Source organism: Nymphaea colorata, chromosome 3 (genome assembly GCF_008831285.2).
Source record: "Nymphaea colorata isolate Beijing-Zhang1983 chromosome 3, ASM883128v2, whole genome shotgun sequence".
Taxonomy (NCBI): domain Eukaryota; kingdom Viridiplantae; phylum Streptophyta; class Magnoliopsida; order Nymphaeales; family Nymphaeaceae; genus Nymphaea; species Nymphaea colorata.
The window spans coordinates 24309051-24587064 of record NC_045140.1 but is presented as its reverse complement, the minus strand read 5'-3'; the positions used below and the strand labels follow the sequence as shown (position 1 = coordinate 24587064).

The 278014-nt window shown below is 39.7% G+C and overlaps 27 protein-coding genes and 5 non-coding genes across 52 annotated transcripts; 21 read left to right on the top strand and 11 right to left on the bottom strand.

Moving 5' to 3' along the window:
- The first annotated feature begins 3489 nt into the window (after positions 1–3489).
- Positions 3490–6510, top strand: LOC116249600 (GTP-binding protein At2g22870). Of its 2 annotated transcripts, none has more exons than XM_031622748.2 (5): positions 3490–4106; positions 4737–4806; positions 5049–5211; positions 5312–5527; positions 5912–6510. In XM_031622748.2, exons 1-4 carry the CDS (start codon positions 3548–3550, stop codon positions 5516–5518), a joined length of 999 nt encoding a protein of 332 aa, XP_031478608.1. In that variant the 5' UTR covers positions 3490–3547; the 3' UTR covers positions 5519–5527; positions 5912–6510. The 2 variants fall into 2 exon arrangements, with proteins under 2 accessions (XP_031478608.1, XP_031478607.1); XM_031622747.2 differs by having other exon boundaries at positions 3491–4106; positions 5927–6510.
- Positions 6511–15013: 8503 nt separating this feature from the next.
- Positions 15014–17701, top strand: LOC116251347 (U-box domain-containing protein 30-like). The gene has a single exon (XM_031625554.2). It carries the CDS (start codon positions 15462–15464, stop codon positions 16770–16772), a length of 1311 nt encoding a protein of 436 aa, XP_031481414.1. The 5' UTR covers positions 15014–15461; the 3' UTR covers positions 16773–17701.
- A 10033-nt stretch (positions 17702–27734) lies between these two features.
- LOC116250042 (uncharacterized) lies at positions 27735–33776 on the top strand. The gene is made up of 3 exons (XM_031623372.2): positions 27735–28455; positions 28973–29160; positions 32892–33776. The coding sequence occupies exons 1-3, from the start codon at positions 27825–27827 to the stop codon at positions 33582–33584; spliced, it is 1512 nt and encodes a 503-aa protein (XP_031479232.1). The 5' UTR covers positions 27735–27824; the 3' UTR covers positions 33585–33776.
- Positions 33777–33922: 146 nt separating this feature from the next.
- Positions 33923–38607, bottom strand: LOC116250043 (uncharacterized). 5 transcript variants are annotated; one of them, XM_031623375.2, is made up of 7 exons: positions 38275–38607; positions 36408–36481; positions 35328–35470; positions 35206–35252; positions 34935–35043; positions 34703–34768; positions 33923–34338 (listed from the first exon to the last, which is right to left on the bottom strand). In XM_031623375.2, the coding sequence occupies exons 1-7, from the start codon at positions 38431–38433 to the stop codon at positions 34106–34108; spliced, it is 831 nt and encodes a 276-aa protein (XP_031479235.1). In that variant the 5' UTR covers positions 38434–38607; the 3' UTR covers positions 33923–34105. The 5 variants fall into 5 exon arrangements, with proteins under 5 accessions (XP_031479235.1, XP_031479233.1, XP_031479236.1 ...); XM_031623373.2 differs by having other exon boundaries at positions 33923–34369; positions 34707–34768; XM_031623377.2 differs by having other exon boundaries at positions 34185–34338; positions 34707–34768.
- Positions 38608–57124: 18517 nt separating this feature from the next.
- Positions 57125–58774, bottom strand: LOC116251224 (protein SOB FIVE-LIKE 5-like). 2 transcript variants are annotated; one of them, XM_031625368.2, is made up of 5 exons: positions 58535–58774; positions 58098–58420; positions 57917–57997; positions 57713–57772; positions 57125–57621 (listed from the first exon to the last, which is right to left on the bottom strand). In XM_031625368.2, the coding sequence occupies exons 2-5, from the start codon at positions 58386–58388 to the stop codon at positions 57583–57585; spliced, it is 471 nt and encodes a 156-aa protein (XP_031481228.1). In that variant the 5' UTR covers positions 58389–58420; positions 58535–58774; the 3' UTR covers positions 57125–57582. The 2 variants fall into 2 exon arrangements, with proteins under 2 accessions (XP_031481228.1, XP_031481226.1); XM_031625366.2 differs by having other exon boundaries at positions 58098–58768.
- Positions 58775–66678: 7904 nt separating this feature from the next.
- Positions 66679–68511, bottom strand: LOC116251502 (putative glycosyltransferase 7). The gene has a single exon (XM_031625819.2). The coding sequence runs from the start codon at positions 68222–68224 to the stop codon at positions 66830–66832; it is 1395 nt and encodes a 464-aa protein (XP_031481679.1). The 5' UTR covers positions 68225–68511; the 3' UTR covers positions 66679–66829.
- Positions 68512–72167: 3656 nt separating this feature from the next.
- LOC116250555 (WD repeat-containing protein PCN-like) lies at positions 72168–81539 on the top strand. Its single transcript, XM_031624263.2, has 11 exons — positions 72168–72459; positions 72556–72702; positions 74169–74499; positions 74586–74649; positions 75018–75131; positions 75311–75473; positions 77098–77251; positions 77332–77957; positions 78834–79015; positions 80097–80357; positions 80502–81539. Exons 1-11 carry the CDS (start codon positions 72292–72294, stop codon positions 80818–80820), a joined length of 2529 nt encoding a protein of 842 aa, XP_031480123.1. The 5' UTR covers positions 72168–72291; the 3' UTR covers positions 80821–81539.
- A 4568-nt stretch (positions 81540–86107) lies between these two features.
- On the top strand, positions 86108–88566 carry LOC116249929 (cyclin-D4-1-like). Of its 2 annotated transcripts, XM_031623240.2 has the most exons (5): positions 86109–86626; positions 87035–87121; positions 87231–87534; positions 87627–87739; positions 88103–88566. In XM_031623240.2, the coding sequence occupies exons 1-5, from the start codon at positions 86399–86401 to the stop codon at positions 88307–88309; spliced, it is 939 nt and encodes a 312-aa protein (XP_031479100.1). In that variant the 5' UTR covers positions 86109–86398; the 3' UTR covers positions 88310–88566. The 2 variants fall into 2 exon arrangements, with proteins under 2 accessions (XP_031479101.1, XP_031479100.1); XM_031623241.2 differs by lacking the exon at positions 87035–87121 and having other exon boundaries at positions 86108–86626.
- A 10387-nt stretch (positions 88567–98953) lies between these two features.
- On the bottom strand, positions 98954–101412 carry LOC116249546 (uncharacterized). Of its 2 annotated transcripts, none has more exons than XM_031622666.2 (4): positions 100871–101412; positions 100391–100731; positions 100090–100226; positions 98954–99393 (listed from the first exon to the last, which is right to left on the bottom strand). In XM_031622666.2, the coding sequence occupies exons 2-4, from the start codon at positions 100638–100640 to the stop codon at positions 99295–99297; spliced, it is 486 nt and encodes a 161-aa protein (XP_031478526.1). In that variant the 5' UTR covers positions 100641–100731; positions 100871–101412; the 3' UTR covers positions 98954–99294. The 2 variants fall into 2 exon arrangements, with proteins under 2 accessions (XP_031478526.1, XP_031478525.1); XM_031622665.2 differs by having other exon boundaries at positions 98954–99396; positions 100871–101407.
- A 10441-nt stretch (positions 101413–111853) lies between these two features.
- LOC116250269 (uncharacterized) lies at positions 111854–126976 on the top strand. 3 transcript variants are annotated; one of them, XM_031623875.2, is made up of 10 exons: positions 111854–112017; positions 120394–120616; positions 121212–121366; positions 121449–121594; positions 121849–121911; positions 122095–122187; positions 123251–123412; positions 125395–125501; positions 126070–126233; positions 126347–126976. In XM_031623875.2, the coding sequence occupies exons 1-10, from the start codon at positions 111915–111917 to the stop codon at positions 126625–126627; spliced, it is 1497 nt and encodes a 498-aa protein (XP_031479735.1). In that variant the 5' UTR covers positions 111854–111914; the 3' UTR covers positions 126628–126976. The 3 variants fall into 3 exon arrangements, with proteins under 3 accessions (XP_031479735.1, XP_031479734.1, XP_049932781.1); XM_031623874.2 differs by having other exon boundaries at positions 126061–126233; XM_050076824.1 differs by lacking the exons at positions 121212–121366; positions 121449–121594 and having other exon boundaries at positions 120394–120554; positions 126061–126233.
- Positions 113499–113592, top strand: LOC116251788 (small nucleolar RNA snoR109). The gene has a single exon (XR_004171845.1). It is a non-coding gene; the product is annotated as a small nucleolar RNA snoR109 (small nucleolar RNA).
- Positions 114432–114523, top strand: LOC116251787 (small nucleolar RNA snoR109). Its single transcript, XR_004171844.1, has one exon. It is a non-coding gene; the product is annotated as a small nucleolar RNA snoR109 (small nucleolar RNA).
- LOC116251786 (small nucleolar RNA snoR109) lies at positions 115573–115665 on the top strand. Its single transcript, XR_004171843.1, has one exon. It is a non-coding gene; the product is annotated as a small nucleolar RNA snoR109 (small nucleolar RNA).
- LOC116251789 (small nucleolar RNA snoR109) lies at positions 116470–116558 on the top strand. The gene has a single exon (XR_004171847.1). It is a non-coding gene; the product is annotated as a small nucleolar RNA snoR109 (small nucleolar RNA).
- Positions 117333–117426, top strand: LOC116251790 (small nucleolar RNA snoR109). Its single transcript, XR_004171848.1, has one exon. It is a non-coding gene; the product is annotated as a small nucleolar RNA snoR109 (small nucleolar RNA).
- A 4154-nt stretch (positions 126977–131130) lies between the features above and the next one.
- Positions 131131–132963, top strand: LOC116249708 (LIM domain-containing protein WLIM1-like). The gene is made up of 5 exons (XM_031622923.2): positions 131131–131502; positions 131887–131983; positions 132068–132111; positions 132414–132497; positions 132576–132963. Exons 1-5 carry the CDS (start codon positions 131368–131370, stop codon positions 132792–132794), a joined length of 579 nt encoding a protein of 192 aa, XP_031478783.1. The 5' UTR covers positions 131131–131367; the 3' UTR covers positions 132795–132963.
- A 2577-nt stretch (positions 132964–135540) lies between these two features.
- LOC116251357 (F-box protein At3g12350) lies at positions 135541–137996 on the bottom strand. Its single transcript, XM_031625572.2, has 2 exons — positions 136639–137996; positions 135541–136105 (listed from the first exon to the last, which is right to left on the bottom strand). Exons 1-2 carry the CDS (start codon positions 137632–137634, stop codon positions 135635–135637), a joined length of 1467 nt encoding a protein of 488 aa, XP_031481432.1. The 5' UTR covers positions 137635–137996; the 3' UTR covers positions 135541–135634.
- A 1535-nt stretch (positions 137997–139531) lies between these two features.
- LOC116251301 (uncharacterized) lies at positions 139532–146601 on the bottom strand. The gene is made up of 5 exons (XM_031625474.2): positions 145991–146601; positions 144963–145107; positions 141762–141918; positions 140644–140850; positions 139532–140102 (listed from the first exon to the last, which is right to left on the bottom strand). Exons 1-5 carry the CDS (start codon positions 146496–146498, stop codon positions 140097–140099), a joined length of 1023 nt encoding a protein of 340 aa, XP_031481334.1. The 5' UTR covers positions 146499–146601; the 3' UTR covers positions 139532–140096.
- An 874-nt stretch (positions 146602–147475) lies between these two features.
- LOC116249980 (FIP1[V]-like protein) lies at positions 147476–167223 on the bottom strand. The gene is made up of 9 exons (XM_031623295.2): positions 166098–167223; positions 159973–160211; positions 156071–156197; positions 155920–155988; positions 155693–155842; positions 155434–155535; positions 155020–155348; positions 149184–150960; positions 147476–148840 (listed from the first exon to the last, which is right to left on the bottom strand). The coding sequence occupies exons 1-9, from the start codon at positions 166962–166964 to the stop codon at positions 148250–148252; spliced, it is 4251 nt and encodes a 1416-aa protein (XP_031479155.1). The 5' UTR covers positions 166965–167223; the 3' UTR covers positions 147476–148249.
- Positions 167224–168143: 920 nt separating this feature from the next.
- LOC116251606 (probable CCR4-associated factor 1 homolog 7) lies at positions 168144–169836 on the top strand. Its single transcript, XM_031625967.2, has one exon. It carries the CDS (start codon positions 168801–168803, stop codon positions 169623–169625), a length of 825 nt encoding a protein of 274 aa, XP_031481827.1. The 5' UTR covers positions 168144–168800; the 3' UTR covers positions 169626–169836.
- A 5977-nt stretch (positions 169837–175813) lies between these two features.
- Positions 175814–178208, top strand: LOC116251283 (cypmaclein-like). The gene is made up of 4 exons (XM_031625449.2): positions 175814–176442; positions 176893–176931; positions 177467–177512; positions 177890–178208. The coding sequence occupies exons 1-4, from the start codon at positions 176386–176388 to the stop codon at positions 178069–178071; spliced, it is 324 nt and encodes a 107-aa protein (XP_031481309.1). The 5' UTR covers positions 175814–176385; the 3' UTR covers positions 178072–178208.
- A 2284-nt stretch (positions 178209–180492) lies between these two features.
- On the top strand, positions 180493–184770 carry LOC116249607 (uncharacterized). 2 transcript variants are annotated; one of them, XM_031622755.2, is made up of 8 exons: positions 180493–180789; positions 181041–181129; positions 182138–182201; positions 182534–182611; positions 182734–182810; positions 182943–183009; positions 183097–183204; positions 184311–184770. In XM_031622755.2, the coding sequence occupies exons 1-8, from the start codon at positions 180718–180720 to the stop codon at positions 184338–184340; spliced, it is 585 nt and encodes a 194-aa protein (XP_031478615.1). In that variant the 5' UTR covers positions 180493–180717; the 3' UTR covers positions 184341–184770. The 2 variants fall into 2 exon arrangements, with proteins under 2 accessions (XP_031478615.1, XP_031478616.1); XM_031622756.2 differs by lacking the exons at positions 180493–180789; positions 181041–181129 and adding an exon at positions 181231–181369 and having other exon boundaries at positions 182133–182201.
- A 3372-nt stretch (positions 184771–188142) lies between these two features.
- Positions 188143–194018, top strand: LOC116251499 (stromal cell-derived factor 2-like protein). The gene is made up of 6 exons (XM_031625813.2): positions 188143–188511; positions 188642–188782; positions 191412–191552; positions 193333–193382; positions 193491–193620; positions 193713–194018. Exons 1-6 carry the CDS (start codon positions 188410–188412, stop codon positions 193806–193808), a joined length of 660 nt encoding a protein of 219 aa, XP_031481673.1. The 5' UTR covers positions 188143–188409; the 3' UTR covers positions 193809–194018.
- An 8455-nt stretch (positions 194019–202473) lies between these two features.
- On the top strand, positions 202474–208925 carry LOC116250086 (cinnamoyl-CoA reductase 1-like). Its single transcript, XM_031623463.2, has 5 exons — positions 202474–202924; positions 203014–203168; positions 203273–203458; positions 203725–204077; positions 208157–208925. The coding sequence occupies exons 1-5, from the start codon at positions 202807–202809 to the stop codon at positions 208335–208337; spliced, it is 993 nt and encodes a 330-aa protein (XP_031479323.1). The 5' UTR covers positions 202474–202806; the 3' UTR covers positions 208338–208925.
- A 3880-nt stretch (positions 208926–212805) lies between these two features.
- LOC116249846 (40S ribosomal protein S19-1) lies at positions 212806–215980 on the top strand. The gene is made up of 4 exons (XM_031623148.2): positions 212806–212991; positions 215202–215292; positions 215443–215626; positions 215731–215980. The coding sequence occupies exons 1-4, from the start codon at positions 212908–212910 to the stop codon at positions 215801–215803; spliced, it is 432 nt and encodes a 143-aa protein (XP_031479008.1). The 5' UTR covers positions 212806–212907; the 3' UTR covers positions 215804–215980.
- A 4021-nt stretch (positions 215981–220001) lies between these two features.
- Positions 220002–222780, top strand: LOC116251353 (glutamyl-tRNA reductase 2-like). Its single transcript, XM_031625567.2, has 3 exons — positions 220002–220516; positions 220882–221123; positions 221295–222780. The coding sequence occupies exons 1-3, from the start codon at positions 220267–220269 to the stop codon at positions 222423–222425; spliced, it is 1623 nt and encodes a 540-aa protein (XP_031481427.1). The 5' UTR covers positions 220002–220266; the 3' UTR covers positions 222426–222780.
- Positions 222781–224678: 1898 nt separating this feature from the next.
- On the top strand, positions 224679–232827 carry LOC116249544 (uncharacterized). 4 transcript variants are annotated; one of them, XM_031622664.2, is made up of 10 exons: positions 224679–224811; positions 226006–226111; positions 227603–227741; positions 227974–228082; positions 228173–228309; positions 228641–228678; positions 231339–231445; positions 231729–231856; positions 231994–232062; positions 232517–232827. In XM_031622664.2, the coding sequence occupies exons 1-10, from the start codon at positions 224767–224769 to the stop codon at positions 232518–232520; spliced, it is 882 nt and encodes a 293-aa protein (XP_031478524.1). In that variant the 5' UTR covers positions 224679–224766; the 3' UTR covers positions 232521–232827. The 4 variants fall into 4 exon arrangements, with proteins under 4 accessions (XP_031478524.1, XP_049933156.1, XP_031478521.1 ...); XM_050077199.1 differs by having other exon boundaries at positions 228641–228777; positions 232576–232827; XM_031622661.2 differs by having other exon boundaries at positions 228641–228777.
- Positions 232828–233234: 407 nt separating this feature from the next.
- LOC116251349 (auxin-responsive protein IAA9-like) lies at positions 233235–237632 on the bottom strand. Of its 6 annotated transcripts, XM_031625561.2 has the most exons (7): positions 237353–237632; positions 235528–235951; positions 235104–235401; positions 234729–234955; positions 234175–234316; positions 233973–234034; positions 233235–233577 (listed from the first exon to the last, which is right to left on the bottom strand). In XM_031625561.2, the coding sequence occupies exons 2-7, from the start codon at positions 235913–235915 to the stop codon at positions 233540–233542; spliced, it is 1155 nt and encodes a 384-aa protein (XP_031481421.1). In that variant the 5' UTR covers positions 235916–235951; positions 237353–237632; the 3' UTR covers positions 233235–233539. The 6 variants fall into 6 exon arrangements, with proteins under 6 accessions (XP_031481421.1, XP_031481419.1, XP_031481420.1 ...); XM_031625559.2 differs by having other exon boundaries at positions 235104–236022; XM_031625560.2 differs by having other exon boundaries at positions 235104–235998.
- A 4280-nt stretch (positions 237633–241912) lies between these two features.
- On the bottom strand, positions 241913–244212 carry LOC126409931 (uncharacterized). 2 transcript variants are annotated; one of them, XR_007572881.1, is made up of 3 exons: positions 244059–244212; positions 242691–243016; positions 241913–242217 (listed from the first exon to the last, which is right to left on the bottom strand). XR_007572881.1 is itself a non-coding variant. In XM_050076937.1 (3 exons), exons 1-3 carry the CDS (start codon positions 244158–244160, stop codon positions 242074–242076), a joined length of 480 nt encoding a protein of 159 aa, XP_049932894.1. In that variant the 5' UTR covers positions 244161–244212; the 3' UTR covers positions 241913–242073. The 2 variants fall into 2 exon arrangements, 1 of the variants encoding a protein (XP_049932894.1); XM_050076937.1 differs by having other exon boundaries at positions 241913–242125.
- A 203-nt stretch (positions 244213–244415) lies between these two features.
- On the top strand, positions 244416–246382 carry LOC116250989 (uncharacterized). Its single transcript, XM_031625020.2, has 2 exons — positions 244416–244522; positions 244580–246382. The coding sequence occupies exon 2, from the start codon at positions 244620–244622 to the stop codon at positions 246135–246137; it is 1518 nt and encodes a 505-aa protein (XP_031480880.1). The 5' UTR covers positions 244416–244522; positions 244580–244619; the 3' UTR covers positions 246138–246382.
- Positions 246383–249283: 2901 nt separating this feature from the next.
- LOC116250585 (uncharacterized) lies at positions 249284–258356 on the bottom strand. Its single transcript, XM_031624319.2, has 5 exons — positions 257313–258356; positions 255007–255064; positions 254830–254913; positions 254613–254754; positions 249284–249879 (listed from the first exon to the last, which is right to left on the bottom strand). The coding sequence occupies exons 1-5, from the start codon at positions 257881–257883 to the stop codon at positions 249469–249471; spliced, it is 1266 nt and encodes a 421-aa protein (XP_031480179.1). The 5' UTR covers positions 257884–258356; the 3' UTR covers positions 249284–249468.
- A 3311-nt stretch (positions 258357–261667) lies between these two features.
- LOC116249634 (probable WRKY transcription factor 40) lies at positions 261668–263912 on the bottom strand. The gene is made up of 5 exons (XM_031622803.2): positions 263653–263912; positions 263471–263527; positions 263038–263316; positions 262317–262433; positions 261668–262221 (listed from the first exon to the last, which is right to left on the bottom strand). Exons 1-5 carry the CDS (start codon positions 263758–263760, stop codon positions 261859–261861), a joined length of 924 nt encoding a protein of 307 aa, XP_031478663.1. The 5' UTR covers positions 263761–263912; the 3' UTR covers positions 261668–261858.
- Between the last annotated feature and the right edge of the window lie 14102 nt (positions 263913–278014).

Here is a 278014-nt window from a genome sequence, read left to right as displayed (position 1 = left end):
AAAGTTTCCTCTCTTGTGATATTACTCGATCCCGGTGGCTCATGTACATCTCCAAGAAAAAGAATGTAAGAGAAAATGAATAATAGTACAGATATCTGAATAATTTGATACAAAAGAATCAGAATTGTTACAGTACTGCTGAAAATGACTTCACGCCTATAGCAATGTAGCTCTAGAAGCTTTGAGGTCTCGGCGATATCTGAAAAGAACTGCCGAATAAATCAAAATGTAGAAGATAACACTTATCTAACACGTATAATTTTTACCTTTTATAGCCCCTCCTCAAACTGGGCATGCTTGTCTTTGGGAAATAGAAATTGATCTTTACCAAATGATTTAGTAAATATGTCTGCTAAGTGCAACTTGGAACTGATGTAGCGAGTGCTAAATACTCCTACCTTGATGAGGTCTCGCACCAAGTGACAATCTATCTTTACATGTTTGATGCATTTATGCATAGATGAATTGTTTGACGGGTGACGAACAAATTTATTATCACACAATAGAACTGTAGATTTGGCAATTTGAACCTGTAGATCAGTGAACAACCCCCTTAGCCAACAACCAGTTTGCATGTTGTGTTGGCTAAAGCACGGTATTCTGCCTACACGGATGAAAGAGAGTGTTATGTTCCTTCATTTTCCGTGACACTACCGCTCCACCAAAGAAGACGCAATGGCCGGTAATAGAACGCATGTCGTCAATTGAAAACTTCGGTATGCTGGAAGCAATATTCCCCGACCTGGATTTTGTTTCAGGTAATGCAGAAGTCTTAGAGCTTCATCAGAACAACCTTTGGTTGGACATTGCATAAATCAACTTAATGGTTGAATAGCAAAAACCGTTGTTTGGGCGCGAAAACCTTTAGATATATCAACCGCCCGTCTGATCTATGATAAACTGATGGATTGTTCAATGGTTCACCCTCATTTGCTGGCACAAGTCTTTGCTTCATGGGATTATCACTTGGCTTCGCATTTATTAGTCATGCCGCGTCAATAACGTTACAGTCATACTTTCTTTGTGACAGGAAAATACATTGTTTTGGTCTTGCTAATTCTCCCAAGAAAATACTTAAGTGATCCAAGATGCTTCATTTGAACTGCTCATGCATGTAATTTTTGAATACTTGAGTCAGTTGCTCATCATTACCCACTATGATCAAGTCATCAACATAAATCAATACCACACATTACCTGCTATGACCAAGTCATCAACATAAATCAATACCTACATAGAATTTATATATAAACAGGGAATAATCTTAGTTTGACTATTGAAATTCACAAGCTAATATTGTCGAAGAACTTGACAAACCAATTGTGAGGTGCCTGCCGTAAACCATAAAGTGATTTGCGAAGTTTGCATATCCTCGTTTCATTTGCATCACCATACCCTTGTTGCAACTCCATGTAAATGTCTTCTTCTAAATCCCCATCTAAAAAGACGTCCCGACATCCATTTGGTGTAGACTTCAGTTTTGTTTAGCAGCAACTGAGAGTGAACATCTCATGGTGACGAGCTTCGTGACTGGTGCATATGTGTCTTGGAAGTCTAGCTTTTTGACCTGTGTATAACCTTTTGCAACCAAGCATGCTTTGGAGCGCTCTATCTATCCATTAAATTTATACTTAATCCGATGCACCCATCGACTCCTAATGGGAGTCACACCTTTTCGAGGTTTAACCAATGTCTTAAGTCTCATTAACTTCTAATGTTGCAATGTCACCTTGCATAGCTACAACCCAGCTAGGATCTTATGAGGCTTAAGAAAATGAAGTTGGTTCTTTTTGTTGGTATATTGAAGCAAGGAAGGCTCTATGTGAAAGGGAAAAATTGCAAAAGAACGAGTGGTTGATTAGAGGGTACATGGTCGCACTGGGCCTTCCAAGTGTCGATGAACTAGGTGAATGGAATTCAATAGCTCCACAATAGAAGTCCTTTAAAAGGACAAAGGGTTTAACAGATTTTCTCAGTTGAGGAATCTGAGTATCAGAAGTTTGAGGTAATTGCTAGTTTTCAATTGAAACAGGTTGATCCTCTCCTACAAGTGAGTTTGAAGCAGGTTCGGCGAAGGGAATTTCCAATGGCAATTGTAGGTCTAATGGATTTTGTTCATCCAAATGTGAGTCGAAAGTAGGCTGATCGAAGACTGTTGCCCTTCAATCTAGTGCTTAAGTTGTTCACGTATTTGCTCTCTAATGGGCTAAGAATAACAGAAGGTTGGTTTGGACAGTCACATGATCTAATAGGGAAGACTTGGCCATTCAATACTACATCACAACCAGAGTCTAATGTTTTTGACTCATGGTTGTAAACCTTATGCTCGTGTAACCTATAAAACCACCTCTTTTGGCTCTAGTGACAAATTTATTGTTTGGATTCAGGTTAGCGACGCAGCAGAGACACCTAAAAATAAATATACGAGCAATTCAGTTTTTTACCTAACAATTCTTCATATGGTGTCATGACTTGTAACAAGTTTGTGGGTGTTCTATTTACGATGCAAGTTGTCATCAAAACGCCACTGTAAGGAAATATCTCACATCTGAATTTCCAGCTTGGGAATAGAATCCCCACAAATCGCGAACATAATAGTTCAAAAGCAGAAGCAGTTTTTGTATTTCTCAAAGGAAAATATAAGAGAGTTTCCTTTGCCATTTGACAAACTTCGCAAAAGACAATTAATGACCTAATTCTAAAGCCATTTTTGGTAAACAACTCATTTACTGAAGGGAAGGGTTTTACAGACATGAATGACGCAAGTTGGATTGGGTAAGCACTATGGTCATAGAAACAGAGGGTTCATGGTTTGGTACGTTGGTCTTTTCACTACCAGCTCCAATCATCATCTTGGAACTCTAGTCCTGCAATACATAACTAGATAAAGAAACACATGAACCTTGTTTGGTGAGTGATAGATATGAGGTTATGCCAAAGATATGAAACATGTTAAAGATTATGTAGAACTACTCCTTGGGAAAGAGTTGCTTGTCATACATGAGATGCATTCACAACATTGTTATTGGGCAGGTGGATGGGAAACATGTAGTGTTTAGCTTTACTGAAGTGGATAAGAAACTTAAACGTGAGCACAAATGGTGACTAGCGCCACTATCGATAATCCAAGACTTCGTTGGTCTGTTTTTTTTTTTTTTTCCTCTGAAACTGCAAAATAAAACCTTAGGTTAAAATTGTTGTCATTTGGCAAAGTAACTTTCTAGATATCAGTACTCCTTCAAGGTGCACTCCTGATCATACAAAAAAGCAATTCTGATGTTAAACCATCTATCCAACAAGGCTGAGCTTCTTTACTTACCTAAGAAGAGTGGTAGTAACGATTACTCACATTTCTACTCGAGCGGTTCCAGATTGCAGTATAGATGATTAGATGTAGTCATAAACAACAAATTCATAAATTGAAGGACTGTTTCTGAAAGCATCGTTAAAGAATGGGTGCAAAAAAAAAAAAAAATGCACTCCCTCTGTCGATCTATCCCTCGATGTAATCTCCCGGGCTCCGAATCAAGGCGTGTTCCCTGTTTCCATGTCTCACGCTCCCTCCAACATGCTCTTACGAAGAGGTCCTTCCTTCCTCCTCTTCTCCAAACCCCATCATCTCTTGACCTCCTCTCCTCCATTGATCCTTCCTCTTCTCTCCTTCCCCCAGCAGCTTCGCTATGCCTCCCTCCTTCATCTTCCCGCGTGTCGGAGCAGATTGTATTGCTCCCACTCTCAGGCAACAGTCCCGAGCCCCAGTCATGAACCAACTACTAACCCCCCTTCCTCCTCTTCTTCTTCTCGTGTGGCTGATAAGAAGAGGGAGAAGTTCGTGAGGAGGGCTCTGTTCGTTCCCCCAGGAGTGGCGAGGGAGGAGGTGACAGAGGAAATGATCCTCCCTGGCTCCAATATCGTTATCGGCCCTTACGCGGGCCACTCTCAGATCAAACAGGTTGAGTTCGTAAAGAGCAGCAGTCGAGTTAAGGATTGCCCAAAGGACGATCGACCCGAGTTCGCCATGCTCGGCCGCTCGAACGTCGGCAAGTCCTCTCTCATCAACGCCCTAACCCGCAAGAAGGAGGTGGCACTCACCTCCAAGAAGCCAGGTTCATCCTACAAATCCCCGTAATGAAGCTTGTTGCTCCTTCTGTTTCAATTGGGCTTCTTGATGTTTCCTGTTCTCACTTCCTATTGTGAGTGCATGTTGGTTCTTGGCATTTGTGTCTTAAATAGTTTACTTGGCTGTGGTATCTTGGGTATCTCCATGTTTCTATCTCTCACTGTTACCTGGCGTTTGATCCTCCTCCTTCTTCTTGCTTGGCAATGCAAAGATGGAAGCCCTATCTTGCAATTGTTTAAGCAGGAGTAGGTGCCTTAATTCCTTGTGAAATTTCAGAGAAAAGGTATGGATAGATGATTGCCGTAGAGAATTGTGGAAGTAGTTGGATAACCTAAATTTTACCCAAAATAATGAAGGGATAACGTAGCAGCAATTTGAAATCTTCAAATTTCGTGAGTGATCCTCTATGCATGTTGGAGTTACTTCATGATCTCCGTGTCATATTGCATGAATGTCATTTGGGAGTTAAGTTCTATAACCAACATTAACCTATTTGTCATCTAATCAAGTTAATGTAGTTGCAGTATAACCAAGTGCAGGCAATTCTTTGGAGAAACTCCATTCTGAAAACCACTGCCTTTGGTTCTTACATGTAAACATTATGCGTGTTTTGCAGGGAAAACTCAGCTTATAAATCATTTTTTGGTGAACAAAAGCTGGTACATTGTGGATTTACCTGGTTACGGGTATGATGACATAAATTGACTTGCCTTTTCAATTATCTTGATTTGTATCTACTACCTGGTATTTGAGGGCTTGGAAATTCAAAGGCTTAATAACATCCATACTGCACACGATCTTTTTTTTGTACCTTGTATTTTCGTTTTAATAATCGCTGAAGTACAAGCATTTCTAGTAATGCTACAGCAGAACTTGTCACCAAGCCTTTCTCTCATCTGTTATTTACCATGAAAATTTTCTTTGCCAGATTTGCGAATGCTCCTGAGGCTGCTCGAATGGATTGGTCATCTTTCACAAAGGGTTATTTTCTCAACAGGAACACCATTGTTGCTGTCCTACTTTTAGTTGATGCCAGTGTTCCACCACAAAAGATTGATCTTGACTGTGCCAACTGGCTTGGTCGTAACAATGTAGTTTCTCTTTCCATTTGTGTTAGCTTATCTGTTTGTTGGTTTCCATTATAATCCATTATGATTTCAGATATTGTACTTAACTATCATTACAATGCAGATCCCTATGACTTTTGTCTTCACCAAATGTGATAAAAAGAAAAGTGGGAAGCAGCGACCTGATGAGAACATTAAGAATTTTCAGGAACTAATTCGAAAATCATATAAGGAGCCTCCACCCTGGATCATGACTAGCAGTGTCACTGGCTTAGGCAGAGATGAGCTACTACTTCACATGTCGCAGCTGCGAAATTACTGGGATAATTAGGGCAGACAGGTGAGGTTATTTAAGCTGAACATTAACATTCTGTCAGGGTATGTATTTTCTTTTGATGAGAATACGTCAAATATTTACATCATACAACCAATTTATCTTTCGTGCTGCAATTATTTCACCTGAGATCTATACAGAGATTGTCTATTCATGCAATTGTTTCTCTAGTGTCATCATGGTTCAGAGAATTATACTTAGTTTTGAAGAAGTGTGTGTTCAAGCGAACGACTTTTGTTGATTTATAGCTGAGTGATGTTCATAGTGAACTTTTGGATGTGCCAATTTTCTTCTTTCCATTTACTGCCTTTTTGAATCTTTAGCAATATTAATTGTCCATATTATTCTTTCTGCATGCCTCACCCTTCTTGGTTTGATTTGGTTTATAAGTGGTGGTTTCTGCAGGTCAGTGGTTTTGCACCATTTACATATTGCTTCAAGCATATACAGATGAATTGACTCATATCAATGGAATGTATACTGCATCTGAGGGAGGACCCTTGTCCTCTATATTGAGCTCAAAGAATCCACCATTTTAATCATGTAAAGCGAGATGCTTTGTCCGGATTGGCCTCAATCTAGGGTTATCTGAATGTCCATGGTGGTGGTTAACCTCGGAAGCAGTAACCACAATATATGTACCAAGTTATGTCTCTATTTGAGAAGTTTATGCTTATCATTGCAGAAAAGGCTGATAGTCCTTCAGAAGAGTCAAGATGTTTGATATTACACCAGAAGATTAGTTCCTCTGGACTGATTGTGGTCGTCACGAGGTCAGAAAGCTGACAAAAGCCCTCGTTTAGAATTTGTGACGTGTGACAAAGGTTAGAAGAGCTTAAAATGGAAATGGCAGCATCGGCTTCTTCTCTAGTCTGTTCATGTCTAGTCTGGTGCCAGTTTTAGTGGATTCACTTACTTTGCTATGTAAGATGGGATGTAATGAAGATTGAGGAACACAAAATGCAACGTTTGACTAGTTTCTTAGTGTATGCTCTGCTTTCATTTTATATACTCATTGTTTTATCTCTAGGATCTCGTTGGGCATATTCAGTTCAACTTTTCAGTGGGAACGCTGAGGTATGTTGCTCCTTTTACTATATGGATAAAACTGAGGGGTCTGGCTGGTAGCACCTTGCTTTGATGTTGCTCTTTATTAGCATATGAGATCTATAACAAGGCATTTGATAAGAACATCGTGTTCTTAGGATATGCGTCCTTAAAACATCATGTTCTTCTTCCAAGGATGACAGTGTGAGCGCTTCATCCTTGGATTCGAGAACAACATCCATAATCATGTTTTGTTGGACAAAAACATAATGTCCTTAGGATATATACTCTAGAAACATGTGTTTCATGAACACAATATTGTACATGTCAAATGACTAAGAATGCATTGTTGGGTTGTGGCTCTGCCATTCTGCCTTTTAGCCGGTCATGTGGAGAACAAGCATTGCCTCAACAGAATATTTCAAGGTGTGTTGGTTAAGCGGGATCTCGTGCACTTCACGAGTGATATTCTTCACCTTAGCTTGCAATGTCAATGACATACACCAGGCTGTCAAACATGGGAGAAGTTGTGCCCAAGTGATTGGAGAATGCGTTTCCCATTCCTTTAAAAGTGGTGTAAAAGGTCTGACCTGGAAAGGTTCGACACGTCATGATCCTTTTCTATCTTGTTTTGACATTTCTAGGGGACTCGTTTGGTTTAAAACTCTACTTTAAGTTGGACGATAGTTCTTACCGGAGATCTGGACAGCGCTTGTTGCATTTTTGTTCATGATGATGATTGGTTTTATATATTTGGCGAAACGGGTGGTAAGACTGAACAATTGGATAACAATTTCAGTCCTTCCTTGACCATTAGTTCAGAATCTTCACTGGTTATCATGCTTGATTTCCGCCACCATCTGCATCTGCACCTGCCAGATAGCGGGGCGTCAGAGTAAAGAGAAGCCAAGAGCTTAGAATAGCCAATTGGCCATTCCACTCGGAACAGGAAGTCCATGCCGAAAACAAGACCGAGGCCCTGGCTGGACCTACAATGAATAATGGGTTCACTTGCCCCGGGCAGGGTTACCATTTCGTGTGGGCACAAAAACAGGTCACGGTCTTTCTTTGTCCAATTCCTCCTGCGAACAGGGCATTTCCTAGTCGATGTTCTTTCAACATTTGAAGAGTGAGTGAGACATCCGGCGAGAGCTGGTGAAGAATGCAAAGCTGGAGCTCGAGCGGGCATCGTTGTCTTGCGCCAAGAAAAGAAGGCGGCAGATTGGCAAGATGGCTGGCAATACATTGGCGAACTCGATCTTAATCCAAGGCTTCCGCGTCCCCCTTCTAAAGTTCAAGCTTGTCCTAAATAACTGGTCTCACTAAGGGTGATAGACCAACAATCCTGTATCACGATGAGCTGAGGAAAAAAACAAAGAAAAACCAACGAAGCCAGTAACGTACTCTACGAGTAAATGAGGGAGCTGAGTTAACAGGAACAAGGAGAAGCACTTAAAGAGGAATCAAATGTATTTCGTCTTTTGAAAACCACAGCGAAGGATTCGCGCGGCCTGTTCATGATCAGACCTCCATTTTTGTGTTTCAGTCCAGTCTGGCCTGCTCTAATGGCGTTTTCCTTCTTGCATCTGATAAAGTCCAGTGCCCGGTGGAACTTGCCTATGGGCTGGGCCCTGTTGCCTGGTCCAAGGGTTTAGCCGTTGGCCCAACCTAACCCACCTAATGGCAGGCTGGATCCTTGCCATGTGAGTTAAGTATGTCATGGGGTATAGTATAGCTGGTCAATCTGGTAACAGTTTGATCATTAGTTTGATTTCAATGGGCCCTTTCATGGACTACAAACGATGGATATATAACACTCTATTTGACATGTCTATCCTTAACCTCATGAGTAGTGAGAAGATGTGATGGGTATCTATCTCCCCTCGTATATGAAGGAAAGCAATTTGGCAGTTGTCTTGGTGACTTTTTTGCAGAAAGGTTATCCACCTGGTTGGCAGTTACACTTTGTTCACGTTGAAGTAGGCCAAGAGTTCAATATCCCGAGATGTATTTTGATGGTTTGATCTGGTAGGCTTCCTAGGAAAACAAGTTCATGAGAAACAAAAGGAAAAATTGCATTACTTTGTAATGAGCCATGTTAAGTCTCCCTTATTCTCAAGAACTGAGCCAGAATTAGAATTATTGAGAGGCATCTGCATCTGCCAGCATGATCCATGTCAAAACTTGGCATTTTCTAGAACTGACAGATCAAATTAGATTCATGCAGGAGGGTTTCTTAACCCCAGACTATTGAGTGCTTCCCACCTAGTGAAGGGTAATAAGGGTATGTTTGATAGCACCAGATTTTATATCTAAAATCCAGACTTTGTGGTACTAAACAAACAGTGGGCTTCCAACACATAGAGAGATTCACTGGCCTAAGGAAGTAGAAGGCAGCCAGTTTTAAATCTGACTCGACGACCCGTGATCCCTCTCATTTCAACGCGGGTCTTCTTCAACTCCTCCGCGTTCGCCTTCTGATGCGCCATAAAAAAGTTTGAGGTGACACAGCTTGTCCCTGCCCTGCAAATTACAGAGAAAGATGAACCCAGTCAGGGGCATCAAGCCATAGTAAAACACGCTGTAAATTTCCTAGTTGTCGGACCGGCGTCCACGCTTCCAGCAACACGTCTCAGGTCTATGCCCTTCATACTTTTAGATCTGGATCAAATGTCTCGGGACTAGGTGGGCCTTTCTTTATTGGTTCGAATTAAACACATCGGACCATTATTACATTATGCTTTGACTGGTCAGGGGAAACAAAAATAATAGTAATAATATTGAAGTGACCTAATGAGCAAGATCTTAGGAGAAGAGAATCACTGTCACTGCTTAGGCATAAATGATCAATGCACCTTATGTTGAAAGTTTGCTCCTCTTTGACGTAATTCTCCTGACAAACATCGCCTTCACAAAGCTAAACACAAGCAGCCTTGATTCAACACAGGAATAATGGACTGCCATTAATTACTGAAAAGAAAGAAAACCAACCTGTGCGTTTGTCCACGCTCTTAAAAGAACAGGGACAGAGAACTTTTAATGGCCTGTCAAGTTGTTTAGTTTTCAAGATCTGATCCACACCAATTCCTAATTAAGAGCGGCAATTCATCAGGACGCGCATTAATGCAACAAATATAAGTGCCAGCAGATTGTTTGATTATAATAAACATATGAAACTTGAATTTAAAGTTTTTCTTCGGGATATCAAGCCTCAGACTCAGATATTTCTTTCTTTCTTTCTTTTTCTTTTCTTGGCTGGGGCTATCTTTTTGACCTTCTTTCGCCAGCCGGATTGCCCGCCGACCGAGCCCACACATGCAGCTGTTACCGTATCCTTTGCTCCTTACTTTCTAAAACTACACGAGAGATGCAGGAAGAGCGCCATGAATCCGTGCCAACAAAAGCAATGGCTCTGAGAATCAAGCTTATCTCTCTTTCTGCCATTGTTGGTGCATGGTCAAAAGGCAAAAGGCGGCCTCTCCTCCCTTCCCCCATCTTTTTCCCTCTCAGATCGTGACTTTGGGAGTTACAGAGAGCAAACTACCACATCCCCTTTCTCATGGCAGAGAAATTGCCGCACATGGAAATAAATGCGCTTTTCCTCTTCCCACCAACTACCAAATGATTGCTTTTGAAATTTGAAAATCTGATGCGCTTTTCTTCTTCCATAGATACGTAGAAAAACCATGTTCTGCACTTAAAGAGATCTACCGCAGCTAACAGAGTTTCAGCAGACAGTAAATGCTCTCAGATTCATCTGAAGGTCATAAATTACCGCGCTTCGATCCAAAGAAAAAATGGCTAACGATGACCGCACATTTAAGTAAAAAATCGAAGAGATTGTATCTGAAAACCGATGATTTTTAACCGCAGCCAACAGAGTTTCTGTATGTTGCAGATTTTTCTCTATAGACAGCGTCAGCTTCACTGCTGCTTTAAATCGAATTTAGTTTATCAATTTACCTGCGCTTCTGGTTGTTGGGATTTTTAGATTTGTGTTCAAATGGACTTCATCTTTGACCGCACGGACGTGTGAGAGGTGTTCACACATTGATCTCTTTCGTTTGTTCGACAGTGCAGGTGCAATCTTCACTCGTTGTATAGGGAAAGGCTTAACTGTTTGAAGATGTGACCGAACCAAGGGTACCCCAACTGCCAGTCAATTTGACCACTTTACCGTTGTTGACCGTTGATGACTGTTGATCCAATAATCGACCCATCAATTATGTACTTTAATACCATAGTCCACAAAAGTAGTTATATATATATATATATATATATATATATATATATAGAGAGAGAGAGAGAGAGAGAGAGAGAGACAAATAAAAACAATATCAACTTTTGATTTTCTTTTAGATTGGTGCTTAAGAAAAAAAACAAAGAAAAAAAAACTTAGTAGGGTAGTATTAGTCCATACTTTTTCCTCCATATTTTTCTATCAGCTGTTGATCTAAAAAAATAAAAGGAAACATTGTTCTTTATCCTTCTAACATTCAAGGGCCTTCCACTTATTTATATATATATATATATATATATATGTGTTAGACACTTAGACGGTAGGCGGTATGAAAATGTCATATCACATTTTTGTTTAAGGTCTGATATTGTTCTTTATCTATCTAAACACCTAAAAATATACATATATGATGAGGAAATTTTTAAAAAATGAGCAAAATACTAAGGTGGTTCACTGTGAATGGATTTACTATCAATTTGGTATTGAAGTTCCTTGAAACTGTAACAATAAATGCATGTAAATATTTTCACAGGCGCGGCGAGCTAAACTTGTCTAAAGACTCTAGGAGGTGGAATTCATGACAAGGAATTCAATTCCTCGAGGGCTTTATTAATCTTGAACCAAGTCGAAAGGGACTGTCCTTTTACCATGTTTTTAAGACAAAAGGTTGGTACATAATGTCTCTATCTACCATTTCCATGCTAGGTCACTATAGTCCAAACCAAGGTGAATATATAGGGATGTAAATGGATTGTGTATATCAATTACTGATGTGATTTTGAATTCACGTGTTTATCTGGATTTGCTAAAGAAGTTTAGATTCAATTACTAATCGGATCATTAGAATTCCAGCCTAATATTCAATTTGGATCTAATGAAGTTCAAACCCAATTACATATACTTGTCGGATCCATATTGACCAAGTCTGAGGCCTACTTGGATCCGAGCCCGGACATTCAAGTCCAGTAGGACCTTGCACCATTTGGATCCATATTGGGCAGCGATAGTGAGAATAAAACTAGGGAATAGGTCTTTCAACCGTGCTGGATCTGATAAGATCTGTCGAACATGGATCCAAGATGTACAGGAGATCGATAACCATAACATAGAGATACCAATGAAATGATGAGGTTCGCCTCGGGTTCCCGTCACGATCCACACCGGGGTATGCTGCAGAGAAAATGCCAAACCGAATCGGCTCAGACTTGACCCAAGTCAAGTTAGCCCACTGTTGGACGATACTCTCTTACCGGATATCCGATCCAATCTGGTTGACACTCTTATTTGTTCCAACTGGTTGACACTCTTTTTTTTAAAAAAAAAAAATTTCTCGTGAATTTTACTCAACTTAGACTTCCAAGTGTAGTTACAGAAAACAGAAAACGTGTTTTTAAAAAAAAAATGCAAAAAAACATGATAAATTAACTGGTCGTTTAAAACTTTAAAAAACGTGTTTTTTTGAAAAAAAAAGTTAAAAAACAGTTTTTTTCAGTTTTGTAATGTCAAACAGTTTTTTTTTTATTTTTTATTTATTACAAATTTACTTGATGTTTGTCTTATTAATTTCTCACTCATTTTATTTTTTTATTTTTAATTTTTTTAAAAATTTTTAAAAATGACTTTTGTTTTAAATTTCATAATATTATATCTAATAAAAACCTCACAATTTAAAATTTTAAAAACGTTGTTTGTGACTATGTGAGTTTAAACTCAACCTCTCTGATGGCTGACCATGGTTTGAAAAGCCTTTGAATTTCTTGCACAAGCATTGAAGAGCAAAGCAGTAAAGCGAGCATACGGATTAGAATAATAAAGAAAAAGCGTCTTGTCAACTTACTAGAGCACAGAAAAGCGACTGTGTTTAGCAAACGCATTAACTCGAGTTAAGGGCTTTAAAGGAAGCTAAACCCACAGCACCAAATACTTTTTGCCAATAAATATCACAGCCCAAGAGAAAAGAAAAATATAAGCTCCATTCCCCTTTCTTTTTCCACTGCTTGGTTGCTTTAGCGCCTCTTCTTCTTGCAACATGAGGAACCCAAAACTTTATGAAAAGGGAGGAATATGTGAGGTCACATTTATTCTTTTAATGGCATCCAAATTTTATTAGAATTTGATTTTCTTTTTCTCTTTCTAACTTTGAAAAGACATTGTGATAGCACACACGGGTGAGGCAGAGTCAAATCGACTTGACAGCCCGGTGCCTGTTCCCAAACAGTCTTGCATTTTTGAAAAGTTGGCGCAACCCCCGCTTTATCTCTCGCTTTCTAATACATCAAATAATTTGTATCTTATTTACATATATGAATTTTTTGATATATTTTAAATTTTTATTTATAATATATATATATATATATATATTATAAATATTGATATACGTACGTTCATTCTTGGACATCTCTGTTTTCTGAAAGTCGAAGAATTTCATTACTTTGGAATAAAGAGCGACGGTCAAAATTAAGTGAATAAAGAAGGAGAATTCGTGACGTTGCATTCAAAGGTTCCACCGTCACTCAGCTTTTTCGGAGCATGGCTACTCCTTCTCACCACATCTTGGGGAAATCCAAACCCACTTGGAAAAAAAAAAGAAAAGAAGGTGAAGCCAATCAAGATCCAGAGATCTGAACAAAAACAATTCGAGTCAATTGATCGCGGTCCAACCTAGCATCGATTCCGGATCCGAATCCACCCTCCTTTTCTCCCTATTATATTCCCCATATGTGCATGCGAGAACTGTTATTAGACATAAAATAAACATACACAAAAGTGCAGCAAACTCCAAGCTTAACCTTTTTTTTATAGATTTAAATTACATTTTATAGGGTTGTTTTTAGAAAAAGACCTTTAAGGAAGTTAAATACAGCTCGAGCACGTTACCACGCGCGTACACCATCGTGATATTTTATCTATTTAGCGTCGCCATAAATACAGCGAATCACTGACACACTCCACGGGAAGAAATAATTCATAAGCGGATTAAATTATTGGGACCAAGGCAAGCTGCCCCGCTCCGACTCTCAATGACTCAAAAACTAATGGGAGAATTTTTTTTTTTTCTTTTTTTTTGGGGTTTGCAAATTTAAAACGACGGTATTTTTGATAAGCGAGACGCGTCACATGACGGGGACGCTAAATTCGCACACGTGGCGGACGCTGATTGGGAGGCGGGCGAGCCACGACGGGCCATGCAGGCGGTCAACCGAAGGGGTTGGATAAGCCCAAGGTGGGGTCCGTTCAGTTTTTTTAGAGAGAGAAACTAGAGAGAGAACGATGCGTACAGTCAAAGGACAAGGCGGTCAAAGGCTGAGCTGGCACTTTAAAAAAAAGAACGAAGGTGCCCTGGTTTTTTTAAAAATAAAAATAATTATCGAGGCGAGAAAAATAAGATAAAATAAAATATTCCACTTCGCCCCTTCAGATTCCCCTCGCCTTTCTCGCCCCCTCCCTTTTCACTCAAGTCTCGAATGGATTCTCGGCCGTCCGATCGGTGAGATCGACGGCCGATCTTTAGAGAGCGTGGCTCTCCTCGAGACCGGGAATTATCAATTTTCCCCCATGCCTTGACCCGTGAAAATTATATTGCGAGAGTCCCCGTCAAAAACCGAAATTACTGCACCGCCTCAGTTTGTTTTCGTTTTTAAAACAAGAACGCAAGCGATTGTTATTTCTTTAATCCGCTGGCTACTAGACAAATATATCTCATCAGTTTAGTTTATTAAGGCTCATATGAGGGCTGCTAATGGACAATTTCTTATCACATGAAGCTTGCCAAGTATATGTGTATATAATATATATATATATATACATTATAGTTTCATATCAGGCTTCACATGAAGTTTGCAGTTCAACAACTGTTACGAACTATTTTCCTTTGCCAGAAGATACTGTTACAAGTGGTTCCACGTCCCAGAAAAAAGTAAAGTAGGGAAAGAAAAGGAGTCCACCTCCATGGAAGTGTGTGGGAGGAACTTTTTTTTTTTATGCTTTTTGGTGTGAGAAGAGGTGGGCTCTTACGGGATTAGGTTTGAATGGGAGGGTTTTATGTGATATTTATCTTCAAAGGCTGAGCGAAGCCTTTGAGGGTTTTGACAGGGGATATGACTGCACGTGCGAGTCGGGACACGTGCAACCGGCTGTAGCCGGTCCTTACGAGCCAAATTATTCGGTTTTACTCCATAACTTTTCCAGCCAAAGAAGGAAAAAAACACAGGAAATAAAAGGAAAAGGAGAAAGAGCGGAGGAGTTGCAGAGAGAGAGAGAGAGGGAGCTGGAGTTTGCTTTTCTCACGAAGAATTGCGACTTGTTTTTGGCGCTGGTTTGGTATCCTTTTGGGCTCTTGTTGATCTTAAGAGTCTCCTCCTTCACTTTGGGGGAGCTCTGAAGCTGGGTCTTCTTTAGGTACTGCTACCCTTCTTTTGAGCTCGGGTGTTAGCAGGAAAGAAATGATGGAGGTGATGATTGGGTGGTGAGTTTTCTCATAGGGAGTGTGAGTGTTTAATGAATGCCTCTCTTCCCTCTCTATGTATGCCTTGTTATCCTGCACTTTTCTGCTTTCCATGAGGCAGATGGGTATCATGGTTTATCAGGGCCGTCAAGATTAAAGGGGAAAGGGATTCAGGTTTTCTGTTGCCTCTGATTGTGGGGTTTGAAAAGATGCCATTGTTTCACTTGCCTTCTTGGAAGAAGGATGGGGAGCTTACCCATGTGCTGGATCTGGAGTGTGCCACTGTCATCAGCAAGGATGAGATTCCATCAGGTGAGAAGTTGGATCTGAAGATGATGATTGGGGAGCTTGAGGCCATTGAAGTGCCCTCCGTTTTCATCTGCCCTATCTCATTGGAGCCTATGCAGGACCCTGTGACCCTCTGCACTGGCCAGACCTATGAGAGAGGCAACATCTTGAAGTGGCTCTCTATGGGGCACTTCACTTGCCCAACCACCATGCAGGAGCTGTGGGACGATTCCATCACTCCTAACAAGACCCTTTACCACCTCATCTACAGCTGGTACTCTCAAAAGTATCAGCAGCACAAGAAGAGGTCTGAGGATGTGCAGGGCAGGGTTACCGAGCTCCTGGACACCCTCAAGAAGGTGAAGGGGCAGGCCAGGGTTCAGGCGCTGAAGGAGCTTCATCAGGTCGTCGCTGCCCACGCGTCCGCGAAGAAGACGGCTGTCGACCAGGGCGGGATCGGTCTGATCGCTTCCCTTCTTGGGCCTTTCACTTCCCATGCGGTTGGCTCAGAGGCAATCGCCATTCTTGTCCATTTGGATCTCGATTCGGATGCCAAGCAGAATCTGATGCAGCCCGCCAAGGTGTCGCTGTTGGTGGACATGCTGAATGAAGGAACGGTCGAGACGAAGATCAATTGTACCAGGCTCTTTGAATTGATGGTAGGCGAGAGGGATTTCAGATCGGAAATAGTATCAAGCCTCAGTTTGTTAGTGGGTTTGCTGAGATTAGTGAAGGATAAGCGGAACCCGAACGGGACAGCAGCCGGCCTCCGGCTGTTAAGGACTGTTTGTTCCTATAAACAGGTGAAGGATTTTGTTGTCAGCGTTGGAGGGGTGCCTCAGTTGGTGGACCTCATGCCGCAGTTGAATGCGGACTGTCTAGAGGATGCCCTCTTCATCTTGGACCTTCTCTCGACGATACCGGAAGGACGGATGGCTCTCAAGGATTGCCCTTGTACAATACCCAACTTGGTGAGGCTGATTATGAGAGTTTCAGAGAACTGTACTCAGTATGCGCTGTCCGTCTTGTGGGCAGTGTGTAAGCTGGCGCCAGAGGAGTGCGCTTCTGTTGCTGTGGAAGCTGGATTGGCAGCCAAACTTCTGCTTGTAATACAGAGTGGCTGCAACCCGGCTCTCAAACAACGGTCCGCTGAGCTTCTGAAGCTATGTAGCCTCAACTACACGGCTACCATTTTCATTTCCAAGTGCAAACTCACAAGAACAATGCAGTGAGTCTTTGGCGCCGTTTGGTAATGTACATCTCATATGTTGAAACAGTAGATGGGTGCTGAAAATATCTTATTCGTGGAGAGTACTAGTGGTTGAAGCTTTAATCTGTGGATGCCTTGCGAGTGAGAAACAGATGGGAGGCTCATAATTGTAAAGATGGAGGTTATGATGCTTCTGCTGTTTGGGAGGTAATCTCCTTTCCCTTTGTGTATTCCAAGCCTATATGCAGTGCTTCTTTTACGTTTTTTTATGCACAAGGTGTCTCTGAGGCTAAGATCCTTGGGCATTTCCCTTTACAATGATCTGAACCCATATGTGGGGTTGAAGTCACTGCTCGACTCGCCGAAAAGTTTTGAACAGTACAAGATATCGCTGGATCTCATTGTTTGCTTCGCCCTTGAAAAAGTTTCCTCTTGGTGGGGATGAGCAAATGCACATTAGAGTGCGTTTCTTCTTTGAAGATCCATGAAGCAGCGCGTAAATTATTTCATGGACTGGAATTAGAGGGGCACACCCTTCATCTAGAAGAATGGGGAGACTGTGAAGAAGACTGCGCAATAATTCAAAATAAGTTACGAAGAGCATTGAAGCTTTGCACTCAAATAAGTTGCTGGTACTTGTTTGGCATCGCATGCAGTCGCCTACAAGTTACTAAGGTTTTGCTGAAGAGCGCCTGCCTGATGATAATCCTCTCCATGCTCTGCTATTGTACGTTGAAATGCTTGTCTCATCCAGTGATGCTGTTAATGCTAGTTTTGTTTAATATGGGAAGGGGGGGTAAGTTCCCCACGATTTTATAGTACAGATTGTAAGAGAATCCAGACCTTCTTTACTCTATTCGGATGTAAATTCGTTGCTCATGATGCCATTTTTCAGCTTTTTGGCTGAACTTGTTGCAATTGAAAGATTTCTACTTGTATTTCTTTTGTCAATGCGACATTTTCAGCATCAATTTTGCTTTATTTTTCCAGATACAAGCCACTGTTATTGTTGCTAAATTACAGGGTATCAGTTTGTTATTCATGCAAGAGTTGGATGAAATTGCGATCCTTATAACTGACTTAATTGTTATGTATTTTTATGCTTCTAATGTCTTCATGGTGACAAAAGTAAGTTACTTTTGTTCTTGTGTTTCTCAAGGATCTCTTTCTACAGAGAATTTTGCATCTTTCCTCACTCTCTCTTAACAACATCCAATTCCCACTCCCTTGTTGCCAAAAAAGTGTCTAAACAAAGAAATCCAGCCTACTTTAGAAGCTTATGGATGAGTTGAAGATGTAGATGCACAGACCCTTGTGGTCATGGCCTGTCTTCAGATTGATAAGTAGGGCCAGCAGACCAGAGAAATAGCAGAGCTAGGCTTGGTATAAGCTTCGAGTCATTTAGCTCCTAACATGCTCTGTCTTATTTCCTGAAAGGAGTTTGTTGTTAGAGCTAATGTTTTTTTTTTTTTTCACTTAATAGTTCCGTACCTTAATCTGGATAAATGAAATATGTCTGGACCTCTTTGTTGCAAGTTATCTACACAGAGAATCTATTATCATAGATGTCCATGGCATACCTGTTAAGGTTGAACCTTGGTATATTTTATCTGAGAAAAAAAATAGAATCGTGTGCTTTGTAGCTTCTTTGATCTTTTGTGTTTAGCATCCGAATCTGGTAAGCCAGGAAGCATCACCTGCTAACTAGAACTGATAATAAGTTTTTTTTCTATCATTTGCGAAAACCTCAGAGTGTAAAAGTTTATAATATGGATATCTGGAAAGCAAATGCTTGATGAACATCCTACACTAGGCAAACCAAACAGAGGTTACTCGTGCTTGGCTTATGTGGGATTCACAAGGCAGTCTCTGTCTTTTTTTGCCGCCTAAATAGCACTACTTAGGAGCAACTTATCTCATTTTCCAGACCCTGTTGAAAGCATATAACATCACAACCTAGTCCCCACATGTTTGAAAGTTCTTTCATCTTTGTTCAGCATTCCATAGTCATCAAATCTTTTGCTTCGAGAGCTATGCTTCATTCTTTGCTTCTTCAGCAGTTTTGCTCTGAGAAGAGAGCAGAATTCAGAGCTGAAGTTCTAGCGCAGATGGTTGAGAATTTCATCCATTGCCTGTGGAGACATAGTTGAAAATTGAAAGTTAAATGATGGGCTAACTCCCATCTTTTCTTCTCATCTCCAATCCTCAACTTCGATGCCTGAGACCTGAAACTGCAAAGCGTTTTAACCTGTATGGCTTCCTGGTTTCATCCCTCCTCATGTCCTATCATTTCACAACAGAATCTGACTTGCTAGGATGGCGATGGGCAAATCAAAGCACCTCAATTCTATTCCTCATGTAAAAGAAAGGCATCATCTTGAAAGAAATAATGATCTTCAGTATTAGCCAAGTGATGATGTAAATACAAGGACAAAGACAATTATGGAAGATGGATTATCTGCATTTCATTTCAATGTTGTCTGTTTCTTAGTCTTGATGCTTTTGGAATATACCATTTCTCACTGATTATTGGTTTTTCTCCCACTCGAGGACCCGCATGAGGCTGGTAGGCTGGCTCGTTGGCTCCACAGCAAATTTCATACTCTTTTACTCAATCATCGGCTGACTGCATTATTAGCATTATTGCATTAATTCTCATATAATAATCATAAGAATTATTATTATGTGAAGAGATGCATTTCAAATGCCGAGTTCCGATTTGATTCAATTTAAATGCCTGAATGTACTCATTTAGCTAGGAAGTTCTTATTAGGTTACTGTTTCTGTTGCCATTCAAACTTATAGCCTAAAAAATTCTTATGCGCTGGATTTCTTTTTCCCACCCCAGCTGGCCGCATGAGTATGGTTTCGGATGGAAATCTGGAAAACATCTTCTGCTGCATCTGTGAAGCTCTGACACTTGGTCAAAAACTGTCTGAAATTGTTTTCAAAAGAAATTTATAAAAAATGGCTTGGTTTTAGTATATTCTTAAGGAACGGCTTGAACATTTGAAAAATACAAAATATCTTCTTAAGTTCGTAAAATAAACCATAAACACACTTGTACTAGATGAAAACGTTAAAATGTATTTACTGACATCAATTTTACCTCTAAAAGAAGCAAACTATGTTGCTAAATAAAGAGTTTTTACGGTCCTTATTTTTTCAGGCGCGACTCTTGAAGGCGTCTCCTTTCCTTTAGGCGCATTAAAAAGGTAGTTTGTGAATCTTTCCTTATTAAACATAAATGGCCTTTTCATATATGTTCAAGCCTTGTCCCATTAAGGAGGCATGTGACTCTGAATAATTTTATGAATTAAAGTGATTGTATGTGATTTCTTATGTACTAAGTCATTATTTATGAATACATTAAAAGTTAAGTTGTTCTTTATCATCTTTCTCTTTTGTTTCCATTTTTCAGACAATAATGCCTCTCAAAAGAGCATGTGGAGTTTCAGTCCACAGTCCAAATTAGAGGTGGATAGCGGTCTGTGAGAGCCTTAAAAGTCCTATTTCACATGATACATTGATCACTATAGGCCGTCTTGGTTTCAAGGTCCGGCAGTGTGTGCATAGTGTGGGCAATTGCTCAAATTGTTTTACAAAAAGTCTTTTACATTTTGACTGATTTTGCCCTTTATATATATATATATATATGTGTGTGTGTATGTATAACTGCAGAAGTCACAGATATGGGTCTTAATTGTAAAATTAGTTGGCACTGTCGGTAGTGCAAAATATAACAGAGTGCATGATGGGTGCACATGCATAAGTGAAATATACGCACATGGATACAGATCATTGGCGCCTACAAGCTGATAGGTGTGCAGATAGATCCATGCTGGATCATCAAGTTATATTTTTAGTCTGAATCCACAATTTTAACATCTGGTCCAAATATAAATTAATTGTGAGAAGCTAAAGTTGAATCCCAAACCCAAAATGTGCTTTCTCGTATCAGATCCAATAAAATTGTCCCCAAACATAGTGATTACATGTCAAAACTGAATTTCTCACTGGATTAGAATATGGATCCATGCTGGAATCTGTTTAAGCTGTTTATATGAAGATGATCTGAATCCAATCTACACACGCTAGTTATCAAAATCTAAAAATAACAGGCCAGATTCAGCCGAATATATGCCGAAAATTCTTGTTGAAGTGAAGATGTAGCACCTGGATTGGTGCAATTATGGTCATTTAACTATAGAAACGATCGAGTTTTATAAGAACATTGGCATGTGAACTATAACTAATAAACTACATTGGTTCTAACATCTTTTAGGCACCCATGGAGCCACACATTTTTTGGCCGAGGGACGATAATATATAGTAAATGACAAATGCTTAGCTTCTATCGAGGCAATTAAAATGTAACTTTTCTTGATCAGCACATTAATATATTGCCAGCTTTTTATTCTGTCTCAGACATCTCGTGTCTTAACAAGTTTTTTTCTATCAAAATATGTAAAACCATAAATGTTCATGATAAACATATACAAAATAAGCACCTTAATACGCTCAATATCCTAAGAAACTTGATGAAACTACAACTGGGAAATAATCGATTATCTCTTTTGCTACAACTGGAAAAAAACAAAGTATTGGAAAATGTAGTTACAAGTTTGAATTTTAAAAGTGATAAGATGAATCTCTAGGCCCAACTTACTTACAAATCAATGTGCATTAAACCAACGAGAAAAGAGCGTGAAAAAGTAGGGTGAATTTCATGTTAGATCTGATGGAGTATTAAACTGGCAAGCATCTTCTAACTCTAGCTTTCTCATGAAAATAAATAAATAAATAAATCACGATGCAGAAAAGGGACATGATTTCTTTTGATAATATTCACCGAAATAACATTGGCATAATAAAGCCAGACATCAGTACCTGAAAATAGCTAAGTAACTTTATTGCGCTGTATATGTTTTGCTGAATGACAGAATGAATCGAGCCACATCAACTGATATAAATCGGTATGAATTGATGGTCTGTTGGTCTCAATCAATTTTCACTTAAAATGTGCAAAGAACAAAAGAAACAGTACGTATTTGGCCCAGCATCATTTCAGAAAGGGTGATTACACACTGTATCAGCCAATACAGGTCCTAATATGATAGGACATTGTTGATTTTGAAACTTTGTGTGCGCAATAGAAATAGCAAAAAATTTCACATACACAGCCTATCACTCATGGCAAAAATGTTATACTGGTAGCGATTCATAAGAAGCAGCCTTTAACTTGACGAAGCAAAAGTACTGCTCCTTTTAAACAATGCTAACTATGCAGAGTTGAAATACTCGCATAAGGAAATCAGATTACTACGTTAACCAACATTCGGGTAACAATGAACCAGTTAGAAAATCATAAGAAAGAATTGGGCAAGCAAATGGCATCGACATGAAGGAAAAGGAGATTTATAATTATAAGGCGGAGCTACTTATCACAAAGTAAATAATGAGGAACCAGTTAGAAAATCATAAGAAAGAACTGGGTAAGCAAATGGCATCGACATGAAGGAAAGAGAGACTTAGAACAAATACATCCACACTGCCCCACCTAATGGGGAGGAAAAGGTGTGGCTTAAAAGGTAGATTTATGAGCAAAAAAGGATAAGATGCTGATGGCGAGGAGATTAATGGCATTGCCTTTTCGGAACACAGATTTGTTTTTTCTTTCTTTCCTTCGGTCTGATACTTTGTGCCATTTGAATTTCAATGCAGGAAACTGTGTTGAGTATTTACTGCTTAGGTGTGTCAATAGCGGGTGCTCTAGACTATTTACTGCTTCTGGTTAACTTGTCGATTGCTGAATCTGTAGCTCCATTTTGTCACAGGTCAAAAGATCATACACATGATAACTTCAAAAGAAGTTAATCTTTGGGTTGATGATTCTTGAGCTTGAATTGGTGTTTGTTTTGGCCTGAAACCTTTGAGATGGTGTCAAAATATTATCTGATACGGTGATACCCGAACCTCCTGAATTATGAATCATGTCGTTTAGCAGATTTTGAGATGTCTGATGCTCAGCAAGACCATGCTTTGGCTATTGAACGTCTAGCTCCAAGATTAGCAACTCTAAGCATTGAATTGTGTCCAAAAGGATGTTTCTGGAAGATTTATTTTGTCCTTCTGCAGTCGCGACTTAGTAAGCCTGATGCAGGACTCTTGTCGACACCTCACCTCAGGTACGTGCTTCACCTTTGAAACTGTGATATATAACTACATATTGAACTTGGTTTCTGGAAGATTTATTTTGTCCTTCTGCAGTTACGACTTAGTAAGCCTGATGCAGGACTCTTGTCGACACCCCAGGTACGTGCTTCACCTTTGAAACTGTGTATTGAACTTGGTTGTTGTTAACTCAACTTGGTGCTTATTTTGACACCGTGTTGTTTAAAGGAATTTTGGTGTTGATGGACATCGTCTAACTCCATCTGTTTGTGCCTTTAGTTTTATCTTGTACTTTATGCAGGGAGTTAGCCCACAGGAAAGTTATGCTTCTTGCCAACCTTTGAAGGTGAAACCTTTTTGGGATAGTTTTGACGCTTTAGGCTGATTCACAGTGTATAATATTGAAGTGGGCCTTCATTTAGTCATCGTTAGAATTTGGAAGATTCCTGTGCCAACCTCTGGAACGAGAAAATGTCTACAGTTAATCAGGCATACTTTGTGGGTAAACGTAGAACAGATGATTGATCATCTTGGTCTTCACATCATTGGGCCCCTGGTTTAGCATTTGGAAATTTAATTGGCAGTGTAGAGTGGTCCAAGCGGCATTCATTGAGATCTTGAAAATCTTGACCTACACAAAGGTCTCTTAGTCTTTAGAAGCACGTCTGATATAATCCTTTTCGCACGTGAGTTCGTTGTCAACAAAACAAGACATTGATAGAAGGTGAGAGTCACATTCCCTTGAAATTTAGACATGTGAAGTCCCTCCATCTTGAAGATACAAGTAGGAATCTTGACAAGGCCGCATGGCAAAACCGTCATCAAGAGCCAATGGTATAGGTTGGTCATGTGTAAAATCTGATCTAGCTATCAGTTTTCTATGATTTCTTTTCTTCAAGCTATAGATATGGGTGTATAATCATATTTTTTGAAAACACCAGCATCCAGCCAATGTGTATTCTTGTCCTTGAACCGAGGCATATTGTTTTTTGTTCTTAACAAATTAAACCATGAAAAATTAAAAGTATTTTCATCTTAATAATCTGATATGCAGTGTTTAAGTCCATTTTGTTGCCATCATTCAGTACAACTGAGTCACTATCAACTAACATTATGCTATATACTAATAAGGAATCAGGAATTTATAGTTTTAACAAATGAAATGATAAAAGTCATGATCTTGCTAATAAATTTTTTTGTTAAAAATCCCAAAAATTAGTAATTTCCATGTCAACTAAGATCTTTAAATTGAATATCAGGAATGAGCTCTTTGCCCAATGATCAAGGTTGTAACATAACTGTATTGTTGGATCATTATGGTATCACAAAATTTCTCGAGATGTCTTCTCAGTCTCATAGACATAGAGACAATTTCTCCTCAACAATACGAAGAACGAGATATGTCATGAAAAAGATCATAAGGGATCCTCGTAGATCATCAAATTTCCTATATTTATCACACTCCTTGTGCATGGACAAACATTTGTTGACAAGTTAAGATGCTGATTGGCACTCAAATCCCATGTAATTCAAATGTTGGTACTTACTGTTCTTGGCCAGGAATAGATTGATTGTTTGGCAACATTCAAGTTAAATTTTGTTAGCATGCCCGGTAATGGCATGATTTTACTTGCAGTTTTTGCTTCCGCCTCTTCCATACAGATTATCCAAGCTAGAAGCATGTTGCAGGAATTGCAGAGACAAGAAAGGGCGGTTGCTGTTGGGTCTGATAGTTCCTATGGTCAAGAAGTTGGTGCTAAATTGCCCTCTCAGGAGGCACATACTCCCAAATCTGGACTTGGTTCATCGTCATCTGAAAATACAGCCTCAGAGGGATCAAAAGGTTTAAAAATGAATACTGCAACCAAAAGATTTCTACAACTACCAAGCAGACTGTTCATAAGTCAGTCATGGACAAGAAATCGTTCAAGCTAAATAAGGACGCATTTACACAAACTGTGCGTGTCTCCTTTTTTAGAGTTTTGATGAAAAGGGAGATGTTGGCTGGAAGAGAGTGCTGACATTAGTGGTCTGGGACAGGTGTCAACTGGGTTGGTGAATGAGAAGGATATATCATTCAGGCTTCAGCGACCTGGAGGACAACGTTGATGTAGCTGTTTACATGCAAAGTCTGAAGGTAGGATGCTTCTGATTCATCTATTAATGAATCCAGAGGATGGGTCCAACTTACTGAACAAGTGATGATGCTATATTTACATTAACATTCAATAATTTATGTTTGCTTGCTGTAATTGTGGCCACTTGAAAGAATCGATAACTGTATCTTTGATGCACTGCTGGTATATAACTTGAGAATTCTTAGTTGGTTGGCTGTAAATAGTCACAGCCAGGATCTACACTACAGTATTGACAATGATTCTCAAATATCACAAAACAAAATGTCATATATGAGATAAAATGCAATAAAAACAAAGACAGGGAAGAAGTAACCTTTTCGTAATAGCCAAAGGGTGTTACAGGCCGACTTTTTCATGCGCTGTTCGGCCCGCACGGCGCCGAAGGTTTCCCCAAAGGGTTTATCAATCTTTTGGGACTGTGGACTAGACGAGGACTACAAAGCACTCGGCACACCATCACCCAGGTTTATCCCCTTGTAGACCATCGGCAAGCCGTGGCCATGAGGTCCTGTCAGAACTTTGTCATTCCTCCAAGTGTCTATCTACTTCCATACGAAATCTGGGTGGGGGTAGACTTCCCTTGGGAGGAAGCTCCCAGCCGAAGCCAATTGACGACTATATGTCATTAAGTAAGGCGGCCAACCATCGCCCTACTCGACGATAAGCACTTACTTGTTCATTCCCGCGTGACTCTATGTGGTTCTGGAACGCAGCATATGCGCCCACTAAGGAATTGCCCCTAACCCACGCGCACGTTGTGCCACCAAATACTACGCGTGGGAAACCCACTTGATTCCCCAACGACGGACTTGCACTTTCAAAGGGATTGTTCACCATGATGCATTTATACGCTTCGTCGCTGCACCACCACGCTGCACATTACACGTGCATTGCTTTCTGCTTGACTCAACGTCCGATTGATCTCACATGCTTTTCGAGCTATGCCTAAGCTGGCTAAGAAGCATATCCTTCTACTGACTTGGTGGGGCCTACGACCAATCAGTTAACAGCCACCCACTCTGCCACTGAGCTGAGGAATAATGGGAGATGAGATCTCTTAGAGTTTAACTCCTGTTTCCCACCAATGACCAATATGAGGCCGAAGCTTCCTTCATAACTCCAGGAATGTCAAGGGTCTCTCAAGCAAGGATATAATTAGTGGTGATTCACGTCAGACTAGAGAGGTCAGGGAATCTAATCTGGCTCAGTATTGACGAGATAGATGCGATCTCAATCTGATTTTCATCATTCTCTCTCAAGCTATAACTATTAGCAAAGTTTATCTGTATCACAGCAAGCAGTTATGTTACAGACTTCCTGTTCTCATGATCATGGCTGTAAATAAGTTTCAGAGTCTCAGACATAATTCGACTACAGAAGGGCAGGTATACCTCTGACAGACATTGCCATCTTGCTGGATTAATTATGCAACTGCTGTATCTTTAACTGCACATATCCATACAGTTTCACGACGTCGCTAAGTTAGCAATTATTTCAATACTATTGACACGTTAATTTTGCAGATTCTACCTCGTGTTCATTTTCTTCCTCTCAGTTAGGGGGCCGAATTCCTAAAGTTCTGAGGATTCATATGTTTTTTTCTGATTATTTATATCGTAAAGATTGGAATGATGATCAATGCTGAAGTGGCTGTTGTCGCCTTCATATCTTGGCATGGCAAAAGTTTGTCATTAGTGTTCCCCAGTTGGTAATGACAACTGCGTTCCAAAGGTGAAGAATCGCTTTCCTTACCAAATCATATGGATTTCCATGTTTTCCGTTTGTTGAAGCCCTGACAGAAAGGGATTCAATTTCTTTGATATCCTCCTGACCATTCATGTAATTTCTAATGCATACGAACAGATTAACCTTTTCCTTCTTAAGCGTCCCAAGGCAGTCCCTGATGAATATCTGTCAATCTGAACTGTTGTTCTTCCGATAAAATGACAAGTACCTCAATGAGTTGATAGAGTACTGGACCAGTATTTTGCAAATTAGATGAACCCATTTTGCTAAGTGATGACCATGGTGAGTTCCCAATTGTGTCTAAACTAAAAAAGGATGAATGTCTTTGACAATCCCAATATTGGGTTGAATTTGTTAATCATGGATGAATCCATTGCCTCCAAGTAATACTGTCTTAGTTATTTGAAACCCAGAAGTTTGCCGCCTTCAACTCTGAAACCAATCAAATATATTAATCAAGTACCGCTCTGGCTTAATATACAAGAAGTGTGTTCTAGCTCACTGGTCCAGTTGTTGATCTGATAAAGATCCACAACTTTTTCAATGGAAGAAAACAAAAACAGAATATTTATTAGGTCATGTACTAGATAGTTTACCAGAAATATCCACGTGGATGGCCATTTGGTGCTGTATAATGTATATTAAAGACATCTGTATTCACTTCACTAAAACTAAGTATGATTGATCCTTCTTTAAACGAATTGATCTTTCTTTAAACGAATTTGATCTTTCTTTAAACGAATTCGATGCGGTTGTTGGTTTATCTCTAAAATATCTCGTAAGATTCGGAGCCGGGCGTGGTAGCTTTAAACGGATCTAAGTATGAACCGCTCAATTTTAGTGAGGGTCCGATCCGTTACTCACCGCCCATCGGTACCGATCCTCTCCTTCCCCTGAAGACAAAACACGAAAACGACGACGGAACAGTCACAAAAGAGCCTCTCTCTCTCTCTCTCTCTCTCTCTCTCTCTCTCTTTCTCTGTGTCCCCCTCTGTGTGAGGGAAGGGAGGGTGACGATGTCATGGCTGGCGAGGTCTCTGACGAGCTCCTTCAACTACGATGAGAGGGACGACGATGGCGACGATGACGATCACCAAAACGAGTCGCCTCGGAGCAGAGGTGTCAAGGAAGACCTCTCCGAACTCACCAAATCCTTCACCCGTCAACTCTGGGGAGTCGCCTCCTTCCTCGCTCCTCCTCCCCCTACCTCCTCTACTACCGATTCTCCCTCCTCCCCCACCCCTTCTTCTCCTTCTTCTGCTGCTCCCCAGAATTCATTTTCTGCAGTCCCTGATTCCCCTTCCTTGATCAATGAAGCCATCGGTGGTGGCAAATCGCACCCCATTGCCGGGGATTCTCCGCGAGTGGCTGGAATTCGCAGCGATTTGTCAGAGATCGGTGGGAGGTTTAAGTCGGGCATCTCTATGCTTTCCGGTAATAAGGCAGTGAGCGAGATTTCGAGGATTGCTTCGAGCTTTCTCCCCTTTGGTTCGGTGGATGAGGAGGAGGTCGAGGAAGTTGAGGATGGTTTAAGCGCGCCACCTGTTGGGGTCACGGAGGAGGTCCTGACATTCGCGAGGAATATATCGATGCATCCCGAGACTTGGCTGGATTTCCCTTTGTTTGCCGACGATGAAGATGCTCACGGTAAATATTTCAATTTCATTGCCTTTTCCGAACTTGTCATTTCTTTTGTTTCTTTAATCGGATAATTCTTTTTTGCCTTTTAAATTCCAATGATAGATTTCTGTTGGTTATAATTTGAAATTGAATGTGCTTTTGTTTTGAGGGGAATTGTGCTCTATCTCTTCGGCAAGGCTTTTGTCTATCATGATATGCGAGTGAAGAAGTGAGAGGACCATGGGGTGTACTGCATTGTCTTGATAAGAATGATAAAACACTTCCTTCGATTAATAGATTTCTTTTATAATTAATTGTAAACTGATTGCGAAGTTTGTAACTGAAATAAATTTTTGTTTAGTTATGAACTCCTCTATGATTGGTAGCAAAGATGAGACTTATTTTACTGAAAAAATTCAGGACATACCGATTCACACTTTAATGTTAGCGAGTTTGCCTGTGGGTTCTTTTGTCTGCTGTCTATCTTATGGTGTCTAAGTATCCTTTGATAAATCTTCTGTGTTCAAATTCTGTTCCTTGCCAGATTTTGAAATGTCTGATGCCCAACGAGATCATGCATTGACTGTTGAGCATCTTGCCCCAAGATTAGCAGCTCTAAGAATTGAACTTTGCCCAAGACATATGAGTGAAGGATGCTTCTGGAAGATATATTTTGTCCTTTTGCACTCACGACTTAGTAAGCATGATGCGGAATTATTGTCAACCCCTCAGGTATGTGGTTCATCTTTGGAACTGCAGTAAATATGCTTACTATATATTATCTTAACCATGTCGAGTTACTGCTCGTTGTCTAGAGAAGTTTCATGCCAACGGATGTCATTTTAACCCATTGTACTGTTATCTGACTGTTGGAAGTTTTTCTTTAGTATGACATAAGTGATGCTAATTTGATGTTTATTCATGGGATTAAATTTTATATACCATCCTTTGAAGTTGAGATCATCTTTGGGATTGGCTGGCCAATGCAGTGTAGTCCATGGTGTACAATAATGAAATAGGCGTTGGCTTGGTGTCTTGGAATTTAGAGTGCCAGAAGTACCAGGAAAGTAAGTATCTAGAAGATTTAGCTGGCATTTGGAGTACCCAACCACTGATATCTGGAAATTGTGCATATTTTTTATTCACTAGTATAATCCTTTTAGTACTTCGAGTTGACATCACCAAACATTAACGCATCATGTAAACCACATGTTCATGAGATTTAGAGATACAATGTTCCCCATTCCTGTGTAGAAAAAATATCTAGATACACCACATGGCCACGGGTTCCATGGAGTTCATTGCACAACAAAAACGACGAATCCACTAGACCCTTGACTGCCAATATAATGACAAATGCTGAGGTTTAAGCAATGACAAGGCATTATTTTAGCTGCACTCCAGAAATCCAAAAAGCAAGAGGAATAACTCAATGATATTGCAAGTTTTCACATATATGGTTGCCAATAATGGGTTTTAATATGACTTGCTGTGTCTCTTAGGCTAATGGAGTTTTTTTATTTTATTTTATTTTATTGCATTTTTTCTTGGGTGCTGGATGATTAAAGTTGAGATAGCCCCCTGGACTGAGACCTGAAATTCCTCCACGAAGGTAGTGTGACTTATAACTGGGCAAACCTCACTTGACCATCTCTTAGTAGTACTCTGGTTGTTGCTTGTTGGACATGATTTGTGTTGACATCTTAATTGCATTTCCTACTGATAATGATGATGATTATGCATAGTGAATTTCATAGGGGAGATGGTCCAAACTTAACCTGTATTGAAATTTGGTGTTTCTTGATTCATCCAGAATGCTTTCCTTTACCCAGAATGATCTTTACAGTGGCTAGGAGGCATCAAGGCAGAACATCTCACTCTTTTTTGGTTTTTTTGCTGGCTGGAGTAATGTTTTTTTTACTATTTTCTCATCAGAAGCTTGTTATTCTTGACATCAAAGTTGTTGATTCAGTCCGGGAAAACCATTCACCGGAAGCAGCCATTGTTAGATAATCACATGCTCGCTTCCCTTCTCAAACGGATGAGTGGATCCTACCAGCAGATCATCAGTTGGATGCTTGAATTTGTCTTATTAACCTTTGCTTTTAAGGGAAAATTTTCAAAGCAAAACCGACAAATTTCTGTTAGATCAGGTTATGAAGTTTTTTTTTGCGAGACAAGGGACTGTGGGCCTTCAATGTTTCCCATGCAATTGCATTTTTTCTTGCTCGTTTTCATATAAGATCCATTATTTTGTTTGAATATCAACTAGCAAATATATATCAATTTTAGTGCTGGTGCTAAACAAGAAGTATGTTCTACATGAGCTTGAGGACTTGCTTATTGTTTCAACCAGTGTTGTAAATATTGGTTTCCATCTCTTATTGGAAAATGAAAACCTTAAAAAAGCTATAAGCAGCACTGGTAAACATCAGTCTGTAATCTGTATTGGGTCATATCGGCTATAAAACAATTAAATTTCATTACAACTATAAGATAAATCTCATTTTAATCAGTTAGGGAGGGATACATTCACTCTTGAGTAGCCAAAATCTCAAGTTATACATGCAAAGGATGGCCTTTTTTTGTCTCCCTCAACTAGAATTTTGCATATCTATGCCCCTAACTTGAAATTCTGGCTCTGCCATTGGATATTCGCTGATATAACACAAATTGGCCCTATTTTGCCTGATATTGGGATGACCCCTTGTTAGTCCCTGCATCATTTTGGTGAAGGGCCAGTATGATGTCCATACAGGCTAACACGCACTCATATTGAGGACTGGTTTCAACAGTTGCTTTGTTTGTAGGAGTTTTGATGACTCTTTTTGTATTTGGATTTTGGGCTCATTTTGTTTGATCTGGCAAATCCTAAAGTAAGCAGACCATTTTGATCAGATTTGTGTTTGCCATACCACTAGTTGCTACACTTGTTTTATCATTCTCAATTTCTTGCTCTGTGATCCAGTTCTTCCTCTCCCTTTATGTATCCTTCCTCTTCTTTTGTTGTAAGCTTTGATCTTGCTGTTTCCATTATTTTGGTCATGGCATTTCCACAAGGCATGTCTGTCTGGTTAGTTCAGAAGGGACAAGAGTCAGTTACTTCTTTAGTTCTTCTATGACCTTTTTGTACATTGTTCTCTTCTTGCTTGCAAAGAGAAATACTCATGTAACCTCTTTGATTGGTACTCCTGTGAGGCCTCTTCTTTTAGATGAAAGATTAGATCAACCTTATAAGTGCCACTCGCTGAAAATGTAGTGATGTTACCTTCAACATCAGGTTTTGTCCACTACATGCAATTGTATGTCGTTCAGTAAAGATACTAAGCCAGTGCCGGAATCCTTACTTGGACTTTGTTCCTCATTAGTTTGCAAATTCAATACTGTGTGCATGAACAGTGATTCCTTTTTAGTTTGATTTTCATGAGTCATTTGCCGCTGATTTAAATTACTTTCTATCTTTAGTAGTCTTTCATAAATTGTTGTGAACTCATGACTTGCATATGACTTGCATGCTGTTCTTAGGCGATGACATTAGATTGGGAATTAATCAAGTACTGCCTACCTGTTTCAGTTGGTTTGGTTGACCAGTTACTATTCTTAGATTTGACCCCCTTTGTAAGCTAGTGAATATTTTGGCTTTATGTCTGAATCTGATTCAAATTTTGAAAGCATGAAGTACTGATTTCGTGAAGGCATAGACCTACTGGGCAAGTTGGCATTCTGATTAGCATCCATCCTTGTAGGTTCATAATCAAAGCTATGTGCTATGTCCATTTTCTGTTAATATCATTGCATGGTTTCTGTAATTTGTGTTGATTTCTGGTTATTATGTGGAAGTTCCAGAAAACCAGCTTGATTGTAGAGGGAGATAGAAAAGCAGGAATTTATTCTAAAAAACTATAAGTTGACTTTAGAGAGGAGTAAGGAATATTGATTTATCCTAAATTATCCAAGTAAATGCATTGTTAAATAATTAGCAGAAATCTGCCAAACATTTTGTTGGATGCAGTGAGCCTCATCGTGTAAAATGAATCATAATATCATGGTATGCATAGAGATCACTAAGAGATCTGTATCACCTTGATAACTTTTGTTAATTCAAATAATATTATTTCAGTAGCATGCAGATGATGTTGGATTCCATCTTGAATATTACACGTGTGCCATGACCATATATGGGTTGGCAGGACGAAGTTCAACAAAAACTAAAGCAATATGCCTTCACAGACCATCTAGGGCAATTGCTTAATAGTAGAGACTGAGTACTTGTCGAGTATCACCTATTGCGTATTGTCATTTGGTGCTCATTGGTGATTGAATTTGAAGCCCACTGAGGTTACATGTTCTTATGATCCAGTCCTGGTCCTGGTTATTTTGAACGTTTAGTAACATTATATGTGTTAACATGCACGAAACAGCAATTACTGATAAAGTCTTGCATCCTACCTGTTCTGGTGCAGATTGTTCAAGCTAGAAGTATGTTGCAGGAAATGCAGAGCCGCACAAGGACAGGTAGTAATAGGTTAGAGAGTCCATATGCTGAGGAGGGTAGTGCTAAATTGCTCTCCCAGGAGCCCCACAGTTCAAAGCCTGAATGTGAGTTGTCCTTGTCCAAAGATGCATCTTCAGAGCTGGCAAAAAGTTTGGGTATGGATAGCGAAAGCGAAAGGCTGTCCACAGCTGACGAGTTGAAGATTGTTGATAAGTCGGTCATAGATGAACGGTCATTCACGCTAAACAAGGATGTTCTGACACAAGCTGTGCCCGTGTCCAATCAGAAATTTGAGGAAGATGGAGATGATTGGTTGGAGGACAGCGCTGAGATCAGTGGTGCGGAACAGGTGACACCTGCATTTGTGAATGAAGAGGATGTGTCATTTAGCGACCTGGAGGAGGACGGTGACAATAGCTGCTTAGCTGCAAGTTCCAAAGGTAAGGACGCTTCTGATTCATCGGTCGATGGGTCCAGAGGATGGGTTCAACTTGGTGAAAGTCACAGTGATGACGCGATAGAGGACACAGGCAGCAGCCGCCCATCAGATATCAAGTCTCTCTCAAGTAAGGATAGAAGAGACGGTGATCGGCCACGCAGGACCAGAGATAGCAGAGAGTCTAATGACTGGCTCAGTATTGATGACATAGATGCCGTTTGAATCTGATGGATAATTACGATCTGTATTTTTATCTGCTCCTCAAGCCTTGTTCTTCAGACTCCCTCTTTTGCGGACATATATTGCTGTAAATAGGTCTCAGGTATCATGAAACTATAATTATAGTAAGCTATGCTGGTAAGACAACAGTTTCTTGCTGGATTAAATGATTAATTGTATGAATTTGTTCTCGTAGTGACATGCGTCATATCCATGCTGTTCATAATGAGACATCATTAACTGGTGCTAGAATCACATGGTTGTTAGTTTACGAAGTATAGCTTAAATATTTCATGCAATGTATTTGGTGGATTTTCTCCCAACCACGGATGGAGCTCAAATTGTGATGTCATCAGTGTGACAGTATCTCATAATAAATTATGTTTAACAAAGATTTCTTGCAGTACAGGAGTCTCGGGTAAAACATGGACGTTGTACATGCAAGTAGGGGTGCGCTTGTATATTGACATGCTCTACCAACCAGGTGTGAAATCAATAATGTCAGATAGGGATTTGCCAACGTCTTACAGCTTCTTGGCTTGTGAATCAGCCCAAAACGTAACGGCAGAGAGTAGTGATATTGTTGCAGTCTCGACTCGCAATCTAAGCGGTCCAAGGCCAACTGGTGTAACACCTGCTTCAGTCAATAACTTTAGTTCATCCTGTGTAAAATCTCCTTCAGGTCCAATTATGAGAATCCCACGTTGTTCAATTGTCATGGCCGACAGTGCTTCCATTAAAGGAACTGCTTCGGCTTCTGCTAAAATTGATAAGTTAGACTGAGAAACCTGAATCACCAGAAGTCCGGAACTGAAGTTAACATTGGCAATAACACAATTAGCGGTGTGAAAAACAGAAAAACAAGTGCTGCTTTAAAAGAGGTCAATGAAGAGAAAAATGATGACAAAAAAAAAAACAACCACTCTTGCAACCAATAATACTGAACACCATGTGGCGAGACTAATGCCAATTGCTTGATCAGTATAAGCTTGTCTAACTTTCTCTTCAAATGATTTGGTTGCTGTACAGCCTTCTCTAACACTTCCATTATTCAAAAGTAAATACTGCACAAGACTTGATCATTTTCTGGGATCTTCTGGAGTCATAAAAAGAGAGAACACCTACAACAGGCAAAAGGTCATGGATCGTTGTTGGATGATTTAGTACCATCTTTTGCAACCTTTGACCTGAAAAGAGAAAAAACTTAATATTCATGAATTACTATTACTAGTACTTCATCAGGATGAAAAATTTTGCTTGCATCAATGACAAAAGTAATCAGGAAAAATGGAGACCATTTGCTTTTTATTTTTTAGAGATAAAAGCATATTCTACAGATAAAATTTCACATACATTGTTTTGTTGCAGCTAATGTTACACGCTCCCATCTGTCGGCTCTATTCTCAGTAATTGATGGAGATCTTGCTGTTAATAATGGTGTCACACTGCTTGCTCCAAGCTCCTGCAAATGCATTATGGAAATTAGAATGTACGCACTGAAAAAATGTCAACACGTTTGTATAAGAGAAAATGCAAACAGTTGAGGAACACTATAGGAAAACTAGATGCGCCAAATAAACCACAGAACATTAAAACATCTGAGTAAAACAGATGGAGAACATACGGTACATTTTTCAATAAGCCAATCTGCCCGACCACCCTTTAGACTACCTGAAAATAAAATTTTATGAACTTCAGCTGTGAGAAAACATATGAGCCTAATAGTCAGGTGGCAGGGGAACTTACCAAATGCTGAATAAACATTCCACTGAGTACCCTTTGGGACGTAGACTTCTGGGTCACCCAAAGCCATGACATCCAGACCAGTTTTGTCAATCTTGACTATACAACCTTTGGTAACTTCCCCTGTCCCATTGAAGAGTTCCAACCTACCAAGAAGACGCACACAAAAAGTTTTGTGAATCAAGAAAAAACAACCTTCAATGACACCCATTGTGTCTGCCAGAAATCAATCAAAAGCAGCATTTCTTGAAAATAGCATAAGCCAGCACGTATGAGACAAAATTATTGAAAGGCGAACGCTTTCATACATTCTCTAATTTGAAATAATCACTAGGTACTAGTGCGGGACGACCAAATCTCAATGGAACACACACACACATGTCACATAATATAATGTGGAATATTTGCCTAAATTATGTGCACTTTAAATAAGGTGCTTTTGTGATATGAAGCTTCAAAATCATCTCATGGAAATGCTTCAGGTATTTCAAGGTTGACATAAAATAAAACCATAGCAGAAAATTTTGATTTGGAAAGGACATAGAGAGCAATAACCATGACAAACAATAATATACATCTTCTAGGTGAAATTCACCAGCATAACATAAAACATAAGTTTCCTTCACTCTTTTCTAGGTAAACGCAACACCACATATCCAAAGCTAGTCACATAGAGCAATAAGCACATACAGATATGTAATGGTGTACACATTCATCAAGATAATTTTACTTACCATCAACTTTTTGTTCTAAACTTTTACATCCAAGACCAGACAAGGCCATACAGTGTTGGGCACATGAAAATATGCAATAATGCAAGTCCTAATAAAGTGCCCAATCTGGAAGTAAACTCTTCTGGCCGTCCTATGCAATTCATTAGATGCAACAAGATCATCAGGAACATGTTTGGTAAGAGAAGACAATTGAAGAACCATGCACACACACACACACATTTATATATACATATATATGTATATGCAGAGAGAGAGCGCAAAAAATACACAAAACTCAAATCAAATATTACAATTTACAAGTATACTAATATGATGCAGTGATTACAATAAAAGCAACTATTTAACATACCTGTCATGCACATTCAAGCGTAACACCCTTGTTATATGCCAAAATTCATCACCTTGCACTCTAACAATGTTCCCCTAGATGAAGTAAAAATGAATTGCGATAATTGTTGCCAGAAAATAGCACTACAAATAATTAAACGCCAACACGCGAGCATGTTTTTTAACACACACACACACAGATATGTATATAGATTAAGATCAATAAGCATAAGATTCCCGAACAGTCCTTTTCTTTTTCTCGTCGGAAAGTTGGGCTGTCAAAACACCAAAGCTACAACTTATAGAAAACAGTAAAAATTGTTTAGGAACACTAGGTTGGTCATTTTCAGTATTAAACAGGTTCAGTCACAAAATTATGCGATTCATTTCCAGTATTAAACTGATCAAGTCACAAATTATGTGACTGATCTGTTTGAGTGCCACCAAGCTTGGGTTTCTTTCCGCCCCAGGTTTTGAGAAATTGAGGCTTTAAGCATCTCATTGAAAAGGAAAATCGCACAAGATAGTTGTGTGAAGGGGAAGGTTTTTGTCTGGATCTTGGTTTTGACCGCTAATATGTACCGTTTAGGGTCAGTAAAAGAAAAATTACAAAGAATCTCTTTCTGCTCCATCCGACTCACTTTCAAATGTGCAATTGTCAAATGTAAGAAAACCGTTATTCGCAAGTCTAGCACCTTCAACGTGAGTTTCTTCGAGAATACTTCCCTATATGGATCACTTTCTCAGTTTGCAAATGAACATTTTAGAATAACTCACTCATGTTTGGTGATAAACAAAAAGACACTTAACTTAGGATTTCTTTCATTTGAACACCTGTGTCCTGTGTTATATAGGCAGTTAATTAAGTTTTGTTATTCCATCAAAACTTGAGTGTGTTTTTATGGACATTTTCTTTGAAAATTCGCTTGAAAAGATTAATCTCCAAGTAGGTCGTTTATTACGGTGCCTTCCATCTCCAAATAGATCATCTCACCCAATATTAGATGTACATCCTACCTGGATGTCCAATCGAAGACATTAGCATGGTTACATGTTCATCTGGAGATCTACTTGCTAAAAGCAACTGGAAGTGCCTTATAATCTGCTCAGCTAAACCTATGGGAGCAGGTGAAACCAAGTAGGTGACCACGCATGGGGCTGATCAAATAATGCATACCATGAGTAACCCATGGAAGTAGTGCAAAGATAGCAACCCTTAACTGTGGATTTTTATAACAATCAAGCTGCCAACAATACTAGGTACAAGGATGACTGGGCAGAATTCTTCATGATTCACGAAAGCACAACAAGATCCTAATCCAGATTACTACTCCAATCACGCCTACCTCAAAATTTTTCTGCTCTGTACCAAGCTCAGCAATGTTCATAGTTTTTCACCATATTCAGATCCAACGGAATCAATATATTGCTAGATGACAAAGTCCTCTAGACCATCGAACCAAGTTAGCAACTCACGTCTCACATGTCATCGTAATAAAGGCCCTAGACCTTGTTGGTATACTTTGCTCCTACTACGCTAATCTCTTCAACATTCACTCACATTCTCCCTAAATCCCCTCACCTCTTTTACAACAATGATGGTTCCGACAAGCTACTCTGCTTCTTCCCTTCCTCCTTCCAGACGAAGCACTGTATCGCCAAGATTTTTGCGGAGAGGCAGCCTCACCAATCACGTGAACAGATACCATCAACCCATATTTTCCAAACGGAGGAATGATTTGAGAAAAATGCCATCGACTATCGATTCCAAACTCTGGCGGAGAAGGACGTGGAAAGATTGTGGAACGCAGACCCAAGTAGAGCACAACGACGACGCAGCTAGCTCTAACTTTCAAATGGCGGAAACAAAGAGCAAAAGAAGAACAGACCTTGGACGGGGGCAGGACATCAGAGTAGAAACGGGGAAGGCCACCGCGGGACTGGTTCGGAGAGGCCCTCGAAGCGAAGGCCTTGGCATTAATCCACGCGATACGGTGACGCCATGAACGATGGAGAAGCGTCAAGGAAGGAGGCCCAAGTGCATGCATCTTCCCAGCGATAGCAGCAAGACAAATGGCTCAGTGAGGTTCGCCAGCCCGCGCGGAGGCCGGCACGGCGTCGCACGGAAGGTTAATCCCTCGCCGAATAAGGAGGTCGGCGCTAAAAGGGAAGCGCGAGTCGTGAAGCGAGAAGCGGAGCTGCGAAAGAGACGGACGGAGTAATTGGGCGCCTTCCTGGCCGGCATCCGTAATATCCCAAATCATATTTTAAAATAGATTTTCGATCTTCGCCGTTCAATTTTAAACTGAGAAAAAAAGCTTTAAATTTTTAAAAAAATTATATATGACACAAAAATGAACAAACTGGAAAACTTATGACATCTATCTAACTAAATCATCTAGCAAGAATAAGCTAATATTACTCAATAGCATCAATTTGTATAGGATTTTAAAGAAACCATTCAAATGTGTAATTTATAGATCTAATGTAGCATGCTTTTGTTGACATGACAAAAGATTCACGTTAAAATCTATAATTCATAAAATTAAGGATCTTAGCTTGTCATTTTTCTTTTTTTACTTTAGAAAAAAGAAAAACTCATGGAAGGAAGGTCAATCAGATCTTAAGTCCCTAAAAATCTTAAATCATAATAGATAAAGGGCAATCAACTACATAAAATTTTTTAGAAAGCTTTCAAATGACGAGACTAGAAATGGATTACCCGTCAGCCGATTCAAATCCATTTTTAACAATAATGTTCCTTCCTTCAACAGATGAATTATCTCGTGACTTTGAGGGACTAATCATTGGCATCTTTCAAGAAATTATGGGTTGGGGAGTTCTAACGGCTCTCACCGTGTTTTGAGTGGGGGAAAATGTCTCGGACAAAACAAAAGGTATCCAGGCTTGCTTTCTACCTTTTCTCACAAAAGAAGAGCGTGTCGAAAATTATGGAAAAGAAAAACAATTTTTCGGCGAAAGAGTTATGAGACACTTTCCACCGTGTTTGAATTGAAAGTATAGGATTCCGTGGGAACTCAGACGTTCTGTTCCACCGTAAGATAGGCATTTAATTTGATGTCTTAAAAAATCTGATGGTTCCACGTCCCTTTCTCTGCTTTCCTTGCATTGACTTTAAAGATAAAAGGAGTGCCACGAAGTGGGCCTCAATCGTTTGATAAAGGGCATTTTTCGATGAAGAGTTCTGGGCAACCTCCACCATGTTTGAATCGAGAAAGAATTCAGATATCCTGTCGCTCCCATATATACATACATATATATATATATATATATATATTAAAAAAAACACTAAATTAAAGAGATTCCACGAATTCAAACTTCTGTTAAGCATTCCATGCCAAAAACATAAACTGCTGTACGTTTCTTTTGTTTCGGTAGACCACTTTATTCGTATGAAAAGGGGCTGAATTCAGTAGCAAAAGGTGCAGTGCAGGGGACATGAAAAATGAATATGAGATCTTTCAAAACCTGTAAACTCAGAGAAATGAAGAATGAAAGTGCAGAACAGAAGAGGAAGAACATGAAATTCTTTCTGATATATAACAGAAGGAGTCGTGTTCTCTAGTTCCGCGTAACTTTATTCTAGTGAGTGGTGAGATACACAAGAAGTTACTCTAGTTAGTAATGTACCGGAGAGCATCAAGTTAGAGAGATTGAATTGTTAATTAGTTTTAAACGACTGACTGATAGTTACACGGCAGTCATCCACCGACAGTCTAGATCGATCCTTTAACATTCAGAACCATCAAATGCTTCCTCGTGATTGATTATTTACTAAATTTGATCGTCGATGTTTGGATCCGACATGCTTTAAATAAAGAAGGTGATGTGATTTGGAATCAAGAAGGGACAATCAGATGTATTCTGCATCAAACAAATTGTTGATCGCGTTCTCCCTTGCTTCCGCCTCTTGGCTAGCAGGTACTGTCCACCGTAAACGTGCTGTTGTGGTCATAACTCTCAAACAACGTAGTTTTCATCACTTTATCTTGGATAAAGATTGTCTATTGATTTCTCTCTTCTCTGATCTTTTCAGTCAACTCTCTCTGTCTCCCTCTCTCTCTGAGTCATTTATTTTAGCTTTCAGAGCTACAGACCTTGAGGCAGTGTCTCGAGTAGCTGCGATCACGATGGTGGTGGTCATTCTGCGTGATTGCCTTTGCGTGAATTGCCAAAAGTAAAAGGGGATGATGTAATTCAATTCATGACATCAAACACATGTATTACTTAGCTGTATCTCCCTTTACGGCGAGCAGTTCTTTCTGCCGATCGTGTTCTATGATTCTTTCTACTTTGTCAAATGCATAGCCGATCAGCAAAGGACATCACGAAAGTTGTCATTCATACGAGAAATTCAAAGGGCATTGGTAGGTGAAATTTGTCTAGAAACGAGAGCAGTCGTATTGGTCGGCAATGTTTGGATTGCCACTCGAAATTTTCTTCACTTCCTTCAACTTAAGAAAAGCGTCGTATATGTGGTCAAATTTTAACAGTTCAAATGAAGAAGAATTCGTGAAGCGGGGTCAATGACTTGGATGGCTGAGTCGCATTATCAGAGCCGAGGAGTCTCAGGTTCATACTGAAATTCCGTTCATCCTCCATCTGCAGCCTGTAAAATAATAGTCATAATTGCGATCATAATTGTAATAATCATTAACAGTACAATAACCAAATAAAATAAGGAAAGAAGAACAGTGGTTTAGTACAATTTCAACAAAGAGGTGTATCGGTAATCTGAATCGATGCAGGGAACCAGAGGATGTTTAATAAACTCCCAAAGATCGATCACTTTATAGTCGATGGATCGGTCCTCCAAGAAGAAGGCTGCCTTTTTCAGTAAGCAGGTATGATGCTGTGGTTGGTAGGTATAGGATCAGCAGTGACAAACCCATCTGCCATGAGAAGTTTTGAGAAGATAATATTAGCGTTTGATTCATTCCAGTTTGCATGGGAAGTAGCACATCTTCATGTCAATTAAATGCTTATTTTTCTCACTTCAAATGAAACACTCAAATAGAGGACTTGATCCACATTTTTCACATAAAACATTGGTTTTCGGGCTCTTAGAGTTGAGCCTGTCTTTCACACCGGTTCCCAAAAAGCGGGTCACAAAATCCAATTTGTTGGAGCTGTCGTCCACACTCAATTCGCCAGTAGCCAGCAAGCAAGCTATCTTCCTTGTGGAGCCATTGCAAGACATCATACAAACGTAGAAGCGTCTCTTGGAAGATTAGGCAATAATAGAATCATGGGGATCCTTAGCTTCCTTTCTTTAGTAGGTGAGAGCCATTCTTTTCCCACACAAGACATTCCCCTAGGTTGGTGCCCCCACATTTCTTTCCCCTAAAGTCACAGAATGCGTCTGAGCCAGCTGCTTAATTAACTCATTTTCATTTCTTGGCGTTCATAGGTATGAACACATCGAATCGTCCGATACGTATCGTATGATACCAGCCGGTTGACGATTTTGTCTAGCCAATTCATTTGGATTTGACAGGCAGATAAGGATGATTTCTTATCATTATGTAAAATATTCATTCACGTCCCACTTGGAAGCTGCCAACGTTTATTGCCTAATTTTTGAACATACCTGCAGATTGAAACAAGCCCATCAGCGTCGCAAAAATGTCTTCATCTCCTCTTTATAGATTCTGTGGGTTCCCAGTCTAGCCAACTGCTCACACTTTAGAGGTCATGCTGAACCTTTTGATTGCCATGTAAAAACAATATGCCTGCATGTCAGATGTCTTCTAGTCCTTCTCTGTTGCCTTATAAAAAGAACACTGATTGCACTCGGCGCCAATCTTGCATGAGTGAAGAGAATAGACAAAATATTAGTCTAAAGAGAAAGATTAGTCAAGGCTGGGCTGGATCTGCGGTTGACTGAAGAGCACCCGTCCAGCTTAAAGAAAATCAGATCACATCATGAACAACTCTAGTCCACATTTTGGTCTTGCAGAATTCTCATCTTACGGTAGTAAATTGTTGAAGACAAACACGAGGTCCAGCATGCTAAGGTAGATAGGACGTTCTTGGAATATATGTTCTTAAAATACGTGTCTCCTTGGCAAGGAGAATATATCTTCATAATTATATTATGTCTACTTGGACAAGGACATGGATCGGATGAAGTGTTCCAATAACCTTTTTTTTTTTTTTTTTTTTTTTTAATCAAACACTCCCTTGTCCAATGTCAAACACCTCCATAGGTTGCATTTGATTACCAATCTCAGGTCTGTGGTTTTGAGGTTCGACCACACTTGTTGGACACGCTTTTCACTATGTATGTAGATTTGAGATCCACTTTTAGGGGTTGAAGCTGAAATTTAGATCCACTTTTCGAAAACATCTGATATGAAACCACTTAAGAAATTGGGTCATAATTAGATTTTTAAGAAATAGCATTTGATCGGATTCAATTTCGAATTAGGATATAGGCAAGTATCCGATGCGATTCGGATTCAGATCAGATTTAGTTTTGAATAAACATCTTACACCCAATCCTCTTATATTTCAACAATCAGCCAGATTCAGTTTAAATTTTGGATTTGGATTCAGATATGATTGTAAAAATAGGGTTTAGTTTGCGGAATTAGATTTTGGGTTTGGATTTGGATGCGTCCTTTCTTTGTTCATATTCAAACCTGAATATATGGATACTTAGAAAAGCAGATATGGTTAATGATATATCTTATTCATGGACATCTTAGATCTCCTTAAACTTGAGATCCGTGTGAAATTTGATCTGCACTAAAAATCTGCAAATATTTATCTTATATAATTTTTTTGGAAAAATCATCATATTTCACTGTTAAGTTTTTAAAACTATAACTCAAGTCTCTTTTATAAAAAAATTGCTGACTCCGCTTGTGTCCTGAGCTGGACACAAGCAAACAGTCCGGTCTGCTACGAGTACTTTGTCATTTGTGCGTGTTCCGCGTTTGAATGATGGAAGCTTTGGCGTGTCGCGCTGACCCACGTGCCAATTACATCATTGCGTGGATGACATCTAAGCAACGAGTCAACATTGGAAGTGTTGTATGTCTTGGACGAAAATACACGCGCATAAGAATTCATCCAATTTCAATTCCCAAACAAAATGGACATATTAGATGGATACGTGAAATCATATTCACATGCATCCAAAAATGGTACTCAAAAATTTACTTACTGATCGTTTGCTAAATAAGCCCAAATATATGTTGGAATCGAAACGAATATTTCTAAATCCAAAAGGGTAGTACCACTGTATCATCTTTCTTTTGGCAAAATTTTTATAAAAACTGTCAATAAAGATTGGAAACATAAACGGAGCAACAGAAAGAATTTATTTGTTGATTTGTTTTATGAACCTGCGAAAAGATTGAGACAAATTCATGGAATGGTGCGTTATGGTGTTTGGTGTTTAAGTCTTTTCCGATAAGTACTCTGCACGTCGACAATGTCTAGCGGCTTCCTGTTCCATTGCTTGCTGACTAAGTCGCTTTCTTAATTATTCCATTACTTTATTAATTTGTCGCTAATTCTATGAAAAGCATACCATGCAGAATAAATCTGAGATCGCTTCCATTTCTTAATCATCCTTCTCCTTTCCTTGGACACACGGAACTCAAACGTCTACTCCTTCTTCTGCACGGTGGTCATTCTCAATAATGCACTAAGAAATCAACAATCTCCACAAGATCTTCATACAGCTTAAGTGCCTTTCAGCAATTGAATAATTTCCACCTCCATTAAAAGTTTGCGTAATTAAATTCGAGGTCGGCTAGATGGATCGGTGCGAAGGTTCTAGACGCCACCCGATCGAGTTTATGCTTATCTAAGGCTGAGGCGATTAACGTGTCATTCCAGCGGTTCAGAAAGTCGCACTTTTGTGTGTGAAAGTCTGAACCTTTTTTCATTGAAAAGATGGCGTCCGATCCGTCCCTGCAGTTGCAGAGATTGAATAATGAACACTATGATGTTCAAAAAGCAATAATAAAAAATAAGAGGTAGTAGGACCATAGGATATATATATATATATATTATATTGTTGTTTTCACAGTAAAAGTATGTATTGGTGGATCGTAGAATATTTGCAAAACAAAGCCACGTGAACTTGAATTATAAGAAAAAAAGAGCTTAAGAATAACTGGATAATCCCAATAGGTTGTGAATTTGAAATGCCTAATTCTTTCATTAAACTATATGGGCAAAATGCAAACGTTATATTGTAAGAGGGGTCTCGAGAAATCTATGAAGAAGCATAAATTTTATATTGTAAAAAGCAATATATACATGAATATGGGTGTGGTAAATCATAAGCAATTAGGACTCCCCTCCTCTCTCTCTCTCTCCCACAATGGACAGGAAAAGTCCTATACCCGGATCAAGAAAAATACTACAAATTAACTCATATTATAGATTTTTTTTTCTTAGGGCAATTAATAAAAGAATCTTATTTAACAATAAAATTACCCTTCCATTAAGGTAGAAAGCATGCATCTATGGTTGATATCTGGAAGAATTTAGGAGGTGTTTGACATCAATAATGTTCCATAAATCTGCCCTTAGAAATGGAGTAAATCTATAGAACATTTGTTACATGAATTTGTACTATCTATTGAAGCAAATTCATGAGATAATAATATTTTGTTACTTGTTATGGTTTTTACACGACACTTTTAACAAACTGTTATAATACAGTAGAATTGTTTGATATCAGTAACAAATTGTTATAATATAGTGAAATCGTTAAAAAATTAAAATAGATTCGTGGAACCGTGTAACATAGTATTTATTAAATTTACCCCACATTTTGGAGCAGAATAGGTGGTTTAGTTCCTCGCCACCCACGTGAAAGCGTTCTTCATATGAACTTATTTAGTGCCGCTAAGTTACACTGTTGTGCCATGATTTTTTTTTATGAGTGAGTCGTGCAAACAGGAATGCATTCAACTTATGTCATGAACTTTAATAGCATTAGGTTCAAAAGGGCGGGGTTGGTGAACCTCCTGTATCCGGCAAGGAATGGGCCTTAATGCGATTAGGCCGGCTGTCATAGATCTGTACCGATTCCCGTTACATGTAAGAAGGGCACAAGAGTGATTCAAGAGGAACAACCTTTTCTTAATGTGTGGGGAGAAAGAGATGGAGAGAATGTGCGTGCGTGCTCTATAAATAGGCCTAACTAGGTGGTTCAGTTGATCAGGTATCCAAAATTCCAAGTACTGGCAGGTGTTTGAGCGAGATTTCGACTTCTTTCTCAGAGGGAGAGAAGAGAGTTTGCCGAGAAATCAAGGGATTTTGGACTCCATAGAAGGTTTTCTGTCTCTGCGGATTTCTCTCGTTGAGAGCTCAGACCCTCGTCCACAAACCTTCTCCATCTCCCTCCACCCCCACGCACAAAGACAGGGACCAACCAAATGGCGAGACGACTTCTTCTCTTCATCGTCGCCTTCCTCTTGGTTTCTTCTGCATTTGTTGCTGCTCGACCCATGCCCACCACCATTCCTTCATCTTCTCCCACAGATACGCAACTTCCGGTATATATATATATATATATCTTTCTCTCTCTCTCTTTGTGTTTTTATTCTGATCTGCAGATGGATGCCATTGATGGATTACTTAGTTGCGGTTTTCTTATCTTCGCCTTTCTTGGTTGATGCAGAGTGTCGAAGAAGCAGAAGAATCGTGTGAGAATTTGAACGACGAAGATTGCCTGATAAGGAGGACTCTTGTTGCGCACACAGATTACATCTACACTCAGAACAAGGGACACCCATGATCGCCGTTACTGCATACATAAATAAAGCAATTTTTGCGTGGGACTAACGGTTCTTTCCTTCTTCACTGCCGTGAGGTCTTTTTTAGCCCATTCGGCGTATGTATTGAAGAAGACTCATAGCGGTTTCAGTGGTAGTCCGTATCCCTGTTTATTATGTGGCTGCTGTTCCACATCTGTTCATGTATCTTCGCCATGTATTGAATGGTTACCTTGAAGTATTTATACTGGATTCTTTTTGCAAATTAAGCGCAGAATTCTGTAGTTGTTGCTTTTATATGCATGATAACAAATAAGTTCACGAGGACATTGAAATTCACAAATGAATCGTGAACAGAAAAGATCAGATGCTAAACCAGAGATTGGTATCTCATCTCCAGTTAAGAGTTGAACTCCCTCTCTGGTTTTTTAGATGAGGAGTCAACCCGTAACCTCGGCAAGATTGCATCATCTCTGGGTACCATGTTCACCTAATGAGTCAATGCCGTCAAAGAACGTGTTGGACGCGCATCTGGCAAAACATGGAAGTATCTTCGCTCCTCGGGTTGGGAAAGTTCCAGTTTCAGAGGTCGATGACTTTTCAACTCCCTGTTCTAAATTCCAACGCTGGTTCGCGCTCTGGACTCGATGAATCTTACACCCCAAACACGGGAAATGAATTCCTCAGAATCTGAGCCGGCGTGCTCCCATAAAGTAAAAAAAAAGGACACCAACAACCGAGATTCTGGTTTCCCCAACTCCCTTTTTTCTTCTTTTCCTGCTTCTTTTGACCAACAACAGATTCTGGTCTAAGTTGTCACTGTTGAAGGATTCCGCTCGACTTGCTCCTGTCTGCATTCTCGTTTGAAGAATGTTCAATATTGCCCGATCAAAGTTTGTTTTCCTAACTTCACTCACCTTTTTCCAATGCTTTATGCCGAGAAGCTCTTTCCGCGAACCAAAGAGTTAGATGATCGGAAATAAAAAGAACCAATCCACTAGTGAGGAGAGCACATGAACCATCTAAACTGAGTTTCTAAGCGACCTGCAATTTTCATGATCGTGATGGAAAGAGTCCCAACTACAACTTCTGCCCAAAAAATGGTCTGGTGAGAGGACAGCCGCTAAGAGCGATATTCAAGATGCTGGAACATTTTAAGAATGCAATTAGCACATATTGCACTGTGTTGTTGCATAAACATTGCATAATTGTATCCAGTAGTATGTTTCCTGAAAAAAAAATGAGGTGCTTTTAAATCATCTATTTTGAGAACATGTATTCCATTAACACAGTGTCCTCCTCAAGCACCCTCTTAGAGTAAGGTCCAAACACTAATATGTCCTAGGAAACTCACCCATGTTTAAGATTAGATATGAAGTGTTCAGTTGTTCAGTCCAAGGCCTTGAGACACTTTCTAGTAAAAATTGATTTCTAGAACTGAGAGAGCATTCCAGCAAGCGAGGCCAACAATATGAGAAATCTCAAGCAACAAGGTGACCAAGTTAAAAACTTAATCCAGTCTCCAAGGGGGTCGGCACAATAGCTTGTGGTGGAGACTTATAAATAGTCAGTTTTTATTTAAAGTGTCAGAGGCATCAACTTCTTCAATCAACTTCACTTCTTCTGTTGTAAACTTGGGGTCACTAATATGAAAGTTGAAGAATAAAGGAAGTAGCACAAAAAGCATGCCCTATATCGAAGGGCGGAGGGAGGGGGGCGAGGGGCACTTGTGCCATGGCTCCACACTGGCCAATGAAAAAAAAAATTACATCGAAAAAAATAATATTTTTTAATTGTGCAATGTATTTTTTTAGATTTGAATTCAATTTGGCTCTACCCAGATCCAGAAGTTGGACTGTCGGTCATTTTAAACACATTTTCAGACCCATTGCCGATACTAAGTAGCAGTCTCGCCCCTAAAGAAAATCCTGACTTCGCCCATGCCTAAGAGATATAAAGGGTTGGTAGAAGCTTCAACTCTCCATCGAGTAGTGGGTCTTCCCCTTCACCTGAAAACTTGATCCAGCAGGTTGTTCAACCTAACATCTTTTATCTTCTATCACCTGCTGACGACCACTTGAACATAGAGGATGACTTTTTTGCTTTCTAATATAAAGGAAGTTCCTTTACTGAAAATGAGCTGTCTCTTCAATTGCTCCAATGGGCAGCGCAAGGATTTAGACAGCAATGGCTGGGCCGCAAGCACGGCCTGACGCAACTCTTAAGATAGCAAGATCGACATCAAACATGTAAAGGAATGGCTAATAATCGAGTCTTGTTTGATCTGCACAGCCTTGCGAACTCTTTTTTGGACAGTGCATATGAATAAAGTGTTCAGCTTGAAGAATGATGTTTACTGTTGCATCTGACATTGGAAAGCATGAAAGCGATGCAAATTATTTTTCTACTTGGTAATCACCATATTTGAAGAATTTAAATCTGCATTTGTTTGATAGCATGGGATCTCAAATCCTATGAAATTCTATCTAAACAAACGATAGATTTCAGCAAAAAAAAAAAATCTATTCACTTAAGTTACCCATAACATGTTTTATATGGGAATTTACTTTCCTTGCCAAACGTGGTCTTACAACATCCAACCGCTTGGCATCTTCAAATGGCTTGCATTTCATTTCTGCAACAGGTGATAAGAGACCAACATCTTGAGAAACCAAAAGAGAAGAAACTCCCATCACAATAATTGCGATTTATATCCTTCTCTGGAACAGGACGAGCATTACGGCACCTAATTCATCAGCTTCATAATGGTTGAAAATGTGAAGTCATAAGTTAGTTTACCACCACAGTTGGTGAGCATACAATAAAAGAGAATGAGTATGCAAATCAAAAGTTGCGGTTTTCCATGGTGTTGATCTCATAAATCTCTGTGCTAGTTACGTGAACAAGTTTTGTATGAAAATTCGATTACACTTTCAAAAATGATGTTTTGTGAAGATCATATTTTGAGAACAACCTAGCTTTTAAACTAGTTTTCAGAACTTGGTTTTTGTCTTTGGATGACAATACAAAGAGAATTTTTATGAGAATCAGGGAGGAGGGAGGGCCAGGTTATATGGAGTTTTGTCCGGGTTTCGCAAACTACGATTATTCAGACCTCTCTTAAACATACATCATTTTAAAAGCAAAACCACTCCAAAATAGCGTTTAAGGGTGTCATCCGAATGCACCCTAAGCAACAAAACACTTTTTTCCCATTCACAACTGAATCTATAAGCCAGCTGATTTACAAAGTGGAGAAAATATATTTTAGATGAGCAAAATGAGTATTTCATACTACAGTCCAACTCAAAACCGAAACCCTCTCCTTTTTCATCCCCTATGCTATATATTATAGAACTTCATAATTAGTTAAAGAAGCGACTTTTACAACATTTCACATCTACTTTTTTTATCTTTCCCTTTCATCTTTCCCTTTCAAAAATAAAACAGAACAGATATGGAACAGATTTCTGCAATAAACTTCAAGATGTCAATGCCCTGCGTTCACACTAGCAGCAGCAATGTGTCACCTCAAGGCCATGCTCTCATGTCTCGTGCCTTTGTCGTTCAAATAAACAGTGATCTTCTTCTTTTGGCTTTCTCACTTGTGCTTACACGTGTTGGAGACCAGCCGCACCAACAGTTTTCAAAAGTTTTTTAAAATAAAAATTGACTATTTCAATTTTAAAATATAAAATGCAGAATTTTTTATGTTCTTTTGCTGTTCTGAGTTTCTGAGCTGAGCCTCGTCGGATCTTTCGTGTTTTTAGCCCATAGAGGATTTAACAAAATTTATCAGAAACCTTTTTCCTGGAGATCAAATTGTCGTGTTTTCTTTTTCAACAACATTCTCAGTTCCTTTTAGTGTGGGAGTAATTGCTGTAGTTCTAGAGAAAATTAAACGACACTATAGCAAAATGTGGAACGTACCCACATCATGATTCAGACTTGTTTAGATGGCAGAACCAATATCTGATCATTTAGTTCATTTTAAACCAAGAAATTCCCCGTATCTTGAATTAATGCTTTAACTAAGGGGAAATCGAAAATCTTGCTAGGGTTCAATCATCAATGGTTTTTCTATCGCCTTCAAGTTCTTCAATATTTGCCCAGAATGAGTAATTCTTGCTGGCCGCTTCTTAGTCGAACACAAAAATATTGGGAAATTTATTAGCAGCAGATCCGATCGTTAATATCCAAAAGAATTGGAGTTGCTAAAGGTTATTGATTAGAAACAGGGATGGTACAAGATTTAGCAGGAATATAGGAAATAGTTTATTTATCTTACATAAAAAATTTTATTTAGGTTCTTGTCAAAATTTTGAAACTATAATTCGGTCTCCTCATAAACAATTGTTAGCTCTGCCCTTGTCTGATAGTTTCGGATTTAAGATCTGAATCATTCGGTAAGCACGACACTCTTCTAACAAAACGTAGACATAATTATCTATCCGCGTGACGTGTAGAACGGGCATGGATGTAGAGAATGCATGTGTTTTGATTTGAAAATAAAAAAGTAGGAGTTACGTTTTAAGTTTTCAGTCCATGCTTCAACTTTAAATTGAAATCTTATTTTTAGAATTCATATGTAAAAGCTGTTACAAACTTGGAAGTGTTGGGAAGAAATTCGAAGAATATATTATTTGATTTGGAAAACTAGGTGGCAGTTTCTAACTCATTTACTTCCGTTTCGTTCAAAACATTTCTCACATTTCACTGTCAGCTTGAATTGAAAATGGCCATTGGCGACCAGCGAAAGCCAAGAAAAGCGCCGTCCTCATGCAACTTAAGTGAGGTGGGTGGCACAAGTTACGTCGCCGGTGGAGGACAGGGAGTGACAGAGAAAGGTTCGTGCATCTGGGAATGATTTCGTTCCCCATCTAATTAATCCTGTTGCCGCCATTCTTTAAAGGTTCCAGCTTTTTTCGTATTCATTGGTGCTCTTTCCCTGCTGTGGCCATGGCCGTCAAAAGCCCATGCAGCACCTTCTTGCAGGTTGCAGGTGCCTCCCTCGAGCTCCCAACTTCACCACCGTTTTAAACCACAACTAGATCGAGTCAATAATAGGGTGAATAATGAGAGGTAAACTCGTTAAAGCTCGGCTCATGAACGAGTTCGAGTCGAATCATTTGCTTAACGAGTTGAGTTCGAGTTCAGGAGTCGCTCGTTTAAAAAATTGAGTTGAGTTGGAGCTCAACGCATAACTGTCAAGGTTGAATTCGAGCCTTAATCGAGTTTGTCGAACCTTAATAAAGTAAATATATTCAAACGAGTTTAAGAGTTTGTCGAGTCTTAATTGAGTCGAGCTCGAGTTCAACACGTAACGATGAATATCAATTCTATTTAAATGAGTTGCAGAGTCTTAATCTAGTCGATCTCAAGCTCAACATGTAACTGACGAGTCGAGCTCGAGCTGAATCGAGCTTGAAGTTTCATTAATCGAGCTGAGCTCGAGCTAACTGAACTCGGGCTCGACTCAACTCATGTTCACCCCTAGTCATGAGTCGAACAATGCAAGCGGCATGGTTCTAATTATTGGTGCCAGTGTAGATCCAAACAAGAGGGATTCCAGTTGTAATTGGACTTGGATTCGGTATGCAGTTGGGGAACTGAAAATATATATATATATATATATATATATATATATATATATATATATATATATATATGTTTGAGGACTTGGGCAGGAGGAATTTAACAGAGTTGACTCCAGTATGTAAAGTTTACATAATTAACCACATGATGACTCTCTTCATAAGAATATTAGTTTTGGGCGAGCAGCATTAGTATTTCATGCTACTGCTTAGAGGAGAGTTGAAGCTTCCACCCAATTTTTTGTTTCCTTAAAATGTAAGACGTGCTTTCAGTGTCTCAGGATGCCGTTTCTATTATGTTTCAACTTGTACATCAATTGCACCTTCTTTTCAACACAAAACATTGATGCTTCAAGAATTTGAAATGGGAATTACTACCTACCAAAGCCCGCTCCAACCATTGCACCAACCTCCTTAAAACCCATAGGAATCTAATTGATAGGACAACTTTAAGAATCATATGCAACGTTCTTTGATATTTCCTTGTGTTTTGTTAGCTAACACGTTATAAGGAGTCGTCTTTATGGTTGAGAGATTTTAAAGGAAAAGAAAGTAATGATTGTCGGCAATGCGTGCTTTTACTTATTGAGGGAAAACTAAATCCTACCTCTTCCATTGTCTGTTAGGCACATACGTATACGAGGAATTGCAGAATGGAAAGAAGTTATAAGTTCACATCAAGAAATCGTGACCTTTGATTACACTCATTAATGAATTTGAATCTAGTTTTTAGCATCGTCAAACTTATAGGTAGCAAAAAAATGCTGATCATCGTTTTTCTGTTTAAGTTTGTAAATGGGTTGGATCTGGTATATATGAAGCTTCCATCCTTTTCTTTCCTCTTTCTCATATTACAGGTGACGCAAATCTAAAGCATAAAAATGAAAAGTTGTTGGAGAAACCATGGTGATGATGTGACTCATAATATGTGAGAAGTTGATTGATTAATTATTGATATTATTCCGAAGTTCGAGTCACATCAAGCAACATCATTTAGTTAAAATAATGCTTTTGCTTTAAGGGCATTAGGTGACGTTTTGCATCTAAAATGATATTTTAGGTGCATTTGGTCAATTATATCAAAACCCCGCTTTTGCCAAAACTTAGTTTTGATAAAACCTAGTTTTCATAGAAAGCCTTGTTTAGTCATGTAAACATCCAAATCAAGTTCTAAAAACTGAGTTTTGACAAGATTTTGACAAAGCCAAGTTTTTTTACTGATCATCTAAATGCCCACTTAAGATTTATACCTAAAGTAAACTTTGATAATATGATTAAGTAATTTAATTCATATATTATCACTTCTATAGTAGTGTTTCCTATTAATAGTAATGACCTTGTTCATAGAATTAAAGAGACTCTCATAATTTGCTCTTATATATATATATATATATATATATATATATATATATATATATATATATATATATATATATATATATATATATATATATACATTCACTTGCAGAGCAATAACGATTTTTAAATAGATGCTGTTCTCTGGTAAAAAGAAAAGATTAACGTTTTCTCTCGAAAAGAGTGGGACGGAAGGTGGTTCATAATTTTTCCTTCTTGATTTCTCGGTATTCGAGTAACACGGCCAGGTTCAAAGCGGCCGGATGGTACGAAGGGCCTTAAAAAACTGAGTTCAAGACGGCGACCACCCACTCTACGCCCATACCAGCAGGCGGAAGAGTTTTGCGGATCTTGCCTGCGCTCACCCATTTAATGGCTCCGCCGCTAAGTGCCGGACGGCAACGAGACAACCTCATTCATAAAGTACAAGCAAGTTACAAACTAAATGCACGGTTTTCTACTCTGCGTGTTTTAAAATTCTTTTTCTGGTGTCCTCTTCTGATTGGACGCATGAGAGACCTGCGGTGTTCTCCTCCCCATTCTCTACTGGAACGGCGGTCCGCATCTTTTTCCGGCGAGCCGACCGGGAAGCCCCCTTTCCTAAGCTCTCATGCAGCCGCTGTAAAACTCTGCACATCCGTACCCTGCTACCATGATCATATTCATAACTTCATAGACCTTTTAGTGGTAGATCTTCTTGAATTCCGCATTATATTGAATGAGTTGTTTTATATTCATCCCTATGCTTATGGGCTATAATTTATTGACTCGTCCCTACCTTACAACTACTCAAAAAAATAGTCTGTACGTTTTTACTTAGTAAATCAAAAATGGCTTTTGTGGTAACACTTGGCAATAAAATAAGTTCTGATATTCTTGAACTGAGGACGAGCAAATGACATATAAATATCTTTCAAATATAGAAAAATGAATTTGCCTTGAAAGTGCAGATTTTGTTGATAGGTTGCCGATTGCAGTTAGGCAGTGACGGAATTTTTTCGGGGACAAAGTCCGATGTGGCCTTGTCTTCAACTCTACTGAGAGTAATTCTATATCATTTAGAAATATGTTCTAAGATGCATCTTGCAAGAAAATAATACCAATGGGATTTGAAACTGTGACTGACTGCCTAAGGACATTTCATTAGTCCTACCACTTTGAGTTTGATAGATATGCGAGCTCGACCCATCCATGTGGGCAGGACATTGGGCTGATTGGGCTCAGGCCTAGCCCGCAGCCCATTAACTGCCACTGATTAGGAAAAAAATTAAATATACATTTAAATATAAATAAATATACATTTAATTATATATATTAATATTAAAAATAGGTTGTCGTGCCAAGTACTTAGTACGTAGTAACTTTTTTTGTTTTTTCATTTTATCCTTATAATGGGCTTTCTTGTCTGTGAGTTTCCGTTTCTTTTCTTGGAACTTAGGGTTGTTTGGTAGTAAGGACCTCAAAATTTAGAGTAGATTTATTAAACATTTGTTCTAGTGTTTTATGAATTTATCTAGATTTATAAAATAGTTACACTTTGCTTTTAATGCCAAACAGCCCCTCAAATACTCGAACAGTTTCATTGTGTTCACGGCCCAACCCAATCACATAACCTGCTCTGGTGAGTCATGGGCGTGGCTGGTAAGGTAGCTGACCTTGGCTCCGGACCATCTGCCAAAAGATTGGCAGAAATCAAGCGGAAATCCGGCCCATATTCTGTTCTTATAAATCACATCTCTTCTTCGTGAGTTAGGTGCACCAAATGCCCAACATGAATACCAAGCCACAGATAGAAAAGCTAGGGAGGGCTTGTCAAATTTTCTCCACAATAACGAAACATATTGCATAAAAATGCAAAAATAACAAAGGCTGATCCAAGTTACAAAAAATTGATTTACCTTCCATTAATTGTAATTTTCCATTCCAGCCAATAGTGAAAAGGTTCCATACTTAAGCGCATTGCGCTCATGTTCTGCCAAAATGCGAATTCTAGCTTCAAACAAGGACGAATTGCGCTCATGTTCAGCAATGCACTAGAGAGAGAGAGAGAGAGAGCTGTTTTTATTAAATATGATGTCCGGATAATTTGTACTGAACGTACTAATACTATCTGAAGCAAAGAGGAAATGTTCTTTTGGAGGGACTCAAAGCAAAAAATAAGGAAATTTTGGGTTGGACACTCCTGGAAGTAGTGGCAAAATTCCTTCCAGGCAAGAACCGAGCCACATGTGGGCATGTGTGGGCAGTGACCTACACAGTTCCACAAATTTTATTTATTTTCACATTTGGTGGCATCCAACAAGTTGTTTGTTTATACACTAATGACCTTAATTATTGGCCTGTTGCATCTTAATCATTTTATTATGTCTAAGAGTTTTTGAAATGAATGTAAATCTTAGCCAAAAAAATCTCCGCTCCGCCCCCTGTTTCCAGGACACCTCCACGACCTCAAAACAACTTGCACCAAGCTTCAACTGGTGATCATAAAAGTTCAGCCAATCTGTTACAAAAATACATGAGCACAGCTCCTTGTTGCCTGGATATTATGCTAGTCGAGCCTACGTTTTAGAAGCTGGGACGGTCTTTTCTTGAACTGATCCGTCCCTTCTTTGATTTCGTTACAACTCTTCACTCGTGAACCAGAGCTCGAGACAGAGCTTGTGCTTATCTTGTCTGATGGCCATTCTTGATAATAGTGTCTCAGCCCTCTGTTTGCCATCTCTAATATCCAAGCAACGGGTGCGTGTGCGCCAGAGGGCGTGCACATGGCATGTGATACTGTGCTGCCATATCAGACGAAGCAGAGAAGGCCGGTTGGCAGCCATGTCTACTGTCATAAAAAGTTAAAACTAATGAAGACCCATCTTTGGAAAAAAGAGAAAAAGAAGAAGAAGGAGGAGAAAAGAGGAGGATAGATGAGAAAAGAGGAGATGGCAAATGACCAGAAGATATAGCAGTTTCTTACTTTCTAGACCGGTGGCAGTCAACAAAATATAAAAGAAAAGGAACAGTTTTGGACTTTGGAGCACGCAAAATGTATCTGCAAACCAGACATGTTGATCTGCACTGCCTCTTTCCTTATTTTCCTTTCGGCATGATGAGAACAGGTGTGACAGCAGGCTCTGGGCTTTTCTTTCACATCACTGAGCTCACAACTTTTGCATTTTTGTTGAGATTATACATGCAGGATTACTGAGTTGGAAGTGAAAATATTCTATTAAAAAGCATGCATTATTCCAAATCCCCACATGCTGCGACTTACATGAGAGGGAACGAGCCGCTGCAGGAGACAAATCCTTTGACTTTGACCCAAGTAAAATAAGGCACAGAACCCAACACAATTTTAAAGCGAAGCATTCCTGCACTGCACCCACCAGCAGAGAGAGGGAGGTATATTAAATTGGCATGTTCTTTTCACTCAGAACCGTCTGAGACAGTATCTTCAGGCACGTAAAAGATGTCACAAGCAGGGATAAATTAATATTAAACTGGCATGTTTTTGAATAGTTAGAACTAATGGGGACAATATCTTGAGACAGATGAAAAGCACATAGATATTCCACACCTGTCTTGAGCATTACGTTTGCAGCATATCTGACAATAAGAATTCATGGATGACCTTTCTCTACTACCATTCTACCATATTCCATGGAGCATTAAGGTTATTACTACCTTCCAGAGAAAATTGGGGTGGAAGGGAGGGGGGTGTAGATACTGGACGTGACATCTATGTCCCGGGCCCACAAAAGATGCTTCGTGAAATTGGTGCATTTTAAAGGTTATGTCATTGGTAATCCAGCTTGACCAATTCAGATAAAAGAAAGTACTTCAGATAAGTTCTACAATGGCAGGCGAAATTAATCTGCCAATTAAGGCTCTGTTGCACTTCTGACCGTCATGAGTTACTGATATGACAGTAAGCTCCTAAAATAGAGGGTAATGTATATGAACTTTAGTAAAATTTGCACCAAGGCCGTTCTGTTTTTACTCTTTATGACTGATAGCTAGAATATGAGCAAGAGCTGTGAAGAAAAGGACACTTAAAGCTTCAATATTCAAATCCCAAAGTCAATATTAGATCCTAGTATAGGCAATCTCTAAGATCATGAAGGAAGATAAACATAAGGAGACAAGATCTAACAGAGTAACTAAGTGTTAGACAAATTTATTGATCTAACTGCAGAGGTAGATAACTGTTGGGAAAAAGTTTCAGCAGGAAAACAAAGAGGTCGCCTTCTGGAATGTGGTTGCATAAGATCCTGGAGATTGCAGAGAAACCATATCCTCTCCTGCAACCAACCATTTTTGACAACAAAAACGCAAGCAACAAGCATCCATTTCCTTCTCTTTTCTGCCAACACCTAATTCATATCGCTCTCAGTAATCAGTATATCAGAAGCTCAACTCTCTGCAGTGGCCCATATTGCATGCAGCCCCCTTTTTTCCGTCTCTGAATGGGAAATAGCAGAATGTAGTCGGTTACTTAAGGCCATCTTTTTCCCTTACTTCCTTCTGCAGAAATCTACAAACAAGAACAGCAACAGAATACTAAAGGCATGATTTTTCAATTCAGATAAGCCAACAGCAATTAGTATCACAGCGAAAAGACTTACTGGGTTTCCAGGAGTTGGGTATTTCATGTGACCAAATCCCTCCTGAAATGCAGGTTGTTTCTGCAAGGCCCAAGTTAAGCACGATGGATTTAGTTAGTCAGAACACAAAAAAAACTATGAATTTGCTCCGCATTATCCGTTGGTGGTAAGAAACATATCAGAAAGAATATGAGAATCAAAAGCAAAGATAACTTTAGAGAAGACCTTGAAAGATGTGGTCGAGAAGCCCTGTGAGAAGTCCAAAAAATTCTCCATGCTTCGACCATCTCCAGGAGAAACACTGTCCTGTTTTTAACATATAAAACATAAAAAAGGTAACCAAGAATACCAAAGTAACATACATTATATTCTGTGTGCGTGCGTGTGCACGCGCGTCAGAGAGTACCTTGCTTACGAGATGAGAGCTGGCAGTATCATCGGAAGAAGAAGGATTGTGTTCACTATCTTGAACTCTCCTTCTTTTACTGGAAGTATGAAGACACGACCCATTAGCAGCAGCAGCAGGACCGTTCTGTTCGCCGGCACGGCAGTTTTGAGTCGGCACGTCCTCAGATTGCAGCTGTGGAGGTCCGGAAGAGGCATCAGAAACCATGGAAAGATCCTCCTCCTCACATTCACCATCTTGAATCTCACAAGGGGGTGGCGCAGGTGCCCTCACAGAGTGCTCCAGGTACATGGTCCATCCGGATTCACATCCGCTGCTGCACCCTGCAGTTTCTTGGTTCATGCCCAACATTCTTCCAAAGTAATTTTTCCCTTCTGGTTCTGTAGACAAACGAAGTGAAGCAATGTACAGAGAGAGAGAGAGAGAGAGAGAGAGACCTTCAGTTTAGAACAAAAAGGCTACGAACAGATGACATGCCCTACAGTAACATTCATTTTCCCACGTTTCATTGCGCAAGTGCTCCAGAGAGAGAAAAAAGAAAAAAGACAAAACGGAGTAGGATTTGCATCTCTTTCTATCTCGCAATGGAAGGCAAGTGAGAGAGAAAGGGGAGATGGCACTAGAATGCACTCACATGCAATACAGCAAAGCAATGTGTACCTCTACACAAAACCAGGCACCCCGCAGTTATTGCTCGTGAAAAAAATTGTTTCTTTTTCTTTCTTTAAGAAACCAAAGAAGGATCAATGTTCATTTCCCCTGACGCCAACCTAAGAAAAAAAAACTTTCCTCTTTCAATTTCTCACAAGATATTCGATGTTCTTACCGAAAACTGATATTTGAAATCATTTGGTCGTTTTCTCATGAGATTCCTGACCTTCTGCCTATTCTTATGTCAACAGAACTAAGATGGAGTTAGACAGACCTTTATCAAATTATGCCAAGAGAAATGCACCCAAAATGTCCAAAGGAAACACAGTTAGTTCAACTTGGGAGCGTTCAAATACATTCTCCTAGCCAAGTAAATACTGCTTTTGTTGGCTTTCTTTTGAAATGCTTAGGTTCTTCTTGTCTGCAAGAGTGCACCTAATTGGCCTCATGACAAGTGAAAGTGAACTCGTGAGTTCTGAAATATTTTACCTCATTTTGTTTTATCTTTCAGAATTTTCGGTCCTAGTTTATACGATTTTCTCTGCTTAAGCTGAGGATGTGCCTAAGCATCCTCTGGGACACATCGAAAGAAATGCCAAGTGTGGAGAAAAGGGGAGTGGATAGGAGCGGGACAGACATTAATAAAAGGACATCATGGCTGCATGTGCTTCCCCTCTCTGAGATTTCTGAATGACCTGATTCAACCCATAGGGAGGACCCCAAAAAATGAATGAAAATTGAATTGATCTGTCTTTTTTCTTCTCTTCTTTTTTCTAACTTCTAATTTCTGGCTGCGGATGGCAATTTGTACCACTTTCTCAGTTAAGTATATAAGATATTATATATATTATAGTACATCTGGTTATACTTCAGATGAGCTTATTATACACATAGCTTAGTTTCTTATGAATGCCACTTTCATGTGCAAAAAATCTAAAATACTGGTCATGCTTTTTTCACAGAAATAAAAGTTTATAAGTTAAAAATAAACCATTTGAAGCTTGAACATTCTTGGTTTATAAAATCTCCTGTACGCTGAGCATTTGTCAATTATGGAGAAAAACTAATGCAGGTTCACCGCATGTATGCCCTGTGGTGCACCTAATAGTGCAGTCTGGTTTGATCTAGATTTGGATTTCACCAGGGCCCGGGGCTAAAATTTTCACGCAACTGTTGAACAGTTAAGATATTCCCGATCATGAAGTTGTTTGCTTCTTGTATTGCCTTTTTCCTTCCTCAATAACGAAAAACCACTCTCGGAGTCGGGAGGAAGACCTGTTACAGTGGTTTGACCTCCGGCGTCGTTTCTACGTATCACATCTCCAATGGCATACTTGTATGGAATCTATGAACACTTTCATAGACTCAGGCAACTGATAGCTAAGCGGGTGGACAGAGGTTTGTATCTCCTGTTCATGTCAACCGTTAGAAAAATGATATATTCAAGAACTTTGATAATTTCTGAAAGGTAACAAATTGCTTCAGTAGATTTTCTTTACAGAACAGGTTTGCTTTTTGTCATTAGTGGGAGTGTGGGACTTATACAGGCACAAGCTCTCATGCATGTATATTATTACCATACAGTAAGAAGAAAAACAGGACAGAGCTCGTAACATTTGTAGGTTTAGTCCCGTAAATTGCGAGAGATCTTTATAAAGAAGCTTGAGATAGACCAGAAAAAAAAAACATAGCGCCGGACATAATAAATTGATGATCAATATCCGAAAGGAAAACTCCCTGCTAATGGCTGTGAAGAATTCCACTCTGATTAGACCAGAGAATAGAATCTGTGCCGTATGCATGCATCGCCTGTTGAACTAAAGTTCCATAGTTGGAGCTAGAGTATATCACGTGGAATAGAAGACATTCCAACTACTTGAATATTATTTAGTGGATCATTTGACTTCTCGGCGAATTACCGAAAGTGTGGTCTGAAATAGTCTCTTCTGTTTACGTTTTTCAGATTTCAATTTCAAATTTTCATTTTTTTAGCCCAAACAACGAGCAACCAAAGTGAAAATTTGGCTGCCGCTGGATAGAAGTTGGAACTAATAAATTGCGAGTTGCTTTTGGAATTATATTCAGCATCTGTCTGCAAGTTCCTTTTTCCCAGTGAAACTATCGATTCTTGCTTGAGGAACGCAGGTGATTCTCTTTGTTCTTTCCGGGATTGAGGAGACCAAACTCCTTTAACCATTTGTTAATTTTTCCTTCTCTGGGAATTTGGTTGCTATCCCCGATTTCAATCTTCCATTGTATTGCCAACTATACTTCACTTCTCTTGGAGTTCTCATGTTCTAGGAATTGACGTAGGCCTATATCTTTAAACTGACATTTTCTCATAACTCTAATCTTGCAACTGCAAAAAGTAGTCCTCACTTTTCATGAAGTATGTCGTGCAGACAGGGTTGATCTGTTCTTGGAACTGTTCAAAGTAAGGATCTGCAACAGGAGATGCTTATGATAGAGAATTGTAGAATCGAGTTCTGTTAGGCATGACAATGGATCAGATTCAAATAAGATATACTATTAACCATATCCACTTTTTGGATATTCACATGTCTGGATTCAAGTATGAAAGAAGAAAACCCATATTTAAATCCGAATCCCAAATCCAATATCACAATCTGAATCCGAATATAAATTTTGAATTAAATCTGGCCAATTTTCAAAATGTAAGGGTGTTGGATATACGGTTTTTGTTTAAAACTAACTCTGATCCGACTTTAAGTCCGATCATATATTTATATATATACAAATCCGAATTTGGATCCGATCAGATATTATTTCTTATATGTGAAGCCGGTCCAATTTCTTAATCAGATATTCAATTTTTTTCCTATCCTATTTTTTTCAGAACGGGTCGGTCGAATATATGATTCAAGTTGTATATATTGACATCCCTAAATTTTTTCCTCTTTCTTTAGTATATCTTGTAAAGTAAACTTCCTACTTGATTGAATAGATTATCAGCAGCGTAGCTGAGACTGGTTTGCTCATGTTATTTGATCTGGCTTTCTAGTCATCGGAAGTGTTAATTGACGACCTATTCTTTCAAGTACTCAAATAACTTCTTCCAGGCGAAAAAGAAAATGACCAATCATACAATGATAGATCGTCATCCTACGTCCATAACATTTATTTGGGGCCAAGAGATCCAAGGAGATCTAAGGCTCAATGTGAATCATATAATGATAGATCGTCAGCCGTAACATCAGCAAGAATAGATGATTCCAAAAGTCTTCTACTGACCTCGTCCCTCCCAACAGCAAAAAGCCTCTGCACCACAACCCCATTCATCCAAAGCATCATCGCACAGGCCTTAAGACTCCGCAAAAGTCTTTGGAGGCCACCTCAACATTGTGGTGTTTAATAGTTCCAACTGAACAGGTACCAAATGCAGATGATCTCCTCAAAGATCAAACTCTAATTGGTGTTTGGGCGCTATTTTTGATCGATCGATGGCCTCCACAAAGGGTAGGACCACCCTTTTAGGAGGAAACAAATTAAGAGCAGCAACAGTTATTTTGACCACCCATCAGGCCTCACCGCATATTGTTAAAAGGGATCTAGCAATGGAACCAAGGACGAATGCTCACCTTTAAACCATGTGTCATTCCTGCTAAGAATTTAACAGGATTTACCTGCACATTACTAATTTACTGAATTAGGTGTAACTATCCTGCAGATGGGTTCACATTAACCACCGGTAACCCCGGGTCAATAACCTCCTTCAGTTTCCAAAAGAAAAAGGATCTCAAAAGCCGCAGCAGATATTGCTTTGCTATAGAAAACTGTCTTCGTCTGGAAAATCTCTCAACTCATTACCATACAAAATTCAACACCAAGATGGTCGTGCTTTTGGACTTTTTTGGTGTGATCTACAGTATTCGTTACTGGAGATCAGCCATCAAATTTTCAGAAACCGACCTTAATGTGCTAAAATCAATGGCAGAAGTTCAATCCTTATAGGAAGACATGCTTTCTTCACGTCAAAGTCTTATTATTTATAGATCGTTTTTACTCATCCAGACTCTCAAATCGAGTCCAAACAAATTGAACTGTAAAATCGACTAGATTTATTTTTATGACGTTTGAAATTTCATCGGCTGAACTCATAGTGAAAATTTATGTGAAACGAAAAGTTACTGCCTCGAAAGACAACATTTGTGGGAACATTACAAATTCTAACATGAATGAAAATGACCAACGTATGAAACGAAACCTCTGGAGAAGGGGGTAAGGGACAAGACAACAGTAAAGATTCCATGCTTCTGTCCCGAAGCCTTAGAACTGGGTTTTGTCTCCTCTGCTTCCCTGAAGAAAGTAAATTACTAGGGAGAAAATGAGTTCAATGGAAGATCAAATTGACAAAGTGATAAAAAAAAATCATCTAGATTGAACGAGCCTTGACCTGATACATCTTTCTTAGATTTCTTCCTGTAGTCACCTAAAAATAGTTTCCAAAGAATGGCGTATCCTTAGCTTTACGGCAATGGTACATGCACTGGTGGGATTTTAATTTGAGTTGTGACATCTCGTCGACCTGGCGTTATGTGATCTTTCCCTGCGAAAGAAGGCGAACTTTAGCCTTCCTTGCACACTAGCAAAAGTGAGGGAAAGCAAAGAGAAGGAAATACAGAGTGATATCCACTGGAGCTAATGAAGCAACATTGAGCAATGGTCTTTCCAATTTGAGAATAAAGCCAGTGGAGTTAGGAAGACGAGAATTTGAGAAGATTACTTCATTTCCGCACTTAAATCATTAAATGATTATGACCGGCTTTGCAGTCATAAAGATCGGTTCATAAAGTTGGAATAGCGGAAGAGAAAAAAAGAATGGCTCGAATTAAATATTAAGGACAAATAGAGACTGTCTAGACCTTTGGATTTCAGAAGCTTAGGAGCTCAACTCATGGCTGGAAGAAAGCCATTTAAGGTTAGCTTCTCCATTAGCTCCATTGAATTTCAGTATCTTGCACATAAAAGAAGAGTGGCTGAAACTATTGTAGTTTTGCTGATCAGACCAACATATTGCTTCTTTTGGAAGTAGCCTGGAAAAGCATGTGATTGGAAGAAAGCCATTGGAAGATTGGCTTCTCCATTTACTCTGCATGGTTGTTAATTAGAAATGAGCATTTGGCCTAATACCAAATCTTTTGGGTTGTCAAGCTGTGCTGCGCAGCTGGAGTGATCTCTCTCTCTCTCTCTCTCTCTCTCTGTGGAAGAGAGTGTGTGTGTGTATCACACGCAAATTTGCAACAGATGAGTGCGAAGGCCTACTGAATTATAAGGTCAGTCACATCTTAATAATGGTATGTCACTATTTCATAATATTGAGCTGGTGCCCCCAGCGTCCCAAATGCAGAGGAAATAATTGGGCATCTCTATTTGGGGATGTGATTTCTTATAAATGTTGGTTTGCATGAGTGGCCCCATTCCTGAACCATAAAGTTTCAATCCAAAGAGGAAGAGTAAGTACTAAGAAAAAAAATGGAAAAACGGAGCAATGCTTCTGCTATAGTTCTCATAGTCATAGACCAGATGAATGACCTACAAAGATCTCCTGGTTCGGCCCATGGGCTCCCTTTGAGTATCTACAACTTATGATATAGTGGGACAAGCGGATTGTTAGAAATGCAAGCATATCTTCCAAGAAGTATATCACGGTACTGAAATCTCAGGTTTGTCCGACATTTCCATGTTACGGCGATCGAACTGCCGCAAAAAACCTGCTCTGATCTTTATCTGAATCTAACACAGGACACGAGAACACGGTGTTCTCTGCGACGGTAAAACACTCCGTTCTAAGAACTCCTTTTCTGGGCACAGTGTTCAGGAACACTTTCGCAGGAAACCAAATGGACGAGAAATACACCCGTACCGGCACCAGCGTTTGATTAAACTATTGCAAATCCTGGTAAACTATCACTTCGAGAGTTCGGTTTTCTTGCACCAAGCATTGGCATGGATGCTTCCGTGTCTCATCGAAAGGTTTGAAACTCTTGTCTTTCTTGTTTGTATTGGCTACCAACTCCTACTTAACGTTCTCGTTTGACTCATGGAATGATGAGACCTCAACGTGTTAAGCGTTTAAAGAACGACCCCAAAAAGGTTAGTCGCACAGTGGTGCTGCACGCCTTGAGTTGAATTTCCTCAAACATCAATTCCAAAGTTTATTCAGTTCCTTCAGAGATGTCTCAGATTTGGAGAGCTGAAGTGTTCATGATTGCTTCTCCTTTTATCTTCTTCTTCAACTTCAGTCGATGGGCAGTTTGTGGCAGAATAGCTTTAAACTTCTACACTGAAACAGAACATGGACCCCAGTATGAATGCTTCCCATGTGAATAGCTTTTAATCTGACTGTCAATTTATTCTCATCACTGTGTTTTAACTCTCTCTCGACCAAATATGCAGTTCGTATTGTCGGGTGGCTTAAATAAGAGGCGATTGCTCCCAACTGAAACTTTCCCTCAGCTTCACCCACAAAAAGATACAATCTAGTCTCGCTGAGCTGGTCATAGCATACGTGCATCTCTTCTTAGATCGATTAGAGGAAGGAAGAAATTTAATTACTTCTGTGAATGGCTTTGGAAGAGTAAAATGCAACTTTAGAGGTCGCCGACAGGGTAGATCGGAGACAGTAAAATGCAATGGTCGAGGCCAGATTAAAATCGACTCCAGTAGAATATGAAATGACAAAATCATCAATCTAGAACCAAACCATTTGCAAAACGAGTGAAGGACAAAATTTTGTAACTACTTCTTCTAGTCGTTACCATAGGCAAACAGGCGACTGCTGGAATCATTTTAGCTCGCGACCTTTTTTCTTCAAGTGGCTGACTAAGAAGACGGACAGTGGCTTGGCTCGAGGGAAGTGGATGGTAGGACTTTTTGGAGGAAAATTCTCCTCCTTTTAAACGTAACACACAAGTATAGATCTTTCCTCGTCAAAGAAAATGTGCCCAACTGTGGGTCCATTAAGTCAATTAAAACTTGAAACATGCATCTGACTCCTTATTTCTTCAAGATACATGACCCATTATTTCTCCAAGATACATGATGACCGAACTAAGGCATATGGCCAACGATCTACTTTCCTGGCAACACTTCATCTCTTGCACGTTGATGTCATGGGTATTCTTCGAACTCGCTGACTGCCTACCGGCCCTCACCAAGGTTTAATCACATCCACCCGATGATTGTATCGGCTGTGATTGGCCAGAGGACCAGTTGGCCGGAGAATTTCACCTATCATACACATATTTCTTAGTGCAAGTCTTTGATTCATCTCAACGGAGAATTAAACTCCCCGAAGGAACATTTCTTGGAATCGGTTTCATCTCACATGACCGCTACAGGAAAGGCCTTTTCTTTTCTCTTTCTTTCTCTTCACTTGCATGAAAAGAAACCAATCACATGCAACTGGACGTAAGCCCGGGCCTACAAAAGATCTAGTTAACGCCTTTGGGGGGGAACAAAACCAGGCCCATCCCTCTGCCTTCTCAGGCCTTAGGCAGGGGACCCTACATTAGAAAGTGAGAGAGAGACCAGCAGGCTTTTTTCCCATGGACCCATGCCTACTGAAAGCCGTCGGTCAATCAAACATCAGATCTCCCTTCCACCTCTTCTAATTTAACTGTTTTTCTTAGGACGAAAGAATCACAACTAGAAAAAGCATGCAATAAATCATTCATCTTCACATTGAAATTGATTCTTCAAAAACCTGAACTTTCACGCTTTTTGTACTCCATCACCAACTATTTTACTGTTCCCCGAGATCTCTCCCTTCCTGCAATCACTTCACGCTCCAATCAGTGTCGGCAAAAGGCCCAGAAACGCCGTTGAACTCATTCCAGGAAAAGAAAAAAAAGCTTATTTTAATCGGCTCCGTTCTTTGTCCTCTATTACCAACAACATTAATAATCCATGAAGTATAACAGCAAACCTGCATATATATTCCTATATACATGATGATGACGACAAAGGTCATTCTTCTTGGTGCTTTAATCACAACCCGGTTTCCTAACAATCTATGGGGAAGTATAAGGTAAAAGAGTTAAAAAAGGAAGATTGGTTTACTAGGCCGAACCGGAGCGATTGGCCGGAAAGTCGAACGGCGCCGGGAAAACAGTCTCCGTGTCAAGAAGATCCTTCCGGTAGAACCCGTAATTTTTCAGCACCTGGTTGTCGGCGAAGTTGAGAACCCTCACCATTCCTTTGTAGCAGTTTTCTCCAGAGTACATCTTGTTGTGATCGCCGCTGCAGGGCTGGCAGCCCGTGAAGTGAGTAATGAACGGCCTCCTGAGGCTGTTCGGGCCGTAGCCCTCTTCCCGGAGGTGGGCTTCCCTCTTGGGCCAGTACAACTCCGACGTCTTCTCGGCGTGCCGCCTCCTCAGTGCGGCGTCGGCCCTCTCCATCTCCTCATACTTCTTGCTGACGTCCTCCAACTTCCCGACGATCTCGATCCAGTAGCTCTCGAAGTAGAAGCTGTTCTCCAGGAAGATTTTGTCTCCCCATTTCTCCTTCTCCTTCAAAAGGAGGTAAACCAGGCCGGACTGGTCGTCGGCGTTCTTGAACATCCGGTCCGCGAGAACCGACGTCTGTATGCGGCCCCATTCAGCGTAGTCGGGGGTCTGCGGCCCCATGCTCGCCCAAACCTCCATGAAATCCATCGACCACTGGCAGTTCCTCATCAGGAAGACTCCGGCGTTGAGCCCCACCCAGCTTCGGTTCTCGTACACCATGTTCTCCCAGCCGTGGACGATCAGGTTCCTGCCGACGTACCTCTCCAGCGGAAGCGTAAACTCCATGTCCGTAATGGCCGCGTCGGAGTCGACCCACCAGACCCACTCCGTCTCAGGGTGCGAGATCATAACGGATTTGACCGCCGGCAGCTTCGCCCAGAAAGTGTGCATCTTGGGTTGAAGCAGAACGTTGTTGTAGAAAATGTCGTAGCCGTGCAGGCGGCAGTAGTCGGCCTTGTTCTTGAAGAAGCGGAGGAGGAGGTGGTCGCCGGTGGGGTTCTTACAAGCGGTCGGCTGCGATCCGGTGACAAGGATGATTTTCCGGGGAGTGATCCACGGGTGGGACGCCATCCATTCCGACCTCTTTCTGTCCCAATCCTTCATTGGGACGCCGATGGTGTAGTCCAAAGAAGGGTCGTCGTAGAAGGTGGAGCCGGGAGAGTCGGAGGGGAAGGGGGAAGGCTTATGTTGGTGAGTGGGGAGAGAGTCAGCCCGTAAATAAGAAGATGAAGAAGAAGAAGAGAGGTTTATGATGGCGGGGTTGAGAGAGTTGCAGACGGTCCAGAGAGCCCAGACAAAGAGGAGGGCGGCCATGGCGCCGCCGGTGAAGACGGAGCAATCGCTGAGGAAGCAAGAGCAGAGGGAACTGGACTGGCGAGAGTGGGATTTCGGGGAGGCGGTATGCTTCGCCATGGCTGGTGGTGGGTCTGAAGGCGAGGAGGGGAGCATCCTCTTCTCTTTTGAAGGGGGTGGGGAGGGGAAGAGCCGAAGAGGAAAGACAGGTGGGAGGATGAGCTGAAGACAGAAGTTTTCGGCGTCTGTCTATTTTCTTTTAATGAGGGCCGAGAGAAAGAAAGAAAGAGTGAGAAGCGAAGCGAAGTGCGAATCGAAAGTGTAAACGATAAAATATAATCCATGGATTCCAGAGGTAGCAGACATAAGACAGAAGGAAAGGAAGGTGAAAAGTGTGGGAGAGAGGAGCAGTGGGTCCTCGAGTTGGGGGATGAGATTGGGGAGTGAAACGCGGCCGGGCAGAGAAGTGTCATTTTGGTCTTCGCCAGAGATGGACATGTGTAGAGCAGAGAAGGGCGTCGGTGAAATCAAAGGAGCCAAAAGCCATTAAAAGCGAGAACTGTTACTAATACCGGTGCAGATCGGCTTTCACGAGATACAAACGCTGGTAATAGGCGTTTTTTAAAATTCGGCTGCCACCATGAGTCTGAATCGACCTGTATCGGCCATTAAAATCTAACTAAACAATAATCTAAATGTTTAAGTTAATCTTCTGATATCCATCCCGGTCGATGCAGATCGCCGATAAACGCGGAGCTTTGAAAGTTTTCCGGCGTAAATATGGAGACACATATTTACCGGACTGAAAGATAAAAAGGATAGAACTATGCTTTAAATGGGGCCGTAAATGAAAAGAAAGCGGAGTCCGCTGCTGGCTTATTTCATGGGCCTACCCTGCTGCCTTTGGTGTAAGATGACGACAATAGGGATCACGCTTAGCAGAAATTCCCGTTCGGAGCACGTCCTTTTCGTCATTGAATTTTCAATTTCTTTTGCAAAACTAAGAAAACCTGCTGAAAATTTTTGTTCTTGTTGAGAACTAAGAAAACCCGTTGAAATTAAAAGTTTTAATCTTCAAATAACTAAAGAATAGAAGAGGGCAGCCATTTTCTCATGGAATTTTGTCAAGTTTTTTTGTTTTAGGAAGTTGATTTCATGGAAAATCTTCGTTGATTTCATGGAAAATCTTCTGATAGCATCGCCTTGAGACATTGAAAGTAGATTTAGTATCATAAGAGGACAGGAAAAGATGGAGGATTTAGCTCCCAGTCGAGTGATAAGATGAAATACTCATAAGATGAAATACTCATCCTCAACATCCAAGTTTTTACCATGTTTTTAAAAAAACACACAAAAAAAGTTATCAGATTCCTAGTAGCTAGGATCTATCTTTTAAGTTCTTTCCTTCCAAGCTTCATGACTCCAAACCTCCTGCTCGGATGGTGCATATTATGGCTACAATCCATCAAAATATTTGCAGATGCTTTATCCTAAATACAACTCATTTGAATTAAAAAAAATCGGATACCTGATCATCATCTGATTTCTTATTTATCAAACTCGCATTGGATTCAGAGCAAACATTTAAAAAATTGGATCTGTTTTGAATAAGAGTGACATCTGATCTAATTGCAGTATCTACGTATAAAAAGCAAGTTTTAATGATTTTTTTTCTGTTTTCGACATGGTATTAGGATGTATGTTTTAGGTCCGACTTCAACTCCTATACAATATGACATTTGCGAGACGTTAGCACCAATTTGGATCATATTTTAGTGACCGCGGTTTATATTCAAATACAGCAGGATTCTCCATGCTCAATATAGAAATTGTTCAAAAAATCAAGTTTTAGCAATACTTAATTTTTACAAAATGACTTTTTTGGAGGTGCCATCCAAATACTACCACTCTTTTGGGTCTAAGTCTGCTAATTGAGAAACGTTCGCCTGCATCATGCACACTGCCCAAGTTTGGCCATAATATAACACATTTATAATTTATTCTTTTATGCATAAGCTGGAGTTAAACAGATCATGCTAATAGAGATGCATCCACTGTGTTGAACTCCACCTTCTTTAACCTGAAGTTATTTAATCCAACACACTTATTTTTTGCAAAGTATGACTTAATTTGGTGAAATTATTGCTGAAAATATCATTAGTTCTTAATTTGGTCCCATGCTGCAGACCCAAGAATAGAGAGGAATGGTTTGAGCTTAAAAATGTTCTAGACATATTCCATCCGAGTTTGAGTAAAATCTCCACTCAATCCCTCATCTCTATAAGGTACATGATCTGCTTTCGATGTCTTGGGTACTTTGGTAGCCTCCATTTGCAGTACAGAAAGTTGGCGATTCAAAAAGAAAACTGATTGACTGGAGGCAAGAAATTTGTATGAGAGTGTTTCTTGATCGGAAAAAAGTTTAAGGAGGACATCCCTTCTCATTATACTTTTCTATCTTGGCCATGTAATTATGAACATGATTTAGCACATATCAAGGTCAAAATATAGATTGCTGCATCACATGTCAAATCACATTCTTTAACATTTCATTATGAATTACAGAGACTAAAAGCGGCCTTCAAAGCTCCTGCCCAGACAAAAAGCTTTTGGATGAGCGTCACTAATATACAGTAACTCTTCTTTAGATCATTCAAATACATTGCAAAATGACTGAGAACACCGATATAGCGTAAGAACACGTGAAAGGACCCACACTTGGCTCCACCAGTAGAAGAAAGCTACAGACAGGAGAGATTTGAGAGCTAAATTCGACCCTACAGCAACTTTCATGAGTGCAAATAGAAAACAAAGCCTTGTGGCAGCCAGATTGTTTGATTGTTGAGTGGAACACATGTTGCAATAACAATGGGCACCGTTCCAGCCCAACTTATCAAACAGGGATGCCAGAACCACGAACATGCATTCACAGCGTCCCAAGTGTTCTGTCTCTTGCCATGCGACGCTTGATCAGTCTGTCCAACCTTCTAACAACATACAACCCAGCTCTCTCTTTATTGCCTAGATCTTCTTCAGCAAGCTGTTCTTCCTTGTGCTTCCTCATATTTCTTGTTCTCCAGTTCACTCTATTCCATTCAAGCTTTCAAGAGGAGAAACGTTAGAGACTGCTTTTGAGAATAGAGAAGAAAAGAATCTAATTTCTTCTCTCTCTATATATATCTTGATCATGGTTTAAGCAATTTCCTTGATTGTCTAAATTGCCTCAATACATTTCCTGGCAACTAAGAAAGAGCATTCCTATCAACTTCTCTCAGCAGTCCACACCTGGATTGTTGTCTTCTCAATGACTTGAATTTCTTAATTTCAGGGATGCAAGTTCATCGAGGAGAATCTCCTCAACTTGAAGAACATGAATTGTATCAAATGACAATAATGAAATTAGCCTTCTATTAATTTATTCAATTCTATGGTCAAGATTGCCAAGATGGTGTCTCCCCAATTTATGGGAGTTGCTCTTATTTCATTTACTTTCCGATCTCAACTTAAGCATTGCATATAGTTGAATGCTCTGCAATCACTTAGAGCAGTAATATACTGCTGCATGGGGAACTTATATATATATATATATATTTCTGATGGAAGAGTTTTAAAATGATGGGGAACTTATATATATATGTTGAAAGATGCCTATTTAAAAATAAACAAATTTTAAGAGACTAGTTGTGCCCACATGTTGCTCTGCCACTGTATTAGGAGGTGTTTGGATCACAACCCAAAACTAAGTTTGCGAGGCAAAACGTACTTTTTTGCCTTTAAAACAAGGTTTTTAGAGTGTTACAGTTCCATTAAAAATTGAGTTTGAGGTTATTCATAACAAAACTAGGTTTTGAGTGGTTCATCCAAACAAATAAACAAAGTTTTTGAAACTCATTAAAAAACTTGGTTTGCATATAAACATAAAAATATGACCTTGAGGTTTTAGGAGGCGCCTGTTTGTGAATTGCTTTTATTAATTTAAAAAAGTTTCGTATAAATTTCGAACGTTAAGCGGTTATCAATAATTATAACAAAAACTATGCCTTTTTTTTTCTTTTCAAAGAAGTAGTGGACTCTCCCTCCTCGTTACCCTAGCAAATGGACTCCCTCGGTTCCGCCCCTCAGTCGCCCCTCCTCCCTCTTTGCGGGGTGCTTCTTTCTTGCTTCTTCTCTGTTTTTCTCCCTGTTACCCTAACAAAACTCTCTCTCTCTCTCTCTGCGGTGTGATGGAGGAGTTGGAGATTCACAGCGTGAGGTGCGCGGAGTGGAAGCCCTCTGCGGTGGTGGCCCTCGCCACCAGCCCCGATGACGCTCAGGTGGCCGCCGCCCGCGAGGACGGCACGCTTGAGATTTGGCTCGTCTCTCCGGGCTCTGTCGGGTGGCACTGTCAGCTTGTAACACCTTCTCGCTCCTCCCTTTCTTCCCATTAACGTTTTTGGTCGGATGTGTACTGTTGTGACTGTTTACTGTCTATCTTCCTTCATAAGCAGACCATTCATGGGAATCCTGACTCCAGGATCTCTTCTCTCGCCTGGTGTCGTTCGGGCTTCAAAGGCTTGGCTTCGTCCGGTCGGTTGTTTTCATCTAGTATCGATGGCTCGATTTCTGAATGGGATCTTTTCGCGTTGCAGCAGAAGGTAGTCACTTTTGATATCTTAGTTTTTCCGTCAGTTCATTTTTGTGTCTCGTTCCTGGGGTTTATACAAATTGAGATGAGACGTTCTTTAATTGGCGCGCACTTTACATTTTCATTGCATTGGAAACTGAGGTATTGGAATGAATTAACATGGAAATTGGTGGTCCGTTGATAACAAAGACTTTCATTAGAGTGAAATCCATGAGTTTTAGGTTTTCATTTTGGCCTTTTGGTTGTAAAATGTGTTTAATGTGGATTGAAGAAACATGAAAGAGGCATTTTGCCAGCTCACTACGTGGGGCTTCTAAGATAGGAAGTTTACGAAGAGAAAAATTTCCAATCATTAGTGCCCTGAACGACAGACTTCTCTTCGTAATGGTTTTTCTGCACTTAGCGCTGGTACTCTGCTCAACCTACTCACGAGCCTTTGTGGTTGTGGAGCCTTATATCATAAGGATTCGTGACTGTATTTTAATTTTGTCATGTTGCAATATGTGACAATTGGCTTAAAGTGCCAAGTCTGTCTCCTTTTTCGCACATGCTCATTTTAGATTGCTATACCCAACTTCCCCATATGAAATTTCCACGGAGTACCCTAAGCTTCATTCATCAGTTCAGGAGTTGATAACTTCTGGTGCTAGATTTGATTAGGTTCTCGGCTTTTATGTGTTTACGAAGATCTGACATGGTTGGCTTGTGATGCTTATGTTCACCATAAAGCAACTAGAAATTAGAGAGGGATAATTGCTTCCTACATTCATAGCCAAATAAGTTGCTAAAGGTACTAGAAGCAACATGCTGGTCTTATGGTTCTCAGCTTGAGACCATCAAAATCTCAACAACATTTGGTTGCGTCTCTATGAAAGATGAACTAGTCAGTTGATGTGCCTTTACAGCAAACATACTTGTTTTTGTTGAAGCTGTGAAACATGAATCTGATTTGCTTAGTAGAATTCATAGTTGTTCACGTAAAGGGCCATACAGTATTGATTAAAAGCTAGAAGGATTTTCTGAAGTGCTAGACACATCGTGTTTACTTTCTCAATTTGTGGTCATATAGTTGACCATGTGGTCACTGCTGACTCTAACTTTTGGAAATCCCTTATTTTTTTGTTGTTTTTTTTTAATCCTGTTAATGTGCTAGGAACCTTAAACTTTATAAACTTGCAGTTTGTGACCAGCAAAATAGGTGTTCATTGATGCTTCTTTCCTTTCATCTGGTGTCTCAAAAATTCTGGAGTTTTTTGTTGCATTGCTTTGGAGTTATCTGTCTTGTCTACTAACTGCTAAGGCCAGCTCCAGTATGTTAAATAATTTACTGATTGTAATTTACATTGAGATGGGCACCTAAGGGGTGGAAGTAGTTGTGTTGGTAACTTGGTATAGTTGGGATAATATAAGCAGTATCATTGGCATCAACAGTTTGTGGAAGGAGAATTTTGACTCCACCACCATTTTACTTTGCAGGTTGTTTTGGATTCTATAGGAGTTTCGGTTTGGCAGATCGCATTGGAGCCTTTTGAAAGGGCATTGCATTGTGGAAGTCATACTGATTTACCTACAACTAGTGGAGTTGCAAATGGTTCAATCTGTTATAAAGATGATGATGACGATGAGAGTAGTGACGATGATACCAGCAGTGTTAATGATATTGAAACTAGTGAACCTCATGCTATACAAGCATGCAATTTTAACCAACGGTTGGCCCTTGGCTGTGATGATGGTCGTGTACGAATATGTACTGTTAGTGGTTCAGATGAGACCCTGGATGCTATCGTATCATTGCCAAGGGTGGATGGTGAGTTAGTCATCACCTTTTGGATATAGAAAATATGAAAAATTCCTGATTTTCAGATTTACATATCATTGTTATTTGCGGTGCAGGACGAACTCTAAGCGTAGCATGGAGCCATGACTCCAAATTTATCTTCTCTGGGAGCAGTGATGGGTATGTGGATTGAAAGTATTGACTGATGACGTTTCTTTTGTTAAGTTTGGCTGCATTTCTTGCTTATGGATCATTTTGAAATTGAATTCCACAAATAAATATTGGATCACGAAGTTTTTAAATTATGCTGTATCAAACACAATTGTTCAAAGCCATCCAGTCTCTAAATGGATACTCTCAGAGATGTTGTCAGTAGTTATTAAATTCTTTGAAGTCCTAAAAGTCTGGACGAATCTTGTATTCCTTAGATCCTGCCATATGAAATGCATACACTTGTGGTTTGTTAATGTATTGTGCATTTCATTTGTTTACACGCATGCCTTAATGGATCTCTTCTAAAACTTGATTGTGCAATTCTGTCTTCATAGGTTCATAAGGTGCTGGAACTCAACTACTTCTCATGAGGTTTATAGAATAACTGTAGGGCATGGTGATGTGGGTGTTAAACAAGAGCTTTGCATTTGGTCACTCCTTTCTCTAAGGTAATACCATTGTCGTTGTCATTTGTAAAATTTTTTATTTTTTACTTTTTATGCAAATGTCACACAAGTCAAATGTTTAGACGAGTTTTACCAAATTGCCGGGCTTTCTTAGTCTCCTTGAAGCATTGGGATGGCTGCGATAGTGACAGATGCCAATTCTATATTTTCTGATGTTTCAGGAATGGCACTCTGGTTAGTGCAGATAGCACTGGGAGTGTTCACTTTTGGGATGCTCAACATGGTACCTTAATCCAGTCACATTCTAGGCACAAAGGTGATGTCAATGCTTTAGCTGCAACACCAACTAACAGAAGAGTGTTTTCTGCAGGTTCTGATGGTCAGGTATACATTTTGCAAATATGCATGTGGTGTCTTGCTTGCCTGTAGATAAACTAACGACGTTTTTTGCTTCATTAATGAAGAACGTGGTTGCTGAATCATGTCTTACCTTTATAATTTCTGCACTCATTTGTGACTGTGCCATATAAGCTATGCATTTCAATATTGATCTCTTTCATTTGACAGAGACTGGAGGAAACTTTGACCTAGTGGTTGTCATTATTGGGATAGTTCAAACTTGAAATCTCAATTTGGGTGAACTGGTATTTGAGTATTTCTCCTATTTGGTGTAATGTGTATTTGCATCTGTGCGCTTATCTGCTATTTCTGATGGGTATTAATAAGTCTATCAGTTTCTTTTTGGTCTGAGCAAAGTCCGTGGAACAACCCACATGACCAATTACACATTAGGAAGTACAGCCCCAAAGTCCCTAAAATTTCCAAAAAAGCTAATGAATGTGGTATACATCTTGTATGACATGTAGTTATTCCCTGATTAGGGCAGGATTTAAGAAGAAGAATGACTGTTATTCTGACAACGTGTGACGTACTTGTTAGTGCCAGTTTTTTATCCTGCTTGCCAATTTTGTATTGTTTAACTCTGTTCATGAATATGGTATGGATGTGTCATGTTTTCCTCATTTTATACTTCTTATAAGTGTTAGCACTTGATGCATGAAAACATTTTTTATCTGCACAAGCATAACATTTTATTTCTCTTACAAATGTATCCTCGCGATTCTTCTCTTTCTGAGGTTTTTAAAAATGCATGAATGTGCATGCTACTTGTTTAGTTCTGTCCCTGCATAATACTTTGTTACTGTTTGATGTTTTCTGTTACGTCTAATTCTAACTGTCTGCCTCTTGCATCTTCAATAATAGGGTCCCATCAAATAGGAACTTAACATTTTTGGTATCATGTATTCTAGTGTTTGATGTCAGAAGCTTACTTGTGGGATGACAAACCAGCTAAATAACACGGGTTCTTCAAAAAGGTTGCCACACCCAAGTTCATGGGTCTCGTGATGCGTCTTGGGTGTGGCAACGGACAATTTGCCTTCTTCTTCCTGAACCTCTGTGACATAGTAACCCAGACTAGAAAAAAAAAGAATTAAAGCGGATGAATTTTGAGCTGTTGGAAGACATTTTTATCCATGGAAAATGATGCAGCGTATGCAGAAGGTGTTTATTGATTGCAATATATATAGTTTTATGTTTGACCACCTTTATCTATGAATGCATAGTGCAAGTGTCCCCTTGTTAAGATTAATGCCACCTGAACCTGTGCCTATGCATGACAGTGCCTGCTTTACCAAGTATCTGCTTTGTTGGCAGGCTGGTTCGTCTTTTCTTCATGGAGAGCATTACTTTTGCTTTTCAAAATAGTCCCTTGATTGGTTTAAAATTAAATCCTTTGATCAATCTCTTTTTCATTTTGTTTTACATAGCTTAATGATCCATGCCTGGACGAACCACTGTAGCTATGGTTACATGGTCACTGAAAACAGTTATATCACATTATCAATTATCATGATCATGCTACATAATTTGAAATTTTCGCTTGAATAATGGATGCATTTCTGTTAGTTCATATTGGTGATTCTTGTGTCTGATATCGTACGTCCAGGTTATCCAGTATAAACTCAACCAGGACTCCTCCAGTTTCAATAAGAATGATTCTTCTATAGATGTGCTAGAGAAGTGGATCTACGTTGGATATGTACGAGCTCATACCCATGATATTCGGGCTTTGACTATTTCTGTGCCTATCAGTGCAGAAGGTGATTCTAAATTTTCATTTCTTTCATGCACTCCTGTCAGTTTAGTCTGTTTCTGAACTCTTTATTTTACACTTTCCCAGATCCACTGCCTGAAAAGGAGAAGAAAGGAAGAAAGGATAGAAAAAACAATGGTCCTGAAAAGCTTATGAATTCCAGTTACCAGAAATGGGCTCGTTTAGGAGTTCCTATGTTGATTTCTGGTGGTGATGATACCAAGCTCTTTGCATACTCTGCCAATGAGTTTAGCAAGTTCTCACCTCACGACATATGTCCTGCACCTCAGAGGGTGCTTGTTCAATTGGTGCATGACTCGGCCATTGGTGGAACAGACATGATCTTAGTTCAAAATCCTGGTTGGTTGGATGTGATGCCTGTTTTTCTTGGTTCTAAAGCTAAATCTAGTAAGAGAAAGCATGTGGATTCTGGGAAGATTGCAACCGCACAGTTGCTGGCTAGAGTCAAATGCAAGAAGGCAGAAAAGATCATTTCTAGCACCATTTCTAGAACTGGAGTTTTGTTTGCTTTCTCGGACCATGTAAAGCCCAGGCTCTTTGAACTAAAGAATGTGACCGGCTCTGGTGTTGGAAAGGGTGGCTGGGTGGTCGACAAAATGCAACTTCCTGCAAAGTTACCTTTTGCACACTGTATGGTTTTTAGCAATGACTCATCTCGCTTAATCATTGCGGGCCATGATAAAAAGATATACGTATGTAACTATCCTGCATTTTCATTGCTATTAGATCTGTTTGCTTATGTTTCAGTCATCTTGAAGAATCTTTTTGCTGTAAGCTACCGTGCTATAACTTTAAGGAGCAAGCTTGTGCCCTGTTCGTAAATTAGATTGTGTGCCTTACGCTATGCTTTCTCTATATCAAGCCAAAATATTGTGCACTCTTCTATTTGATGTTTTTTATGTTATTGCATTTGGAATCTGTGTGAATGTCACTACCAGTAATGCCAAATGAAAACGTAAATGATATGATAAGAAACATATAATAAAGTATTAACGTTCATAAAAATGACAAATGTGAGACTTAAATAACCTGAAGAACCTGAGCCAGTTTAGCTGCAGGTGCCTCAGCGGCATTGATGCTGATGTTCAACGTGATATGATATATATCTTGTTCTTTAAGTCAGTTGAAATTTTTTTATGCATATATATATGAGCTTCTTATAGACACAGATCAGGTACGTGCTCACAGTCTTGATGCACCCGCATAAATACATGTCTTTGTTTGTTTGTGTGTGTGTGTGTGTGTGGGTGTATATATGTACGTATGTGTAGAGAGAGAGAGAGAGAGATACACATGATCTTGCTGCACCCACATGACATAGGTTACTACCTATTGCAATATGTAACACTTATTTTTTACTCCAGACTTATTGCATTTATTAACGGCCAAAAGAATTTTGGCCTTTATGCTTGGCCAGCGTTGTTCCTCTCTGACAAAACATGCATGCAACCAGATCTATGCATGCCTCATGCAATTGAGTGCACCTCTGTCCTTCATGCTTTTAGTTGCTTGGTGTGTGGAATTCCAATGCTTGAGATTACAACGAGGAAGCATTTGGTGCATTGCAGGTGCTGGATGTTGCTGCTTTGAAGGTATCACATGTCTTTATGCCATGCAGGAAGGATCCAGATGAGAATGCTGCTGCCAACGAGCCTCCTATAAATAGGATGTTTACCAGTGATGATGGCCAGTGGTTAACTGCTGTAAACTGCTATGGAGATATCTACATCTTCAACTTAGAGATAAACAGGTATAAGTTTTTCGTTTTTATTTTCTTCTTATTTCCATGACTTGCTTTTGAGTGTTTTTGAAATTGTTGGCAGTACTTGAATAACTGATCCAAGTAACGTATATGTCTTTGTGAATGGACAAATTGTTTACCACAGGGTCTAGTATGGTGGAGACCTTTTTATTGCCGAACCCTAATTTCTTAATGGTGATGCCAAATCAGGATAATTGGCATTGTGCTTCCACAATCCAGATTTATCTGAGATTCAAGGACTTGTACTTAATTTTGTTATCTGTTGTGACTTGTTTGTGTCTCAGTACTCATGTCATGTGATGTTGAAAATGCCAGGGATTGTTATTTGGCTAATGTATAGTCAGCGTGGTCGTAAGTTTGTCACAAATTGTTAAAGCTGTTAAAGAAAAGGTAGTTAGTCTGTCCAAGTCAGTTTACAAAACAAAATTAGTAATGAATATATAAAGGCAACAATTGAACTTTTGGAATCAATAAAATTATAGAATGAAATTGATAAATATATATAAAGGCAACAATTGAACTGTTAGAAGGAATAAGAGATATATGGTATCACTAAAAATGATGTAAACACATAGTTTACCTTGTGCATATGTGGAAGAATGAAGAAAACAAACAGGAAACGTTAGAAACAAAAAAAGAAAAAGAAAAAAAGAAAGAACATTTCTATTGACAGCAGTTTTGCACAGAGAGAGAGAGAGAGAGAAAGAGGTACAATTTTAACCTCTCATGGCTTCAAAGAAAATATCTTTGACCAATGACTAGCTGGTCAAAGGACTACTAGGAGACTATAATTTTATCTAATGACTTGGTCGGTACTGCATATCTGGCTCTGGACCAATTCTTAGTCCTAGGCACATTTCTGCTTGAACCTAACTTCCTGTTATCTGCTAATTGACTCTTTAATAATAGCTTAATTCCTTATTGTGTATGTGGTCTACTAACGGCTGATGGTGTTTAAGTTAACCAATTGGTCTTAGTTTGTGGAGATATACTGGCAATCCTTTAAAGTCACGTCTAATAGTTTCTTTTTGTTTGCACGGATGCATTTTCTTAATAAATCTCTTTGCAGGCAGCATTGGTTTATATCTCGGTTAAATGGAGCATCAGTTACGGCTTGTGGTTTTCCTCCTGGGAACAGTAATATTCTTGTGGTTGTAACATCTACAAATCATGTCTACATATTTGACGTTGAAGCGAAACAGTTGGGCGAGTGGTCTAGACGTCACACTTTTTTGCTTCCAAGAAGCTTTCAAGAATTTCCTGGGGAAGTCATTGGGCTGTCATTTCCCCCATCAATCAATTCAAGCTCTGTTATTGTGTACAGTGCCAGGTATGAGCTGGTTTCCATCCTAGAAGGCTATTGGTCCATCTTGTTGTATCTGGTTATTGTGTGAACTCAATGCCCCAGGTCGCTGGGCGACCTTATCTTTGTAGTCATGCTGGTAGTCGTAACTAAATCTAAATGTCCATGCAGAGCAATGTGTGTGATTGACTTCATGATGCCTGTGGAGCAAGGGAAGGATACTGCTAGTAATGCTTTGACTTCAACATCCAAAAAAGCTGAGGAGCTGCACGGAAATGGTTCTGTTAAGAAGCGGAAACACAATGATGCTGACTTCGATCATAAACAGTTACCAAAAGTCAACAGAAATTTTGAATTCCATACATTTAAGAATCCCGTTTTCTTTGTTGGTCATTTATCGGATGGTTCTCTTATAACAGTAGAAAAACCCTGGATGGAGGTAGTTCAAACATTGGGTGCTCCAGTTCACAGACATATGTACGGTTCGTAGTCAGCAGCAAAGGAAGGCTAGGCAATATATGAGGTCTTCCTTTCCGGTTCTTGCGGAATGCTTGAAGTTGTAAAATTATTTTTTTGTAGGCAGAAGTGAAATGATTTTACCGGCGTGGTTCAGCATCCTTTACGAAAATTCTTTATTCCACTTTCTTGTTGTCCTACTTATTGAAGTTCAGCGACCGGATGTCAAGCTATGCTTCAAGCGGAAAGGTGGATGGCTTCACTTTTGTCATGACTAATTTAATGAGGGTGAAGTGAAGGCTTTCAGGTACAGTGCTCATGGATAATTTGCTCGTGATTCTCGAAGGTGGTTATCTGCTACCTGTCATTTGACTATCTCCACTTCGGAAACGGGCAGTTTTCATCAAGAGGTGTGCGCAAAGCTGATGCCATCGACTGTCATACCTGCTGCTGAGCATGTGAAGAATGTCTTAATTATACATATCTGTGTTCCAACAGGACGAAATAATCAACCCCTTAACAAAATGCGAAACTGGTGATCAGGGATCTGTGTTAGAGTCAACCCTTGCCCTTGGTTACTTTTGTTAGTTGGTAGGTGTGCACTTAGTACTCATTTTTGTACTTTCCCACTTTGGAACTCTGCGGGCTGCCTCGGGCACAGGGCCATGGTGGCTAAGCAAATTCTCACTTGTCAGACTGTCATATGTTTTGAATGATTTTGATTATGGAAGTCGGTATTTTTCGCTTGCTTTAGTACTACAGCAATTTGGCGAAGATTGTTTAAGCAGGCTTTCTGATTATAGATCATGTATCTGATTATCGAGTAGAAGCGCCTATGCCATGGCATGCGTCACGCCTATCCCAGTGACACCATTCTGGCTTCAAGCTACATCGATGTGTTTCTTCTTGTGATTATCCAATACTTCTATTTGAATGTACATTTCTCGAGAGTTTTCCCATTATGAGGAGATGATGCCCCTTGCAACAATCCCCTTGTTCGTAACGTTTTTCATTTATTTTATAAGAACTGTGTATAAGTTGAAGTGACCGTGGTGTGGGGCTTCTAGTATTATGTCCATCAATCACGTAATCTCTATGAGCAAAACGCTATTAGTGCTTCAATATCAACCACTATTAGGACAATATTGAAGGTGACGTGTTTGAGCAAGCAACTTTCATTCTCAAATTCATTTTGTCCTGTCCACAGTTATCTTTTTTTTTTTCTTTTTTCTTTATTTGTATTCATATGCTGAGAGAGATCCTTTGAATATTTTGGCAGAAACAGACCTTCATCTTAAATAATCTGAGAAATAAAATGTTTAGGTTCAGTTTCATTCATGGCAGTGACATTCAAGGTTTTCCTTTACTTATGGCAGGTTAATAAGTTTGGGCAAGTGGCTTTCCTTTGTAGGAGAACTGCGTTTTCTGTGTTCTTGGAACTCAGGTTAGCAGAGGTTCAACTGCTAGGTTAAAGGATATCCCTGACCACACACACGCTAGGCGTTTGTCTGTCCTTCAATTAGCAAACCCTTGAGGGCCTTAACATAAGGGGAGCACAACTAGCTTGGATCTACTTGGGAAGTTTGTTCCTAGGGCTACGACACAGAGTCCGGCAAACCCTTTTTAGCCATATAATGCAGCAAGCAGCAGCCTCCACCTAACCATTAACACAGGTAGAGTGCCCACATGGTGTCCGCGTCAGACTATAAGCATGGAATCCTAAGTGCTGCAGAAAAACACGGAAAGAAGAAAACCTTTCTAATGAAAACACTACAATGTTGCTGCAACATGAAGTTTTGATTTGTTTCAGCAATTGTGGGTATCCAGCTACTCTGTTTATTTTAAAGCTAGAAGCAGAGATATTAGGTTCATGGGGGTTCACTTAGCAACTAGCTAGCACCCAAGTGGACCCAGAAGGCTGTCAAACTGGTCCATGTTTGCTGCAGGAACCTCCCTCGGATACTCTTCCCGTGCTGACCACGAATGCTTCCCTCTCCTTTTGCCTTATAATAAATAATGTACGCCCTGAATATCGGCCGTATACTTCTTTGGTATTGGACGCTTTGAGCCTGGTCAGATGTACCGGCCCCCGTTGATTCATCAATCTGGGCCTAAGAGAGTGTCCCCGCATCCATTTGAATGTTGTAGAATTTATCAACAGATGCTACGTAAGTCATATCAGACCACAACTGCTTCCTGCGCATTATTTGATGAGGGAAGCGTCACATGAGCGTCAAATGTGCAGCAAGATTGCGAGCAACAGGACCAGAAGGGTAGTGAGCATCACCACCCTAACCCAATTAGTTGAGACCTACTAGTGAAAAGATTTTGAACAGGTACCCAATAAGACTGTGTTTGGTGCTGCTTTAACAAAATGTGGCCTTCTAAATATAATTTGCATGATCAAATCGATTAAAACGACACTTGAATTCTTTTTTTTTTTTTTTTCTGGTGAGCAGGAAGTTAACAACCCACCACTCGAAAAAGAGGCTTGAATCAACTTTGGTACAACGGCTACTTAAGTCACATAGGTATAGTGCTTATAGAAATCGATTTAGAGACTTAGCTTTTCACAGGCCTCTAGCCTACGCCATGGCTCACCCGTGAGCCTTGAATTCATCTTTTTTTAATGTAAAAATTGTACATGTTTTTATTTAGAGTTACCAAATTTTGACCTTTATTTTTTTCTATCCGTCGACTCTCGAAAGTTATAAACATCAAAGCACATGTTATATCACCCTGATTTTGATCGAATTTAACTGGGTACATATTTTCTTGAAAGCTTTTCTCTGCTGCCCTCCTGCTTAGAGTTCACCACACCAATTCTCCAACTTCTTGTGAGGGCCTGCATATTAGATCAAACGTAAGCCTCGATGGATGCCGAACATCTAATACAATACTGAACAGTGGCAACGTACGTACATCATATGAGATTTTCAGGGTGCAGAATTGATCAGGACTTGTTCAGGGTACTCTTGGTCTTAAACGCCATGCGCAATTCCCTTCTGATCATCTTCTGCTCTCCATCCCTTGCAGTTTCAACAGTAAATTTTCTTTCACTATCTCTTCCGATTTTCTCTAGTAAAAGTTCAAAAAAGCAAACGATTTTAATTTATCGGAGAGCAAAGGCTTCTCATATTTCCCCAGTCGATGATGATTTTAAGAAACATATGCTAAAAATTGGTCTGTTTACGCCTATGCTCTTATCATGCTATAACGCAATAATCCAGATAGCAAGCAAACGTGATTTGAGTCAGTTTTTCTTACAACACAGTACCAAATACTGTATGGATGTTAAATTATGGACTCTGCATTTTCTTAGTTGGTGCTCCATATTTTAAAGGATTTTGGAGATTTTGCACGTGTTTCTCTGCTCCTCAGTATGGCCAAAAACAAAGTTGGTCAAGCACCTGTACCTAGATACATGTCGTCTATTAATTCTTTAATCTTACTTGGAAACCACGACCCTGATCCCCTTTGCTTGCTTTAGCCAAAGATGGTGCTTCAGCTGACAGATGCCATTCATTGAATCTCTTACTGCAGAATACATATCAGCTCCCCTTTGTCTATTGCATCTTTGATATTCAGATAGTTATTCATACTCTGTTGTGTACATGTTAAGTGTCATTTTCTTCTAATCTCTCGTTAAGATCTGAACAAATCAAGCAGGTACTTAACCTTCTCTAGTTTTCTTTTGATAGATCGACATACAAAAGTACTTGGATTTCTAATCTTCCTACGTATGGAGCGGAAAGGTCTTTTGGTGCTTTTTTTCCTTTTGCAAAGGGAAGATATCGACCTATTTATGCTCCATTTTCGTTCAAGCATTTCACTAAAGCTCAATCTTTTGGCAGGAATCCCAACAAAGAGCTTCAGTTTCAGTGTTTCTTCATGCCAGTATCATTTTGTACTGGCTGGGAATTACCTTTGGACCTTGTCCAGACCTGGGCGGGTCCGGCCCCATAAGAACCGGGTTCGGGCCGGTCCGATGTCTGAAACCAAAGCTCGGACTTGGGTTCGATGCTTGGAACTCGAGCTTGGGTCTAGTTCGACTCGATCCGATTGCAATAAAAAAATAATTTTTAATATAAAATAACTTTTTGAATTTGAAATATATTTTTAATAATAAAATATATATTATTAATAAAATAAAATTAATATTTAAAGTTATCAGGCCGAATTGAGCCCTCTTTGGGCTGGACTGGTTTTTTCGAGCCGAGTACCCACCCAATGGGTACTCGGCCCGATACCCAAGTCTAACTTTGATCTAACTTTGATGCAAGTTGAACGAATTGATTTAAGTAAATATCACTAATATGGATTTAAGTAAATATCACTAATATGCTTTGCTTTAAAAAAGCGATGCAAAGAGCGATATCAAATACGAGGTAAGTTATTTATTTTGTCTTTCCACCGTTATAGGTGGAATGCATAAACCACCTATCGACAAATGGCTGCACATTTCATCTGCGATAATGAAATGACATAACGCGAAAACTAGGAGACTTCGAGTAGGTTTGAACTTAGAAATATGACTAGCGGCTTTCTCTTTTAGACTTAAGGCCTTCAACTTGAAAACATTGATCTAAGTTCTAATTTTTTTTATAGTTTTAATAAGGTAACCCTTTTCTGTAATTTTCTTAAAAAGGATCGACTCTTCACGAAAACTGTTGAATGTGAGCTCAGAGTGAACTTTTGTTAACTTGACCAACGTAGATTGTTAGCCATAAGTCTTTTTCAGGCATTATTCCCAATGGCTGAAATACAGTTTTACCGTTTTAACTAACGTTTTCTTATTTCTCAAAATAGCTTCTATGAGAAGTCCGGCGTTTTATTAATAAAAGTGCAAAATGTGGTCTCTTTTTCCCTTAATCATAAGGAAGAAAGTAATTTTTGAGAAACATGAACAATGTCAAATCCTCTTTTGACAATCATCAATGGTAAACGTCGTTGAGATGAAAAAAAAAACAACACGACCATAAAAACCATTTTCTATCTCCTTGGGGATTAATGATAACTGGACGGATCTAAGGGCCTTGATGCCGGCCACACATCATTCAAATTTCTTCTCGATCAACTTTTTTTTGTGATTCATTTTTCATCTGCTTTGAATTTTAACAGCAAATCTACCCTTCTGCCCTTCATGGTCAATCCACGGGAGTAAAATACTCGTAAATGAATACTTCTCAGTTTCTCACCATAAATCTCCCTCATGGAAAGCAATCATCCGCCCACATGGAATATGAACAGTGACAGAAGCAGGGAGACAGGAGGAGGTAGGCCTGCCCGACCCGTGATATATAAATACGGCACCAGTGTCGTCTTCGTCGTCCTTTATTCACGCAAACCACACCCACCCAGATTTTTCCAGAATGGAAGATGAGAAAAGCACTTTTCTTATTTTTCTTCTTCTCCCCTTCTTCCCCCAAGCCTTTAATCCTAACAAGAAGCAGACAACCGTTTATTTTGTTTGATAGATGTTGCAGAGTCCAGGCCTTGTCTGGGAAGATTACATATTCATGGCTGACTTTGAGTAGGAGAGATATATAGATGTTCTGTGTAGTTGGTAAGCGAGCTACAGCTACCACCATGGCTACCTAGTTTAACACTGCATGAGAATGTCTGCCTCCATTAATCTTCTCAGTGGGGAGAACGGACTGCCGGGGAGCCGCTGGTACGCGCCGAACTACGAACCGTATCCGGCCGACGATGACGAATCGATGGGCTGGATTTTTGACCGGGAACCGGAGCATCTGCCACAATCGGACTACCTCGACAGATACCGCAACCGATCCTTGGATGTCACCAGCCGTCAAAATGCAATCAGTTACATTCTTATGGTATGCGATTTGATTCCGTGCAAAGTTCATAACCGCGTTCATCTTAGGACCTTCCTTAGTAACTGCTTTGTCGAGAAAATGTTGGTTTTTTGCCAAACATAGATCCAGGAAGGAATCAAAGTAACATAAGCAGAAGGTATATACCTCAATCTGCCCATTAGACTGATTCTGGCGGCACCTACAGGACTGAAAGAACAGAAATTTTACAAGTTAGAAGGGGAATGAGAGATGCCCGTTGATCTAACCAGTGAACTTTGTCAACAAGGATTTTAATGCAGTATCCGTTCTTTTCAGAAGTTAATAGAACACTGACAGAGTTCCGCAACCAGCACATGGATGCGTAGTGCCCTTTTATTTATTAGTTTTATTTTCTAACTCTGTGTTGGTTGTAAATTGTTTTCTTCTTAGGTGAATGGCTATTACAATTTTGGTCCCGTGACCAATTACCTTTCAATCAACTATTTCGATCGCTTTCTTTCTTCACATGATCTGCCGGTATCTAAACTTCAACCAGAACTAAGATTATATCTCGAATGGCTTGATAACTGGTGAGTGGTAGTTTATTTCTTAGATCAAGTGCTCTTTTGGTTTGTGAAATATGCAGAAGGGAAAGGGATGGCCCGTTCATCTGCTCGCCGTGGCCTGTTTATCATTGGCAGCGAAAATGGAAGAGCCGGAAGTCCCTAACCTGGTGGACCTTCAGATTGGAGAGCCCAGGTACATATTTGAGGCCCGAACTATCCAGAGGATGGAGCTCTTGGTAATGGCTAAGCTCAAATGGAGGCTGTGGCCTGTCACTCCCTTCAGTTTCATTAGTCACTTCGTGAAAAAACTAGATACGTCGTCTGCTCTTTCGAGCAATCGCCTCTATTCGAAGGCCGTTCAGCTCATCCTTGGAGCAAACAGAGGTAAAGATAGACGAACAACTACAAATGAAGGTTATCCAAACATGATTTTGCCTCACAAGCTGATATATATTTTTTTGTTGGTGTGGTCGCAGTAATCGATTTCTTGGGCTACCGGCCGTCCTGTATTGCAGCGGCTGCCGTTCTGTGCGCAGCGGCAGATGATAGGTCGCGCGTCTCAAAATATCCACCGGAATTCTACTCTAGAGTACGAACAAAGCTTTGATTTTTTTTTTATTGCATTTACCTTTCATAGAGATCGCTACGAAAAACGTGAAAACAAACTATAAATTAAAAGATTTTTTTTTCTTCAATTGTTTCACAAGACAGAGGATTTCCCACACAAAAAATTTTAGTAAAATCAGAAGCTTGTCATATACAATCCTTCTTTCGATATGGGGAGGTTCTTTTATATGAATTATGAATTAGTTCTCTCTCAATCTCTCTTGACATCAAACAATATATAAAGAAAAAAAAAGAGAGAATTTCTAATACAGAATGGTCTTCTGTTTGCTGGATTTATTCATAAGAAGATACGTTGATATTTAGGTAGTTATCATGCTTTCGACAGATGCAGGGAGAGTTGCGTGGTTGCGTACGTCTCATGCAAGGGATGGCAGTGGAGGAACCATGGTTTCCAAGCACGGCCATGGCCTCACCACCACGCAGCCCCATCGGCGTGCTTGAGGCTGCAGAATGCACCAGTTACAACGACACTCACCAGTCGTCGACCAACGGCGAGGACCAGATCGCCATTCCCGGCGGCGAAACGTCGTAAGCTAGAAGACGTATGTACAGACGACGACGGCGACCAAGAAAACAATAGGAAAGACTAATTCAGCACAAGATCATCCGGAGAGAGATGTGTGTGATTTCCATTTGGCTTCAGGTTTTGATTTCATTATGCTTAGCTTGATCGGGACATGGTGTTCAAGTCCAAATCATTACCATATATCATAAATTTTGCCGTTTGATGGTGGACAAATGTAAAGGTTGTCTTTGACTTGATACAAGAGCTGAGATATTTATTGTTTAGATTGATCTACTTGATGTTTGAAATTTTCTCTCTTAGTAGTTATGGCCTTGCCTTTCTTCTTTTCTTGGCAATAAAATACGGCTCATGGAGGGTCACCCATTTCGGCGTTTCCCACGACGCTGTACTCGAAATCACCGTTCGAATATGGAGCCCATGGTTGGAACAAAGAGAAAGGGCCAGAGAGGGTGAAGACGAAAAAGGCCAACCTTGGTAAAAGCGAGCACTGCAAGTAGTAGTTCGCATCCGGTTTGAAGATTTTGTATTGAATCCAACTTCAACTCTTATTTTCTATGTGATTATATATATATATACATATATATATATATATATATATATATATATGCAAAAAAAATATATATATATATATATATATATATATATATATATATATATGTGTGCAATTTCAAATTCAGACCCGTTTGTGCCTTGAGGGATATAGCTCAAATTTGCTAACTTGAAGAGTGTTAAACTCTGTGTCGGGGTAAGTTCTTGTACTGTAAGGGGAGTGCGTCCTACTTGTAGAAATTTCATTAACTATACCTAATATTGACCTGGACCCTAAATGAGGGGACTTCGGTAGGGATGAACATGAGCCGAGTCGAGCTTAGAACAGGTCGATGGAAGCAGCTCAAGTTTGACTCGGCAGCTCGACTCGACAAACTAGTTTGAATATAATTTATATTCATAGTTACGTGTTAAGTTCAAGCTCAACTCGATTAAGGCTCAACAAACTCGTTTGAATAGAATTGATATTCATTATCACGTGTTTAGCTCCAGCTCGATTCAATTAAGGTTCGACAAATTCGTAAACTCGTTAGAATATATCAACTTGATTAAGGTTCGACGATCTCGATTAAGGCTCGAGCTCGACTCGGCAGTTACGTGTTGAACTCAAACTCAACTCGATTATTTGAAAGAGTCGACTCACGAACTCGAGCTCACTCGTTAAGCAAATGACTCGGCTCAAACTCGTTCACGAGCCGACTCATTGTTCACCCCTAAACTTCGCCCCTCACCTGAACCCCTATGCAAGCAGCAATTCAAATATGTACTCGTGTAAAAACCAATTCACATGTCCCGATTTTGGTTTCTTTGGAAACTTTTAACTGAAAAGATACATACAACTGTATATAACTTTACAGGATTTGTGCACAAACCTCTTAAATATATATATGCACGTGTTTATTTGCTTAGTTTAATCATGAAAGAGGCAATTTTATAATTGGCTTAATCGACAAGCTTTATTAAGATAACTACCCAGATTTGTCATTTTGTTGAACTTGCGTTAACTTCCAAGGCGTTTTCTCTAGTAGCCCATAGTGGTTTAGGCGTGCGCCCAGGTTCACTTCTCAAAAAGGACGCTTACTAGCTCATTATGTGAACTTGGGCCTTTAAATTTTTTATAAGATAAAGAAATGTGAAGTACTCTTTTGTGCCTAAATATATGTTGAAATAATAAAAAGAATGTACCACTAAGGTTAATGGGTGCAATTGCTGGATAATTTAATCGAGATTTGATTCAGACATACTTCACATTTCTCTTGCCACTTATGAAACTTGACAGTTGAGTGCGCCTATGTCGTATAATAGGGAAAAACAAAAGAGGTCTTGATGATCCAATTAAAAGTGCAGGTCTAAGTAAGGGACTAATTGTCGTGTTTATTTGGTGAAGACGGGCTCAGTAAGTGACAACCAAACAATTAAATATGAGAAGGACAAAATTTTACTTGGGGTTGCAAACGGGTCGACCTCGTTTGAACTATGAAATTTCGTATTTAATATGATCCAGTCCAGCTTTGTTGCTTCAGATCCAATTTATTTTGTAACCTACGACCGATCCGTGATCTATCTTTCCATTTGAGTCATGCCCTTATGTTAAAAGTGGGTTCAGTCAATGGGCATGGCTCTTTATTCATGATCAAGTTCATAGTTCATCAAACTAAGAATTATTTTGTCTTTTTAAAAAAAAAAAAAATCATTGAAGATTGGAAAAATGAGTGTCTGGTTTTAAATTTAGACTTCTCAAATCCTGAGGAATTAAGACCGCGGGCAATCAAACTACCTCTAAGATTAGAAATGAAAATATATTAAAAAACGAAATCATTCATTTAAGTTTTTGGATTAAAGGTAAGCTCTCAGGTAAGAACAAGTGGAACTGAACGTTAAATTACTTGGCATTTTAGTTGAACTTGTGATAACTTGTTTGATTGTTCTAGACGCTATTCTCTTAGATCTTAAACATTAAAATGGTGACACTTTTGTTGTGGAGTGTAGAGTACCCTACCAAAGTTTGATACCAAAATAACAACGTGGGTTGTTAACATCATACTTTAACCCGTGGTACCTGCAGTTGCATCTTCAATGTAAAGTTTTCTACAGTAAAATCTGGTTAAAGTTAGAAAGTACCAGCGAAACGCGCTTCCCTCATTCGATTCCCCGGATTCGAAATGTCAACCTTCTTCCGTCCACCGGTAAAAGTGAAAGCGGCCCATTTCGAAATATCATCAAACACGTGGCGTAAGGCGAGCGAATCTCGCCCCTCATCGGACGGCCGCCGGGGGGACGGGACTGCAGGCTCCAGGACTAACCACAGACCAGACAAAATCATGAGCAAGGAAAGCGACCGAACGGGGCTCTCTCCCCGCCCGAAGGACGAAACGGGAGAGACTTTTACGATCCTGGCCCTCTGAGATATGGGCAGAGTGGCCGGAGCGGTGGCTCAGTCTCTCCTCTTTTCCGGCGGTGGGGTCTCTGCCGCCTGCTTCTTTAGGAGTGGCGACGGCCCCATGCGAATACGGTGAGCCTGAAAACTTGCTGCCAGCAATTAAGGGACTGTGTCAGTGTTGGCAGTGGAGCAGCAGGAAAAGACTGTCCTCCGTTTTTGACCTGTCACAGCGAAATCCTGAGTTGAAAAGTCAATCCACAGAAGCCGTGGCTGTTGTGAATGTGTTGCTTCCTTTCCTACCACGTTTTTGTCTTTAATTTCAGAAACTTGTGTCGCGTACTTTGCAGCGCATGTGGATGTGGGCACCCCTCCTTCCTACTTTGGTTTATGGGCAGTAAAAAATTCTGAGTTTCCATTTTCTCTACCGTCCTTCCAATCTTCGTTTCTTAATTCTTACAACTGACAATTTCTATTTGTCCAATCTTCTGCTAGTTTCGTTTAATCCGGATTTATTCTATTACTGATTTGATTTCGAATTTGCTCAGTCAGATGTGGTAAACAAGCATTTTCAGGTCCCAGTTATCAATTGGATTCAGATTCGTGTTCATTGTTGGAAAGTTCATCTAGCGGAAAGGAGCTCAAGAAAGATTGTTGGTTGCGGTTTCCTGAGTGGGAAAATCTGGCGGCACTGAATTGAGTTTGCATGGAGAAGACAAAAAATTGTTTGTTCTCAAAATTTTAAGAAATGGAAATCGGAGGAAAGGAACTCCCCATTCTTTTATGTGCTCAGCAGAAAAAAAGAAAGCACACGCTTAACTACTTATAAAGCACACGCTTAACTACTTATTGCAAGAAAAGACTTTCTGAAATTTGCATTAAGTAACGCTTGGCTTCGAGTTTGTGGATATTTTTGCATTCGTTTTTAGTCAAATGAAGCGCTTCCATTGAAACACCAATTTAACTCTATTATCTTTCAAAGGTTCGTTTGATTACTTCCGTTCTAATTTGATTTTAGACCTTCGAGAATCGATATCTAAATCAATGAATCTGAGAAGCTTTTCTTCTGTTTTATAAAAGTAAAATGGCGACCTTAAATATGGAGATTTGATGAACCATGAATCCGAGTGCGGATCTTTTGCCTGATCAACACCAAGAAGAAGTCACTTCATGTCTAATGAATTTAAGATCCAAAGTAATCGAACCCACCATAAATATTATCAGCTTTAACTCTATTTCCTGCCTTTGATTTTCAAGATTCTTCCCGTTTCAGCTTATCTGCTGTTCCCAAATTCCGTATTAAGAGCTTTGCGTGTGATCATGCACAAACGAATCATACATTTTAAAACACCAATGGACAAAGTCTACTAGGGTTAGCAGCAACATGTCATTCCATGTCGGCGAATTAACGCAAGAAGTTGTCTTCCTCTTTTGCAGGTTTCTGCAATTGAGGACAAACCAAATATTTTTTTCAATTCGAAGTTACACATTGCCTTCTCAACACTGCTGGAATCAATACCTACTTTCCTCCTCCCATTTCTTCTTCATCGTTATGCAACTATAATGTGGGACGCTGAAAAAGCGACCTTCAATTCTCATTGGTGCAAGATATTTTAACCAAATCTAACAATCTAGATGATTTAATGAACATCTGCAAGGCTGAATTGATGAATGTCAATCTTTACATTGTAGAAATCTGATATTCACGTAAGAAACTTCATAACAAGAGAAAATTGTCGGTTGTAGAAGTAGAGGTCGATAAGTATACGGTTAGATTTGATAAAAGACCATAAACATGGGCGTTTTTTGTGCATAAGTTGTGTTTGATAGCCTCGGATCTGAAATCGACACGAGCTTCTCAGCACCGACATTCATGACGGTGATATTGTTGGCCAAATTTATCTATCATAGATAACCAAATAAAGGACCCAAATAGTCAAGACATGAATAAATATGAATTATTTGGCCTTGCTGGTTGCCAACCTTTCTTCTTGAATAACAATATCAATGTATCAATTTATGGAAGAGGTAAAAAAAACCCCAGGCCAGGCTGTAGTGGGTCCGGCTGGGTTGGCCAAAGCGGCGAAGAAAAGTGAGTGCAGCATGTGAGTTGGTGAGGAGGCACTGGGCATGAGACATGGGATCAGTGTTTGCTTTTGAAAGGACAGCCTGTTCTTTGAGAGACTAGACGACCAAGGTAGAGACAAAGGATCATTAAAACCTTCCCTGCTGCAATTCATGGCCGTGTCTTGCAGCTGCAAGCGAGGCACCACGGTCGTCTGGCCTGTAAGGTATTCCCAGTTGCCAAGCCCCCATTAAGGTGCATGCAATTTTGTTGCATGCAGTGGCAGAGCTCAAGTTGATTCATTGCCTTCATTATTTACCCGACTTCGATTCGATTTGAATCGGAAATGGTAGTTGTTATTGCATCTGACTAATTGAATACTGCCCATTTCTTCTTGGAGTTGGATTCAGGTTTGGATGTATAAATCTTCTTAAAGAAATGAGAATATGATCAGCCAAATGCCACTCAAACTCTAATCAGCCAAATTTTGAATACCAAATCCAACTAATCAGGTTCAAAATCAAACTAGACATCGGATGTGGCATCGAAGGCATTGAAACTCACAATTTTGTTGCTAACTGAGATATAGCCTGGACAATTTGCATCATTTTCACGGCACCAAGGATTCAGGGAATATATTTCTGCTTTTGTTGAAACTTATTGCATCAAAAAACTAGTATTATCTTAGTGCTTCAATCCTTACATGACGTTTTTTCCCTTTTCTGCTGAAAGCTGTCGAAAGACTCATTTTTGCATCTATTTCAAGATAACATCGGTTATGGCTATGGAGAAAACGTCCGAAAGATCGAAATTCGAAATGATCTTCTGTTTCCATGGAAAATTTGATCACCTTGACAAATCAGCTCACATTAGAACCAGAAGGCAACAAGGAAACATATCATCTTTTAGCAAAGTTACTCCCGATATGATACCACATGTTTCAAAGCAAGGGGAGCACTTGACTATTTTAATTCTCATATCTGAAGTTCCAATTCACGTAGAGCCTGTCTTGCTAACTGCATACTTAAGCACCATGAATTTAAGATCTTCGTTATAATTAGAATACAATAATCTCTAGTTAAAGCCAGTAAAAATTCAAAAATTTTGAATTCATGTTGCGATGCCTACATCTTTTAAGCGAAAAATCTACACTCCTTTTTAAAAGTGAAGAATACAAGAAATTTGTGATGAAGATCTTAATTAGAATGTCGAATCAGATAATCAAACGCCCCTTGAGCATCATTCCTTCTGTCTTCTAACATTCTAACAACTATTCTTGGTACCTCGTCTCTGTCTTGAACAGGTGAAGTAGAAGTTACAATTGGATGTTGGTATTTTAGAAGAACGTGAAATTGAGGATCATAATGATTCAGATATCTAGATATCCTTCGTTTGCCAAAGATATGGTGCCACTTCCAGCAGCCTGCCAATATGTGGGCAATGGATGGGACGTTTGCGTAGCCTGTCTAAATGACAGAGAATGAGCTGCCATTGCCATGGTAGTGGCTTCTCTCAGGCTGTCCCATCATCTTCCTCTCATAGAACAACTTTTCAATGGGATGATGAAGCCTTCATTTAAAAACTTTAGGATAAGATGAAAACTATATCGCAGAACCGATTTTGGAAATATTTAAGCGCTTCAACAAGTGCCCCTTCGGTTTGGCTAAGGGACTTCAAGCCCTTGTGAAAATTGGAAGTTGAAAGGAATAGACCCAAGAAAGTGAATCGGCCGTTCAAAAGAGATTTACATATAAAAGTAAGAAATACATTGAAATATTATATAAATAAATTAGCAATTTATCACATGTGCTCCTTCTCATGTCCGTCAATTACTCGTTTCAATTTGTCAAGATTTGATTAAGATCGTTCGATTGAGGGCTATTTTTACAACACTATTTTCAAAGTTCAACTAATGAAGATTTTAGGGGCATTTGCAAATCCTGATTTTCTTTTTAAAACCATGTTTTTTGAGTCTTTGGGTGTCATTAAGAATGGGTTTGGGAAAACCCAGTTTTAGCAAAGCATGTTTTTGTAAAAAAGAGTGAAAAACCTGTCCCCCATGTTATTCATAGAAACCCAATTAGCTTTGAGTATGTTAAACCAAGTTTTGAAAAACTTGATTTTTGACAAAACTTGATAACAGGGTGTCATCCAAACGCCCACTTAAAATTTTCAAATATTGAAATCTGGTAGCACCTTGCACAAGCTAAATTGCCTCAATAAAAAAAAAAAGGCCGGCCAACCACTGTTCTTCTGGTGATCTCTCTATGATAAATGCACCTTAGCTCTTCTGTTCTCCAAGATTGAATCGAAAATAAGACTGTTGGTCGGAATGGTGAACTGTCGCCATTTGGCCCTTGATTGGGTCGATCGAACTATAAATTTAGAGCTTCAAATTTTACCTTTTTCCTTGGCACAGAGACAAAACTCTCGTTCAATCTTTTGTCTTTTTAAAATATAGGGCTTCCTTTTAGTGTCTCGGGGTGCCACTCACATTGCGCTTCAACTTATACGTTAGTGATCTCTCTTTTGCAACATAAGAGGTTGATGGTCGTAAAATAAAAACTGACAGCCTACCAACCCACACACTAAACTACTGCACCAACCCCCCTAAACTCATGTTAAATTTAATTATTCTGGCCTAATTCATAATTCTTTGACCACGTGTCAATTAAACCTCGTTTTTCTTCTTTAATACTTTTGGCTAAACTTTACGTGCACCCTTTGCTTTCATATGTCTGTTGAGAATTGCTTCCGTAGAAGTCATGTTCTTAAGATATATATTCCAGTTATTCTGAAAATTCTGTTATTTATGTTTAGTGTTTAGTGAGAACAAAATAATCAGTTGGCTTTCTTCTTGTCATGTAATTTGCGCCAAATGCGATTGGATGTCTTTCCAATGGGCAATCGTAATGGGCAATCATGTTGGTTCTGGTCATTGGTCATATCATTGGCTCAAATAAAAATATTTTCATCTCTGACCTCAGATCCATGGTTATCAAACGCCCCCTTACGAGAGAAAAAGGAAGGAACGAATTGAATGTTCATTAAAAATCCTAACAAAAGCCAACAGATTAGATTATCATGGAGAATAGAAAACAGATTTATCCAAGCCTTTTTCCTTTTAATATCACAGATGGACCACAACTAAAGCTTGTAAAGCGGCAGATTTTCTCTTTTTTATCTCATTGGATGCTTTCGATCCTTGCTTTCGCCACAGGTTTGCTAGTCACGAAAAGGAGAGTTCTATTAAGTTCGGAAACATCATCTCGACGGAAGAGATCGTGCCGGTCGCCGGACCAATGACCCGACTGGAACCTTCTCGTTTGATAAAGAATTTCTTGTGCCCAGTGGAGACTTGAAAGACCAACAGCAGACGAAAAGAAGGCAGTCAGCCGAGAAATTCATTTTGAGTGCAACAAGATCTCCACCCACCCGGCTTTTGGGTTGAAGTCCTTGAACTTGAAAACCAATGCTTGGGATGAGAATTTGTAGGCGCATCTTTCTCATTTAATGAAGAAAGAAATAGGATGGCGTGCGATATGGGAGACGAAAAGTCCAACCAAACAAGCAAACAGTCGACAAGAACATAAGATTGCAGTCGATTGAGCGAGAGAAGTTGAATGTGTAGGCACCAACTTTGAACCTACACACTGTTGGCTCCAACAAGTTCACAGATTGGGCAATTCCCAATATTGGTTGGGAGTTGGGACAAGACAAATCCCAATTAATAGGATTGGGAATTGGCGCCAATATTCAAGAGTTCCTTGTCTCTTAAACCCTACCAGGGGATTAAAATACAAGGGATTTTATAAGAATTGTGATTTTAGAGTGTGTTTTAAGAACACTCTTTTTTTCTTTTCTTTTCTTTTTTGTCTTATGAATCAGGGTGTTTTTATGTCCATATGGCGAGTTTTCAGTGCAAGGATCTAAAAACGAAATAGATAATCACATCACGTTTTTGGTTGATGCGTTCTAAGAACACCATGTTTTTCTTTCAAATGCCCTTTGCAAATATTCTATTATGAAGCTCTTACCAATTGCCGGCGTTTGGCACCATTCACATCTGCAACAACGACTGGTTTTTCTGGAAGCCTCAGCAGATGGAGATCGAAAGTCGGAACAACTTACCAAATATCCACCATTAAACAGTTCAAGAACTGCAAATTCTTAGGCTTCCAAGTGCTGAAACGAAAGATTCATGACCTGTTGTGCATTCAGTGCGGATTCGGACCTCACCTTGGTCAGTTTCGCGATAGCAGTGATGAGATCACTCCTCATTTCACTCTAAAAGTAGAAATGTCGTTAGAACCACTCACTTGGTTTTCAGAGTGCGTGGTAAAACAATTTGTGATTTTCCATTCCAACTAAAAAGGTTAAGTACTGGTAATCAACTCAATTTACTTCGTAGTGTCCCAACACGGCGGTGGCAGAGTTATTTGCACTTCATATTGTGTTGTTTGTGCTGACCAAAGAAAGAGATGTTCTTAGTTTTTTCTCTCACTATTCCTACCATGAGTTGTATAATTGTATTTTATTTAAACTAATTATTTAATCGAGTCTAATGAAGAAAACAAGATCTGGTTATTAATCGCATTTAAAATGAGGACCCTTGAAAAGAACTGACCAGATTACATGTGAATGTGAGGTCGTAATCTAGTCGGGCCCAGATTTTCTTTCAAAGAAAGGCTTTAGTCTGAAAGTAAAGCTGAATTGCGTTAGAACCATGGGATAAATGCCAACTTCATGACGCCCGAATCTTGTTCAAGCCCTACCCAGAAACAAGAACCAACAGCTAAATTTCGAAATGGGATGAAGGTCGAGGGCAGAAATTACAGAGAGCTACTGCTTAATGTACAGAACTAAAAACAGGAAAAGCTGCAGAGTTAACGCAGATGAGCTTGATTCAGATTCTGCAAAAGGCTAAAGGGGATCAAAAATATATAAAGATTTCCCGAACTATCAGAAAAGGCTTGAGATTTTTCTCTTAATATTAAGCGAATTCTAGTGGACCAACATACAAAATTGGTGTTCTGACATTTACTCGCAGAACGGAAAAAGTTTTATCTGCTCTCTGTAAAAAGTTAAGTTTATCGTACAGCAGCATTCACGAGGGAGTTTTCCCCGATCTTCACCACTGCCATTTCAACTGGATAAAGCAGAGGACCGCTTTCTGCAGCGGAAAAGTCGGAAGGCATCAACCCTATCTCTCCGATGGCGGATGATGGGAGAGAGAGGAGGCGGATGATGGGAGAGAGAGAGGCCTGCAGCCGTGGCCGCGTGGGCAAGGTCAGTTTGTCCTCTTGCATCTCGGCGTTTATGCCGGTTACCCTGATACCCCTCAACACACCCTTCAGTACTTTTCGCTCTTGTAGTTTTCTTTCCGGAAGAAAACAACAAAAAGGAGGAAAAGAAAGAAGCAAAAAGAAAAGAAGAAGAGTGCCACTTCTATTGAGAGACCCGCCCTTTCGGTGACGAGCCAACTAAAAAAAGATCTCCCTCTCTGAAAAAGGAGGTTCCGACCACAAGCGCACGCGTCTTCAGCCATCTCTCTCGCTCGCTCTCGTTCATTCCACGTATAGATGATTCACGAAACGATGAGAGATGGAAAAAGAACCGCAGTCGACACCACCAAAATCTGAGCTTAAGACAACGGAGATGGTGTAACGCCCAGAGGTCATCCTTTTCTGGGTTGGTAAACTTCAAGCGTCTCATGAAATTAACATTGGAGACCATGACTTTCATTATACAGAAGAGAAGCAAACGCCGCTTCAACCAGATAAGGACCTTGATCTTGCTTACACAACCCTAGGAAATATTAGCCCTTCGAACAAACTCCTCCCAGAAATGAAAAGAAAAATAACTCAAAAGAAGTTTAAAATTTAAGTAAAAGAGAAGGAAGGCGACGGCAAATCCCTTCCCGTTCCTCTCCTGCCAGTCCAGCGGTTTTTACCGAGTCATTTTGATCGTGCATCTTTATTTCCAAGGAGCGAGCACCACTCAACGTCCGAGCTCGTCTATGCTCTGCAACGCCGGCCGCCACTGACCCTGCCTCCCCACGAATCGGCCTCTCCCTGCCCGGACGCCGTCAGTCTCTACCTGCTGACAGTAGCAACCATGGTGTCAGTAACAAAACAGAAGAGTCCGGAAAAAAAAACGAGAATCGACAACCGCTCCAGATGATGATGATTGATCCGACGATGATGGAAGAACTCAAGATCGGAGCTGAAGTAAAACGCAGGGGAATTAAAGCTTCCGAAGCTACTGAGATCTCGGATCATTTGACCTCCGAAACCGTCGAGCACACGGGTCGGGAGGCCTACGCCTCGGGTAGAACGCGGCGCAGGCTCGGCAGCGTCCTTTATCTCGGACGGCTAAGCGCCTACTTTCCTAGGAAAGCGTTCCCCTACGGAGTAGGGATATCCAAGAATATATTTTCCAGGCACTGTGACTAGGAGACGGACATAAAGAAAAAAACTCGAGAAAGAAAAAGAAAAAAACTCTGAGAGACCAAGCGGCCTTGCGTCAGCAGCCTGCGAGTGGACGCGGAAGACCACCACGCGAGGCACCACAAATTACCAAAAAGAGACGCTCATCATGGCAGACAATGGCGAAAAGCAGAAGAAAGTGGGAAACTGAAGAGTATGAAAGAGACGTTCTTCTTCTTGCTCGTTATAGAATTATAGAAGCAGTTTTTCTTGTTGGCTTTTTAGATGGTGCTTTCTTTACGTTTCTGCTTCATTTTCCTCTTTAAAAAAGAAAGGAAAATCGAGAGAGAGGAAAAGATGTAATTACATTAACCGGTTTCTCAACGGTCAGCTGTCTCCGGGACGGCACCGATTCCCTCGATTCCGGCCGTTCCCTCTGTTTTTGCAGAGACATCATCCGGCTCAGCTTGGCGTATTTCCTCCCCGAGAATTCCTTCAGAACCTCTGCATTTCGTTCAGACAGAGAAACAGTTCATATACCCAAACAGAAATTCGTCGGCAACCTTAAAACTCATTAGCTTCGACGCATCTGTAAAAAAATATTAGCTACCCAAGAAAATTATCTCTGGTTCTCCCATGCAGATCATAGAGAGAGAAGGAAGACAAACCTTCGAAGCTAACCAGACGGTAGACGTGACCGATGTGGAGCGTGTCGTCAGGGCGGAGGAGCTTCAACTGCTTGATGGAAGGGCCTCCGTTCTTGTTCGACGGGATGGAGGCTATGATAAGAGCGACGTAGTGGCCGGGGTTCGCCTTCATGATCTCGGTGGCGCTCAACGACCAGTATATCCTCTCCACCTTGCCACCGGGATGCTCGACCACCACCGTCGCCGCCTCCGCCGCCTGACAGTTGCCCATCTCCTCCCTTTCTTCAAAGGAAACCAAACAGAATCGACGTTCCAAACAGACAGAAGGAAACGGATGCTGGCTCTCACAATGGCACTTCAATCTACAACGAAACCGAACACGATGAGCAAAAGGGCACCATCGCTAGACGCGTATCTGAAAGACCTTAAAACGAAAAAAAAAAGACAACGGAAGAAGCGACAGAAAAGGGGGAAAGGACAAAAAAGAGCCAAGGGCGCTACCTCTCCTGCAGGATAACATTATCTCTCAAAATCAGGGATTTCACGAGGCCGCGAACGATCCGACTCGTTCGTCTGACTCCCGGGATCAGCGCGACTCGCGATCTCGATCAATGAACGGAGGGAGAAAGAGGTCGGCGGCTTCGGGAAGTCCGAAAGTATCGGTTCTCTGACTCGCGTGTTCAGACCAGAAGGTGGGCAGTCCCCAGAACCGCTCTTCTCACCAAAAGAAGGCTTCCTGCACCAATTGCAAAAGGCCAGGAACACAAGAAGGAAAACGTAAAATGGTGGCCTGCAGAAACTCGTCCTGGAACTCTGAGACAGAAAGCTTCCTCTTCACGCTTCCTTCTCGTTGCCGTACTGTACAGCGTAAAACACCAAACCCCGCAGGGTCACAGCGACTAGCACCACCACCGCCTTGAACTGATTCCTCTAGCTTGAACTACAAGTGAAGCGAACCAAAGGGAGGAGGAAGAAGACGAAGACGAAGACGAAGACGAAGAAGAAGGTCCCACTGAACTGAATGCGGGGTATTCTCGCTAGTTGCTGGTATTTAAGCAAAGAATCGTCCCTCCGTCTGTCTGTCCGCTTGGCCCTCCTACTCTCCCCTTAACCCACGGTTGACTTCGCGGGTTAGGCGCTGACGCACCCTCCTCCCCTCCACGAGCTGCTGGGCCCCACCGCCCACATTCCCCATTTCCCCCCAAACCCACCAACTGGGTCGGACCCAGGCCGACCCTCCTTTTAAAAAACCTGACCGACCGGGTGCTCTGGTTATTAAAAAAATATATATATATATATATTACTTGCGATTAGAAAACTAAAAACATTTATTTTATAAGCGAGCAACTGACGACTCTGACTCCAAGTAACCGTCCGTTTCTACATGCTCTTTTTTATAAATCCTACGCTCTGTAATATGCCAAACAATGTTATATAAATAATTCGTGAACGTTTTATTTTGAAAATAACGGTTACTCCAACGAAAACATTATACTTAAAAGTTGTTAGCATGTGATGGCGATGTAAAGGAAAAGTATCACTGTGAATGACCACTTACGAGTCATCTTTTAACTTTCTCTACCTTTCTTTCACACGGAAGTGCGTAAACGTCTCCGCAATGCAACAAGTATCGTCCCCTTCCCGGCTATTCTCTACCTTTTATTTCAAATCTGATGAGTTCATGTTTTGGACATGTTTAATCAAACAAAACTTCTTATTTTCCGAAGCCCATCTCGTGTGGGGACTTTCTTTCCTAGAAAAAAGTTTTCCTGAATACACCTGATTGATTATCAAGTGGACCTCCAATCTGCAAACACCAGACTCTACTCGATAAAAATATTGAACATCCTCCAAATCTTTTCTACACACACACGATAAGATGTTGAGTTGTGATGAGTTTGAGAGGAAAGCAGGTGCAGCGGGACATGAAGCTGCCACTTGATGAATTTGATATTTGTTCTCTGAAACTCTGTTCGCCTCCCAGCGTACAAAGACTGCCAACATTTAGCAGCAGACGGATCAGCGTGTCTACTGTTGAAGGAGTGAAGCACAGTAACTGTCTAGCCACGGCAGCAGCAACGCAACCCTCTTATACCCACTTGACAGTAACGCTTCTGGCTCTTTAACACTGACCGTTGGCGTCTTCTCTGTGCCCCGAAGATGAGGAGAAGAAAGAAAGACTCAGAAAGAAAACCCCATTTGGCCTCATGCAGCCAAATTTGTAGCTGTAAAGTCTGATTTGATTAAGATGAAATCTTTCTTTTGCAGATGGCAAGTGAAGGTTGGTTGTTTTTTTGGCGGATTTGTCTTAAATATTGTTTTTTATTTTAAAACTAGAAATGGTTTGAACTTATTTGGCAAAATGAAAAGTATACAGTCTACAGTTACCTAGCTTTCATTTATGATCATAAGGAAAAGAGTTAAATGAATAAAGTAAAGTGGACCAACATACAGTTTTCGGGTGAACTAGACGTTAACAACATCCAATTTCAATCGAATCAAAGGAAGAGAGAAAAGAAAAAAAAACAATGGTACCAGCATTTCTCAAAGGTGTTGTAAATCTGTGGTCCTCTGGTACTCCTTGCCGGAAACTGTTCGCGAGCTATTCTCTGATGGTGTCGCCGACACTTTGAGCCGTGGACTGTCGCTTAGTTGTTCGCTCTGCCACAACAGTAACCATTTTTTTTATAATATCTTTCGTCTGCATTGTAAGGTTTTCGTGTTTGAATTACCTTAGGATATGAGCGATCAGACAGATTCTTAAGGGAAAACATTTTCCATATAATATATGTATGTGAATATATAATAGAATAAATATGTTATATCAAGCTGATCTCTGGAATGGCTACCCACATTTTGAGTAGGTGATCTTTGAATGATGTAGGTCCATTGCCCATGCATTGATTTTGAAATGGGTCCATTCTGAGATCCAAATTGACATATCAGAGCCTGGTGGCCCCCAAAATCCGCGTTTTTTATTCACATTTGTTGGGGGGATTCACGTATCATTGGCCTCGTGGAGTTGGACCGCATTAGAGCTCTTGATGGGATCCAGATCTCAACTAAGTGTTTGACATTCAAGATATCTAAAGAAGCCTTAAGATCCGCTTTAATAACTGGGACCAAAGAAATTTTGCACAGCTGGAAAACTGAGAGCCGCCAAATCGCCAATTTTGAAGCTTCCTCATTTATGGATGTGAATCACGTTGTAGATTTGATAAGAACCAACGTATCAATTGCCATGTTTCCAGATGTATTCAACATTTTATAGCATCTCAACAATTATGATCATGAAAAAAAAAACTGTTCGTGTTCTTAAATAATTTACTTTACATTACAGGAAAAAAAAAAACACAATCTAAATGAAGAGTATTATAAAATCAAACACTTATCACACCCTTATTTTGAAATTTGACAAGAACAAGCAGCAGAATTTAGATCTAAAGGGCGCTTCTAGTTGAGCTCCTAGTTTGGCCATTAGTGAGTCCATGGTGGATCTGACTTTCGCTAGAATTGGTTTCTTAGAAGCTCTGAAACTGGGGGCTAGACTTTGTAGAAGAGGACAAATCTGGTCCAAGGCTTTCGTAATGGTCTTTGGGAGATGAAAAGATAAAAACAAATAAACCAGTTTACTTAGGTGCAACAACTAGGGCCTCCCAATCTATGTGTCTAGGTCTCTCATGAGGAACAAAATCAAATATAGTTAAATGAAGTGTGTGCATAAATTTAAGATCTAGCTGTACCCTTGGTCAGACAGCGAAGACTTAAGAGCTCGTTTGATTGTGGAGAATGCAGCATTCCACTAAATGGTGGGACCCAATTGTCTCCACCTTCATGCAAACAAGGGACATAAGGAACACAAACCCACCTTCGTTATAAAACTCTATGGTCATATATTCATACTTAAAAGCTTTTAGCTTGTTTCGGAGTTTTGAGTGGACTTACGGTGCATCTTTAACTTGAGGGTGTCACTTGCTACCATTTTGCATAGAAGAGTAACTGACAACAATAATGAGAGAACAAGGGAGAAAAGCGTAGAGCAAGGGGGGAGGGGGAGACTCAAAAGAGAGAAGGGGGAGAGACAAAGGAGGAGGGGAGAAGCTCGACTCGAGGGCAGCTCGGGGCGAGAGACTGTGTCCTGTTCCATGTTATTTCGAGAGCTTAGAACAGTGTGGAACATGGGTTAATTTATACCCTCTATTCAACTGTCCACTGTGTCCATCTTGCATCGCGGATGGCGGTTGTTTAAAAAAGTCGACTAAACAAGGCATGTGTGTTACATTCCGCGTGTTCTGTGGCCATCAAACTTACTCTTAATGTCACCTTGCCGCTCAATTGCACTGTACCCCTTAAAGCAAGGAACACTTTTAGCTGTTTTTATGTGTTTGGTGCAAACAAGTGCTTGGGGACACAATCGCGAAACGGCTGGTGTGCAGTTGATGAGGGCAACCATTTGGAGTAGTTTTTTTTTTTTAAGAGAAAAAAACGGTGGTGACTTCCGGCAGCCGCCAACTTGAATGACTTGCTTGATATCTTGGTTTTCTCGGTTCAATTCCGTCAACTATTTCAAAATGAAATAAAAGGGAACTGAGTTATCTGAATTGAAACGGATGTCACCCAACTGTTGATTGGTTACTGAACTGTTGAGCAACTGATCGGCCCTGTTCAGATAACGCCCGAACATGCAATTTGCTACAGTCGGCAATCTTAGCTCAGCCGCTGAGATGATTTCACGCTGCTGATGCGATAGATATCTCTCCCCATCCATAAGTTAACAACTGATCCATACCTCACATGTTCCTTATGTCATACATGGCGTTTCCTGCAAGATGAGTTCCATCACTTGAGTCGAGTAATTGAGCAGGTGATCGGATGCAGATCTTTCCCATATATTCTAATCGGATGCGGGCGGCATGTATGATCAGACCCATATTCAGCATTGTGCATGAACAAGAAATCACTCACGAATCTGCTATGGTTTAGATCAAGTTCTGCAATCTGGTTTAGTCAAGGGTTGGTGATTTTTATATCCAACCAAACCAAATGCGACCACATTAGATAATTGTTTGTGTCCACAACAATTATTTGTGCAGTAAATTTTAACAAAAGAATAATCCTCCCATGCTCGATCAATATCTTCAGAATTCAAATAATTGCAGAGATGGAGGCACTGCAGAAATGATTGTCCCCATTTTTTTTGCGAGAAGCAAGTCAAGTCTGATTATGTGAAGGCCGAAGTGACCGGTTTATGCAGAGTTTATAGCGGTGAAACAAATCACCCTTATAGATTTTTAGGACTCTGCCTTCCAAAGAGGATGCTGGCGTCTTTACTTGCATGGCAAACTGAGACTCTCAAATTCTCCAATCCAGTTTGGAGGAGGAAAGCGTGGTTTAGAGCTGGGGATTGTAGGCTTACTTCCAAGAATCTGCAATTTTAGTTCAAGAAAAGAAATGCTATTAAAAATAAACTGAAATAAATACTCGTGATAATTTTCATGTCCATATCAACAATAATTATTGCTGATTGACGTAACCAAATTCTAGGTATAAATGATTATCTTACACGTTATCAAAACTAAGGTTAACAATTTCACCTAACCACGTTAAACCACTCGTTCTCTCATATTTTCTTCCAATGGAGAGCAACTGACAAGGTGGGACTCACAAAAAGCGGCTTTAAGGTGAATATCATAAACCAAGGGCAGAGCTACCTATAACCTATAAGTAAGAGACATATATATATATATATATATACATATATATAGTTAGAGAGCAGAGTCCCTTATTTGTATACGTATAAAGATGACCTCTTTTCCTTAAATTTTTAGCTCTGCCAATGAATCTAGTCTTATTAATCTAACCGCCAAACGCCGTGGTTGGTTTGTCTGATCTCATGAAAGTCACACAAAGTAACCTGTTTTTGAAGGGGTGCCCGTCACCAAAAGCATGCAGACACTGAAGCTCATGACCTAACTTGCTTATCGGATTCACCTTTTACTTTTTCCAACAAACACGATTTAACAGCACCAAAAAAGCTAGGTGTGAATATCTGGCGCAATCGAGAACTAGTTGCGTCACCAGGCAGATGTGAGACTCACTTTTCCATGGGAAAGTGGCTTTTTTCCACAGGATAAGTCCGACCTCATTTTCATAACGCCAACAGTGGCCTCCGACTTAACCCTTGTGCGTGTTTTGTCCTCATCTCCACTGTTGTAGGAAAGAAAGTGATACAAACGCCACCTCCATTTATTCCATCATCCTTTTCAATGAGTATCAATTAAAGGTCATTATTTTATGGTGTGACCAAAATTTTGGCTTCATTCTAGCGTCATTGAAGCAAGGAAGGTCCTGCGGACTCCACATACTTGTCAAGATCTACAAGGAACCACCGGTGAAACCGTAACCTTCCTCATCTCTATATGTTTCAAGGTTGTTTTTGGTGTTTTGGGGTAGCGTCTGTGCATGATACTTCAACTTGTATATCGATACTCGTCCGACTGATGTATTAACATTTGCTCATTTCTTCAACTTGCATATCGGTACTCGTCTGGCTGATGTATTAACATTTGCTCGAAAATGAATGACTGATTTATTAACATTTGTTCCCAAATGTTTGTGAATGTGAACTCTTACTGATGAATGATTTTGTTTACGTCACGTAAAAGTCTTTGTTCTTTAGCCGTCCAAGAGACCTAAGGATCTTTTTTTTTTCTATTTGAAAGAAAATATGAGGCCTCATGCCAATATTTTTTCCATTTAAACTGAAACTTTCCAATGACTAAAAACACTGCAAGATCACGACATTATGTCTTGTTCAGTGTGGACTTTTTACTTTTTTTCAATTTCTATTTTCGTCTTCTCCAAAAATTTTCTTTTTTTTTTTTGTGTGAATGAAGGGTATTTTCGTCATAATCATACTGGCACACTAAAATTTCATGCACGAGTACATCGCATATAGCCAGGTTTGGTAGAACACTACAAAGATTTCACCCACATTATCCCGTGATACATATAAGAGAAGGTGGAGGGATCAGCTACCAAAATCAGGCCAATTAAAATAGATCGATAATCAAAGTACTTATTGTACAATCTGACCCCGTAAATACGATCGGTCGATTAACTTAATTATTATACAAGAATTCAATCATTCTCTGGTTTTAATCTACTTTTTCCCCCTAAATACTAATGGCTCTTACAGCACCAAAACGTTGTTAGTAAAAAAAAAATTAAATTAAATTAAATATTCTCATGAAAAATCCTGAGCTGATGCATGTGTTACAATAATATGTTTCTATGTTTAAAATAAATGTTCACAAGAATTAAGTGGTCTCCTTTTTGTCTTATATATATATATATATATATAGATATATATATATATATATAATTATGCTGATCACCTACAACTGATTCTATCATATGTATGCTAGGTGAGCATTTGAGAGGGAGAAGTTCTGAGCGTTGACTAGTTCTCTCTCTTTTCTTTTTATCGTCACAAACAATACCTAACCATGCATCCCCTAAATGTTTTTTTATAGGGCCCATGTGCACCGCATAACAAAGGGCTTAAATATTATATTCCCGCGAAATATTTAAATGTCATTGAGAATTGCAAAATAATTTCACGTTAATAAGCTACAAAGCTACCCAAACTTAATTATCCATAGATGTCCTTCGTCGAACTTTAATAACCAAAAGTGCATAAAGTTGCCAAGTTTTTTTTTTTTTCTTTTCCACCACCGCTCCTACCATGAATAAGACCTCGTTCCACTTCCGGAAACAAAAGATTCCGTATACAAAACTTTATTTATCTACTCATTTGCCTTTCCTTGAGAAGCCAAAAATAATCTTATTAAGTCGTCTTTTTTCCCTTGGTGCACTTCAATCAAACCAATGGTTTTAGTGCCCTTTTCATCTTTTCAAATATTTCATATTGAGCAAGATCCAAGGACAAATAATAGCTGCCAGAACATCCCTCCATATAAGACGCTTGAAAACCCATAAACTAATCAATCTTGACATGCTGTTGTTGCTTTTGGGATGATGAAGTGAAGGCGATGATTGAGTTCACTTTTCTGCCTTGCATCATCTTAAAAAAGAAGAAAGCATTATGATATGTTCAATCATCTTGCAGTTTCCAATGTTGGTTGATAACTGCATCTCAGTCATATTATAATGCACGATGAGGAATCAAAGAGGTGAAATTAATTGAACAAATTTGATGGCAAAGGCTGTCAGCCTCATCTTTCCAACTAGGGTTTCATCTTGGAATGTTGAATAATTTACATTTATTATGTCCAATGGGCAAGTGGAAAAGGGGAGAAATGATTCTTCAAGATGCAGAGCACTAATCTAGCTTAATGGGGTTTTTTAAATGATAAAATAATTGTTTGTTTTGCTTTTTCTTTTTATAATGGGTTAGCTGTTTGTGGCATAGATTAATGAAGTTTGGGTAAAGTTGGCAGGCTTGCATTAAGAGAGGTCCCTATGCACTTTAACTTGGGAAACTCTCTCTTTTAATTTATTCAAGACTGGTTGGCCTTTTTGTTTTCTATTTTAAACCTTGATTTATTTAAAATCGGGCTAATTACCAGCACTAATGCAAAATAATCTTAAAAACAAAATCTATACATTAATCAGATTTCTTAGCTGGGGCTTTCTTAGTTCACCAACTACAATGTTTTCATTTTTTTTTTAAATTCTTACATCTTCAATTCATGCATATGACTATACTTTTGAATGTTTGTATACAAACAATAGGCAACGTATGTGTGCAACGTGATCTAAGGCCTTGTTTGGATGCACGCCTTGAAAAATGGGTTTGTTGAAAACCTGGTTTTACTGTTTGGATAGCATGTCAAAAACCATGTTTTCACTATTGAAAACCTGGTTTTGTTTGGATAACCTCCTTAGATTTATATGGTCTAGAGCTCTAGCATGAACGTATAGGTGGAATATGCTTGACAACTGTGTAAATAAAAGATCACAAAGGAATCAAGGAACTTTACTCAACAACATAATACAAGCCCTTAATTCCACAATAATTTTTCACGGCACAATTAACTGCTCATTTTTTTAAATGGTCTGATTTGCTTTGCATACTTTAATAACAACAGACTTACAATATCTGCATCAAATCGGCTGGCAAATGCCTTTGCAATTTTGTAGTGAACAATTGTTTAAGTGGAATCCAAAATGCCCTCAAAACGTCTTTTTTTTTTGTGAAAAAAGACCCCTCACTGGCTTCTACAAATCCTGGTTTTCAACCGGGTTTTAATGAATTCAAGTGTTGCCAGACAAGGGCGAAGCTTGAAATTTTTCATAAGAAGGGCCGAATTAAAGTTTATTAATTTTGACAAGGGCCAAAATATCTTTTTTCAAATTTTTTATATAGGACAAGCAAAATTTCTTAAAATTTACATGTAAATTAAAAAAAAAAAAACTTGAGGTGAGGCCAGGGCCCATGTGGATTCCCTTTAACAAGTAAAATTTCTTAAAATTTACATGTAAATTAAAAAAAAAAAACTTGAGGTGAGGCTAGGGCCCATGCATGTCCCCCTTGGCTCCGCCCCAATGCCAAACACCCTCAAACAACGTTTTGCCTCCAAAAGGATGTTTTGAGCATGAAGTCAAACACACCTTAAAAACTGTATATGTGCATGTATTTTCACATGCACTGACAATATTTGATAAGTCTACATTTTTTGAGAATATAGAGCTATTTGAGACAATTCTAAGAATGTTATTCCAAACTGGGGGCAAGGTGCAAAGCACCACCCAACTTTGAAACTAACAAAAAAATTTGTCATAAAATTTAAAAGAGCCCTTCATGAAACAAGAATATCTTTCATCAGCAAAAGAAATAGTTGTTCTTTATGCTAAGTGTTATTGTTATTTTATATCCAAAATTTTTTGTTATAAGAGCACTTCGAGATTTTTTCATAAGAACATTAATCGTCTAATCGGGAATGTTTAAAAGTTGAGAAATGATGATTTGTTATTTGCCAAGACGTTAGTCGCTTTCTTATAATTTTTTTTTTAAATAGAAAACTGTGCTTGCTCCTAGAAGCAATGCTATAACGAAACTCAAGCAGCAGCGACAAATTTAAAGCCAAACTACGTGTGCTTGCTACGAGGTTCTTTCCAACTGAAAAATTGTATGTTCTCAGCCAGAGGTTGTGTTTTAAAAAAACAAACATATGTGTTGTGCCTGTTAGAAATTTTGGTAGATTTCTGATTGCCTGAATTTTCTTAGGCCCTAATTTTATGGGCCGTTTGAAAATTCCATGAACTTGTCCTCATGTTTGGGGTAGAACATGAAACTGTTACATATTATTATTATTGGGGTTGTTTGGCGAATAAAATAAGCAATTCATAAATCTACTCCAACTTGAACACCTGCCTCTAGTATTCCATAAATCTATAAAGAGTATATTAGTTAAAGCACATTCATCAAACACTATTTTCCAACAGCTAGCACATTACTACTGTTCCATGAATCTTTTTTAAAAATGGAACAAATTCGGGAAATGTTGTGCCAAGTTTTCCATAAGTCTATCCCATTTTTTTAGTAAAATTATAAGACAATAACAATATGTTACTGTTTCCAACTGACCCCTTAGACCTTAGGCGCCATTTGAACTAAGGAACAGCTGCCTTAAATTGAACACTGGTTTCTAATGCTACATCAATCTGCCTTAAATTAAACGTGTTTGATAGGTGGTCTGTTCTTGAAGAAGCTTTTTAAGTCTCGTACTACAGATTTGTCTCAAAAGCTGGAAAAATCCGTAGAAAGAGAGGGGTCGTAGAAGACAATTAGGTCATTCGATGATAACTTCTCCCGCGTTTGATAGTCTATATAGGAAATGATATCTCTGGAAATGGTTTTTAATAGTAGTAAATTTTACACGTTCAAAAAATAAAAAAGATAAACTTGAAAAAGAAGAAGAAGTAATGTAATGCATGAATCAAAAAAGGGTCTTCCCACTACCCTTTATTTATGAGTACAAAGGAATGGAGATTCATGTAGTTTGAACGGATCGCACCGGGCTGTTTGAACAATAGTAGTAGTTGGACCCAAACAACAACTCAATTTCTTACGAGATTTTGATAGTATCGGATTTGAGACCTTGAGAATTTAAAAACTGTGGATTTAAGATGAAACCCTCCTTCTCCAATCTTTCAATCCGGCCATTTCTCAATACAAAAGAGTAAACTAAGGATCTTAAAAATGGATTTCAAGTCTGACTTATGATTTCTCAATACAAAAGAGTAAACTAAGGATCTTAAAAATGGATTTTAAGTCTGACTTATGATCTTTAGTTAGATGAACTATGGATTTCATCTTGTCATATCAACATCCACATTAGATGTTAGTTATATGGATTTCAAATCTGAAATTTGATAGAACAGATTTTTGAAGATCCAGAACCGCACTCCCTTTAAACGGTGGTGCGTGACCTCCGGGTAACTTTCCAATACATTAAACCCTTCGCCGCGCGCCCGCGTCACTCCTCTCTCTCCCTTTCTCTCTGGTTAGGGCTTGCCGATGGGTATGACGATGAGAAACGTTCATTACCTGAGAGTCGTCCTCTTCCTTTGCCTGTATTTGTATCTATTTGCTCCTGCAACGTCGCAGAATCTCACAATCGGTATGATTGCGGTGCTCCCCATCTCTTCCTCCCTTGCTTCCCCTTGCATCCCCTTTTCTTCTCCTCAGTTTTATTGGTTTGCTTTTTCGTAAATCATCGATGAATGCCTGGCCACATGTGAAGAGATTAGCATGCTTTGCATTCTTTCTCATGAATTTGTTTTGGTTCACTGGTTTATGTTTCAACTTAGGGTTTGCCAATGGTGGCATGTTCGGTCGACGTTTTTCTTTTCGGATTGGAGTTCATTCGTCCCGTGAATGCCGTTAGATGGAATTATTTATCTATGGGATATGTTGGGTACTTGCGATGTGCCTCATTATGTTCTTTATCCTTTAGGTGACAGTTCCCTTGGTGAATACACCTAGGTTGTTGGTTATGGAGGATCATTAACTGATTAGAAGGGTGGGTTGGTCTTTGTTCTTGTGAAGGGTCCTCTGTCTTTGCATATTACTTTTCGTTCTTGTTTGAATAAATGTTCACACATTTATTTCTCTGTTAGCTTTCATTATGACGGACCTTTTTTCTCCAAAGACATTTTTCTAGATGTTTGGTCCTTCAGTGTCTTGATTCTGCTGAGAAGTTTTGTGCATCAGTATGAGAAATATAGAAAGGAAGTCAAGATTGGAAAATGCATCTCTCCTCATCCTTCATACTTTTTTTGTGCCGTCAGTAGTCTGCCATGATAGTCTTCCATGTCAGGGACAAGAATTTGGGGAAGTCAATGGTGTCCCTGAGTTATCGGCTGTGTGCTTTTGAATGATTGCATATCTTGGGTATTGGTATTGGTTTCATATGTTGAACTAAAAGATATCATGCCTATGCATTGTGTGTGATGTCGACGTTCTCAGGCGCCTGCTTTTTGAATTTACTGCTAGTGTCTAGTTACCTTCAGCTTCTGTTAAATGATGGAAACACAAAAAAAAAACTAGATTGTAATAGCAGAAGGTGGATTATGGGGTGCTGAGGCTGTTGCAATGTATATATCCATAAAATTTTATTATGTCTCTAAAAACATAGGAAGTGCTTGAAATTTTAACAAATTATCAGAGTAGAGTAGAACATACCACTGCAAGTCCCACTGCAGCAGCATTGCAAATAAGAAGTTGCGCACAACAAGTGCTGGTTTCTGACGACTGGTCGTATTTTTACTGCCAAAGCAAGCAAATTATTATATGATAGTACACAGTCTTCTGGCTGCAAAGAAAAATGTAAAGTCAAGCTTTGACTGCATTGTAAAAATTTCTTAACCAACTTGCCAGTGTAATAGACGAAGGATCTCTGTGTTTTCTCTACTTATTTCCACTGCCTTTCTATTTGTTGATGGGGAGGGGGTTTGTATCTTTTTTGGTGTTGTGGTCATTCATATTCTCTTTAACTCACATGTATGATGCCCGCATATTTAGGCTTATTATTACTGTTGGTAGGATGCTACATGTACCAAGAAATGTGCAGCTGGTTGTCTATTTCTTGAATTGCCAATGCGGCTGTAGCAAAATCAACAAGGTTTGCAGAAGCAAACTGGCCGGCTGTTGTTTCTAACTCATCAACATCCCGCTTACCGAACTTCTGACATTAATTATTCTGGAGCCCTTATGCCCCCAACTTCTTGACGGCATCGAGGGTTCACGTCATATTGTTTTTCTACCTCATATGTTGTTGTGACTGGTCCTGTTGTGGATTTGCATGTGGCCTATCTGCTGTGCTCTCTATGATTGCATGTGACATCCTAAAAGCACATGGATGCTTGTTGGTTGTTGGTTTGATGAAAGCATTCTGCTAAATTGTCAAGTCTATATTGTTACTTTTTATCCTGAACGAACTTGCTTAGTTGCTTCCTGAACCAACTTGCTTAGTTGCTTCCTGAACCAACTTGCTTGGTGTTGCCTTCGTCTCGTGTTTTGTGACTTTAGTAAGGATAGATTAGCGTCCGGATTTTGCAAACAGTCAAGGATGCTCTTATTTACATTTGTTCTTTGATGGCCCTTATTATATAAAACCATTTGATTTGGTCAGCCTCCAAGGCAATCCACATCTTTTGGTTCTCTGTTTGTGCCTCTTTAACTACATTCTCTTCACTGCTTTTAGAATCAGATTTTGCCACCTTTCAGTTTCCCTCTCTAAAGGGTACTCTTTGGTGACAAGATAGTCAAATTTTTAATGCATTGTGAAATATTCCTTAACCAACTTGGCAATGAAATAGCAGAAGGAGGTCTGTGTTTCCTCTTCTTATTCTCACTGCCTTTTTATTTGTTGATGCGGAGGAGGTTTGTGAGTGTTTGTGGTTGTTCATATTCTCTTCAATTTGTATATATGACGTCCACCCATTTAGTCTTAACACAGGCGTTGGTACTTGGAAGGATGCTACATGTACCAAGAAATGCGCAGCTGGTTGCTTGTTTCTTGAATTGCCAATGTGGCTGTAGCAAAATTAACAAGCTTGCAGAAGCAAACTGGCCGGCTGTTGTTTTAACTCATCAACATTCCGCTTACCGAACTTCTGACATTCATTTTCCTAGATTCCTTATGCTGTCAACTTCTTGAAGGAATCAAGGCTTCACAGTCTGTTGTTCTTCTAATTTGTCCATGGTTGTAGTTGCTCCTGTTATGTATTTGTTTGTAGCCATTCTACTATGCTCTCTATGATTACTTGTTACGTCTTAAAAGTGTGTGGTTGCTTGTTGGTTTGATTAAGTCATTCTACTAAATTGTTAAGTCTATTACTTCGTCTCCTGAACCCAACTTGCTTGGTTTGGCCTTCTCTCGAGTTTTTAGTATTTGGTTGGTGATGATAGATCAGTGTCCGGATTTTGCAAACAGTCAATGGATGCTGTTATTTACATCTATTCTCTGACAGCCCTTTTATATAAAGCCATTTGCTTTGGTCACCCTCCAAGGCAATCTACATCTATTGGTCCACTGTTTCTTGTTGTGTTCCTTTGACTACATTTTTTTTTACTACCTTTTAACACTTGAAATTACTTTCTACTTCTAGTATGAGCTAGATAAAGTAGTACGATCATAGTTTCCAACCATTCAGTTTCCCTCTCCTAATGGTACTCTTTAATGACAAGGTAGTCAAGTCTTTTACTGCATTCTGAAAATTTTCCAGTGTAATAGAGGAAGGAGGACTGTCTTAACCAACTTGCCAGTGTAATAGAGGAAGGAGGTCTGTATTTTCGCTGCTTATCCCCACTGCCTTTCTATTTGTTGATGAGGAAGGGGTTTGTGACTGTTTTTGGTGTTGTGGTCATTCATATTCTCTTTCAACTCACATAGATGATGGCCACACATTTAGGCTTATTACTAGGGACTGTCTTAACCAACTTGCCAGTGTAATAGAGGAAGGAGGTTTGTATTTTCGCTGCTTATCCCCACTGCCTTTCTATTTGTTGATGAGGAAGGGGTTTGTGACTGTTTTTGGTGTTGTGGTCATTCATATTCTCTTTCAACTCACATAGATGATGTCCACACATTTAGGCTTATTACTAGTGTTGGTAGGAAGCTACATGTACCAAGAAATGTGCAGCTTGTTGCCTATTTCTTGAATGGCCAATGCGGCTGTAGCCAAATCAACAAGCTTGCAGAAGCAAACTGGCCGGCTGTTGTTTCTAACTCATCAACATCCCGCTTACCGAGCTTCTGACATTCATTATCCCCAATTTCTTATGCCCTCAACTTCTTGGTGGAATCAAAGCTTTACATTCTTTGTTTGTTTAATTCTTATGCTGTTATAATATCTCCTGTCATGGACTTGTTACATCATAAAGGTGCATGGATGCTTGTTGATTTCTGGTTTGGTGTAAGCATTCTAGTAAATTGTCAAATCTATGTTGTTACTTTGCCTTCTGAACTAACTTGCTTGGTGTTGCCCTCATCTCGAGTTTGGGGTCTTTAGTTAGTGAGGATATGTGGATGTCTAGATTCTGCACATTGTCAAGGATGTTCTTATTTACATGTATTCCTCGATCGCCCTTCTGATGTGAGGCCATTTGGTTTGGTCAGCCTCCAAGGCGATCTGCATCTATTGGTTCACTATTTCTGGTTGTCTCTTTGACTGCATTTACTTTACTGCCTTTTAAATTTTAACACTTGAAATTTCGTTCTAGGATGATTTAGATAAAGTAGTAAATTCAGAATTTTCCACCTCTCAATTTCCCTGTCCAAAGGGTATTTTTTGATGACAGGATAGTCAGATTTTTACTGCGTTGTGAAAATTTCCTAACCAACTAGCCATTGTAATAGAGGGAGGAGGTCTGTATTTTCCCTACTTATCTCACTTCCTTTCTATTTGTTGATGGGAGGGGTTAGAGTGTTTCTGGTGTTGTGTTTCTTCATATTCTCTTTAATTCACATTTATGATGCTCACATATTTGGGCTTACTACTAGTGTTGGTAGTACGCTGCATGTACCAAGAAATGTGCAGCTGATTGCTTATTTCTTGAATTGCCAATACGGCTGTAGCAAAAATGAGCTTGCGGAAGCAAACTGGTCGGCTGTTGTTCAAACTCATCAACATCCTGCTTACCGAACTTCTGACATTCATTACATTCTACTCCTCCTTATGCCTTCAGCTTCTTCAAGGCATCAACAGTTCACATGTTATTGTTTGTTTACTTCATATGTTGTGTAATTGGTCTTGTTATGAATTTTGTTTGTGGCCGTTCTACTGTGCTCTCTATAGTGACTTGTTACATGGCAAAAGTTCATGGATGCTTGTTCATTGTTGGTTTGATGAATGGGTTGTGCTAAATTGTCCACTCTAGTTGTTAGCTTGTCACCTCCTGAATCTACTTGCTTGATTTTGCCTTCATCTCGAGTGCACAGTCTTTAGTTAGTGATGATAGATCGGTGTCCAGATACTGCCAAGGGGGAATGGGTTTCTTGTTTGCATCTATTCTTTGATGGCCCTTCTTATATAAAGCCATTTGATTTGGTGAGCCAGCTATCTGCATCTATTGGTTTGCTGTTTCTGGTTGTTTCTCTTTAATTACATTTGCTTTACTGCCTTTAACAATCGGAATTTCTTTCTAGTATCAGCTAGATAAAGTAGTAGAATAAGATTCATAATTTCCTATCTTTTAGTATCCTCTCCAAATGTTACTCTGATGACGATAGTAAAATTTTTACTGCAATGTGAAAATTTTCTGATCTATGTTTTCTCTACTTATTCTTATTCCCTTCATTTTCGTTCATGGGGAAGGGGGTTTTGTTTGTGTTTTAGGTTTGCGTCGTTGTTCATTTGCTCTTTTATTCATATATATGATGGCCACAAATTTAGGGTGAGTGTTGTTGGTAGGATTCTGCATGTACCAAGAAGGCTGTAGCAAAATCAACAAGCTGGCAGAAGAAAAGTGGCTGGCTGTTGTTTCTAACTTTCCAACTTTCCCACTCACTGAACTTCTGAAATTTATTATGCTTGGTTCCTCTTCCTGCCCTTGATTTCTTGAAGGCATGATGATGACTTCAAGTTTTGTTGTTTTTCTGCTTCATATGTTGTTGTGATTGGTCTTGTTCTATGTAGGAGTGGGTATCGGGCCGGGCCGGGCCGGGTCGGCCTGTCGGGCCTAAAACCCGGGCCCGAGCCCGGCCCGATATATTGCCGGGCCGGGTACCGGGCCTGGTCCACAGAAATCAGGCCCGGCCTGTTTGGCAGACCCGACCCGCGCTCCGGACCCGACCCGTGCTCGACTGCCCGAGCGGTCGAGCGTCTCGTCCAGGCCCTCCACAGCTCGCCTGCCGAACGGCAGGCGGGCGGTGGTTTTTCACCGGCAGGCCACCCAACTTCGTGGGTGGCCGCCGGCGGATGCCGCCAAGACGTCCGGCCATCGCGGCGGAGAGGGAGGGGAGCTGCGGTGGACGGAGGCGGAGAGGGAGGGGCTGCGGTGGACGGAGGCGGAAAGGGAGAGGGAGAAGAGGGAGATGGAGGCGGAGAGGGAGGGGAGCGAGCGGGGCTGCGGTGGACGGAGGCGGAGAGGGAGACAGAAGGGAGAGGGAGAGGGAGACGGAAGGGAGAGGGAGCAGAGGGAGAAGGAGACGGAAGGGAGCAGAGGGAGAGGGAGACGGAAGGGAGAAGGAGCAAAAGGAGAGGGAGACGGAATGGAGGAGCAGAAGGAGAGGGAGACGGAAGGGAAAGGGAGACGGAGCAGAGGGAGGTGGAGAGCGAGCCGAGGGCTCAGGGCGGAGGCCGCCCGACCGCCCGAGGGCGGGAGTCGGGCCGGCCGGGCTGCCCTCCCCGCCCGGGCCCGGGCCGGGCCAGGCCCAGCCTTAGTTCTATGTCACATGGGTGCGGGTACGGTACGGGTACGGGTATGGCAATACGGGTTTGGGTACGGTGATTTTGAAAATTATGGGTACACGGGTACGGCAAATTTTTAAATTCTCAAAAATGATCAAATGAAAAAAAAATTAGTAGTCTTATAATCTATAAAAAGTCTCAAAATTAAAGAAAAATGAGAGGAAAATATAGAACCTTATTGGAAGGGAAATATAAAAGAAGGGAAAAATAAAAAAATAGTGAAAAAATTAAGTTTGAAAATATAATTTAAAATTTTTTAAAATGCAGCCCTACCCCAGCCGTACCCGTGTCGCCGTTCCCACGTACCTGACATGGCTACCTGGGCAAAACAAGCGACCTGTGTCACACAGGTCTTGTTATGGTTCTGCTTGTATCCATTCTATTATGCTCTCTATGATTACTTGTTATGTTGCGAAAGTGCATGGCTGCTTGTTGATTGTTGGTTTGATGAAAGCATGCTGCTTAGTTATGCCTATATTGTTACTTGTTAGTTTGTCTCCAGAACCATTGCTTGGTTTTGCCTTCATCTCGAGTATTCAGTCTACAGTTAGTACATAGGTAGGTGGCCAGATTTTGTAAACAGCTATGTTTCTCTTGTTTCCATCTATTCTTTGATGCCCTTCTTATGTAGATTGATTTGTTCAGTCTCCAAGACAATCTGCATCTCTTGGTTTGCTATTTGTGGTTGTGTGGCTTTGAATTTGAGTACATTTTCTTTATGGCCTTTAACACCTAAAATTTGTTTCTAATATGAGCCAGATAAAGTAGTAGAATCATAGTTTTCCACCTTCCAATTTCCCTCTCCAAAGGGTACCCTTTGATGGCAAGATAATCAAAATTTTAGTGCATTGCTACAAGTTCTTAACCAACTAGCCAATATAATAGCGAAAGGAGGCTGGCGTCTTCTTTACTTATTCTCATTCCCATCTTATTTGTTTATGTGAGTTGAATAGTGGTTGTTCATATGTTCTTCTCTTCATATATATGATGCTGGATGCCCACAAATTTAGGCTGACTATTGTTGACTGGATGCTACATGTACTAAGAAATATGCAGTTAGTTGCTTATTTCTTGAATTGCCAATGTGTCTGTAGCAAAATCAATGTTGTTTCTAGCTCATCAACATCCCACTTACCGAACTTCTGGCATTCCTTATCCATTTTTTGCAAATGGCAAGAAAACCTTTTTTGCATCCATTCTGCAGAGCCTTATTTATATAAATCCATTTGACTCAGTTGTCCTCCAAGGCAATCTTGATTTCATCATTCTCTGGCTGTGTTTGATGTCTTTGGTCACATTTTCCTTTTGCTGATATAAGCTAGATAAAGTACTGAAATCATAATTTCCCATCTTTCCTTCTCCAAGGGGCACTCTTTGATGACAGGATTCTGATTTATGTTTCACTATCACAATTTCTTAACCAACTTGCTGACGAGTGATTTGCTGTATTGTCCTTTCCCGCAATGCTCTAAATCTGGTTTTGGATTGTATCTGTTATGTCTAATTATCATTATTGTCCCTGCTGTGTTCGTGTTAAGCAATATTTGATGAGATTTGTAAAATTTTGTTTCTGATCTTCTCTAGTTGAGAGTTCATAGCAGAACTTTAAAGATATAAAGTTCTTTTTCAAATATAATTGAATTTTTACATGAAAAAACCCCTTAAGTAATGCAACTTGGGGTGCTTCCTACTTACGAGACTGCCTGGACACCTAGGTGTGTGCCGTGCAGATGTGGTTGCATAAGTGCATTGACAGATTCTTGGAGTTTTGTTTGCTAGACTGATCTAGTACTTGTTGGAAGTTGAAAATGAAGGATAAATATGATCTGTTATGGTAGTTTGGAGTTTGGACCACAAAGGACTTGCAACTTTTGAAGTTGCAGATGGACGCGGCAAGGAAAACATTATTGTAGTCACTGAGATTTGGTGCTTGTGGTGACCTGGATTCAAGTGATTTCATGTATTTCAATGTTCTTGGTTTTTAAGTATGGTTATATTCTTTTATCATGCCTCTGGTAAGTGGTAACTTGTTGAACTTGCAATATCTTTTCTTTATTTGAGCATGTTATTGTGTCCTGTAGATGCCGCTCATCCTACAGCACTTTATCTCTCTTCTGGCCAACTGGTGGAAGGTTCGCCAATTTCTAAGCCTAGAATCACAATGGTTTGTCAGAGGATTCATGTACAAGGTGTTCCAAGGTTGCTGAATCTAAAAAAATATTCAAATACATTCAGGGTGAAGGTAAAAATTCTGGAAACAAGTTCTGATGTTCATCTACGAAAAGTTGTTATATGCTTTCATAGGTGAGTATAGTTGCAGTTAATTTATGTTTCAATTCGACAATCCTTTTGTTTCTGAAATGCAAAAATTGATTTTCATGGCTGTCACAATTACCACCTCCCTTTGTTTTGCTCTCCTTGCAACAGTGTTAAGTTGCATTTTTTCCAGATTTAGCACATATTTTGTCAGCAAGTCCTTCATGCAGTGTGTCATCATTTTCTGTCTCTGGCAATGGGTTGTTTTTTTTTTAAAAAAAAAAATTAAGCATGAGAAAGTTGATTAGTCCATCAGTGAGCTTCACAAGCAATGCTGTATTATTTGATAAATGTTTAAACGACATTCATGTGTTAGCAGCTATTTATATCGATAGCTTTTGTTCCTCCTTTATTCTCTATTATTTTATTTTGTCATTATATTTAGTGGCCTTCTGCATTGTGATTCTCTCAGTGGTCAATGAAGGATGGAGAAAACATGATGTTCTTAGTCTAGCATGTCAGTCAATGAAGGATGGAGAAAACATGATATTCTTAGTCTAGCATGTCACTTGTGTTGTTTTAAAGTTTTTTAATGATGTCTTCATAATCAATTTGGACGAAGCTTTGAATTCTGATATTGTAGGAACATATCCATTGAGGTAGGGATGTACCCTCCAGGGGAATGGGAGAAACTTAGCAAGGATACATGGATTGGATCAATGTCGCCATATGACTATAGGCTGCTAGATATATGCATGCCTCCACCCTTTTTATCCCTTGAAGTGTCAACTGAAGAAGGTTTGCTGCGATATCTTTGTCTGCATTGTTGTACTCTTTATGATAATACACCAAGTATGTATATATATGTTTTTTTTTTCAGAAACAAAGCTATTTCGCTTGATTTTCCTGGTTCTGGGCGCATTGTTGATAATACTGTCCCCAGAAATGAGCAAGTCAGCGATGTTTTACTACAGTAATGCAATGATTTTGGGCATTGTTCTTGTCATCTTAATTGTGCTTTTTCAGGTGATCATTCTCTCTCTTAGTAACTTTTCTTTTCACTTGAGCAGAATGCTGTTGGTTTACCTCTTCATGTAATGGCCGTGTAGAGGAACAGTGATAGTGCATGGTTTGTGTTGTTCGAGTCCTATTTAAGTGACTCTGACATAGTGTCGGGAGTTTCTTAATGTGCCATTTTAAACCACCATCTTCACCAGTTTAACTTTAACGTTGGATACTTCACTTGCTGTCCACTATTGACCATCTGATCTAATTGACAGGGTATGAAGTTGCTGCCAACAGGTCGGAAGAGATCTTTAATGATTTTTCTCTATGGCTCAATTGTGAGACATCATACTAATCTCTCGTTAGTTTCTTGATTTGGTATTTTATTCTTGTTGTGGTGGTTCCTTTTGCTGGCGCCACTCCTTGTAGTGGTCAGTGCAAGTGAATGCTCGTCTTCTTGTCTATGCGGGTGAGCACTTGCTTGTATGTTCTGTTTTAACACCGTTGCATTTGCTGATTAGGTTGGCTTGGGGACTGTCATACTACGCTATCTGTCTGGTTTGTTGCATTCAGTTCTTTCAGATATTGGCCTGAATGAGGATATATACAATCCTGTGAGAATTTCTCAGCCCTTCACATTTTATTGGACATCCATACATATCCTAATGAGGCACATTAGCACTTTTCCTGTTAAATAATGTCTGTTGTTTCTCTAAAATTTGACTCTCAATGCAGTTTTAGTGCAAGTTTAGGCAATGTCTCCTTTTGCATTTGTTGTTGTTTGTCTTTCTCGTTATTATGCTTCTTTTGGTTCTTTTAGCTGTCATGTGCTGATCTTATGTTCATGCTTTGAAGCAATAATATGTGTCTGTCGCCCTATTATAAGGGACTCTTCTGTGTTGTCTAAGCATCTATTGTAGGCAGCTATATGCCGTCTTTGTTTCTTGGCGGTTCTTTGGCCACTTTTTGCTATTTCGTTATTGCAACAACTGTAAAAGAGATAAAGAGGTTAAAAGTAAAACCATGTATATTCTCTTTATTGCTAACAAAAGGGTTCTGGTTGATTATCTTTTAAATCTTTCTATCTCTCTTGCTGAAGAGGAGCTACATGAGTCGCGAGTGTATCCAGAGGTTGGAAATGCATACAGTATGTTTGTACGTAAGGTGGAAAAGGCAAAAGTACATATTGCAAGACATCATAAAAATTTTGACTGTTTCTTAAAGTGTTTGAACTTGAAAATGATTTCCTGTTAAAAATTGAAATATTGTTGGAATATCTTCTATATAGATGACAGCAATTATCCTTAATTGCAAAAGAAATTTAAAAATAAAAAAAATCAGTTTGTAATGAGAATTGCCAATTACTATATATAAAGTGGAGCAATGCTCCTTAAATTTATCATTCTTATCTTCAACAGTTTGAATTTTTAATGGTTGCATCCAAGCACAATAAATTCTTTACATAAACTTTAGCATCTCATAAGAACTTAGTTGTTCTGAATTGAATCCCCTTAAACGAAGTTTGGGAGGCTTCTTGTTAGCCTTTTGTGTTCCTTATAGTGACCTCTGTTCACATGATTCTCTTCTCATATCAATGTTGCCTTGCATGCTGATTTCCTCTATATGATGGTTTCGGATATTTTATATTAAAATTGGGTTTGTATGGAATTTTTACAGGTTGCGTTATTTTTGCTAGTTTGCCTTGTTCTAGCAGGAGCATGGTTGGGTTTCTGGGGAGTCAGGAAGCTTGTTTTATCTGAAGATGGGGCTGTTGATGCTAGTGTTTCTCTTTTTGTGAGATGGGCCATTCGGATTTTTGGTGCTGTGATGATCACTCAGGTGTGTTATTATTTGAACCACTGTTGTAAAAATTCATGATATAACTCATATTGTTTGGGCCATGATTAGATAAGTTAGGTAGCATAAAATGGAAAACTTAATCTTTCAGTGTTAAAAATTATGCAAGGTACCAAAAAAAATCTGGGGAAATAAGAAAAGAATTCTCTCAATGAGAAAACATGAACTGTGTAAATATGTGATGTAACAAGTCACCACTCAAATTACTGCAAATACTTGAATGGCTACTAAAACTGAACGATTTTTTATTGTGCATGACATACTTCTTGGACTTCTTAATCTATGTGGAGTTTTGGATCAACTTTAAGACATCAAATATTTTTTATTTTAGAGACAGACATGGGCTCTCATGCAAAAAACCATGAAACCTCTAATTTTTTTTATGATAGTTTTTACTTTTTCGCTTCAATGTGTAGAAATGCCTTTGTGATGAACTTAATGTTCATCGATGGAAATTTATTTAAGTTTGAGTTGATTTTTTTTTTTTTGCATTTTTATGATTTGAAGGTGTAATGTCAGAGACACCTTATAATGTAAGCGTATGGTATGATAGAGCTATAGGGGGGGGGGTGCTTAGTAGTCAAAAGTGCACCTATGCGCCCGCCTAGGGCACACCTTTTCCATTCTCAGCTACTTAGGTGCCTCAGTAAATGAAATGTTTTAATTTTCTTTTCATATTTCTTCTTCTATTTTTTATTCTTTTTCTTCTACCTTTTTTCCCCATTTCTTTCTTGTTTTTCTTCTTCTGGGTCTTCTTCATCCTTTTTTTTTCCATATAGGTTCTTAGGGGTGTATTGTAAGTTAAATGCATATGGTATAGTTACACCCCTAAACTTAGTTTGATAAGGATGTATTCTATCACTTTCCTTTGTGGTTACTTAATCTTTCAGTATTAAAAATTATGCAAGGTACCAAAAAAAATCTGGGGAAATAAGAAAAGAATTCTCTCAATGAGAAAACATGAACTGTGTAAATATGTGATGTAACAAGTCACCACTCAAATTACTGCAAATACTTGAATGGTTACTAAAACTGAACGATTTTTTATTGTGCATGACATACTTCTTGGACTTCTTAATCTATGTGGAGTTTTGGATCAACTTTAAGACATCAAATATTTTTTATTTTAGAGACAGACATGGGCTCTCATGCAAAAACCAATGAAACCTCTAATTTTTTTTATGATAGTTTTTACTTTTTCGCTTCAATGTGTAGAAATGCCTTTGTGATGAACTTAATGTTCATCGATGGAAATTTATTTAAGTTTGAGTTGATTTTTTTTTTTTTTTGCATTTTTATGATTTGAAGGTGTAATGTCAGAGACACCTTATAATGTAAGCGTATGGTATGATAGAGCTATAGGGGGGGGGGTGCTTAGTAGTCAAAAGTGCACCTATGCGCCCGCCTAGGGCACACCTTTTCCATTCTCAGCTACTTAGGTGCCTCAGTAAATGAAATGTTTTAATTTTCTTTTCATATTTCTTCTTCTATTTTTTATTCTTTTTCTTCTACCTTTTTTCCCCATTTCTTTCTTGTTTTTCTTCTTCTGGGTCTTCTTCATCCTTTTTTTTTCCATATAGGTTCTTAGGGGTGTATTGTAAGTTAAATGCATATGGTATAGTTACACCCCTAAACTTAGTTTGATAAGGATGTATTCTATCGCTTTCCTTTGTGGTTACACTATGTAATTGCATATGGTATAGTTACACCCCTAAACTTAGTTTGATAAGGATGTATTCTATCGCTTTCCTTTGTGGTTACACTATGTAACATACAATAGGTGTGTCATATTTTTTTTCTTCATAGTTACATTAGGTAGTATAACTATTTGACAATATGCTTAATTATGTACGACACTGGTTGGAAGTCTTGTTTACGACTTTTTTTCTAGTATGTTTCTCTTTCAGCTGCTTAGTTTTTTCATGCAGAAGTCTCACTAGGCCTAACATTTAAATTTGGTTCAGAGTTCACTGGATCCCCTTCTGGCAACAGGAGCATTGGTCTTTGCAGCATCTTTCTTACCCGCAAGTAGGACAGCCTTCGGGGATGGAATCTTTTATCATTGGTTGATGTAAGCTGCACTATGCCTTCTGATTTAAAGTTCAATCATGTCCACTAGTGTAGCTTGGCCGAATCGTAGTGCCAAACTTTACAAACTCAGATTAAACTTTGGAGCTGATGGTCATCATTTATGGATCAGTTTATTAACTGAATTTCTTGGAATACTTTTCAGTGGGATGTTTCCACTGGGTTCAGAGAATATGTTTTTTGGCTTTTTGGACCTGGTTCACATGAGAAATTTTCTTTTGCATACCATAATGAAAGCTTTAGGGACAGTTTGGATGACACCCCAAAGCTCATTTTTGGAGGTAAAACGATTTTGCTTCCAAAACACCGTTTCATGAGTGTTTGGATGACAAGAAAAATGAGTTTTGCTAAAAGTAGCTTTTGGCAAAAAACCAAAAGGGTGTGAATGACTTTTTTAAACATACCAACCAGTGTTCAAAACTGATTAGAAGCACAATTTTTTAAAAAGCTAGTTTTCATAAAACCATTTTTTGTAGTGTGCCATCCAAATGCTATCTTATGGTTATTTTTGGGGTTAAGTTCCTAAGTTTTACATGGTTTAGAATTCTCAGGTACTTGGTTGAAGCAGTCAAATGCATCCCTCAGACATTTTCTGCCAGGGACTACCTTTACGAGGGGACTTCAACAGACTTTTTTGATGAAGTATCGGGAAGGGAGACTAAAATGTTCAAGCCTCGAACCAAAGCATATAAATGGGTTCCCTGCACTATATTTGGTATATTTTTAGTGTTCTCTGTTTTTTTATTTCTCAAATTATCTTAGTCTTCATTTTGTAATTCCTTATCCTGTATGGTCTGTGTGTTAATTAGTATATCTTTTTTATTGAAGGACGATCTGCTGTGACACCAGAGAAAAGCAATTTTCGGCCAGATAAAGGAACTTATTTCTCTACATTCCATAGAACACCTGACAGGAAAAGGTTTTCTAAGGAAGAGTGGGATGCATTCACCAAGGATGAGACCAGAAAAGCGTTGAAAGAACTTGTTTCATCACCGGAGTTTGGACAGTGGGCTGTCAACAATGCTGAAAGAATCACTTTGTCACCTGCCAACCATAATGATCGTGGCGATACGACAAGAAGAGGAGGGCGGTGGTTCAAATGGTTTTAGTTGTATAAATTTCATTTAGTAGCAGGAAGTTATTTGCAGCAGTGTCAGCGCACAGTCGTTGCAGAACTCAAATTCAACACGATCTGTCTCTGATAGTAGCAACTAAGTACTAAGTATTAACCAGTGAATATCGTTGTGGCTTTATCCACGGACGATAGGTTTGTATATTTGGGAGCTCGTATCACAGAAGCATGGGTTCTCACACTCGAGTTGCACCCGGGCGGCTTACTGTTTGCTCTTAAATGAATTTTCAGTTCCTTATCAGTGAGCTTCATGGTTTTTGTAAATACACTATTGTACCACTGTTCCTGCAGATGCAAAATGAAACACATGGCAACAATGGGTAGTCCGCTTTCTGTCTTCGAACCTGTTAAATACCATAGTACTGGACATCCTTTTCAGTGTGTGATTTTTTATTTTTTCCTCGTTTCTTAGAGGAAACCCCGAGACTTTTGTCCTTGCCTGGGTGGCGTAAAATTCTATAGGTAAGTTGTTCTCCTAAACGCTTAAACCCCTTGGGCTTCCTTCGTGAGGATTTGCTATGGATCAAAGCAATTTCTCTGGCAAGTTCGATAGCTGGTCACTTCTTGGCTTCTTGCGGCACTTGAGAGCAGGTTCGGTTGTCTTTTTCCACGGGTCTTAGCCCCGTTTGTGTTGGCGGCTTCGTTTCCATTTCTTAAAAGTTGGCGGCTTCGTTTTCCTTTCTTAAAATTATGGCTTCCAGGACCTCTTTTTCTTCCTTCTTAATCTTACTTTCCAGAACATATCGTGAAGTAAGCCAAGGTGGGCGAACTTGACTTATCTGAGCTGGTTCCTCGTAAGCACGGTCAACTTACTTGGTTGTCTAAAGTTAGCCCAACTGGAACGTCCTACTTTCATCTCGTCAGTGGTCGATTTAATGGTGATTGTGTCCCGTGCCTGGGCGAGTAGTTGGAGGCAAAGGGCATAGAGGGCTTCAGTTTGATAATTCCATATTCGAATAGGGTGTGGACATTAGTATGCCTAACCGGTATTGTATATTGGAACTTGCATATGAAGGATAGACCAAACTGTTGGTTTTGACGAGGAAACCTGGAAGCAAACAGATAACTGACATGCTTATTAAGCAAGAGGAACACAGTTGAGTATAGGAGAGGAAAGGTAATGTAGATATTTTAATTCTCATACCGTGGACATTAAATTTCAGGACTTGAATGAGGTATAATCTATCTGGTTTGTTTTACAAGTTAGAAAATTTCTCAACATGCGCATTGACCTAAAAGAATGGTTATCTAGAACTTTAAGACTTGCAAGGAAAAACTCGTCAGTGGTATAGATGGTGTGAAATCCAGCCGAATATTTCAAGGCAAGACACCTTATTTGTTTTAAATGAGTGACATGGTCCCATAGAATGGGAAGATCTAGTCCGTTCCGTCACTAAATTTGGGCAAAGTTGTACCTCACAAAACCTTGAATTCAAGAATTTGGCCATAATAAGATGGATTAGCTTTAAGAACTTCAAGTTGAAGGACTCGGGAGTTTGATATATTGGGTGTTGGCATAAGCTGGTAGAGTGTGCCCGTCAGCAGCTTCCCTCTTGCCAAACAAAAGGGAAGATAAGAATTCTTCCACCTCTTTCTTTCACAGAAGGTAGATGGAGGAAACATCATGAACTATATATTATTGCCACTTATGGAATTGTTTTATGCATTAGTGTCACGAATCATTCTTATTTTATAAATTACGCATCGAGTTTTCCTTAAATGAACGACAAACAGTTTCTCATCTAAAGCGGACAGTGTTCAATCTTGCATTTGCGACTCCATTTAAGTTTTATTGATTTTTAAAGCAATTTTTTTTTGAAATATTCATTTCAAAAATATGTTTGGTGTGCACAAATTTATAAAATTTAAACTTAAAAAATGAATCAGAAAAACTGTCTACCTTTATGTTCAAATGGAATTTTTTTTTATTTTGTATCGCTCTTTTTCCGTTGGACAAAAAATAAGAGAAAATTAAATTGCATGATGGCTGTGTTAGAGATACCAAGCTCATCCTGAATCAAATTTACGTCTCTTCCGAAAGCCACATGCAAATATTTCCAGTTTTCTCTGGTGAAAGCGTAAAGCTTGGAGTACATGCAAACAATCACTGGCATCGAACAGAAAAGAGGGAAAAAAGTGGCAGCACCTTCGGCTAATCATTGCTTGCAGCTACTAATAGTGACACTTCACCAAACCAGGAGAAAAAAAGGAAAAAGTTGAAGGCTGGCCCTTAACGTTGTATTCTCTTCTTTTTCTCCTTAGACTTTTCAAAGAGCTTTTTCTTTTTCTTTTTTTTCTTAAAGAAAAAAGTCAGTTCATTTTTTACCACCCAGAAAAGCAAAAGTTATACATACACATTTTACATCTATAATTGTGAATTGAACACAAACCAGGAATTAGATACAATTTTTTTGAACTTGGAATGCTTATTGGTTATGTTATTACAGATTAGGTGCCTTTCATAAGATTTTCGTGATGAAAATCTTTCATGAGTTAAGTTATGGGTTCTCATAACTTGCCAAGTTAAGCTTTAATTAGGACCTTGAGATCTTTCATCTGCTGGCGTCGCTTATTCTCCTATGAATCTTTAAGAAAATTTCCGTTGTTTATAGGAAATTTTATGCTTGATGGGTCTCCCCAAGTCCAACTGTTATGACCTTATAATTTTGTCCTCATTAAAGGTAGTATATCTGCTAGTGTTACCTGCTCAATGAGGTTGGCATAATAGAAGAACGAGAGCTAGCAGGTGACCAGTCTCAGTTGTGAATCTCAACTTTGTATGTTACAAAAATATATAAATTGAAACATAACAAGAGTGTCCCTCCGAAACATCAAAAGCAGACGGGTAGGATGTAGGAATGAGAGAAAGAATGTGAACTTTAACCTTTTTATTAAAGAATAAAATAAAGTATTTCTCCTACTCACTCAACAAATAATGTTATTACCAATTTCGTATAAAAACGAACGCAATAAAGATAAACCGGACCTTCCAACCTCCAAGACGCATTCTTTCAAGCCCCGAGTCGTCGTTCAAATATGAATAAGATTATAAAAAGTGGCTCCCAAGTCCAAAAAAGGCTGCATAATAACTATAAGGTGAAACAAATGTCAAAATCTTCGTTCGGACAGGCTGTATGGCCTTTCAATACAGCTTTCAGCCTCATAAATGTTGCACCCCATGGTAGAGAAAGCGAGTGTTATAAACAAATCGGATTTTAAATCGAATCCCTATTTAGGCTCATAAATACTGTATTGACCCAGAAGCCAGAGTGCCCCATTTTCCCAAATACAGGTAGAGCCAGAAACATGTGACTGGAGGCACATGATTTTTTATCGGATAAAAAATCTTAGATTTAAGGAGCACCGCTATGTGATAAAGTAAGTTATATGAGTCTGTGTGGGCAACTGCCCACACTTGGCTTGTTTTTGGTTCAAGGATCTCCTGATCATTTTATTTTACCAAGACGATGAAACGATGACTTTTTCCATATCCACACCTCAATTGATCCCCTTCCCATCTCACAGCCATACATTTTTACCGCCTGAATTTGTTGATTGGTAGGACATAGAAATCATGTTTAATCTTTATTCGCTCACATGGCTATTCATGAAAATGGTGGAGGGCAATGCGACCACTGCTTTTTAGAACCTTCTATGATGAAATAATTTTTAAAAACATAATCATTTTTAAAAAAAAAAAAAACCAGCAAGATTTCTGTCGGTGAGATCTCGTTAATTTCGTTGAGATTGGTCGAGTGTCCATTCTGCTAAAGGATATATCCCAAGTGTCCTGGCTAGCTGTATCATTCAGATTTTCCCTACATGAAATATTTTGCCAGGTTCAATTGTCGGTTGCTCGTATATATACCATGTAAATTTCATTTGCGCAAACTCTGAATTCAATTCCAAGAAATTTCTGAGAAAACTTATAAAAAGTTATGACCTTCCCCTTATTAGTCATATTCCAGATTCATTATTTCATTTTTCACGTTCTTCAAATGCATCTTCCTGTTCTCTTTAACTTGGACAGGTTCATCCTTCAGATTGAGAACCTCTGAGTTGGGGATCGGAAACTGTTTCTATCAAATTTAGCCAAAAAAACTTGTTATCTTTGATTGTAAGATGTAAATGAAAAACATAGGAACGAGACTAGGAACAAATTGTAACAAAATTGTCTATGAGTTTTTCTTTTATACAGTTGATCTCCATGTGGGAAAACCTAATGATCAACTTAAAATAATATAATCTTCTATCGTGGCGTTCAACGAAGAGAAAAGAAAGTGCTCGAAACTTCAGAATGGAGAAACTGGATACGGGAAATAGCTGAAAATGTAGGGACGTTATGTTAAGATCTGAATAATAGAACTTCGGAATGTGGCTGCCCACCACAGGCAAGCACAGCAAGGATGAACCCCTCATTGCCAGCAACATCCACGGATCTAATGCATGAAAATCCAACCGTTGCGACGATAAATTCGAACCACAACCTCCCACATCTTTAGGGGAAGCAGCCAAAATAAAGAAAGTTGTTACAACTCTGGCTTTGATCTCTTTCAAATTTGCTTTCTTCCCATCCCATCCTCCTCACTCGATTCGTCAAATAGCTCTCCCTCTGTCTTTCCCTTAGAAGGATCTCTCTCCTCCCTTTCTCAGGTCTTTCATTTCTGCCTAAGAAAGAGAGAGAGAGGGAGGGAGGGAGAGAGGGAGACGGAGAGAAATGTCGTTCGCAGGTACGCAGCAGAAATGCCAGGCATGCCAGAAGACAGTCTATCTGGTTGATCAGCTTGTTGCTGATAAGCGGATCTTCCACAAAGCCTGCTTCAGGTGCTACCACTGCAAGGGAACCCTCAAGGTAGAAGAAATCTCCAACACCCTCTCTACCAGGCTGATCCTCTGAGTGGATCTCGGATATTTCCACAAACATACGAGTTTTATGTTGAATTCTTTAAGGTGGTGTCTTAATCAGGAAATTCCCGCACTGCCTTCTTTCATGCCCAGATCCATCAAACCTTATGACAATAAGAATAATGTGGCTTCTGCTGGAAACAAACCCAGCTCCACCAACTATTTTTTTCTCCTCTTTGAAGACATGACAATCTTTATCTTCAGCATTTGAAGACCCCATTACCTTTTCTGTATTTAGTTTCTGCTGGTCATTTCTTCAATCAAGGAATCTTATCATATAATTGCTGCGCAAATTTCCGTGTCCTTTCTTAACGTCCATGTCACATTGCAGCTTGGCAACTATTGCTCTTTTGAAGGAGTTCTTTACTGCAGACCTCACTATGATCAGCAATTCAAGAGAACTGGTAGTCTAGACAAAAGTTTTGAAGGTGACAAGTCGGTTCCTTCCATTGATCTCGTCAAAACTATTCTCGATAAAACTCCCGATAACTGACCTTTCAATCTCTCAACAGGGACACCCAAGATTGTAAAGCCGGAGAAGCTCATTGATCCTGAGGTAATCTCTGTTTTTCTTGATGAGCCTGCCAAGCAGCAAATTCGTCGTCTACAGTCATTTCAAACGACATCCCACTTTTTTCGTGATCATTGAAGGGATGAAAATGGCTGGGGATATTTTTTTTCTGAAGTTTGGTTCACTTAGGTGTACCAAATTCGAAGGAACATGTTTTTGATGCATTTAGATTATCCAGATCTAAATCGTTCACATCTCTAATAATTGAATCTAAGAGAAGCGTCTGCATTTCTCGCTTTGGTTTCACATTTTAAGGCATGAAACTAACCATGGGCTTAACTTTACAGACACAGAATAAAGTGACAAGCGTGTTTGTGGGCACAAAAGATAAATGTGCTGCATGCAAGAAGACCGTTTATCCAATTGAAAAGGTACCTGATCCTGATCAGTAAAATAGTGAATTGGAAAATTTCGCCCTCTTTCTAATCTCCGAGATACATCTTCTGCAGGTTGCTGTCGATGGAAGTGCATATCATAAGAGCTGCTTCAAATGCAGCCATGGAGGGTGCACTATCAGCCCATCTAACTACGTTGCCCATGAGAAAAATCTATACTGCAAGCACCACCATGCGCAACTGATCAAAGAGAAGGGGAACTTCAGTCAGCTTGACAAAAGCAACGAGACGGTTGCTACTGAGACGCCAGCCAGCAGTGAAGCTGTTGCGTGATTATTGATGATGCCGGCTTTCATTTTTTCCTCTCTTTTTCCTTTTTGGTGTTCTGTTACATCCTTCTCCGCTCTTTTTTCTTGGTATGATGTCATATAATCATGTTTCCTTGTGTGTAATAGACTGAAAGAATATATACTGCAAAGCTCCTGAGTGTGGTTTTTGCTCCCTTCTGTTATGTTGATCGAACAAGTTTACTCTCTCTCTCTCTCTCTCTCTCTCTAATATATATATGTGTGCGTGCGTGTGCGTGAATTCATACCCCATGAATGAATACTTTTTTATGGTGTATACTATATTTTTTAGCTTAAGAAAAAAAAAATGATGTTTATGAGAATCGGGCCATGGTTCCACACACAACTGCCACAGCCTACTCCACTGTGCGAAGCTCTTCCAGTCAGACGACATTTTTAATGGCAGCAGTTTGAGTCAGATTACATTTTAATGGCAGCAGTCTGGTTGAAAAGGTACCAAGTAACGCAGTTTAAATGGGGCACCAGAGATGAAGTCTCATAGGTCCGAAACGGCGCTATTTACTCAAGGATCTAATTTAGAGATGTGCAAATCCGGAAATTGAGCTAGAACCATAAATGATCTAACTGGTAGCATGATTTCTGGGTCCTGGTGGACAAAGACCCTGTGACGCAATTTAAGGCCTTAACTTGAGAGAACCTTATGGAAATTGGACTTGAACAATAGAGCTCAAACGGTATTAGGTAACCTTGTCTCTGACTAGTCCATAATTATCTGCTGTAATTAACTCGAAGAAAAAGAGTTCAAACAAACAGAGAAGGGAAAAAAAACAAAGTATGAATCTCGTTCAATAGACTTGTATTTGGAGCATATGTTGAACGAGATAACAGTATCTTATGGCAAGTGCTTAGTTGAGAGTAATACTGGAACCGCTGAAAGTCATTTTGTCACACAAAGCAGCCACATTACACAAGCTTTGAGTGCGTACAGAAAGGAGCTATCCGACATGTAGATTGGACCATGGCGAGCAACCATGATGGAACGATACCACCTGAAGTTCATTGACGCCACTCATTTTAAGAGGGACTTTCATCTCAAACCCTCCTCTAGGTGTGACCCTTTCTAGGCTCTACACAGTAGCGTACAACAATGTAACGAACGAAGAACAGAATTTAAACTAAACCATCTCAGCGGGAAAAAGAGAAGTGTCTATTCAAAGCTAGTTTCAAATTTGATCTTATTTATCAATCACATGACGAAGTTGGTCCAATCCTACAATACAAACAAATGCACAGATACCTCTGATTCAATATTTTTTCCAGAAAAAATTCAACCATACAAATTTCGACTTGAGCCAAAGTTTGTCACTTCCCAGCATTTTGAGGAACTTATACTAGAACAAATGTGTAGGGGAAAGTTTTCTAAAGGAACATCCAAAGATTGCAGCTTGTAGAATAAATAACATTCTTTCACAGATTTGATAGTAAACCAAAAATTTGCCAGCTACTGTACATAAATTCTGTGCTTCTTCCAGCACTTCTCACTGCTCGGAGAAAAATCAATTCGGACTTGTTTAAGAAATAAACCATGGGCCTAATTATCGGGTCAGCTCAATTCAAGAAAGCGTGATTTCAAGCTGATGGTCAAGCACGACCAAACTTCCAAGTTAGGGAGGCGTTCCAGTGAAAGCGCCCGTTATGAGGTGTTTGACAGCAATCAAAATGAAATTTCATTCCAAGCATGTGAAATATCCATGGTTGCTGCAAGAAGCACAGAAAGAACTGCAGGAGATGTTCAATGGAAAGCCTTCTGCCAATCCTACTTCTTCCAAGTTAGGGAGGCGTTCTAGTGAAAGCGCCAGTGTTACGAGGTGTTTGACAGCAATCAAAGTGACATTTCATTCCAAGCATGTGAAATATCTGTGGTTGCTGCAAGAAGCACAGAAAGAAATGCAGAGACGTTCAATGAAAGTCCCTCAAGAAAGGGACATTAGCCCCTGCTGTTGCAGACAAACTTTCGACGCCGCATATGTGCGGGAAGAAACATGTCAGTTTCATGGTTGGTGAAGTGCCATTATGATTTACTAGGGTGGTCGTCAGATGCCCTCTTCATTCTTTTGTTGCTCGATGCCCTACATCATTCCTGAAGGCTTTATCTGTCAATTTTACATAGAATCACTTCTTCTGGCAGAACAGATCAACAGAATGGTTTAGCACATGACCTGTTAACCTGACGGAACTGAATGTAGCAGAAGACAAAATGTGCATGTGGGAAATCGATCTTGCCCTTGGCTAGTATAACAAGGAATAGGCAACTGGGAAAAGCAAACAACATGGGACAGACTCAGAGACTTGTTTTGAGAATGAATAAACAGGTAAGCTCAGAAGCTTTTCCATGGCTTCTTAGTTTGTCACTATCTAATTGGAAAAAGTATAGATACGATTCGCGTGAAAGCATTGGTATGGCAAAGTAGACATGAAGGTACCCACACCTTTACGCTAAGCCACAATAACTTAATTCAACTATTAAATAAGCAAACAGCTGCTTGCAACCTAGCTAACTTCGCAGCAGTAACAAATGATAGATGCAGCTTAGACAGTGATCTACTAATTTGATTGGCTTTGCACCAAATAACATAACACTTCTGCAGTAAGCTTCCACATTTTTCAGCATTCTTAATTGAAACAGCTTTAGATGTCAAATAAATAACAAAAAAATTGATTCCTTTTGGCTAAAAGGGAGATACAATGAGCATTGAATACAATAAAAGAGATACAATAAAGTAACGTCATTGAGAAGGATAACTAATTGTTAAATGAGATCTACGTGTGCAATTTACATGTTATTCTAAGAAGAAACAACTTTAATCATCTGATGTTCGATTGAACAACATCAAGAAGATGGTTATTCACTTCAATGCGTTTCAAATCTATGATAAAGCTACTCTGAAAAAGCCCAAAACCAAAGGCCCCGTCAATGTACTGCCAAACTCTTCCCTCATCTTTCTGAGGAATGCTTGTAGAACCTATCTGGTAACCACTTATCAAGTCATAACTTGAATTAATGCATAAACTACGCATTACCACTTCATTCTCAACGAATTGTGGGCATTGATATATGCAGTTTGCAGAAAGTGGTCGAACATGTATGCGCCTGCTATACAGTTCATCTTCATCACTAGATAACGGGGAGTCCACGAATTTAGAATTTGAAGTCCAAAAAACTGGGGAACAACCAGCTAATTGATCCGAGGTGTCTCCAACCTTCCGGCAAACCAAACCCCCAAGGTCATCATATGAGACAAGGAAGAAAACCAGACTCATGGAATCACATATCCCCTGTGATGTATGAAAACTGGGAGTCAGTTTACAGCAACGAACCAATCACAATCATACCTCAAGGAACAACATACAAAAGAAACCAACTGCAATAGCAAACTTCCCTTCATGAATAATGTTTTCTTCTCCTTTAGAAACAGATCATTCAGAATAACTTGGGGAATCATGGACGCAATCTTAGGGAGGAAGAAGAAAAGGAAGTAAAATAAGATGCAAACTATACATGCAAAAGCTACTCTAAGACATATAATTATGCAAACTTAACGGCCTATTTGTGAAACTATCCATATCACTCCAAAAGGCAGCATATTGCACCGCCAATCAAGGGAGAATTTAGTATCAAGTGGTTCACCGAATGGAGACTCATCATGCTTAACAGAACAGCACAGAAATGACCAGAAGGCGAAACTCAAAGTACAGGAGTCATTTTAAGCAGAAATTGTTGTCAAGGCAGTGACGATGGTTTTAAGGTAGGAATTCAGAAGGAGCTCTCATCGTTGCAACTGGAAGTGAAAGAAAACGACCAATGGCACCTTCCACAGGCCCTGCAAAGGGCGTGCCGAAGTCGGCGAACTGTCAGCGATTTTGACATAGTGCTCTGCTTCCCATTTATTTGCTGCCCGTTCCCTGTCCTTCCTCCTCTGCCTCCTTGTTGCCCTTTCCCCAACTGGGCTTGTTCTGTTAGCGAGATACTGATAAGTCTCAAACCTCAAAAAGTCGGGAGAACTACTAGGCGAAGTTCCCTCGAGGCCAACCAGTTCTTCGCCACCTGAACTGCTTCCATTAAAATCCGAGTAACTGTCGGTTCGACAGAATGACCGATTCTTCGGAATGGAAGGCGAGCTGCTCTGCCTGCCTTCAATCATTATATGGTTCTTGCCCACAAAATTGACATTCACCAAGCTTGATAGCCCGTTCATGTGTTCCGCACTCCAGTTTCCTTCAAAATCCCAAAAGCAATCCCCGTTTTCGCTGCTGGCGTATTCAACCATCGGCTCAGAACTACTAATATCGGGCGTTCTTCTGATAGGGAACCCAAAATTCATATGAGGATTTCTCAAATTGAGAGGATCGCCATCTGTGGAGAGGCCCATCCACAAAAATGGAAACTTTACAACCTCGTAACTGCCATCCTGGTAAGATAAGACCCTGGAGCCGGTGACGAAAGACTCCCCCCATTCAAAGAAGACCAAAGGAGCGCCTCCTTGTCCGATCTTCCTCCAGAAACCTATCAGATTCTCGTACTTTTCCAGGGTCTTGTAGAGGACGCGGTATTTGATCCTCCCGTTGGACCATTTCTTCACGTGGGTCTTGGAGCCCCACCGCCTTTGGCACATCGAGAGCCATACCTTCGCATCGTCGGAGCACAATTCCAGAAGCCGCTTGCAGGTAGAGGAGAAGACGGCGACGTCCTGTGGGGAGAGGAAGGAAAGGATAGAGATTTGGACGTCCTCGGGGAAATCCACGAAGTCGAAGGCAGGTTTAGAAGAGGGATGAAGGTCTTCCTGGTCAGACTGGAGTCTCGCCATACTTCGCCAAAAGAAAGAATGGTAGCAGGAAGAGAGAGAGAGAGCGCGAAAACGATGATGCTTTGAGGATGAAGAACAGAGCACCAACAATGGTAACGTTAATCGAAGATGGGTGCTTTCGTGGGCTTCATTGAGGACGGAGGAGGAGGAGAAAATGGAATGATTCCTCGACAATAGCAGGTAGATTCCCCCAAGGGCCCCAAAAAGGGGATGAGAAGGAAAGCCAAGATGCCGATCCTCTTCCTCAAGTACGTCAAATGACCTCGTCAGACGACGACTCTGCCCACACCAGCGACGCCTGTCTGGCTAGCTCGTCCGACATAAGAGCCTTCAAACCCGTAGGCATTGTCCGTTCGATGCCAATGCGTGCGCCATCTAATAGTCTAATAGATGAAAGCAATGGTGATAGCCTGATACTTCTGTGAGGACAGGGTAAAGGACGATAATTTTTTTTTTTAAAAAAGGGGTACGTTCAGCACAGTGACGTAACCATGAGAAGCCCGTCTGGTTCAGATGAAAATTTGAACATAAATCTGCTCATTCATATTGTGGTTCTCATCATTGAACGTGACTAGTTAGAATTCCAACGGAATGCTGTTGAACCCATTCACATCCTTTGGAAAAGTGAGTCATTAATTTTAGCTTATATAGCATTAGAGCTCAAACGAGCAATGCGAGTTCTTGAAAGCACGAGACATAAGCTATCCAATGGACAGAATGTTCACAATCTAAAATAGCCCAGTTAGAGAATCTTTAAGAGCAAGAAACTCAAGGATCGAGGTATTTCCTTTTAGCATCATTACAATAAAAAAAAAATTGGAGACGGCAGATCGCCTATATGGGCCGACGGTTGGATTGGAATATTTAGCAATATTATATGTAACCTTAGCAGCATTTTTTATATAGATCTGTAACTCATAGCGATCCTACATCTCCATAGGCAAAGTATTCCAAGTGTTTCCGGATTAGGATGTTCGATTACGTTTTTCTTTTAAGAATCAAGGCTAGACAACTTTCGAGAGTTTAGAAAGCAGAAGGCACCGGCACCTTAGATCTTTATTGAACAGGAAATTAATCTAGTCTTAAGATGCTCTCAGCTTCTGAACATCACACGACACAAGAACGTTGTTAATGTAGACAACTTTCGAGAGTTCAGAAAAAAAGAAGACAGCGGCACCTTAGATCTTTACTGGACAGGAAATAAATCTAATCTAAGATGCTCTAAGCTTCTGAACATCACACGACACACGAACGTTGAGAATGTAGAACTTTCGAGAGTTTAGAAAGGAGAAGGCACCGGCAACTTAGATCTTTATTGGACAGGAAATGAATCTAGTCTAAAATGCTCCAAGCCTCTGATCATCACACGAAACAAGAACGTTGAGAATGATCCATGGCAAAGTATAATCCCTGTGATCTCAAAAATCCACACCGGACACCAAGGATTAATTGCATAAAAAGTGGCGGAACATCTGCCAAAAGGAATACGTGGGTTGGGTGATGTAATTAAGACCAACCTTGGAAGTTTGAGACGTTTAAGTTTATGAAGCACCCTGCTTAATAAACTAAACCAATTGATCTGAAGTTCTGAACTCACTAAGATTTGAAAAATGTCATGAATAAAGTAAAAACTTTTACAGCACTGCAAGAAAGTGCTCTTTCCTCATCGGAAGAGGGCGCTAAGCTCAGGTGCCTCCCCAACAGTGTACAACTCCGGCGACGGCTCCTTGAAACGAAAAAAAAAACGCTTAGAGGTTTGGACTCATGACCTTCCTTTATTGTGCTAGCCTCTTGAATTGTAGAGGAAATACTTATTAATTGAACACAAGATAAAGGAAATAAACAAGAAACCATATTAAGGCTATAACGAGTCTTTGAACTCATCATGGTCTTCCTCTGTTGGGCTAACCTCTTGAATAAACACAAAGTTCAGTCAGAGGAAATCAACCAGAAACCCTATTAAGGGTTAAAAGAGGTTTTAATTCATGACCTTCCTCTCTTGCCCTAACCTCTTGAATTGTAAAATAAATACTTTTAGTTAAACACAAGTTACATACAACGGAAATCAACGGTAAACCGTATTGAAGCTTTCACTATTCTGCACCCGTTTTGAAAAAAAAAAAAAAAACCGCTCCCACCTACAGTAAACAATAGAGGGAGATACAATTCCATGGTCTGGATAAAAGGAGGCTCAGAAACCTGGGACAGATCACACTACTGATCTTAGGTAACCAGAAGAATCATAGAGTCGCAAATACAAAGTATAATATTCAATTTGATTTACTCTGCTACAGTGCTGGAAGCTGTATCCCCATTACCTCTTGCAGACAACAGCACACGCATATTTTTGTCAAAATCAATGGAACTGCTTCTATCAGGATATTGAGATAAATAGAGTAGAATTTTCATTTCCGCCACTGCCACAAACAAGTATGCAGCAAGACAAAGCCAGCAACTTCGAACTAATCCTGCAAGAAAAGAATGTCAGTGGTGAAGTACAAGCAAAAGGAAGAACCAATCTCAGACTTCTGGCAGCTTTTCCAATTGCCCAAAGCATGAAACCGTAGATTCCAAAGATTACATGTAACCATTGGTATATGTCCATTCAGTGTCTTCAGCCTTCATGGTAGCTTGGAACCAGTCACACTGAATTCTGAACAGTTGAAAGGATAAACCAATGCATGAAAAACGCTCTGTATCAGCTCATTGCCAATACAATACAGGCCGACACAAGTTCATTTCTTTTTATAGTTTAAAATTTTTAAATCAGTTTAAAATCATTTAAATCACTTTGATTTACAAAAATCAGAAACTAAGGTGATACGGGCAGATATCCAACACTATGCATTGGTTGATACGCCATATCAATGAGCAAATATACAATGCCAAATATTGTCATTGCAACATTGGCATACACCACATGCATAATCAGATTCTTACCAGATTACAACTCGAACACTGAGAAAAAGGCATCATATTATGAAATCACTAATGCGAATGAAAACCTACTCGGAATCTCCTTGGATGGGCAGATTCTGATTCAGAATGCATCGATTGAGAATAATGATATGGCACGTCATTCCTTGGCCGGTTGACAGGCATAAATCTTGAGGAACCACTTTGTTGAACATGACCAGGTGCCTTGTGCTGCAAGTTCTGGAAAAGGCCATCTTTATCCCAAGTCACTCCATAATTCACTTTAAGGCGTGTTCCCAACTGCCGAGAATCACAACTAGTTAGCTTCGATTACATATCTCAAGCACAGTCAGAAATATCCTTCTCTGAGTTTACCAGTGAGATTTTTCTTGGGTATTAACTGGAAAGTTTTGTTTCCATAGAAAATTCTCAGAAATTCAAGAGAGTAAAAGAATATAAAAAAAATAATGGATAAAAATATGAATAAAAGAGCTTTTCAACCAAGCTCTTACAAGAATATTGATAAAAATTACAAGATAGCTATTAGAATGTTAAAAGACCCAAATAAATTTTAAAGTACAACAAGAAAAAAAGAATTAGAAGAACTTGCAAAATTGTTGTGATATGAAACATTCTCATTTTGGCAATATGTTCAAAATATCATGATAAATAACTTATTTTAGTTTTACTTGTTTTTGACATTTTTATCACTACATTCTGAAAATATCACTGACTTGTGACTATGATCTCCACACAAATTTCAGAATGATGGTTGTCTTCATATGAAAAAGAATAAATAAAAAGATAGAGAAAAAGAGAAAGGAACCTTAGTGCAACTCAGCAAAAGCTCAAAATAACGATTATTATTCAAGCTATTCACTATTCAGAGGCAACTGCTTAGAAGAACAAGAAACAATGTGTTTAACGAAAGAAAAAAAGCCGGTGCAGATGTGGGGGCATCGGGATTCAAGACACATCACACCAAATTAGTCCAGAAATAATAATGTCTTTCTTTTCTTCACACACACACAACCAGACCAAAAAAAAATCTGCTTTTGCAAAAACAGCAGAAACCGCATGAATTTTCTCTATAAAGTAGTTTTTTTCTGACACCAACAAACAATTCTACTTCTGCACTAACTAACAAGAGAATAAAAGAAAAAACAAAGGGAACACAGCGATAGTAATAGTTTGCAAAGTTACTAGAACACCTTTTGCAGGGAGCGGCCACATAACACCTTCAGCACATTACAGAAGTCCTCAAAATCTTCAAACTGAACCCAAATCTTACAATAAAGATCTGGTATGATTCTGCTATTTGTATCATTTGTCTTACACAGGTCATCATCACTTGTGATGTTAAGGTTCCTGATTTAGACAAATCATGCAGAAGACATGTCAGCATCTGTTACACTTGGAATTCAAATAAAAGAGCATATGTAGCTCTAACAGAGAAAAGATGGGCCTTCAGGAGCTGTGTAAATGCTATAAACAGAAAATCGAATTTTCAGAAATGACAGACATTTTCAGCCATAAATTGGAAATGCACATCAACTGAGAAATTTATGAAGACAGCAAATAGTTGTCATGTACACAAAAAGGTCTGTCAACATGAAAGATTATGACCTATCGCATATGAAATAATAGAACAGGAAGATTATAATCAACTATCTGAGCTCCAGAATGTTTTGGAAATACATTATATATGAATAATAGTAATGGATATCATGAAAATACAAATTTGACAATAACTGCCACAAGGGAGCAGCAAATGCTTTCCAATCTAGATAGAAAACAATATGGACTACATGCAAGATTTATGTGTTAACAGTGAAACAGCACAAAGGGCCATCTGTCCTCATCAACAACATTGAAAATAGGCAACTTGTGATGGAAAATTGCTCCAGAAGTGAAACAGATATTTAAAGGACCAGACTCATGGTTATCCATGAACTTGTGCCCTCTTATGGAACAGGAAAAGCTTAAACAGTAAAAAAAAAAAAGCAAAATCACATAAACCGTCTCCCACTTTACGGTATAATAGTAAACATACAAAATGATATGAAACCAGAGCAAACGTCTGTCACTCAGCAGCTATCTCTTTTGTGAAGACATCTGCATCAATTGAACAATCATTACATCATGTCCATGGAGAAAGTCCAAGGACTTTGATCATAGTACTTATGTCCCATCTAAAGATCAAGCTGTTTTACATAGTTCAGAGACTATCCTGGTGAATAGACAAATGTCTGGGAATTTACACCAAGGCAACTGCAATAGGACATGGTAAACGTGGGCATTCAAGGTCAGCAAGTTCCCCATTGCCAAAAAACTGGCAAGTATGTTTGACTTCCCACTCCTGGGATCCAGGAACAGGAAGAACAAACATGGCCTCAGAAGTGTCCACATTTACATCAAGCAGAATAGGATGCTCCTCAGTAACAACCATCCATTCTAAAGTGTTCCAAGCTAAGTCACGTGGGTACTTCAGTAAGGTCCACGTACCCGTGTCGCCGTATCCGTACCCAAAATGGGTACTTTGACACTTGGGTACCTATAGATCCAAAATGCTTAATTTTACTTTGATTTAATTTTTTTCACTTTATTTTTTATTTTATTCTTTGGATGTGAAAATTCGATTGATGTTCATATTTAACTAGGAGGTTGCTTGGTTGTCCATATGTTTAAAGTTTTTCATAGGTTTCTTAAACACACTGTTGCAAGAGCCGTTGAGATATATTTTCTATGTTATTTATTTTTTATGTTGATGTATATTCTTTATTTTGATACATATTTAAGTATTTCTTATTGTTTATATATATATACGGCCGTACCCCCACACCCAAGTTTTTTGAAAATAGTCAGTACCCGTAACCGCACCAGTACCCGCACCGGCACCTGTACCTGTACCTATGTGACAGGTTCCAAGGTTATCCTTGGAAGGCCACATAGCGTTCTGTAGAACACATGGAACATGACTTGCAGTGTTTCACTACCCGTGGAAAACACATTTCAAATATCCTCTGATGGTTCTTCTCATTATCATTTTGCTCATTAGCCGAGAGAGAGAATTTTGATTTGCAGTGTGAAGCATGAATTCTCTGGCTGACCCCATTTAGAACCACTCAAGTTGCTAAAAAAGTGTTCACCAACAACACCGATATCATTGATGAGTAATTTGTTTCTGCCTTATGAACAATCCCTGTTAAGATTAAGCATGTTGCATACCCCTAAGAAAAATTTGACACTAAGACGATCTAAATCTCTATGTCAGAACATTGTTTATTTTCTCTTATCACTTATAAATGTTGACCAAGTTACATGATTTAAAAAAACTGTTTCCTAAGGTATCTGATTTTACCAAGAAGGCAGTACCAAGTTTTAGTTTTATCAAAAGCCATATGATGTAAATTTTATCGAAAGCTTGTGCACTTCAACGCTGCTCTTCTAGATGTCTGGTTGGAGCAACAGATCCTTCACACAGAGAAGCAATGAAAATTTCAAAAAGAGCAGAAATAAATTAGATGCATTAGTTTGCACATTTCAGTTCGGCAGTCTAGGTTGTTAGTACTGGCCTACGACACTTTCATTTCTAGTTCTTAAAAAACAACGAAATTTCCATCTGCAAACATATACATTGTCTAATTTTTGGCATCGGGTGGAAAAAGCATGATCATCCCACATGCATCTCTATGATTTCTTATGCAAGAGAAAGCCACAAATTTTCTGGGTCTCTGGGGACAATGTCAAAGCTGAAGGCATCCACCTCAGAATGTTGAGGAAGTGGGGATGTCAACAGATCAGATTTGGATCGGATATAGCAATTACCATATCTCACTTTTCTGGATGTTGATTGGTAATCAGATCTGGGTTCAACTATAGAAAAAAGCATCCAACTTTTTACATGTAACCAGATTCAAATATCGGTGAAAATTGGATTATTGTGGCATTTAAAAAGAAAGGCTCCATATCATATCCGAATGTGACTACCAATCGGCTGTGAATTTTCTTACCAGATCCGATTACTTGAAGTCAGACTTGGTCGAATATGGATTATATCTGAACTATTGACATCCTTATGAAGAAGCCTTCAACCATCATGTCCATCTCCAGTTAGATGACACTGCGGAGAGGAAATGTCTATCCACTTTCAAATTCTCCAGTGCATATGAGATACTATATCAGAAGCAGACAGTTCGGTATAGGTGAAATTACCACCCAAAAGAAATCAGCACATTACGTAAACAAGTAGATATAAACAAAGAAAGCATGCTCTGTCAACTCTATAAACAATATTAGTGATATTCAGAAATATGTAGAACAGATGAAAGCACGCACTGACACACACACACAGAGGTGTATAGGAGTACATGCATCACATATTTTATGCACAATGCACATTTATCATGCACCTTATATTCCCAAATACCGAAAAAATGGTATGTGTGACTAGAGTTGAGGCTTTTGAAGATACTCGTGGCTCTGCAAGCCAACGGGATGGGATTCCCGTAATCAAAAGTGTATCCGGCCTTCTCCTCGTACCCCTTGGATTATTTCCTGAAGTTCAGGCAAAGACAACATGTATGGATTACTTCACTAAAACAGTGGTGAAAAATAATTAACCAATAAAAAATGGCGTTCTTATGACATGATAGAGGTGTCCTTTTGTAATTAGTATGCCTTGAGGGAGGTTTGCAACAGTCAGCGGAGTGCCTTTTTAAAAACGGTCATTTCAACAGCCACATTGGCTTTCGCTAACATCAGAAATGCAAATTACTAGTTTCAATATTAACCAATGTTCTTCACATTAACAAGCGAGAAAGAAAACGGTTTTACTTATATAACAAACACCACGCATGTTGACATTCAGCCATCAAGAAGTAGGCGTGGGCCATGGAGAAGGTAAATAAGCAAAAGAATGACGATGTGATCAGGAATCATTTAAAAAGAGGTAATAAATCATTTCGGGTCATCAGCCAAAGTCCGCTGTGGCTGCCGCATATAGAAACAGCAATCAAGTTAACTTCATCTCGTTTTACCAATACATCTATTGATTATTGGATCAGACCCACATATTAGACTCTACCAGATCAATACATCATATGTTCAACACTATGACCGTCCGATCTACAAAGCTTCCGTATATTTCAATAGCGTCAGACATCAAAGGCCAGCAATAAACTAAAAACATTTCAATAGCATAAATCCCGTCAGGGTGTTCAAATAACTCGAGCAGAATCAATATTCGTGTTGAATAGAGGTATCTCAGAAATTCTGATTAACTGAACGAAAGATGCAATACACTCGTTCATAGACTATCCTCTGTCGAACTAAATCTGCTTTGATATACCCGTCAACAGTAACCCTTACCCAAGTAAGCCAAGTGCAGGCAAAAAAGAGGATACGCTTCGCCCGAAGGATACCAAGTAGCGGGATTTACCTCCATAGAACTCCTCCCACGATTTTTTCACGCTCTCGAAACGATCGGAAGCCGGAACTTCGACGGACAACCTGAACTTGGTACCTTCCAGATTCAGCTCCATCCCGTCCATCCGACTGACCAACGCGGCCTTCCACTTCTCGTAGAGCTCCTCCTCGCTCCTCCCATCATCCGCGGCCGCAATCTTCTTCTTTAAAGAACTGAGGTCGTAGATGCGCAGCACGCCCGACGCGACGGGCTCGTCCCTCTTCCTCTTCTTGAGATCCTTGCACCTGTTGACCTCGATGTCGCTCTCCGAGACGTCGAGGGCGACGCCAGCGGAGCTAGGGCTCCGGAGGAAATCGAGGATGGAGCGCTTGATTTTCCAGTCGTCGACAGGCCGCACGCAAGGGTCGGTGCGGAACAAGGAGAGGAGTAGGCACAGCCTCGGAACGAGGGAGAGTCCGTTCCCTATATCTAGGGTCTCCGTACTCCGCAGAGAGTGCGGGTCCTTGCAGCCCGTGGTCATCCCTCTACCTCTCTCCCCTCTTGCACGAAGCCTTCGAAGTGGGATCCCCGGCTTTCCACCAACGACGAACGAAACAGAGCTGGTCTGCAAGGGAGCTCGTTTTTGTTCCTAAAATTTGCCTTTTCGGGCTTACTTTACGAAAAATACATTCTTTGCAAATTCCTTAATAAGAACCATTTGATAAAAAATTATCGAGTACCCCTTGGTTGTGATTGGACATTATATTAAAATCCGTTCAATTCAAAAGAAAGAAAGAAACAATAGAACCAACATTGGGATTTTGTATATGAATTTCATACCGAAATCTACGCACGCCGGTCTTCAATCTTCATGGGGCTCACTACTAGCTTCAGTTCAACTTCCTTACTAGGTGAATTGACCTGCAAATGAGGTCAGTTATTCGTGCACGCCTACCATGAGACTTTGCTCGGAAGAATTGAAGAAGACTAGACGTTATGTCGTTTGTCTCCGTCACAGCTTCGATAAAGTTAATACCGGAACCGAATTACGAGACTGGAAGTCACATTTGAACAACATGCAAGAACGCATTTTGATACTTCAGCCAGATTTTGGCAGCACCATACATATGTAAAAACCATTTTAACTTAAAGGGATTGCAAAACTTCACCTGAATTGGGATTCCTAGAATGCTTGATTTGCATTGCCATCTTTTGACACAAGCATACATTGAGGACAATTAATACCACTATGATTTCCATTACAGTATTGTACAGGATAGCGATCAAATGAGACCCTTGAGTCCATTCAGCAAGCATCGAAGAAAAAAAATAGCTTGCATGAAGATAGTTGAAACCAAACCATCAACACAACAGTAAAAGAGAACCACCATTCATGCTCATGACATTCCATAAGTACGACTAACTTCTCCGCTGGGATATCACGAACAAGCACCGGTAGTCATCCTTTGCAAACAGAGGAGGCATCTCGTCAATCTTTCACTATTTATTCTTCACGTCTTCGTTGTGAGCTTGGATTCAATAAGATCTCCAAAACAGGGGATGCTCTCAAGAGAGAATGCTTCAACAGAGGACAAGAGTAAGATAACCGCTTGAAGCCCAAATACTATCTAATCGAGCAACTAATTTCAGAATGTGGGGAAAGAAAATCTACAAGAGCGCCAAGTACATATGCTCCTTGGCTTTACGATCTCAATCATCCTCTCAGTTAATAAACTTGAAATGGAAAAGAGAAAAAGGACGAAAAAGGAGAGGATATCGTGTGAAGAAGTTACAAACATAAAAAGAAACAGGAAACCCTTCACCCCCAAAGAACGCCAGTCGCTTTCATTTGTCATGAGCTTCAAAACCTCTGATGTCCAAGAACCAGCTGCCAACGTCTGCGAATGTGTCCAATAATGTATGAGGACCAACGGACAGTAACTTTTGCAGAACATCCAATCGCCTTGCCCTCATGCAGACTGTAGGATTATCAGTCAGCCCGGTAACCCATGAAAAGATTATGTGCCACTGTTGTTTTGTGTAATACAAAGTATTTGCCTTCTCAGCGGTATGATTCCACCAAGGGGGAGACGATTACCTCACGTTTCAGTACACACAAAATGAAAATGGGAGCCAATTTTCATGTATGCCTATTGAGCATGGGTACACCCAACCAGACAGAACATCACAGGTCGATAAAAGACAGGGAGTCGTCTGTAGAGGAAGTGACATCCCTGCTCAAAGCATAGAATGGAGTAGAGTCTAGAATGCACTGCAACTGATCTTGAAATCCTAGTTATTCACCCACCTCCTCTTACGAGCAGGTCGCTCCTGCTTGACCTCAGTTGCCTCCATCTGCACTGATGCCTCAGACTCCACCCTTCTGCTAATCTCTTTCTCATTGAGCATAGGCAGTTTAAATCGCTCACTTCTTTTCTTTAGTTTTGCAACTGTTTCAAGATGTTTGTCATCTCCGTTCGCTTCATTATCAGCATGCCCATGTTCAGACATGAGGGTAAGGGTATCAACAGCAGATTCCTTGGGCACAATACTCGCAATATTTTCTTCCACCTTCTCAGCAACTTCTGTTTTCTTGACGTCATCCGTTTTGCTCATATCCTGTTCAACCATCAATCCATGGTTGTGGTCAGAGAAGCCTGCTTCACTATCATGGGCCTTTAGTATTGGTACGGAATTGCTATCCTTGTGGCTCGTCCAGCGTTCCAGTTTGGATCTTCCCTTCCTCATGTCTTCATCATCCGAACCTCCCTCATCAGAATGTTTCTGTGATTTTGAAGAATGCTGCTGATGGGTGGTTTCCTGTTCTTGAACCCTCCGCAAGCCATTGTCAGTTTCGGAAGCAAAAGAGCCCTTCTTTGTGGCCTGTTTGAAGCAATTAATGCAAACACATTAGATGAGAGAAGGCTACATAGACAACGAACTATAATCATAACATCTGAACTAGGCCCTCAAGGTATAGTACTGCCATCGCGAACAACTATGCTCTGTGTGATTAAGCCTCAAAATGAAAACAGAAACAGCGATGGACACGAAAGGAAGAGAGAAATTGAAAAATCAGCTAGGTAACATACAAAACGAAACTATAAAGATGCTCACTTCCTATTGCTTTTATGGGATACTCAGACATTGCCCAATCCTGAACAATCAATACGTGCAGCAAAAAAAACGTTGAAACAAAATTATCAATAATAGCCATGAGCTGAACCTTTTCATTCCTCTGATAAGTTGAACGGTCATCTAACTTTCTCTTTCCAACAGCTGCTTTGCCTGGCTTATCAGCAGTACTTGGTGCAGCCCCATCCCGATCGCCTCGTGCAGGAACATCCTGATCACCCATTTCAGATTCATTGCCTTTTCTTGGTCTTTCTTTACTTCTTTCCCTGTAACTATGTTGACCTTCACTAGCACCACTAACATGATCACTTTGAGAACGCAACCTTTCATGCCTCAAGCTGCGGTCCTCATTGCTGAGATGACCATCACGCACATGAAGGTCTTCCCGTGCTCTATGTTGTGGATAAGATTCCTCCTCTACCTTATCTCTACCCTTAGGTAGCTCACTGTGTCGCCTTTTGTGATCCTTGCCAGAATCCCTGGGCTCATCCTTAGCACGGGACTCAATGCGTGAGTTCCCCAGCCGAATTTGATCTTCCGAAATTTGTCCACTCCTCCCTGGAGCCCGCGCTTCTCTATCCCAGTTCACTTGAGAATCTTCATGAGATGGTTTAATTCTGTGGCGATCCTCCCTCTCCCTCTGCCGCCGATTACTATCTCGATTACCATCTCGATGCCTTATCAGGTGCTGATCGTCAGGCTTGTCTCTCATTCGACCAGGATCTTCTCGTCTCCGTCTCTCTAAGCTGTCATCTCTGTCCCTCCTCCTCCTACTTAGATCCTCCTTACTTCCATAAGTGTGCCCCACATCTTCCTTCTGAAGTCTGTCCCTCCTATGAAGCTCAATCTCTTTCCTTCTTTTAGCATGAGGATCATCAACAGTGTCATGTTGACCTGACAAAAGAACATCCCTTTCCCTTGACCTGCGTACCTCTTTGTCATGATAACCCCTCCAATCACCATCTTCATACCTTTTTTTCAAATGGGCATGCTCTTCCTTGCTATTCCTTCCACTTTCAAGTGCCCTATTTCTTGGTTTTGAGCTGGCATCCTCAACCCTGTCTCTTCTCCTCACTTCCTCTTCCTTTTGCCGCCTAGCATGCACATCGTCATCTCTTCTCTGCCAGGTTAATGAATCCCTTTCCTTGAGTCGATCGTAACCCTCAGTTTTAGTTCGAGCATGATAAGAAGAGTTACCATCCCATTCCTTATGTGCATATGCATCATTGCTGCTTCGATGATGGTAATCCTCTCTTCCTTTCAAACTCACCCTGCTTCTATCCACATCCTGTCTACCACCTCGGACATAATCATCCCTCCTCTGCAAACCAGATTCATCTTCAAAGTAATGCCTTTTGGCATCTGCAATGCGGCTTGACCTACCATTTTGAACAACCTCTTCATCACCAGAGTCACGGCGCCTCAAATTATCTTTGCTACTTACAGGTTTGGGTTTACTGTCATCACTCCTATTTGTTTTCGTATCTTCAGAGTGATCTTCACTAACAGGTTGTTCAATCCTTGAAGTTAGCTTTTGCCTTCTAGCAGAATGAACAGAACTACCATCACCAGAAGTCTCATTTGGAACTTGCAAATCGAAAGCTACCTCACCTTCTGCTTCCAAACTGACAGCCAATGTATCCACATTATCAGGCTCTTCAATGGCAAGGCTCTGCTTGCTTCCTTCCACATCCTCTTCAGGAGAAGATACTTCTGTGCTTTCCTTAGGAGCTTTACTACCTTCAGAATGTTCCTCACCACTACAACTAGACCTATTCATTTCGATATTTTCTGTAGGGAGAACACCTCTTGAAGGCTCACTGCTGATGGATGAATGTTTCTCCCTAACTGCAGCTTCATGCAACCATCTATACAGAATGAAGAGAATAAGCCCGTCAGAAAATATTTACTGGAACAAGGAAACCATAAATATCTTGCCCACGAGAATAACATTACTCCGACAGGTATGACTTTTTTGGTAAAGCAACTGAAACAATACATCGATGTATAATAATAATGCAATCACACATGTCCCGAACCAATCTTTCTGAAACTGCCCTACACTCAGTGCACATGGTACATAAGATACTAGTCATGAATCCCTTCCTTGTGTTAGAGATTAAATGACCAAAAGATGATAGAATCTGTATCGTTTTGATGATTTTTGTGGTCCAAAAGACTATTTTTGTGCCTCAATATCACTCTAGGGCTTCTAGGCATATTGATTAGGAACCTATCTTTCTTTTGGCAATCATAGCAACCTTCATGTCAAGTTCCAGATGATATGGGGATGACTTCAGAAAAGAGGTACCTTGATAAGGGTGAGAAACTCAAAACATGGAAACATGTAACTGGACTTAAAACCAAAAGCGAGAAGTCATGGAGTGTACTGCAGAGAGATCGGGTTGTGGCAGTGTGGATATGCCAGAGTCTAGAAATTTAAGGGCCTACTTTACACCCCAAATCATTATTAACTTGTTATACTATTAGTTAGATTTCTAAAGTCTAAAGAACTGCAAGAGGAGAAAATGCTCTTCAAGTGTCCGTAACCAAACTAGCCCCTTGAGGTACGTTAGATGACATTCAAAGTCTCAAGTAGGATAAAATGCAAGTGAGAAGGTCATGGAAACTCCTCAAGAACTTAATACTAAATAACCATTGTGACATGAATGAACACTCAAAAATCACCTAGGGAAAGATGCAACTGACGAATGGCATGGGAACACCTCAAAAACTAACTATTAAATAACCATTGTAACAGGAATGAACAATCAAAATCCTCTAAGGCTTAAAAAGCCGTGCCAGAGTGGTCATAAGACTCATAAAAACATCAACGGAGTGAGAACAAGTTGCATCGCAGGAAGGTGAGGTCTAAGTAAGCTGCCACGGACAAACACCAAAACCCAAACCCTGGGAAAGAGAGAGAGAGAGAGAGAGAGGGAGGGAGTTGGGAAGGGGATGAAGAGTCATCCCATTGTCCCAGAATCGCATCAATTAATTGGCACCATCAGCATGAAATCCCACACCAACATTAGCATTGTATCATGCCGAAGGATCTATGTTCCACAGATATAACATGCTCCAAATGCTCATTTACTAAACTCTTTCAGGGAGAAGGCATCATTTTCTCTCATTGCTCACTACAAAGATAAGAAAGTGAGAACTTTTCACGTAAAAGGCATAAACTCCAAAATCTTTGTCCAAAAAATGGTTACGGTAGGATATGAACTTATCTACCTGCAACATCTTTTTATTGTAAGAAAACTGATAAAGCACCTGCTGGCGCAAAAGGTCCTCATACTTGCATTATCCATGTTCAGAAATGTTTATTTCATGCAGAAAGTAGATCAGTTCCCCAGTCACCATGATCCTAAGATAAAAACTGGGCCATCAGTGCCTAATATTCGGCATATTGGTGAAATGGCCACCTTCATTAAATGGTCTCTGTTCTTGAGGAAATTGATGGCCTATCTAAGTAGAAGTGAATTTTGTTTTGAAAGACAATTTCAAATAGCGTTTCCTACACCAAAAAAAATTATTTTAAAAAGTATGGATAAAAGTGAACAGCAAGCTTCAAGAAAAAGATTACCTGGGTAACTGGCAAATAAACTCACTCATTGGATCAATTCCTACAGCAGTATAGGCATATCTAGCTTCTAGATGGCTATACTGCAACTTGGTTAACCACCCAACATAAAGCAGTAGACTACTAACTCCAAGGAAGACTACCATACAGAACGTAACAGTATTAACTGATTCAGACATGGAGGTACTCTTCCTTATAAATTTTTTCAGTCAATAAGTAGTTATAGAAACTGACTCTCCCTCTCTCTCTCTCACGTGTGTGCATGTGCACCAAGACAATACTAGTGGATAGCATGATGCAATAGTTCCCATCTATTACTACTGGTGCAGGTATGGGGGTACTGGTACAAACACGCAACCTAAAAAATTGTGGACAGGGATACGGCAAGGTGCATATACAATACATATATATGGAGAGAGAGAGAGAAATTGATAGAAACCAGATTATTAGGTTTCGGACAAAAACCAGACCCTTTAATTTTTTTGTTAAAAAATTATTTAAAAATATATATATATAAACATCCTAATATATTTATAAAAACTATTTTGATAAAAACTATTTTGATATAAAACATGATTTGATTCAAGTTGTTTATGAAAAATGTGGATTTTTTTATTATCAAAATGTTGATGTTATGGGAGCCACTCATTTTTGCTTATTATGAAAAGTTAAAAACACTATTAAAGCCCAAAAAATGATTAACTTAATATATGTTTGGCATCAAATTATTCTTAAGATCATAGTCACAAATAACATCTCGGAGTTTAAACGGCGAGGTTTTTCTTGGGTATAATACGGCCAGCTTGAAAAAATGAAAAAAAAAACAGGAAAAATACGGTAAATTTTTAAAAATTTTAAAAAACTAAAAATGGGGGGAAAATAAAATAAGTGAGAAACTAATAAGACAAACATAAAAAAGATAAGTAGATTTGCAACAAATAAAAAATCAAAAATGAAAAAAAAAAACCGTTTGGCATTAAAAAAAACTGAAAAAAGTGAAAGAAAGTAAAAAACAAAACAAAAAACGCGTTAAAAACACGTTTTTTTTTAATGTGTTTTTTTAAGTTTTAAACGGTCATTTAATTTATCGTGTTTTTTTCGTAAAAAATGCATTTTCTGTGACTAGTTAAGATCATATCCATAAGGTTAGATTGCAAAAAAAAAAAAAAACACCTTAAACATCAGATTTAAAGGATCTGGTTTTTGTCCCTGACCAGATGGTCTGATTTCTATAAATCTCCCTATCTATATATATATATATATATATATATATATATATATATATATATAATGCATGTGTGTCTGTGCAAAATGGCACAAAAAATATGCAAAATTCCACAAAGAACCTGCAAAATTTCACAGGAAATATGCAAAACTCGAAACTGTTGGTCCAAGTGCATCGACATGGGTACAGCAAACTTCCAGCCATGTCTGTGTCACTTAGGTTCCCATGCTCCTACCAAACGAAGCAAGAATAAAATTAATGAGTTTTCTCACTGTGCACCAAAACCTTCCTAGTGGAAAGCATGATGCAGTAGTTACCACACTCCTATTAAACGACGCAAGAGGATAAAATTAATGAATCTCCTCATCCTGCCCTGTTGAAGTTGGCGACTTATTTTATGATATCCTAGGTGATGTTAGCACATGCCCTTGCTATGGCTCCATCTTAGGATCCTTAAGACACACATTAGAATCTATTGGTTCATCAACAGAGTGCTTAGCAGCTGGGTGAGAATTTGTGCACTTGCATATTCTAGAGGTCACTTGGAGAAATATTTAAAAACTGAAACAGAAAACTCATTAATGGTTCTGTGGTGTGTGCGTGCATGTTAGTCACGTCTTTTACTTGAACAATGATTTTCTCAGACTAAAATATTTGTGTAGTTTTGGGTCACTGATCCTGCACAAAATCGATCATGTAGGTTACTTCCACATGGTCACTTTTGCAAATGAAAGATGCAAAAATGCCGTAAACATCAGCTATCATATATAAGTGGTCACAACTGTGTTGTACATAGTTATACCTGACATCGAAATTGTGAAATATTCCGTATATCATCCATGTACCTATGCTTTCTAAAATGACATTTACTCTTCCACTCACACAAATACGTTCAACAAAAAGGGACATGCTTCAGTGAAAATCCATGATAGGATGAAATTTACCCTTTCTCACACAAACATGCCCACCAAAAAGGCACATGCTTCAGTGAAAGTCCATGATAGGACATGGTGAAGACAGAGGATCCAATACCACTAATAACTAAGAAACTAGATTGTAAACCATAACTCCAATAAGGTTAAGAACGCAAGATATGATGATATATTGCGATTATACCTTTCTTGATTAGACGAGGGTGCTCCAACAGGGCTTATGGTGGTCTGGCCTTTGTCAATAGAATCATTTTGTAGATTAGCTTCAGAAGGAAAAGGTTCACCATGCATATTACCATGGAGTGGACCCAGAAAGTTGCCTTGCATAAACAACTCTCTTCTCCTACCACTGTAAGGTTGAGAAAAGTTCCCAAAAGGTTCAATATCAGACTGTTTATCAACTCCTTTTACTTCATGGCGTTCCTCTTTGTAATCTGTTTCTCGCAGCTCATTCTCTAGCTTTCCCTGGGTATCACTGACAGAGTCATCATCAACGGAACCCTGCAAGACAATCTGCTTCAACAGAACAACCAGTCAGCATGCATCCAAAGATACTACATTGTATAAGTCAATCATTAACATTATGAGGGAATTTCACCTCTATAATCGCATCAGAATCACGATGACGTGGTGGCCTAGTATCAATGGAAGGCAGACGCTCTCCATAACCACCCTCAACCTGTATTGCCTTCCCCGTTGGCTGGTTTCACAAGCAAGAAGGTTTACAAAGGCAAATCAAATAAGACCAACTTTGTCAATAAAAAGAAAAATTACATGAGAATGTAATATGAACAACAACGACTAGCTTAAGAAAAGGAGAGAAGTCCAAGAGGATAAGTGATCCACAAAAAACATACTATTGGAGGCCGAATGCGTGTTGAACCTCTACCATGACCCATTATATCCGATTGCCCACCATCCACCTTCCCAGTAAGTTGAATATCAGTTGACACATCATGAAGACCAGCAGCAGCCGCAAGTTCTGGAGGTAGATCTGGATCATAATCCTTAAAGAAAAACAAAAATTTTGGATATGAGTGAAATACAACATGGATCAAGAGTTGGCACAAGCAAGTATCTTCACCTGGTCAGACCTCCCACTCTCATAGACACGGATCTTGCTTTGCATAGTTGCTTCCAGACGGAGCTGTTCCTGTGCATAGAGAAACCGAGATAAGCTGTTAATTTCCACAAAACTGCTTTTTGTTTTGTCAATTATTCACTAATGGATATACCAACTGTTTGCAGTAGTTCTTCCAGTTGTTCTCGTCAAGTCCAAAATTAAAATAGTCGGTTACATCAACACCGGGATGTCTCCATGGTTTATCTTCAAAAGCATCGATATCAATATCAAACACTGTCCTGGAAGAAATTTCCAATGAGTGAGTGTCATAAGCACAGTGATGCCCAAGGAGAGCTGATACAGAAGTACGAACAGCTCAGCACCCTCAATTTCTTTCTCAAGAATATGAAGGGCACTATCAATAGAAAATCTACAGAAGTACCGAGATTGAAAAGGACAGATTATGTCTCAATGGTAAATAACTGAAACTCTCAAACAGCCAAAGTGTGTTAAACAATGTTAAATTTCAGAATATGCATCCAACAAATTCTTCTCCTTGTCAAAAAAACAGATTTATTATGAGAGTTTAGTCATCTACCAAAGACTGAGTAATCTTCAAGATATATAAGGGGACCGGCTAAGTGGTAGATTGTCCTGGTTCCTAACCCTTTTGGAGTTAAAACAAAAGCTGCTAGGGAGCAGGTTGGTATCCACCGGACTAGGAGCCCGAGTCCTGTATATGAGTGGGTTAGGTCATTATAGTTGATGCCAAAGCTAGTTCAATATTCTGACCTGGAGTCCCACACACACCGGGGGCGGGGGGAGGATGTGAGAGTTTAGTCTTGTAACAAAAATTGTAAGAATCTTCAGGGACATATAAGCGGCCGGTTAAGTGATACATTGCCCTCGTTCCTAGCCTTTTGGGGACTAGAACCAAAGCTGCTAAGTAGGCCTGGGCATCGGGCCAGGCCGGCCCGATAACCCGAGACCCGGCCCGGCCCACCCTCCTGACCCCCTTTCCCCCTCCCGACCCCCTTTCCCCCTGCCCTCCCGTCGCCGTCCGATGGAGGAGGAGGGGGAGGGGGAGGGAGACGGAGACAAAGGAGGAGGGAGAGGGAGACGGAGGAGGAGGGGGAGAGGCGAGGGAGACGGAGGAGGAAGAAGAGGGAGAGGGGGAGAGGGAGTGGGGGAGCGGGAGCAGAGAGGGAGAGGGAGAGGGAGCAGAGAGGGAGAGGGAGAGGGGAAGCGGAGAGGGAGAGGGAGAGGGGGAGAGGGAGAGGGAGACGGGAAGGGAGAGGGAGAGCGGGAGTCGGGCCGGGCCGGGCCACCGCCGGCCCGAGCCAAGTTTTTCCCGGCCCGGACCCGGGTCTGATCGGGCCGGCCCGATGCCCAGGCTTACTGCTAAGAGGCAGGTTGAGATCCACCAGAGCAAGAGTTTGACCCCATTGTGGGAGTGAGAATGATTGTTACACCTATAGATAGACTATCTTTGCTCAATGGAACAACAATATGAAGTCTAATGTGTTTTTTCTCTACAATAGAAGTATAGAACAAAATATGGTGAAAAAAGGAATTTAGGTATCAACATGACAACCTATCCCAACATTGACCATAGTGGCTGCCTATCGGATATGTGATAGACCTCAACCTGTCCCGTGGGTGGTTTGCTATTAAAAAGATTACACCAATGTTAATAGTGAACCAAGGTTTATAAACCCTTCACAAAGTCTCCATCTACAAAGATAGAATTCTTCTTAAATCATCTTACATAGAAGTGTTACAATCCACTCCCTTTAAAGAACATGCATCCTTGGTGTTGGACCTCAGTCCCAAGCATTGAACTTGGTTCTAATACCAACTGCAACAGCTTAGCACAAAACTGACCCTAGTATTTGATATGGCAGAGCCAAATCCACCTCTTAGTTGGAATTAGTTTGCAGCTAGAAACCAGGACAACTAGTAATACTGCACCAAGGTTTATAAAGCCCTCGAAGATTCTCAATCTCATCAGTATAAGACTATTCTTAAGTCCTCACACATGAGATGTTAAAAAGTGCACCTTACGAGGAATCACCTCTAACAGATTAATTAGGGCAATCATATGAGAGACAAAAACAGATGAATCCCGCACAGAACATGGAGGAAAACTGGCAAAGACACAGTAAACATATGCTATGCTCGCTCTCCTTTCTCATCCAATGAGAGTACATATTTAAGAAGCAACATTCCTAGCCAACAAATACATGGGTAAGTTCATATCAGTAAGCCAGTAATTCAATGACATCCATAAAGGGTTAAGTCCATGAAGAAAATAACAAACTATTCATATAATGATCTATGGCCTCACAATGTAGCATACTCTTAGTGTCAAGTTATAATCAGGAACTGTTATGAATTATCACCATGCAAAAAGCAAGCGGTGAACAGCCCTTTTCATTCTGTTGGCCAATGGAGTGGAGTCACAGTCCTCTTCCTACTATTTTCCTAACAATTCTTTTCTCCTTCACAAAAGGTATCTTTCTTACATAAGCTGTAGACTTGTAGTGCTTCTCAGAAACTGCTGATTGGTAAGCAATCTATTCCGCTTGTGCAAAAGAAGGTTAAACAATCCAGCTTTGAACTAGCAACATGTATGAATTAAAGTAAATTGTTCATCCTCACTGTTGGGCATATATTCTTAATTATGATCAAACACGAAAACCTGACTTATCTATTTCTTGATTTTCACAAATTTAACCATCAATAAGGCATACTAACTGTGGGATCTTGTTTGTATAATTTTTTACTATTTTTCATGTATTAAGATCAACTGACATAAGTTTTTTTTATTATTTAGAAAAACTCCTTTTTCAATCATCATAAGCTTCATTTTTAAGGTGACCAGACCCGTTGACATGTGTAAAAGAATCATACTGAAGACATCTGCAAGATTGGATCAAGCATTTGATGTCCTAGTTGAACATAAATAAAAAGGTACGTCGGTCCCGCACCACAGAATTATTTCATACAGTTCCACAACATCATTTCAAGCATAGATATAACATACATGCATATACATGCTCACATACACACACACATGCATGCATGCACACATATATACATGTCCGTGTACATCCATCACTAATGTACCATTAAACAATCATAACGGTATGTACAACAAATATAAAAAAAAAAAGGCAAGTTAACAATGTCACAGATGCCATTCTGTGGATTCTGGCACATCTCTAACAGTATGAACTCAAAGGCACCCAACTATTAACATGTTTCACAGGCTTCCTCCCTATGTTTCTTTGTTGAAAAGCACAGTCTTCATTCCATTGTTCACCTTTTTTTCCTAGGTATTCCAGGTGTATATAAACCAGAAAAAAAGTTACTTGCCAAATCTATTCTGAATCCCCTTAATATTTATGAACACACTTCTTCTTCCCATTCTTCTATCTTGAATCCCCACAGCTTGTTTGATAACTTCGACATATTAACCATATAATGAAAAGTAGGGTGCATAAAGAATCAGAAAACACAAAGAATGCTATGACTTGGTCAACCAAAAATGTACAACAACTACAAAATAAACCAGAAAATTACATAACAGGGAGCAGGCAGATTTTGTAAAAGCCAGGAGCCGGGAGGGGAGAAGAAAGGATTGACATAAGTCATTTGCAATCTAGATCCAACGGCTTGAAGTTACAGAATCGGAGTAAAAGAACTGAACTTCACAACACTGAAATTGACATTAACATTATAACCTACAACCAGATTGCCTTTATGAGCAAACTATGCATTGCTGACCATATTGCATCATTATGGGTTTCTTTTCTCCATGCAGTTTGCTTCAGTTTGGTGTTGTGAAAAGAAAGAACAGCACCAACATCTGACAATTGGAATCATGTCTCTTCAGGCCTCGTCTAATCATGAGTCTCGTGACTGATTTTGGTGATTTCCAAACTCAGTCAACAAAAGCTTCACCATGAGGTCAACTTGTATGGGAAAAGGACAGGTTTCTCCCCAAGCAGGGAAAAAATGGTTTTGACTAAAGGGTTTTAACTAACTGGACAATAATTAACAGAAACTCACTTGTGAGATGGAAGCGTAAACTCTGATCCACTGCCAAAACCGCGACCAGCAGAATGGTTAGCCCATGCTTGCACTCCGAATCCAGAATGGAAACCTTTTTGCCCTATTGTGGGAGCTTTCCCCACTGTAGGTCTCCAATCACCTCTTCCACGGCCTGGAGCCATGGCCAGTGTAGCAGCAGGCCGCACTTGACCTGGGGCACCAGCAGTATTATTGGGTGTAACACCAGGTCTCACATACTGCACATAAAAAGGTGTGATAAGCAAGCAACATCCACATGTTAGATAACCAACAGATATATAGATACAGATATAACACATATGCCCAATTTCACAAACATGTATGAATAAAACATGCAACAGACAGTTGTTTGAGAAACTTTATGGTGTTAACAGTACTGATTTCTTAAATTCACCAGCAATGGTATTTGACAAACCATCTTGCAGTCTTGTTCATATTTGACATTGTTTAAAAGAAGAAAAAGAAAAGTCCCTTTGCACCAGCTTCCAAAGGTGATAGTAGATCAAAGATCATAAGTTCAAAGTATAAATGCCTTAGCGTGTGAAGAAAACATGGTATCCAAATTTTCAATATGTACAGCAGACAACTTTATTTCTAGCAAGTAATGATGTCAAAATAAGTATGCATGTAGTCAATGTAGAAAAATATTGCAATAAAATGTAAGAGAATTTGGTTTCCGGCATTTTTCCAAGCGGAAACCAATCCTTGGAAGAAAAAAGAAAACAATATGATAAGGTACAGCCCTAAAAAGATTACAGGCACACAAAGAAAAACATGTTCCTGCATCAAGACAAGAAAATCTTGCACCTGATGCTCATCCACTAAAAGTGCTTAGCAAACACATTTTTTTAATACAATCAAATAAATAAAATTCAGGTCAGGACTTAAAAAATAAAATAGCTTAAGGAGTTCAATTATTTGAATATGAATGATAGTAACAATACTCAAAAGCAATCACATACTTATCACTCAAACTAATAGTAAAGGATTACAAAAGTACATGAAACTTTTGGTCTCCCTCTGGCTTCAAAAAGGCTCCAGCTGCCTTAATATACTCCTCTTTGAAAATGAAAAGTAACAAAAAATTGCATTCATTCGAAGTGTAATGTACAAGTTTCCAATTCAAATAACATAGATCTAAGATGCATATCTCTCCTCCTGGACTATAGCAGAGGGGCAATGGCAGCTGGACTATCTATTGTTCATCCTGCAAAGAAGTCCAGACACCATACATATCATTATGCATCAAACCATTTTCAGGCTTCACTACCTATGCTGCCAATAAATCCTGGATTAAATACATGCTTATTTGTTTCTCTTTCAAACCAACCGCTCAAAGAACAGTGCCCTTAAGCATATTAACCTCCATTAGTGCACGGACGTTTAACATGAATCTTATGTGCTATGAGCTGGCCACATTTTAACAACGTAAAAAGCCAATGAGTTCCAGTATTCATGCATTTATTGCAAATTCTGGGCCAAAAAACTGTGTAGTTCTGCACTGAATAACATAATAAAAAAATAAGTGTCCTGGAAGGGTGTCAAAATAGCATCATTGGATGGCAAACTAGTTGTGCATTCTCCAAGCCAAGCATATGGGCAAACTATTTATTCTAACCGGTTTGGCTTCTTCACCATCACAAAGATTAAAACAATACAGAACAACAAGAAAGGAAAATGTACATGCAAAGATAGTCACAATGTAAGAAAATTCATTGTCTGATTCCAACCAAAAGCATAAAAGAAGCTATCACAAGATGAGCCTATGTCCATAAACCTGCAAAAACTCATACTAACCTGAACTCATGCTTCTATCATAGCTTTACCGTAAAAGCAACAAAAAATAGTCCCTCATATGACCACTATGCCTTGACAATTTGCTCTTATTGTCTTCATAAAAGGTCAGTCCACCTAGTGAATGTGTTAAAATAATAAGATTCTCTTTATTGCACTCTAACCCAAACCATACTTTAAGTACACCCAACCTAAGAACTAAATAGCACCCTCAAGAGATTCAGAAATGTTCAGCATGATACACATGCATTTGAAATGTCTTACTGCATGAGCCTTAGACATCCTATGCCCCTTGTATATCTCTCCAAAATTTATTCTTTGGCATGGACATCTGGAATGCATTTCCGACAGGGCGGTCTACATATTACTCCAGCCGTAAACCCCAAAAAATGTACAACTGTGTTCCTTCATTAACTGAAACATTTCTACATTACACCCTTGACATTGTTCCCTGTTCATTATTCTAGCTCATTCACCGATTGATCATTTCAGCACATGCTTCTAGATTTCAGCAGTCATGAGTGTCTTCATCTTTTGGTTGCTGAATGGAAGTCATTATTACAAGCCTGTCACAAATAATCACTTTTTATCCTCTCTCAAGCTTACACTTGGCACAACTTTTTTGGCCAGAAGAAAATTTTGGTTTCACAACTGTGCTGGTGACTCTCCAAGACTTTATTGAAAATTTTAATAATAATAAAGCAGAGCAACACAGCTCCCTAAATAAACATATATATATATGGAAAATCAATGCATGTGTTCCTGATGGTTAAAATTTAAAAAATTGTCACTAAAAGAACTACAAATTGTTGCTAAGGCCACTACAAACCATTGCTACACCATAAACCATGTCTAATGCTAATTTAGTAACTGTTTTTAATGACAAATTTTTAAATTTTAGCCATCTGACAACGTATGCCGACACACGGAAGCATAAGAGAAAAAGAGAGAGAGAAATACGAATGCACACACACCCATATGTTGAGCAGACATTTCAAATTTTCAGTGAAAGGAAAAGCAGAAATTGAATAGGAAATGACACCGAGAACTCTTTAGGAAATCATATGTATGTTACACCAATGAAGTGATATAAATAAATAAAATTTTAAAAAAAAAATTACAAGTAAGAAATGATATCCAAAGCCAGTTTAAAGTAAAATAATGGGGCTTCAAGATTTCCATAAGGGAATCAATATTTGGGAACAAAGATTCCTAATGGATTCATTTTCTGATTTCCTAGGATTGGGATCCCTTCCTACTCTAATTGGTCTGATAACTATCATGTAGTAACAGTATCTATTTTCCTTCCTTCAAATAGAAATAGACCATGAAGTGGTGAATTGCTGAATAGGGTATATGGGCTTTATCATGTAATGACTCAATAAGGTAGAAGGGATGGCTGTCGGTTGAACAACAGCCACGGGATCATGTTCCCAGCACATGCATAACAGAAGAACGTTAGAGAACTTTTTCAGTGTCAGAATTTCTTATAATCATAAATACTTAGATCCATTCCGAAGATATGAAAGAAGATCCAAATATTCACCAACCACACAACTTGGATCGGCCAGGCCTAAGGTGCAAATTAGGTTTACATGGTTTCAATTTTTTTACTTCAACTTGCGAAATATAAATGCCCAATAGGACTTTTTGGTAAGTATAAACACCAAAAGGTAAAACTAATGATTAAACTAACAAAGTAAAGCTCAAAGTTGCATTCAAGGCGATCAGAAGAGATACTTCAATGTAGGTAACACATAGTTGATAGATGATTGTTTGCCTTTGCAATAGAAACAAACTTTATCCCCAAAAATACTAAAACTACTGTTCTCACCAAGCTATTTATAGTCCAAGTAATCAACACGTTGTAAATCAAATAACTCCAAATTTTTACTCTCAATAGTAGCCGCAACAATCTTGAAAAAACCACAAACTTGTGCAGGATTTCTTCCAAATCCATCATATAAAAATGATGGGTACTAAAATCTTAGCAAGTTGCAATCCAATCAAGAATCAGCACAAACCATCTAAAATTGAAGCCAGGATGAAGTTCATAGGCTATACATCTCGTTGTATTACCATTATTTCATCTCTCCTATATGCAACGTGTATCATACTATCCACAAAGATTGTGGCTTGCAATGAAGGCAACAAAAACAAGACAAAGCAGGATTGCTGATATGAAAAATTGCCCCATCAATATGTTAATTTGGAATTCTACAAGTACTACTATAAATTGTTCACCGTCCACCAAATGAAGCTACTCACTCCAACCAGGGTTAAGCAAAAGAACTGTCCAACGTTTACATGGAGTGCAAGGAATTTGTAACACTTATTTCTTCATCCTTGATATTCCTACTGCTTTTGCAATTCGTTTCCATTTCTGTTTAATAACCTTTGTATTTTTATTCTCCTATCCACCAAATATATTTACAATGCCATAAGCTTTGTCAATATCATGGAGCAGTTACCATTGAATGCAGTTTTACTCATTTTGACTCCCTTGGCAAAAAAAGATAGAATAAGCATCTATCATTCTATCCCTGATGAAGGTCTGCAAGTTAGGTGAATGACCTTTTTGTAACAAACAAATTGTATCTCGCGAAGGTTCAACACTTGATCCAACTTAATTTTCTTGGATAAAATATCTCAAACATGTAATATCAGAATAGGAAACATAAAATCAACACCATGTCAAAAATAGTAGGAAACAGCTTGAAAATGATGATACAATGAACTCTAGCCGATGGCTTTTTCTTTTTTGTTAAGCATATGAGGAAAAAGGTTAAATTTTCTGGATGAACTCCTAAAAGAAGCAGATGGACGGAAATAAAAGTTTAAAGCATTACAAATTGGGAAGCATGGTATGCTTTTTAAGTGATTCCATAAGTAAAAGAGGAAATATAAAATCAGTACAAGGCAAAAGCAGAAACAATGAAAATGAGTATGAAGTGATGTCGAATCAACAAATGAGTGTCATACTGGTTATGGTAAAACATAATTTACTTATGTAAGTGATAGTCATAGAGAAAGAGCATATATATAAAAGAAATTATGTGTTAGATGTATTGTGGAGCAACAGATGGACAAAAAATAAGAAATAAATTCAAAAATGGACGCAGAAGTGAGAGTGAATTCAATTATTCAACATCTTGTGACATAGAAAACAAGCATCCTACTAATGAAATTCGAGCCTACTCACAGCTTCTAACTCTTTGGAGAAACCTCAAGAAGTGTGTAGTTTTCCTGCTTCTACAGTATGTTCCATCTATGCTTGTATAAAGCAAAAATCCTTGTCACGTTAAAGTAGTTCAGGTAAAGGTTTCACAAACCACACCACACACCGTTCCCCACCTCATTCCACCCTTCCCTCCAACCCCACCCCTCTACCCCCCCCCCCCCCACCACCACCACACCAACCCCGAAAGAAAAAAGGGGAAAAGTTAAAAGCAGTCTTACTTAAAGGTTTTCCAAAAGCAAAAAAGGTTCCTGAATTCCCAGCACTTAATGCTAAAAATTTAGATCTTAGGCAAATCAGAGGTGTATTTTCAATTCAAACCTAAACATTTGGTTAATGCAAGACCCCTGTGCCAAACACAATTACTCCGGAATGGACAAAAGAGTTTGCCAATAAATAAATCTACATCCAGTGCATACATCTGAAGCTTGCTTGTTCAACAACCATTCCCAAAGATCTTCCAAAAATAAACAGAGGTACATAGACTTTCCACTGTACACCCTCTTGATGATTGCTAGAGCGGCTGTGAATCACCTAATCTTGAGTTTAGATCTAGAAAGTAGGCCTCGATATGGGAGTAACCTTGAAAAAACCAGTTTCACCCTTAATTGCATATGTTCCCCTCATGAGTATCAAGCTCTTACATCCAGAAGTGTTACTGAGCCTTAATAGTTGTAGGCTGAAAATTTTTCCCCTTGTTGATTAAATCTGAGCCAGACTACTTTCTGTAACAAGGATCTTCCCACTTCCCATTGATGCACTACAAAACCATTATTACAGCCACTTAGGTTATTAGTTCCCCAGTGACCAACCTCCAGATTCAGAACTATAGCTCATAAACGATCGCCTTGCCCACAAATAACTCATCGATTATGGCCAAAGTACGTCTATTGTGTAACCAAATCAACAGAGAGATCGACATTTGCAGCTCAATAAATTAAAGAATGATACTAATTAAGCTACAGAAAACATAACACCTACAAGACCAGGAACACCCACGTATACCCAAAATCTTCCCATTACAATGAATCACAAAACCAAAAAGTTGAAAATGGTACAAACACAAACAGACCTTAAATTGCGAATGGTGTGGATAATAACCATGATTGCTATAACCCATTCTTCCCCCAATAGAGCCCGGTACGGCTGCATTCACCCTTGCCGCGTCCCCTGCCTCTTTTTTATCACCTTCCTGCGGAAGTTGGGCCGTCTCATCCCCATCTTCCTGCTCCTCCATGGCTTGATGGGGAACCTGCTCGTCGTCTCCAGCAACAATAACCAAATCGTCCCCGTCCTCGTCTTCATCTTCGCTCCCAATCTCTTGATGCTTCTCGAAATTGGCACCAACCGGATCACTCTGGTCGTTAAGAACAATCTGTAAATCGTCTTCGCTATCGCTGTCCCACTCTTCGCTGCACGCATCCTCCTTCGCCGGAACCCCACTTCCGGTGGTAGCAGCGCCAACCCAGTCTCCACCAGCCGCACTAGGAAAACCCTTGGTCGGTGGCTCGCGACTTGCCAACCCGGGAACCTTTTCAGAGTTCAGAGCGTCGACGTCATCAACGCCAATTTCCTCGATTTTCGCAATCCCTTGCTCAATTCCCGCATCTGCATCCTCAATCTTGCTGACTCCACCGTCCACCGGCGCCTTGACCAACCCGATTTCGCCCACGGCCGAAACCCTAAAACTCCCCGACCCAAGATTCTCGACTGACTCGGGAGCAGCTTGCTCCGGCGATGGAACCCCTTGGGAAGCGGCACGTTGCGGCACGGGCGGCGCTGTTTTAGGGTTAGTAAGTCCATAGAGGACGTCATCGTCGTCATCCTGAATGGAGCCAACGGAAGAATTAAGGTTAGGGCTCACCGCTGGGGCGACGGGAGCAGTAGACGAGACGAGGACATCGGAGTAGAGATCCCCGAACTCGTCATCAACATCCATCCGATTCAGACGACGGCAACACGAAACGACGCCGAGGTGGTTCTTCAGACAGCGGAACACAAAAGCATCCCTCTACCACTTCTCTTTAAAGAAGTGCTCAGAGAGAGAGAGAGAGAGAGACTCAGAGAGAGAGAGAGAGAGGGAGGTCTTGAGGAAGGAGGGCGGTAGTCGATGGCAAGTCTCTCCCACGAGCCCCTCCGGTGCCCACGACCAACTCGCCGTCTCTTTCACTCTCTCTCTCTCTCTCTCTCCGGGTTAGCCCGAGTACCGTGGCACTATCCAGCTTCAGGAAAACATTTATAACGTATAAACTTCAAAACCTGTTGGCTCTGCAAATTTTTAAGGCTTTTTCTTCTCCCGATTTCTGACGAATAGACCACGGATACGTAATCCATGTGGTTGATTTTTGTTGGAAAGTGCAAACAGTGGTTCCAAATCAGACCTGTTTCTTTGAATTTTATGACATCGAGTTCGAAGCTCGTGGAATTGCTTAACTTGTCATAAATATTTCAGGTTGTAGATTGATTCTTGTGAACAAGTTCGAACAAAACAACTTGAAACCCTTCTTTTCAGATGTTTGAGTTAGAGAAGTTAATAAAGTATGACACTGGTTATAAGATGTTAGGAATTAGGTCGGACCTCCACCCATGAAGAAGGAGTTGGTCCATCTGGTTCCTAACAACTACCACTATTGGTGAGTAAGGGAAGAAATGTGAAAATGGTAGAGCCTGAAAATTTGATCAAAGAAGCACAACTCTTAGTTGGGTTTGGTGCCCACGGGGTATCAACATAAGTTTGGTGTGGGCGTGACGTTTGAGCCAACGTCTTGTGGACTCCCTCGTGGCTTGGTCCGCTTACTAGGTATGCTACACCCTTTGTGTCGTCAAATACTAACATGACACGCTTATAATTTTCTTTTTTTTTGAAAATTAACATGTCACGCTCTTGAATAAGATCATATAATCGAATAAAATATTTTTTAAATATGTTTGCTTGGTAATAATTATAGAACGTTAAGGACGTTATTATAAACCAACTCCAATGATTTTCTTTTGATTTCCTTCTAATTAAATTTCTTTCCTTCCATGTTTTTTCATTTTCATCCAAACCAACATTTATAATCGTCCATTTATTCCCATTTCCATTGCATTCCTTGTTCTTTTATTTCCATTCATTGATTTCCCTCCCACCCAAGGACGTAATATTCCACTGTTACAGTCGATTCAAATTCATTGCGTCCGCCTCTGAATCCAACGACTGCAACAAAAAGGAAAAAAACGGAGAAAGGAGGGAGGCGGCACAAGAACCGCGGCCGTCCCCCAGTGGCCGTCTCCCCTCCCCTTCCCAGCTCCGCCATTGTCAATCCATTCACCCCTTCCGTGTATCCTCTCTCCTCTGATCTCTCGCAAGAGAAGCCGGCACAAGAAAACTCTTTCTGAGATCTCCGCCATTTGCCTCGCGCTTCCCGTCGATCGGTTCATTGGTTCGAGTCTCCGATTCCTATCCCTTTTTTATCTTTCGTCAGCTTGATTTCTTCTCCTTCCGGTCAACTCCTCGATGATCGCTTTCCTCCGGTACCGTCCGATTTAGGGTTTTTTCTTCTCCGCCGAAGCACTAGGGTTTCTTGTTTCTTGCTCTTGTCTGATTGGTGATAGAACAGTCTGAAAGAGTTTTGGGTATTGGACAAAGGAAATAGCTAGGATCAGGGTTCTTCTTATTCTCATTTCCTCGTCGAATTAGGGTCTAGGGGTCCTCACGCAAACCAGGCGCCACGTTCTTGTCATCTACGGGCTACGGGCTTTTGTTTATTTGTTTTACGGAGAAGGGACGGGGACTATGTCCATCTTACAGAAGGGTGATTCGATCCATATCCGCGAGGTTTGGGCGGATAATCTGGAGGAAGAGTTCATGTTGATAAGGGAGATTGTGGACGACTATCCCTACGTAGCGATGGATACAGAATTCCCTGGGATAGTCGCCCGACCGTTAGGGAACTTCAAGACGAGCACCGATTTCCATTACAGGACTCTGAAGACGAACGTCGACATGCTCAAGCTGATCCAGCTAGGCCTCACCTTCTCGGACGAGTTCGGGAACCTCCCTACCTGCGGCACCGATAGGTTCTGCATCTGGCAGTTCAACTTCAGGGAGTTTAACGTCGGCATAGATGTCTATGCGAAGGACTCCATCGAGCTTCTCAAGCAGAGTGGTATCGACTTCAAGAAGAACAATGAGAAGGGGATAGATGCGCAGAGGTTCGCTGAGCTCCTGATGTCATCAGGGATCCTCCTCAACGATGCCGTCCACTGGGTCACCTTCCACAGCGGGTACGATTTTGGGTACTTGCTCAAGCTGTTGACAGGGCAGTACCTGCCGGAGACGCACACCGGCTTCTTCAACCTGATCAGTATTTACTTTCCCACCGTCTACGATATCAAACATCTGATGAAGTTCTGTGACAGTCTGCACGGGGGGCTAAACAAACTCGCTGAGTTGCTTGAAGTAGAAAGGGTTGGCATATGCCATCAGGCGGGGTCTGATAGCCTTCTCACCTCTTGTACATTTCGGAAGCTGAAGGACTCCTTCTTCAATGGGTCGACTGAGAGATATGCTGGAGTACTTTACGGTTTGGGTTTCGACAATGGGACTAGTATGCATTGAGGCATAGTAAAATAAGGCATGTTAGGGAGCGAATGCAATCTAGCTAAATTAGGAGGGAGATGAAAGTCGAAAGAAAGAAAAAGGAACTGAATTTTGAGTATGCCTTGGATAATGAATTTTCCAACATCTCCTCTTCATTGTACACACGTGGAAACGGGGAAACAAGTAGTTTGTTCCTCTCAAGTAATGAGAATTTAAATGTTCCATTTTACTTTTTCTTTTGCAGTAGTCTCTGATTTCCTTTTGATTTCCATTTGATCTTCAGAATTTTCTTGTTTCTAGCATGGAGGAGCATTCTTCCTGTTTTAATCAAGAAAGTGTTCGGTTCTGTTATCCTGAAGCCCCCAAAAGTGTACGATAAACTAGAAAGCAAGTTTGAGTGGTATGATAATGTGAGCTGCAGGTTTTTAAATGTATACGATGCTTATCAGGTCGGCGTTTGGAGCCTTTAGTCAAAATGCCAAAAGTAACTAACTCTCTCTCTCGCTTATTCGGTCGCTCGGTCTTATTTCTCTCAATTGTGCGGGAGAAGAACATCATTTGTCTGCCACAGTTTTTGGCATGAATAATCACAACATTAGGATGGCTCTGTCTCTTAGATGCATTATTTCTTTCTATATATTTATTGCCACTGTTAGTGTTGACCTTTCCCTTGAAGAGTTTAATTATCTGTTCCTTCTAAACATGGTTGATCTTTTTTTTTCACAGTCTGCTCTCTAGTGGCCTATCAATTGCTAATCTTTTTTACATTAACTGGATAGTGCGAGATACTACAGTTGGGAAAACTGATTTGCAGGTGCACAGTTTCCTTCCTGAATTTCTTCTGTGCTATCACTGTTTACATAGGCAACTGCTTTTGAGAAAGTATCTGATTTAGATAATTCATTGTTGAAGGTTTTTCCCATTAATAGTTTGTCTCCTCTTTCTCGAGAGGTCGTTTTGATTCTTTTCTCTCACTCTGTTCTTTGCTGACCTATCAATTACTAATTTTCATGTTCGCTGCATTTTATGGGATTCTACAGTTGGAATTGTTGATTGTAGGTGCATTATTTTCATTCTTGAATTGTGTTGTGTTATTAAACATGACTGCTTATATATATGCAAATGCGTTTGAGAGTCTAAGTTCATCCTGATTTAGATACGGAATTATGTACTTTCTAGCAGAAACTTGGGTGTCTCGGTTAGTTTTTAGAAGCATGAAAGCAGAATTGCTTGACAAGCATTATGGAAATATGGCCATAATTTATGCATATTGTTCAGTTGCTACTTGCTGTTCAGGTTTTCTTTTCCGCTGTCTATCCTTTCCTGTTGCAATTCTGCTCTTGCTATGATCCATAGCTACCGAATTACGCCTCATGATTGGGAGGGGTTGATCAGCCAACATTAGCTGTGCATTTGCATGAGTGCAAGCTGTATTGTACACATTAAAGCTTATGTTTAAGCAACACCATCTTTCTATGGAATATCTTCGATGTTCACTATATCTTAAGTGGAGGTGTTGGTCCTTCTACATTCTTTTCATTCCCTGTTCATGGAGGAGACTTTAACGTGATGATCTCGAAACTTAACCTAAATAAACAGCCTAAGTTGAAAACTTTGGGGGGAAGATAAGGATTGAGGAGATCCAGAAATCCATGGAGTAGACTTTGCTCCTTGCCTCTATTCAGGAATGGTAAATAGTAATTACTTTAGCTTTTTATGCCTTGTGTATTTCAGATCTCATGCTAGGTATTTTGGAGGATAGGTCCTGGTTCTCATGTTGAATACTCTTACTTGAAAAAGCATAATCCAGTGAATGACCAGTGGGAGAAAGAATAAATTTAGTGGGTTCTTTTTTTCTTGAACATTGTTGAGAATTTTGTCCATTCAGTTCACCTAAAGTTGGTATGCTTTTCTCTCTGTGAACAGAGACTGAAGTCAAATTGTGTTTTTGAAGGACATGGCATCCCTGCTGGAGAAAATAAGTGCACACCATTAGGTTATCATTATTGTTACCTATTGGTGTTCCTTTTTAGCAGTTTGTTCATGAAGGTGTCAGAATTAATTCATTTTTTTTCTCTTGCACCTGTCCATCCAATGGTTGAGAAACTTTATCTTGGCTCTTTATTTATGATTGATAGTAATGGTTATGAAAAATGGCCTGTCTTTTCCTGTAAAGAAACTGTAAAGAAACTTGTAGATTTTAATGCATTAATTGGTGTTTTTTAACAATCATTCTTCTACGTAGCTTGCAGAAAGTTTATATGGCCATCCTTTTTTTTTGTTTTTAGGAAACTGAAAGTTTGAGAATCTTCAGTCGTTGTAGTTTGGGAGAGCAAGCAAAACCAACAGTCAATTATGAGTGTTAGGCCTTCATTGATTTTCCAATGGTTGCTAGAAGAGGAGTTGAAATTTGGAGGAAATAGGGAATTGGACTTTGGGAATAGCTATTTCAAACTTGCTTGAGGATTCAAGTAGGAAGCAAAAAGCAGCGAAGAAAAATATTTTAGAAGTGTAATGTGAAATCATGTGAATGGAAGAATCAGGATTCCTTGAGGCGATGAATCTTCTCAATCATGAGATATGGGACTCAGGTGAAGGCAAGTTAGTTTTCCTTGTCAAAAGTGGATAAATGGATAGTCTATTACACTGTAGAATGATCCAGAAAAAATGGAGTGTGAGGATCATGAGAATTTCAGGAAAGATAACATTAGATAGTTGAGCGATGGATCAACATTTTCTCCACTGATGGAATCCTCTTTGCAGCCTAGTTTGCAAGAAGCATATACATGCATAATTGGTGGTGAGATGTTTACATTTCCATTGTGGTAGTTAATTTTTACTTCCAAGCTTGAGTTTCTGCATGAGATGCATTTGCTTCTGGAAAGGATGAGAAATGGAGTCAACATTCTGCACACTAGTCTGATAAACACCAGAGTGTAGGGCCATTACACATAAAGGAAATGTTATGGAGGAGGGGAGTGTATATTTCCATCAGCACTTGGCTGAGGGTTCTGAAAGCAACTCCGATGCAAGACTGCCTGTCCTTTTCAGTAGGGGGGATAGTGGACGAGGGTCTCTCACCCTTTCCCCTAGCCTTTTCCTTATAGAGAACTAGGTTGCTGCTTTGGTCCATTGCCTCACCGGTGTTGGACAAGTGGGAAGTGTTGAACCTAGGAAACCGTTACTCTCTCAACTCAAACAAGAATGTTATCTATATCGTATGATACACATGCGTATCGTACGATACGTACCGTATAGGTTTAGATAGACGATACAGGTTGATAGACGATACACTCGTGTATCGTAAGTGTATCGCCCATATCATATGATATGGGCGATACACTCTCGTATCGTACGATATAAAGTTTAAACACTCCTCCCTCTTTCTCTTCTTGTGTCTAAAGACTTCAAGAGACGTGGGACAGAGAGATTTTGCCCATTTTCATAAAAAATCACTGTGGATTCATCAATTTGGGAGATATTGTCGAATCATAAAAGATGATAACTATATGTTTTGAACTTATGACATTGTGATGTAATCTAAGTCCCAAGACTCTAAGTCCTAAAATTCTATTAAAATTTTCAAGTTGAAAATTGTGATGGATGCTTATTATGTTATTTTAGATCTCTTATTTCTTATTTTTGAATGTGTTGTTGATACACATGAATGTTCTTTATGTATGATGATCTTTTTTATATTGAATACATTTTTCTTGATTTCTGTTTTTTTGTTTATTTTTTAGGATTTATTATGTTTATTTTTTAAATATTTTTTTAAATTAAAAAATTAATTTTACGATACGCTACGCTACGTTTGCAATATGTTACGATACGACATATAAGTCGGCCCGACCAATATGCGTTACGCTACACCTTTTACAACATTGCAATCAAGAGTCCCAGTTGACTGAACAAGAATTCTTTTCATATCTTCTTACTTGTCTGGTAGGTTTCATTCCCTAGAAATGGCGAAAGCCCTTCGCTGAACTCTTAATATGGATGAAGTGTGGAATAACCCATCCGCAATATGGTGTAAGCACATGAAAATCTGCACTATGTATTTATGTTATCAGCACAGACCTGGTGTTTAAATTATATATCACCTGAAAAGAAAAATTCAGCACGGTATCACTAACATATAGTTGGCCAGCTTACCTTTGTCTTACTGGTTTCTGGTTCCCGCTGGCTGTGGTCTAAAAGGTAGACATGTATTTTATGTATTTTGACTATTGATTTTCAGAACATTGCTGAAAATTAAAAGTTACCTCTTTCCTTTTCTATGCTTCAATAAATTACCCAGTTTGCTTGAAGCAATTCAGGAAGATCTCTGGTTGCATGGTTAACGTTTGTTTGCTAACTTCCACAGGCTTTTATGATCATCACAATGACAGAAAAAATAGTATATCTTAACGGAAAAACTATAGTTTGTGGTTCTTCGAACATTCATTATCCTTGCTTTCTCAAGTTCCAACTTCCAACCAAACTCTATCCCGAAGGGGTTGCTGTAATGGCAATTGATAGGTGGTCAGACTTCCAATTCTCGGTGCATCATCATCTGCATTTTGTTACTGTGATGGACGGTCACAGTTCGGACTCATGGGCATCAGTACGCATATACCTTGAAGTTGAGGTAATAGCTTCAGGTATTCTGCTTCCGATGGAGTCTCTTTATCTTGAATGTGTAGGTTTCCTTGTGTAACAAACAAAAGTTTGAGATCAGAAGAAACACCGAGGTTTACAGGTTGAGCCCAATGTGTAGCCTCGATCCAATGCCTTTGATACATTTAGGGGCTGTTGACAACAACACTACTCTGTTACTGTCCTATGAACTTGAAATTGAGGCTGATTTATGAGATAGTAATAATGTGCTATTGCTACCAAGCAGTCGTTTAGAGATATTTTACTTGCAGGGACACCTTGTAAGTGTCGTATGAATATGCTTGAAAGATTGGAGTACGTACATGAAACAATAGCTCTAGTGTTTGATGAACCTGCCCTAATCTTAGGGCAGATTTACAAGACACTCTTGAAGTTTTTTTTTTTACCAGATCACCTGGTAGGAATTGTTTGGCATCAGTAGCAGATTTACGGTTTCATGAAACTGTCTTTTTTAAAAAAGTGGCAGATTTATATAACACCTTTTAAAATGTCCAATGAATGGTGGAAACAACATAATGTTATCACTCTCAAACGACTCCTTAAGGATAAAAGATCGTTATTATGCATCCTCTTTGTAAAATTGTGAAAGCCATGCGGTGAGAGTCGAAGGTATTTCAGGTTAATTAATTAGTAACTCCCACCGTCTTTCACATTAGATTGTTAAAATGCTTTTACATACCTACCGTGCGCTAGCCCAATCTAACAGTTCCAAAGCTAGTGGTGGGACTCAATGAATGAAAGTACATGGCACCTTCTAACTTTATACATCCTCAATATGAGCAGCATCTGAAAGCCCTCAAAACCTTCCATTTTGAAAAGAACCCGACCATCTATTTCCAAATTTCTGGATGTTGAAATCCGGACTAGTGTGGTGCGTTTCTAGGCAATGATCCGTCCTCTTCGCTTGTGGTTCGGTTTATCTTGACTTGTAAAAGGTCTCGTAACTGGTAAAAGATCCCAACGTTTACAAAACCGACAATTCAGTCATCTCTCTTCTGATCACTCAGCTTGATGTAAAACTACTTGCTTAAGTGTATTTTCTTGTTCTGGCCTGCAAATATGTGAGTTTAAAAAAATTTATTCTAAGAAGCATGTAGCGTGAAGTTCAAAATTTACTGAAATCTTGAGAGTTGGAAGAGAGGCGAAAATAGTTGAAGTAGAAAGAGGGGATAATAGATCCTACGACCCACAAAATCTAGTCAGTTTTTCTCTCTCTTCTCATCGAGTACACCTTATGCATTCATTAAGGAAATGTGGAGGAAGTTGTTCTCCCATACATAGCTATCATAGTCGAAAAGAGTGTTACACATGATAGCATGCTGGTTCGAACACAGCTGCTATAGCTTCGCTTCTTTATGAGCTTGATTCCAACTTTGCTGATCGTCTAAATAAGCTTAGATGTGCCATGCTCGCTTTACCAGCCTCAATTTCAAGCACTAATCCACCTCCATATGTAGTCCTCCAAATTTGAGTGAAAAAATCAAAGAGAAGGTCTCTGCATACTGCCTTTAATGACCACGGTCCACAGGGTACCTCACCAAGTACTAATACACTAGCCATCACTGATCATGGCCTTTTCCACGTCCATCAGGGTTGGAAAACTGGTTGCGAAGCTTGATCAATAGACTTAGTAAGCAAGGCTTTTCATACATGTACAAACGACGAACAAAATGGACTTAGATCGGAATGTATACCGTTGGTCCTAGAATGATGGAGCTTGGTCTTGGCTCGTTCATGATGCATTCACTAACAACTGGTGTAACTGAAGCTGCCCATGAACAAGTCTTTGTCCTGATGATCGGTACGTATGTCTGTATAAAGGAAACCAACTCGATTTGGTTGGCATGTTGACCAGCTCTCCTGCTCATAGGCGATGGCTGATCAGGAGAAAGGAGAGTAGGAAAGGTCTTCTAGGAGGCAGCTACAAAGAAGGAGCAGGCACAACGAGTGACCTCCCCCACCAACTCATCCCGACTGAAGCGCATGTAAGCTGCGAGTGGAAGCGCTTTTGTGGGAACACACTCTTTCTTTCTCCACATACTTCTTTGCATGTTTCAATTCTCCCCACTTATAAACGTGAACATGAGAGCAATCTCCTGCCCAAGAAACTATTTGTGCAATGAAGCAGAGCAAGGCAGCCATGCTCACTGCCCTTCTGTTGCTGCTCATGCTTCAAGTACTCTCTCTCTCTCTCTCTGTGTGTGTGTGTGTGTGTGTGTGTTTGTGTGTGCAATTATGACTACATACTTCAGTAAGTTCTATTATTGTGTTTAAATACTTCTCAGTAGTTTGTCTTTTTTTTTTGTGTGTGTTCTTTTGGTGATATTTGAACATAGCTGGCATAATTCGATTTCTACTTTAATAGTCATTGCTCAGTCCGTTTGAAACAAGTTTTGGTTTGAATTAACAGCAATAATGGCAGTAGTTTTTCAGATGTCATCATTAGAAACTTCACTTTAGCATCCTAGACACCTTGTGACCGTTGAATAGTTAATTTTCAGGACCTTAGAATAGATTTGTGGTTCTCAGTGACCTGCCTGATCCAGTATCCTGTTTCCCCATTTTTTCTGTTTTGTGTTAATCTTTCTTTTTCTTTCCTAAACCGGAATTGTTGCCTGCCATGTAGATGGACCACTATGCGTCTCTGTCTCTGGAGCAGAACTCTGTAAGTCTCTCTCTCTCTCTCTCTCTCTCTCACTTTCTATTTTCTTAACAATGGCGCTAGAAACGAGATTATGAGGGGGATGTGAACAATGGCAAGCTGAAGATCATGGATCAATCCTGCCAAGTTCAACCCCTAAGCTCTCCCCTGGGGTTAACCTCGCAAGACATGGTGATGGCGGCTCGTCCTCCATACAGAAAAAGGCAATAGCACCACAATGACTTATGATACTTAAATTTGACTTAGTCTATAAAATGTGGTTGGCTTGTCTGTGGCTGCCACAGCGGACAATCTGGTTAGATTCTGAATCTCTGATGGTTATCCTTCTCCTACTAAGCAAGAAGTCGACTTGGTTTTTGTTGTTACTGGCAAGAGTGGACTCCTAGGTTATGTGTGATTAGACACCAGCTAGCTTAAACGTTACAAAACAAAGTTTTATGCTGATTTGATTAGATGGTTGCTCTTTAAAGTACTTAGTAAGATCTAAGTCCAGTGCCACTAATCCATGTCTCACGTCTTTTGGCTCTTGAATGTGCAGTTTGATATGAGAAAGGAGCTTTCAGTTGATAAGGTGAAAGATATAGGTAATTTCCACAAAAAGCATTGCTTATATGTTTGTTACAATTTAATTTGCTTAGACTTTAATCGAACCAGGCCTCTTGATAATATTTTATGTTTCCAAGTCCAAGATCTGCCATAGATGTGCCTTAAGGTGGGTGGGATCCTTCAGAGTGGCACTTGCATCCACATACTCAGACTACGCTGGATGTTGGTTAATCTTGTGACCATCACAGTCACAGATCATGCTCTGACGTCTTGGAAAACTGTTCTGAGCATGAGTTGCAATTTCACATAGCGTTGAAGCAATCCAAGATTCAGAAGGCATTGCTTACTGGCACGAAAGTCATGTTCTTCTGGGACAAACATTAAGCAAGTAATTCATTTTTCTGTGCCATTGCAGATTGTGGTGAAGAATGTACGCGTCGATGCAGTAAGGCAGACAGGCACAACATGTGCATTAGAGCTTGCAATACATGCTGCGCAAGATGCCAGTGTGTTCCTCCTGGAACATCAGGAAACAGGGATGTCTGTCCTTGCTATGCCAAGATGAAGACCCACGAGGGAAAGTATAAATGCCCATAAAAATTAAAATACCAGCACATATATGAGCTTTACACAGTCTGGCTACAACAGGTCATGAATAAAGTTGGCACAGCTTAATGATGGCATTTAGCTCCTTCATCCAGATGGAAGATGATCTTTTCTGCTTGAAAAATTATTACCACTTACCAAAAGAAAATAAAGAAAAATAAAGGAACTGTTGTCCTTTGCTATTGTCTTCTCTGTGTATCTGAAAGATTGCAAGAGCGCTTTTACATCCTGACAAGGGCAATTGCACACCTGACCATCTGGGTTGGCTTCAATACTTCTGCATTTTCAACAAAGATGTGAGTTATGAAGGTTTAGCCGACAAAATATGAACTAGAGACTGAATCTCGATAAACCCGAGAGCAATACATTTTTGTTACCACGAGATGTATTAGCTGCTGCCGATCATTTGATCGGAATGAAATTTGGAATGGTTACACTAGACAATATGAATCACTTGAAAATGAACTTATTCGTGCTGTAGCGGATCTGTTACAGGATCAATTCAGATTGACTTTGGTTCACTTGGAAAATGTGGTTCGGAGAACTATGCAATTTGCCATAACTTGATACCGACTCCTCGTAATTTGGTAACTTCAACTCTATTAACAACAACTGAAAGTTGCGGAAGTATGGATGCTGACTACTGTGTTGAAAGCGTTTAGCAAGCTAATCAACTATGGATATTGCATCAGCAGACTTAGGCTCCTCACCCCTTGGGATAGTTGAATTTAAGCCCCTTTCTTTATCTACGTGAGCTATTCACTGTGGAAAACAGTAAGGCATTGTACATTTCCTGTCTTCATGAGTCTAGTAGTCTTGAACGCAGAAGACTCTAGGCCTTTTCGCTTTCTTTTTGGTTAGGCAAGGAGGTGTTGCTTTGGCATATCCCTGCAGATTATCAAATTACCAATACATGAGAAGGGTTGAGGGTCAACATTAAGTCTCATGGTTAACTGTAATCAAAGTAGCCATGTGAAGGTTGATTTGATCATGATGCTGAACACATACAAATATTTGAAAAAATCATTTACTGAAACGCGGGATTTGGCATTATGTACGTACTTCTGCAACAAAGGAAAACCCAGGTGAAATATCACTTAAGGCCTAAGAACCATCTCTTTTGCAAGTGGAAAGATCTACCTTGCGAGATGCTACACTGAAATTTAAACTCAACTTAACAGTGTAAGTTGCTTAATGTTTGATATGCCTCGTATAAATCGATTCCTCAAATTAATCTGGTAGGACTTCTCGAAAGGTTGATATACTCGAGCTTAATTAATTAATTTATTAAATGAGTCAAGTTCCAGCTGAAAGGTAAGCTTGTTTGGTTAAAGAATCGAACTTAAGTTTGGTGAGTGCTGCTTGTGTAAGCTCAAGTAAGTTCATGTAGGGGGTGTTTGGCAATAGGAATACTAACACTATGTTCGATGAATCTCTCTCAATATCTTCTTGGGACAGATTCATGGAATATTGTGTTATTGTTCTTGTTGCTGAATACCCTCTTAGCTGTGGCAGAGCCAATTTTTTTTTCTTATGGAAGAATTTTGTAGAAATTCTCATTTTTGAAGGAACACAACATATATAACTAAGTAAATAATTGTAAGACATTTATATAAAAATAAATAAAAAATTTGTTGTTGGCATGGACAACTGCCCACACCAGCATATATATAGCTCCACTACTGCCTCATAGCATAAATCCACACACATATACATAATGCCTTGCATAAGATTAGTACAAAGAAAAGCAAGCCCGTTTAGAACTTAAAATTATGGATTATATTGAATCCCATTACTTGGTGAGTATAGAACTTCACACATTTTCGTTTCAGGTTTGGATTTGGTTTATTTTTGGGTGATCGAGAGGATTAATCCCACTACCCCGGTGTGTGCCAAAGCCCCCTCCTTTCTCTTGTCCTTAGGGTTCAGAACTGTGTTGGTATTAGGTGATGAGACCTACACGTGCTTCAGCTTGCGATAAGACCCACCTTCCTTGCGATAAGACCCACCTTCCTTATGGTACAGAGCTCGTTGCAAGTTGAACTTGAGGCACTCCTCATTCCTCAAGCTTGCTTGTTTGAGCTATGCCGGTCAGGGCCGGATTAGTCCATTTCAAATGAGCGAGTAAGTTACTAAAATTTAGTTTCAGACATTGACTCACTTGAAAAACTCAAGTTCGAGCCCAAATCCAAATGTAAGTCAAGTATACTGAATTTGGATTCCGTAGAACTTGAGTTTGTCTCGAGTCGAGTGTTCGATCCGGCTAGTTGAGGTCGGATGTTTTTGGATTGTTGTCTAAAGACAGGTCTAAACATGCAAATTATGAACAGTAGAGTATAAATTTGTCAATTAGCTGTAATATTGGGAATAGGAATAGAGAAAACCTATGGGCCTAGTATGCTTCTCGTTACGTGCCGCGCAAAATTTCATGACAAAAGCAGCTTCATCCTAAGTTTTGCGGAATTTTATAGCCGATATTTTCTTGATGTCGATACTTTTGAGGCTCGTTTAGGGCTCGTCCGCGGTCATGCGTTGAGCACAACGCGCTGAGCAGAGAGATCTTGGAGGAAGAAGAAGAAGAAGAAGAAGAAGAAGAAGAAATTGAGGGGAGAAGGGGCGACAGCCCCTCGTTTCATCATGATTGGTGTTGGGAAGGCCAAGCAGTACGCGAATGTCCTGGACAAGCCCCTTAGCAAAGGCAAACAGGAGGTGCTCCCTCCCCCCTTCCCTCTCTCTCTGTCTCTCTCCCTCTCTCTCCCCGTACATGTGTGCTGGTGAATTTTGTTTTTTTATTCCTTTTTGAGCATTGATCCCAAATTCTGTAACCTGGGATCACGTCTATTGTCCCATTTCCTTTCTTAGTCCTGCTCTTGAGGTCTAAATTAACGGGAATTGATGTGGATGGTGTTTCATATTCTGCAGTTCTCACCCGATAGAATTTGGCCTTGGATTTTTTGCAGGTTAGCATGAGCGCATTTGCATTTCTGTTTTCTGAGCTCGTACAGTACAACCAGACGCAAGTGGACAACATTGCCGAGTTGGAAAGAAGGTAAAACCCATTTCATTTACCGCATTTGAACTGCCTCGTTAAACATAATTGTTTGTTTTTTTCCTAAGCGTCGTGTGGGTTAAAGTGTGTCGACGCAATCCCTGTTCTTGATAGTTCTTTTGTTGTTTACATGATCTGAATTAAAACGAGAGCTCACGGATGGAAGGCATGGGAAAGATGAAAAAGGGAAAACTGGAAAGCCAGGAGTTATGTGATTTTATGTGGAAATACCATAACATGGTAAGAGAATCAATTAAGCATTTAAAATATGAACCTAGAAACTCTCAATGCCCCTTACTAGAAGTTTGACAACTTCGGTAGCATAACATAGTTGGAAACTACTAATTTCAGTTGTGACATAGATTGCATTGAAGCTGATAACAAATATTAACCGTAACCTGCTCGAGAGCTTAGATGTATAATTGAATGCCCTATTAGGCTTAATAGGATTGGTAAGCACCAAGCAATGTTGTTTTGTGAACTAGCTGCGCACCAGACAAACTTCCTTGGAAAGAAGTAATCGTTCTTGCCCGACCTTTTGGTCTAACAACCTAGTTTCGCCATTGAACTTGCAAGAAGTAAATACAGCTTCTTTTTTTATGCTTTTATAGAAGAGATCATAAAAAAACACATAATTCTAGGCGTACAATTTTACATTCGATATTGCATGACAGAGAAGAATTCAGATGTGGAGAATGCTTTTCTCTATTGGAAAATGTACATATATAGGATCAGGTGAAAGATGCTTTGTCTATACCTTATGTTTGTGAGGGAGTGATAACTTTCATAAATAGTTTGAGGGTTGATTTGAATTTCTTGTGTTATCCTTGGTCATGTAGCAACCTCAATCTCTTTGCTTTCTCCTTGAGGTTTTGACTACAAGTTTTACTGGTCCAAGACTTGCATACTTCACTTGCAAATTTGTTCAGTACAATTCTGCCTCTTCTATTGCAGTGGTTCAGCGTTATTTTCATGGTGCGTGACATTGATTTCTTAAATGTAGGGCAGACTAGAAGATGCAGGCTATGCTGTTGGAGCAAGAGCATTGGAGCTTCTTTGCCATAGGGATAAGGTGTCCAAAAGTTATTGATTGATGAATGACAATTTGGTTTGTTAAATTTTTGAGGGCGAAATTGCTTCTGAGTTATGGTTGTTTCCATCTGATGCACCTTAATGTGTCAATTACCATATATCGAACCATGATGGACTCCAAAGTAGATTAGTTTCTGAGTTCACACGGTTATGTAACTGTAAGGGTATTTTCCATTAGACACCAACTCAAGCTCATGATGTAATCTTAATTTTATAATTTCGTCTGTGAACGTAGTTTTTCTAGAGTGTCTTGCTAGTTTCTACTGTGATTGTTACAGATGTTAACTTGCTTTTTTACTTTTGACATTATAGGGAAATAGAAGGGAAACACGCTTGCTGGGGATTTTATCTTTTGTGCACAGTACAGTATGGAAAGTGTTGTTCGGAAAGGTCAGGCCCTTCTCTAGCCATGAATAATGTAGTCTGCCTTAGTTGGGCTTCAAAATATACTGAAGCTACTTGCATGTGCAATTTAAGATTTTAAGTTTACATATTCCGTATGATCATTGTAGGTAGCTGACTCGCTTGAGAAAGGGACAGAACATGAAGATGAGTATATGATCAGTGAGAAAGAACTTCTTGTCAATCGGTATTGCCTTCTATTATATTTTGCACTGCATTATTGTTTTTTTTTCTTTTCTTGATTGAGAAGGGATGTTTTTGATAGGATATCTATGGCTTTTATATCTATGCTCTTAGTTTGTGCTATACTTTGTTGAAGGTTTATCTCCATTCCAAAGGATATGGGTGCATTCAATTGTGGGGCTTTTGTTGCTGGCATTGTGAGGGTATGTTGATTTTGCTGTGAGACAAAACTTCTTCCTTTGACCTTAGGTGATAATATCTGAAAGTTGTCTGTAATTTTATTACTATAGGGTGTTCTGGACAGTGCTGGTTTTCCTGCTGCAGTGTCAGCTCATTTTGTGCCAGTGGAAGGCCAACAACGACCACGGACCACTCTCTTGATAAAATTTGCTGAAGAGGCAAGATTACGTGTTTAGCTTCTCTAGCTTTTCGATTGTTATCTCATGAAATACTGATGATTATTTCTTAATTTGCTTTGGCAAACTCTTTGCAAAAGCAGTGAATAAATCATCGCATGAAAGTGGCCACAATGCATAAATTATTGATTCTGTAATTCTAGATGATCGTGCTAGGTGCTTGTAGTGCTGTTATGTGTGAAACACAGTATAATGATGAATGGTATATATATTTTTGTTAAGGTTTCATGATTTCTGTAATTTTAATCATCATAGTTAGGCCATCTATTTACTGGTGTATGTCGTTTCTATCATGCTTGTTTGTAGCATTTATGATCCAGCTATGACCTTTCTTGCACCTTGTCCAGAAAACTAGCCATGTCACAAATCCGATTTGTTTCACCTTGTACCAGCACCTTGCACGCTGTCATGAAACCAACCATGTCAGAATCAGCTATTCTGCACCATATGCCAGCAACTATGTGAGGTTGCTTGGTTGCAAGTTCATTTTTCTTTTGAAATTAACCATCTGATTCTTCTCAATGGCCATGAGATGATCACCATATACACACTTTCATTGTTAAGGTTGGAAGCATGCTTTTTTTTAAAAAAAAAATTCTTTTTTCACATCATTTAGATCTCAATTGTTTTTTTTATGCTGGTTTTCTCTCGATCATGCAGTTCTACATTGTGTTTTTTGTTTGTTCTATGTTGATACCTCGTCAAAATGACAACTCTTTATTTAAGTTGTTTTTCAAAGGTTGCACTCATGACAAGATCTTGTTATGTATGCTAAAATATTTTCTGCTGCGTTTTGCAATTTTCTTTTTCTAGTTGTACACTTATTAGCATTCGACCCCACTACGGTCCATTTTGTGCCCATTTGAGTTCTCACTCTCTTTGTATGCTTATCCTTGTGTCAATTGGTCATCCAGTGGAATGTTTTTCTAGTGTTTCAATTGATTTTAACTGTGTCGGTTTGTTGCTGAACAAGTGAAAATTTGCATAATTGCTATGGATGACAATTTAAGATATTTCTTTGTTTTTTTTTTAATGATATAGATTTATTAATGTCATGTTTGGTGTTATTTGACCTGTCTCTGGATCAGGTTCTACAGAGGGAAGCGAGACTTGGCTGATTCTTGTAGGTGTGCTTTGTGACTGTTCTTGCACTTTTGGTATTGTATCCTTCAGCAGCCAGAGGGTGCCTGTGATCAATTTTGATATCTGCGTCTTGGAAAACCTGCTGTGAAGTTAATACATGGTTATTGCTGATGTAGTTTACCTGTTTATCCATTAGAAATAAACACAGTTTTTTTTTTTTTACCGTTGACAGGTTCAGAAGTTTGCTCTTAGTGAAAACAATAAACTCGTTTCAGTTTAAGGTGGAAACAATTTGGGCAACCTGCTTTTGTCAGTTGGGTATATTCATTGATGGGGTCTTTAAGGATGAATGATACATTAGACAAGTGATGTTTCGTCAAGACCATTTGTAATCAATGTTTTTTCTGCTGAAACCCATTTTCTTCATATTTTTGATAATATGCACTTATGATCTTTATGAGATAAGTGAAGTACAAAAAATAGAAAAACGTTTACAACAGTACGAAAACGGATCGGTGCTTCCAGAAATCTTTTGAAGCGTAACGACGGACATTACTTTCATGCGCATTATTGTACGCGTCGTCGTCGATATTGCACTAAGGCGTTACTTTGTACTGACCGTTGTGTATGTCATTGTAAGTGTTGCAGTGCCGTATTATTGCTTATGGGTTTATATGAATTCGTGTGTTGCCCAGATCTACTGCATGATTATTTTCCTTCTGGAATTGGATTCAACACTCTTACAAATTAATCGGTGCATTACCATTCAGATTTGAATAGATGTATAGAAAATATGTATATACATGGTAAAAAATCAAAATATAAAAGAGAAACCTATAAGAGGAATATTGTTTTTTAGAGCATAGATGTGAAAAAAACACTATATTTTGTTTTAGAAAACATAATGTGATTGTGAATGTTGCTCTAGATCCAACAATAAATGCTGAATATAAATCACACTATATTCTTTGAAACAAGAACGTCGTATTTCTGGAACATGTTATAAGAACATGTATTCTAAAACCACAATATTCTTCTTGAGAAATGCTTTTTCATAGTAACTGTGACTTTCTTTCACCCATTAAATACCATGTCATAATTCCATTATTTCAAATTCCAATGCATGGCTGATTTTTGTTGCCATATTTGTTTTCCCTTTAAGAAAAAAAAATTGTGACATGCAAAAGATGTACTCGAGTCCTAGACTCGAGAATTCTCTATGTGATCAAAGGAGCTATCCTCCTGGGACTTGAGCAATCTGGCCATATTGAAGTGGTGGATTTGAGACTTCAGTTATTTGAATATACTATTCTATTTAATCATATCCAACTATTTGGGTTGGATTACCTTATTAGAATAGGTTTATGCTCAGTTTAATTTTTTGCTTTTCTTGCACAGTTCTATGATGGGCGTCCGAATCTAAAAGCGTTTCAAACGCCGACCTATTTATGGTAGTCAGATCTTGATTCCAAGTTCAAGTTCCACTTTGAGTATTACCGGAACTGAATCTGATCTGTTCACGTCCCAACTCCATCCACTTTGAGATGAATGTTGGATGACAATTATCGCCAACAACAAAACTCAAGTCCCTACCTTTATCTTCATCTTCATAAGATACTAGACATGCTTTCAAGTGCTTTATCCACATTGTTTCAATTTGCATATGGTTCCGGACAATGGCTGTGTGGGGGTTAGGCTCCTAACCTTTTATTGCAACAAAATGAGGTAATATGTACAACAAAAAATGGGTCCCCAGAGAACCTCAACGCATAGTGTGACTTTCGTTAAATGGAACCCACATGTTGTCATGGGAAATCCATTTCTTATACAAACCATTGATTGGAATAGTAAACAAAAGGTGAGTACTTTTAGCAAGCGGCCATCCCTTGCTAATGGAAAGCCTATTAAGAAAGCTGTTGCTCCTCATAAAAAGATTTGCAGTTTCTCCGTTCAATGATGTTGCATAAGTGCTTCTTCTAATCACCATCATTGGCATGCAAATAAATGCACCCAGAGTTATCTTCATTCCAGAAGAACCTTTGTCTCCCACCACCCTGCGTTGTTCCCGAACAAACAAGCCAAGCCAAATTGGAATCCTCCAGAGACGTCTCTAATGAGGCTTGCTACTCCTCTTTTGCTGCACTTGCACCACGAATAAATGCTGATTTCAACCCATCTATCATCATAAATGACTCCCTTGCTCCATGGAATCCCAGAGCGCCAATTACAAATTTTGTTATGCTGGGTTCCTTTCCAATGGAAATTCTACCAGAACTCACTTCAGTGCATCCAAAACTATGTCGCCAAGTTGCCGATAGGAGATCGTCTTTATGTTTACTGTGATTACGAGTTTTCCAAATGAACCATATCGCCATATGAAACTGTCTTTCCAACATTTATGAAAGTTTTTTTCTTTAAAGTCTTTCTTGTGCCACCAGATAGACCTTGCATTATGTTATTGGGACTCCTATGCCACTGTTTGGCCCTCCCAAATTTATAAAAAATGCAATTCTAGATAGACCGGACTCCTTTACAAGTGAAGAACACATGTTTGAGGTCTTCGATCTCTTGTTGGCAAACAGGGCACCTCGAAGCTAGGGATTGACCTTGTTTTTGCACAAAACTATCCGTAAGAAAGCGTCCTGAGACACCTAAATAAACAGTCCAGGTAGCTCTTGGAAGTCCTCTCCATTTCCACGCGAGCATATTGTCATTGTTCTTAAGACCTTTCTTCCTAATCATTTACCAAAGTTCACACCCATTGAAGTCCCTTTGATCTCCACATCTCCATACCAAGACATTTGGCTGCTCATCCTCAAGATCAGGATAGTTGAAAGGAATGTTTAATCTAGCAAGGAAGTGACTAATGTAATCCCCATTCACTTTCATAATGTCTTTAACGTTGCTCCCAATCGTGTCACGAACCAAATGTAGATGGGAAGTTGGGATTTTATCTATCAGTCGATCTGCTCCCCACTGGTCAGTTCAGAATTTGGTCAGCTCACCATTGCCAATCTTCAAGTGGACATCACCTTCAATCCTACTCCAAGCATGCAGAGCCCTACACCATGCTTTGGACACTCTTTTTCCCCTTATACTATTGTTCGTCAGGCCTTCTCGCTCATAGTAACGACCTCTAACAAGCTCTGGCCAGAGTGATGATTGCTGAGACATGCAATACACTAAGAACGCCAAGTTTGCCTGATTAGTTTCAATAGGGTCTCTGAATCCTACACCATCCTCTGACTTAAGAAGACATAAAGTAGCCCATTTGATACGATGATGGTTTTTGTGGTTTGCTGTATCAACCCATAAAAACTCGGCTGCCATTTTGTTCGGTAGTTTACAAGTGATGGCATGAAGTTTGACCACCAAGCTCCATCACTCTTTCTTTTTGCAACATAAAAATATCTCGAGAGGTCTAAAAAGTGACTATCTATCTACAGTCCCATTTCTTGAAATGAATGGGTTAGTCTCGGAAATTCATGACTAGGAGACTAGATTCACATGAAGTTTTTCCAATAACAAAACCCAACCCAAGCAGGAACATTTGAATTCGGATGCAAACGTGTGGTCATATATATATCAAATCCAAGTAATGATCGTAATCAACATGCGACCCGTTGACATCAGGAAGACGGAACGGACCGTGTTGTTGAAGTCCTGAACTCGTTCTTCCCACCCTAGTTTCGCCAATCACAGATTGCCACGTCCAAAAAAGGCCACATGTCACATTTTTATTGGTCCAAATGCGTAAACATCTCGTCATCAACGAGGAACAGATCGGTCCCACCGGTGACAGAAACCGAAATAAACCGAGAACTATAAACACCGACAGGGATTCGAGACCGAGAGAGGGAAATTGGGGGAGCCAGGCGGCAGTTGGGAGCGGAACCAATCTGGGTAGGAAACACCGGAAACGTGGCTCCGCCGGCGAGGGACGCTTCCCTCTCATCTACGCAATCTTCGGTATCGCGGAGGAAGAGCGCTGGTTCCTCTTCTTCATCGTCTTCTTCGGTGCCCACCAGGATCGTGTACAGAGGGTCTATTTCTCCAGTCCTTCCTTTCTGGCAGCAGAATTGGTTCCTTCTCGCCCTTTTCTCCATGGGAGCCTCCCTCCTAGCCCTTTCCGTCTTCCTTCTCCTGAATCTTGACTCCGACTTCTCCTATACGTCCCCGGTTTCGGCTAATCCTGAAGGGGTCGAGGTGCGATACCAATTTTCGCTGGAGGATCTCTGTTTCTTGTGCCCTAGTTGCATTTCCAGTTGGACGTTCCGCCAGCTTTCTGTTTCTTTGTTCTGCTTCTTTTCATTGTGTATTGCGTTGGATGCTGCAGATTACGTATGGGTCGGTTCTGAAATTGATGCACGAGAAGACGAAATTCCGGTTGCATTCTCATGAGGTGCCTTATGGCTCTGGAAGCGGTCAGCAATCCGTCACTGGTTTCCCTAACGTTGATGACGCAAACAGCTACTGGGTTAGTCATCCTTTGCAAATTGTTATGGATTCCTTTGTTTTTGGAATGTTCATAACTCTTTTGTTGCTCCGATGGTTCTCAGATTGTGTATTTGTCAGATTGAATGTGGAGGATCTAGAACCAGGCGTGTCTACTCTGTTGCCATTTTCTTTCCTTTTATTTGTTGCATATTATCCGTAGATATGCTGTTGCCTAATCACTTGCCTTTTCTGTTTTCTTTCAGTCGTGCAACCCGAATAAGGGTGCGAAATAGGATCGTAACTTCATGTTACAGTTCATCTGCAAATATCCTCTTCTGCAAAAGTTTGATGCTGTATTAGGGTGTCTGCTCCCTTGTATAGCTGTTTGTTTGCATATTGTGACGTGAATGACCTTCAAACCACTGCAGCCTTCCTTTTGTGAAAAGCAGTGGATTATATGCCATAAGTGGCTTCGTGAAGTTAATCTTTGCTTGATGGGGATTTGTCACCGGGTTCTAGGTTTGACCCACATAGTTAACAGGCATCCAATTTTTCTTGTAAATCTACATCCAATAAGGTTTTGGCTCAGTCTATTGGGCACGGAACTTGCACATTTCTTAATATTTTTATATTAGGCAAGGAGGAGGCCTTTGTACACTTTTCCATCCTTTTTGCCATTTATTTGGTTAACTAAGAGTCTAAGAAGTAAGAAAAGTAATCAGAGTAAAAACCTAGGGAAGAAAAGGAGACTCTCAGCTTCTAACGGATGCAATCCTAGTAAATCATGAACTTGATGTCTGTGCATGTATGTCTGCATGCATGTACGATCTTACAATGCCTTGTGTGTCCTTATGTGGGAGTTTGTGGATGATGTCTATGGAGAACGAGACCGTTTCTTGTTTACATGGTGGAAAAGGAGCCAGTTAGGTACCTATTTTCATGAGATGAAAACTACAAAACAGAAGCCCTTTACATATTGATGACGTTATGTTGCAAACTATGTTGTCAAGGAGTCTAGGTGCTGCTCGGGCGCCAGGCAATGCCTAGTGCCTAGGCAAGAAAATCAACCAATTTTTTTTAGTTATGTTAATATGTCAAGTTATTTTGATTAACTATTATTGATATTTGAAATGTGGAGAGTAGTAATATGACAAGCATAATCAACTTAAACATTCAAAAATTAATTGTTGACTTCATTGAATATGCAAAATCAATAGAAGAAGTTTAACATTACTCATTAAATGTAATCTAATACCCAAAAAAAAAAAATTCTAATCTCTAGAAGAAGGAATGTAAATTTGCAAGAAGGCTTTAATTCATCTGTACTTAAAGAATGACATAATATAACAAAAAAAGCTAACAGTGTAATAGTATACATATAAGTAGACAACAATAACAATACATATAACTACATAACCATATCAACGTATACATGTAGCAGGTATCACAATACTACGTATTATATAACAGGCTAACAATATACATATAATAGGTTGATGCAATACTATATAACATTTACAACAGACTGTACATAGCAGTATATACATATAACACATATTACAATACATATAATAGGAATAGCAAATTGTATTATAATACAATTTAACATAATAGTATATACATATAAGTTTATAGCAAGTATAACAAATTAACAATGCATATAACTATATGATATAAGTACGTAACATGACCATACGAATGTATACATATAACAAGTATGAGGTATCACAATACTATATAACAGACTAAGTGACTAACAATATACATATAACAACATGATCAACATAACAGTACATAAAAATATGTAATCAATACAAAATAAGGTACATAACAGTATATACTCAATTAAGAAACTTTAATTGAAAGGGAAGGTGACTTTTCACTTTCCCATGGACCAGGCGTGTTGTGGTGCCTAGGCACCAACCTAGGTGCCAAAACCTATTCCATCACCTAAGTGGTGGACTTAGGCGACAGGTGTGGACTGATGCTTAGGCGAGGTCTTAAGAACATAGGTTGCAAATGCTGCAAGTTCAAAATAAATATTTCTTCTTTGTGAGACAATTGCCTTTTTAGTCTATCTTAAATTTTTAACTGGTCAACTGGATGGTCCATATTTATCTGTATATTCATGCTCTTGCTGTTCACGATAGATTTTAGTTGGCTGAAATCATAAAAGTGAGGGAATTGTCATAAATTTAATGTATGTTACAAGGGTGCACTGACAACTTCAACTATGTGCTTTATTTTTTGTTCTTTCAGGTTTGATGATATCTCATATAGTATCTTTTCAAATTAAATACTGCCTTTTCTGAAAATAATTCTGTTACTACTTGTCATGATTGCTTATCAGCGTTTTGTCTATAAAGTGGAGGTATTTTTTTGTTGTTTATTTGCAGTGCCTATTGGTAGTTATTTAGAATGTTATATTCGAGGCTAACTGATTTGTCAAGTTCTCTCGTGTATAGTAGAAACAAATTTCCGGAGTGCTTATTCTCTTATTGCAAAATAGTAGTTGCCCGTGGAGTTTAAATCATTTGGAACTCTATTGGCTTTTTATTGTCTTTTTTGCTGGATTGCTGTTGATCATGTGATTGTCATGAATAAGTACATGCCATCCATTCTTTGTTCAATTTTGATTCCTCTTCTAAATCAATGTTATAATTCTGCAGATTGTAAGACCTCAGCCTGGTACATCGGCAAAGCAAGGGGATGTTATCAATAGTGGGGCTATTATCCGTTTACTGCACATGAGAACCCGAAAATGGCTTCACAGTCATTTGCATGCATCCCCTATATCTGGCAATCTTGAGGTGAGAAACAAATCAAATATTAAATCATTGAGAAAACCCAAGAAAAATCATGTGGAATCTATGATCTACTGTTAAAATCAATGAGAAAACCAAAGAAAAATTATGTGGAACCTATTATATTACCAATGAACTGAAAATCTTCATTGTGATGCTTATCTATATTTTTTTATTTTTGAGTTATAATTTTCTGATATCAAGGTTGTTAAAATGTGTTATACCTTATGACTGATACATTACCTTGTTTTGTTGTGTTTTACCCCAACTACTTGCCTTTACATAAGGGAAAAAGGGGGAAACATTCCAAGTGTTTTAACTTTGTCATGTTTTAAGCTTTTCCTCTGTAGACCTCTTGACACTAATATAAACATCTTGTTGTACTAATGCAAAATTAACAAAGGCCATAAAACTGTTTAAGATTCAAAAGGGTTAACTGTGGATGTGGCCTGGTATGACTCAACATTGGATCTGATTTTCAGGAGTAGTTCTGACTCTGGTCAAAATCTGATTGAGATTTTTAATCTAGTTCTGTTCATGGTCTTGTAATGTAGTTCTCTTACCAGGTTTTCAATTCGTGGCGGCAAACTGCCATTCATGGTGGGCCCCTTTTTCTTCAAACAGTTCTAATGTGGTGCAGTAAGCATACTGGAGCATCAGCAAGTCTAGATTATAAAATTGAACAAAGTTGTTACAATGTTTAACCCAATGTTGTAAAAGGTGTAGCTGGGCCGACCTATACCCCGGATTGTAATGTATCACAAACGTAGTGTAGCGTATTATAAATTTAATTTTTTAATTTAAAAAATTATTAAAAATCAGAAAAAATAGAGAAAAATCATAAAAAATCCGAAAAAGAATCGGATAATAAACAAACAATCAGAAAAAATCAAGAAAAATGTATTCAATATAAAAAAAATCATCATTCATGAGGAATATTCATGTATATCACTTCAAAAATAAGAAATTAGAGATTCAAAATAACATAATAAGCATCCATCACAATTTTAAGCTTGAAAATTTATAGAATTTTATAAAACAAGTAAAAACCTACGATTAACTGTAGGGAATAAGAGAAATGAATGATTCAACGACGAAAATGAGTAATTTTTTACCTTCTTGGTGTTAGAAACCAAAAGACCCTCTTTTTCCAAGCTTCCCACCATTCCCATTATGAGAAAGCTTCTTCACCAACTAGTAGGCTCTCTCAAATCGATGAATCTTCAATGATTTTTGATGAAAATGGACAAAACCTCTCCCTCCCATGTCTCTTGGAGTTTTTAGAAACAAGAAGAGAGAGAGAGGGAGCGAGAGATGAGAGTGTTTAAACTTTAAAACATAATGCAAAAAAGGGCATGACGGACCCTCTTTTGTGTTTTTCTCCGTATCGTACAATGTAGAGGTGTATCGCCCATATCGTATGATACAAGCAATACGATTACGACACACACGCGTACAAGATTACGATACACGCGTATTGTACGATATTGATAAGATTGGTTAAACTATCTACTTAAATTAGGAAAGATAAAGTCAAAGATGAAACATGTTGATAAAATGGAAATTTAAATTCTATAGGAGCTAACTTTTGGAAATATGGAACAAAACTTTGGTGTTTTTAACTCTTTAAGGAAATATTTTAGGGTGCAAAATGGAAAAATATTTTATTTGGTCGTCTGCTGTGAGCATTCCCTTCTGTATATGGAACCTTGTTCCTTGAAATCTGTTATTTTCTCACTCGTGTCATATCTCGTTATTGAACTACAACTGTACCTGTTGTGTGAAGGTGAGTTGCTTTGGCAGCGATTCAGAATCAGACACTGGAGATTTCTGGAGGTCTCTCTCTCTCTCTTTCTCTCTTTCTCTCTCTGTCTGTCTATCTTTTGTGTGTGTGTGTATCTGCATGTGTCTGTCTAACCGATGTTACTTTTGTTCCTTTCTTAGGCTTGAGATTGAGGGGAATGGAAAGACTTGGAGGCAAGATCAGAGAATAAGGCTTAAGCACCTTGACACTGGGGGGTATCTTCATAGTCATGATAAAAAGTACAGCCGTATAGCTGGTGGTCAGCAAGAGGTATGGAGGCATTATTTTGTGCTAACAAATTAATTTTGTTGGTTCTTCCACATCTTCAATGGGAGTTGATCACCACCGCTGTTGTCTTCCAGGTTTGTGGAGTTCGAGAGAAGCGTGCAGATAATGTCTGGTTGGCAGCAGAAGGGGTCTATCTTCCAATTTCAGGAGGCGACAAATCATCGTCCTAATAATGTATAATACCTTGTGGTAACTGTCCAAATCTGGTCCTCGAGATCTTTATGACTCACTTTTTGCATAGGCCAAGACATCGTAGGAAATCATTGTTTAGCTGAGGAACTTTATCTTCATTACCAGGAAATGTAGTGTTACTAAAAGATGCTAGAGTTACTGGGAAGAAGTTCTTGCATTAAAAGGCTGTTATCTGTTGTTTGATTCCAGTACTTGGACTTTGTCTTGGTAGGGCACTCAACTTCTAAGTTTAGCGGCCCCGGCAAGACAAACATGCGTCTTTGGTCTAACTAAATTTGATTTCTTGACGTCATATTACAGTAGCTTACTGCATCATGACTTGTTTCAGGGATTAATTTGGTCATGTTTCTAATAATTGTGACCTTATACTGGACAATGAGAACTTTCATGTGTAGCGGCCCCAGCCATGAGAAAGTAGAAGCCAAAATGTACACGCTCACTGGCAAGTATTGGAGGGAGATGGAATGCCTATCTATTGGCAGAGAACTTTAATTCGTCAAATTTCCACTTTACAGCACGAAGAAAAACAGCATCTAATCTATTGGCAGAAAATTTTGATTAGTCTAACTAATCTTCCCGGCCCTTTTGATGCACGGAGCCACATGGTGGCTGGTGGGGGCTGACGCCAGCCTCACATAGTTTATTTATTTTTTCATTAAATAATTTGATATATTTGACTATTTATATATATAAGTGTCTTTAAAAGTTATTGGATCAGTGACCTCTTCAGCCAAAATTTCTGGCTCGGCTATGGTTGAGCTATTTATGTACTACTATAACTTTCAGTAGAGGAAACTATTGGCGAGAATCGAGGGTCGGAACCAGATTTTTTCGGTCAAATGCCAAACTAATCGCTTAGAGGAAAAGAAGAAGTTAATTGTCACAAATGTAGCGCTGGGATGGGCCGTTCGACTTCGACGTTTGTGCTTTTGCGAGTACTTAAAGCCCAATGCCAAAAGTTGCATAGAAACAAGCCAAAAAAACAGGACTATATTATTAATCGATTTGAACACCTACAGCAGCTGATCTGAAAATTTAGCCGCAGCCTTGTTGTTTTCCATTTCTGTTAATCAGGCCTTTGGGACACACCTCCAGAGTCCAAACTGCTTTCAGATGTCGGCATTCAATTAACGCGGCTAAAATATTGTTGACAATAACTAGCGTGGAACTGGAAAAGGAGGAAAAAACAAAAGGTCTCTTTCTTTCTCTTCGTAGAATCTTATGGAGCGTTTGGTTATCTTGATATCTTCGATCTCATATTCAAGGGGTTTTGAGATATCGGGATCTTGGATTTCAGAAACTCTGATCTATGATCCTCAACAGGTATTTTAAATCCTATATTTTGAAAATACATAGAGTACAACAAGGTTACATAATCATTCCTATAGTTGAAGTCAGACCTCTCCTGGGGTTAGAAACTCACATATCTTAAATTCATGGTTCTCAAATTTACAATTTTCTAAGAATATGGATGCAAGGTGAGTGTTTATCAGACAATGATGCTAACAACACTTCCTTTCGAATTAACGTCAACGTTAGTTTCTTGGCAAATTTAAAACAACTATAAATACGAAAAATAAAAATGTAACAATCAAAATGTTAAAAAAACGTGTAAAGAACGTTAAAATAATGAGGAAAAATGCATTCTATTCTGGCGTCTTCTTAAAAAACACAACCTTCTGTCATTTTTTTCTTATGTTTTTAACGTGTTTTTTTTTTGTTTGGAAAAAATAGACTTTTTGTGACTATGAATCCGTATAGGAAAACATATTGACAACATGAAAACTTCACTCTTGGAAAAAAAATTGGTTGCAAATAAAAAAAAACCATAAAAAAGGATAAAGAAAGACAATATGAATAGAGAGGGGCAGTTTGAAATTTTTGAAATGTTCAGCTAAAATACATGCCTATTTATGCGATGAAGGAATTACACAGGTCGGTTGCTTTCTGCTCATCTCCGATGCACCGGTGATTATATGGTTCAAGTTCATTAGCTTTTTGAAAGCGCCCTTCAACCTTTAGTTAGAAAGTTATCTGCTACAGAAAAAATGCATCAGTTTGCTGTTTCAATTATTTACTTTTGTTCACTAATGGCACAATTATTTAGTCATTTCCTTCTGCTTTAGTTTATTTATGGCACAACTTTCAGAAAAAGAAACCACACTTTTCAGACGTTACTTTAGCATAAACAAGTTTATTTCTGCACTCAAACTTCGAGAGCGGAGCTCAGCCCGTCTCTTTTGATGTGTAGTGTAACCAAGTCGGCACGGTGGCACGTTATGACAGAGTTTTCTCTTTGATTCCCAAAAGTGCTACGTTCTGCTGACATGGAAGACGTTGCTTTGGGTTGAGGGGTGCCGGACCGCCGGTGCCGTTGTAGGTTAAGTGAACTGGTCTTGTATCTTCTATTCTCCACCCCTTTCCTCATTCAAACTCCTTTTCCTTTGAGATAGATAAAAAATCATTTTGGCTATTCATTTTTTCACAATAGATAATTGAAAAAAATCAAGCAAAAAATGTTAATTAATACTATATAATTAAAATATTGAGGAGTCATCCATCTTGACCCATCCATCCATCTTGACCAAGATGATTGCTTATTGGTCTCACTCTTTAAGAGTCTCGTACCTACCAATATATATATATATATGCCGGGGAGCCGTGTATTTTTTTCTCAACCACAATTTGACTGTTGATGATTCTTGTGTAAGCAGATGAAATGTGTCCTGGTAAGTGTGTGGTGGAAAGATAGCGAGCTTTTTTTTTCTTTTGTTAATTTTTCTTTTCGTGTACTTGACTACAAACAATGCATACCTATCTCTTACGCATTTTTTGACAACATCAGTTGGAGTAAGAAAATTAGAGAATACAAAGACATTTGTAAGCAAAACATTGCGACCCACCAGTTCAATTAGACTGGCTCGCTCACATGTTTATACATTGAAAACAGAACTCTTTTCTTCCTAATAAAGTATTTCAAAACCATTATACTGATTAATTAATCCATGACGTAACTTTCTTTTTTCTGCATATACGTAATCTAATGTAGTGTCAAAGATAGCTAGCTAGCTAACTTCCAATATTTGCAGCCAACTTTAAAAAAAAAAAAGAAATTCATCGGATGATGAAACTTGAAGAGCAAGCTTATTCACATATATGTAATTGCCCATTCCCCACTCATATGTTTTAGAAAAACGTGACTCCAAGAGGTTTGGCATAGCTTGTTGGGCTGGCGGCGAATAAGACGCGAGGCAATGGTTCGATTATCTTGGTTTTATAATACCAGGTATGTGTTTTCCTTGCCCAGCGGCCATGCTAATCTTCGCGACCATGCTAATCTTCTCTGTATCGTTATCGTTCTTGGCAAAATCTTTCAACCCAAGTGCGATTTCCTCGGAAAAAAGAAAGACATCTCAACTCGTGAAAACTTGAGGTTGCCTGAAAGATTACTTACAAAATCCAGTCCGCCGTTTTCTATGAACAATTTCACATTCTCCTAAGAAAGAATGTTATTGTGTGCACATCCAGTCTAACTTGGCGACGTGAGATTGATTCGTGTGTTTGCATATGATATGTGGTCAATGGCACCATTCTGTGAGCTCGCTCTGAAATTCAAATTTGAAGAAAGTTTCATGGTAGGCATTTCAAAGGAGAATCCATTTTTGTTTTACGTGTAGGTTGGTTGTCACGTGATTCTAATGGAAACAAGGAGATAAATTAATGAATATTTTACTGTTCAAATCGGATTTAGATAACAAAAGAATATGATGAAATTTTCGTGTGCCAATAAAGAAAGACTGTAATCTGGATAATCGAAGTGTCGGGTTTATATGGCCAAACAAGTGGCGCAATTAGAAATTTATGTCCGGGGCCACATTTATGTGAAGGAAGCCAATAATAATCTTCAATTATAGGAACCAGAGTGAGTGCACCAGATTATACATAAACGTCAGGTCTTACAATACTAGCATCCAAGGTCTGATTTTAAAAACAAGACACAAACAAACGTTGAGAGGGCGTTTGATTATTTTAGATTTGAAATCCATGATATAGACATGACATGACATGTTTTTACTAATGTAATAAAGGATTCATGGTAAAGGTCCATGACTTGAGAATCTTATTTTATTTCTTTGCATTGAAAAAATGCCTGACAGAGGGAGGAAGATCTGATCTTAAATTCATGGCTTTTAAATCCCAAGGATGTCAAATCCGATGCCATCAAACACTCCTTCAAAGATAGATCTAAACCATCGGTTGGGTTTGCAATATCCCATGTGATCTAAGACTTCAGAATCAGCAATTTTGTATTTGAAACACACAAGAAAAACCTTCAACTTTGAAATCAATGGATCAATAGCGATCTTAAATTCTCGGTTGGTTAAAATTATAAATTGAAGGTAGGCGCTTTGATAAATTGGGCACTCAAACACAGAATTTGAGGCAATCAAACACTCCATTGAATTCTAAGCTAAATCTTATCATGGCATGGAGCCGCCGTACTCAAAGAAAACGATATTCCAATCAAGTGGGCACCTTTGTTTTTGCTTTACAGTTTGTGCACCAAAAAAGACAAAATAGTCTAGTCCATATTGTCCAGTCCAACAACTTGAACTTAATTTCATTTTTTTAATTGCTATTGAGGGTGGAGTTAGAAATTTTTCATACAGGACATCAAATTATAGTTTCAAAATTTTACCAAACGCCGAAATGACTTTTATATAGAATAAATGATTTTTAAAAAAATTTACATGTACTTTTTAATTTTTTTTTATTGAGAGGAGGCCAAAGCCCCGGTCGGCCACCCTTCCCCCCGCCCCTGACTGCGACATGTTATCGGGAGAATTTTGAGGGACGGTGACGATGCTGTAGCACCCACTAATACTAATTTGGCGAATCATTGTTCATCACATAAATTGGCACCCCAGTTGATGACATCCTTCTTGAGGTTCCGTTCATATTTCATTTATCTTCTCAACATAAATCCACACAGGTTTCCACATAACAATCCAAATGTGTTTCTCTTTTTCTCTTCTCCCACTTCTTGTTCAATGGAAACTCAATAGATCTGAATCATCTGATCCTTGTGAAGTAAACCCGTCAAAGGCGATGAGTACCCACAGGAGATAGGCTTAAAGACAAGCTGTTCAGGTTTTACAAAATGAAAAGAAACAAACCAATAACAGATAATCTTCTTTTTCTGCTTAAGAAAAGGAAATTGAGAGGTGAAAACATTGAAAGAAGGGTTTCGAAGTTAGATGAATTATAAATCAATTAAATGCTTTAGTTGGTTGAGTAAAAGGAGTATTTCATCCTACTCTTCAACAAAAGAGCAAAAGCTTTCACCCTTCCTCCATCTCTGAATGGTATGCTTTTGATGCTTCGTGGAAGTGTAAATTACTATCTCCCTTTTGCAGGATAAAAAATTGCCGTTTCATGAATTCAAAACGGAGCCTGGCTGCCTACCGGTTACATGTTCAAAGATATTTAATACCTTAGACTTTGTGTTTCTTTGGTAGGAGGATAGCCAACCGCACGTCTATAAATCATTTATGTCATATAGACTAAGAAAATGTTATTTTCAATTGGGACCAGACATATTTTGCCTATCTTTATTTTCTTAGTACTACCATACGAGGACCTTTGCTATTATGCCTTTAACTCATATTAAATTCTAATTGCTAAAATAAATAATACTCTTTTTAATCATTTGAGTTTCGAGGAAACCGCACTTGAGCTGAAAGCGGTGTAAAACCCAGTCAGAAATTTTTCGATGTAGGAACTGAATTATAGTTTCAAAATTTCAATTTTTCGATGTAAGTTATTTTTATGTAATATGTAATCAAAAGCATGACAATTACCTAGCATTATTTGGACTTCCATGTGAAAAGAGCTGCTGAAAGATAAATACTAAAATGACACTTAATTTCTTTAGAGAAGTGGTTTAGTACTTAATCATAGGAAAATGTTCAAATCCGAATGCTCCTAAAGTTCTAAGGTTAATGTTAAAATGCAGCTAACGTTATCATTAATGATCATTAACTTGGGTTATTTAAAATGAATGTTAGTTAATGTATGAAAATGACTAAGACACGCTCGATTTGGTTTCTTGTGTTTCTAATGACCATTAGATTTTCATGTTTATTTGATGTTTGTTATCTTCTTCATAAACATTTTCTCTCTCACTCACTCTCTCTCTCTAGCATACACAAATGTCTTTTCTTTAATTGATCGATTTATTTTGCCGTTATGTAGCAAATTTAATATATTATTGTTATTTTCATGGAAACTAAACTGTATAATGTGATATCAATCGGACTTTTATCTTTTTGCCAACGACTGACCCGACAATACTCCACAAGCCAAAACATTGAATGGATTTGTACTTTCTTGTTCTTTTTTGTCCTGTGATTAGTAATAATTTATTAATCATCCAACCACTAATTTGTCCTTCAATTTGGAAGATGAAGTCGTCCACCAATTTGTCCTTCAATTTGTATACAAATCCTCTCAATTTTACCTTTTCTTTTTTAGTGTTTACTTGGGAGAAATTGCGAGCAAGATAGTTCACACTCAATGGGTTCGATGTTCAATTTTCACTTTTTGTGATCAAATGCAACACCTAATTTGAAAGATGTACCATATGTTTACTCGACTCGAAAACAAGTCAAAACCTTAAAAGATAAATGGTGAAGATTTTAGGCTGAAAATAGTTTTTACTATTGACGTGGACTAAACAGGGCATGGGTTCAATCAATAATTTAATAAAATTGGATTGACCTAGGGGGATTGAAAGCCTTGTTTTTATATTTTTTTTTCTCCCATCAGGTCAATTTTTTTCCAACTTATTGACGACTAACCTGTAGGAGAATTTTAAAAATTGTACGATTTTACAAGTAAATAAAAAAAATTATATGGTTTAACTGTATTTAAACTATCTACTAGGCCCCCATTGTTCCCCCTTGCCTTCAACACTTGACAAAAAAACTCTTTTTTTTTTTTTCTCTTCACCAATATTTTTTTAAGAATAAGAGCTGTAGCTATTACTGGAAGGCGACATTTTACATATAAAAAGGACACTAAGAAGAAATCATTGGGCAATGTTTTTCTAGTAAATGAAATTTTACAGGAGATAACCAAGAAGTTGAAGAAAACGGGCGCCCCCTTTCACCCCCAACTGTTTGGGGAAGAGGAATTGGTCTTCCTCTTCTACCGTCATTCAAAGTTTTAACTAATAACAAATTGGAAACGTTGAAAAAAGGAGACCAGATTTAATTTTCACACCTCAAGCACAAGACATTTTATCAAAAGGAAGATCTTTGAACGACCACCAAATTTTAAGACCTGTGCCAACAATTTTTTTTTTAAATTTTCAAAACCATTTGTTTCAGTAAAGCAAGTAACATTTCAATTAAATCAATATTTACTATTATAATCACTTTAAATGACAACTTCACACACTCTCTCTCTCTCTCTCTCTATATACACATATATATATATATCACTAAAGTGAAGTGGGCTTTGGTGAAACTTTCATTTTCTCTCAAACACGATGGATCCGTCGGACGTTGTCTTTTGCATTCTTTTCTTTTGTTAGGTGAGAAATTGAGGGAGAGGGAGAGAGAGAGAGAGGGGCCATCACTATCAGCAACCTAACAGCCCAAGAAAAACATAAAGCCCTCTTCGACGACAGCATTAATGGATCGGGTCACAGTGCTTATATTTGGTTATTTGGAGCGGCCCCAATTGCACCACGTGTCCCGGTTTTTATGAACACATCCCTTGCTTTTTTCCCCTAGGTGCGGCACGTGATATTAACGCCCCTCTCTATGATTAATTTTAATAATTTTTTTAATAGAATAGAGGTTTAAATACTTAAATAAATTATTGTTGATTTGATTCTCGTGAATACTATTCATTGGGTCCACCTAACTCTCCAAGCAGCTCGAGACCTTGGGTGCCTTTAGAGTCTATTTTTATAGAAAACATGTGATTGTACAAGAAAATGCTTTCCCAATGGGTTAATGTGCCGCCTCCCCTCCATTACAAAGCACAGTGATTCACTTTTTTCAGAAAAGTTTGTGAGATTTCCATACACAACGCGTTGTTTGGTAAGAAAAATGCCACAGCACTGTGCACAAATCATGAGATTTCTTCATAAATAGTTAGGGTCTTGTGTAAAAGGTTTTGGGCAGTACAAATTTGACCCGAGTTCAATTTCTTACATATTTAATTGATCCAACTCCATCACCTGGGTTTGAAGCCTCTGCATAAGCTGGTGTTTGATAAACTCCTATGTCATTTACAATTCATATCAAAAGGACTTTCTTAGCCATCGCAGGCGGCAAAGAGCTCCAAACTCAAGACCTCCGCCTTCGTTTGCCGCTCATGGGATTCGAACCGTGTCATTCACTCTGTGGTGATTAAACTCCAAACAAGTCTTTGTGCTTTTGTTTTCTGATGTTACTGTTTCGGATCCCTTAGCATAAAATCCAAGGAAAAGGAGAAAAGTTTTCGAGACTCAAAATCTCTCAGATCTCATCTTTTAATCTGTATATATTGTTCCTGTCCGTTCCGAATGCAAGCAAATAAAAATAGCCAATTCGAGCCCGAGTCGACGTCCCCCACCAGTTGCGCCCCTTTGATCAACGACGGAAGAAATTTCCGCCGTGGATGACATTGCACCAGTGGAACCCAATCACGTCACTTCACCCACCAACGTCATCGGGCTCCAGCAGCCGTCTCCCCCAGTCAACCGCCTCGCCTGCGCCGGACCTGACGGCCGCTTAACCATGGTTAGCCGGGAACCTCTATAAAAAGCGGGAGCCACCCACACTTCTTGGTGGTGGCGGGGCTCCGGTAAAGGATAGGCCACGCATCCTCGTCACACCCGCTAGTGTCGACTGCCTCTGCGTTGCATCTTCCTTTGCTCACTCAGGGTAGGCGAGTGTGGCCGTTCACCGTCCTCTGAGAAAGATGCCTGTGGTCGGCCAGACGGTGTGCGTCACCGGCGCCGGAGGGTTCATTGCTTCCTGGTTGGTGAAGCTGCTCCTGGAAAAGGGATACACCGTGAAAGGCACGGTCAGAAACCCGGGTAGGTACCTTCAAACTGCCTTTCTTTCTCCTTTTTGGGTTTCTTGGTGCTGAAGGTTGGGGATGGTTTGGTGTTTTGCGCGTCTGTAGCGGATCCGAAGAACTCCCATCTGCGGGACCTCGAAGGAGCGGAGGAGAGATTGATCCTGTGCAGGGCGGACCTCCTTGATTACGAGAGCCTTCTCCAAGCCATCCAAGGATGCCAGGGAGTCTTCCACACGGCCTCCCCCGTGACCGACGATCCGGTACACTGCTGCCCCACTTTTCTTTCGGAATCTCCTTTTTCCGATTCCGGGAGTTGTTGTTGATGACGGTTGAGTTTCTGATCGTCGTTGTTGTGCTTCGACAGGAAGAGATGGTGGAGCCTGCCGTGAGGGGCGCCAAGAACGTGATCCAGGCGGCGGCGGAAGCCGGAGTTCGCCGCGTGGTGTTCACCTCCTCGATCGGGGCGGTGTACATGGATCCCAACAGGAGCCCCGATGTGGTGGTCGACGAGAACTGCTGGAGCGATCTCGACTTCTGCAAGAACACCAGGGTTGGTTTCTTCCATCAAATTCCCGTAGCACGTCCAAACTCTTCCACACGAATGCTATCTTTCTGCTCAAAAATTGGCTTAAAACGGATGGTCATTTTTATGCATAAATTCCCTCCACAAGTAGCTTGATTGAAGTTGGTTCGTAAATTTTCAAACGAAACCAATCAAATCTGTGATCGATTTTGCCAAAACATTTGCTTCTATTTGGGCTCAATTAATTTTGTGGATTCTCATACTAACATGCTTCGAAATGGACTGGTGGGCAGAACTGGTACTGTTACGGGAAGACGGTGGCGGAGCAGACGGCGTGGAAGGAAGCGGAGGAGAAGGGGGTCGACCTGGTGGTGGTGAACCCGGTGTTGGTGCTGGGTCCTCTGCTGCAATCCACCGTTAACGCCAGCACGGTCCACGTCATGAAGTACCTGACAGGCGCGGTGAAGACGTACGCCAACTCGGTTCAGGCCTACGTCCACGTCAAGGATGTGGCGCTCGCCCATATCCTGGTTTTCGAGAACGCCGCGGCGTCCGGCCGGTACCTGTGTGCCGAGAGCGTGCTTCACCGCGGCGACGTGGTCGCCATCCTCGCCAAGCTTTTCCCCGAGTATCCCATCCCCACCAAGTAAGCCATTCCTTGCTCACCTTTTCTTCTTTTCCAAGGGAGTTATTCTTATTGGTAGGTTCGACATCTGGTCAGATTCGCATCCGTTCAGTACATTACAAAATAAGTTAATTCGGTGGTTAGAGGCCTTGAATATGTGGTTAGAACGCTAATTTGATCATTTAGATCCCGTTTGGATGCAGAACTGCTAAAATCCCACCTTCTGCTTCTCCCTCACGCACATCTTAAAGTGAGCTTGATTATCTGGATATCAAAGCTGGGGGTGTCTTAAACCCTAGGATCTGAGATCTCATTTCAAGTAGGATAAATTTTTTGAGGCTAAGAACTATCGAAGCTCATGTCCTTTTGGGTCTCACTTTCTTTTTACCTAAGATTTCTAGTTTGCTATACATTTATTTAATGCAAATGTACAACCTTGGTATAAATTTATATATATATATATATAGTCTTGGATTTTGTTGATTATTTGGACAGTAAAATTAGTTTTTTATTCCTTTCCAAGGGTTATATCCTTTCCTTCTGATCCTTAGATTAGTCGGCATAATATTTGATGATCCTTAAGCACTTGCTAATAAATAAGGTTGTTGCTTTGTCCGTATTACTTCAAACGATGAGTCCTTACCAGAGCTGCCTAGCTTTTAATAGAACAACGAGACATGCTCCAAAATATTCGTATACCTGTTTGGTTTAAGAAAAAACACTACCTTGAATTTAGGAGGTGAAAAAATAAATAATTATTTAGAAACCTCTGTGTGTAGGTGTGTATGTTTTTTTTTTTTTTTTTTTTCAATATGTTTTAGTGTCTAGAAATATTTTTTTATTTAACTCATAATTGGCAAGTCATGTCAACAATTAGCCCCAGGGCCTGCGTGGTCGGCCCTCGAACATAAAATCATAAAATCATTTGTAATTTTGCAAGTGGAGGATGAGCCTTTTTGGCTTTTCTTTACCGGATATCTATGATATCTATAAATATATATATTTTGTTCCGTGAGGTGGAAGGGTTAGGTAAGTGGTCCACTTACCCGCATAGGGTGGAAATTTTGTTTTTCTTTTATCTTTGTTTTTTTCTTCCCTAAATCTAGATGGGATGTTCTCCAATTGGTGAAGCTTAAGACTGGGTGGTGGGCCAGGTACCTGGCTCGCCTAGAGTCTGAACTCGAGCCCAAAAAAAAAAAAAAGCATCCGACTGGCTCGGATGGAGTTCGGTTGGAATTGATAATAATTTTTAATAATATTATATTATTTTTTATATATAATTAAGATATTTTATTACGATTATTTATATTTATATATTATTTTATATTAAAAATATATATTTTAGTTTAATCGGGTTGGACCGAAGCCTGACTCTTTATCGAGTCGGGCCGGCCTAAAGCTCAGGCTTAGTGAAGCTATGTGGTTTGTATTAACCACCTGATTGTTTGTTGATGATTGATTGTTGAAGCTATGTGGTTCCTTATTGTTGATTTGGGTTCAGGGTTGTCATTGTTAAGGCTAATAGCCGCCTTCCTCCTTTTTTTTTTTAAAGGTTGAGAAAAGAATGCAATTGAATGAAATGGGAATGCAACTGATGTGTCCATGCCAACTTCTCCATTTATTCTCTTTCAAAGCAAAGCAAAAGTCTCCTTCTCAATCAAGTTGAGTAACGAAATCATCTTTTTCAACAACTAAGATTGTGCATCGGCCCAGAATAGTCCAGCCCAAGGCTCGACAAAGCCGGGCTCAAACTAGCCCAAAGCCCTTCCGTAGCCAACCCCGAGCTGCTTAGATATCGAGTTGGGCCAGACCAACTTTATGCCCATCGGATACTCAATTCGACGTCTACTCGTATTTGAAACCTTTAATATTTCATATTCTACTATCTCTAAAATTTTAGGAATGTGCCAACAGTTTTTAAGGAGCCGATTGTTAGTGTTATGTGTTGATAGATACAGACCGGCTCGGTCCCTCAATACCCGACTAAGGTTAGTCCCGCCCAACGGAATTTTTTAATCGAACCAACCCAGGTGTTAAATAAACAACTCAAGCCCTGCCCATCAAGGGCCGGATACCAAACTATTCATACCCATTGCCCACCCTTACTTTCAATGTCACCAAAAATCAGTGCTTCTAAGCATCACATTGGCACCACTAAATTAATATCAAATAAGAGGGCCCCATATGGCTCTTTTAATTTTGGATGTTATGGAGGCTATATTGATAATCATGTAAAAACTATGTACATATAATTCCTATTAAGCAATCAAATTCTAAAGCATGGATTAGATGCTTTGGTAGGATGAGGGCAAGAATATTTGATCCTGTCCCTACACTTCCCCTTGTTCTTGGGTTCTAGGTTTATGTTGGAATTTGGATATAAATATGTCTGTTAATTAGAGTGTTGTGCTTGCCATTGTTTGCCGTTCAAGAACTTTGTTTATGGAAATTGAACTACCGGTGGGATTCTTAACCGCACGAGCGCCCAACCAGCTATATTAAGCCCCTTAGGGAGGGTTTGATGCTTTAGTAATAACATAGTCAATAAACATCATATAGTCCAGAAGATTATTCGTTCTTACCCAACGGTTCTATCCATGTCTTTCATTCGCACTTCACTCCAAGAAACATGTTATATTTTTGGAAGACAAATATGAAAAAAGGAACCAGCTTTAATTAATTTGCAATAAAATGAACTGGTTGGTATTTCAACAGAACTGGTAGTTTAGACCAACGGTTATGACATTTCTTTTTTGTAGCCAAATCTCAAGAGGTGCTTGGTTGAGGTTGAAATTTATTTGGATAATTTTTAGTGGATAATTTTTTATTAGTTTTAAGCTGAAAATGCCTTCTTCTTTTAAGAGGAAACTATTCTTCTCCTCATTTGCAGCAACCGCTTCGAGGATAAAAAAAATCGGACAATCTAAATGAGCTATATGTGGGTTTGTGTAGACAGTTGCCTACATAGTCTCACAATTTATTTATTTACATATTAAATTTTCCAACTATTTTCTCTCATTTGTATTTTGATACGCTGAAATCATTTAGGTCTAAATATTGGTGCCTTTCAGCCATATGTATCTCCTTCCTGGGTCAACCAAGCTTGCCCCAGCCAATTGGTCTCCGCCTGACCACTAGCTTGCTTGGGGGAGCTGGGCTTGGAAATAGTTGCGTCGGTTTTGGCGCAAATGCGTCGTAGACTCGTAGGGGAAGTTGGCCATACTAATAGGTCATGCGGTCGTCAGCAGAACGTGTGAGTAAATGATGAAGGTGGTGGTGAGGTAGGTCCACTAGTTCCCTACCCACGAAGCACCTGCCATTATTGGAGTCTGAGGCTTGACACCAAACTGGGTTGGGACTTTGGTCGCCATCAATGGGAAGAAATGAAATGGTGGGGACATCTGAGACGTCGTTTGCAAACAGTTCCGAACAAGAAGATAAGCGCGGGCCGCGGCCCTTCCGGTCTCCCCAGTTTGTTGTGTCCACGGTCGCCCCCGTATAGTGATTTGGTTTTCTTATGCCGACTGTTCTTCAAAAATATCTAGTGCTTCTGTCCAATCTGTGGTGCTCATGTTCCTATCAAGAAAGTACGTTTTTTCTGTCCACTTCTACATTTCTGCCGGAAGAAGTCTTTAGTTCCTCTGGTTCACACATCCATGAAAAGCTCATCTCTGTACAAGACTATTTTCATATGATGCTAAATTGGTAGTATAACATTGTCAAAGATTCTTGTCTAACAAAGCTCTGAGCACCATCAATGCACTCTTGTCATTTACGCTCTGTTATTAACGTTGCTACTTATCACCAGAATGTGTGGTGGAGATTTTGCTCCTTCTTTGAAAAGGCCAAAAGTCCTTTTCAAATGAAACTTCAATCAGAAAATGGGTGAGCGGAGGATTTCACCCTCAAATAAGCTATTTTATGTCTTTTGTTCCCCTTGGTCTTTCAGAAAGGTGGAAAACAATACTCAAATTAATTGAAAGATGAGTTTTGCATGCTGTCAGGAAGTTGGAGAATTTAATTCAGCGGATGATATGATCTGCTAACCAATTTTGATGCAGCACTATACGAATTATGTGTGCTAATTGGTGTGGTGGCAGGTGCTCGGATGAGGTAAAACCAAGGGCGAAGCCTTACATGTTCACCAACCAGCGCCTGAAGGAGCTGGGCCTCTCCTTCATCCCCACCAGGCAGTGCTTCTACGAGACGGTCAAGAGCCTCCAGGACAAAGGGCACCTCCCCATGCCTCAGCCTCTCAACCAGAATGTCGCCATCCAATAGGAGGGTTCACACCCTCCTTCCTGCCACAGAAGGTTAACTTACTAGTTGATCTCATGGATATGTAAATGACTCTATGGTAGCAGTAATAAATCCTTCAGAACGTGCTTCTGTTGGCTTCATAATTCAAGAACTTCATCCCGAGGAAGTTTGCTAGTGAAGCAGTTAGCATCCTTTATCAATGAAAAGGCTCATGATTTTGGCTTCTCTTTTTACTGTAGCAAAACGAGGGCATTGGAGTTGCCACCTACTTTGTTTGTTTTTCTTTTTTGCCTTTTTTAGTTGTTGTTCAAAGTCTAGTGGGGGGTAGGGATGATGAATGCATCCATGGAATTGTTGGGACTTGGAAGGCTCTGTCATCAGTCACTGCCCATTCATTTTCTCCCATCTACTTTACTGCTCGTGGGTGGTTGTGTGTTTGGAGTTGGCAAGCACAGTTGCTCGGAGTGTGTGGAACGGTGGTAGTTGGCAGCGCGTCCTTCCTCTCTGCTGTGCAGAGGCCCCACGGCACTGCTGTTCTGGTCCTTTTCCTTGCGTTTCTCTTCAGTGCTGTGTGGACATCTGGCAATAAGATTTATAAGTTATTGGAAAGATGAAGTGTTCTCTTTCTCTCCCTCTCGATCTCTCTCGATTGGATTTGCAGAGCCGTGAGTGTGTCCAACTAAAAGTGGACGGTGCAACTAACCGTGTCATCCTTTCGTCATTTTTCTTAGTTTGTCTGTGGTCAATAGAAAAAAAGTGAAATGTTCTTTCAATTCTAACAGCGGTATACACTCCTAAGCTATCTGCTTTCATAAACGGTGGGGTTCAGCCTCCACTCTAACAGTGGCGGAGCTAGAAGTTTCTGGCTGCACTGTAAATGTTAAAAAGGGGCTCCCATACATAAATAAGTAAAAATTATAGAGATGAAGATATATAACCAACAAAAATTTCATTTTCATGGACTGTTATAGTCAATTGCCAACACCAGCCCACATGTGCCTCCACCATTTCTCTAACTGCAGTCATGCATCTCTCTCTCTCATATGGTCTCCTTACCAGTTAAGGTGAATCAAACTGGAAAATAAAATCGTTTATGAATCAGATCCACTAAAAGAAGCGTTCTTAATCTAAAAAATCCATTAACAAATGGAAAAATAATTTAATGATTAACATGAGCTTAAGGTATGGAGATACCACTACTGTCGTGATGTGTCCGACGAGAATACCACGGTTTCAAAATGGTTTGCATTATTAGAAAAAGAGTGAAACCATCTTAGTCCTAATGGAAGACAAGGAGATCGCAACTCTTTCAGTAGAATCACAGAAGTTGCTTGCTCGGTATGTTATATTTGATACACCAATTAATCGGCTTCCGGGATTCCCTTGGGACCATCTTATTCCTCTCACACTTGAAGCTAAACCATGCAATGTAAGGCTCTAAAGATATACCAACTTGTAGAGAATAGAAATGTTCAAGTTTGTTAAGGAAGTGCTTGAAACTGATATTATACAGCCAAGTGCAAGTCCATGCTCGTCTGCAGGTACTATTGGTTGTAAAAAGTATGTAAACGGCAACCTTTTGGTTGATTGCAGAGCCTTAAATGCTATTTTCATCAAAACAGGTTTCTTGTGCCAACGACAGAAGAATTATTTGACGAATTATGTGTGTGTGTGAACCCTTTCCAAGTTATCAAAGTTTGGAGTAATGTCAGCGTGTCTTTTCAAGTCCAAATTGTGTCGGTGACAGAAAATAGTAGAGGAGTACCACACTTCTGCCTACATACCGGGTTCCAACCGACACTTACCAAAACTCTCTAATATCTGTCCTCGTCATGAAGTAGAGAGCGACATTTTATTTTATAAAAAACATGTTTTTTGTCATGCTTATGATACACCTATTATTGTCAAAGATTCTTGTCTAACAAAGCATGACAGCATGTCCGAACATGCATTTTTTTTTTTAATGTTTACTTTCAACCTCAATCAACCACCTCTGGTGGTCAGGAATATGCACACACAAACCAAAAAAGCTTATGTCTGAATTTTAATGTTTACTTTCAAGAAATCACCATCAACATAAACCTACAAAGTCACACCCTTAAGCCTCCAAAATTTTTGCTTCTTTCGAGGTCTGAGTAGACATACAATACATGTATCATTCAATCTGGGTGTCGCACTTGCCACTATTTGTAGCCAGAGAATGAACACACCAGGCAGTGACAATGACCACTGAATTCAAACCTCAAATCCCTTAAGTATGAGCTAGCTGCCTTACCACCTGATTGCGCTATGTTCCTTAAGGCAATTCCAACATACATTTGCTTGTCAAAAAAATAACTATGGACCGATGAAAAATCATGGTCATCTACAGCCGTTGCTTTTTCCTGACTTGATTTGGTAGGATATGTCAATGGATCCTATAGATAAATTGGCAAGTCCGAAGGAAGATTTGTAATGCTAGTAAGGACATTTTATCATGTGTACTCATCTCTACACTGCTCAAACTGTAGAGACATACTTTTTCGAGCGTTTAGAAAAGCCACAAAGTTCCATAGTCACAGGGATCGAGTGTTTATCGATTCCTTTTGGAGAGAATAGTTTCATTTGCTCGGGTCCAAGTTACGGTTTTCTTTAGCATGTCATTCTTTTCCACTATTTGCACCCGGTGGATTCATGGGAGGAGAAACCGAGAGGAGCAGAAAAGTAAGCTTTTGTCATAGTTGAAGTCTCTTTCACTATGATATGCTCATTTTTTGTTTAATGTGAAATAAACGTGTTCGGCAAAACCCTCAAAGGTTTTATATATCTTCATATATCTGCAGAGTGTGGATTTTTTCTGTTCGGCATGATGGGTATTGAATTTTTCTGTTCGCCATGGTGGGCATCTATTCTATTGGGACTAGAGCTGTTCAACAAGCCTGAGCCTTCTCAAATTGCCTGGTAAAATTCGACTCAAACTCGATTCTTCAATAAACGAGTGGAGTTCGAATGAAAAAATGAAGTTGTTTAATCTAATGAGTTGAGCTTGAGCTAGCGGACTCGACTCGGTTAAACTCGATTAAATTCACACACACAAACATCTCACTCCATACTAAACCATAATTTCATAATTTTTTATACATGGCTTGGCTAAGATCCAGCCAAATTGTGGCTCAAGCTTAGCTGAGCGGAGCTCAAATTGCTCGAGCAAAGTTTGAGCTGGCGTAATTTGGCTCAAATTCGGCTCATCAACAGTTCTACTTGGGATCCCTGCACAAGAGGTGCACCATAGAAGGAAAAAAGAAGGCTGCCATGGCAGCGGCAAAGTGGACGAGGTGATACTCAAGTTAATGCTCCATATTTGGAAGAAGATCAAGTGAAAGGTGACATACCATGGTTTGGTTCCTCGATGGATGACCTTGAGTAAGTAGGCATTGACATTTTCGAGTCGTTCCTGGAGCTTGTACGCCATTTGCATTGTTGCTAGGAATTTGGCGTTCTCGACCATCACTAGGTCCATGGGAGTTATGGGTTGTTAGTGTGTTAATTGAAATCTTCCAGTTCAAATTTATATGTATTTTTTCAGGTGAGCATCAAGAATTTGATCTTACCGTTCAAAGGGGAGGTCAAACTTCCCACTTAACTCTTTGTTTTTTTAAGATACAAGATCTGCTTTCGGTGCTTCGGGATACTGTCACTATCGCATTTGAACTTGTATACTTGTGACAATTTTTGTTGCGTAAACGAGTTGATAAATTTTGTATACGATACGAAATGGTCGTTTGTATGATTCATTGATCCCTTCCGACCTACGGCTGCACAACGAGACGAGCCAACTTGGGCTCAACTCGAACTCGCGAGAAAAAACTCGGCTCGTGCTCGACTCGTTTATAAACGAGTCAAGTTCAAGCTTATAAAGATATTCAAAATGATAAATGAGTCGAATTCGAGTTTCAGGAACTTGACTCGTTTATACTCGCAAACTGATACTCTATATAATACTACCAAAACCGATTCATTGGTTTTAACTTTTAAGATGGAAACAAATTTGCACAAGTTACCTCAAGTTAAACGAGTTACATGAGTTAACGCTTACACGAGTTAATACTTACACGAGTTAAAATATTGCCTAAACAAGTTAAATGGGTTAAACAAGTCGACTTCAAGCTCGATTTTGTGTAGTCGAGTCGAGCTCAAGCTTGCTATAAAGAGCTCGACTAGAGTTTGAGCCGAACTCGAGCTCAATTTTTTTGAGACGAGTCAAGCTCGAACTGACCAACCTCGGGCGGGCTGGACTCGGCTTGTGTGCAGCCCTCCTCTAACCCAAAAACCCAAATTCGAATCGGATCACATAGGATTCGCTTTGGATTAACAATTGAAAGGTCGGTCCAGTCCGATCTAGAGGCACCAAAACCTTGCATGTCAAAGGCTAATTTCGTCACTATCGAACAGTCAAGGCCTTTTCTGGTATTTTTGTGGGATGACGGCACATTACCATCGCAAAACCCTAGCGAGGAAGGAGGAAGGGTATCCGGCGGACACAGAGAGAGAGAGAGAGAGAGAGAGGGAGAGAGGTTCTGCCGGAGCAACGGCAGCGGCATCAGGAGCAATCATGGCGACGGCGAGGACGGTGAAGGATGTCTCCCCTCATGACTTCGTTACGGCGTACGCCTCCCACCTGAAGCGCTCTGGCAAGGTATCGCGTCTGCCCCTTTTGGCCTTTGCCATCTGACGAAAGAATGCTCATCAGTCTTATGCTTGGATTGCTAGTCTGTTGTTTGATATCGTCGTTGGATTCATCTGCCATGATTCATTCTCAAGGACATTCAATTCTGTTGTTTGATGTGATTACTTGTTGATCTTTGGAGGTGTCTGCATTTTCACGGTCTGGAAGGTGCCTCTTCAGATCCGTTGGACATTGTTTTTTTTCCCTGCATTTCGGTAAGATGTATTTGCATCGCCTGGAATTAAGAGGTCATTGTTGAGCCAGAGATGGATGGTTGAATAGCTTCCTGAACCCGAAACCGGCGGAGGTTTCGCGTTCAGTTCCCTAGCGGAACGAGGATGTAGGGTTCCTTGATGTATTTGAGTAGCAGGAAGGCCTTCATGTTCTCCTTTTCGGCTTGCTCATGGTTCAACTAACTTTTTGAATTATTTGTGCTGCTGATGGAGATCTAATCCTTGTGAGATTTGATGAGTGTTTTCATTGAATGAACTTCAACGATTATCTTGAAATGCCTATCTTAGAAAGTTGGGACATTCAGAATTTGTTAATACTGCAAGAACTTTTTGGTGCTTTCTATTTGTTTGGAATATACTAAGGTTCAGCCGTTGGTTAAAGAATTTCTGAAGTTGGTTGAGTGTCGAGTTATATTTTTACTTGGACTCAACTCAGCTGTTCGAACTAGATGTATATGCACTGGAATGAAAATGTGAAAGCTTCAAAGGCTACATCACATGGAAGTTCCTACATGCCCCTGTTCAGAATTCTACACATGGTGGTCCAGCTGAATGAGGTCTGTGTGAGAATTCCAAATTTCACCGCTTAATCTGTTGTTCTATGATATCCTCTGTGTTTAACAACTGAACTGCTGTTCACAAATCTACAGTCATCACTTGTTCTCATGTACATCTTAACTCGGAATAAGTGATTGAACTGAATCATCCCAATACTGGAGCGGAACATCACAGGCCTCTTCAGGTCATACAAAGTAACCTTTTGATCCTGTAAAATTTGGCCTGAAGTGCATAAGCTTGGATGTATCTGAATTCAAATTGATGCTTTACGAACGACGCCGATGGTCTTGGTAGTGTGATTCTTTTGACCTAAGTCACACAGACTCTTCTATTTTACTGCCGCTTCCGAGTCGCGTTCAGTCGGGTGCCCACCCAGCATGGGTGCGGCTCCGACTCGCACCCGAGCCTAGTCAACGTGAGTCAGATGCGGTCAACTGCACCAGACTATATTTGTCCATTTCTGACATCCACCGGACTCGCGTCAAACTTGAGCCGGGTGCGGTCAACCCGCGGCCGGTCTAAATGTGTCCCATTTTTGGTATTATTGTTGTATACATTTTAGCATTTTATTTTAGATACTTGCTCAGTTGTTCTTGAATCTACTATAAAAATTTTAAAGTTCAGCTAACAAATATATATTGTCAGTTGTGTACATATGCAGCCGTGCATATATACTTTGCAACTGATATGGTGATATATTGTCATGTTATAAACTTATAAGATATAATATAAGCATTTTTATATATGCATTATGCAGCCGACCAGCTGCGATTAGTGTTGTTATTTTGAAGTTTGAATTTCAAATTTTGAATTTCTGCTTCTATGATTCTATCTATTTTTTATGTTTTATGTTGGACTGTTAGTATGACATATTACTAAATTACTATATATAATATATTATATATAATATATGTTGTTCTGATATTTTCCTATGCTATACAATTATGCAAGTATGTTATATATATTAATAACTAAATTGTAATAATAATATATACATGCTTATTCTGTTATATATATAATAAATTAATAATAATAATAATAATAATAAAATACCTTCGCCGCACTGCCGCACCTAAATTTTTTGGGATGTGCCACTCCGGCACCGACATCCCGCACTCGTGTGACATAGCTTTTGACAAAACAGCTGATTCGAAATTACTATCTGATCTGGTGCTAATTAGCTTGCATAGTCCTTGTACAAGAAGCTACTAGTAAGATTTATCATGTGCTGTTTCAAGTTTCAACCATAGGATTTGCAGAACTTGGGGATACATTCAACTTCATATATGCATTTCCCATAAGTGGTCAAGCTGTTAATCAAGCTGATATTTAGCAGCTTACTATTCTATACGTGAAAACTTGCTCAATTAATTGGTTTACTTTGACCAGGTCGAGTTGCCGCACTGGACAGATATTGTAAAGACTGCAACTTTTAAGGAGCTTGCACCCTACGATCCTGATTGGTATTATATTAGAGCTGGTATGTTCTCTCTCTCTCTCTCACACACACACACACACACACACACACACACACACACAAACAAATGCAATCAGAAACTCTGGTATATCAAGTATGCAAATTATGCATACTAATAGATTAGGTTCTGATCGTCTTATTGTTTGATTTTAGCATCCATGGCAAGGAAAATATACCTCAGGCAAGGAATTGGTGTTGGCGGCTTCCAAAAGATCTATGGAGGACGGAAGAGGAATGGATCTCGACCACCTCACTTTTGCAAGAGCAGTGGATCTATTGCTCGGCACATTCTTCAGCAGTTGGAGAAGATGAATATCATTGAGCTTGATCCAAAAGGGTTAGAAACTGATATTTTTTTGCCTAGCGAAGCCCTATAGTTTCCTATAAGATCAAATAGTATAAATCGTCTGAATTTGTTTTTTATTGCTACTTTTTTAATAGGGGGAGGAGAATCACATCCAGCGGACAGCGGGACCTTGATCAAGTGGCTGGCCGAATTGCAGTCACAGTGTAATGTCCATATTTGTGGACGTGCATTTTGAATGTTCTATTTTGTAGGTAGGCTTCATTTTAGTATTACTAGCAAAGCCGTTCCTAATCTAGGGACGATGACTGTGAGGGCCGTTTTGCTCGTGGATGTTTTTTGCTTTGTTTCAAATCCGATTTAATTGTTATTGCAATGTTTTTTGTCCATGCCGACTTTAGTCTATCTATTCAACCGGTTTTGGATCTGAAAGTGCTCATCCGTCTTTATTTTTATGCTTGGACGATGAATCTCATCTTTTTCGTGAGGAGTTGGTGGTGCTCCTGTTTTTCTGATCGAGTTACCCTGATATTTGTTTGTTAAGTTGACGGGGACTTGTGTGAGCTCTAGCAAAGTCGGCAGTCATTCCAGTCCTCAACTTGGTGGCTGCTGAACTTTGCCACGTCTGTTTTCTGTGTACTACGTTTAGAGATGGTGTTGCCTCGATGTGGAAGCGCAATATGATGCACTGACTCGAGTTTTCAAGCTCAGGCGTGCTAGCAGGTGTCCAAGGCTCTTTTGGAGATCCTGAATTTAGATGCCAAATCTCAATGTGATCTGTCAGGCTTGCTATTTTTGCCTTGGTCTCTGGGCACATTCACCGTTGAAGTGGGTAGTGGCGTTCCGGTCGTTTGGATTCCACAAGGGGTTACAGATCTCGCGTATCGTCAAATCCTTCACAAATTTTCGACTCAGCGCCCTCTTGGTCTGTTCCCGGCGTCATAGATTGATGCCGTAAATCTTTTAGGGGCCGTTTGATGCCCAAGGAAAAAGGGAGTTCTGGATTTTCACCGGTTTTTTCCCGTATGCATCAAACGTGTATAAATCAGAAAAATTAGAACGGAAGAAAAAGCACGACTCCTTTGGGCCCAACTATTTTCTGTAGCCGTTTAACGGTTCTCGCAATCGGGCTTCATTCCATCGTGATGCATCCGTCGCGGTCCTCACCATGAGATGTGGGCGGACATGGAACCTATACCATGCGAATCATCTACCTTTCTCTCTGCTATCTCACAACTGGAGAAGGGAGGGTGGTCGTCACCGGCCAACCGGCCATATGGCGATCGCCGGACTAGCATATCTTCTCGCGAGGTAAGAATCCGGACAAGGCCCTCCCTTCTCACATCTCGGTCAGGGACTGGGAGCTGGTAAAAGTAGAGCCCCCCCCGTCTCTTTTTTACGGCAAGGAGCAGGAACTTAAAACACATCTGACAAGTGCAGCAGCAGGAGGGGTGAAATCGGGAAGAGTGACTGGCCAAGGGTTCGGCCTATGAGGTGCCTGCTCATTATGAGATCAGTGAGATCTATTTTCCTGAGTATTCGTCCAAGAAGTTTAGAATTCTCTAAGATCCGACGGATTGATTCTCTGTATGATATTTCACGGCCTTCTTTTGCTGTGCTCGCTCTCATGTATTAATGATTATGTATATGATAGGTAGCAGTCTTAATGACGCACTAAAAGTGTTCCATAGAATGTCTCAGTTGTTAAAGAAGAGGTGCCCAGCAGAAGATAACAAATGGGAGCAATGTGAAAGTGGGTTATGCTACAGCGACAACAACTGGTGGAGAGGGAGATGGTAGTAAGGTAGCCAGCAATGCCAATGAATAAAGAAGCACACAGGTAGGGCACGCGCAGATACATTTAAAGGAAGAGATTATAGTATGGTCATGTATAACTTGATCAAGGTGATACATGTATCTAGGTTTTTTTTTGTAGGCCCATCAGACAACAGAGTAAATTTCTAGATAATTTTTCTCTGACCATCAGACACAACATAAAATTGGAATGGGTGGAAAGAGATTACCTTCCACCCTATTCCAATATCTTTTTTCCTGGGTAGTTAATCCATGATTTTTTTCTCTGTGGCCGTCAAACACTCCCATTTACTGAAAAAATACGAAATTTAGGAGAACAATTGTTTTGACAATGGCCGTTCGACCACGTACTTCAGAATCCTGTGGACGCCCCGTTTCACTAAAAATGGCGTAAGGGCCAACTCTCGGTTTCTCTTCGAGAAGATATCTCTATGATCTTGTGGAGTCGCCATGGCCACGGTTCTAAAAAAAGCGAATGGTAAAATATCATTCAGATGACGACATATGAAATAAATCCTTCTAACTCTTGTGAGATTGTTACATGTAATTGCAAGGGAGAACGACTGGTTGTATAAAAAATTTCTCCGTTTCTGAAATTAAAAAAACCATTCAAAGTACTATAGGAACACACACAGATTGGTATCATTTCATGCTAAGCTAATGAAAGCAGCAGTTATCGATTCTCCTTTCTCTTGCTCGTTAGTTTTGTTATCATTTTTCTACATGCAGAAGTACCTAAAAATTCATCCAGATAACCTTTTCTGCAACAAGAAGGCATATATTAACCGACTCTTGATTTCTCCATGATCTATATCTTCTACCGTTGCATAATTGTATTCGAGCTTAAAAAGTACAAAGCTATTCTCAATCTCGTCTTGCGGCAAGATCAACAAAATTGAGAACCATCAGTTGTTTTTACAGGTGGGTGTTGAGGGTGCCATCTCCAACTTGATGTGGGTTTTTGCAATTAAGAGGCCATAAACCTTGTTTTGAGGGCAGGTGTGCAACAAGATGCAGCCTTCATTATTTCAAGAAACCTGCATAGCCAGCCACCATGGCTGATCACGATACAAGATTTCGGTCAGGCTTTTCCACAAACATTTTGGGGCATCTTCCATTCAGTCTCGATAAAGAGCTGACTGCCCGATAAGGTGGTCGTTGGTAGGTGACGACGGGTTGAGACCGGTAGATAGCAACATGGATGAGTTGGAGGAAGGAAATTTGAATCATAATCCATTAGATTACACGTTGAATAATTGTATATTAAGATGAATTCAGAATATTTTCTCATAAATTTCCATTCATGTGCACTGAAACCATGTTGATGTTAGACCTGGTTTTGGCTTTAAAATATGCTTTTGGAACAAAATTTTGATTTAAAATCAGGTTTCCCACATAGTTTTGTTGACATCCAGATATTAGCCTTTTGTATGAAGAAATGTAGATCCAATTATGACAACAATATCTATTTCGTTCATAAGGATTCATATATGAATATAATATTCACATGGTTTACCATTAATTGCAGTAGGGGTTGGGAAGACATCAGAAGGCATAGCTCCGACATTGACACAAATGCTGAGTGTGATCAAAGGAGCTAATAGCCTGCGAATAGCCATCTCCGGAAAATCAAGAGGTTGTGGTTGACAGAAAGCCTTTGGCTGGGGCAGCAATCTCCATCACAAACAAGCAATCAGCGCGATTGAGATTGTGGTTCCCACCTTATCGTCACTCCCGCTGAAAATCTCTCCTTCTTCTTCGCCACGTCACAGTATCCCTGCTTCACTTTTTGGTATCATCTTGTCTTTAATGGAAAAAAAGAAATAAAAAATTAACGAAATATGTGGCCATAAGTAATTTCTAACTTGTGGGGAAACTGATGAATCTATTATTATAACTTGCGATAGTTAAAACCAACAAACATGATGTTTATGAAGCTTAAGAACATCCTTGAGATAAACAGGTCGTTCCATAATAAGACAGTAACAAACTTAACTGTTTTATGGCAGCACAGACATTTTGTCAGTGTTTGGTAAAGCTACTTTAAAGATTGAGGCATGTTAACGAAACAATGGTTTTAACGTTTTATAAATCTGCAAAAAAAAATATTTGGAACAAATTAATGAACAGTCACAACGTGTGTTCTTACTGCCAAACAACCACAAATTTTAATACAAAGATTCAAAGACAAATTCGTTGCATTGTGTGGCCAAGAATCTGGCAACGTGGGTTCGGTACTGAAAATGGAAGTGCAGTGGAAATACTAACGAACGATTCGAGCCTCTTCAAAAATCTTCCTTTTGGCTGGATTCAGTCACTGTTTACTAGTAGTAAATCCTCTGCGTTGTGCCTTATATGTCAATAAAAACTATTTTCCCTTCATCTTACTAACATCAGTATGTGATTTACAAAATCTGACGAACTTAGTAGCATGCAGAAATGAATCGTTTCACATGAATGTTCTTCATTAATAACACATTAATAATGGAAGGATGGATCTGATGCTCTTGGTTCGGTAGTTTTTGGTTTCTTAGGAAATCGAGGAAGCCCAAGATGATAGGATGGATGGGTCGGAGAGGGGAGTGTGGATAGAGCGTGTGAAGCGGCAGCCAATCATCGCGCTCCCTTCGGATGCTGCTGAAATTTCTCCACCGCCACTCCCCTGCCCCACCACCCATTAACCCGCCACCACCAGTCCCTCCTTATTGCCACAGAGGGCTCCTCCTCGTCCCCGTTTCCCAGAGCCTCTTCAATCGTGCCCCGACTTTCTTTCCCTGCGTCCCGGAGCGCGCTTGCGTCAGCGATCGCCGGCCGTCGTGGGCAGCGGGGAAGGGAAGTGAACGAGGTCTTTTGTTCTCATGGCGACCGCTAACGGTTTCGCGACAGCCATGGCGGGGACGACTGTGGAGAGCTTTCTCTGCAGGACGCAGAGGCCCTCTCAGCTCGGTGTCGGTGGTGCCTCTCACCGGCGACCCAGATTCCCGAAACCGAATGGCAGACCGGCAACGGTGAGCCCCAGATGCGAAGTCACGTCCAACGTGGGGTTGCAGGACTCCAAGGCCTCGAGTATATCTGCACTTGAGCAGCTGAAAACCTCTGCCCTCGATCGTAAGCTCACATTCTTCGTTGCAATTTTCTGTGTTGATTCACTGTATATTTACACTTTCTCATTTGGCGGAGCCTTTTTGTTATGAGTCATTGAGTTCCATGTTTGCTTCACTTGGTCGATTTTCTTTGAATTGGGTTCGTTGTGAAGCGAATATTGAGACGATTTTGGAGGCTTGAGATTGGGGAGTTTAGTATCAAATCTTAGGGTTGTGTTGGTCGAATGAATCTTCTTCATTTGTCTCTGATAGTTTGAGCCACAAGGACGATTGTCTCGATAGAGGTTGCTGGTCTGTTTTGTTTCCGTTTTTTTTTTCCTGTTGAATGTGATCGGCAAAACTGATCATTGTGGGGAATGTGGGCCTCAGGTTACACGAAGGAAAGAAGCAGTATCTTGGTAATAGGGCTTAGTGTTCACACGGCTCCGGTGGAGATGCGTGAGAAGCTTGCGATTCCTGAAGCGGAATGGCCGCGTGCCATTGAGGAGCTCTGCAGCTTGAACCATATAGAAGAAGCTGCCGTTTTGAGCACGTGCAATCGGATGGAAATTTATGTGGTGGCTCTTTCTTGGCACAGAGGGATTTCAGAAGTCATGGAATGGATGTCCAAGGTAACGGGCCGCTCGATTACTTCTTTACGTGTAAATTTCTGTGGTTGATCTCATAGTTAAGAGTACAATTGAACTCAGAGAAGAGAAATATTTGCGATTTGCTGCTAATCTTCTCGTTTTGCCGTCCATATTTTCTGAATTTTATCTTCTGGTTGCTTTTCTGAACACCAGACAAGCGGTATTCCTGTTTCCGAGCTCAGGCAGCATCTGTTTCTGCTTCGTGATAATGATGCTACACAACATCTGTTCCAAGTATCTGCAGGACTGGACTCTCTTGTGCTTGGGGAGGGCCAGATTCTTGCCCAGGTTAGGCAGGTCGTCAAGGTTGGCCAAGGTGTTGTGGGGTTCGGAAGAAACATTAGCGGGCTTTTCAAGCATGCTATCACTGCAGGCAAAAGGGTCCGAACAGAAACTAACATTTCAGCGGGAGCTGTTTCAGTTAGCTCAGCGGCTGTTGAGTTGGCCTTAATGAAGCTGCCGAACTCTGATCCCAATTCTGCTAGGATGCTAGTGATAGGTGCTGGAAAAATGGGAAAACTAGTTATCAAGCATCTAGCCTCGAAAGGGTGTACTCAGGTGGTGGTGGTGAACAGATCAGAGGGGAGAGTTTCTGCAATTCGTGATGAGATCAAGGATATTGAGATAGTATACAAGCCTTTCACAGACATGGCCTCCTCTGCAGCTGAAGCAGACGTAGTGTTCACCAGCACAGCTTCGGAGACACCATTGTTCTCGAAGGAAGAGGTAGAGAAACTCCCACCTGCCAGTTCAGGAGTTGCGGGTGTCAGGATGTTTGTCGACATATCAGTTCCTCGCAATGTTAGTGCATGCGTATCTGAACTTGATTCTGCTCGGGTGTACAATGTGGATGATCTCAGGGAAGTGGTGGAAGCCAACAAAGAAGATCGCTACCGGAAAGCCATGGAAGCTCAAGCTATCATTACAGACGAGCTGAAGCAGTTTGAGGCATGGAGAGATTCTCTAGAAACAGTGCCCACGATAAAGAAGCTGAGGGCTTATGCAGAAAAAATCCGAACTGCAGAATTAGAGAAATGCATGTCGAAGATGGGTGAAGATATGACGAAGAAGGAAGTGAGGGCTATTGATGACCTTAGCAGGGGCATTGTGAACAAGCTTCTCCATGGGCCCATGCAACACTTAAGATGTGATGGCACTGATAGCCGAACCCTGAGTGAAACTCTTGAGAACATGCACGCACTTGAACGGATGTTCAGTCTGGAAACTGATTTGTCTATCCTGGAGCAGAAGATAAGATCTAAGGTTGAGCAGAGCCAGAAGTGAACTATCCTTCCCCTCCTGTAATTTTCTGATACTCATCTTCGGTGTCTGCATTCATACCTATTGCTCCAAAACTGAGTGCTTAAATAAGAGGAAGATTCTCCTCAGCTAGTTTTATTCATGGGAGCTTGTAGATTCTTCAATCTTTGAGAAGCTATATCTGTATTCTTGTGTTCCTATTTCTGCTAAGACACCTTCAAGCACAGCAAGAAAAATAGGAGGCCAGAGTCAAGTTCTGTACCATAAGAGGTAATTGGGCTGCTAGGGATAGCGGTGATGTGTTTACTTCTGAGAGCTAAACTTGTTTCATGTAATTTAACAGTTGTTTGATTTTAGTTCAAACTCTTTTCCCGTTATAGATGGGTAGTTCAATGTTTGGTCGCAGGAATCAATTGCACGTTGAATTAAACTATCTAAACATACTGTTGAAGAATCCAAAACTCCCTTGCAGTCCAACTAAAATTTGCACTTCACTACTCTCACCCTAAGGGGTCTTAGATATTAGATTTTGTTTAATGTAATTATAACTTGAAATTTAAGCGCGATTGTAGCCTCAATTTAGTTACTTTCAATATCCTTTTACAATCGTTGTTTGATGGTAGATTGTCTTAAGCCCTCTAAACAACTACCTTATCCACTTACACTCAAAAATGAATTTGTGCGTTGGACAGGAGCTCGATGCTACTGTCAGTCAGTAACATGAACAGTGCGTTACCGTTCCTTGAATCCATCCAAATCATGGAAAGGTCAATGCTACTGTCAGGCAGTAACAACAACAGCGTGTTACTGTTCCTTGAATCCATCCAAATCTGTTCCATGATTAGCTCAATGCTACTTTCGGTCAGTAACATGAATATGTGTTACTGTTCATGAATCCATCTTGATTCTGTCTCAACCTTGGAACAGATTATGGAAAACTTACATTGTGTTCGTGTTACCAAATGCCCCTTGAGGAGCCAACGGTCGAGACTTGGTTCAAGTCTTGGGAAAACTCTCTTCTTCCCCTTCCTTTGGTTGGTGGTTTTCGAATTTCGTTTTCCTCTTTTCAAGGTGTTGGTGACAGGCCTGAAGATTTAACCATCAGCTTCTACGTGTTTCTTTCTACTTGCTTCTGTAACAGTTTTGCATTTGGTTACTGTGCTGTTACAATTCTACTCCCTACTTGACACACTCCAAGCTGCCCTCGTTTTGGCACTTTCCATTATTTTTTGAGACTTGGCTTCAGTAGTACATAATCACCGAACTCTTGGAGAGTTCATAAAATTACGTAAAACTATCTCTATAATAAAACAATTTGGTCAAGCCGGTGATCGTCCCTACAATTTTCGAGCCTCAGCTTGCAACTCCATTCTTGGTCGCAACCATTGATTAAGGGTAGGCTTCCAACTTCACTATGCTATCAATGCACTTTAGATATTGAGAATGCCCTTCACGAGGTGTAGCGAGCTGGTATTTACTTCATTAATCGATCTTCTCAACATTTCAGGAAAGAAAAATGAGAATGTCAAACCCTTGCTGTCTAACGATGTTTTTTATTCTTTTTTGGTCACAAATGTGACTGGTTAGAACGAAATGATTTCCTACAATTATCATTACCGACTACCCTTTTATAAATACAACCGATTTAAATAACTTTCTTCTTGGCCCCAAGAACTTGACAATCTGGGTCGCTGTAATGACCAGCCAACTGGAAACTTACACATTTTGTTGGACCCCATGCTATATAATTAGGATAGACCAACGGTTGATCCTAGTTGGGTCTTGAGTCTTGACTGAGACGCATTCCTTTTCAATATAAAACCATAAATTGTTTATTTTATCGTTATTTGCACTTCCTTCTACCCTTAGAATTCAAGGTTGCTTTGGAACTTTAGTGGACTTATGATATACCCTTTAAAGCACATGCTATTATTTGCAATTTAAAGAATAACAACCACAAGAATAGAAGGCAATGTGACACTTGAGCCCACCAGTTATGCTTAGCTCCTCAAAGTAAACGTTCAAGCATGTTATACCATTAACATGCGTAGACATGTTATTACATTTTACAAGAGGGACTTTTTTTTTTGTTCACAGTCCACTTTTATATTACTTATAAACGGTTTATACATGTTTTTCTTTTTTCAAAATAAAAAACCAATATACCCTACGGTTTGTTTTCAATGCCTAAAATGGCTATGACTCGCCGCTACCGAATTGACTCGCTCCAGTAACTCGAGTCATCAATGGGCCCGAACCGGGGGGACTCGGCTCAAGCTGTTGCCCGCCATAAAAATGAGACTAGTTGCTGGGGAGGATTCATGGTGACGGTTTCAAGAAAGGTTGGTTCCTTCTTCGCGGCAAGATGGATTACAGAAACAGGCTTATCCTCGCTCCCATGGTTCGAGTTGTGAGTATATATTTTGCCCTCTCTCTACCCTTCTTCCCTCATTTACTTTCCTGGCTTCTTCGTGTCATTTCTTGTCGTCTCTCATGGTTTATTTCCCGCCTTTCCTTGTTATCGGTTTCGCGGCATCTTGTTCATATTCCTGATTGATGGGATTCTTCGTTACGTCGTGTGGCCTTCTGTACTGGTTTCCTGCTGAAGAATTAACAAGCACAAAGTTGGGAGACTTCTCAACTGAGTTTAGGTAGCCGGATTTCGTGGTTGATCGATGAGCACGGTAGTTTCTAGGGTTACGATTCACATAGTTAGTCATCTATTCGGAAACTTGGTTTGTTCTTGGAGTTTCGTAGATGGTTGTCTTAGGCCTGGCAAATGGCTAATTTAACATTATGTATGTTGTTTTCTTGATTTTCTTTTATTCTCTTCTCTTGGTTAGCGGCCGAGCTCTTAATGTTTCTTTAAGAGGCCCTGTAGCACGCTGATTTGGGATGAGATAGGTGCATATTTGTTATCTCTGATACTTTTTTTTCCCTTTAATTATGGGGATTGCATTTATCGTCTTCGGAATCGAACTAAGTACCAAGAGGTAAAGGAACCTCTGAGGATCATATATTGTTTTACGACTACAGTAATTTCCTGAAACAAGCAAGCTGGGTGACATCCCAGTGGGGTTGAAATTGAAATGAGAACTATGCCAACAGGTGAGATTGAGGTCTAAATTATGGTGAACACTACCAGAATAGATCTTGAAGTATACTACCCCAGCTTCCGTTGTTCTTCTTCCGTTTTTCTTAATTAGACCAGAGAAGCAGTTAAATCTTCTATGTACAGACATTTTGTAAAATCCAAACTGCATTTGTGGTGTTCTATGCTATCCTTGCAGAATTGTATGTCATTTCTAAGGTTGGGCAACTATTTTCTGTGATGTTGGCTTACAATGCGAAGTATCTAATCCATTTCTTAGTTTTGTGGTTATGCAGCTCTCCGGAAGCTGGTAGTATAGTGATCTTTTGCATTCTAAACCAGCTATGTCATTGACAAGTATAATCACAATTAAATATCTGTAATATCAAAAAAGAAACGTCACTATTTTGCTTGAGAACCATCTTGGTACAGCATTCATTTTTATAATATTTTTATTCTGCATTCTGCAAGTTGGTCTTTTACATTTGCCGGTTCATCTGTTTCTGCATGTAGGGAACGTTGCCCTTTAGGATGCTGGCTGCTCAGTATGGTGCCGATATTACCTATGGAGAGGAGATTGTAGACCATAAATTATTGAAGTGTGAGCGTCTTATTAATGGTACTTTATGTTTAAATGCTTGAGTCAATATGATTAGTTATTAGATTAAGTGAATACATGGTAGATAGCAATCCTTTTTGGTAGATAACATAGTTTTCTTGAAAATTCTATTTCCCAATTTTTTTTATAGTTTTACTCAGTAGTATTGAATTTATTGTGCATTTGCTTGATCATGAATATGCCTATGTATATTTATATGAAGTAGTTCAGTACAGACGGGAGGCAGAAAAAGGCCTGCAGCTAATGTTTATGATTTTTATTGTAACAAGTACCCCAAAAAACTGGTCTTCAGTCATTTCTCTCTTCTTCTTTAGTTGCTGGGATTACTACTAGGCTGTTCATGCTGTGTTTACTCGAAAAGTTGCATTCTATCATTTTTTTTTTTTTTGCTTTAGTTAAGGAATAGGTTATTAGGAGAGTTCCTATTAATGACTACATTGTTTTAGGATCCGTTGATTCTGTAAGTCACAGTTTTTTGGTTTCTTTGTAGCAAAGTTGCCTTTCATTTTTGCTGTTCTCTAGAAATAATTTTTATAGTTATGCCAGTAAGTTTCCTTATCTTTATGACTTTCCAGAAGCTTATTTTTCCTTCTTATTTTTTGATCTTTTAGTTTTATTTTTTTTTCCTCAAATTATGAATCAAGTTTTAATGATTCAATATAGTAGGATGAAGTACATGATGCCCCTTTACATAATGCAATAGCCACATGCAGTATATAAGGTACCTTTTTTCAGAATGTATGCTGCAGATTCTGATTATGGACTTGGTACCACAGATTTCTTTTATTGGAAACAAAAGCAGTGTTACCGATTTGGAAGTTGGGAGTAATATAGAATACTAATGCTTGCAATGTAAAAAAATCAAGAGCATAGTCACAACTATAGGGGACATTTTGAAACTGTTGTGTTTTTATCACCAACACAGCATAAACCGTCTTCAAAGGGAAAAATTCTGGACATCTTTCGAAATATCTATTGATAATATCATATGATCACAAAATCTTTTCACCATTTCTTATGAACAGTCGTTTCTTAGTGTACGTTCCCATTTTTTTGTTTATTTGAATTTTTAAAAGCTATTTTAAATCTTCATTAGTATATTTATGAAAATTTGTATCAATCTCTTAATTTCATAAATTTATACTAATTCTTGTTAAGTATTTTGAATTCATCAGATCTTTTTAAGAAAAACAACTTTGCTGAGAAGTACTCGAGAAATGAATTGTCAATGAAAACTCAAAATCTATATTTTTTGGCTATGAGCAAGGCATGGATTCCAGATGACAATATGGTTTTACAAGAAGCACTAATTTGTTTTGTGTTTATAAAAGACTTAGTGGAACCACACTTGTTCCCTTGGCTAGAGATTTTTCTTCTTAGCTGTTGAGCCCTTATGATAGGAATGACTTTAGTTTTTAACCTATTTGATATTGGTGGTTTTGCTAAAGGATCATTTCTCTTGCTCTGAGATCTTTATGTCCTTGTGTCCAGAAACTCTTGGAACCATTGACTTTGTGGAAAGGGGAACAGATAATGTTGTGTTCCGTACATGTGAGGAAGAAAAGCATCGTGTGGTATTCCAAATTGGCACCTCAAATGCTTCACGAGCTCTGAGTGCTGCAATGCTAGTGTAAGCTACCTGCTGTGTGTTCATTCTTTGCTGAAACAGCACTCCCTGTGAATTTGTGATGATCCAGTAATGTTTAGTGGTGTCACCGGCATGTTTGCAAAACATGCAAACAAAGCAATTATTTTTATGGTGTTCTTTGTTGATAGTGGAGTTGATTTAAACTTTTTTGGTTGTCCATAGTTGCAATTTTCTATTTAATTGTTATTTTGTTTGTATGGTTTCCAACTTTCAGGTGTAAAGATGTTGCAGCAGTTGATGTCAACATGGGTTGCCCAAAATCATTCTCTGTCAGCGGAGGCATGGGTGCTGCCCTCCTGACTAAACCAGAACTGATTCATGATGTACTTATCATGTCTTTGGATTTAAGTAGTTTAGTCTATATTGAATAAGTATTGTTTGGGAACCTGAAGCAATTCCTGTTCTAATTACAGATTTTGACAACACTAAAGAGGAACCTTGATATTCCTGTGACATGTAAGATACGCCTTCTGAAATCATCTAACGATACAGTAGAATTAGCAAGGAGGATTGAGAAAACTGGTGTTGCTGCTCTCGCTGTTCATGGAAGGTATCTTCCTTTTTTTTATTGATTAATAAATGCTGGGTTGCCTCGAACCATCAAAAGGAGGCAGTAATGTTGTTGAGAATCGGGTTTGCTAAATGTTATCTGCTTATATTACTGGCCTTGGAAGTTCAAGTTCTTTCATATATGTCAGTGTATTGATGTTCTTGTATATATGTTGCTGGATTTATTTTCCTCTGCTACCATTTCTAATGGGGATGTATTTGGGCATTTTAACTGTCATTCAAATTGTTGTATTTTAATGGTCTCCTGTGCTTTGCATCAGTGTTTCATCTGATCTTTATCTGACACTTTTTTTGCTGTTGAAACTTAACAGGAGAGTTGCAGATAGGCCAAGGGATCCTGCAAAATGGGGTGAGATTGCTGAGATTGTTCAAGCATTATCAGTTCCAGTGATTGCAAATGGTGATGTCTTTGACTATGAAGATTTCGAGTGCATTAGAGCAGTAACAGGTGATTTAGAGTATTAACAGATTTTTTTATTGAAGGGCATAATTCACTTGCTGCAAACATGAGAAGGTGGTATAGGATGTGATCTACATGGTAAAAAGGTGTATTAATTGTCCACCACTTATGTGGGAAGGAATAATGGACTTGAATGAGGAATAGCAACTTATCCATTTTATCCATTTACATCCATGGAAGTCCAAGTACAAAATGCCAAAACAGATATTTAAAGATGTTTAGGAAAAGAGTTCCTAAATAGTTATGACTATTGTTCAATTAATCCTTCGACCCAAACATGAACTCTCATTGGATGAAGTTGTCATTACATATACACTTGAAACTCCTGTCTCTAGGCTCGAAACTTGGAAGGAACATGTTACAAACAGAAAAAATTATGGAAACTATTCATCATTTGAGTCATTTTTCTGACACTTCAAGTTATGGAATTTGTAAACCAGAAAAGCATACTTGTAGTTTAATGGAAGTAGTGCAAATAGACTGTAGCGTATGGGCTTGTGTCTAGTCTACAAGATTCACTGTTGGAACTTGGTAATTAGAAGTCCATCAAGATAATAAACAGTAGCTAGCTAAACCAAAAACTATATCATCCCCTAGGCTTTGATGCCTCGGGAAACTTTTCTTTACCATATTATTGAAGAGCAGGAACTTCTGGAATATTGACTTGTGTGCAAGCTTTCCAACCATATGTACTACCAAGTGATCTGCTTTCTAGAGGTGGTTCAACGGGCTTGGTGACAAATTGGTCAAAATTCAAATATATTGGCAGCTGGATTTAGGTTTGGATGCAGCACAACTGGATACGACAAACCTTCATTTTTGTATCCAGATACATGACATTATACATATGCACTTTTAGGGATGTTCATGAGCCAAGCGCGAGCAGAGCTGGGCCAGCTCGAACTCAGCTCGAGTCTCTAAACTCACAGCTTGAGTTATCTAGCTCAAGCTCAGCTCGGCTCGAGCTAAAGAAAGCTTGAACTCCGCTCGACTAAGCTTGAGCCAAAATCTGGCTTAAGCTTAGCCGAGCTATCTACTAAAAAAATATTTTTCACGAGCAGAAGACAGGGGGACTCTTAACATTGAACCTGCCTCTTGCACGTCCCCTAGAGAGCCATTTAGACTACTTCTTTTTCTTGATAAAATGGTGAAACATGTTTTACATATATTCTTCCCATGAGCTTGGAGTTCGAGTCATTTATTTGAACAAGTTGAGTTCTTAACTTGCACTCGACTCATTTATTAAACAAGTCAAGCTTGAGTCGAGCCAACTCATCCTTGTGCCATGCAGAAGTGGACACCACACAGGCCTAACCAGTTTACATAAACTGCATGCACAGGTTGAAGAAGAAAAAGAAGAAAACAATAAAATAGAAATTAAAAGGAAAGGAAAAGTAACAAGACTGCAGCATCCGAAGAAAGAGATGTGACAATAAAAATGAGAAGAAAGAAATGGAAAGGGAAAATATGGAAAATGAAGGAAAGAAACAGTTGAAATGAAGAGAAAATAGAAAAGAAAATGGAGGAAGTACCAATAAGCTATAAGAAAAGGAAGGAGAAAAGGAAGGATGAAGAAGAGAGTGAAAAAAGACAAGAAGAAGGAAAGACAAGAGAAAGTGAAAAAAACACAAGGGTTCCTTGGAGGTCACCAGAAATTGGTCGGAGTCCTGCAATGGCTGACAAATTTGGGTAATGGACTGCCCTAATGTGTTGTGCCCCCTTCTCTTTTGAAATTTCTTTTTCTTTTAAGGGGATTTATAAGTGGTCAAATAAGGGCTTTGGTCATATCCTAAAGCCCTTATTTGACTATTAATGCCTCAAACGAGGCGCACACCTTGATGTATATGCAGCCTAAGGCTATAAGCTAAATACACACATGCGTGCACCTATATATATATATATATATATATATATATATATATATATATTAGAGAGAGAGAGAGAGAGAGTTTGTGGAAAGCACTATGAATTTTAAAAATCTAGTTAGAACGCTTTACTAGCAAAATGAGATTATTCTGGATTATGAGGATCGATCTTTTCCTTCAAAGTTACTCCCCATGACACTGCTTGTCCCATTTGTTTATGTTATTGTGTAAGCTTCAATCTATGTCACAGTGGTACGCCACTTTTGCGGTACCGGTACGGCAGTACGGCCCGGTATGTTTGGATCTGGTTTCGGGTCGGTACCAGATCCAAACTGTATTATAACTAAAAAGTAAAAAAGAAAATGACTTGACCTTTTATTTTTTTTTATTTGCATAATTATTAAACTCATTAACCAAGATGAAACCTTGACAATTTATTCATTAGCAGCCTCTTTTTGTTGGCATTTTCATTGTTTGAAGCTTTTTATCAAAATGAAAATGAACATTTTTGTCAAATTTTTTGAATTAATTATATATAATAGTCGCCGTACCAGTACCCGTACCCGTACCATTGTGACATAGGCTTCAACATTTTGAAATTCTCTGTTTCTTTATATTTGTTAGCAATAGCAGGTGTCAGGTACTTGAGTTATATGACAAATTCATATGCCGTTTGTTTTGCAGGAGCTGCTTCTGTCATGGTTGCTAGAGGGGCTGCATGGAATGCATCAATTTTTAGCCCAAAAGGCAAGTTACCCTGGGAAAGTGTCAAAAAAGAGTACATAAGGAAGGTATTTAGGCTTTACGTATGATTCCTGGGACTTCTTGTTGGAGTAACTAGTGCACTCGGAAATTTCCATGAATTAGCAAAGAGTTTCATTACATTTATTGTGACCAAAGGAAATTCATTTCTTCTAGCTGCATTGAGATTAAATTGTACAGATACTGTTTCCTAATGTTATATTATGTCTATTAAGGAGAAACAGATAACCATGAGGCATGTCTTGTACACTCAGGTTGATTGTTTTCTCAAGGCCTCTTATTGTGTGTTTTGCAATGTTCTGATATTGCCAGAGCATCTTATGGGACAATGATATAAAAAGCACAAAGCACACTCTAAAGGAGATGATCATGCATTATTCATCATTGGAGCTTGCAGAGGGAAAGGCTGTAAATAAATCTAATACACTAGCAGATCTTGCGTGAGTGCCAAAGTTGTTTTTCAAATGATTTAAATCGATAATATTTGGTTTTCATATACTCTATTGAATTCTTTGCACACTTCAATTGATTTTTGTAATCATCACAATCTTTTACTAAGGTTACTTTCCATCTACAGGGAACTTTATGGTGAACAAGAATATTTTTCAGATGTCATCAGTAGCCGATTGTTGCAAATTACTGTCAGGTAACCTATCTAGGCCTCACCTTCATTTTCAGATGCATGTGTTTGCATCCTTATGCCTCTGGCAGCCATATGCAATTGAAGAGCTATGCGGACCTGGACCATCGTTTTATTAACTATTTCATCTTCAAGTTGAGGCTTGTGTTGAAATGCCTCTAACACAAGCTTAAATCATCTTGTCCCAGACCCATAAAGGTAATGCCTGGGGGAAATGGTTTTGCTGGCCTTTTATAATTTGAACTACATTGATGGAAATCTCGGAGTTTTGTAATCCGCTTCTGCGAGGAGATACTGCATTTGACTATCCACTAACTCACATGTCCTTAAATTTACCATTTGCTTAATAATGATAATCCATGTTTCTGTTTAATTTTTGTCTTGGTGTTGATAGCCGTAGTCTTTTAAGTGCAGATTCATTGAATGAGCGTATTTTGATTATTGTACTTGGTTTTCTCAGGTAATCTTCACCTGCACATTGAGAATTGCGCATACATTAAAGGTGTGCTTTTTCTTTAGGTAAACTCCACATGAAGCAGTGAGATGCTACATTCTGATAACAAATTTTATCAGGTAAGGCCCATAAAATTTCGACCAGTCATTTGTATGTATAATTCATTTCAGTGTTGTCTTTAGCCATTTTAGTATGGCGTATATTCTTGCACAAGTGATGGGTGCATAATTTTGGTTCCCATTACGATATTAAACGTGATTAGTTTTGTAAGAATCTATATTGTCTAGAACAGAAAAAACAATTAATTGGGGAAAATATCTTGCCTGTTCTTGTGGTTGTCAGAACTTTTTCTGGTAATTAACCTGTAATATGAGAATTGCACGAGGATCCAAATAAACCTCAATGCAATTCTAAAGGTTTAGCATTTTTCCCCTGCACTGGGCACGTTCCCCTAGACGAGATTGGCTTGCCCTATCTACCAACCTTCAGTAAAACTTGTTCAGTAGTACAATGATGAATTCTTGGAAGAGGGAGGATGAATTTGGGAACCTTTAAGGAAAATTCATCAGGACGAGGATTGCCTCCTGACAAACGTTAAAAAGTTAAGCTGCTGATTTATCCCACAACCTATCATTATTCTGCTACTATGCACTTTATGATGAAGCACGATGCTTTTCCAGTTTTGAAGCTAATAACCTGATATGTTATGTTAATTTTTCTCGACGATCATGCTCAAAGCGGTGTACAATCCATTGAAAGGGAACAAGCGAGGAGGACCCATGTAGCATACTGTGTTTGAAGGCCTCATTTTCATTCTGAATTTCATTAAAAAAAAAATAGCAAAACTTCGTTTATAAGCTGCTACCAGAATGAAGCATCTAAAGGATCGCCCTCGAGCATCAATTTAATTGAAACAATGCTCATGCCCTCAGCCTGGTAAGTTGGATAAACATTAGCCAGGTTTGTTTCATGCGACGCTATCATTAGCCACCAGATGAAGCAAGCAGCCATGATCAAGGGATCTTCCAACTAATTCCAGCTGTGGCTTTTCAACATGGCCTTTGGGGCTGTTATGCAGATGTGGAAATAAAAGAGTTACTTTCGATGCAGAAACAGGGCCTTAAGGAATCTGAATCAGCATGTAGAAAGGTTGAAACACATGCAATGCACAAGGTCATGGTGAAAATGTGCAAAAACGGGAGCCAGAATTCGACGGACGAACACAGGCATCCCAAACTGCTAGCCTAAAAAAATCTGTCATGCTGTCTGCTGGACATCTCCTGCAGCATCCGCATGAAATTGGTCATGAATGCCATTACTTTTAGCTCCGGTACCAGAATCACAAACTCAGGTACTCCCAGAAACCAATGAAGAAAAGCCCAACTGAGCATTTCATGTGCCATTTTGGTGCTGGTACTTCTAGCTATTTGCTGAAAGAAACAGAGAATGGACGAGCACATACCGAGGCCAATGGCGTCAGAACCTTTCATGATGCGAATCCGCTTACAGAAACCAACGAACATGCTGCCATATAAATAAAAGATGCACATTTAGGAAGTAATTAACGTTCTGTCATATGTAAGAGAACAGTTTAGACCTAAACCCAAAGGCCAGAAGGTATAAATTCCATGAAGTATTTTTTTTTCCAGTGAAAGAGGGCATACTCCCATGGAACATCGCCAATAAGCATCCAGTCTCCATCTTTATCTTCGTACGTAATAACATATTCTGACCCATGAAGAAAATCCATCAATTTACTCTCACTCAACACATCCCTACTAGGAACCCTGTTAGAGCCAAACTGACCTGAAAGCATACTAAAAATGTGTTAACTGGATCGTTCATCAAAATATGGTATACAACACACTTGTTTTTCTTCCCAGTTATACTGGTTACAGTCATAGTGGCAAATATGAACAAAAATATTCAGATCTTATGGTCAGATAGTGGGAAAGTTAAAGAGAAAATCATGAGAGAAATTGAAAATGCCCAAAATGTATTTATCTCGAAAAAATATCGAGCTCAAAGAACTCGATCCCTTACAGTTAAAATTCCTCAAAATATGCTTCTTCTGTCGCATTGGGATCGATTTGCTTTTACCAAATAACGGTTACTGGATTGCGTATCTAAAGTAAACGTAGGAAAAAAAAAAACCGCAAGATAACGACACCCAAAAAGAAGAAAAATACTCAAGCAAAGATGAATTCAGGTAGCTTACCAATGGTAAAACAGCTGAACATTTTCTCAAGAGAGGATGAGAGTTCATCGTATGTCGCACAGGTTTTTAGGTCTACCTTCCTCAAGTATGGAGCACCATCCATGCTGACCTTAATAAACAAAGGTCCTGAACTAGGCTTTCCTTGAACCTCATCCTTAACCTTTGAGTTTGCAGCCAAAGTGTTCTTTCGGTACGATCTGATTGGAGGCCATCCAACGACTTGCTCCCTGCAATTTTAATATGCAAGCGATATAAAACAACAGTGGCAATCGTCAGGAATATGGAATTAGTGAGCTGAAAGCTACTTTTCTGTGCCAAATATTTGGGCTGCTAGGTGTAAAACAGCAAAAAATGACAAAAAGTTCATATCCATACTTTGCCACAAGACCAAACCCATAGTCGTCTGCAGGACTGGTACTGTTAGCGTTGAACTCTTTAGAAACATGGGGTCTGTCTTGACAAATCTTTAGAGCTAAATTCTCTTTCACCAGACAAGGAGGTGTTCCATGATGGTTTTTAACAGAAATATTCTTTGCCAAGAGATTGTGTGAAGGTCTTGGTGAAAGAATTACTGCTCCTGAATGGCCTCTGCCATCTGCATGCCAGGTATCCGAGCCTGCCTTTACATCAACGGACATCAACTCCAATTCGGAGTTGCCCATGAACCTCCCATCTGGAGAAGATTCAGCTATTTCAGTTTCATAATCTGTACCTGACAGCAACAATTTTCCCTCCACGAACACATTGCTTTTGGCTGTGGGGTACCCATCCATTGCATCAGAAAACCTTCTCTTATTACCTGATAATCGAGTCTGCAAGGTTAGGCGATTATTCCGGCTCAACTGTTTCGCTTCCGGAATTCCTTCTTCTGCAGGATCTAGAAATAAGACGCTCTTCTCCCTATACTTAGCATTGCTTAACAGGGAGAGATCAAGACTTCTGACAGGGGACCGTGAGCCAGGAAGGCCAAGAGTGAGCTCCGTGGCTTTCAGGTTTAAGCCGTCACCTTTTTCATCCACGCCGGTTGTCGCCACAGAGCTATCACCTGAAGAAGAGTCTGACAGCCTCATGTAGTTGTGCTCGGTCAATACAGGAAAATTCTGGCTGCTGCGATCAGACGAAGTGGCATGAACCTGCAAATGGACCTCGCAACGTCCTTCTTCCACATGGCCGAGAGGCGGTGACATTAAAGAAAATTCAGCAAATTGTAAGCCGGTTTAATCCTGCGTTGAAAATGTAGTCATCCTTTGCTAATAAATCTGAAACCGGTCTATAGCAGAGTCAGAATATCTCCCTTGCAATGGTAAAAACAACATGACGATGAAGCATATGGAACAGGAGGCTTGGCAGGAGATATTCACGCAAAATGATGAAGCACTGTCTAGATATGATAAAAATTCATTGTAATCAAATGATGTAAACTGAAATAGGAATGAACGATGAAGCAACGTTTCAAAGTTGCAGAAGTAACTGTCGGCTCAAGCGGGAGAACTCGCCTGTGAATTTGATCTATGTCCAATTTTTATTCTCTTGTTGCATATAGAATAGTACATTTTCACCAATTTCCAGTTAAAAGTAGATTATCAGGTTCTGTTTCCCCATCTATTTCCAAACACTCAACGAGGTGCCATGGAATCCTCAAAAGGTCCAAAACTCAGAAAAATGTTGCATGACACAGAGCCAAGATATTAGAGTTTCTCACTACAGGAATTGACACTGAACCCCAAACAAGAATTGCTTCATGAGCTCAAAATTCCGAAGTTACTAAAAATAAGATCCAGTATGTCCTGCTCGTTCAAAAGGCATCATATCTTAGAAAAACTAATATACAAAGACATACAGACACTGAAACACACGAGCCATGTCTTCATAAAATTTTCGGTTCCACATAAATTGAAGCATCAATAAAGAGCCTCTGTAATTTGACACCGTTTACGCATAAAAACTTTGATTTATCATCATAGGAGAGGACGAAAACAAAGAATTTCCTCCAAGTAAAGCAAATGCTTGCAAAATAGACGCATCAATACTAAAGTATGGTCGCCTGTGCCCGATAGAAAAACCTATGATAGAAGTGCCGAGTAACTTCAGAAAACTGACCACATAAACCCAAAAAAACAAAGACATCAGTGAGTCTTTCTGGAAAATTTGAAACAAAGTAATAAAAAAGTAACACAAAATATTCAAAGATCAAAACTCAGTCCAGCTGCAACCACAGCCAGTAACGGATGACACCAAGAAGAAGATTTCCGTTATAGACTAAAAGAAGGATACGAAAGAAAAGAATAATAATGGGATTTAAGCGACAGCAACAAAGTAGAGACATCAACTCAACGGAAAGATCAGCGACGCCCATCTCCACTCTCTTAAATTCACACCATGCCTGAATTGTAGTTCACGAACAATCAACCAACACCGTCCAAAGTAGGGAGAAGAAAATTTTGGAAAAAAAAAAAAGGCTCGATAGTTTCAAATTGGTCCAGCTAAAACATTAAAAGAAAAAAAGCGAGGCAGAGAGATCACCAAGAATAATCTAGAAAAGCCATGCAAATCAGCCAATAAAAAAGGTTAGACAGACGCAAAAAGTAAAAAACGAAACAAACTAGGGGAGCCAAACAACTCACAATAGCAGAGAAGCTCCGTCCAATGGAATCCTGGGGAGCGGACGATCGAGAAGAAAGAAGAAAAGGCGAGGGAATCGAAAGAGCGGTTGCCCACTCATACAAAGTGCATGACCCCCAAAGCAAAACAGCAGGAAATGCGGAAGAATAAGAATGAGATGATGTTGGAGAGAAAGAAGGAAAGAGGAAAAGGAAGAAGCCGCACGATGGGGAAATGAGACGAGCGGTCCTCCATTACCCTTACAGAGAGAGAGAGAGAGAGAGAGAGAGAGAGGCAAACGGCCAATAACAACTTTTCCGCGAGTAAAGCGGCAAAATATAGCGGGGAATGATCATGCCAAATGACAATTTTGTCCTCAAAGCAAGCGTTGACAGGAGAGCAGGAGTCGGTTCGCGTGGTTCGGTTCCGGGGGAGGGAACAATTTCGCTTGGACGACCCAAACTTGAGCCATAATACTGAAAGCAGGAATCAATAATCTGATTTTTCCGATAGATACCCGTCCAAAAATACTGGTTTCTATGTTCATTTCAAATGATATAATCGGATTTGTCTTTTTTTTGTTGTTGTTGATTATGCTTAGCAGTGATTTTTATTTTCTAAGTGATTGAATTATAAAAGGTGATTTTAATGTTATGGCATCTCACCTACGACGGTGATGGTGATGGTGATATAAGATTGAATTACAAAATGTGATTTTAATGTTATGGCAAACAGAAGGAATGAGAAGAGCTGGCTGATGGCTGAGTGGGACAACGACAGGGAACTGCCCCGTCCCTAGAGGTGCGAATGCGTCCCATCTTCATATAGAATAACCACACACATTGAACATTAAAAGAAGGTGGGCAAGAATCAAACCGAAATTGGCTAAATTTCCATCACCACATCTGCGGGAGACGTTCAACTTTTACTGGTAGACAATCGGCAGCACGCCTCCTCCTCCTTCTTCTTTCTTTCTTTTGCAAACATGAAAGTTGGTTCAGATACTTTTCACAACTTGCCTTTTTGGTTCCGGTGGTCTTCCAAAAGATGAAGATACTTTCGCTAGACTATCGATAGAGTCAACCTTTCTCCACTCAAATCGTAGACGGTGATGAAAGGTTTCTTGTTTTGAACTTGGTAGGTCAAAACCACCAGCACTAAACAGAGTTTGAGTTGAGTTGAGTTGAGTTGGGCACCATCGAGCTCGGCTTGAACTAGAATTCAGGATGAATTTTTTAAATGAGGATCGTAAAGCCGAGGGCCCCCTTGGCCGCATTAACAAGAGGTAGATGTCCCCACGACAATCGAAACGAAGATTTAGCCTTCTACCAGTCACTGGCCTGACCAGTTATGCCAAACAACCCTAATTACTTCAAAAGAAAATGGTGGATTTTGTGTCTGTGAATACACACCATTCCGCTCATGCATCCATCGTAATTTTGCAATATGGTTAGGACACACTAAGAATATAATAATCACAGCCTCATCCAAGCTTGCCCAACTCGAACTCGACTCGTTAATCTAATCAGGTTTACTAAACAAGTCGAGCCAGAGGGACTCCATCTATCATTTATGTATTTATAGTATGGATGTGTGTTTTATGTGCGCAGCAAAATGATGATGCAAAATGTTTGAAATTTAGACCCGCTGGTTCTTAAGAGATAAACCTGGCGAGGTCTTGCCACTGTATATTGCTAGAATAACGACACAAAAACCTAACCGAGTGGGTTGACTTTTTGCTGTTAGAAGTTCATAAAATCTCATGAGCAACAGCCACGGCTCAACTCTAAGCACGCAAATCCTTGTAAAGAAGGGGCGTTTGATATACCTAGAAAAATGAAATTTTAGGATCAAAATGTTTTTTTTTAAGAAATTGAAATTATTAATTAAACCTCGTATATATATATATATATATATATATATGTGTGTGTGTGTGTGAGAGAGAGAGAGAGAGAGAGAGAGAGACGTGGTGGACCCTTATTAGCGAAAGAATCAGAACGAGGAGACAAATCACAGAATAGTGAAAAAGAGTGTCAACCAAGCTAAGTTGCGTAGCCAAGGTGGATTTAAAATGTGAATCATTCGTTAGAATATATTACTGTCCACTCAGTGATTCTTAATTAGGTAGCCTAAAAATACCCTTTTCATTTGTAGGCATGTTTAGAGGGCGTTTGCTAACAGAAATGCTGCATTTTTCGAAACTGTATGTTACATGTATGTACCTATCCTAAAAATTGGAACATGTACATGAAACAGTATGTTCTTTGTTCCATTGCCAAACAACTCCTTAAAGGGTGTTGGATGAGGCCAGACTTATGAAATGGTAGAATTAAAATTCTTATTTTTGATCAAATGAAAATTGCATTATCGAACAAAGGTTTTTGATTGGGGAGAATTGTAGGTTCATCCTTCCATCAAAATTCTAGAGTAGTGTTTCTGTGGAATTATCATTTCAGAATTTTAGATTTTTTTCATCTCTATTTAAGGCACATATCATGATGGTTTCAATTCATCAATTCTATAATTTTAATTCTTGTTCTATCATTTGACACATAATTTTCAATTTTGGAATCAAGATTCTATACCATCCAACACATGAGAACAGAGAACTGGAATTTTCAATCCAATTCTAGTTTGAGGCGAAATTTTGTTAAGAAAATTTTAATTCTAAAGTCAAATTCAAGGCCATCAAATGCCCCCTTAGAGCACTCATGAGATAGATTCCCATGTTATCAATAAGTGGCAACTGCCCATACTAACCCCATAAAATTTCATTATTTTCATGTTAGTGGCTTCAACTATTTACTCATTTATATATATACATTGGTGCCCATAAAGCTATGAACATTTTTGAATTAATGGCCCTAAATCCAAGATTTCTCTCTCCACCACTGGTCACTTATGAAACCCTCAATGGCAGGGGCAGAGCTAGCATGTTTTTCAGAAGCGGGTCAAACGGTCCATCGAATTTATCCGGGTAGGGTTAAACGGTCCATCGAACTTATTCGGGTAGGCCAAACTAAATTTAAATATAAAAACTACATTACCCAACTAAAATTTTTCAATTTTTGTAATGTAATTTTTTTTTTCAAGTAGTAGGGATAGGGCCAAGCTTAGGCATGCCCTCCCCTCCCTCCGCTCCTGTTCAATGGTAACGTGGTTGCCAAGAGAGAGGGGAAGAGAGAAATACAAACTTCGGTTTTATTGCTGAAACATATGGCAGCATAAGCACAACAAAAGGATAAAGAGCCGACAAAATATGGATCAAAATCAAAATTGTGTGACAACTTGTCAACAATAAACATAACTAACCAGAGAGAGAGAGAGAGAGAGAGAGGTTCAACATTGGTGCTCCAATTTTGTGAAGGCGCTGAGAGGATGGAAACTCCAAACCATTCAAACACACACACACCCTCTTTTCTCTCAAAGCAAAGGCAACAGTTTGAGATATTTTTAAAACGCTACTTACAAAGACGTCATTTCTCTTCGATCAATTAATCAGCTTCAATCCAATAATTGTCACTCATTCTACCATCTGCACGCATGTTCTCCAAAATTCTTCGTGATCGTGTCCCACTCCCACCTCTCTCTCTCTCTCTCTCTCTCTCTCTCTCTCTCTCTCTCTATATATATATATATATATATATATATATATATATATATATATATATATATATATATATATTATATTCGATCGCCCAAAGTAATGGACTCTCCCTCAGTCCCTTTGTGGGGTGAACCCTCCAAAACATGTGAACGCATTTATTTTTTCTTCCCTAGTAGTGCGGTCGCTGTGCATGAATGTGTGAACATTGACAAACTCCACGCTAAAATGTCACATCTTAAACTCAACTGTTTCTTCTCTCTTCACATCCAACCATGGAAATGTATAATTTCAACCTTTAAAAAGCCAAGTTATATATACATATGTAAAATGAGTGAATGGTTGAGAAATAAATAAATAAATAAATGTATAAAATAATATTAAATAACAAAAATGCTCATCAGTTTTTTTTGTTTTTCATTTTACCTTTCATCAGTCAAACAGTCTGGTTGGGTGACTTTAAAAAACTAAAATCACCGATATATATACACACAATTTGAATAAGCTTGTCTTGATTTAGCTACACATCCAGCTACAGATCGGACGGAGCCAAATACTTCTTTCGACGACGACAGTGCCTTTTTAATAGAACGTGAAATGTTTGATGTTTCCAAGAAAATAACTTTTTTTCGCTTTTTTGTCTTTTTGTCAAATTTACATGACCAATTATAAGAGGACTTGGGACCTTTTTCTTTTTTACTTTTTACCCATTTTTCAACTGCTACTTTTAATTCAAGGCAGACTGATTAAAGACTTAAAAGTCATTTCACAAAGAAAATGTTATGTTATGTCATCTCAGTGTGGGGGTGCTGGTGTGGTACATCTCTTAGATCAAAATTACAATTTGCTAATCATAATATCATTATCAATCATCAATTCAACATTCAACAAGAAATATATATCATCAATTCAATATTCAACAAAAAATATATATCATCAATTCAACATTCAACAACAAATATATATCATCAACTCAACATTCAACAAGCAATAAATAACATTTTTATCAACATTCAACAAAACAAATGTACTCTAGTTTTGAGTTCACAAAAAACACAGTTCTTACAGTCATCAATACATATTCTTCATCATCAAACGCCATCATAATTCATACATCAATACATATTAGATATTACATCATCATTCATAAACCAGAGTCACGTTCCACTTCCACTTCCACTTCCACCAATATCTTGCATCATCATCAAATGCCTCAGAATGAAGGATCAGAAAAATCCATGTTAGCAACATATAAGTTGCGTTCTCCATCAAAATCAAATTCATCTGGATTTACATCCCAATATTGGGATGATCCACATATGCATTTATTAAAGACGAAAATTAAACAATTAAAAATATGTACCACAAAAATATAAAAAAACTAATACAACACAACAAATTGAGCAAAACAAGACAACCTAATAAAGAAATACATGTATTCATTTTCTTTTCTTGAAAGAAGACGCAAATTGGAATGCACATAAATCAAGTCCTCTGCACGTTGACTAGTGAGCTTGTTCCTTTTAATGTTGTGTATATGATCATATATGCTCCAATTTCTTTCACAACACGATGATGTAACAGGTTGTGATAGTAACCTCAAAGCAAGTTTATGAAGCGCACAGACAGTCAAAAACAAAAAAACATAGTGCAGACAGTAAAAAAGAACAACAACATTCTGGGGCCAGCGCACAGACAGTCAAAAACAAAAAAAATTGCAAACCAATACATATCAAAGAGTGAGAGAGAGAGTTTACCCAAATCTGAACGTAGCGCAGAGAGAAGGAGCGGCGTCGCAGAGAGAGGGAGCAGCGCACAGAGAGGGAGCACTGAGCAGCGAGTTTTGGGTGAGGGAGCAGCACAGAGAGAGGGAGCAGAGAGCTTCCCAAGCGTCGCAGAGAAAGGAAGCAGTGGAGCACCGGAGCAGTGAGTTCCCCAACTCCAAGCGTCGTAGAGAGGGAGCACTCTGCAGCACAGCGTCGGTCTCACAGAGAGAGGCCGAGAGGGAGAGAATGAGAGAACTCATCGCCCGTCGGTCTTTGAGAGAAGCCGAGCGTGAGAGGGAGAGAAGCCAATTCGTGCCCTAACGTTGACGCCCAAAATTTTTTGAGTTAAAAACCAATTCCCTAAGTTAAAAATCATGCCCAAAACACCCAAAATTTTGACGGAAAAGGCCGGTGCGGTTTGACCACACCCGACTCGTGTTTGATGCGAGTGGGGTGCGCGTCCAAAAATGGACGAATTCAGTCAGGTGCGGCTGACCGCACCCGACTCACGTCCAAAAGTTTATCTGCCTGAGATGTAATGTTTTGATTTATTATAGCTTTTTTATGACTTAAGACTCAATGATTTATTATAGTTTTTTTATGACTTAAGACTCAAAAATTAGGAGGCTTATTGAATTGATCAATTTCTAAAGACGTGAATCCATGCGAGTTCAAACTACCATGAAACTCGAACATATTTGAGACTTAACCAGAGAGGAGGGCCTTCAACTCAGCACCACTTGATTTCCCCCCGTTTTTTCTCTGTCAATGAGTTTTCTCTCTTTTATACATTGATTTCATGCATTAAAATACTATTTTTGTTTATTCTTGCTCTAAAGGCTGTTCACACCAGTGCTTGCTCCCTAATAACCGTCCCCATGTGACCCAAACGCTCCAAATTGTCTTAACTACGCTGTCCTTTTCGCATATATATGCAAAATTCCATAATCAAGAGCATCTCTCGTGCACCAGTGGCATGAATCCGAGCGCTAAGCCGATAACCGTGCCAACTTGCCCACTCAGATCAATATGATCAGTGCAAGCATTGATGAGGGAATAAGAATCTCATCAGAAAGAATTCAAGGAATTGTAATTCGATCTACCCAGTAAAGGAGTGATAATCATGACCCCAACATAAAAGAGGTCAGGAGCTCGACCATTACAAGAGCAATGCAGCTAGTGAGAAGAATACTGTTGAAGATATTGAACTGCCACTCTGTAACTTGAATTTTCCTAAGGTGTTAACTGTATTTCTATGACGAAAACTTGGAGCAAGCCAAAAGGAAGTGGTCCGAAATGTTCTCAACAAATAAATAAAAGAGAAGAAGATAGAAAAGCAAAAGAGGTTCAGCAGATTACCGTCTGAAAATCACCACCCGGTTTTAATGATCGGCTCCTCCAAGAAGCGCAGCAGGTGACGACGATGAGAGGAAGGTTGAAGAGAGACGACCACAGCAACATCACCACTCCGTCGGCGAACAGCCGCAAAGAACAGTGCAGGCCCCATCCTCCTCCGGGCCTCCACGAATCAGTTGCTTCCACGTTACGTGATTTCTTCTAGAAAAAAGAATTCGTCGTTCTCACCCAAGCATGGCCCACCAGACGCCACCATCTCCTCCCACTTCACCATCTCCGGCTCCGTTAGTCGTAGGTGGGTCCCTCGTCCCCAGGAACAAACCTTTTCTCCTTTCTTCCCCATAAGCAAATCCGCCCAGTTGCTTGCCCCCCTTCCCGTCCTCTGCAAGCCATCGCCACCATCATGGCCATGAAGGAATCTGGAGCTTCAATCATGGCCTGAGAAGAAGAAAGAAGAAGGAGACGAGGTTGGTCTGTCCATTCGGGCGTTCTTATTTTGACTTTAACGGCTGATTGTTCGACAGGAAGGGGAAGGAAGGAGCAAAAGGTGGGATAAGCGGGGAGATGGACAACTATTCGTGTTCGTCCTACGCCGAGTCGGACTCGTCGCCGAGGTGTCGGGAGATCGTCGACTGCGAGAACCAGTCGTGGGACGAGCCGGCGAGCTACAAGGTGAAGTTTATGTGCAGCTTCGGCGGGAAGATCCACCCGCGGCCTCACGACAACCAGCTCAGCTACGTCGGCGGCGACACCAAGATCCTGACCGTCGATCGCAACATCAAGCTGTCGGCCATGGTGGAGCGGCTCTCCTCGCTCTGGGAGACCCCCGTCTCCTTCAAGTACCAGCTCCCCGGCGAGGACCTCGACGCCCTCATCTCTGTCACCAACGACGAGGATCTTGAGCACATGATGGTGGAGTACGACCGCCTTCACCGCACCACCTCCAAGCCCGCCCGTCTCCGCCTCTTCCTCTTCCCGGTCGGCTCCTCATCCTCCTCTTCCTCAGCGCAGGCGCTTCAGCCTCCGCCTGCTGCCGAGAGCAAGCCGGAGCACCAGTGGTTCGTCGACGCCCTCAACTCCGGCCCCGTCCAGACCCTGAACCGACCGGAAATGGAGTCTCCTCAGGCGAACCCGGATTTCCTTTTCGGTCTGGATCAGATATCCGCGGCTAAATCAGGGGAAGACGTCCGCGCTTCCGCCTCCGCTTCTCCGGCGTCAGGTCTCCCCCACCCTGAACCACGAGACTACTTTCCTCCGCCACCGAACGACTTGGCGACGAAGGCGGACAGGCGTTCGCTGGAGACGGCAACCGCCGCTGTGGTTTCTGACTCTAACTCGGCGGAGATTCAGAGGCAGATTCAGGAGTTCCAGAGGATGCAGATAGCGAGCCAGGAACAGCAGGCGGCAGCGGCTTACTTCCAGAGGAAGCAGGAAGAAACCCTAAGCCACAGTTTCCCAACCGGGTCGGCCTTCCCGGCGAGAGAGCCGGCGGGTGTGGCCACCTCCATGGCCGGAGATTACTACCAGAAAATCCACGACAAGAACCGGTACGAATCAGGTCCACCGCAAGAGCAGCCGCCACCTCCGCCAATGACGATCCTTCCTCCGCCGACGTCGACACCAGCAGCCTACTGGGCCGCCCCAGCGCCCGATCGGCAAGGCATGGGACCCGATCTAGGCGTCTACCTGCTGCCGTCGGGCGCGATGTATCCTGCCGGTTCCGTCCGGCCGCTGACCGGCCCGCCCGGGCAGGGATTCTACACGGTGGCGCCGAAGTTGATGACCAGTGCCCCTCCGCCTCCTCCCGCCGGGTTCGGTGCTGAACCGTACCGAGACGCGCCAATCTACAGGATGGGGCCCGGTGGGGCTAAGCTGGGCCCGTATCCCGAGGGCGCGATACGGCCGGGGATGGACGCTGCGTCCTTTGCTCATCTCACGTACGATCCGACGGCAGGCCGGCAGATGTATTACGCGGCGGCGACGCAGGCAGCTGTGACCTCTCCTCCGGCTTCGTATCAGACGGTGGCCCGTCAACCGCCGGCTCAGGACCCCAGACCCAAATCTCCAACGCAGAGCCTGTGATCCGACGCTGATGCCTCCGGGGAGCCTCTTGTGCATGGGTTGCTGTTCTCTTTTCATTCGTGCTTTTTCTCATCATATTTGTGCTTAGTAGCTGCATCATGTAAATGTAATTTCTTCTTGAACTGTCTTCGCATAATCTTGAACACCGGCCACGCTTTCCCCTTTCCTTTGATTTCTTGAAGTAAGAAGATCCTTTGTTTCTCTCCTTAAGTTGGGGATCAATGCATCATTGCGTTCGAGATGTAGATTTTGTCTTAAGTTAGCTTTCATTTCAATGCTCATGCTTGAATATTGGTTCAATCAGCACTAAGTTGTGTTGTGTTTGATTCTCCACGGATCTCAGATCCGAGATGATCTGAAATCAAACTGTGGATTTCAGCATGCATCTCGAACGTTGGATGTCAAATTCAAGCTGTAGTGTAAAAATCAGACTGGAAAACAAGCGTTCATCATATCTCGGCTCGTTTAAGCTCTCTAGCTGGCTATTAGCCCGTTATTCTCTCATAAAATGTAGATGTTTAAGTTCTTGACTGGGAATCACATATTTGGAGTTCAAATTTCCTGTCATAAAATGTAGTGTTCAAGTTCTTGACCTTGACTGGGAATCACGTATTGGAGTTCAAATTTCCTGCTGGTGACTTGAAGTAAAGCAAAGGATTCATGAATGATGTTTAGTTCGAGCTTTACTTGGTTGTTTCTTAACCAATATCTACTTATTCAATGTTATAGAATACTTTCCTCCACCGGTGTGTCTGCGAAGAGCCAACATTGGATTAGTTCCTTTTTTTTTTCAAGAAAATTCTGCTTTGTATTGCCAGTTATCTCATTCTCTATCCACTTTTCCGTTCAATTCCTGTAGGCACACGCATGATATTCTAATTGAAGGGCCGTATCATTCATGGCCAAATATAAAAGTAGGATGTTGATTATGGGTGCAGAAAGGTAAGAATGTGGTTTTCCAATTTTGATTTTTTTGGCTGTGCTAAATTTGGCCAAGTCCAATTTTGATTAAACTTCGATTATCCAAATTCGAACCATTCAAGTCATCAAGTGTAGGGGGTGGTGGCATCATAGATCTTTAAAATAAATATATCGTGAGGGACATAGCATAACTGATTGGTCTAGCAGACTGGTAAAAGTCTAGTCGACTACTCCTATAGGCTGGAAGCCTGCAAATAGTGGATGTTTTGTATTCTAGTTGTCTTATTTTCCATAAAAAATCTCAAAGCATCCATGAACCCCGAGGGCAAAGGAAAGGGAGAAAAAGCTTCAGCTTCTTCAAGACATCTCCATCCGCCTTCAAGTAGCATGAAAGATATAAAAGTTACAACGACTTTGAGACTATACGTTCAGTTGCTTTGATTACTAGTCGGTTGAGGCGTCACGTTACAGAAAAAGCTCAGTTCACACTAATCATTCATGTGATACAACTATGCGTAGAGAGGAGCATTCTCCATGTGAAAAGAAATATCATATCTGCTTACATTTTCCACATGGCTAAGAAATCTAAGGTCTGGAATACAAACTTCATGAAAAACGCGAGAGAAGTCTATAATGCTGTAGAGCTTATAGAATAATGGTTGGTCAGATGTCTCTTTAGGATATGTAAAAGTACTTGGAATATAACACCCACCAGCAAAATAGTTGTCGCGTTCTCCTGCTGGGAATAACGAATCTGTAATAGCAACAAGGGCCACGATGATGAATAGACGAACAAATAAATCCTCCATAAGATCCAAACAAGGCCGCGGTTGCAAACTATAGAGGGAAGGTTCAAGCACAAAAAGTGTATTCCAAGCATAGAAAACGCATATTATTAAAAAAAATGCGTTTAAAATGTTAAAAACTAGTCAGCTGAATAAAACGTAAAAAAAAAAAAAACTTTTTGGAAAAACATCAAAAACAAAAAACGGGTTTGATTTATGTATTTCCCGTTTTTCATGTTTTTTCATATTTTCTGCATTTTATTTTTAAGATTTTGGCTACCTTTCTTTTTCTTGTCTTGTCAAAAAATTAACGGTTTAAAAATCTACCAAAAATTTTTTTTCCGTCAGAAACCTCACCATTTAAAACCTATTTGTGGCTAAAGGCAATGAGAATGAGAAACTCTTAAATGAAATTGAAAAAAGCATGCTTTGTCTTACGATAACTTGGTTTAATTTGCAGGCTAACCAGAAGGGAGGAAGCACGCCATCAGTTACCGCAGAAGCTAAAGCAGTCGTAAGCCCGGGGATTAGGAGTGCTAAGTTCACGGTTTTGTGCCATGGGAAACAACTAGAAAAAGTCATTCTGACTGAGTGCACTTTTCCCATGTTTGGAAACCCATAAAAGAAATCTGGTAAAAATTTTATTAAGATAAGAGTCGAGTTTCTTTCACATTTCTTGGCAAAGAGATCTTTCAGGGAAAAGTGTCTTCTATAAGAAAGAAGCTGAAAAACACACACTCCAGTGCAATTTCTTTGACAATTTCATGCTCCAAAACTCAAGATTCTAACGGGCCGGGCTTCCGATTTGTCAAAAATAGTATAAGATATACTTTATTTAAATATATGATAAACTTGCAATTCGTAAAATAAACATTTATCTAGAAATAGCATAAGATAAACTTTCGTATCGCATGGCACAACTATAACCATATCAACCGACTAACTGAATCAATTCGTCACTAGTTGGATTTGCAAACAATTTTTACAATAATGGTTCTAGCTGGAAATGGACGTCGAGTCAAACACTCACTGCATCTTACTGTGCCACCAAACTAGGGCGTGTGTGCATGTTGTGCCGACTAATATTTGTTCACACAACCAGCTGACTTCATCTTATTTCGTCCAACCATAGATCTCAGTTCCATGGCAGACCAAGCTCCAATTTGAAACGGTCGGCAGAGACGTTGCACAGAACTACATATTCTTCTGACGACCGCATATATACTGTTGCTCTTGCAGTGAACATAATATGCAATACAAGCAGATCAACTCCAACAAAAAGCCCAAATAATGAATTGTTGCTCACGACAAACCTGGATCTTTCATGGGCAGAGAAAAGGATTATGAAGAAAAATTTTGAGGACTGAAGGGCAAAAAAATGGAGCATATCGATACAGCCGACGTTTGGACACAGCATCAGTGCACAGGCAAGCATTCACGGAAAAAGGAACTAAATTTCTTTCGCCATGAACTTCCCACAGAAACAGAATTCACATAAATTTGTATCTTTTATACAGAAGGAAAATACAAACATCAAAACACTGGACAAAAGCTGCAGGCGCTTACAGTGGTACAACGCTTTGGTGAACAGAGATTTACATGCAGAACGGGCTTCATCTGATACATCAAGCCAACATGACCCCAACTAAATCAGATGAGTCGGTTTTCATTGTCAAAGAGCTCATGCTCAACTCTGCCATGGACTTTGACAGGTCCAGTTTCCCAACCTCCAACATCTTCTCACCGTCGGGAGTCTCAGTTTTCCTGCTCTCTGTCGCTCCTTCTGCAGCAAGACACTCATCAAATCGGTAGCAGCTAATGAGATGGTCATTTGTCATGCCAGTCACCTGCATGAACGTATATACAACTGTTGGTCCGACACTCCGGAAACCCCTCTTCACCATATCCTTGCTTATAAGTTCGGCTTTGGAAGTTTTCACAGGCACCTGCCGGGGGTAACGGAACCTATTCACAATTGGCTTCTGATTCACAAAACTCCAGCAGTAACTGTCAAACGACCCAAATTCCTCCACAATCTACACAAAAAGATCATACTTTTAAAACACAAAAACATCAATGAATTGTTCCACATAATCAAATTTACATGGAGCCAAAGGTTATTTGAGATCCTGGGATCCATGGTTTTCAACAAGAAGTATAGGTTGCTTGAGTATGCAAGATGCATGAATTACATTCATCCACCAATCTCTAATCCATGAATGTGAAGTCCATTCTGAACATAGATTCAAGGATTTTAGGGATAATGATAATCTCAAATCCATGGTTCGAAACACTGAAATTTGACAAAACGATAATTCAAGGTGGCTCCACGAAAGACCAGAAAGTCAGAAACCCTGACTTAAGATCGGGCTAATTGGAGTGCACACAAAATGGGGAACACTCTCATGGATCCTCCAATCAGGTCAAGTACAATCCCTTTCAAAGAGCACGCAATTTCAAGCAGCCTGCAATTCAGGTCAGTATCCCCTTGCACTTACCTATACTAGGGCTTTGTTTTGTGAATGGAGAGGCCTGGAACCTCTTATGTGCTTAATAGTTGATCCAGGTCTTAAGGCACCATTTTGTTATCTTTTAACAATTTTTTTTTTTGTTAATAAAAGGCCTGGGGGCCTATCTCCCGCAGATGTTGCCTGGGAAGATCTGGTTATTCAGATGCCCTCATACAACGTGAGAAGCTGCATCAACAATTTTTGAAGTGCTTGTCAAAAAAGCATGCAACTTTTCACTTCATGAAATGGCTACGAGTTAAAGCAACGAATTATGAATTTTAAAAAAGTAAGCAACTTTTCACTTCATGAAACTGTTACAAGTTAAAGCAACGTATTAATGATTTTTAACATTTCTAACATCCAAAACATTTTAAAACAACCTTCACAAAGGAAAAATACAAAGAAAAGGGAGAAGAATCTTTAGTTAATAATAGCAACATTATCCCCATAAATTAATTGATCTGAAATGCAGGACAAAGTTAAAAAGCACAAACTTGAAATTGTGGTCCAGTAGAAAGATGCCCCAAAGCATAAATGTTTCATAATAATCAACCAACACAGAATCAGCAAAATTCAAAAGAATAAATAGCATAAAAGGCAAACAATGATCAGAAGAAACATCGGACTAAATATTAAGCCACCACTAGGCAATGAAAAAGAAAATCAGTACCCACAGTGTTAGCCACCGCTAACACCTCTCACTGCTCACTCTCGCTCACTCCTCTCAAGAACTCAGCCGCCCAGCTATTCAAATGGGATTTCATTCATCATTAGGGTTTAATCCCTCGTATGGGAGTATGTATCTCATGTGCAATTCGAGTGGCTGGGGTTTTTATTGTAAGACCTAGCTAATTAGCAGTGTAGAGATGGGATAGAGGAATAAAGTGGGCATAATTGGAGAGGCGGTCAACGACTACCAATTTCACAGGTTTACCTCATAAAAAGGACAACCATTCCACAGAATCCATTGAAATATCCTCCTAGACTAACTCAGGAACAGGGAGCAGTTGCAGAAGACGAACGGTTTCATCGTTTCATTTTGTCTAACAAGTACCACAGCCCCAAACAAACTCCCTTACAGCTTTCATCATCCCTGGCCAGTAAAAAATGGCATGCGGTCTGCAGTATGTTCCTTCAAAAACTTTGTGACCTGCTAAGCGGGAATTATGGTAATATTTCACCAGTATATTAGGCAGATTGGTATCCAGAGGAATAAAAATTCTTCCCCAGTGGTACAGATAGGGGTATCAACATTCATAATCATGGCTCTTGAGTGGACTGACATTCAGCTGGTCTCTCATCTTCCAAACAGAAACTGCATCTTGATGTGCTCGCTGAATCAGATCCCACAACTACACTTGCACCTTTGACTGTTAACAAGTTTCCTTCTTGCTGCTCTACTGACCTTGAAAGCCCATCAGCTGCTGCATTTTCCTGGCCCTTGCAAAACCGTGCCTCAAAATCAACCCCCATCAATAAGATCCACTTTTGAAGCCATGGAGAAAGTGACTGCTGCTGTAAACAATCCCTGAGGCTAAGATGAACCGTTAACACAACAAATCTACGTCCTGTTAGATAGTGCTTCCACCTTGAGACTGCTAAGATGATGGCCATGAGCTCTCGTTTGTACACAGACTTACTACTGAATGCAACCCCCATTCCCTTGCTGAAGAAGGCTATTGTGCAGTTTTGCTTTTGGCTTAGAACAACATCTACACCCACATCTGAAGCATCGTGAGTTGAAAATTGGGCATTTGTAACACAATTAACTTTAATGACAGGATCATGACTTGATCGGTTATGTTCCCTGATGTAATTCAATCTTGAGATCACTGCATCGAGGGCTATAGGGGCTATGAAGACACTCTGGTATTGCTCTAATAAATTGGTATGGGCCTTCCTGAAAATTTCTACTCTGCTATCAGTCCAACAGATCATCAAGTGTCTCCTGATCGAACTGATTCGACCACAATTTATTGCCTTCCTCCTCTTGACATTCCAGGATAAAAAATGACAATATTGGCCTCTTAAGGAGTGTCACAAAAATTGCGATATTTTCAAAAATATTGCAATATTAACGTCAAAAATAAGAAAAACGAAAAAAAGGAAAAAAATGCGATATTTTGAAAAAAAAACAAGGGAATAATGTATCGCATAATTATTGCGTTTTTTCATTTTTTTTTTGCAATTCTTTCCCATTTTTTCATTTTTTTAAATTTTTAGCATTATCATGGATTTAAATATAAACTTAAACTAAATTATTTTCATCATTTTTATTATCACTAAAACATTCCTTTTATCACTTTTATATAGTTCTATTTATGTTTTCCTAGTAGTTTTTCATTTATTTCATTTATACTTAATTTTTTTATTTTTAAATTTTTTCGAGTTTTTTTCCAAGATTTTCACACAAAAAAAGCAACTTGGCCGTTAGAAACCCAATAAAAATCTCGCCGTTAAAAAACCAAGAACGATATTTGTGACAATGCTCTTAAGTATATGCAAGGCTGATCCTTCCTCACAACACTTCTTAGGGGCAGCTTCTAATGTAAGCTGCTGACCTCCCTTGCCTTGGAATCGGAACCTCATCCCCATGAAAATCCCATAACACTTTCACTAGCCCATTCAGCCACTAGAGGCCAATAACCAGATTGGCTCCTACCATAGCTAGTGCATAAATCTCCACCACAAATCTATGACCCTGGATCTCTCGAAAATTTCTTGGTTGCACTTCCCTCTATACTTGAGGGTGTTACTATCCCCAGCAACCACATCGGACACTGGCTGCATCTCAACATTGCATCCCAATACCTTGGCAGATTATTCGCAAATAAACTTATGGGTGGATCCAATGCCCACCAATATGCTCACCTTTCGCCCCTCGAGTTTCCCTTCTACGCGCATCAATTGTGAAACCACATAGCCCACTAGGGTGTGCAGGGATAATTCAGGTGGCGACTCCCCTCTAGGTACTACTAACTGCCTGTTCCAAATGGCTCCTTATACTCATCAGGAGGTTCATCCTCTTCCTCAAGGAGATACATGTGCAAAAATCGACAATTATGATTTGACGCCCATAGACAGTTGCAATGGAAGCAGACGCCCACCAGTGTTTCTCTTTAATATGTTCTGGCATTAGGTGTCGAACGACTTGCCTGGGTGCAACATTGGTCTTCACTCGTCTTTGTTCTAGGCAATGCACGCTCATTTCCTATGTTCTCCTGCCACTCTCTGTCAGAGAAATGAAGACTGTGTTTTTCTTCCACTATCCTAGCCATCTCGAAGCATTTAGACAAGCTTTGAGGTCTAAGTGCCTTTGATCCTCAACTCTTCTATAATCCTCCAACAAAAGCCCAAATTAGGGCTTCTAATGTCCACCCCTACACCACGTTATTTAGGCTCTCGAACAACTCTTGGTATGCCATGATAGAACCCACCTGCTTAATCTTGAAGAGCTCAACAATATAGTCAAGATAAGCGAAGGGACCAAAACGTGTTGTGATTGCCTCCACAAGGGTCTAACCATTTGGATTTCCCCTAGTGTACTAACAAACAATGGTTACCAACAAATAGCTGGACCTTCAAAATGGATGGCAGCATGACTCACCCTTTGTTGACTTGTAATTCCTTGGCACTAAAAGCATTGGTCCGATCTAAACACCTAGCTTAACGGATCTTCCCCCATGAACTTCCAGAATTTCATCTTCGTCGGCTTCCATGGAGCTCCTTCCAGCCGACTCAATGGCCCAACATTTCTTCAAGTCATTAGTTTCAGTATGTTCAGAACCTAGGGAATGATGGTTACCTTGATGAAGAACTTATCACAGCAAAACAAGTATAATATTAATCTATGCATTGACTCCATCACTTGCATTCTTCCATCAATACCTCCAAGCACTGCATCTACATGCGCTCAGTGGTGTCCCATCGCCGCCAAGGCCTCTCGAGCAGTGATCCTCTCCCCCATGCTCTGATACCTCTGTTAGCCACCGCCAACACCTCTCACTCACTCCCCTCAAGAACTCAGAAGCACCGCTTATCACATCGGATTTGATTTTCAACACTAGGGTTTAATCCCTCTTGTGTGAGTATATATCTCGTTCAATTCGAGTAGGGTGGGGTTTTGATTACAAGATGTAGCTAATTACCCAACCCAGACATACTGATCTTATTTATGACTACTATAAGTGTGAAAGCTTCAAACAAGAAAACAAAAGGAGTCGAGCACCCAATAGTGCCCATGCCTAACAGACAGCTACCTTGGTTATCTGCCTTGCATTTTCAATGATGGAATGGAGCCTTAGTTCTGATAGCAGGGAGCTGCCACTAGTCCCTGGTGCGGAAATCCTTTTCTCGTTCAGTTTGGCAACCAATGGAGGGTCAAAATCAGCAAATACTTCCCTGACCAGAGATACATCAGAAACAGATTATAACAAATTATGTAAGTTATCATTCTGCAGAGAAGTGAATGCTTACCGAAATAAGTGCCTTTTACTAAGGATAGATGGCCATGTCAGTTCAGCCAATGCACCTGAGAGACACAGCAATTCGAACAATTTCCTGCATTGTCGAATGACAAGAAATGTCCATAATTTACATTTGCTACTCAATGACTTTACACAGATGGGGCCAGAGAAAAGAACAGAAACATACTTGTCATCATGGACTGGCACTCCCCATTCTTCATCATGAAAGGCAACATACTTTGGATCTGAAATTGACCCATAACAAATAAATAGCAACAAAATATGCAAAAATAGACAACAAAAGAAGACGCCAAAAAATCATCGGAAGAAAAGTTTCTCTCTCCTGAACTAGTGAATTCATGTCACATAGTACAAAACATTACAGTATAAAAAAAAATTGAGAAAAGAGAGTTCTCATCAACTGTCAAACAATAAAAATTATCTTTTCTATGACAAGCTGATCAGAAATTCTAGATTATTGAATGATGAAATTGCATTTCAGAACCAGTTGAATCAAAGCTAAAACAGTGAAATGGAGAAGCATGAAATCTCTTGCAGAGTGGCTCTCATTGACTTCCTGAACTATACAAATAAATTGTCAGGGTCTTACAAAGTCATGACTCGTGAGAAAGGAGAATAGAAGGAAAAGAATCTGAAACTCAAATGCAAGAAAAACAAATATATTCCTTAGAAAAACAAAAAATAATGTTAACATTATAGGATGAAATGAGGAAGGAAAAGCCACAAACTTGAACTCGGATACTGTCCTGTAACTTTTTTTCCATTATCATTTTTTTTTAGTCAGTACAGGCAGAAATGTAATGAAACAATTATCACATGAATAAAGAACCAGGGGGATGAAGATATAACGGAAAATGCAGCACGTGCATGTACTTCAATTGTATTACACTATTACTACCATACTACTACAAGGAAACATTCAGCTTCAACAAAGATCCATCCAAAAGTTAAACTATTTCAATAAATTATTTGAATAACAAAACTACACGTGAACTAAAGTCTAATTAAGACTAATCCTAAGCAAGTCATCTGAAGAACCAAGATTTTGCCTGAAGTAACAGCCACTCGTGTTAGCAGTATTTCTCTAACCTTATTGTGACATTCCAGTCTAGTTGCTGGCACACACCTGTGACAGGTCATACTTCAGTCGTTGGAGTCCTGGAGTCTTAATGGTTATTTAGCAAGGAAGTTCAGCATTCATAGTGTTTCTGAATGCTTGAATGGTAAAAGATAGGTTAATCTTTTGCCTCATTGGCATACCTACAAGCACACTGCATGTACTCTGAAAGGCAATTATCTGTATACAAGCAGAAAATTCCAAACACAAAAACTCTTTAAAATGCATAATAATATTTATCCTGGTAGTGCTCCTCTGAAATTGTGGAAGTTAGAACAGCTACAATGGTGGTGATTAGGGAGGACACTTTTTAGGAAACACTGAACCACATTGAGATGAACAATAAATTCAAAGGAAACTGAATGGTCCAAGCAATGTAAAAAGTGCATGGAATGGAACAGTAAGGATTAGACCAATTTTCAAACACGCTAGGAAAACAGAGCAGACGAATGTTCAGCCACTCAAAGGTAACTCAACCAGTTCTAATGTGACTGTGTCGTTTCAGCTTCAAATACTAAAACAAAAAATTAGCCTCCGTGGCACTGCATCCACAGCCGACAGTTGAAGCAGTTGCTTTAAGCTGGATTAAGTTCCTTGTAAGTTCTCCAAGAGAAACATGAGTGCCCTAACCGTTCCTCACCACAAAAATAAAACAAAGAACTTGTCTGCCGTAAACATAGTAATGATGACATTTTTGATACACAGGCCTATGATCCACATAAGACGACCTCCCTCCTCCCCCACCGCATGGATCAGCCAAAATATAGGAAGGAAATAATAGGCTGCATCGAATCATATTGATCCCACACAACACAGCATGGGCAATATCAATGGTGCCATAGGCACTGTAATACAAAAAAAGGTTCATTCACGTTGATTAAGATGGCCAGCCTTGAACTACAAAATTCCAATTTGTCACTAACGGCAAATTTGCTTTAAAGTATGAAACGAGTATGTCCCCTTGATTAACACTATACGGGGACACAAAGAAGGAAAGGAGCCTGACATAATTCTGCAGCAATTTCCGTCCATTTAATGCACCGTGTGCACTAAAGCAGATCGAATCTGAGGCCTAGGCAGATGGAAAACCGCCCGATTTGCTTTCACGAAATGTCTAATGACACCACAGAATCCTTTCCAGATAAAATCACGTATAAAAGAAAGATGGGGAGTTCACAAACAGCCAAGATCATGCATTTTCCAGACACTAATAAGAAAACCAAACAATTCAACCCCAAGAAGCAAGCAAGAAGTAGTCAGAAAAGGGGGAGAGAAAAAAACAGAAGTGTTAAATTCTTGTCAAAGAAAATGTCCCACACAAGCAACAACATGGACCCGTTCCCAATATTACTGACCAGTGTTTGCAGTGACCCATGCACACCTCTTCGTGAACGGTACAGAGGGAGGAGGGGAAGAAGAGCCCGACGTTTCTGCGCTATCGGTTAGGGGTCTACCAGTCTTTGGCCGGCTACCCAGCTTCCTCCGACTCGCAATGCCCGTGCTTACCCTGCTAATGATCCTCCCAGTAGAGGCGCGACTACACACCGAATCAGTAGAAGCTTCCGAAGAGCAAGAAGCATTCAGAGAGAGGTTCGAATGCAGCAAGAACTCATGCCTCCGCAGAACGTTACTAGCTCGGCCTGAGGAAGCCGTTGCCTGCTGCGGCTGCTTCTTGGCTGGAAAAGAAGGCGAGGGAGTGGTAGTAGCCGCGTCGGGCGGAGGCGTTACGGCGGCAACGGCCTCACCAGCCGTAGGCTTATCAGCAGAAAGAAGGGAATCCTCTGGTTTCTCCCCTTCCCTCACTAGCTTTGAAGCGGGCTTCCGCGCGGCGGGCAATCTTGCCTTGTTTCCGGCGGGCCCGAGAACCGAACGCACATCCGACTCCGCGGTGATGTTCATAGACCTGATCTTAGGAGGCCCCGACATTGCTCTCTCTCTCTCTCTCTCTCACTGAAAAAACCCTAACCCAACTAGAAGAAAAGGGCAAGCCCTAGCCCCTAAAGGGACTGCGGGAAGGCCTGAAAATGCAGATTGGCATCACGAAATCATGAAGAGGAGGTCGAACAGATGAAGACGAAGAGGTCCTGGCAAGCCATTGGGATCCCATTTCCGAGACAAGAGTAATACCACTACGAATACCCAGAGAGAGAGGGAAGCCGAGAGGGAGGAAGAGTTATGCCGACATTTTCTGGTCCCAGAACAATGGGGCCATGCACAATAAAAGGGAAAATGCACTGCTCAGGCACTCGTCCAAAGTAGCGAAGAAGAACCAGAGAGAGAGAGAGAGAGTAGAGTGACGTCCAGAAGAAGAAATTCAATGGAGTAAACAAAAAGGAACAGGGAGAGAGAGGGAGAGGGAACGACGATTACGGATGGGACTCAAGAATTTTCGCAGGTGGGGTTGACCGGGAAACAGGTACGTCGAATCGCGGGAAACGGGAAACTGCCGGTAGATAAACACCGCGAGCGGGCAATCATGGAAAGGGGCCGAGCGGTGGCGCCCGGTCCCCTGCTGGTGGAGCCCACCTGTGACGTGTCAGTCGACACAGTTTCTCGATATAAAGCAACAGTGGACCCGACCCGATCTCCTAAGCACTAGCTATGCCACGAGGACGAGGGAGAAAGGGGTTGGGGGAGGCGGGTCGGATCTTGAGCTTCCGCTCCCGATCCATTGCCTTCACCACCAACCGTCTCGATCTCGACGTTGATGTCATTTATTACGGTTTGTCAATAGAACAGATTTGGATTTGGGTGAATGGATTCTTCCAAATTGGAGTCGGCGGGATTCAGGATCCGAAATTACGTTTAATATTTAAGCCAATAACATGTTCAAGGCTTAAAATCAAATTTTAAAGAGAATTTTTAAATTTTTACATAAAATTAATAAAACTATCTCCTGTCAAGAGCCACTCATTCTCCGGCGACCTAAAAATATTCTTGTCCCTCGTCGGCCAACTTTCAACTATTGAAAACAAGAGAAATCAGGTAAAAAGCTTCGGCCGACAGATAGCTCTTTCCTTTCTTGTTCATCTTCAACCTTTTACGCAAAATAAATGATGGAACGAAGCGAAGCGAAGCGATGCGTGTGGCCATTCACATCTGCGCAAATACCGGCCAATCAACATCAGAGAATCCCTGAATTCATCTTCAAAACCAGCTGACAAAAGAATGTGCACCGATGGGGGCCGACACTGATATCACTGTTCTTATCGATGTTTATGAAAAATTGAAACCTGCCGATCATCATCATCCATTATTCGTTTTTTTTTTTCATTTTGTGATACTGAAAACTGTCGCAAATGATGTATTTTGTATTTAGATTCTGTACTGAATGTACCATTTATGTCACTTTTTAACTAATTTTATCTATTCGGCAATGAATGTTGATCGGCTGATTTATATCTATGTTTATATATAAAACTGGTGTTAACAGCCGAAGCCTTACCCACTGCACCAACCACCTTAATTTGACGCCCGTAGAGTTTGGAATATAACAACTTCAAAAACCCAATTCTTGCCAAGTCAGAATATTATATCTAAGTTATAATATTCTGAGACAACAAGTCAAGGAAAACATTTGTCGTATAAAATGCATAGGCTTATAATTTAGTTGGAGGCACCTGCAGTGCGAGATATTATTTGAATAGTTGCCAATTCATTTGAAGCCGTCGTGCTTCCCACACAGACGGCAGTCGAGTAGTTGAGGTCTAATTTATAAAACTTAATACTGAGAACAATTATTTTGTAGTTATAAAAAAAAATTATGAAGAACGACATTAATGAGGCTCGAGTTTCAAATTGAATCTAATTCAACAACAAAAATGGTGGCAGGCTATCAATATTTCCCATATCCCGGATAAAAAAAATGGGTATTGTTTCCTGTCTAATAATTGTTGTTTGAATGAACTCAAGTTTGATATAATATTAAACTTTTTTTTCTCCTACTAACTTAATAATATTCAGTCAGTCGGCTCAGGCAATCACAGAACAGACTTGAATCGAACAATTTAAGATCCTAATCATTTGTCGAATCGAAATTCTCTAGACCAAAAATAATTAATCATTTTGACATCCAATAACTTTATATTTTTTTTTAGGAAGAAGGCATTTATTATTCAGCGGCAGTACTGCTCTTTGTCTGGTTACTTACTTGGATATATAAGTTTGAATATATCATAGTGGTTTTCAAATTTAACGGCATATTATAATCTAGTATTACTGAACGTAGGCAGGATGTACATGTCGGCAGCTGCCTGGAACTAGACAGGTCAACACCACTTTTCATTATTTTACAACTTTCAAACTTTAAAAATCAATCCAACTTGTATATAATGAAAGAGAATTCATTGTTTAAAATGTTATTTAAACTCTTTCTGGCCATGAGGGACCGTTTGTTTGCAGGTGAAACTTAATGCAGCGCAATTGCAATAATCACCCCAAAATGTCATGGCGTGTTTAGGGTGAAGAAAGAAAGGGGATGCGTTTCTAAGTGAAAAGTAGACCGTGTTTGGTTGAAGGGATAATGCATCCTTTGAAAATGGGGATGGACTGTCTTACTCTTTTAATTGTTCAAAAGTTTGTCCACAAATTATGTGGTACACACTTTTGGCTTTTAAAAACTCTTGGTCTTCCTAAATCCTAAGCAAAAATTAATCTTGGGCTTCAGGAACAAATCACATTTGCAAGCTCAGAAGAAGAAAGAGCTGCATGAATTGAGACAGACATCTGGTTCGCATGTACTCCACAAATTTGCTGGTCCACATGATCATTAATTTCTCAATAACTATGGATGTGATACCTGACTGATTCGAGAGGGTGTTTGGTGGCATGAAAAGGGATTGACGAGAATTCTTTCAAGGTGCAGTGAATGTATAACATTAGTCGTGTTTGTAGGGCGGGTGAAATGTCAAGTCAATGGCAGTTGTAGGACGAGCAAAAATTGCTTGAAGAATTTCACTCTATTAGTTGTGCGAGGAAATGAGACAATTGGCCTTCAGCGTAAAGCTGGGACTTAGCGCTCACAACAATCGAACTTTAGACCAGCTCATCTCTATCTATTAGTCACAGATATAACTGGCTATTCCAAGTCTTTTGGAGATTTAGAAAAACATACTTCTGAGCATTCACAAGCTACTTAACCTGATGATTCATTAAATGAACGTTGTAGATCCAGCCAATTAATTATTTGGTGTTCTTGTTTTTGTTTTCAAGAGGGTTGGTGCAACCTTTCAGTTGGTAGTTGGTAGGTGATTAGTTATTATTTTGAATTCTTAAAATATCAACTCTATTATAACTCTATTATATTGCAAAAGAAGAGTGTACCGACATGCAAAATAAATCTTAACAAAGGCGGTATCTCACTCGAGATCCCAACATAATACCCTAGAGAGTCAAAGAGTTGGGTAAAAGTTCAGCTCTTTTTTTTAACAATAAAATGAAATACTTCTGCCAATAATTATTGGGTGCCCATTCCCTTCTCTCTCTAACCAAATGGCCGACCTTCCAATGATCATATTGGACACTATCGTCCATGGCAGATTGATGTGAGACTTTTATGTTCTAGAGTTGAAAAAATAATTCTAATTCCAAGCGGATTGAGGGGCAATTTTCGCCGGTGCACCTCTTGTCTTAACACGTTGGTTTATATATATATATATATATATATAATCAACACCTTATGAGAGAATTTGTCGAGATTGGGAGTCGTGGGTTGGTGAGAAAAAGATATTTTTCTTTTCACGTGATAATAAAACGAGGCTTGAATTTCAAACTACAGAATTTACTGGAAGCCAAACTATTTACAATTGCATTTGCTTGTGAAAACAAGCGTAACAAAGATCCTTCTCTCTTTTTCTTTTCCGCAGTTGGCTTTCTGGCGATGGGTTTCGATTTCTTTCCAATTCAATCTTGGCCGGACAGTGGTCGCAGGGAGATTTTGCCGGAAAGGGCGGAGGCGAGAGCGGCGGTGAAGTTGGGGTCCTTCGTCAAAGAAGAGGCCATATGCTCCACCACCAGTTTCTGGAGATCGGCGTGACCATGGCCCGGCGGGGAGGGCTCCTCCCCCTTGGGCTTAGCCCGGGTCAGGTCGAGGGTGACGGTGGGCCGGGAAGCTGTGACGGAGACGGAGCAAGGCAGCGGGGAGTCGGCGCCGGGCTGCGACCCATTAGAGCTGGTGGGCGCGTCGTTCGGCGACGGCAGCGCGTGGTTGTGCTCGCCTTCGTACGTCGCCACCAAGATCGACCGGTCTTCTGCACTTCTTTGCACCTGGAGAACGGTTCAGACCCCACTGTAAGTTTCTTTCTTTCTTTCTCTGGTAAGAATTACAAGTAAAAATTCACACAAGTGTTTTAGTCTTTTACCTTCTTCTTAACGGGGCAAGTGGGTGCAAAGGAGCACTTGAAGTAAGCTCTTGGAGATGGGTTGTCCCTCGTCACTTTCTGCCCATATTTCCTCCACTGATAACCATCCTTTACCAGCTGCAAATCCACAAAAAAAATATTTAATAAGAATATTTTCAAACTCATAATATTCAGTCGAACTCAATAATGGTCTCACTAGCCGCCACTAGCATAAACCAAAACAAAATTTCCAACGTGATATCAAGTAAACTTGTGGGCCGTGGTTTGAGCGGCTGCCCGTCATATTCATTTGGACTTGGTGGAGCATTTTCTTCAGCCCCTTTCTCGGGTAATTTTGACTACAAGAATACGTCCTAAGTAGATTTGAACGGCCTGGAATCGGAAAGAACGAGCCCGATGACAGCAACAGGTTGTTGCCGTTCTTTTGTAAAGTTACAGAAGAAAAATCCGGCGAGTCTTCTTCACGTGTAAAACTACTGAGACATCGCAAGAGGTTGAAACTTTGTTGATGCTTCTTCCTTTATCTGCTGTCTATTTCTTCATTGATAGCGATTAGAGAAGGAGAAATCACCAGTACCCAAGAAAATTGAACTAGAACTGAGTTACTGTCAGTCTACGACAGGACCAACTAGGCGAAGCCTCCGGGAGAGGTAACATTTTATAACTCAATTGGTAGATTGAAGATGAAGAAGATGGAGGGAGAATGGAAAGGTTGACTGACCAGGCTGGTGTCGGAGGGGTCGGTCTTGAAGTGGACGCGGGAGATGAGATGGGTGGCTGTTCGCGAGGCCAGGGCGTCGCGTGGCCGCTTGGAAGAGTCCTCGCTGGAGCTGCTCTCCGCGTTGGCGCCGTGCCGCGCTTCCTCCTTCCTCTTCCTGGTCAACGACGCCAGCTGCGCCTGGAGGGCGTTGTAGCTCTCGCACATCTCCCCCAGCATCCTGCTCAGCCGCTGGTTCTCCTCGCTCATCCTGCTCAGCTCCGCCTCCAACACCGCCTTCGCCTGATCAACAGCCCCCCGAGAAAAAAAAAAAAAGAACCGATTCATCAAAAAACTTTTCCGGCGATCGACGTTTGGATGCATCGCTCGAAAGCTCTCCCAGGTGGAAAATTGTATCACTCTTAAAGTGTTTTAAGAAACAAAGTGCAACACTAACCTCTCCGCCGCCCCGTGGTTGGACTTGGAGCTCTGTAAATTTGAATTCCGGCGGCTTCTGCCATAAGAAATAAGAAAAAGAAAAACCACCCATGAGCAACCGACTTTCAATTTGTCCACCACTGAAGAGACTAAAGTGAGTATGGTTTTCCTGTTGCCGAGATTCGAGAGAAATTGCAATACCTTGATCTCATGGGAGGAGCGACGAGGTGGGCACGAGTTCAGATCGAACCCAAGTGACAGACCAACAGCACAAGAGCTCTCCATGTCTTCCTGCCTGATCTGCAGCATGCCCTTGCCTCTCTGCGCCGTCTTCCTCCCGACCTTTCTTCTTTCTGGGCCTCCCGGTACCAAAGAAAAGTAATTGCAGAGGAAAAGTTCGAACTGAACACGTCTTCGATGGGCTGGCGAGAGGAGAAAGAAAGGTGGCACACCGCACACGTGAAGAAAAAAGAAGAGCGCGGATTCGCCTTATATAATGAGGAAGAAGATCAAGCGAGACTTGCGATTTCACATCAGGTTTAAGACGTCATGTATCGTGCGTCACTTTTCTGCTATAACTTATACTGATGAGAAACATTTCTCACAAACGATATTAATTGAATTTCGTGCACCTAACTGCAGACTCGTTGAGTGAAGACGGGGTGTCGGGGTCAATGTCAAGAGCGCAACAAGTTAAAGGAGAAAAAGGAAGGAAGGAAGAAAGGAAGGTGGTCGACATGTTTGTTCTGGTCACTAAATTGTCATGGCTCATTTAAGAGAGGTATCGTTGTCGTCTTCCATGGAGAGAGAGGAAAAGAGCGGTCAGCTTTCGGCAGCTAAGTCAAGCACACAATGCGCGGCAAGACGACGGGATCGGAATTCCTTTGTGAATGGATAGCAGGACCCACCGGAAACCTTGAGCAACCTGGCCTCTTTTTGTCCGTCTTCCCGAGTAAGCTTCACTCGGCAACTGTATTTCTTTTGTTAACTTCCTGAGAAAGAACTTTTGACCGCAGAAGACGAGAGATGGAAAATTCAATGGAAGTTTTGCCACACATTAAAGTTAAGTTCAACAAAGGAAGTGCGATGCTTCTTTGTAAAGATAGTGGAGTGCAAGGAAAATCATCCATAGTTTAGTTTCAAAATGTTCCAAGGCCAAAGACTAAAGGAGATTTTGCTAAGTGGACAAGAAATTTTGTATTATATTGCTTCATAATCAAACTGATTATGCACTATAAAGCATGTTTTTTCTTGTATAGACTATGTTGGCATCCCCCACTTATTTAGTCGAACCTAATTGAAATTAAGGTTCAGAATCAAACCGAAAGTTTACACAACGGTTCAAATCCTGATGAGTATTTGGTCACTTAAGCCTCACATTGATCGAGTTTGAATCCAATTAGCATTTAATGTTTACTGGTTCCAGTTTCAGGTTGGTAACCAGTTACCTTGACATCCCTGCTCTTTGGTCCAAGTCTGAAACGAAAAAGAAGGAGCACTTGACGGTCTACCTGGACATGAAGAGAAAGAAGAAAAGGAGAAAGATAATGGACGATCTTCTTTCTCATGTCATGGAAATGATTTGCTTTTAGAGAGGAAAAAGTGATTTGAACACTAGGATCAAGTCCAACTTGGAGTATCCAACAACTTCCTTTTTAAATACATATTAAAAGGCGTTTTAAACAAAATATAAACCTTCTAATGTGTTTTATAAGCACTAATTTAATATAAATCATGCTTTAGTTCAAGCCATTTTTGTAAAAAAATTTATCTTTGTACTACCAAAATTTTTGATGTTATAAAAGCCGTTCATTTTTTATTATTAAAAAAACATTATTAAGGTAAGAAAACCATTAACTTAACATATGCTTTTCATCAAATCACTCTTAAGTTCATATCTCTAAGGTTAGATTTCAAATATATATATATATATATATAATTAATTGATAAGATTTATGGATTACATAGGATTTAGGTCCTCAGAGCACTGTCTTCAATCACGTTTTTCCATCAGAGGTCATGATATATATCACTCACTCGAGTGAACAAAATCAAGTGCCCCTTTCGCTGCACCTGCGCCACTAAAAACCATTGTTGTGGTCCACCTTACTTCGCCCCACCCCTTCCGGCAAGTCAATGCAACCCTTCATCCAACCCATCTAATAAGATCAAGCCTTCCTTTCTTCTCCGGCGAAGTCAATGCTAATGTCCACCTTCTCTTATATCCATCTCCCTTCATCCGGTCGTTTTCGAGATCGATCTCGGGGGCATGGAACCCTCCCACATAAGCCAACGCAGCCCCATATCTGCCTAACCCTGAGCTTTACTTAGTGAACTGCAGGCATGGGCTAAGTGTGGGCAATTGCCCACACAGACTCAATAAGTTCATAGCTTCATATTAATGTTTCAGGAATTGATGTCCCTTAAAAGGTGTTTATATCTAGTGCCCTTAAACTAAAATTTTCTATCGAATAGCATACTGCTTGAAAATTTGATCTTTCAAAACTGTCTACCACGCATTGTGAATAAATAAATATAACATCATTCAACTCTGATGAATTTCTTTTGCTTCTTGTGTCCAAATCGGATTTGTGGACTGAACTAATTTAGTTGGCCGGCGGTGACATTAATCATTGGCTCTCTCCTGCTTTGGGTTTGGTTCGTGTCGGCCAAACTTGGAAAGAGGAAAAGACGAAAGGAGAATGTTACTGTAATGGATAGACATGAAAGACTTTGGTTCAAGACTTGAGAAAGCAGCTCCACGACTTGGTCTTCACCGACCAAGCGAGGAAAATGTGCTCTTTCCTTCTTTGCTCTTACGTCTCTCTTGCTCGCATTCATTATTTGAAAAAAACTTCTTTGTCCACCCTGCCTTTTGCTCATAATTAAAAAAAGGCTGTCGATTTTTTAAAGTATCTGCACTTTTCAGAAAAATTCTAGCTCAAACGGTAAAAATATAATCAATGAGTTCATTTACAAAATAATTCGAACTAGTCTTTTCTATTTTTCTTGTAAAATTGACAAACATAATTTCAAATTGTTAATTGACTGCCTTTTCTTTTTCTTTTTTTGAAGAGAGGAATAACTATCAGCTACATACGTGTCACTGATTTATGAATATGCCTCAATTCATGTAACATTTTATTTAAAAAAACGAATCATTTTCATTAGAAAATGTGCGGCATAAATACGTATTTCTGTTACCATCCACAGGGGCAACCAAAGCTGTTTGGTGTCTTATGGAAAAAAATATTCTTTAGCAACATCAATTAAGTAAAGCCTTTTCATACTTTCGAAAGAGTCAATGCCTTTTCTTCTTTGGCATCATATCCATGACAATTAAAGCAACAAAGCCACGCACATAATCTTTTTAGGCACCAAGCAACAAAGTCATACACATTAACTTTATAGTTGCCTATATATATATGTATATATATATCTGTATGTGTGTGCCTAACAAAAATAGATTGGTGTAGCCTCAAATTTAAAAAAAAATACAGTAAAAAGGGTCTCTTTCTGAAATTCAAGAAGAAATAAGACCAAAAGTTAAAATTTCTGCATGATTTTGTTTCAAATTCAAATGCTCACGTGATGGAAATTCTTCAACACCTTTCACATTCTTTGCTGAAACATGGCAGGAGGAGCCAAAATTTTTATTTTTCTTAAGAGGACAAGATTATAGTTTGAAGATTTTGACATAAAATATATTTTTTGATTCTTTGTATATGGTAAATAAAATTTTGAAAAATTTACATGTAATTTTTTAAAAAAATTGAGGAGGGGCTAAGGACCCGCTGACCACTTCTTACCTCCACCACCTTTGTACACAAGCATTCCTCATTTTAAAAATAGAAATTTCAGTTTTTAGTGGGCAAGAATAATTTTTCGTTTTACTGGTCAAAAGAAAGTTGAACATCTAAACTCCTTGTCTCCTTAGAAAATGTTTGGCAACAGTAACAAGTTGTTACTCTCCTAATAATTTATTTCGAAGATTATGATAGAATCATCGACCATGGTAACACATTGTTCTTTAAATTAACATCGAAGTTTATCACAGATTCATAAAACAACAACTTATTGTTCTTGCCAAACGAACGGGCCTTAGCATGCATGGCCTACTTTTAATGCATTGAGGTACCGTACGCTTTAACTTAGATGTTAGTGGGTCTTTTTTTAGAACATAAATAGTTGACGTCCTCAGATTGAAAACGAGAACTGACCACCTACCAGCCCTCACTCCAACCATTGTATCAAGTCGCTTGGAAATTAGAAAGATTTCAGTTGAGGCACACTTTTTATACAATCTACGTAGGAGAGCTTTTAAACTTCAATAGTTACTAACCGCTCTTACTAAATAACTAGTTTTAGCACTTCTTCTAGAGGGACTCAAGCTCTGCGAAATTGGTGGAAACAAAAAGTGTTAGCATTGTTATCTTAAGGAGAATTAACAAATACGCCTTTTGACTTGAAAGTAGAATATGCTAAAACATAAAAATTTTTATAATCTTGAAGGCTGCACGTACCTAATTTGAGACCTTTATTTAAAGCTTGTGAGAAATAAAATATTCTTTACATGAAAACAAACTTTTAGAAAGCGCGCTGAATTTTCTAAGAGAAAGAAAAAGAAGCTTAAGTCAGATTTCTTCTTGGCTGAAGTTTGAATTTCTTAATGGAATTTCTTTCATTCAGTCTCCCAATTTACTTACAAAAACGGTGATTAACAAATTAGGATTTAGCTTGCATTTCTTATGCCACTGAAAGTTGGTCATCTTCCTTAAGATTTACATTGAAAACTTTCAAGAAACAACATGTTTTCCCTTTATCGAAATCAAAAAATGACATATTTTAAAAAATCGCAGCCGTTCATCTCATACGTATTCAACATTGGTGTATTACCGATCGGATTTTATCGACTCAAACACTGATCTCAGCTAAAAGAAGTTTGAAGAAACCGTTTCCGTAATCGGATGAAAGTAAAAGCACGTGAAAGCATGAGCTTCCGAAGGATACAGAGATCGTCGGAGTCAAAACGGGAGGAACTTTTACTCCCAGTTTGTCTGACTACTAGCTGGAGCCCCGCTGGCCAAGTCGGCTGGGGCGGCGAAAATCAAAGAACGACGCCGACGCTTGACCGGACTGCAGCCGCACACGCGTCAACCACCGTCGCCGACGGCACGTCAATTACAAGGAGCCGCAGCAGCCACGACCTTCTGCTGGAACGCGCCGAAAAATCAGGGCCGGCGAGTTCTGACAGCCGCCTCTCCCATGACGCCAGCTTCCCAACCATCATCCATGACGTTTCTCTTCTTTCCTTTTTTTTTTTTTTTTTTCCTTTAAACAATGTATTTTAATAATAATAAAGCCAGCAGCTTTATATTTTTTCAAAAATACACAAGTTTTATCTCTCTTATTTTATTCAAGTGGTTTGGTGTCTATCAATCAAAATATATATATACTATTAGACCGAAATGGAGATGAATGCATTTTCCTAAGTTGGAAAAAGATTTGAAGTTCATTGGACAGCCAAAATCAAATTCTATAAGATCAATGAAACGTGTTTTTAAGTGAAAAACATGAACATGTAATTGATTAGCCATGCTGCACGCATGTGTACCGTTAGATTTGGTGATAATAAACTGAGTTGTAAGATTCGAACTGAAATCATAAGTATGGGGATCCTGTTCCCAACTTTTTAGTAGAAGCCTGCTTTTTATTTTCGAATAGAGGCTCTTCCTTTACAATTTTTCTTTGTCACTGGTCAAAGTATCGCTTCAGAGTGACTTTCCTTCCATGTTAGAGCTGAAAAAGTAGTTTTGAACTGCAAAGGACACCGTGTTGAAAAGTAAAACATGACGGTCGATGTGATGTTAGTTGAGGCTTTTTTCTTTTGTGGTTTTCAGGAACATGGTGGCACCATCAGGAAAATATGTTAATTTGGGTCTGATTTGGAGAAATTTGAGCATAAAACCAAAATTTGGAGCTTGGGTTTTTCTAAAAAGTCCATCTCAAGATTGAAGTTTTTTTTTTTTTTTTTTAATTTCTTTTTTGGTCTTTGTAAGATGGTTTATTCTTTTGGACTGCAAACCATGAATCATTCCTTTAGTTGATGGATCCATCATAAGTCTTGAAAGCAGTTCTAGATCTTGAAAACAGTGGGAAAGGAAAATGAACTTGGGCCTAAGCAAAATCTTTTACTCATTTCACAGCAAAGATACACTAGAACACAGTGATACACTAGGACCAAGCTAAGCTCCCTTCTCCTCGTTCATCTAGAATAATAGATTCTTGTGGGCTTCAAGAAAGCAACTAAGCATGGACATGGATATGAGAAAGATTTTTTCAAATTTGAAAAAAAGCTTAGAATTTTGAAAAATGAATTTTTTTCAAAATTATAACTGTAAAATTTTGTTTTCTCAAAACTTGAGGAGGGCCATTGCCCCCTTGAATTGAAGGGAATTGGTTCAGCCTTCCATGTGCAACAGCAAAGCATGCACGCTTTTGGACGACATTTCTATAGAACATCTGCGTAGCTAAATGAGGCCCGTAGAGATGACTCAAACGCGTAGACGACGCGGTTTCTTAGCTAGACGAAATCTTGGAACATTAGTAATTGAAATTGTTGATCGAAAGTCAGGGACCCTGTTGGATTTATTAAGGAAATCAACGTCATCCCGTTAAATTCACAGTTGTTCAACTGACCAGCAGCCCGACTTCGATAGATATCCCAATCTGATTAAATATGTAAGAATGTGCAATTTTTTGTTAAAGAAGTTTTCCAGATTCAATGTGTGAAATATGTCAAACAGCTACATGTTGCATACTTATACGGTAACTTCTCACACCAGCTTTTTAAAATTCTTTTATTTTTGTATTGATACATTTAATATTTACGTTTATACATGTATAGGTGCTCCTCCAACTATTTTTCCTGGCTCCGCCACTGAACGATAACGCGTGACTTGCTTATGTGAGGACTTATTGGTTTCAATTTGTCGACAAAAATTTTGAGAAAAAGCCAACTTGGTTGTGGTAGAAGATATTCCAAGATGTGTTTGCATGGAAGGGTGTAGGGTCGAGCGAGAATATTTTTTTCACGTCGAGAGAATATCCCATCCACCATTCAAACACCCTCGAAAAACTAGTCAATATCCAATGGCAGCTAACTGCCCATATATAGCACCCAATAACTCCTTTGAGAACTGAGTGGACCCTCTAAAACTAGTCAATATCTAATGACAGGCAACTGCTCATATGCGAACTCGTCAATCCTCCTTTTTTCTTACCTCTAAGGTCAGGTCTATGGCTGCATCTAGATTCGGGTGATAAGTGGCGCACCCATCAACTATAATGCACATATTCACTGTTTGCAGTTCGGAAAAATAACGTCTGCGGATATCAAATTGACAATTGAACTTTCTATGGCCCACTAGTTTGAGCAGCTACACTATTGAGACCAGGTAGTCATGCCCCGACAATTAGGTACATTAAGACAAAACCTTCATTTCATTTAAAACATTAGATGAAGTCGGCCTTGACTCCCAAATTGACCGATCAGCAGCCCTATTGTTTGATTGGGATCCGAGATTGCAGATACTCACCAACCATGGGTACAGGAAATCAAGCCGATTCATTTATCACTTGCAGGAGCATTAGTTTGCTTCGATCGTATTCCTTTAGATAGCGTTTGATAGGAAGAAGCTATGCACTTAGGAAACATAAAGCTCTGCCTCAAGAAGATCAAGTTCAGTTGCAGGACTCAGAAGACAAAACGTCTAACTTTGGCATATTTCATTGGCAGCGACATTAAAGAAAGAAGGAGAAAATGAGAGATTACGAGCAATATTGGCAAGAGATCAAAGAGACAGAGAGATATTAAGCGGTTAACGTCACAACCCTGAACTTACTGTGGAACGGTGTAATGCCTTCTTTGGCAGCAACGAGTAGAGATGAAAACATGAGTGTGCATAAATATGTATATATTGTAAGACTTGACACTTCTGACTTGACACTTCTATACTGTAAATAATGACATACACGATATTTGATTTGAATGGTGTATAATAAGAACGCCAAAATCTTGAAGCAGCCCTGAATTCTCGGGGCACAGAAAGACGTGATTTGAGAACAAATTCTTTGCACCTGAGAACAACTCGTTCCAAAGAACATGCACAAAAAGCTAGGGAAGGCATCCATTTTTTGGTATCCATAGAAGGACGTGATTTGAGAACAAATTGTTCTATACGTTCTTTGCACCTCATTCTTTGCTAGAACATCCCGTTCCAAAGAACATGAACAAAAAGGTAGGAAAGGCATCCGCTTTTTGGTTATCCATATAACGTAATTTATTCTGTGACCGCCATAAAGCTATCTCTACCATACAAAAACTATTGTTTGAGAGATAACGATCTTTGCGACCAATTGTCTCTTTTCTGCAGGAAATCAGTGGAGCACAAAACTTTACTGCTCCTCTTAAATTTCCACAGGGTCGATTGTAACAATAAATATTGTGGACCTAGGGCGAGGCCAACTACATATCAATAATTTCTCATTTTTTATAAGGCAAAACATAGTCAATTTAAACTACTATTATGCCTTATAAGGACAACACAAGTGCACTAATCTTAGAGTGTAGACGGATTGAGTTGAATTTGATTCAAAGTCTTCTTCACGTCTCCCTCCTTACTATCTCCTTTCAACTTGCTTGAGCTGGTAACTATATGCTTTTAAAACTGGTCCAGTCCAGTGTCCACCTTAAGCAATCATCTCCTTATTAGACACCACATATCAGCAGTACATGAGTGCACGTAGCATCCGTCGTGGCATCTTCGCCACTTGTCGTCGGACCACTCGATAGTAGATCGGACAACTCCTTAAATTTGATATTTTCTTCTTCTTCTTTTGCATCATGGCCTACTGCATTCATTTCAATGCATCAAATCTTAGATCCAAGGATCTGAAGTGGTGATCATGCCATGGTGGCCCCTGTAAGCCCATATCAAGAGTTCTACCACATACTAGGGGCCAGAATGGCTCGTCAACCAGAAGCATAGCCAGAAATTTTTTGATACGGGGGCAAATTAAAGTTTTTAAATTTTGACTAGGGCAGAAATACCATTTTTCAAAATTTTTATATAAAAGAGGTGAAATTTTATAAAATTTTCGGGTGAGCAAGGGGTATTAATTCCACCGCCCGAAAAAGGCCCGAAGGCCCCCCCATTCCCCTTGCCTCCGGGGTCCTGCGTCGGTGTCAGCGATAGCAACGGTGCACCATTCAGCTTACATGTCACGCCCTACCGCCTTAAGACACAAGAACATAACGCCCACGGGAATCGAACTAGAGACATGCCTTAGTACAGGCCCCTAGCTCAACCAGCTACGCTATGCCCCTTGAGGCGAAATACAAGTGATTTTTTTAAAAAAAAAATTGAGGTGGGGTCAAGGCCCATGCGGGCCCTACCTTGGCTCTGCCTCTGTCGTCAACTAACACGTCTTATGAGAGTTTGGTAACAAGAACATTATGTTTTTAAAACATGATTTTGTAATATATATGTTCTAATGAAAAAGGAGTTAAGTGGGAGTCAAAGAGGATGAGTGGCATCAAAACAAAAAGCAGCAAGGGAACAAGCAGTAAGGAACACCAAAGCCCCATCAGCAGAACAGCTGGACCCAATCCACCAAAAACAAGCAGCATGAAGCTGTGATATTATATATGTTAGGAACTTCAATTTTTTCATGAATCATAATGTATTTATATTCAATTTTTGATTGTTAGATCTAACAACAATATTCAATACACACATCATGGTTTTTGGAACAGGAACATAATACTTTTTGTATCATATGTTTAGGAACATATATTCCAAAAACTCAAGGTTCTTCTTACCAAATGTTTCCCAAAGAGTTTGAGATTCACAGTTTATGTGAGATCATATTGGGCAGGAAGTGATCAACCCCAAATGTTAAAAAAAGAAAAAAGAAAAAAGAAAAGCACATCAGGCCTTATTTGATGGACCGGAGAAGTCATGTAAGGTGTCCTTATCCTTGTCTCGGATGACTTTTCCTAAGGAAAAAAAAATCAAACTTTCCAGCTCCAAAATTTTTCCTTTCTCATTCTAAGCCATGGACCGTTGCCCGTCAAGCACGCCTTTAGAAATCAAGAGATGAAGAATTAGACGGCGACCTTAGATCGACCTCTCATTATTTTGAGTTTCAGCTTTTGAAAGATGTGAGTGACGACGACCTCTCTTCGCCTTCTCCATGTTCTTTTGATCTTGTAATCTAAAAACTCCCTCCTGCCTGTCTATCTTTTACGTCTATTCCACTTCCATTTTCCCATCTTCATCACCATCACCATCTCAACTGTACCACATGAACAGCATTGATCAAGAAACCTCTAACTCCTTACTCTTTTATACATCAAGAAACCCTAATTCCTAGTGGGCAGTTCAATGCCATGGTTCCCTCAGGAGATCCATTGATAACCATAAGTGGTTATCAATCCATGCCCGCCCCTCAGCACAAGCCCCTCTAACCAAGGGTGTGTTTGATGGCCTCGGATCTCAAATCTTAGGCTGATTTGGAGTCCCTTTTATATAAGGTTTACTGAGTATACAGATATTAGATTTCGCTACCATGTAAGGAAAGAGGATTTGAGATCCTCAATATATAGTCAAAACATCATATTTCAGATTGGATGAGAGGGATCTGACTAATGTAAGATTCCCAGTGATCTCAAATCACCTCGGACCCTAGATCTAAGGTAACCAAAGGACCCATGAAAGATCTCAATATAAGGAATGGGATCTGTGCTTTAGATCCATGGGTCAGTACTATTGGATTTTATCCTTGAAAGCAAAACATACGGTGCAGCACCGTAAAGCATCAAATCTTAATGGAAATCAGATGTGAATTTATTATTATTGCTCTACATATGTTCTTATCCGTTTTTTCAGTTGCTAAATTTGTCCTTAGAAAACTAATTTAGATCACCTAAGCACAGAGCATGCACTCGCAAAGCAAATAGTAAAGCTAAAAAGTAGTAAAAGATCTAACAAAAGCAATAAAGCAAGCATTGCTCGCCTGCAAGCTTAAGATGGGCTCGGGAAAAGATGAATGTACATGCCCTTGTTTGGTTATGGACACAATGACAATACGCGTGAACTTGGTCCACCATTGGAGCAAGGCCAGCCAATGTGGGTACCGGTTGTCCTCTGAATTATGATTCTTGATTGTCTCATTTGTCATGCATAAAAGTTTGAAAGAGACAAACTCACGGCAATTCCATATACGCTGACAGAGACACATTCTTTGTACGCTTTGGTAGAACAATTCACCTAATTCGGCAACATTGACATAACAACATGGACGGAGACCGACAAATTTACGCCGAATTGAAGGTCAGTCTGTTCATATACGCATTCTCTGAGGCAACCACGTGGGTCATGATGGGCCAATGTTGGACCCACTCTTGCTTTCTGGTAGATCCTAATCCGCTCCTAGTAGTTTTGGTTCCTGCACCAAAAAAGCTAGAAACCAAGACAATCAACCATTTTAGCAACTCTTAAGTCATTGGAGATATTTTGCAATCTTTAATATGAGATTAAACTTTTGGAGTGCTATACTAAATGCAATGGAAGTAAGATAAAGATATAGGTGAAGTGACCACACTGGACCCGACCCATGTGGGTTTGGTAAAAAACGGATACATGCCCCCTCCTCTTCAACCCAACTTGGGGGTCTAAGGCTGTTTCGCAATTTGAGTGGGGAGTAGTACACTTGTCAATTAGCGCATCAAGTATCCACTGTTCATAGTTTAAAAAAAAAAATAGTGTCTTGCAGAAATTGAATCAAAGGCCCGACTTTCACGGACCTACCAGCTACACTGAGCCCCTTTTACGCGGGAGTCATAAATTTGTAATTTGTGCAGCCGGCAAGAAAAAATGATCCCAAACCCTACCTGTACAATTCAAATCAACCAGCTAATTTTTTCTTTGATCAGGTTAAATCCGTTGCTTAGATAACATTATTGATATAATCTTTCAAGCCCCACTTAGCCGGCCATCAAATGGCTCGTTGACAGCCTTGCCCATAGAGATAAAAAATGGACTGGGTACGGGGCAGATCGTATCAGATCAGATCTCGAGTACCAAAATCATGCAATGGATCCACATCCTGGTCCGGATGATATGCCAACCCCATTCGGATTTCTCAGGAGAAAAAGGACCATATCAAACTTGTGCATGTGAACTACGGGGAATGGATCCAAGATCCGAATCATGGAGAGAATTTATTAATCTGACATAGATCCCATTCAAATGCACATCCAGATCTCGCATTGATGACCTGCGTCTGCAAAAATTATGCAGAACCTATCCCGTGGGTTAGAACTCAAAAGTTGAAAAATGTTCTTTCCAAGTTGAAAGTAACAACTGATTGTTCTCAAATTAACTAACTCGGTTAGTGGGTTTATCCTAACATCTCAATTGTTCTCCTCTATGACTAAAACTAGAGATCAATAATTTATTTGGGCTGCAATATATTGTGAAATTGAAATGGTAGTTTGGCAGCAAGGATGCTCTATAAGTGTTTCATGAATATGTTTCAAAGATTGAAACAAGTTCACAAAACGCTACACTACAACTAATGTTTTATAAATTTGCATCGATCTTTAAGGCAGATTCATTAGACATTGGTATTATAAATTTGCATCGATCTGATTCATTAGACATTGGTACATTGGTTCTAACTTTTCTTGTTATTTCAAATTTAAAGAGTTCACCCATTAAACCTTATTTTTCAATTAAAACGAGAATAGTTATATTTTCTCCAAGGCACTGACGAGTTTTAGACAAAATGTTGCCTTTGAGAATGTGATTTGGCATGTGACCAAATCGGACCTCCCCCTGTAAAATCCCCCCAACCGCGTAGAGGTGGTCATTAAAGAGGGCCCACCTTTGACCTTGTCCGGCCCCACCAAGCATAAATTCCAGATCTATTTCTTGTTTATTGTAAATTGAAATTTCATTTTGCAGCCAACTTTTTACCTATAATTGTAACAACGAACCTCTTATTTCTGAGATTCCAAATGCAGACATTCTTGGGCTTGGCAGTTGTATTTTTATCCAGATTAGATTAAAGCAGGTTGTTTGTTAATTGCTATGCCCTAAAACTGTAACGGTGAAGGGGCTCAACCCAAAACGTAAAACACAAAGCCACCTTCCTACTATGACTTGGTAGTAAGATTATATTTGTTCCATTAGATGCTAGAATCAATCAGTCATATGTTGACCAATGTACATCATACTAGCAGTTTCAATAATGGAACCCGATATTACAACTTTGATTCAAGTTACTAACAAACTTTATGTGCTACCAAAATTGGCTAAACGAAAGACCCGGTAAAGGTAAAAAATAGAAAGAGTCAGAAAGATATCCCAAAATGCAACTCGAGTTATGAAGTAGGGGACACTGTTTTCCATGTCATGGGCATAATATGGAAATCAATCTCAAAAGTGTTTGCGCCAGGTATTAAAACATAAAAATTGTGGGGCCCTTTTAGAATTATCGACAAAAACTGGATGGAAAGAGAAATTTCTGTTTTAATATATATATATATATAACCACCGCGTCTCCATCAATAGTGCTGGATTGGTGATGGGGCCCACGTCAACCACCACCCCATGCTTCCATGCTCACCATAATATAGCTCGTGGGCCCCATCCCCCAATGCAGACGAGAGAGAGCGAATGGAAATGCACCACGTGGTTCGGTGTGCGCCGGTCGGAGAAGATCCTGAACTTATTGCTTTTTTCCTTTTTGAGTCCCCACAGCGATTAATGATTATTCGGCCCAGTCCACCACCGCCGATATAGCGAAAGGCCACCGTTGCCCTTTTTTGGAAAATTTAAATGCACGCGCTTTAGTTTTCTAAAAGTTGTTTTCACCTCAAATATTGAGGGCATTGATTCTTCTCGATACCTCCAAAATTCCTTTTCCAGTTTAGTGTTTCGGAAAATGTAGGGGCCGGTTTTGAGAAAAGTTGGTCTGCTTTTGTGGTCTGGTTGCTTGACGATGACTTCAAAGAGGGGAAAGCACCCTCCCTAAGTAAGTAGTTCCTTTGTCCATTCGAGAAACAATGCAAAGACAATTTTTGGTTACTTTTTCTTTTTCCTTCTCAAGGAAGAAAGTTAATGCAATAAAGTTTATCCATTTGCGAGATGGTTTTGTTTTTCTCTTTTTAATTTCTTTTTAATTTCTCATTAGCAGATATGTTCTCCATCCCGTTTCAATCTTTTTGAGAATTTTTTTTCAACTCAGTTTTGTTTTTTCTCATCGTTTTCTTTTCACTTTCAGTCGTGCTTATGGCATCAAGACTGGTAATAGAGGAAATTAAAGTTCATAATTGTCAAAATTGGCAATGGTTTATGTGTTCAGCCTAAAAAATCGTCGCAGGGTCCCAGCCGAGTCGGTGTCTCAGTAGTGGAGCTAGAAATTTCTCATTATGGGGCACTTCAAGTTTAAATGTTAAAATTTTAAATTTTAAGGGGCACTCATATATAAAAAA

What these genes read in the sequence shown, in the direction of transcription:
- LOC116251347 (XM_031625554.2), top strand. Translation starts at nt 15,462, where the DNA reads ATGCCATTGTTTCACTTGCCTTCTTGGAAGAAGGATGGGGAGCTTACC.
- LOC116251353 (XM_031625567.2), top strand. Translation starts at nt 220,267, where the DNA reads ATGGCGACCGCTAACGGTTTCGCGACAGCCATGGCGGGGACGACTGTG. An exon ending in GAAAACCTCTGCCCTCGATC is followed by an intron (nt 220,517 to 220,881) that starts GTAAGCTCACAT and finishes TGTGGGCCTCAG; the next exon opens with GTTACACGAAGGAAAGAAGC. An exon ending in TCATGGAATGGATGTCCAAG is followed by an intron (nt 221,124 to 221,294) that starts GTAACGGGCCGC and finishes TCTGAACACCAG; the next exon opens with ACAAGCGGTATTCCTGTTTC.
- LOC116249980 (XM_031623295.2), bottom strand. Translation starts at nt 166,964, where the DNA reads ATGGATGTTGATGACGAGTTCGGGGATCTCTACTCCGATGTCCTCGTC. An exon ending in ATTCTGATGCGATTATAGAG is followed by an intron (nt 155,349 to 155,433) that starts GTGAAATTCCCT and finishes CTGTTGAAGCAG; the next exon opens with ATTGTCTTGCAGGGTTCCGT. An exon ending in CCCTCGTCTAATCAAGAAAG is followed by an intron (nt 150,961 to 155,019) that starts GTATAATCGCAA and finishes CATTCTGTATAG; the next exon opens with ATGGTTGCATGAAGCTGCAG.
- LOC116249708 (XM_031622923.2), top strand. Translation starts at nt 131,368, where the DNA reads ATGTCGTTCGCAGGTACGCAGCAGAAATGCCAGGCATGCCAGAAGACA. An exon ending in AGAAGCTCATTGATCCTGAG is followed by an intron (nt 132,112 to 132,413) that starts GTAATCTCTGTT and finishes TTAACTTTACAG; the next exon opens with ACACAGAATAAAGTGACAAG. An exon ending in CCGTTTATCCAATTGAAAAG is followed by an intron (nt 132,498 to 132,575) that starts GTACCTGATCCT and finishes CATCTTCTGCAG; the next exon opens with GTTGCTGTCGATGGAAGTGC.
- LOC116251357 (XM_031625572.2), bottom strand. Translation starts at nt 137,634, where the DNA reads ATGGCGAGACTCCAGTCTGACCAGGAAGACCTTCATCCCTCTTCTAAA. An exon ending in CTTTGCAGGGCCTGTGGAAG is followed by an intron (nt 136,106 to 136,638) that starts GTGCCATTGGTC and finishes CATACATCACAG; the next exon opens with GGGATATGTGATTCCATGAG.
- LOC116249600 (XM_031622748.2), top strand. Translation starts at nt 3,548, where the DNA reads ATGTCTCACGCTCCCTCCAACATGCTCTTACGAAGAGGTCCTTCCTTC. An exon ending in ACTCACCTCCAAGAAGCCAG is followed by an intron (nt 4,107 to 4,736) that starts GTTCATCCTACA and finishes CGTGTTTTGCAG; the next exon opens with GGAAAACTCAGCTTATAAAT. An exon ending in GTGGATTTACCTGGTTACGG is followed by an intron (nt 4,807 to 5,048) that starts GTATGATGACAT and finishes TTTCTTTGCCAG; the next exon opens with ATTTGCGAATGCTCCTGAGG.
- LOC116249546 (XM_031622665.2), bottom strand. Translation starts at nt 100,640, where the DNA reads ATGGGCAACTGTCAGGCGGCGGAGGCGGCGACGGTGGTGGTCGAGCAT. An exon ending in CCGTCTGGTTAGCTTCGAAG is followed by an intron (nt 100,227 to 100,390) that starts GTTTGTCTTCCT and finishes AACGAAATGCAG; the next exon opens with AGGTTCTGAAGGAATTCTCG. An exon ending in CCGTTGAGAAACCGGTTAAT is followed by an intron (nt 99,397 to 100,089) that starts GTAATTACATCT and finishes TGCTACTGTCAG; the next exon opens with CAGGTAGAGACTGACGGCGT.
- LOC116251283 (XM_031625449.2), top strand. Translation starts at nt 176,386, where the DNA reads ATGAAGCAGAGCAAGGCAGCCATGCTCACTGCCCTTCTGTTGCTGCTC. An exon ending in TGTCTCTGGAGCAGAACTCT is followed by an intron (nt 176,932 to 177,466) that starts GTAAGTCTCTCT and finishes TTGAATGTGCAG; the next exon opens with TTTGATATGAGAAAGGAGCT. An exon ending in TGATAAGGTGAAAGATATAG is followed by an intron (nt 177,513 to 177,889) that starts GTAATTTCCACA and finishes GTGCCATTGCAG; the next exon opens with ATTGTGGTGAAGAATGTACG.
- LOC116251224 (XM_031625366.2), bottom strand. Translation starts at nt 58,448, where the DNA reads ATGTTGGGCATGAACCAAGAAACTGCAGGGTGCAGCAGCGGATGTGAA. An exon ending in GCTCTCATCTCGTAAGCAAG is followed by an intron (nt 57,998 to 58,097) that starts GTACTCTCTGAC and finishes TGTTAAAAACAG; the next exon opens with GACAGTGTTTCTCCTGGAGA. An exon ending in ACCCAACTCCTGGAAACCCA is followed by an intron (nt 57,622 to 57,712) that starts GTAAGTCTTTTC and finishes TCTTGTTTGTAG; the next exon opens with ATTTCTGCAGAAGGAAGTAA.
- LOC116250042 (XM_031623372.2), top strand. Translation starts at nt 27,825, where the DNA reads ATGTCATGGCTGGCGAGGTCTCTGACGAGCTCCTTCAACTACGATGAG. An exon ending in CGACGATGAAGATGCTCACG is followed by an intron (nt 28,456 to 28,972) that starts GTAAATATTTCA and finishes GTTCCTTGCCAG; the next exon opens with ATTTTGAAATGTCTGATGCC. An exon ending in AATTATTGTCAACCCCTCAG is followed by an intron (nt 29,161 to 32,891) that starts GTATGTGGTTCA and finishes GTTCTGGTGCAG; the next exon opens with ATTGTTCAAGCTAGAAGTAT.
- LOC116249846 (XM_031623148.2), top strand. Translation starts at nt 212,908, where the DNA reads ATGGCGACGGCGAGGACGGTGAAGGATGTCTCCCCTCATGACTTCGTT. An exon ending in TTGGTATTATATTAGAGCTG is followed by an intron (nt 215,293 to 215,442) that starts GTATGTTCTCTC and finishes GTTTGATTTTAG; the next exon opens with CATCCATGGCAAGGAAAATA. An exon ending in ATTGAGCTTGATCCAAAAGG is followed by an intron (nt 215,627 to 215,730) that starts GTTAGAAACTGA and finishes CTTTTTTAATAG; the next exon opens with GGGGAGGAGAATCACATCCA.
- LOC116251502 (XM_031625819.2), bottom strand. Translation starts at nt 68,224, where the DNA reads ATGCTCCCCTCCTCGCCTTCAGACCCACCACCAGCCATGGCGAAGCAT.
- LOC126409931 (XM_050076937.1), bottom strand. Translation starts at nt 244,160, where the DNA reads ATGTTGCTGTGGTCGTCTCTCTTCAACCTTCCTCTCATCGTCGTCACC. An exon ending in CGGGTGGTGATTTTCAGACG is followed by an intron (nt 243,017 to 244,058) that starts GTAATCTGCTGA and finishes CGTCAACGTTAG; the next exon opens with GGCACGAATTGGCTTCTCTC. An exon ending in TGCGCTACGTTCAGATTTGG is followed by an intron (nt 242,126 to 242,690) that starts GTAAACTCTCTC and finishes TGATGATGCAAG; the next exon opens with ATATTGGTGGAAGTGGAAGT.
- LOC116250585 (XM_031624319.2), bottom strand. Translation starts at nt 257,883, where the DNA reads ATGTCGGGGCCTCCTAAGATCAGGTCTATGAACATCACCGCGGAGTCG. An exon ending in ATGGGTCACTGCAAACACTG is followed by an intron (nt 255,065 to 257,312) that starts GTCAGTAATATT and finishes GGTCAATTTCAG; the next exon opens with ATCCAAAGTATGTTGCCTTT. An exon ending in ATGCAAGGCAGATAACCAAG is followed by an intron (nt 249,880 to 254,612) that starts GTAGCTGTCTGT and finishes CTTTTTGTGTAG; the next exon opens with ATTGTGGAGGAATTTGGGTC.
- LOC116251301 (XM_031625474.2), bottom strand. Translation starts at nt 146,498, where the DNA reads ATGACCACGGGCTGCAAGGACCCGCACTCTCTGCGGAGTACGGAGACC. An exon ending in TCGGTATTTGGGAATATAAG is followed by an intron (nt 141,919 to 144,962) that starts GTGCATGATAAA and finishes TGTCTAAATCAG; the next exon opens with GAACCTTAACATCACAAGTG. An exon ending in GTGGCCGCTCCCTGCAAAAG is followed by an intron (nt 140,851 to 141,761) that starts GTGTTCTAGTAA and finishes GATTCTCGGCAG; the next exon opens with TTGGGAACACGCCTTAAAGT.
- LOC116251606 (XM_031625967.2), top strand. Translation starts at nt 168,801, where the DNA reads ATGTCCATCTTACAGAAGGGTGATTCGATCCATATCCGCGAGGTTTGG.
- LOC116250043 (XM_031623373.2), bottom strand. Translation starts at nt 38,433, where the DNA reads ATGCATGCACTTGGGCCTCCTTCCTTGACGCTTCTCCATCGTTCATGG. An exon ending in GAATGTTTATTCAGCATTTG is followed by an intron (nt 35,253 to 35,327) that starts GTAAGTTCCCCT and finishes TTTTATTTTCAG; the next exon opens with GTAGTCTAAAGGGTGGTCGG. An exon ending in TCCATGACCTTTTGCCTGTT is followed by an intron (nt 34,370 to 34,706) that starts GTAGGTGTTCTC and finishes CTGGTGATTCAG; the next exon opens with GTTTCTCAGTCTAACTTATC.
- LOC116251349 (XM_031625559.2), bottom strand. Translation starts at nt 235,915, where the DNA reads ATGTCACCGCCTCTCGGCCATGTGGAAGAAGGACGTTGCGAGGTCCAT. An exon ending in GTTCAGCTGTTTTACCATTG is followed by an intron (nt 234,317 to 234,728) that starts GTAAGCTACCTG and finishes GTATGCTTTCAG; the next exon opens with GTCAGTTTGGCTCTAACAGG. An exon ending in TTCTGACGCCATTGGCCTCG is followed by an intron (nt 233,578 to 233,972) that starts GTATGTGCTCGT and finishes TCTGCATAACAG; the next exon opens with CCCCAAAGGCCATGTTGAAA.
- LOC116251499 (XM_031625813.2), top strand. Translation starts at nt 188,410, where the DNA reads ATGGGAGCCTCCCTCCTAGCCCTTTCCGTCTTCCTTCTCCTGAATCTT. An exon ending in CTATATCTGGCAATCTTGAG is followed by an intron (nt 191,553 to 193,332) that starts GTGAGAAACAAA and finishes TGTTGTGTGAAG; the next exon opens with GTGAGTTGCTTTGGCAGCGA. An exon ending in TAGCTGGTGGTCAGCAAGAG is followed by an intron (nt 193,621 to 193,712) that starts GTATGGAGGCAT and finishes GTTGTCTTCCAG; the next exon opens with GTTTGTGGAGTTCGAGAGAA.
- LOC116250269 (XM_031623874.2), top strand. Translation starts at nt 111,915, where the DNA reads ATGGGTATGACGATGAGAAACGTTCATTACCTGAGAGTCGTCCTCTTC. An exon ending in GTCGCAGAATCTCACAATCG is followed by an intron (nt 112,018 to 120,393) that starts GTATGATTGCGG and finishes TGTGTCCTGTAG; the next exon opens with ATGCCGCTCATCCTACAGCA. An exon ending in GTTGTTATATGCTTTCATAG is followed by an intron (nt 120,617 to 121,211) that starts GTGAGTATAGTT and finishes CTGATATTGTAG; the next exon opens with GAACATATCCATTGAGGTAG.
- LOC116249634 (XM_031622803.2), bottom strand. Translation starts at nt 263,760, where the DNA reads ATGCTGCAGATCAGGCAGGAAGACATGGAGAGCTCTTGTGCTGTTGGT. An exon ending in AACCACGGGGCGGCGGAGAG is followed by an intron (nt 263,317 to 263,470) that starts GTTAGTGTTGCA and finishes GCTGTTGATCAG; the next exon opens with GCGAAGGCGGTGTTGGAGGC. An exon ending in CTTGCCCCGTTAAGAAGAAG is followed by an intron (nt 262,222 to 262,316) that starts GTAAAAGACTAA and finishes ACCGTTCTCCAG; the next exon opens with GTGCAAAGAAGTGCAGAAGA.
- LOC116249929 (XM_031623240.2), top strand. Translation starts at nt 86,399, where the DNA reads ATGAGAATGTCTGCCTCCATTAATCTTCTCAGTGGGGAGAACGGACTG. An exon ending in TTTCTTCACATGATCTGCCG is followed by an intron (nt 87,122 to 87,230) that starts GTATCTAAACTT and finishes TGAAATATGCAG; the next exon opens with AAGGGAAAGGGATGGCCCGT. An exon ending in CACCGGAATTCTACTCTAGA is followed by an intron (nt 87,740 to 88,102) that starts GTACGAACAAAG and finishes TGCTTTCGACAG; the next exon opens with ATGCAGGGAGAGTTGCGTGG.
- LOC116250555 (XM_031624263.2), top strand. Translation starts at nt 72,292, where the DNA reads ATGGAGGAGTTGGAGATTCACAGCGTGAGGTGCGCGGAGTGGAAGCCC. An exon ending in TTTTCGCGTTGCAGCAGAAG is followed by an intron (nt 72,703 to 74,168) that starts GTAGTCACTTTT and finishes TTTACTTTGCAG; the next exon opens with GTTGTTTTGGATTCTATAGG. An exon ending in TTCAACTTAGAGATAAACAG is followed by an intron (nt 79,016 to 80,096) that starts GTATAAGTTTTT and finishes ATCTCTTTGCAG; the next exon opens with GCAGCATTGGTTTATATCTC.
- LOC116249544 (XM_050077199.1), top strand. Translation starts at nt 224,767, where the DNA reads ATGGATTACAGAAACAGGCTTATCCTCGCTCCCATGGTTCGAGTT. An exon ending in CTGAGTGCTGCAATGCTAGT is followed by an intron (nt 227,742 to 227,973) that starts GTAAGCTACCTG and finishes TCCAACTTTCAG; the next exon opens with GTGTAAAGATGTTGCAGCAG. An exon ending in AATACACTAGCAGATCTTGC is followed by an intron (nt 231,857 to 231,993) that starts GTGAGTGCCAAA and finishes TTCCATCTACAG; the next exon opens with GGAACTTTATGGTGAACAAG.
- LOC116250086 (XM_031623463.2), top strand. Translation starts at nt 202,807, where the DNA reads ATGCCTGTGGTCGGCCAGACGGTGTGCGTCACCGGCGCCGGAGGGTTC. An exon ending in AGGCACGGTCAGAAACCCGG is followed by an intron (nt 202,925 to 203,013) that starts GTAGGTACCTTC and finishes GCGCGTCTGTAG; the next exon opens with CGGATCCGAAGAACTCCCAT. An exon ending in ACTTCTGCAAGAACACCAGG is followed by an intron (nt 203,459 to 203,724) that starts GTTGGTTTCTTC and finishes ACTGGTGGGCAG; the next exon opens with AACTGGTACTGTTACGGGAA.
- LOC116249607 (XM_031622755.2), top strand. Translation starts at nt 180,718, where the DNA reads ATGATTGGTGTTGGGAAGGCCAAGCAGTACGCGAATGTCCTGGACAAG. An exon ending in ATTGCCGAGTTGGAAAGAAG is followed by an intron (nt 181,130 to 182,137) that starts GTAAAACCCATT and finishes AATGTAGGGCAG; the next exon opens with ACTAGAAGATGCAGGCTATG. An exon ending in AAAGAACTTCTTGTCAATCG is followed by an intron (nt 182,811 to 182,942) that starts GTATTGCCTTCT and finishes ACTTTGTTGAAG; the next exon opens with GTTTATCTCCATTCCAAAGG.
- LOC116250989 (XM_031625020.2), top strand. Translation starts at nt 244,620, where the DNA reads ATGGACAACTATTCGTGTTCGTCCTACGCCGAGTCGGACTCGTCGCCG.